General features: G+C 44.6%; 3 protein-coding genes and 1 pseudogene across 4 annotated transcripts; 1 reads left to right on the top strand and 3 right to left on the bottom strand.

Moving 5' to 3' along the window:
• Positions 1-29,659: 29,659 nt before the first annotated feature.
• LOC147617236 (enhancer of mRNA-decapping protein 4-like) lies at positions 29,660-77,493 on the bottom strand. Of its 2 annotated transcripts, none has more exons than XM_086776862.1 (14): positions 77,357-77,493; positions 56,867-56,903; positions 55,870-56,740; positions 55,555-55,604; positions 55,282-55,438; positions 54,691-54,912; positions 54,457-54,585; positions 52,513-54,345; positions 52,007-52,366; positions 51,621-51,740; positions 51,278-51,445; positions 50,996-51,136; positions 30,334-30,477; positions 29,660-30,178 (listed from the first exon to the last, which is right to left on the bottom strand). In XM_086776862.1, the coding sequence occupies exons 3-14, from the start codon at positions 56,701-56,703 to the stop codon at positions 29,870-29,872; spliced, it is 4,467 nt and encodes a 1,488-aa protein (XP_086632988.1). In that variant the 5' UTR covers positions 56,704-56,740; positions 56,867-56,903; positions 77,357-77,493; the 3' UTR covers positions 29,660-29,869. The 2 variants fall into 2 exon arrangements, with proteins under 2 accessions (XP_086632988.1, XP_086632989.1); XM_086776863.1 differs by having other exon boundaries at positions 76,742-77,378.
• Positions 77,494-127,131: 49,638 nt separating this feature from the next.
• LOC147617235 (cellulose synthase A catalytic subunit 7 [UDP-forming]-like) lies at positions 127,132-140,438 on the top strand. The gene is made up of 14 exons (XM_086776840.1): positions 127,132-127,504; positions 127,759-127,951; positions 128,353-128,564; positions 128,791-128,911; positions 129,030-129,237; positions 129,347-129,613; positions 129,701-130,046; positions 130,194-130,331; positions 130,405-130,530; positions 137,401-137,613; positions 137,981-138,257; positions 138,447-138,646; positions 138,744-139,094; positions 139,329-140,438. The coding sequence occupies exons 1-14, from the start codon at positions 127,427-127,429 to the stop codon at positions 139,908-139,910; spliced, it is 3,312 nt and encodes a 1,103-aa protein (XP_086632966.1). The 5' UTR covers positions 127,132-127,426; the 3' UTR covers positions 139,911-140,438.
• A 27,909-nt stretch (positions 140,439-168,347) lies between these two features.
• Positions 168,348-287,864, bottom strand: LOC147617233 (ubiquitin carboxyl-terminal hydrolase 9-like). The gene is made up of 14 exons (XM_086776860.1): positions 287,600-287,864; positions 249,829-250,161; positions 249,475-249,723; positions 249,057-249,195; positions 198,211-198,270; positions 197,865-197,960; positions 197,330-197,746; positions 197,025-197,165; positions 196,742-196,912; positions 196,210-196,467; positions 195,371-195,510; positions 194,630-195,247; positions 169,218-169,482; positions 168,348-169,056 (listed from the first exon to the last, which is right to left on the bottom strand). Exons 2-14 carry the CDS (start codon positions 249,969-249,971, stop codon positions 168,883-168,885), a joined length of 2,871 nt encoding a protein of 956 aa, XP_086632986.1. The 5' UTR covers positions 249,972-250,161; positions 287,600-287,864; the 3' UTR covers positions 168,348-168,882.
• On the bottom strand, positions 208,719-210,777 carry LOC147617234 (uncharacterized; annotated as a pseudogene).
• Positions 287,865-288,358: the final 494 nt, after the last annotated feature.

Raw genomic sequence — 288,358 nt, 5'->3', positions numbered from 1 at the left:
TAAACCTCGACTCCCAACTTTATAAAGGATCTAGCAGCTTGAAGCCTTTCATCTCACTATTAGCACAATGCAATAATTGATTGGTCTTATATTAACCATTGACTTGGTTATTGCAAATATGAGGTCACCGTTAGTAAGGGGGATATGTTAACCACTCCGTATGTTAACATAGTTTTGCTTGCGTAACCTAATGTAAGGCACTTTTTCATCTTACCTACACATTCGGATAATTATCTTTTTTAAGACCGGATTGGAACATATAAAGTGGTTGTGCTTAATGTCAAATAGGTAATGTCTGCGGGCTTTGTGTACATGTTGCGTAAGACTTAGTAATAGTGTGAAAACTAGTCAATTGTATATAAGTCATTTTTGACAATGTGCAATGAGCAATCATTTCCTTACAATAGTTTGCTAGTGAGTTCTCCTTCTTTCCTCTTTTTGCTTACTTGCATGCTATTGGATTCTTACATGCTTGATGGATGATTGTTTGAATAGGTGTTAGGTTTCTCTCTTCCATTAGTTTGATCTTTTCTTGCTTTTTGTGAGAGAGAACTATCGTGAAGGACCATCTCTTTTTACCTCCATCTAGGCATTGTGAGCTCTCCCTTCACCCCTTTGGCAACAAGGAGCATTCCAATATAACAATGGAGTTAGGATGTGACGGGTGAGCAAGGATGTGACAGATGAGCTAGTGCACCCACATTGGGGACTTGCATTTGCGGTTCGAAGGCTACACATGCTTCGACAAGGCTAAGGTAAGCTCTCTTGACTTGAACATATTTGGCACAACTGTAGGACTAGCCTAGGGCTTAGCTCCATTCCTCCATCCATACAGTTTTGGAGCCTTAGATGTGTCTGCTTATTGCTTTTGATTTTGTTTTAAAGTTTGTTTGTATTAGAAAATTCTTTTTTTATCTATTGGTAGAGCCCAATTACGAAATTGGGACCCAAGAGGCTAAGATTCCATTGCTTTGAGCCAAAGAATAGCTTTGCAATTGTGACTAGGAGTGGAATCCACTTTGGAAAACACGAGCGTTGAGCTCCATTGCAGAAAGAGCCAATAAAAAGTTTGAGAGTTCATAAGGAAGGTGCAGGCTAAACTAGAGAGTTAATCCTTGACCTCATCTACGTATCAATCATAGAACCAACGAGAGGACTTTAGTCCTTGACCGAAACCGTATTCATTCTTAAGAGGCCACAAAAAGAACAAGTTGTCAGAGTCTCTTCCTCTAGAACCAATCTAACCAGATTCTGCAAATTTGCTAGATGTAGTGGAGAAGGATTCAATGGGAGGTGAAAGTTAGCCTTCCATGGGTCATCATAGTCACCATAATATTTTCTCCGATATGATAGATGGTGACTTCATTTTGATCCCATTAGAGGGACCGCCTCCTGTGGAAGGAGATATCCCTTGCACATTAGCAGGTCTTAGTCCACCTTTGAGGAGCGAGTACAAGTCAAGTGAGCATAAATATCGCACGAGGGACATAGCAGGTCTCACAACCTCTTATCCTTGGAAGTCCGAGTTCTAATAAGTTCTCTTTTGAAGGAAATTCACAACTTTGGAGAGACTCATCTCATTGGATGAATGAGAATTTAAGAGCCCACACAATTGAACCTGAACTTGAAGAGGAGGATGAATGGTGGCACGACGAGCACTCTTATTCCATACCCAAGACAAATGGACATCCAAACGTTCCCATGAACAAGCTCGGACACTATTTCAAAAAGTAAACTTGAAAATAGGGAAGACTCATTCCATGGATTGAGGCTTTCTTGGCAATGTGACTTGGACCACTTCAGTCAATATTTACAAAGCATGTAGCACATAAGCTCATAACACGTCAATCGATATCTGTAGAGCTTGTAACAAGATGTTGGTTGGATGGTAAAGATGAGGACCAAGAATATGAGCCTCTCTCTGAGCTTGCCAACTTTGAGGACTGGATTCATGTTCTTGCAACCATGGATACTCTTCCACATAATCTTTAGGACAAGATTTACATGATTGGACAATGTCGAAATCACATCCCTATTCATGCTCAACGCATTTGAGATAGAACAAGTGGTGGAACTGGCTTTCCTTGAGTTAGAGTTTCCCAAAAAGACCATCTAGTTGCGTGGCCCTCCTTTGTTAACACCAATGCTAGCAATAATGTTTTGTCTTCGGAGACAAGGACCTTGTTTGGCCACACGCTCGGGGCGAATGATTCTCCGTTGTGTGGACAAAAACAGAGGCTGATGATGTGTACATACTGTGCAGAGTACTAAGAGTTTCAGGAAATATGTAATTAGTTTGGGTCGGCTTTGAGTTTTGGTTGAGATTAAATCTGCTGAGCAGGAGGAGTAACCATCAGGCCTTGCATCCTCATGATGTGGTGATCTCGTTGCTTTTGTTGACGAGCCCTCGGGTGTGTGTGTGTGTGTGTGTGTGTCAGTGCCTGCATGAGTGCTGACTGCTTGCATTTGGGCAAGCCTTTTGTAAATATGTAGTATGGATGGAGATGGCAGATGCGGGTGTTAATGGCATGTGGGCAAAGGATGAAAGGCATAAGTGGCATGGGGGTGTGGTTTAAGGGGCTGCACAGTGTGAACGGCCTTAGATAATAAAAAATTTAATATGAGAATAGAGGCTTCAAGTTTCTAAAAATTAAGGTGGCGGCCACCAACAGCATCTGGGCAGATTGCCCTCACCACGTGAGCAAAGGATGGAAGGGGACTACGTGGCCTCAAGAGGATGAGCTTGCTGTATGGGGGAGGAGGGAATCCAGGAGAAGAGCCGAAGGAGAGTCGCCAAGGAGGGGTGGAGGCAGGGGAACTGCAAACCAGGGAAGAAGAGAAGGGCGTCGACTGTAAAAATAGTGAAGGAAGAGAGCCAGGCGCGTCGACTGCAAAGGGAGAGAGAGAGCGTCAACTGCAACAAAAGTCGAAGAAGAGGAGAGTGGTGTCAACTGCAGCGAAGCCAAAAAGGTGGTGGCGTCCACTACAAAAAGAAGTAGAGGAAAAGAGGCTAGTGTCGACTGCAGCGAAGCCAAGAAAAATCCGTGGTGTCAACTGCAGAGAAGCAGAGAGTGGTGTGTTGTTGTATTTGCTGCCGCCGATTCTCTGAGGCTGGCGATGCTAGAAGGGAGTTTTTCATTGGGCTTGGCGCCTTTGGTAGCGAGGAGTTTTTAGGTCTCGCTTTGTTTGCTTTGTTGGCCGGCGCTGGTAGCATAGAGAGAGAGTGTATTGTGTCTAAAGCCAGAGTCTCTTGTGTTTGGTGCAGCTGGCAGTGTAGCATATGTTTGCTTTGTTGGGGTGCAGCTAGTAGTAGCTAGAGGGTGTGTTGCTATTGCTAGTTGTATTGCTACCGCTCGAGCCAGTGTGTGTTGCTGCCACTAGTGTGAAAGAGCCACACAGAGAGAGAGAGAAAGCAGAGACTTCCTTGTTGAATCTTGCTCCAGTCATCATAAGGGTGCACAACAAAGTCTACCTCCTCAATACGGCCGGCCTATGAACTTTTTTTGGTGCCTTCTGGCAGTGGTCACTGTTGATGGCAAGCGATGGTGATTTTGGTCTTCAATACAAAGATGTTAAAGCTGTGCATGGAGTCTCTAAGCTTGGGTTTTCTGGGAAATTTTATGTAAAGAGTCAAAGTTGGAACTGGGTTCTTGTATGTATACTTGTAACAGTTTTTGTCCTGAGAGTACAGTCTTATAAACCTGAAATAAGGCTTTGAGGGTAGCCCATCTTAGATATGTATCTTGTCCTGGAGCTTGGTCTGGACATCGAGGAACTGTACTTTGAAGATGCTTCTATGTTTGAGATTGTATACTCTGATAGTGATGCAGGGTACTGGTCAGTCATAGTTTATATAGATGAAGGGGAGTGGGCTGATTGTGAATGGGTGCTAGATGAAGATGGTTCTGAAGATGTAATGGATGTCCAACTTTTTAAAGATGAAGACTTATACTGAAATAAAGTTTTGTTCATGTTCTTGGGTCTGGTGTTCTGGGTGTGTTTGTATGAGTGTGTGGAAGTGTGACACTCTATAAAGGCATATACAGCTATACCGCTTCCGTGTCATCACTTTTTGGTGCCTCCACAGAGGAACAAATTTCCTTCGGTTTGTGAAAGAAGACAAGGGTGTGTGTGAAGAAGATTGGGGAGATGGCTCAAGATTTTCCAAAGTATTGGGGATTACCGCATGAAAGTGCAATCAGGTTCTTGGAGAAGATGGAGTTTACAGCTTTGATGAAAGACAAGGCAACCCCGGAGATCCTCTCTCAGATTTTGACTTATTGCTTTTACAGGGTGATGCAAAAGCATGGCTACAGATGTTTGTAACTACACACAGGAATGCTCATCAACAGGATCCTGAGTACCGTGTAGCTAGAGCTGCATTTTTGGCACAGTTTGCCCGTGTAAGAAGTCCAAATGATGTGTGGAAGGAGTTGTGTAAAATTCAGCAGAAGGATGGTCAGGATGTGGATCAGTATATCTGATAGAGTTTTGTAGACTGTGGAGTCTATGGTGTGAGGCTTTGATTCCTGAAGTATCCCTACAGATGATAAAGAGAGACCGGTTTGTGGCTGGTCTGGAGCCAACCCTCCATCTAAAGGTGGAGCTGAAGAATCTGGATAGCTTTGAGGAAGCTGTCAGAGTTGCTCGAGAGGAGTGGAAGGTGAAGCTTCTGAGGCAGATGGGAATACAGGAAGAGCCGAAGAAGTTTGTGAAGATGCCAGAGATTGAGAGTATGCATCCTGAAAGAGAAGCTGCTGTTGTTCCTGAACAAGAGGATACTTTGAAGAGAGACATTCATGATGCAGTGGAACTCATGAAGTCTCTAAGTTTGAATTTGATGGAAGAAGGTGGAAGGGGAAGAAGCCGAGGTGCTCCAAATAATAGAAGAGACATTATGCCAACAGGTGAAGGAAATATGGGAGGATCAGGGGAGGACGGGGCTATTATTTAAGCAATGTCCAATGCTGGAACTGCGGGGAGCGGGGACATATCAGCCCTCAATGTGATAAACCGCCCAGAGCAGGTGGTGGAATGTATCCCGTGATGCAAAGAACTAATGATAGATCAGGAGATCACAGTGTTGAGGTAAAATATCCAAATCAGCCCTCTACCAGTGGAGTTAAATGGGAAGATAAGGGAAAGGGACCGGCTCTTAGCTTGATAGGAGTGGAGACCATCCCAGAGATCATGCCCGTGGCCAAGAGGACAAGAAGTACAATGACGGAAGTTGAACCGTCTTCTAAGAAAGGAAAACATGTCCAATTTGACATAAGCCCTCAACTAGAGAAGAAGAAAAGGAAGCCAAGAAGACGCTATAAAACTTCAGATTTGCATATTGGTCAAGGTCAGGAGGAATATACCCTGATGGGAGATTTAAAGGGAAGGGCAGCTAATATAACTTTCGCCCAATTGCTTGGATTGTGTCCGAAGCTCAAGAGAGAATGGAAGAGGTTGGCAAATCCGAGGACAGCAAATGAGCAGGAGCCCACACAAGGTGAAATGGAGTTGATGTCTATGGAAGACCTTCCTGATACCTGTCCATCGGTTGATGCTTGGTGTGGAGGTGTGAGTGTTGGAGAGGCATATGTAGATGGCGGTGCATAAATCAGTGTAATGACTCAGTCCTGCATGGAGAGATTGGGGTTAAAGCTGAATGCTAGTTCAGATTTTAGACTCCGATTAGCAAATCATGCAAAAGTGAAGTGTCTGGGTATATGTACAGGAGTGCCAGTGACTGCTTTTGGTGTAATTTGCAACAGAAATTGCCATATTATGCCGGCTGGTTTGGGAGCTTATCCAATGATTTTAGGCAGGCCTTGGCTCTCATACAAGTGGGTGCCATCCAAAATTGGAGAAGGGGGACTATAACTGTACATAATAAGAGAGGAAGAGCCAGGAAGTTCAATATGAGTAACAAGTTGGAAATGAAGAGTGAGCCTGAAGAAACAAGTACTGATGAATATATAGATAGTGAAACTGAGGAAGAGAGTACTTCTGATGATGAGGGTCAGGTATCATTTTTAGTGAAAGAAAGAAGATGAGCATGTAATGCAAGCTAAAGAGATGTTAAAGGAGGAAGAAGAGAGTAGACTTGAAGATATGGACAATCTGATGCAGCCTCCATCACCCAGTGCAGAGAAAGAGAAGCTGTTATACAGGGTATGCTGAATCCCAGATTACAGCCAGTGGAAAAAGAGGAGTATATGAAGGTAATACATAAATTTCCAGATTTGTTCATTACCTCATATGAAGAGATCCGAGGATTCAAATGTGAACCAATGCCTATAGTATTGAAAGAGGGTATTGAAAGAGGGTGTGAAGCCAGTGTTTCAGAAGCTAAGAAGAATAAATAAAGAGCTATTGCCTGTGTTGAGGGAAGAGTTGAGTAAGTTATTAAAGGCAGGATTAATTTATCCAGTAGATCACTCAGATTGGGCAAATCCAATGGTTATTACTCCAAAGCATACAGGTGGGTGGAGAGTCTGTATTGATTACAAGCCTCTAAATGCTGCAACAAGAAGCAATCACTACCCTCTGCCATTCATTGATGATATATACGACAGGGTGGCTGGATACGAGAGGTATAGTGTATGTGATGGCTTCTCTGGATACTTTCAGATCTCAATTGCTGAGAAGGACCAGGCTAAAACCACTATCATTACACCGTGGGGTTGCTTTTGTTATCGAGTAGTACCATTTGGTTTGCAAAATGCACCCTCATGGTATCAGAAGAATACTGATAGAGTACTTGAACCTCTTACAGATGATTTTATGAGAGCTTTTTTGGATGATATATGTGTATATAGTTCTCAAAAGGAGCATGGTAATAAATTGGAGCAAGTATTTTTTAAAATGGATGATGCAGGTGGACAGCTGAATCCTAAAAAGTGCCATTTAGGATGTTCAAAAGTGAAGCTGTTGGGTCATATGATATCTCAAAATGGAATTGAACCTGATCCAGAGAAAATAAAAGCTCTTATTCTATTATCTGCACCATCAACATCCAGGCAGCAGACTTTTGTCCATAAGGTAAAATATATGGCAAGATTTATTCATTTATTGTCTCAATTGCTTTATCCTCTTCAACAGGCCATGAAGAAAGAACCATTGCAATGGAATGAAGAATGCGACGAAGTGTTTGAGAAAGTGAAGGAGGTATTGGGAGGTATTTCCAGTGTAAAAGCCCCAGATTTCTCTCAGGTCTTTTATGTGAATCCTTCTTTTGGTCCGGATGTGGTTGGAGCAATCTTAATGCAAAGAGGAGATGAGTCCAGATACATGAAACCTGTATATTATGCAAGTAGGGTGAAGACGGAGGCAGAAAGGAAATTTACAGAGGTTGAAGTGGTTTTGTCGAGTCTGGTGTATGCTTGCAGGAAGTTCAGGTCATATCTCCTGATGAGACCATTTGTGGTTCTGACGAACTATACTCTTCTCCCTCAGCTGGTGAATGGTACTTTGCTCTCAAAAGGTATGATGCGATGGTTAGTGGAACTTCAAGAATATGATTTCTCATTTTTGATTGAAGATACTTGCAAGGCAACTCTGGCAGATCTAACATATAAGGAAGGCCCAATCCTAGTGAAGGAAGTGGATTTAAAGATAGAAAAAGAGGAACAAATTATCATTCCCAGAGCTCATGTCTTATTCTTTGATGGTTCGTATAAGAGGAGTATATATCAGGCCACCGGGGGCTATATAATCCAGGATTCAGAAGGCGGGCTGATTCTAAAAGATGGGATACATTTGGAAGTTGAAAGTAATAATGAGGCTGAATACGCAGCATTGTTTCAGGGGCTGCAGGCTGCTCTAAAACAGAAAATTCAGAAACTAATTGTAAAAGGAGATTCTCTGTTAGTAGTAAAGCACGTCTTGGGTAGCTGGCGAGCAAAGAATCCGAGATTAAAAAGATGTCTAGCCGATGTTAGGAGGCTGCTACATCAATTTACAGCATGGAGTATTCAACATGTGCGGCAGGAGGACAATCATATTGCACATGAGTTAGCCCAGGAGGTAATTGATCAGGACCTAGTGATTGCAAAAATTGAAGAGCCATTACAGAGGGAGGGAATACCTGTCTAAGGTGGTGGATTACTTACTCTCAAGTCGCTTGCCTAAAGAGCTCAAAAAGGGGCAAAATTATCATTTTATCAGGAAGAGTAAACATTATGTCATGATTGGGGATGAATTGTACATGCAAGGAGCTGATCAGGTATTGAGAAGAATTCCCTGGAGGGAAGAAATATATCATATTCTATCTTCAAATCATGAGGGATCTTGTGGAGGTCATTATGCATTTAAGATCACCTTACAGAAGATATTATTGGAGGGTTATGTGTGGCCTTCCATCCAGAAGGATATTCAACACTGGTGCAGGTCTTGCCATGAGTGCCAGAGAATGGGGAAAAGAATCCTAAAAATGGAGCCGAGAAATATCATGCTGGAATATGACATTTTTGAGAGGTGGGGGTGGATGCAGTTGGACCACTTCCCAGGACGGCTAGAGGAAAGTGTTATATGCTTACTGCAGTGGATTACCTATCAAAATGGGCAGAAGTGAAGGCAGTGAAGAGGGTTGATAGTAAGGAAGTGGCTGATTTTGTGTATGAACATATATGCTGCAGATTTGGTATTCCTCTGGAGCTATTATCATATAACGGTCCTGAATTTCAAGGAGAGGTAGTTGACCGCTTATGCAGAAGACTAAACATCAACCACAAGTATACCACTCCTTAGATAACGGTCCTGAATTTCAAGGAGAGGTAGTTGACCGCTTATGCAGAAGACTAAACATCAACCCTCAATGCAATGGTTTGAATGAAAGATTCAATGGTGAGTTTAAGCTGATGATGACCAAGATGACAAAAAGCCATGTTAAAAATTGGGATGTAGAGATAAATCGTGTATTATGGGCATACAGAGTTGCAGTGAAATCTGGTACACAATTCTCACCCTTTCATTTAGTTTATGGAAAAGAAGCACTCATGCCTATTGATGTAGAAATTCCAATTTTGAAGTTTTTGGTTGAAAAAGGGCATGAACCTATTAATTGTTACAGAGAAAGATTGCTGGCCTTGCAAACAGTCCAAATAAATAGCGAGCTAGCTTTTGATCACTATGCTACTATGCAATTGAAAAGACAAGAGAAAGAGAATGAGGAGGTGAAGCATAAAGAAATCGAAGAAGGTGATCTGGTTCTCAGATATAATAGCAAGCTGGACAGTACATTTCATACTGCATTCCAGACAAAATGGGAAGGTCCATACAAAGTTGAGAAAAAGTTTGATAATGAAAGCTATCAGCTTACTGATTTAAATGGAAAGAAGCATAAAAGAAGAGTGAATGGTTTGCGATTAAAGAAATATTTTGCTCGGTTGATGTTAGCCTTGAAAGAAGAAGATCAGGAAGCTTGTGATGCATGTCAGGAGGTTGTGGAGGGTTGTGGAGAGTACAGAGGAAGATCTGAATATTACATCCCTGTTTGTACAGCTGCTGGACATGAATGTCTCAGCAGAAATAGGGGGTTGCTAAATATATGTGGACAAAAACAGAGGCTGATGATGTGTACATACTGTGCATAGTACTAAGAGTTTCAGGAAATATGTAATTAGTTTGGGTCAGCTTTGAGTTTTGGTTGAGATTAAATCTGCTGAGCAGGAGGAGTAGAGGCATAACCATCAGGTCTTGCATCCTCATGATGTAGTGATCTCGTTGCTTTTGTTGACGAGCCCTCGGGTGTGTGTGTGTGTGTGTGTGTCAGTGCCTGCATGAGTGCTGACCGTTTGCATTTGGGCAAGCCTTTTGTAAATATGTAGTATGGATGGAGATGGCGGATGCGGGTGTTAATGGCATGTGGGCAAAGGATGAAAGGCATAAGTGGCATAGGGGTGTGGTTTAAGGGGCTGCACAGTGTGAACGCGGCCTTAGATAATAAAAGATTTAATATGAGAATAGAGGCTTCAAGTTTCTAAAAATTAAGGTGGCGGCCACCAACAGCATCTGGGCAGATTGCCCTCACCACGTGAGCAAAAGATGGAAGGGGACTACATGGCCTCAAGAGGATGAGCTTGTTGTATGGGGGAGGAGGGAATCCAGGAGAAGAGCCGAAGGAGAGTCGCCAAGGAGGGGCGTCAACAGTGAGGAGGCGGGGGAACTGCAGAGAACCAGGGAAGAAGAGAAGGGCGTCGACTGTAAAAACAGTGAAGGAAGAGAGCAAGGTGTCGACTGCTGTAGAGGGAGAGAGAAGCGTCAACTGCAACAAAAGTCGAAGAAGAGGAGAGTGGTGTCGACTGTGTGAAGACAAAAAGGTGGTGGCGTCCACTGCAAAAAGAAGTAGAGGAAAAGAGTGGAGAGTGTATTGTGTCTGAAGCCATAGTCTCTTGTGTTTGGTGCAGCTAGCAGCGCAGCATATGTTTGCTTTGTTGGGGTGCAGCTAGTAGTAGCTAGAGGGCGTGTTGCTGTTGCTAGTTGTATTGCTACCGCTGGAGCCAGTGTGTATTGCTGCCACTAGTGTGAAAGAGCCACAGAGAGAGAGAGAGAGAGAAAGCAGAGACTTCCTTGTTGAATCTTGCTCCAGTCATAAGGGTGCACGACAAAGTCTACCTCTTCAATACGGCCGGCCTATGAACTTTTTTTGGTGCCTTCTGGTGGTGGTCATTATCTTCTCCAATGCAATCACTGTTAATGGCAAGCGATGGTGATTTTGGTCTTCAATCCAAAGATGTTGAAGCTGTGCATGGAGTCTCTAAGCTTGGGTTTTCTGGGAAGTTTTATGTAAAGATTCAAAGCTGGAACTGAGTTCTTGTATGTATACTTGTAACAGTTTTTGTCCTAAGAGTACAGTCTTATAAACTTGAAATAAGGCTTTGAGGGTAGCCCATCTCAGATATGTATCTTGTCCTGGAGCTTGGTCCGGACATCAAGGAACTGTACTTTGAAGATGCTTCTATGTTTGAGATTGTATACTCTGATAGTGATGCACGGTACTGGTCAGTCATAGTTTATATAGATGAAGGGGAGTGGGCTGATTGTGAATGGGTGCTAGATGAAGATGGTTCTGAAGATGTAATGGATGTCCAACTTTGTAAAGACGAAGACTTATACTGAAATAAAGTTTTGTTCATGTTCTTGGGTCTGGTGTTCTGGGTGTGTTTGTATGAGTGTGTGGAAGTGTGACACTCTATAAAGGCATATACAGCTATACCGCTTCCGTGTCATCACCGTCCTCGCCCGCTAAGTGCGTGTATGGTAAGCCTGAACCCTAAGCCCATGTTTACATATGTAACATAGTCCCCCTCGCTCAAGTGTATCATTACTACCTTCACCAAGAATGATAAAAAAAACACAAAAACATATTGAGAATTGTCAACAAAAAACATTTGAAAGCATGCATGTGCACCCATTTCACACACACGTGTACGCATATATATTCACACATTTGGAACCCTTGCACCTCCATGTACACCCACCCTGCACCATTTGCATACACATTCACTTGCATTCTTGCACGTGCATAAATCCATGCCGCTCATGCACCCACATTCACACCCACACGTGTACATTCACTTGCACTCAAGTGTATGCCCACATGCATGTGCACACCCACATAACCACGTGCACGTGCATCCACACTTATACATTCACGTGCACTATACCCCATGCACATTCATGTGCGTGCACATACTCTTACACGTTTGCATGACCTTTACCCTACTCAACGGACACATGCTCCCATTTACACTCTGCACATGCACATTCACTTGCACTGGCACACTTGCACTCAAGTGTATGCCCACATGCATGTGCACACCCACATAATCACGTGCACGTGCATCCACACTTATACATTCACGTGCACTATACCCCATGCACATTCATGTGCGTGCACATACTCTTACACGTTTGCATGACCTTTACCCTACTCAACGGACACATGCTCCCATTTACACTCTGCACATGCACATTCACTTGCACTGGCACACTTGCACCCTACACAGTCACATTTACATTTACACATTCACGTGCATACATTCACTCACATCTCCAAACACATGCACATGCACCCACACATGCACATTCACTTACACTCTCACGTGCACATATCCCAACACACTTGCATAATTACCCTACACGTGCATCCCACACACACTCACCTTTGCACGTGCACACACTTTTACTCACACGCACTCACCTCTACACTTGCACACACTCTTATCCACATGCACTCACCTCTGCATATGCGCACGTACTTACCCATCTACACTGCACATGCACGCGCATTTGCATGTAGCCATTCACACACAGGTGAACACATATTTTCAAGATACCCCTATTTCACACCTTGCATGTACATGTGCACTCCATTTGCATGCATATTGCACCATGCACACGTGCACACCCTTGTTCATTCTCAAAAAAATAAATTACACCCCTTCTTTTTGCTTTTCCAAAAATACAAATAAAGAAATAATATATGTATATATCTAATTTAAGAAAAAACAAGACCCCTAGTCTCTTCCTTTAAATTTTTTCTTCAAAAAGCCACTAGATTTTTGTTTTTATTTTATTTTTAATTGTGATATTTTTAAAAAACCAAGATAATTAATTGATTGATTGACTAATTAATTTACAAAAAAAGCACATGCTCCAAAAAAAAAGACACGTGCGCCCCCTTTTTTCTTGGGTACCTCCGGCCACGCACGGGACACCCCCCTCTCTGTTGTCGCTTGTGCTCAGCTCTGCCCCCCTTCGCTGCTATGCCTAGCTCTGAATTACTTGCCCATGTTGGCACCCCTACAAGCCATGGTCGCTAGCTGCGTGTGTGTCACAAGCCCAAAGGATTGGGAATCGGACATCTAGCCGCCGAGAAGTGGCCTTCCAACTAACCCATCTCAGACTCGATTCCATCGGCCCGTCGAGCGCGTCATCGCGCATTTACCTTACAGGGCACTTGCCTTCATGCTCGGCCCGGCTCCACATCCTAGTCTAGGGGCTTTCCATCCTGTGTGACAGTTCCATGTCCCGTCGGTCCGAGCAAGCTTTTTCATAATGTCCATAATAACATGATTTTAGATATTGTGGAAAACAAAAAATAATAAAACAACTTTTTCTTATTCATAATTCATTTTACAACAGAGAAACCCATAATTTTGGTCTCATTGTTGCAAGGCGCTTTCCAATTACGACTTTCCTCGACGTATTAATATTTTCAAGATCATCACTTGTTCTCACTTAATTCACAATCCAATTCTCATTCCTAAGATGCTGTAATTGGAGTTTCCTCCTCTCTTTTTTCTTGGGTTTCCATTATCCTTGGTCGAAGACCAGGGATTCAAACAACAATCCATCATATATATTTAGTCAAAAGATACTGGTCAACAAATGAATCTGTTACATGGTGTATGTATACAAAGTAGATACTAGATTCCGGGAAACTTTTAGAATGGACCTATCTTGTGAAAACTTCTTGGTTACGGGGTTTCTTCCTTTGTATTCCTTAAGCTTTACTTAATCCTGGATATATGCTTATCCTTGATCACGTGAAGAGAAGTGAAACCCTGAAAGTCAAGAGATTTGATTAACCACAACTCTTAATAATTAAGAAATCTAATTCTACACATAAGAACAATTGAATTTTCTTGGTTAATTTGTCCTAAAGGTTTAGCCTAGCCACCACGAGTTCCTAAGCTAACCTTTCTTCATCATTACATGTCAACCTAACCACCATGAATGCTGAATGCAACTTTGCTAGACTCATCTATTGATCCTTAAAGTTAGCTTTAGACTTCATTGACTACTGCATAATTTGAAATAGTTTATTCATTTCCTCCTAAGACATTTCCCTTTTCCCATAAGTCTAAACAATGTTTAACCGTAATGCAAGCTAGCTAACATGGTTTGACGATATTTAGCATAACCAAGTCCTTATCTAACATGGTTAGTAAGTCTTAATAGAACCCAATTCTTGAGTCTAAGTAATTAGCTAATCTAGTACAAATACATGCGTGATTAGCAATCTAGTACAAATACATGCGTGATTAGCAAAGCCATCATAAGCTAACTACTTCTAATGTGCTTAGTGAATACAAGTGTGATTCATATATTCGACATAAATGGCTGATGAATCCAACCATTTCCAATGCGATTAGTAGATTCAACATAAATTAACTTCTTCTCAACAAGTGACTAGTGAACAAGTGTACTTAAACTTAAGTGAGGGATTCTCTTGCTATTCAAGAGGATTAGTTAATCCCAAATATTCAACCATGCTTCAAGATTATGGTTAATAACTACCTAAGAGATTAGATAGATCAAAACACATTTGCAAAGATCGAAGTCTATGACTTAACGTGGTTAGATTCTATCCCTTAATCAACATTACAAAATAGGTTTGAAGAGTTTTAAGACTTAAAATTTTACTTCATTATCATTAACTAACATGATTAGAGAACATAAGACTTCAAGACTTAATCGATTAACATCACTCAACATTATTGGAAGGCTTCTTAATCTCTAGCCTATAAAAATGGTTAGAAGCTTCTTTAACTTGATTATTATTCCAAGACAACATGGGGAGATTTCAACATTCTAACCCCTACTTGGTTTTAGCATAAATAATAAGACTAGAGAAGCTTTATGTAACATGCGAAAGCTTGTTGGTTACTTCAATGGACAGAATTCATCAATCTTTCATGATGACGATAACACACAAGATAGCGAGAGATGTGGAGAGAGAGAGAGAGAGAGAGAGAGAGAGAGAGAGAGAGAGAGAGAGAGAGAGAGAGAGAGAGAGAGAGAGAGAGAGAGACAATATTGGGTCCCGAATACCCTCTGTAGGGCCCCCACCACCACGAATGGTTTATTGTCTTTATTAGAATGATGCAAATCTGTAAAATCTTCTGGTTCTTAACCGTTTACCTTTACTGTGGCTTTAGAGTTTCACTTGGCTGTCTTGGTCCTTGGAATTTTGCAACCCTTTGTGAATTTGTCAGATAACTCCAATGAAATGCAAGCCTATGCTTTTATAGTCACTTCTATGATGCTGGTCAATGGTTGCTAATTACCCGTCGACCTATTTATGGGCTCTCCATAACTTGACCATAAATAAATATTACCCGTCTTGCTTGCCTGAGCTTTTTGGTCAGGAGTAAGCTTGGGCACATTAGTCGAGTTCTAGGAGCCAGAGGCTCCCATGCTCTGTTCTAGGGAAGACCTCGTCTGCTTCTAGCCTTTTTCCCCCAAGGTGGGTGCCCTTGGGAGTGGAAGGCTAGGAATTCTCAAGCTTTCCTCCATTGTAGTAGTTCATCTCAGCACTCTGTGCAAGTGAGAGTGCATCTTCGAAGGTGCCTATCCAAAACATATGCATTTCCCACTGGATTTGCGTGTCAAGGCCATAGAGAAACTGCCCTTTCTTGTCCTTATCAGAAATGCCTAATATCAAACATAAGTTTGAAATTTTGTTTGGCAAATTGCAAGACTGGTTGCGCGTTTTGACATAGTCCCCTTGAACTCATCTTCGAGTCGCTCAGGGTAATGGGGTGGTAGAAGCTTTCACTTAAGATCTATTGCTTAAGATCTACACGAATTCGTCCCAGACATAAGCTACCATATTGAATCTAGTGTGGGCATGAGCCCAATGAGTCCACCATGGGATGGCCTTGCCCTCTAAATACCAACTAGCCAAGATTACTCTGTCAATATCATTTTTCTTAACTACAATAAAATAAACTTCAAATTGATGGAACTAGGAATGACGGGTCATGGGGTTGAGTTTACCATTATACTTATTGAAGTTCATCCTTGGAGGATGACTTGAGAAAGAAGCTGGTGTCACTCTTGCATCGAAAGCCACAAGAAAGAAGCTGGTGTCACTCTTGCATCCAACATTGTGTTGTTATGCTTGACTTGAGAAAGAAGCTCTGGTGTCACTCTTGCATCGAAAGCCACAAGAAATCTTTCGTGCTCCACCCATCGTCTGGTGTCTTCTTGTTTGGAAGCATGGGATGTTGCCACATGGTCTTCCATCAATAAAATCTCTAATACTCACATTTGTAACTCGAGTGTTGGTAGTAACTCTCCAAAAGGGTTATCCAAAAGAGAATATGCTATCGGGTTTTGGGAAAGAGAAGGAGAGAGAGGAGGAGATGGAGAAAAAGGGATTGGAGTACAGGTTCTATCTTCTAGGGCCAAGATCTGTGCCTTCCACTCTTCTAACTTGGTGTTCTAGTTGCAAGTGCTTACATCATCGTTTGGAACATCTTGTGCACACTCATGTCTGTCATCCTCAAAAGACTGTTCGATGCTTCTTGTTCTGAAGTTCTTTGTTCTCTATCTTCATTGAAGTTGGCCATAGTGGGGATATGCACTTCCTTTCCAAAACCATCCACTATGCATATGGAAGACTTTTCGGAGGCTATAAACCAGCTGTCCTTCAAGGGCTTAAACCATCCACTATGCGTTTGGGAGACTTTTCGGGAGGGGGGCTAAAAACCAACCTTCCTTCAAGGGATAAAGGAGTCAACGAAAGGGGGTGGTCCTCCGACATCTAAACTACATAACAGAAAAAAAAACTTTCTTTTTATCTATTTTTTTGGCTAGATACTTAAAGAAGGATCTAATACCAATGTAATGCTAAGCAAAGAAGATTAACCCAAATCCTATGTTTAGCAAACACACACAAGAGAAGGAGAGATACATGAATATGTACAATGATCTTGTTGATTCATAGCTTCTTGTTGCATACTAAAGATTCCTACAGTCCTCTACTTGAAAATGCACAAGAGAAGCTCTTGCTAATCCACCATTGTGTCCTATTGCCTTGGAGACTCTGACAAATGGATCCCCTTGATCTTTGAATGATGATTATAATGAACGCCTAATGATCCTATCTATAAGGAATTCATAATCAAGTCGGTTTTGCCAATCTTTTCCACAAAGCATTGTCTAAAAAGTCATGTTTTGTGTCCAAACTATGCCCAAAGGGTGTCCAAACCATTGCGTTATGTCTTGGGAACTTCCGCGAGCCTGTAGGGCTACAAAATTTGCTTTAAAAAATCTACCCATATATTTGCTAATGAGAATATACATGTCTATGAGCATTGGGATTGACAAATGCACATGACATCCCCTCTTGCTAAGCTTGGAGCACTAGGGTAATCCATACATCTTTACTCCGATTCCATTGCTATCCAATTGAAGACTCCACTAGGGTAATCCATACATCTTTACTCCGATTCCATTGCCATCCAATTGAAGACTCCACTTCATATCCACTGGCTTGATCCCCAAGCTCTTTGACTTGGTCTTGAAGTTCTCTGGCTTGGGGTCTCTGGGTCTTCTGAATCACATATAGTCGCCTCCTCCTCCTCACACAATTCAGATAGATTTTCTGGAAGCTCTTCTGAAACTATCGGGCTGACCTCATCCTCCTCCAAATATGATTTGGAGAGATCCACCTCCTTGGGAACTATCAATCTGACCTCATCCTCCTCCAAATAGGCTTTAGAAAGATCCACCTGCTCAATCTGTGGTTCTGGTACTGGTTTGGCTTCTAGGTCTATCTTTGGCTCTAGTTCTGGCTCCGGCTCTGGTTTTGGCACATGAATACACATCTTTCTGTGATCATGTCACCCGAGAACTCTTGTCTTAGGAGCTCTCTTTTCGTTGCCTCAACACTCTCGGTCAGTCTTGGCCTGCTTCACAACCCTAGGTGATTCCTCCTTTGCCTTCGTTGATGATGCTATAAATTGTGCCCATTAGGTAGCCCCTCTCATTTTCCATTCCATTGCTTCTCTTAGTGCTCCTTGTCATGGCAACCATGAGCGCTAAGGAGCTTGCATAATATTTACTTGACCTAGAGCTACCCATTCTAACTGAAGAGGAGGCCGCCTCCCTATCCCAGGAAGCATGCTTGGAGAGAGGGAGATTGTGTTCCCACATCCAAGATTTACAAAACCTTGGCAGTCGCATTGGCCATACTACTTGGGTAAGTAATGTGTAAGAGCCTTAGAGGATTATTTATTTCATGGTGTAAATTTTTATGATTGAAAAACTTGTTTTGTAGTTTTGCAATGTAAACCGAAGTGCATTCCGCCACATCATAGGTGGTAGAGCCCCTAATGACCCCGCAGTGCTGCAAAGAAGACCAAGCCTTAGCCTTGCGCTATGCTATAAAAAAATTGCACAACACCGGGAAGCTATGGTGCATAACATTGTCCAAGCACTGGAGTCCCCTGCTATTTCAAGCACAATTAAATCCAGTGTAGCTCTAAGCTTATCTATTTCCCTAGTTAGGATGTCATAGGGAGGAATTTTGATGGCAAATTTTGGCTTATAAAACTTCTACCCTCTATGTAATATGATACCAATAAATGATAATTTTGTTTTTTTCCATTTCTAGAGTCGTGTCATTTTGCCACAATTTTTGTTTTTAGTTTTTCCAACTGCCATTTAATGTCAAAATTGTGGATTATCAAGCGAGGGAGATTGTCAAGTATTGTAGAATTGAGTTTTTTCAACAAAAAAAAGTGCGGGCCTAAAGGGTGCAATAATGCCCTGTGTGAGGTGCTCGGACTTGGCATTTTCGCACCCTAGTGGCCCGTGCAAAACATCTCCTAAAATTAGGGTTTCTTGTAATGATGACGTATTTTTGAGCTTTATATAAGGAGATTTTCCTCTTTTGGCCATTTCATACATTCGAGGGCATACATCCTCTTTAAGCCTTTCATATATTCGAGGCCATGGTACGCACTAAGCAGACTGTGAAGAAACTCACAGAACAGGAGATAAGGAGGAGGGAAGTAGCAATGGATAGAAATGGTTACTTCAATGGACAGAATTAAGCAATCTTTCGTGATGAGACGAAGATAATGCACAAGATAGAGAGAGGAGAGAGAGAGTGAGTCAGACACAGTATTGGGTCCCAAATACCCTCTGTAGGGCCCCACCATGAACGGTGTATTTGCTTTATTAGAATGATACAAATCTGTAAAATCTTCTAGTTCTTGACCTTTCACCTTCACCTTAGCTTTAGAATTCCCCTTGGCTGTCCTGGCCCTTGGAATGTTGTAACCCTTTGTGAATTTATAATATAACTCTAATGAAATGCAAGCCAGTGCTTTTTGTAGTCACTTCTTGTTGGAATTAGGGTTGCAGGAAAGCACACAAAGCTTGGAGAAGAAGCAGCAAGAATGCATACAACACAAAGTGTATTAAATTGTGTCAATGTACAAAAGATAAGTTAGCCCTAGAAGGATGGGCGTATATACAAGCCGGGGGAAAAAACCTCCTAAAGAGGAAAAAAGTACCCCGACGGTCCTAAGTGTGTTCACACACATCACTGCCTATGTATATGGCAACAAATCCCCCCTGGGAGTGATGGTGTGAACGAGAGCTGGCACTCATGTATAGGGGAGTGCCATGCCCGAAGTAGATCAATCCACAAAGGAGAGCAAGCCCAAAGCTTTGCGGAAAGCTTCGAACTTCTCACGAGGAAGCGCCTTTGTGAAAAGATCGGCGAGGTTGTTCTGTGTTGGCACATAGGCCAAGCTGATCTCTCCTGCTGAGAGTCTCTCCCTGAAATAGTGATAATGCACCTCAATGTGCTTTGTGCGAGCATGAAAAACTGGGTTTCTCGCAACTGCCAATGCGTTTTGACTATCAGTGTAGATAGAGGTGGCAGACTCCTGTCCAACACCCAAATCAGCCATAAGCCGTCTGAGCCACACACACTCAACCGTAGCTGTGAAAGCTGCCCTGTACTCAGCTTCACAACTAGAAGTGGCCACAGTAGGTTGCTTCTTGCTCAACCAAGATATGCATGAGCTACCGAGCATGAAACAAAAACCACTTGTGGACACTCTTGTGTCATAGCAACCAGCCCAATCTGAGTCCGAAAAAGCATGTAAATCTGGCGGCAACGATCCCCCCTTGGGATAAAACAACCCAAGATGTATGGTGCCACTCAAGTAGCGAAAGATGCGTTTAACTGCCTTCCAATGCTGAGACCCTGGGCTATGCATAAACCTGCTCACCTGTGAGACTGCAAACTGAATATCCGGCCTTGTAATGCATACATAGATGAGGCAACCAACAGCTGTCTGATAGAGTGTGACATCAAAGTGATCTCCAGCATCACGAAGACTCAACTTCAAACTTGTCTCCATTGGAGTAGCAATAGGCTTGCAGTCTTCAAGGCCAAATCTCCGCAACAATGTTTCAATATACTTTGTCTGACACAAAGCAATACCTCCATCACACTGCTTAAATTGTATCCCCAAATAATGATGCAAATGCCCCAAATCTGACATCTCAAAAGAGGCATTCAAATCAGCCTTAAAATCAGCAATATGACTCTCATTTGATCCTGTAAGCAGCATGTCATCGACATAGAGAGCAATGATTAGATGTACATCATCCACACGTTTAACATACAAAGTACTTTCTGTTGGACTATTCTGAAAACCATGTGCAGTCAAATATGCATGTATCTTTGTGGCTGCATTTGACTCTTTCTTCTTTGCCTCTTTAGCCTTTAACTTAGGGCAATTCTTAATGACATGATCATTTGCCTTACAATAGTTGCACCTGGTCTTTTCTTGCCTTTATCAAGAGCCTTCTCAGACTTATTGTTGCTACCTGTGGAAGGAGAAGAAGTTGCAGACCTACTAATAGAAGAAGAAACAGTGGAAGGGGCTGCCTTACCACTTCTTCTCTGCTCCTCGGCAGCAATAAATACTTGATCAACTGCACGCTGCTTGGCCCTGTTTTGCCTGGACTGCGCTTCTTGCAAGAGCTTGTTGACTAAAGTATCATACTTGACAGCATCAGGTCTGTCCTCATTAAGAAGTCTCCACGTGGAAGCAAAAGTCTGATATGTCTCAGGTAAAGCATCAAGAACAGTCTGCACAAGAGAATGATCAGGAATAATCTCACCTGTAGAAATCAACTGTTCTTTGAGATCTTTAATCTCAGCAAGAAAAACATTCATGTCATCATCTTCCTGCATAATCTTCAATTCTAGCTCTTTACGCAGGTAAGTGATTTTTGCCTCGTTACGACCTGCATACAAACCAGCTAGAATATCCCAAGTCTGTTTTGCTGTTTTAGCTGAACGAATATGTGGGGTGATGTTACGTTTGACAGAAAGTGCAATCAAGGCATGAGCCTGCGCATCTTTACCATCCCAACGAGCTTGTTCAGTAGTGGGTAAAACAGCAGCAACAGTAGAGCTGCTAGAATCTGCAACATCCTCAACAGATCCTACATCCACAGAACCTGGACGTACATCCATACCCTGCACAATGTTTCACACTCCTTTTGCAACCAAAACATGCTGCATCGTGTATGTCCAAAGTGGGTAGTTGCTGTCTCCATCCAGTTTGTCTTCAGCAGACAACATTCAAAATACATCATTATTGTTATCAGCTATGGCCACTGACTGAAACTGATGCAAAAGCCACCTGTAATGAAGCAAAGACTGAACAGACAACAACTCGTGCTATGTAGCGCGGGCCACAATAGAATACGTATGCCTGTTTTGTAGAAAACTGCACTGTCGAAATTTCTGCAGAAAATGACGAAAACACCTGTGCAGAACTTGAAATGCAAAAACGGAGCCCGAAACGACCTCAGATGCGATTTCTGAGAACGCAAAGCCCTACGGGCATATTTGCAGAGTATAGGGACCTGGAAGCGCTCGTGAAAGCTCACCTCAATCGGAGCACGTAAGTCGGAGGGTACTGGCGGCGTAGCCCTGGGAGCCGATGCCTGCTCTGATACCAATTGTTGGAATTAGGGTTGCAGGAAAGCACACAAAGCTTGGAGAAGAAGCAACAAGAATGCACACAACACAAAGTGTATTAGATTGTGTCAATGTACAAAAGATAAGTTAGCCCTAGAAGGATGGGCGTATATATAAGCCGGGGAAAAAAACCTCCTAAAGAGGAAAAAAGTACCCCGACGGTCCTAAGTGTATTCACACACATCACTGCCTATGTATATGGCAACACTTCTATGTTGGTCAAAGGTTGCTAATTAGTAGTTGGCCTATTTATGGGCTCTCCACGACCTATAAATCTGCTTATAAATAGGTGTCTCTTACACACCATGTTTGCTGACACAAGATCTCGTTGCCTTGCACTGTTCTGGACACTTGTGCACAAGCTTTCCTTCCTGTCCAACATGCCTAGGTGCTAGCAGACAGGCTCGCCAAGGCGGCCTTGTGGGGGGCTGGCTGACTCGGCTCTCAGGCCTTCTAGGCCTTGCTGCTACCCATGCCCTTCAAGCCTAGCCGCATGTGACAGCATGCCCTAGCCAATGGTGGATATTGGGCTTGGCCATGGGCCTATTGGCCCCTTAGGGTGGCCTAAGTCCTATCCTGTCCCTTCGTCAAGGAGGATATACCAATCCCTTTCTGGGGTATCCCAAAGGGCTGCTGCCTTCTCCTACATGCAACTACATGATCTAAGACCCAGATACCTGGTATCTGGCTACAAGCTGAACACGACATCATTCCAGAGGGTGACCCATGTGAGAAAGAAGAGATGAGAGAAGAGACAATGTACTCAAGAACTCATCCATGAACCACTAGCCAACTTGATTAAAAATGAACTACAATGCCTCATATATATAGGCACAAAATGAACGGATCTCTAAAAAAGTTCCTCCACCCAAAAATGTGTAAATAGGAAAAAATAAAAATGAATGCTATAAATTCCAAAAATGCCTAGAGGCTAAAGAGTGTGCCACTAGCGTGACACCATCTGGAGATGACACCTATCCAACACCTCCTCTTCAGGTCCAGATGGGAGGACCAACGCCAACGCGCTGAAGAAGATAATCCAAGGTAGGTCAAGGAAGAGGCTTAGTAAACAAATCAACAACATTATCTTTGGTAGAACAATACTCAAGCTGAATGCGACCTTCAGAAATCCAATCAGGAACAAAATGAAAATGAACATCAATGTGTTTGGATCATCCTCGAATAACTGGATTTTTGGCTAAAGCAATAGGACTCTGTGAATCTGAGTAGATGAGTGTCGGAGTAGATGAACATCCAAGGTGATTCAGAATTTGCTGAAGCCAAAGTGCTTCAGAAGTGGCATTAAGATATGACTTGTACTCTGCTTCTGTCGATGAAGAAGAAGTAATTCGCTGCTTTTGACATTTCCAAGAAACAAGTCCTTTACCAAGCATAAAACAATAGCCTGACATGGAACGCCTAGTATCAATACACCTTGCCCAATCAGAATCTGAGTAACCAATAAGTGTATCTCCACCTGTATAAGAAATGCCATACTCAAGAGTTCCATGAAGATATCGAAGAACCCTCAAAGCTGCCCCTGCCAATGAGATCAACGAGGCTGTGACGAGAATTGGCTGAGAATACTCATAGCATAGGAGAGATCTGGCGGCCGAGTGTTAACCAAATAAAGTAGAGAATCAATAAGTTGGCGATACTCTATAGAATCAATCTCAGGGGAATCATCATCTTTGGATAATTTTGAATTAGGATCCATGGGACAAGTGAGTGATGCACAATCATGCATGCCATATTTCTCAAGCAACCTTAAAGTATACTTCTTTTAACAAAGAAAGATGCCAGAAGCAAATTGCCACACTTCTAAACCAAGAAAATAGTGGAGTAGTCCAAGATCATGATAAATGATGTTGTGAGTTGAGTTTGAACCCATTTGAGTAAGTCCAAATTAGAGCCAGTGAGTGTCAAATCATCCACATAAAGCACAAGAATGCATATATCATCATCCACAATAAGCACATAAAGATTAGGATCTGCAGGAGTCCTCTCAAAATGTAGAGAAAGGAGAAAACTGTTAATCTTTTGATACCAAGCTTGAGGAGCTTGCTTAAGACCATAAAGAGCTTTCTGTAATAAATACACATCATGTTCATGACCCTGTGCAATAAAACCTTCAGATTATGCCACATAAACTTTCTCCTCTAAATCTCCATTCAAGAAAGCAGATTTAACATCCATTTGATATATAGGCCAGGCATAGTGAGAAGCAAGAGCAAAAACAACATGAATAGTAGAATGTCTGGCAGTAGGAGCAAAAGTTTCATCAAAGTCTTCACCTTCTTTTTGAGCATAACCTTTAGCAACAAGTCGTGCCTTGTACTTATCAAGAGTACCATCAGAATGAAACTTGACTTTGAAAATCCACTTAACACCAATGACCTTTTTATGTGAAGGTCGTGGAACTAACTGCCATGTGTTATTAGATTCAATAGAAGAAATCTCTGCTTGCATTGCTTCACACCAATGTGGTAAGGAAAGAGCTTCCTTAACCGTTTCAGGCTCAAACACATCACCAATATGAGACATCAAGGTAATATTTACTGAAGGGCGTGTACGTAAGACACGTGCAGTAGATTGTTGAGCATCTGAAAGTGATATACCTGAATCCTGAAGTAGAGAGCGAACCCATTTTGGAGGACTAGAAGTCCGTGTAGAATCCAATGAAGCAGTAGGTGTCGCAATCGAAATGGATGAAGGGGATGAAGTAGGAAGAACTAATGGTGTAGATGAGGATGAGACTATAGGTAATGAGAGAGGCTCAAGCTCAAGAGATGGAAATGGATCTGAGAGAGATGTAGAAGGTGGTAACTCATCAAGACCAAAAACATGCTTATCAAAGATGGCATCACATGAAAGAACAATATCCTTCACACGAGAAGGATCCCAAAAACGGAACCCTTTGGAGCGAGAAGCATATCCTGTGAATATCATAGGTTTGGACTTAGCATCTAGAGTCCTCCTCTTAGAAGAAGGCACATGCACATGAGCAACACAACCAAAGACATGAAAATGAGAAACAGTAGGCTTGTGGCCTGTGAAAGCCTCCTCTGGAGTCATGCCATCCACTGCTTTCGTAAGAGAGCGATTGAGAAGATAAACTGAAGTAGTTATAGCCCCACCCCAAAAGGAGGAAGGTAGCGTCGCATGATGTAAGAGGGAGGAGCGGGCCATTTCCTTCACCGTTCTATTCTTTCTTTCAACCACACCATTTTGGTGAGGAGTGTAGGGTATGGTGGTTTGTCGTTGTATGCCTTTTAAAGCTAGAAAATCCTCAAATGCTGTAAACTCACCTCCATTGTCAGTCCTGAGAAAAGATACCTTTTGACTTGCTTGATTCTCCATTTGGGCAAGCCAAACCTTGAGATGAGAAAGAGCATCAGACTTCTTAGGTAAGAAATAAACCCATGATTTGCGAGAGAAGTCATCCACAAGAAGCATATAATACTTGGATCCACCAAGCGATTGTACTTCCATAGGTCTTGCAAGATCAGCATGAATAAGCTCAAGTATGCGTGTGGCCCTATGAGTAGCCTCCTCTGGAAAAGAAGCCCGATGTTGCTTGCCTTGAGCACAAGAAGAACAAATGTGATGGCGAGGTTTCTGAAGCTTTGGTAAACCTGTAACCATGTCATGTGAGACAAGATGTTGCAAAAGTAGCAAGAGGAACATGGCCAAAGCGAAAATGCCATAGATCACTATCTTCATTAGAAAAAGTGCTTTAGTAGAAGCAAATAATTGATGAAGATAAGACTCATGTGGTGGCAACTGTGCTGTAAACGAACTTATATGATAAAGCCCAACATTTTGATAACCATGTGCCACACAAGAAAGTGACTTATCTATCAATGATTTCAATCACTTCATCATCAAAGGAAACCCGAAGACCTTTAGAAGTAGCCTTAGAGATAGAAAATAAGTTGGCAAACATCTTAGGTACATGCAAAATATCATGTAAGATAGCATCTCCAAAAGAAACATCACCAATATCAATTACAGGGAGAGACGAAGCATCACCAATGTGTACTGATGAAGAGAGACTTATGGTTTTCCAATAAGGAAGAACTATTCGTCATGTGAGAGGTAGCACCACTGTCGGCAATTCACTCATCCGCAGTATGCGTATCAAGATCTTTGATTACCACAAGTGATGTGTCACATGAAGAAGTAGAAGACATAGCAACATATGCAACCTTGGCGTTACCGTCTTCCTTCTTGTCTTTGTCTTTGAAGATGTTGATGTAGAAGAACCCTTAGATTTGGATTCAAGTTCAGCTTTTACCTTCTTGGATGCTGCCTTCTTAGCAAAACAACGATCCTCCGTATGGCCACTACGACCACAGAAAGTGCACTCCTTGGAAGAATCCTTTGATTTGTCCTTGTCGCCTTTGGTTGAAGAATCTTTAGCATTAGAATTAGAGCCTTTGCGTTGATCATTCCCCTTGCCTTTGCCTTTGCCTTTGCCCTTGCCTTGGCTTACAAAAGCCGAGTCCTTTTTGTTTTGCTTGCGAGTAAGGCACTTATCATGAAGAAGACCCATAGTCTCTTCAAAGAAAGGAAAAGGAACTCGAAGAAAGATGTGATCTTTGAACGATTCAAAAGAAGAAGGCAATTTACCAAGTAGCTTGTGGACCGGATTGCTTACCAATGTACCAAACTCTTCAAGTTGCCGCTTGATTCGATTGAATTCTCTAAGCTTCTCCACTATGTTGTCGGATTTGGAGATAGAAAGCTTATCCAAATCTTCTTTCAACTTAGCCATCTTAACCGTTGAAAGTCTTCCATATTGCATTTGTATAGCGTGCCATAATTGTTGAGCCGTACTCCTTGTAGAAAGAAATTGAGACACAACCGATGTAGACATGCCATGCACAAGTAAAGCTTTGGCCCGTGCATCCATATAGGTTTGATATTGAGAAGGTACCATATGAAGAGAAGTGATTATAGACCACACCCCGGCGCTTTCCAAAAGAAGTTGCATAAACAAGGACCAAGTGTGGTAGTTGTTTGGGATAAGCTTTTGTGAATCGGAAAGACTTGGAAGGCTCAAAGATTGAGTGAATGGGTTAAAGGGCTCATATGATTGAGTGGGAAGAGGAGTAGTAGTGGAAGTAGTAGAAGGAGGAATCATAGTAGATGAAGTTGCCATAAAAGGCATAGATGATGTAGGGGGATATACCATAGAGGGCATAGAAGTATGTGGATAGAAAGGCATAAAGGACAAAGAAGAAAGAGAGAAAGGATCCGTAGAAGGTAATGGATATGACGGAAAAGAGAAAGTAGAAGCACCTATCGAAGAAGGAATTGCGCCAACTTCCGTTGTAGTAGTTGCCGGCCCAACCGTCATAGATGTAGGATCCATAGTATCTTCAAGTTTGCCTTTGTCTTTTGGAGTAGAAGACTTCCGAGATCCCATAGGGAGAGGACGGTGGGAAAACACAAGGGAAGAAGTGTCATACCTCCAAAAACACAACCAATAGATGGGCTATCCACCAAGGAAGTATCTCCAAAATATGCACAAAGACAGTGCGAAAACGCAGCCACAAAACGCAACCGATATATGAACCAATAGACTCCGTAGAAACCACCAAAAGAAGGCTGAGAATGTAGCCTTAGGTAGGAGGAGTATGGAGGAGTTGATTGTCCACAAAAACGCAAACACAAAGACAGTGCGAAAACGCAACCGATATATGAACCAATAGACTCCGTAGAAACCACCAAAAGAGGGCTGAGAATGTAGCCTTAGGTAGAAGGAGTATGGAGGAGTTGATTGTCCACAAAAACGCAAACACAAAGTGTGTAGCAAAGTGAAATTTTCAGCCAGTAAAAAGGTGTAGAAAAGAGGATGAATATGTACCTCAAAACACCATGAAGAGGGCTGAACTTAATGATGAAAACGCAGCCAAGAAATGGCTACAAATCTCTCCACAAGAAGCCTCCCAAAAAACGCTACCGCATGTAGAAAAAACTAGTTGACAATGTTTTCACCGCAAGTAGAGTTGTAGGACTCGGATTGAAGTGCTTTAAAAACACACTTGTAGAGGATGGTAAGGTGCTGGTTTGAAGCCCTTTGCATCATTAAATGAGTGCAAGGATGATGAGTAAGGGCTTTTGCAAAAAACGCAAGCAGAAATTTTGCATGCAAGCAGTTTGCGAAGAATAACTCAAAAACGGTGAAGAACTTTCGAAAACTTTTTTCTGCTAAGTTGTAGACCACGATGATTCCAGTAGGTCCCGCAAGCACAAGAATTTGCGAAAACTTTCTTCTGCTAAGTTGCAGACCACGATGATTCCAGTACGTCCCACAAGCACAATCCTCAAAAACGCATTCGTTTAGCATAAAATCAAAAAATGAAAAAACGTCATTGAAAGCGAAGTTGTTAAAGAGGACTAGAGGTAGAGAGAAAGAAGGATAAGGAGACTATGTGCGCCACCACCTTGCTCTGATACCATGTGAGAAAGAAGAGATGAGAGAAGAGACAATGCACTCAAGAACTCATCAATGAACCACTAGCCAACTTGATTAGAAATGAACTACAATGCCTCATATATATAGGCACAAGATGAACGGATCTCTAAAAAAGTTCCTCCACCCTTTCCTCCACCCACTACCCATTGCTAAGAAACAACCCAAATAATATCAAATTGCTGCCAAAATCCTCTGTGGCACTTGGCATAAGATCAAAAGACACATGCACTTGATGATTGAGGAGAAATAGGCATATGATATGGTATGCATGAATGAGAATACAATGATGCATCAAGGAGACACACTTCAATAAGGATCAGCCATATGCATTACTAAGTGCAACACAAGGCACACAACATCAACTCTTGAGAGACATGAACTATTGGAAGCACCAAATCTATAAATCCTGAAGTATAAAGTGGTTGCATGCATGCATCTCGTAAAATTCACCATCGTTTTCAGCTTCACCATACATTTTGCTTCAAAATGCAAAGAAACCCATGAAGAGACTTAGAAGACTGGAATTTGTACATACCAACTAACATGTACCCAACATGGCAAGTTTCAGGACGCGTTAGTATATTAGAGGCACCAATTAACCTTTCTTCAACTCCAATGTGAGCACTTGGCTTGCAAAGCTGGTGACAAATAAGCATGAGAAGATTAGGAGCATAGGCATGAATCTGTTCTTTTATGAAAAGGTCCAGCCTACAGCACATCACTCCATCTTTTCTTCCTCAAACTACCTTTTTCGTCCAAAAGTTGTAAACTAAACTGATGTAAAGATATCGCCGAGGCCTTGTGCGTTGAAGTACGGTAGATAGCTCCCTTCTATCAGAAAGAGGAAAACCTTTATAAAGAATATACAAAAATTGAAAAGGTCACCCTTAACAATAGAACTGCCAAACATAAAAATGTTATACTTGGTCAATATCGGAAGAGCTCGAATCTAGTTTTAAGCATCTTACCTTTGAAAATCCTTCTCTCTGTGCATTCAACCCACACCACAAAACTAATGACCATTGATGGACATCAGCCATCTCCAATAATCTGGGGTCTATAGGAATAAACTGCAGACACGTGTAAGTGACACATGCTTGGACCTTTAACACACATGTAATAGAAAATCTGCACAGCTGAAAATCCTCCCCATCCATCACCAATGGGCTGCACCCACTAGAATCATTATGTGAAGCCCCATTGGAAGTCCTGTTTTCATTGCAGACATCTATAAACACTCTGTTTCATGGTAACCATACCCTGCTTATCAAATCCTCTAAAGCAAGGTAGGAACATGACTCTTCACCCATTAACAAAACTAGAAGCAAGTTTCCAGAAACACTTTTGAGTTGTGTCCTGTACTATCCTTCACATTTCTGAGCAAATGGACAATTTAATTTCAAAAAGTAGGCATATACACACAAGATAAAATGCAAGCCTACACATGTTAATAGCCTAAGATCTTAGTCTATAGTGCTGCAATCCACTTTCTGTGGTGTTTTCATGTCACATCTGTACAGAAGCTTCGTATCTCCCGAGCATCTCATATGTTACACTGGCTGCAGGCAGGCACCCTTAGGGCCTCACTTGCACGAAGTCAACAGTGAGTTCACGACATGTATAACTAACCTTGTCATGGTTATTAGATCAGAATTCAAATTTGTAGCCAGCAGGGCATGAAGATTGGTGTAAAGCTTCTCCAGAAAATGCCGCATTACGTGTGGAGGGAGCCCAGGATCGTCAGGATTCAAAGCCAGAGCTGCATCCTTGATCCACATCAGTTTCTTACTAGTGTCATTACCAAGGTCACAGCCAAGCTGCTGCACTAAAGCCAACAGAACCCCTTGGCTTAAAGGAGGTGGTGTCATCGTGAGAAGTGTTGCTAGGTCTACCTGTTGTAACATTTTAACAGAAACATCAGAAAACAAATGCCTCACAACCATTCAAAAGAGAACAAGCAATGTTCGAAACATCATCAGAGTACCCTCAAAAAACAAACTCTAGCACAGAAAGAGAGACAAAAAGAGTCAAGGTTAAACGAACATACCTGATTGCACAACCAGGAGACAACTCCAACATCAGTCAGTGAGAGTGCCTTGTTGAAAGCCTCTTCCAACTTCCTCTCTGAGATCAACCTTGCTAATTCTTTAGTGGGATCCAAAGACTCCTCAACATGCTGTACAGTCATAGCCTAGCATACACGGCCAAATCAGGAGTCATTAAGAACCCAAGTGACATGAACACAGAAAGGTGAAGTTGAACACTAACTCTGTTCAGAAAACCTTTAATAAAGTCAACCATCTCCAATAAAATCAGATTGCAAGAGACCTTGTTCAGGAAGCTAACCAGGTAGAATGAAAGTATATGGCATTACTTTTAACGTGGTGTATTACAAAGTTGGCACTTTGAGCCTGGCAATTGCAGTTGCTGAGCCAGTGGATAAGGGAAATAGACCAGAGCAATTAGATGACAAATTCAGCTCACTTACAACCTTGGTATTGGGTAAAGATCACCAAATCACAAGAATTACTTTTGGGCCACATCTCGTTTGCGAATTGCAAAATGACAGCCTGACAGCCCCACCAACTCAAGAGTGCAAGACAAAGTCCTATGGGAATGGGCCCAATACAATGCAGGAATAATGCGGAAATATGCAGTAAATATAAGCCCAGTAAGGGGGGCTGTGGTGGAAGAAATTACAGCGGAAATCTAAAGACAAAACTTGCAGAAAAATGGCATATTAATTCTGGAAAAAAATAGATACAAAAACCTCTACAATTTTGTTGCAATCCTGTGCTCCAAGTCTGCTCTCCTTTCTCCACGTGCATGGGCTCTGAACCTTTCAGTCAGTGAGTATGTGGTGGGAAGAGGTGCCATTTTATAGGGCAGCAGGTGCAATTTCTTCTCCACCTCAGTAAGGAGGTTCCACTTTTTGTGGCGGGTTGACTGTTTCTCCCTCCAGGGGCCCCATGATCTTGGCTTTATTCTAGGCTGACCTTTTCTCCCTCCAGAAGCCCCAAAAATCCTGCTTATAGTCTAGAATGCACCTCACCGATACTTAGAAAAAGTACCACACCAATACCTTAAGCCTACTGTTGCATGTTCCCACTGTCCTGACTCCTCCCTCCATGGCTCACAAATGAGAGCTATCCATACAATGGATTCTAACACCCCCTCTTAGATCTTGGTTGTGAGCCAACCAACTCGCCTGAAGAGGTCTTCCAATTATCTTGAGGCAATACCTTTGTAAACATGTCAGCTATATTGTCCTCAACATGACAAGATTTCAAGAAGACTTCATCTGTGAGGGTCTTCTCTCTTGAACAAAATCATACCGAACCTCAATGTGCTACATCCAAGCATGGAAGGACAGGATTCTTGGCCATTGCCAAGCAACTTGTAACTGTCACACTATAGTAGAAGCCTCATTCAACATCACCAAGAAGTCTCCTAAGCCATATAGCCTCACAAGTCGCTGCCCTTTGCTCTGTTGCTTTTTGCTTGTCCAGGAGATGAGCCGCAAACCAAGTGTGAAGCATATCCTATGGTTGAACACATGGTGACTGGATCACCTGCCCAATTTGAATCAGTAAAGCTTTCAAGAAGGGCTCCTCTTCCATAGCTAATGCCATAAGCCTAATGTTGGCACACAGGTGTTAGGGTTAGAGTTTGGACAGCAATGGAAGCTCTCTCACACATGCACGCACACACAGAGGAAGCAAGCACGAGAGGGCAAGAATGGGAGAAGTACTTCCACGTATATTCACACAATAATGATAAGTTGTACAAGTGATAATAATAAACCTAGCTAGGTGTCCTTTCACACCGGATGTCCACGGGGAAAAACCCGTAGGACAAAAGTGCCCTTGGAGTTATGCATATTCTCACATGTAGCACTACATAAAAGCATATGCCTTCAAATCCCCCCCTCCCTCCCCCCCCAGTGGTAATGTAAATCTGTACAAGGTAGCAGATCACTCTTTGTAGTAGAGTAAGCCTAGAAAGCTTCAAACTTCTCGCCGGCAAGGCCTTAGAAAACAGATCTCCCCCCCAAAACCCCCCCTATAGTGGTAATGTGAACCTGTACAAGGTAGCAGATCTCTCTCTCTAAAAAAGTAAGCCTAAATCTTTGCAAAAAGCTTCAAACTTCTCTCGAGACAATGCTTTAGTAAATAGATCTCCAATATTGTTTTGTGTAGAGCAGTAGGTTAATATGATATCCCCTGCATGAAGCCTCTCCTTGACACAGTGATAACGAATCTCTACGTGCTTGGTATGTGCATGGAAAACTGGATTCTGTGCCACAGCTATAGCACTTTGGCTGTGTAACATGCCTCCAAGATTAAACCCTAATTCACAGGCCAAACAAGGTTAGCACAAACAATATACAACTGTAGGTGGCGTCTGCAACCACCCCCGAGCCAAAGGCTAAGGTTTCACTCCTACAGGCCAAGCCAGTTAGCCCGCGTCTCATACCACCAGAGCCTGTCCCAAGGGACCCTCGGCAAGCCACATGTGATCTGCCGCGTCCATGGCAAGAGTAAGCCTCTTGGTCCAGGTCCAGACCACATTGAATAATAATAACCCAAGACTCACAACCTTAGACACCCATCAAAGAGTGCTTTCCCTAATCCCACGGCTCCCATAACCCTGCTGGATTAGTCCCTAACCCCAAGGGTTAGGGTCAGGTACGTAACTTCTCTCAGAATATGCAGTGGAAATGATAACCAAACTTGGGTTGACAAGAGCAAGTAGAATTCAGAAAATAGACAGCACAAGAAACACAGAGAGATAGGTGTGTAAACTCTTCTCTATACACAAGATCCCGCAAATAACTGAATGAGGAAGTGGTGGGGGGCATGGGGCCTATTTATATGCCCCATGCAAGCAGTCGGCCTGCTCTAGAAGCTCTCCACGACTGCATAAGGCAATCGGCCAGGAGTTAAATGCCTCCATGATTGAATAAAGCAGTCGGCCAGCAGAGGAAACTCCACGACTGCTGTTTGGGCAGTTGGCCAGCCACACGACTGCTGAATGTGCAGTCGGCCAGCCACCAGAGACTTCTGCCAACATCTGGCATCCCTCCACACCACGGAAAAATGGGGAAAAATAGGGAAAAAATACGGGTAGTGAGGAAAAATGATAAAACACCTTATACAGGGCGGGCACACCCACAACAGAGGCCCTGGTGTATAAATATAGACAGGAGATGACTTCTAACACCCCTCTCAGCTCTTGGCTGTGAAATCAACCCAAGGGAGCTGGAGTGCCGCCTGAGCGTAGCCTGAGGTAGAGACTTCGTGAAGAGGTCCGCCGCATTGTCCTCCGTCGAACAATAAAGTAGCAAGACGTCACCAACCAAGATCTTCTCACGTACAAAGTGATACTGTATCTCTATGTGCTTGGTCCGGGCATGGAAGACCGGGTTCCGAGCAATAGCTATACAACTCTGGTTATTGCACTGGATGACTGTGGGCTCCTTCTGTGGAAACCCAATCTCGCCTAGTAGCCTCCGCAGCCACACAACCTCACAAGCAGCACCACAAGCAGCCCGGTACTCTGCCTCTGTCGAAGAAAGGGCAATAGTTCGCTGCCTCTTGCTGCTCCAAGAAACTACTCCTGAGCCGAGGGTAAAACTGTATCCTGAAGTAGATCTCCTCGTGTCTGGATCTCCTCCCCAATTTGAGTCACTCCAACCTTGGAGCCTGACTCCATCCCCTCCTGTGTAAAAGAGTCCTAGATCCTTCATACTCTGCAGATACCGCAAGATCCGCAATCCTGCGTCCCAACGAGACTTTAATGGTGTCTGCATAAAAGAGCTCAACAGCCCCACGGAGAAGCTCGAGTCCAATCTGGTGTTCAGCAACCAGATCAATGAACCAACCAACTTCCGGTACTGCGAGGCATCAACTGGCTCACAAGGATCAATAACGGTTAACTTTGTGTTCGGGTCCATCGGCGAAGTAATAGGCTTGCAGTTCTCCATCCCAAAGGCCTCAAGCAACTCATGAACATACCGCTGCTGAGAGACGAAAAAACCCCTCTGGGTCTGCCAGATCTCCAATCCCAAAAAGAAGTGGAGTAGGCCTAAGTCGGTCATCTCAAACTCTTTTGACAAGGCAGCCTTCGTCACTCTAATGTGCTCCACATGACCACCAGTGAGAATGAGATCATCCACATAAAGGATGATAAGCGTGACCATGCCGTGTTCCCGAAAGAGATTCAGGTTTGGATCTGCAACCGATCTCTGAAATCCAGTCCGAATAAAGAAGGAATCAATCTTCTGATTCCAAGCCCTGGGAGCTTGCTTAAGACCATACAAGGCCTTACGTAACCTGTAAACCATCCCTTCAAATCCTGGAACAATAAAGCCTGGAGGCTCCTCAACATATACGTCCTCCTGCAGGTCACCATTAAGAAACGCAGATTTTACATCCATTTGATACACGGGCCACCTCTGAGAAGAAGCAAGGGCAAGAACGGTCCGAATCGTGGACATCCGTGCTGTTGGTGCAAAGGTATCCTCGTAGTCGATGCCTGGCCGCTAAGCATAACCTTTAGCCACAAGTCTGGCTTTGTGTTTTTCCACCGACCCATCAGACGCATATTTGGTCTTAAAGACCCATTTGACACCAATGACTGACCGCTTCGACGGCCTCGGTACCAACTCCCAGGTGTTATTCGTCTCGATGGCAACAAGATCCACCTGCATGGCTTTCCTCCCAAGTATCCTGTGAAAGGGCTTCCTTTACGGAAGTGGGCTCTTTCTCCCGCATAATACGAGACATCAAAGCATAGTTCACCTGAAGAAGCTCTGCTGTATAGCTTTTATCTCGGCCTCTGTGTGATCGTCGAGGGCCGTCCTCTGTGGTCCACTCGGAGGGTAACTCCGTGACACCTGACTCCCGAAGGGTGTCTAACAACCACCTAGGTACTCGAACAGATTGTGGAGCCTCCTGTGGGGTCGCGGGGGCTCTACTCCAACTGCGGGCTCAACCTCCTGTAGTGACTGAGGTTGATCAACTGGAATGATGGTCTGGGAATCATCATCAGACTCCTCTGGATCTCCAAGAAGTGGCGGCTCCTCGACAGTGGATACTAGAACATGCTCGTCAAAGACCACATCCCGGCTGACAACAATCTCGTTCCTGTCTGGATCATACAATCTGTATCCCTTGGAAAGAGAATTATACCCCACAAATACAAGCTTGCGGGACTTGGAGTCAAGCTTCCCCCTCTGCTTCTTCGGAATATGTACATATGCGCCACTCCCAAAGACACGGAAGTGCGAGACATCAGGCTTCCTGCCAAAATATGCCTCAAATGGAGTCATATGGGGTACTGAAGTCGTCGGAGATCGGTTGAGGGTATGGACAGCCGTTGCCACAGCCTCTCCCCAAAGTGGACGAGGAAGATCACGATGCTCCAGCATGGTCCTCGCCATCTCCACCACCGTCCTGTTCTTGCGTTCGACAACTCCATTCTCCGAAGGCGATCCTGTATTGGCCAGTTCCCTTTTGATGCCATGATCTGCACAAAATCTCAGAAATACAGTCGAGGAGAATTCACCTCCTTTATCAGCCCTGAGAGTCTTGACATCCAGACTCTTTCTCCACCATCACGTGCCAATCCTTGAACCGAGCAAAAGCTTGGTCCTTCTGGGAAAGAAAGTAGACCCACGTGAATCTGGTACAATCATCAACAAGCAGTATAAAGTAGAGAGATCCTCCCAAAGATGGTGTCTGCTGAGGTCTACACAAGTCAGTGTGAATCAACTCCAATGGTTTCGAAGCCCGCCTGGAAGCCTGCTTCGGAAAGGATTCCCTGTGCTGCTTACCACGTATGCAAGAACTGCAGCGCCCTTGCCTACTACCAACATCTGGCAAGCCAACCACCATCTGGTCTCGGAAAGCTCGCCTCAATGCATCCACATTTAAGTGGCCAAAACGAAAGTGCCACAAATCTCCGACTTGAGAACCTGTCAACGAGGAGAGTGCAGAGAGCTTGTAGATACCATTCTCCACACCGCCTTCCCAAACAACCTGGCCAGTCTCACGGTCCCGTAGAGCAACTGAATGCTCCTCAAATTCCACCCGAAAGCCAGTCTTGCCTACTTCATGCACTGACAGAAGATGAAAACCCAGAGCAAGGACATAAAGAACATGGGAAGCATGCTTGCCCCCCTTGCCGTCGAGAATAATCTCCATCCGGTCCTCACTATGTATTGGAATAGTGGAGTTGTCGCCAATAAAGATGCGACCTGACTGCCGTTTCAGATCTAGAAAGAAGTCACGGGATGGAGTCATGTGCCTGGAAGCACCACTGTCAAGAATCCATTCCCGGGTATCCTTCGCGGTGAAGCCAACTGCCTCCTTGCTCGAAGATGATGAAGCATCGGAGTCCATTATCTCTAAGTGCACAAATGTCGGAGTCTTTGCAGCTGAGGCTGAGGAATCAGCACTCTTCCCTGTCCGCTTAGGGCACTTCCTCCAGTAGTGGCCTTTCTCGCCACAATCATTGCAGAAACCTTCGGCCTCCAGCTTCTCTCGTTCCGAGTCAGGCTTCTTCTCAGAAGACTTCTCTGGTGAAGCCTTCCCTTTGCCCTTGTTGTTATTCCGGCCTTTCGACCGTTGGCCAGTTAAGGCCTCCGAACCGCCACTGTGAGGAGGGTTCGTGAAACGTTCCTCCTGGTCCAAGACCCTTGGCACAAGCTTCTCCCAAGTAATGGTGCTGAGCCTGCCACTCGTAATCAACAAGGAATAGAAAGCAGAATACTGAGCAGGTAAGTGGGACAGCAAAGTGATGGCCACGTCTTCAGATGATATCTCTTTCCCAGCTTGTAGGACTTCCTACTGAAGGGCTTGCAGCTGTTAATGTGTTCCCGCATCGTCGAGGACTTTGCAGGGTTCATAACCTGCATCTGCACTTCCAAGGAGATCCGTTTCATGGGTGATACCCTATTACAAAGAGAAGCCAAGTGCTCCCATATGCCTCTCGCCAGCGTCATGTGCTTTACATGATTGATCACTTGTGGTGTGCAGTTGAGGAAAATAAATGACCGGACCCTGGCGTTGACACGATCCCACATGTGTGCCTGTGCCTCTCGGTCCTTCCTCATCAGTAACTCCCCTTCCTCTGCTTCCAGGCGTGGAACCCCGATGATGATGAAATCAGCAAGGTCATATGACTCCAGCACAGACTCCATCATGACCTTCGAGATGCCGTAATTGGACCCGTCCAACTGACGGTCCACTCGGAACGTGGGGAGAGTTGGAATCTTCACGTGCTTCTCAGCCATCTCTAGTAGATCTGCCATCACGGGGAGTAAACTGAAAGGGTGGGTGGGTGGGAAAAAAAACTCTCAAACCTGCAAGTGGCTGTCCAGCTCCTTAGCCCGCCTTTCTCTTGCACCTTCTCTTTCCAAACAGTCCAATACACTCCACCAATCAGCAACCTAACGATCCCCCTCTTGCTCAGAAAACTCCCAAGATCTATCACGAGCCTAGGGCTCTGATACCATGTCAGAATATGCAGCGGAAATAATAACCAAACTTGGGTTGACAAGAGCAAGTAGAATTCAGAAAATAGACAGCACAAGAAACACAGAGAGAGAGGTGTGTAAACTCTTCTCTATACACAAGATCCCGCAAATAACTGAATGAGAAAGTGGTGGGGGCATGGGGCCTATTTATATGCCCCATGCAAGCAGTCGGCCTGCTCTAGAAGCTCTCCACGACTGCATAAGGCAGTCGGCCAGCAGTTAAATGCCTCCACGACTGAATAAAGCAGTCGGCCAGCAGAGGAAACTCCACGACTTCTGATTGGGCAGTCGGCCAGCCACACGACTGCTGAATGTGCAGTCGGCCAGCCACCAAAGACTTCTGCCAACATCTGGCATCCCTCCACACCACGGAAAAATGGGGAAAAATAGGGAAAAAATACGGGGAGTGAGGAAAAATGATAAAACACCTTATACAGGGCGGGCACACCCACAACAGAGGCCCTGGTGTATAAATATAGACAGGAGATGACTTCTAACACATTCCTCCCCACTTAGGACATTTCCACTCTTGGAAATAAATGAAGAAGAATCTAGCTACCACAAACAATTGTCTCCAAAATCAAGTTTATACCTCTATTTAATCCACATAGCCACGCATAGAAGAACCAACTCGCTGCTCAACCAAAGAAGTTGTTCCTATTCCAACAGACTATTACAATGGAAACAAGACAAAACCAGAACCTATTCGATGTAATTTACTAAATTGACAAGAGACGCATAATGAGCCAGAGCGGCCGGCTCCTCTCTCAAATAATGTATATTGACCCTGGGAGAATCAAGTACATAGTGTCATGGGCATTTCTGACCAAATTTCCTACTCCTTCCCCTTGCTACTTGCTTCCATAATTAATCACTAAATCTTACAATTGCAATTATGGACCTGGCAATTCCTCGTACCTAGGGGATAACTTCCCAACCTTCCCCCTCATTTATAACATCTCAAAACCTTTAGGTACTCTCAAATACACCAGCATTCCTTCGGATAACTCATAACTCCATTTGGAAACACTACCTATCAGTATTAATGTAACTTGGTTGAACACAATGCTCATCAATACACTTAAATACACTAAGATTTTATGGACACTTGCTCAAATACAAGAAGTAAATTGCTGAATTGACAAGAGACACACAATGAGCTGGAACCGCCGACCCCTCCCTCAAATAAAGTATATTGATCTTGGGAGAATCAAGTACATAGTGTCATGGGCATTTCTGACCAGATTTCCATACCAATGCATATGAATACAGTATTGCAAACAAGTGGTTGTCGATGTAGACTTGCAATCCACACTACCCTCTCAAGTGCCCATGTTCCCTACCATCTACTCTCTATTGTTCCACCAACACATGGTAGCAACAATCTGCAAGAGAGCACGTAGGACAAGAGAACACTACACAGGGTATGTGATCTTGTAATCCGGTTCCTCCCTCTTACTACTTGCTCCCATATTTAAGCATAAAAGCTTACCAATAGCAAGTAGAGTCAATGACAGCGGAAGTCTTCGCGATGGAAGTCCTTGGAGTGTTGAGATTTACGATTTGTCGCATTTCTTCGCTCGCAACAAAAGTCTTCAAGAGGATGAAGGGAACCTTGGGAAAGCTTCCCCTATACACAGAGGCACAAGTCCCAACGGAAAGCCAAGTCCACAGTATCACATGAGTGGCATCAATCCCCATCATGTACAACTGCCATGGACACTAATCCAATGTACATACATGATGAGAAAGCACGGGTGGACCAATTGGGTGGCCAAATGGTGACATCCCCCTCCGGCTTCTAAACAATTGTCCGCAATTGAAAAGCATCCAAATATGTCTGAAGCACATGCGGGCAATCTCTGAAGAACTCTTCATCTACCCATTTAGCATCAATGGGAAGATATTCTTAAACTTCACAAGGTAACGCCTGACAACTTTGCCTGCAGCAAGCTTGCGTTTCTTGTGATACACAATTTGCTCTGGCTGCAAGATCTTCTCAAGCTCATCCACTTCTGGTGGATCCTCAATGACCGTTTCACTGGGCTCTGGCCCTACATACTTGCGAAGGAGCCTGACATGAAAAGCATTGTGTATGTGCCAATGACTAGGTAATGCCAATCTGAAAGCCACTTCATTGATCTTCTCAATCACTCGAAAAGGCCCATAGTACCTGGTTGCAAACTTAGGATATGCACCCTCTTGGCCAGGCCTCTTTGCAAGTCTTGCTTTCTTAAATTTCAACAATACCCAATCATTCTCTTTAACATCCAATTGCCTTCTATGTTTGTCGGTAGCCTTTTTATGCTTGTCTTGTGACCTTGCAATGGCTGTCCGCACCTAAGCAAAAGCAATATCCAAGTCTCTTACATACTCATCAACTGCAAATATCTTATCCTTTGTGCGAAGGATGGGTGGCAAAACCACCTTACCATAAACAATCTCAAACGGGAACCACCTTACCATAAACAATCTCAAACGGGGCCTTTCCCGTAGATGCATGCACCGTGTTGTTGTATGCAAATTCCACAAGCGGTAAGTACTTCTTCCAAGAAGACTTCTGGACCGCCACATAACATTTCAAGAGATCCAACACGTCTGAATTTGCAGCCTCTCTTTACCCATCCATTTGAGGGCGATAAGCTAATGAAAAGTCCAATTTGGTGCCCATATTATCAAATGAGGCCCGCCAAAAGAGACTTGTAGTCCTGGGATCTCTATCCCCTACAATGGACTTCGGCATTCCATGATGCTTGAACACTTGTGCAAGATATATTTAACCATATGCTTAGCTTTAATGGTCTTTTTGAACGACAAGAAGTGAGCTTGCTTGCTAAACCTATCCACAATTGTCCAAATTGCATTATTACCCTGTTAGGTCCGTGGCAAGTCCATAATGAAATCCATTGTAATACTTTTCCATGGCTGCATGGGAATAGGCAATGGCTGAAGCAAACTTGGTGCCTTTTGCCTGTCAAATTTCACCTTTTGACAGGTGATACATGCACGTACATGTGCCTCTATGTCCTTCCGCATACCTGGCCAAAAGAAATACCGCTCAATCATGTGCATAGTAGGCATTATGCCTCTATGACCAGCATATGAAGGAGCATGGCACTCATCCAAAACCTTTTGTCTCATGTCATACACCACACATAGACAATTATCTTTCATGAGATAACCCTCTTTGATCACATTTGAGGCTTATGCATGACCAGCCATCAAATCAGCCCAAATAGTGACAAAATCAACATTCGTATGATACAAATCACGCATGGCAGACAAGTACCCATGAGAGGCAACCGAGATAGCTGCTACATACGGCTTTCGTGACAATGCATCGACCACTACATTCTTCTTTCTTGGGGTGTGCAAGATCTGAAAATGAAACATAGAGAGGAAATTGGCCATCCTCATATGCTTCTCTGACAGTTTAGTTTGGGTAAGAAAATACCTCAAACTCTGGTGATCTGTCTTCACAGTGAAATCAACCCCAAGAAGGTAATGTTTTCATATAGTAAGTGCATGAATTACAGCCAAGCGCTCTTTCTCATAAATGCCAAGAGATAGCTCTGCATCATGCAATCTATGGCTCTCATAAGCCACGGCATGTCCCTCTTGCAGACAGCTCCTATGCAATTTCCAAATGCGGAGTTCTTCAAAAACAATGGCCAAATGAGCTCTATGCTCTTCTTCGGTCTTTGAGAAGACTAGGATGTCATCAAAGAAGACACCTGTAAATTTCATGTACCCACGGAATATGCGATCCATCATTCTAATGTAGCCGGGGCATTTGTAAGACCGAAAGGCATAACAAGATACTCATAAAGCCCAAATGCTGTCCTAAAAGCAGTTTTGTGTACATTCTCAGGCGCTACACGCACTTGATGATACCCACTCTTGAGATCAATTCGGCTAAAGCATGCCGATCCATCCAACTTGTCAAGGATGTCGTCTATGCGTGGAATCGGAAACCGATTCTTGATGGTAAGCTTATTCAAAGCTCTATAATCTCCACACATACGAAAGGATCCAGCCTTCTTTTGAACCAAGAGGATGGGTGAACAATATGGGGAAGAGCTTGGCTGAACCAAATTCTTCTCAAGAAGCTCATTCACCTGCTTCATAATCTCCTCTTTTTAGGATGCACTTACACGATAGGCTGGCCTATTAGGTGGTGAGCTACCCGGCACGAGATCAATGCGATGATCTTCCGATCGTACGGATGACAACTCATTTGGTAACTCATTAGCAAAACGGCTCTTGCAAAAATTTCAACCTATCATTACTAAGAGTGTTTACATGTACATTATTTTCCTCAATATGATCTCGTACAAAAATCAAGTAAGCAAAAACATTCTTTTTCATTACTTTCTTAATTTGTACATGAGATACAAGGGAAATGGTATCACCCTCTTCACCAGTATCAATTACATGCTCTCAGCCTTTATGCATGAAGGTGATCCTGTTGGTCTTGTAAGCCTTGCACGGATCAATACGTGTATGCCAAGGCTTTCCAAGTAATACATCACAGCCATTCAAAGGTGCCACAAGAAAATCCTCATGATCCACATAGCCTTGAATGTGTATGCGCAACTTGCCAAAAATAGGCATGACCTGCACTTCTCTACCAACAAAGGCAGCCCTTGCTTCGATTTGAGAACCCATGTCCTCCACTTCAATACCTAAAGCAGCTGCCATCTGTGTGGATATGAAATTCCCAAATGCACAATCATCAAACATGAACTAAGCGGGCTGATCCTTGAGCTGTCTCCAAGCTTTACATACAACCCTGTCTTTGCTATCATGTGAAGTGTTGCCCTGCACATCCGGAACCATATGCACATTAGGCTTTGATGCATTTGCATTATCACGCTTCTTCTTGTTTGGGCATGCCCTTACAATGTGCTCGGTGCTACCACAAGGAATGTATTTCCCCTTGCTCATATATTGCTTTTTTTGCTCCGGAGTGAGACCATAGTCTCTCAATTTGAAGGAGCGCTTCTTGGTAGTGTTATTTTCAACCTTTGGACCATTTTTATCTTGGTTTTGGTCCTTTTTAGGTGGCTGTGACATTATTTTACAGGTTTTGGACAGTCCTCTCTTTGCCTTGAAATGAGGGTTTAGCTTTATTGGATCGACTCAATTTGAGTTTCAATTGCTCAATGGCGGTGGCAGCTGCGATTAATTGGTGTAAGGTGTGACTAGGATACATTTGTAGTCCCGCTTTGTACACGGGTTGCAATCCCGATTGAAACCTTCTCTTTCTTTCCGCCTCGATGACATGCATAAATGGAGACACCTCCAAAAGTACTTTCCAAAACTTTTGTAAATACGCATTCACTGATTCTCCCTCATTTTGCTTCACCCAATCCCACTTCATTGTTATCTCATTCAATGCATTAGGAGATAAGAAATGAGCATAGAACCTCTCCTTGAACTCTTCCCATGATCTAACAGGATTTGGTGAGAGCTTCTCCGTGAGCCATCAATGGGCAGCAGTGCCTTTCATAAACATGCTTACATACCGGATCATGGATTTCTGAGTGAAATCCTCATCACTGAAAGCAATATCAAACTGGGCAATAAAAGCAAGTGCCTTTGATGCATTATATTCACATATTTATCTCCGGCTTTGAAGTCACGAGACTTTGATGCTTGTGCCTGCATCTCAACATGTTTTTTCCCATGTTCGTCCATTGGGACAGCCCCTGTGACTGGCATCGTTTTAGGACCAAAAGGTGAGCATAAGGCATAGATACATGTACCCTGTAAGCATGAGCCATGGCTGGCCCCTCAACATGCATTGATACATTTTCAGCCATAGCTTCTCCCTCACGAGTACACTCGAAAGCATGAGTGGCATGAGAGATATGCGGAATACCTACACCAGCAGAAAACTGCAGCCCATGTTGCATGTGTTGTGCATGCACATTTTCAGTCGGCAATGGCATTTGACATACATTTTGACCACTGCCATAAACATTGTATCCTTCACGGACTACATAAGGTATTCCTGCATGGCGTGAAGTCACTAATTGTTTCTCTCCCATAGCATGGAGATTCATCCTCTTAGACATAAGTTCTTGTTCGGGCACCTATGGGGATTCCAAGACATGTGGGATGGTTGCCTTTTCTACATAGGCATCCTCAGTACGAGCCAAGTATGCACGTGCTACATGTCTCGGTTGCATATGCAACTCTTGAGCAATCATTGCCATTGCATGATCCATATAAGATTCAGCTTTCTTGGCCTTCAAACGGTCATGTACCAATGGATCCTCGCGGCGGTAGAGATTCAAATACGAGTACGTTCAGCCCTCAAGACTATGGACTCTTCTTCCTGCATTTTCTCTTTGCACGGGACGGCTGTCCCACATATTCATGTTCCCTATTGTGCACCACATGAGTTTGCTCATCCTGTAAAGCATTGGAGGCATGCATTTCAGTGTCCCTGCCTCTTGTGTTAGCATCTCCAACATTCACTGTATGGTTGTTCATAATGTTCTAAGTGTAGAGATAGCTAGTGTTCACGGTGATCGTCTCTCACGATAGAAGTGAAAGAGAACCGTATGCTCTGATACCAATGTAACTTGGTTGAACACAATGCTAATCAATACACTTAAATACACTAAGATTTGATGGACACTTGCTCAAATACAAGAGGTAAATTGCTGAATTGACAAGAGACACACAATTGGTTGAACACAATGCTAATCAATACACTTAAATACACTAAGATTTGACGGACACTTGCTCGAATACAAGAAGTAAATTGCTGAATTGACAAAGAGACACACAATGAGCCCCTCCCTCAAATAAAGTATATTGATCTTGGGAGAATCAAGTACATAGTGTCATGGGCATTTCTGACCAGATTTCCATACCAATGCATATGAATACAGTATTACAAACAAGTGGTTGTCGATGTAGACTTGCAATCCACACTACCCTCTCAAGTGCCCATGTTCCCTACCATCTGCTCTCTATTGTTCCACCAACACATGGTAGCAACAATCTGCAAGAGAGCACGTAGGACAAGAGAACACTACACAGGGTATGTGATCTTCTAATCCGGTTCCTCCCTCCTGCTACTTGCTCCCATATTTAAGCATAAAAGCTTACCAATAGCAAGTAGAGTCGATGACAGCGGAAGTCTTCGCGATGGAAGTCCTTGGAGTGTTGCGATCTTTGATTTGTCGTATTTCTTCGCGACAAAAGTCTTCAAGAGGATCAAAGGAACCTTGGGAAAGCTTCCCCTATGGTTTAACTTGAGAAAGGAGGGTTGAAATTAGGGTTTTCAGCAAAAAGACAAAAAATTACAATAATAAAGAGAGCTGTTTTGCTGAATTTCAATCATTGGGAGTGTGTAGGAGAATGATTAGCATCCAGAAACACTCTTGGAAGCTTGAGAAACACCTTAGCAAGCTTGGATATGGAGTTGGGAAGGAGAAAGTGCAAAAAAATGCAACCCAACAGCCCTCGTGAAGGAGGCGTCTATCTCTAGAGAGAGGAGGAGGAGTGAGGTGGTGAGTTATCCAGTGTAGGTGGCAAGCAGGTGCTTTGTGGAGAAAGCTAGAGTGAACACATGGCTGGTTACAAAGGGAATAGGGTCTTGGCAGTGGACGTTGCGTTATGTCCACCTCGGGACATCAGTGTGTGTGAACACCGGTCTGGTCATAATTTATAAGTGAGTTTCGGTTGCCCAAAACTTTATGGAGTGTGTACACACTCACTTATAAATTAGTGCTAACTCCTAAGGCCAGGTTATGACCAATACTTGCCACATAACCATGTCAGCAGACAGTTTCACGCGCACGGTTTGCGGGCAGCCGTCCCCTCACCCAGAACTACACATTGGTCAAGTAAGCATGAAAACAGCATGCAATTTCAATTGCAAGCAAGCACATAAAGATGCTATGAAATGCAGCATTGGTATGGAGGACAATCCCCGTTCATGAGGCTATACCATATAGACGTGCTCCAGGAAAGTACACGAAGTACCATACCCAATGGAACACCAATCCACTAGGCATTTCCGGGCATGGACACAGAGGCACAAGTCCACAGTATCACATGAGTGGCATCAATCCCCAGCGTGTACAACTGCCATGGACACCGGTCCAATGTACATACATGATGAGAAAGCACGGGTGGATCAATTGGTGACAATTAACCTTACTCTATCCTAAGCAATCTTGATAGAATCCTATGCACTAACTAGTATCCCCTACATAACTGCTAAGGAATCTCTAGATGCACTAAACTAAATACCTTTAAGTTTCAAATTTACCGGAGATCCAAGTTGATATCCGTACATCATCATATAATGAACCTAGGCAAATCTGACCATAGGGATGTACTTCTCCCAATCAAATGGTCATCTCGAGATATATGCGCAAACATATCCTCCTAAACTTGGCTCCACCCTCTCCGTTTGCCCATCGGACTGAGGATGACAAGAGGAACTCAAACTCAGCATAGTCTCCAATTCCTAGAAACTAGCTTCCAAAAGTGTCCAGAAACTCGGAGTCCTCGTCACTCACTATGTCACAAGGTAGACCATACAATCTGAAAAGCTACCCAACACATTGCTGTGCCAATTCAGTTCTTCTCATGGCTGCCCTTTTGTTTGTAAAAATCTTGCCACCTTTGTCAACCTGTCTAACATCCTCCAAATAGCATCATGCCCTCTGCTGGTCCATGGTGATTGACAACAGTAAAGTTCATGGAAATGCTTTCTCATTTATTAACATGATATTGATGACATTCTACCACATAGTCATGGACTTTTGCCTAAGTAAAACGTTTGTTTTACCAATTCATAAGTCTATCGTATCCCCGGATGACCTGCAATAGGAGTGTCAACAGTCATCAAGAATTCCTCTCCTAATCTCAGTGGAATCTAGCACACAGACACGATCATCTTGGAACCATAACCTGTTCCAAATAAACTATCAAGTACCTATTATCCCTTGAGTCCCGGTCTAATGACAATGGAAATGCCTTCTCATTTATTAACATGACATTGATGACATTCTACCACATAGTCATGGACTTTTGCCTAAGTAAAACATTTGTTTTACCAATTCATAAGTCTATCATATCCCCAGATGACCTGCAATAGGAATGTCAACAATCATCAGGAATTCCCCTCCTAATCTCAGTGGAATCTAGCACACAGACACGATCATCTTGGAACCATAATCTGTTCCAACTAAAGTAGTGAGTACCTATTATCCCTTGAGTCCCGGTCTAATGACAATGGAGCTCCTTGCTTGGACCCGCTGCCAATACCGACTGGAATGCCTATCAGTCAGACATAGCCCTCTCAAGGAAATATACAAGTCAGCACAAATGTCATTGAAACTTGAAAGATTCACCACCCCAATCCTACTCATCTTAATTGCCTTGCCAATACTCTAAAAGTCCTATCGAAGTCCTCAAAGTCCCGCATAAACTTTGCCTATTGTTACTACCACCCCCTGACCTAGGTTAACTACACCCTCAGGAATAGGACATGCTCGGCTAGAAATATACACACACCGGCAAACTCTACATGCTGCAGATCTATAACATCCCTCCAGGATTCAACCTAATTCACAAGCCGAGCAAGGTTAGTACAAACAACACAGCAGGGCGCATGCAAGCTCACCACTGAACCGTAGGTCACATCCGCAACCACCCGGGCTAAGGTTCTGTTGGAAAGCCACAGCCAAACAGAGAGGGTTAGGGTTTCAGCTTACAGCCATACAGAGATGGAGATGGACACAGTTGTATTTTGGATCATATAGTGCTGAAAGCAAACTTATTCGGTGCTTATAAGAATGAGGGGATGTTACCATTTGGCCTTTTACCACCTCTGATCAATGTTTTGGGGGAAGCTTACACACAAGACGGAACCAAGGTGAGAACGGGGATTTTCTACGCACGAAGGGAGATGCTAAAGGATAAAATCATTTCTCTGAAGAAGGTGTCAGGTGTTTAAGCCGATATTTGAAGCCTGGGCACTTAGCAGGAGCTTTTATGGGCTTCGGTTATCAAAAAAAGGTTCATGGGCACCCTGCATGGACATATAGGCCAGCTTGTTGAGCCACAAGGACAGTAAAAGCTAGGTGCCCACTTTTGAGCAATATTTTTATAGCATGGACACTAAAAAAGGCCAACTTTTGTCATTTATAGAGTCTTTGGCTAAAGAAATCAAAAGCTTGGATATGTTTAGCAAGCAAAGCCACTTTTGGCAAAAAGAAAAAGCATAAGCCATATTTTAGAGCATGCCAACTCAGCTAAAAGGGGGTTGGGGCTTAATCGTTGAAAAGAGAGGAGGGAGCTGCTCTTTGGTTTGTACACGCACAGGAGACACAGGCCAACTACAGCAAGTTTTCTCTCTCTTCTCTCGCCTTTGAACAGGCCAACAGCAGTGCTCTTCTTTCCTTTTGCTGGCCCACAGCATTGCTGGTTTTTCTCTCTCGTGCTCTCAAAATTCCATGATGAGATATGCCATGGACATTATTGTACCACTTTGGTCTCATAGGCCCATTGGGTCTTTAGTAGACATTTAATATATCTTTCTTTCTTTCTTTCTTTCTCTCTGCTGGTCGGCATAAACTGGTCATACAGCAGCTGATTTATTTGCTCTTCCAGTGGGCTGTTCTCTCTTTGGTGGTCTGCACAAGCCAGCTACAAGTGAGCTGCTGCGGGGGCAGAGTTTGGGGTTGTTTATGGCTGTATTCAGGACATGTGGAACGACTATTTTCACGGAGCAGATCTGGCCTGACCAGATAGCAGAAGACTGGGCTTCTTTGGTTTTGTGAAGAGAGCTTGGACATAGTCTCATGTGAGCATTGTGGAATTAACAGAGAAGTTACCTACGGGGGCCAGTCGTTCCGGCTCAATGTGTTGTCCATACATTTAGTGGGTTTCTGCTGTTACACTCTGTGTGCACTTTAAGTGTTTCTCTAGCCTGGGTCTTTGCTTTCCCATGACAGCTTCAGTGACAGTCAGTATCCTTTGAATAGATCTAAGCAAGGAGAGCTTAGTATTCCTCACCAAGGTCTCAGAGAAGGGAAAACTCATGATGGGATTATCAGCATCAGCCTTATAGCCCACTTCCTCATAAGTGATAATAGCTTAGAAGTTAGAGCTAATGCTCAATCATATTTACTGAAAGTATTTAGCTTTGTTTTCACCACATTCGTTTAAAGTCTAGCATAACAACATAGCAATTCTTTAAAAGCTATGCAGGGTTGTACTTGTCCAAAGAACCATATTGCATATGATGCATATGGGGAAGATACATCATCAATAATCCTCAATTATAACAAACATCGTCCATAATCCTATTTCCCTAGATTGGGAGACAGAAGCCATAAAAGTGGATAAACCATTGGATTAAACCGTGTATACAAAGCTTTTAGCTATTTAGAAAACAATTCAAAGCAAACCAGACCATACTCTCTCCTTGCATTTGTGTATACAAGGGTTAGGCTACAGGAAACACTTATTTACCAGTGTTTACCCTTTATACTAATCTTAGCAGAATTGGAAATAAAATAAGCTAGATATACCTAGCTTTCTTCACATCACTTGCCCCAAAGTCTAAAGATGTTCTTCCGAATCTTGCTCTTATGGAGTCTTGAAAAATACTTTCAAAAGGTGTTGCATCGGGGTATGACCACCTGCAACATGATGCAACACTTCGTGTCCAGTCATCCAAAGACCTCAGAGAAAAGAGCCAATGACATGTCCTGGTGCATCCTGAATGTTGAAGTGGTGAGATAGCTTTCCTTATTATTTAGGTCGACGAAGAGTTAATAGGATTCCCAATCCATCCCTTGATCTTTCAAAGTAGAGGAATTTACCCTCCCTCATGTGGATCTTGCTGGTACATGGATAGGCAGGCCTTTTGTAGAGCACGCATGCCTATGTGCTGGGGTTTGAGAAAAGAGATAAAGAAGAGAGCAGCGGAATCAAACACGGGTCCTAAAGCTATTGTTCTGTATTATGTACAAGAAAGTGTTACGGGCCCACCTACATTGATTTTCATCTGCATCTCCTTCGCTCTCCCCGTCTTCGGTTCGGCCTCCTCTCTCCACCCTGGTTCCTCCTCCACCCTTTTCCTGTTCGCTCCTGCACAAGCTCTCCATGTGTCGGCTCCATCCCCCTCCTCCTGTGCGCCTTTTCACCCTCCTCCCTAGTCCCCCTCTGCCTTCCTTTTCGCTGCTGCCCCTGCCCCCCTTGGGCTTCACCTCTCCTCCACTTATGCACCCCATTTGAGCCCGCTGCTCCTTCAGTTTGCCATCGCCCCTACTTTTTCTTTCCGTGTGTGCTGCATGTCACCTCTCTACCACCTCCCTTTCCCCTGCTTTACAGAGCCGCCCCCCACCAACACAACCAACCCCCACCCCCCCACCCCCCCCCCCCCCCCCGCGGTGGCACCTTTCCCCCTTCTCCCCTCATGCATCACCCATCTCCCTTCGTGCAAGTGGTTTGATCCTGGGTTTTTCATCAGCAAGAGTAGGCACTTCTGGTCTTCACCCTCCAGGAAGACTCCATGGGAGCCGCTCCGTCGTCCTCGGCCGAGGCCGCTATCCCTTCCCTATTTTCAGAGGCGGACCTCCAGCTCTTAGCTTTGACAGTATCTCCCCTCGTGGCCTCTTCGTTCGTCTGCAAAATCATAGGGAGCCAACCTGCACACGGACAAATCCGGTATTTGCTCCAGGCAGCCCCCATCGACAAGCCTGGCAAAGTCACCGGTATCCATTTTCTTAGGCTTGGCTACTCTCCTGTGGAGTTTGATTCACCCGCAACGGCAGATCGTGTGATGCAACAGAGCCCTGTTGTAATTCGCAGCTCTCAGGCGTTCTTCGCAAGATGGCACTATGGTTTCGACCCTGCATCTGACCCCCAGGATCTATGGAGGATAGAAGATCATCATCATGATGCGCACTGGAGAGAGATGAGGCTTGAAGGAGAGAGGAGATGGAGCTCTGGAGTGATCGACAAGGATTAAAGAGAGGAAACGACTGTTTCATGTTACTATGAAATGACAACAAAAAATTTATAGGAAGAGAAGAAATTCAGTGGACTGAAGATGCTATGTTTCACATATACCTCCTCCTAACACATCAAAGCACTTGCAAACGAAAACATAATCTTTTCCAATTACCTTGTCAGGAAGGCTGCTATTGATTGTATATGCTCCACGAGATACTGCTGTACTTTCAACTAGAGCAAGAAGTCTCCTTTGCCCATCTGCCAATTCTCCTTTCAGTGATGCAGCAAGGGAAGTTGCTGAAGACACTGCCTCCTGCTCAGAGTGGATCATTGCAAAAACTCATACCACATTCAGATAACCATCATATAAAAATCAGAGAGTCAAGCGCATTAATTCAGCTGGGTAAAGAAATAGAAGAGCATCATAAACTCTTATCAAAGACTGGATTTATACCTGCAGGGTGGAAGCAAGGGAAACGTGAGAAGTAGCCAATTGTTGTGCATGGGCTTGGTGCTCAGATATGCCCTTCTGAAACGCGGCATCCACTTGCTTGAACATGGCTTGGCAAGCCCTCTCAAACGCAGGAATTACTGATCCCTCAAGACAAGCGTGCAGTCCTTCCTGCCATAATCAGAGTGAAGAGCAAACAATGAGACAGTTAGCCCTATCAGGAAACCCCTTCACATGCATTGGGTGCATACTATAAAAAACATGTTCAAAAATCATCTCAAAACCTGGACCACAACAAAAATATGCTATATTTGCTTCTCTAATGAGCTGTTTCATATGAGAGAACCTGTAATGCATGCTTGCCACTGTTTTGAAATTGTGCCTGCAATTGCCTTGACAGCGAGGCCTCAATTTTTGCACCAATAGATTTTTCAAGTTGGGCAACCCCTTTTTCGCTGATGCCTTTCTGTGGAACAGATTACATTTATTTAATTAACATTTGTATCCAAAGAAGGAAGGCACGTTAAATAGGTAGGTTTTGGGGTATGGAATCTTAAGACCCTCCAGGCCGGTTGTTTTTCTTTCTTTTTTTTGGGAAAAAAGGAGGGGGGGGGGGGGGGGGGGGTGTATATACATATGCCCTATTTGGCCAATATTACCAAAGGGAGAGGCTGACAATGCAGAGCTGGAAGACAATTTAAAAAAGGAGTGGCAATGTTAAAAAAAACAAACCTGGAAAGACTCATTCACGGCTGTAGAAATAGTTTTCTCGATGCTTGGTGTAACCAAATGCGCAACAGAGGGGCCTATAGAAGAGAATTCTTTCTTCAAAGCTCGTTCCACAGCAGCAGGCAGATCTTTGTTTAGAGAGTTTGAAAGGAATGAGCTCAGTTGTTGCATTCGCTCCCTTTCCAACTTCTCACACTTTGCATTTTCTTCCTGTAAGCGTGCCCACATTGCATCCATGTGAGCTTTGAGCACCTTTTCCATGCGCTGACCAAGAACAGCTTCCATTCGCTTCACTTCTTTGGCAACAGGGACAGATACAATCACTGCGATTTGCTTTTGGAATTCCCCCTGCATGGCTACAAGCTGCAATGTAGCAAAGACCCAAGCATCAGCTGCATCACTCATTAGTTGCATCCTTAAGGATGCATAGTTAGTTTGCAAAAACATGTAGAGTCTCAAATACCACCAATCTTGCAGCTCATCAATGTCAAGTTGTCATGAACACAGACCTGGTTTAAGGAGTCTTGCATCGCAGTAATCTGTGCAGCTAGCCCTGATGATGAGACACTAGTGCCATTGCTTGAATCCTGCTCAGAAGTACTCGGGATTGATGCCAAAACACTGGACATTGGTGCTGATGAAGACGGTGTCATGCCCACCAATACGTTGGTACCAGTTTTATTCTTATTTTTCTTTTTCCGAGCCTGTGAGACTCCAGAAAATGCTGGAGAGTCATCAACCTTGGCAGCAACTTCTTGGAGTTGCTCACAAGCTTCATCTCCTGGAGGCTTTAATGAAGATTCCTTTTCCTCTACAGCTTCATTATCATCCCCAAGATGAGTTCCTTCACTGATTGCCTTATCAAAACGTGCCTGTTCAACTACATCAACCTCTCTTACAGTATCCATGTGTGAGTATTCACATGCTGTATTAGTCTGATCCACCTTAGAATCTGAAATAAGACCACCACTCTTTGCCAAAACCACTTTATTTGGACCATTGTCATCCGTATGAGAGGTAGTGCTATTAGTCATTTCTTTGGTTTCAACCATCAAAGCTTCTGAATCCACTTTTGCCTTGTGATTCTCTGAGTTTGCATCTGGTTTGATTAACTCGTTTGATATACCACTGTCCTGAGATGAAGAAACTGTTGACCCTCCATCAACCTCCACTTTTGACTTTGCCACCATCGACATGAGTTGAGAAGGCGTTATGAGATGCACTGATGAACCTGTAGTACTTTGCAGCTCTGGGATAGCAGATGACTTCAGAGTATTAGACGTTAACTGCCACTCCCTGTTCTCATTCATCTTCATATTGTCATTGAAATGCTTCCTGGGAGATAAAGGAAAAGGGTCCCGAACTCCTTTACTCGGTGATGAGGGGATACCAGATCCAATTCTTCTCTCTCCAGACTGCTCATACGAGCAGAAGTACTCCATGTTCTCTCTAGGAGAGCATACAAGAGTAGTGGACCCATCTTCAATTGGACTTTTGGCCCTTCTGGACAAGGGGGAACCTCTTGGACTCGGTGCAGTTCCTCCCATCTGCGGAGTTGGGGCTAAGATATTAGAAATGTGGGGTACCAATTCTCTTGTGGGAAGCTCTTTCGTCTCTGGTTCTGAAGAAACAACAATTCTAGAATCAACCATAGAGGTTGACTCCATGCTAATTTGTGGTGACTGGCTTCCAGAGCCAGGAAAATTATCTGAGCTTCCAAACAAAGCAGTTTTACCAACTCCAAGGGGTTTGTTAGTTAATAATACACCAGATATAGGGCCAGGAGACTTGGCTCTTAATATAGAGCTCACTTCATATGCAGTGGTAGAAGCTTCAGTGGGTGCTTTACTGTTTGTGATTGACCCACTTGAAACCTGAGACCCATAGACCAAGTCTTTCTCTGTGGCCAACACGGAAGGTTCTCCTACAGGTGGAAGACACTGTGACAAATCAAGCGAATACTGCTGGATAGCCTGAGTCTGGACACAATACACTTGCAGGATCCCATCACCATCAAAAACATTCTCACTCGTTGCAGTAAAGCTCAAAATAGGCCATACTACTGAGAATTCTGCCAAATAGTTCAGACGAGTAGAAGAGGGATTTGAGCCAAAATCCACATGTACTACATAAAGAGCACCTCTTTTGGCATTTGCTAACAAGATCACAGATGCTCTGGGCACCACAAGGACTTGATTAAAAAATGCATCTTCAGGTCTCCCTCCAGTGGAGCTCTTCAATTCAAGCGTCTGCGTGCACTTCCACTTGACTGGCCCAGATTGAGGAAACCATCCCTCGCCAGCAGCTGGAACCCACAATTTGAGCTCTTGGTTCAATGGTCCCTGCCACAGATCCGGCAAAAGAATTGTTTTGAGTTCTCTGCTGCCCTTATAGACAGAATTTCATAGCTAACCAAGCTTTCATGGCAGCAAGCAAAAATAAAATAACAATACCGCCGAGAGGAGGACAATGTGATCAGAGCGATGAGGAGCTGAAAGGACTGCAACGGCACCAACTTGCTGTCCTTCATGGGGTGTAAGAATTGAAAGTGAAAGCATATTTTGATCTTTCCATATCCATATCTAAAAAAGTACAAGGCAATGGTCAGAGTAAGTACCATACAATTCAAAAAGAGAGGCCAAAGAAGGCGGGTCTGAAACTCTTGTAGCAACAAGGGAGTTACGTACCGTTCCATCTTTGGAAGCTGAAGCCAACATAGTCCATTGACTAGTGGAAAGATCTGTGACTTCCCCATCATGTCCAACTACACAACGCACACCCTCAATCGGGTTGTCCACAGGACAGAGAACTGGTTCTTCTGTAGTGAAGCCATTGGGAGCGGCAGTCTGCCTGACCTTTGACATGTCTATGGTGATGACATATTTGCCCATTCCAACAACCAGAACCTCCTACAAAACAAAGTGAAACATGTAGATAAAAAAGACATTATCATAAGGGGTATAGCCAAGCAACATATAAGCTGTATGACGGCAGCACTCCACAAACAACACAAGAAAACCGACAGAGGGGGCAAAGCATCTTGAGCACAATAGTACATTTGGAGATGATGTACCACAACTACACAAGCACCTGTGTGTGGCAAAGCCAGTAAAGCGCAGGGGAAGGGACTCGAACCCAATTTACTTCACTAGGAGCTTGAACCACTATGCCAGCACTCCACAGAAACACACAAAAAAACAGAGGGGGCAAAGCATCTTGAACACAATGGCACATTTGGAAGATGATGTAGCATCACAGGTACCCTTGAGGCAAAGCACCTGTGTGTGGCAAAGCCAGCAAACGCGAGGATGGACAGATTCCCAATTCCCAGTAAATTGCACCGCTAGCAAAATTTGATCTGTTATTTGCAACTTGTTATCTTCACCATGGCCTTCAACTATTCTCCGAACAAACACCCTTCCATCTGAGCTTGCACTATCAGGGCCAAAAAAGCAAGAAAAAGATTCAACAAAAAATTCAAAACCCTGTATAGATCTGAAAGAAAGCACAGTCGAAAGGGAGAGTGTAGAACCCATTTGTAAAATGCAAACCTTGCCAAAAGGTGCACATCCTCCGCAAAAAAGGCCATGTCGGTCACTCTCTACACACAGCACCACGTTGTTTTCAAAAGGTGTAAACACAACACTATGATTCAAAACCAAAAGTCAATATTCTAAAAAGTTTCTATGTCTTGATTATGCAACAATCCAACTCAAGCATGAATATGTGTCTTAACTAGATTAAGGAGAGTGTGTGTGTGTGTGTGTGTGTGTGTGTGTGTGTGAGAGAGAGAGAGAGAGAGACGGGAGAAGCCAAGAAAAGCATTCTAGCCAGTTTTGAGATTGAAAACCCGTAGATTTACACACCTCTGAGTGCCCTCGCAGAAGACTTCGTGAAGCTGTATTGATGTTCAAAATACGAATGTGTCGGTTGGGTCGCAGCCCATAGCATATGTAACTCCTATTTACAGCTATCTGCCTGCCAACAAGTAGTACAGGATCCGAAGCATACATTGTGATGGGCGAGACTTCTAATTGAGGCTGTGCCTCCCCTGGTAGCCGAACATCCACATCATACACGACATGCTCACCCTTCAGGTGCCTGCCTCTTGGTGGCTTATTGCTACTAGGCCTCCCAGAAGCAGAATTTGGAGCAAGGCTCACAGGAGGGGCTGAAGGTACAGCAGGAGCAACAGCTGTAGGAGGAAGCGACACTTCAGAGTTAGTGTTAGATGAGTTCACACCTGATGGGGGAAGCTCAAGGGATGTTGGAACAGCCAAGCCACCAGTAGAATGGTTGGTTAAGAGTGCCATCAAGCGTGCACTATCCAAAGAAGGGCTGGAAGGCCTTGACACACTTGTAAAATGGGGGGATGCAGAGAGGGATATGGACGGTGGTGGAGAAGGTGGAGGTTGAGGAAAGCCCTGAGTTTGATAGAGAGGAGGCCGTGCTGCTTGATCTTGAAGGTAAGGTGGATACTGCTGGTACATGGACCCCTGAGTTATATAAGGATATGAACCAGATAGAAGACTTGGGGAGGGACCGAACAAATTGGGCGGAGGAAAGTCATTGAGAGGAAAGTTATTGTTGAAAGGATGGCTTGAATTTGGATATGGGGCTGGTGGATTATATCCAGACTGTGGTGGATTCTTGAAAAGGTTATGGATGTCAAAATTTCCAGGAGGTCCTGCTGTACCCATGGGTGAGTATCCCTCTTGATTCCACACCGTCTTGCTCCTGCAAACACCACCAGACAAGCAAACATTAGCTAGTGCATCTCAAGTTCACATGCATATTACAGCAGAATCCTCCATCATGGCATATCTGAAACAGGATCCAAGGCAGTTGCAACTAGCCCCATACCTGGTGTAATCGTAGACCAAATCCCTGTAGCTCCAACCTGCAAAGTAAGGCTAGTATTAGCAAGGACAAATAAAGGCTTGTGCCCACGCCACAGTGGTTCACCGATCCCTGGACTAGGCATACTCTAGATGCTGGTGTCCCAGAGAATCCTTCCAATGCGATCCCACAAATGAATTAACCGTAAACAAGATTAAGAACACTATTGAATACACAGCACAGGCACTCGAACTGTAAATGAAATATCCCCACAACACACACCACTAGGGGGCGAAGATGTGGCGACCCCCCCCCCTCTCTCTCTCTCTCTCTCTCTCTCTCTCTCTCTCTCTTACGTTATATTACCAAAAGGAGTCTGTTCCAAATATAAGATCTCGGGTGCCCGAGATTCACCACCTGTCTGCACCTGACTAATCCAAGTACATGGAATGGCTACAATCAAACAATCAAGCCTCAAAGATTCCCAATCACCAAGCCTGTGTGTTGAGAATCTAAGGTGCTAGGGATAGGCTTGGTAGAGTGTTGCTCATAATGAGAGATTAGATTAGGGAGGCTCAAGATAATCCATGATTAAGAGATGTGGACACCAATGAGCACACACCCAAATGTATTGCAATATGGTTTCAACCATACAATGAGAGGCTTGTAAGATAGCCTCCAGCCAAGACTCTTTGACATGTCGCATCCTTATCCCTCTATAAGTTGCCGCCACCTTGGCCTGGGCAGACCTCCCATCACTGCCGGCCCACAAAAAATTGTGGATCAACCGCTGTACCTAACCAATGCAAGCTCAAGAGAAGGCCCAACAAGAAGTAATATACCAAATGGTGGCAAGAACGACCTGGTTCGCCACCACCACTAGGTAGGCTAAGGAAAGCCTCACAAAACTCCAGTACAAAAGCTACTTCTAAATGCTCAGCAGAATAGGGGCTAGCTGCTGCTCTAGGGAGATATCGATGCCCACCTAGCATCCAAGATAGCGAACTGGAGTGCCCCTCGTGGAAAGCCTCAACTTGACGCCAAATCAAGGCGGGTGGAGAGCCTACCCAAAAACCACACGACTTGTGCCTATTGATCTACGCTCCTGATGTGCAACAGAAGATCTCTATCGCCTCTATGAATCTCTAAAGATTCCCCACATCTCTAGATAAGTATGCTGTTGTGTCATCTACAAACTCTGAGTCCAGCAGGTCCTCTTGAGAACGGATGGGGACACACAATCCCTGGAGCCCAGTCTCCTGAGTTGAGAGAGAGAGAAACTGCTCATTGCCTCAACGACAAATAGAAAGAGGTATGGTGCCAGTGGGCAGCCCTGCCGGACCGAGCGAGAAAGGGAAAATATGTCACCTCTGGCTCCCTGAATGAGAACCTGACTAGTAAAGTCCTGAAACACCACAAATCCACTCCAGTGGCCTCTAGAAAGCCCCAATCAACTCTATCGCTCTCCAGAAAACCCCAAGGACTCAGGAGGGTGATGGGTCTCCACTCCCAAATCTCCAATCTGTCACCACCCTCCTTAGGAATCAAGTGGATCATGTTAGAAGTCATCTCCTGTCCAGTTTTATACACCAGGGCCTTTGTTGTGGGTGTGCCCGCCCTTATGAGGTGTTTTCCCATTTTTCCCCACTCTCCGCATTTTTCCCCTATTTTTTCCCATTTTTCTGAGGCTTGGGAGGGCTGCCAGGTGATGCCAGGAGCACCCTATTGCTGGCCGACTGGATTTACATCAGTCGTGGGCTTCAGGGCTGCTGGCCGACTGGATTTGATCAGTCGTGGGCACCTGTTTTGCTGGCCGACTGCATTTATGCAGTCGTGGGTCTTTTCATCAGTCGTGGGCATTCCTTCTGCTGGCCGACTGCCCTCTATGGGAGGTATATATAGGACCCCAGCCCCCATACCTCATTTGTATCATTCCTCGGGATCTTCTTGTGTATATAGAGCAGAGTTACACGCCTACATCTCTCTCTCTCTTGTGCTGTTTTTCTGCCTGCGTTTTTGCTCTTGTGTTCCCAGATTTGGTCATCATCTCCGCTGCATATTCTGACATGGTATCAGAGCCCTAGGCTCTAGATAGGTCTTGGGATTTGTGTGAGCAAGAGGGGGACTGTTTTGTGGCTGATTGGTGGACTGTTTTGGGCTGATCGGGAAGAGGAGAAGCAAGAGGAAGGCGGGCTGATTTGCTGGACAGCCACTTGCAGGTATCAGTTCTTCTTTGTTCCCACCCAGCCACCCTTTTCAGAGTACATCCCCGCTATGGCAGATCAGTTTGAGATGGCCGAGAGACATGTGAAGATCCCGACACTCCCCACGTTCCCGGTGGACCGTCAGTTGGACGGGAGCAACTACGGCATATGGAAGGTGATGATGGAATCCGTTTTGGAGTCTTACGACCTTGCCGATTTCGTCATTGTTGGTGTTCCACGACCGGAAGTAGAGGAAGGGGAGTTACCGTCAACCCGAAAGGACCGGGAGGCCCAGACACAGATGTGGGATCGCGTCAACGCCAGGGTCCGTTCGTTTATTTTCCTCAACTGCACACCGCAGGTAATCAATTATGTCAAGCATATGACGCTGGCCAGAGGTATATGGCAGCATTTGGCCTCACTTTACAACAGGGTATCGCCCATGAAGAGGATTTCCTTGGAAGTACAGATGCGGGTTATGAGCCCTGCAAAGTCGTCGACGATGCGGAAGCATATTAACAAGCTGCAGGCTCTTCAGCAGGAAGTTCTCCAGGCTGGGAAGGAGATATCGTCAGAGGACATGGCCATAACGTTGCTGTCACATTTGCCCTCTTCGTACTCAGCATTCTACTCGTCGTTGATTACCAGTGGTGGCAGGCTCAGCACCATCACATGGGAGGAGCTTGTGCCCATAGTCCTGGACCAGGAGGAACGATTCACGAACCCTCCTCAGGGTGGAGGTTCGGAGGCCTTTACTGGCCAACGGTCGAAAGGCCGTAACACGGGCAAGGAGAAGGCTTCGTTGGAGAAGTCTTCTGAGAAGATGTCCGTTAGTGACCGCGAGAAGCTGAAGGCAGAGAGGACCTGTAATGATTGTGGCGAGAAAGGCCACTACTGGAGGCAATGTCCCAAGCGGAAGACCGAGAAGGGTGAAGACTCCTCAGCAATCATGAAGACTCCGGCTTTTGTGCACCTGGAGGTGATGGACACCGATGCTTCATTTTCTTCAGGCAGGGAGGAGATTAGAGGACTCTCCGCAACGGATACTCGGGAGTGGATTCTCGATAGTGGTGCTTCCAGGCACATGACTCCTTCCCGTTCCGATTTACAGGATCTCTGCAGGCTTTCTGGTCATATTCTTACTGGGGATACGTCCACTATCCCAGTTCACAGTGAGGGCAGGATGGAGATAGTTCCCGATGGTGGCAGAGGGGGGAAGCATTCCTCCCAGGTGTTGTATGTTCCGGCACTTGGTTTTCATCTGTTGTCAGTGCATCAGGTTTGCAAGACTGGCGTACGGGTGGAGTTTGATGAGCATTTTGTTGCTCTCCGGGACAAAGCAACAGGCCAAGTGGTTTGGGAAGGTGGAGTGGAGAATGGAGTCTACAGGCTTTCAGCACTCTCTCTCCCAGGTCCTCAAGATTGTGATGAGTGGCAGTGTGGTAATAGCTACTCAGGTGTGGATACGCTGCAGGTGCGGGCTTTCCGGGACCAGATGGTGGATCGCTTGCCAGTAGATGGCAGCAGTTGGCAGGAACTTTCTAGTACTGAGGTTGGTAGTTCTTGTGTTCGTGAGTCAGAGGAAGCTGAACAGGTCACTTATGCTCTGATGTCTCGTCGTGTTCGGGACATAGAACTTCCAGTAGTTAAGGATGTTCTTTCCACGGGGACCTTTCGGAAAGCCAGGCAGGTGACAGGTGATTACTTGCAGAAGGAGGTGGTTTCTCCAGGCTTTGTGGTTCCGAATTCAGAGGGAGTGGTTGACAGGTTTCATCAGGTTTCCAGGACTTGTTTGTGCACCGTAACAGGTGTTGATCCTTGTGAGCAGTGTGATGTCTCTTTGACTCAGAAGCTGTATGGTTCATTGATCTGGTTGATGGACACCAGATTGGACGGGAGCTTCCTGATGAGGCGGTTGAGCTCATGGTTGCAGATGTCTCTTTGGGAGGCAGGATTGCGTTTCCTGTGGTTTCTGCGGCATGCGAAGGATCATGGACTCTTGTACACAGAAGGGGGATTGGAGTGACTCGGTTTGGGGAGGATCATGGACTCTTGGATGGAGTCCGACTCCACGGTTGGAGTGACTCGGTTTGGGGAGGAGATCCGGACACGAGGAGATCTACTTATGGCCCAGGAGCAGTTTTACGGAGCAGGAGGAGGTTACCTTGCAGGTTTGGGCTTCCACTGGAGGAACCCATGGTCATCCAGAGGCACTTTGTTCGTGAACAGATCGTTGCTGATGACATCTTGCTGGAGTTCTGTTCGACGGAGGACAGTACGGTGGACCTCTTCACGAAGTCGCTCTCAGGATTTGCTCAGGCGGCACCCCAGCTCCCTGTGGTTGGTTACACAGCCAGGAGCTGAGAGGGGGTGTTAGAAGTCATCTCCTGTCCAATTTTATACACCAGGGCCTTTGTTGTGGGTGTGCCCGCCCTTATGAGGTGTTTTCCCATTTTTCCCCACTCTCCGCATTTTTCCCCTATTTTTTCCCATTTTTCTGAGGCTTGGGAGGGCTGCCAGGTGATGCCAAGAGCACCCTATTGCTGGCCGACTGGATTTACATCAGTCGTGGGCTTCAAGGCTGCTGGCCGACTGGATTTGATCAGTCGTGGGCACCTGTTTTGCTGGCCGACTGCATTTATGGAGTCGTGGGTCTTTTCATCAGTCGAGGGCATTCCTTCTGCTGGCCGACTGCCCTCTATGGGAGGTATATATAGGACCCCAGCCCCCATACCTCATTTGTATCATTCCTCGGGATCTTCTTGTGTATATAGAGCAGAGTTACACGCCTGCATCTCTCTCTCTCTTGTGCTGTTTTTCTGCCTGCGTTTTTGCTCTTGTGTTCCCAGCTTTGGTCATCATCTCCGCTGCATATTCTAACAGATCAAACCCTCTAACAGCCTTTCTGGCATGGTGCCTGTGGTCATAATCTCATTGAAGGCTGCTTGAAGGCCGCCTTCCATGAGATCCCAGTGGCGAAGAAAAAAGAGGGCCCTTGCCACTCGTCTCAAAGGGAAACAACATCAGGAGGCCTTTCCAAAGAAAGCTACACGGCGAGCTAGAGTTGGTTCATGCAGATTTGTGCGGCCCAATGCGCACTCTGTCTCTTGGTTCAACCAATTATGTTTTTCTCTTGGTTGATGATTTTAGCCAGTATACCTGGGCCTATTTTCTCAAATCCAAAGATGAAACTTTCGACAGATTCCAAACATGGAGAACCTTGGTGGAGAAACAATCGGGACACTCTGTCTTGACATAACAAGCCAACAAAGGAGGCAAGTTTACTTCTCGCAAATTTAACTAGTATTGTGAGCGGGAGTTTGACAACACAAGTACTCCTTTAGAGAACGGCATGGTGGAGCGGAAGAACCGAACGGTGATTAGGATGGCTCGAACAATGTTGGAACAGCGGAGTCTTCCTCAAAAGCTTTGGGAGGAGGTAGTTGCTACCATTGTTTATATTCTCAATCGGTCCCCTACTACTGCTGTCCTAGGGCAGACCCCTTTCAAGCCTACCTTGGTAGAAAACCCACAGTTTCTCATTTTCAGGTTTTTGGGTTAGATGCATAATTGCATTTGTTCATGTACCTGATGGTGACAAGGGGAAGCTGGATGCTAAGTCCAAGCATCATATTTTGGTTGGTTACACCTCAGAATCCAAAGATTATCAACTCTACAATCCTGCAACCTCGAGGATCATCGTTAGCACAGATGTGGTTGATGAGGCTTCATCTTCCATTGTAGAGGGGGCTTCTTCATCTTCAAGGGCTGATTCGACTCAACTCTCCTTGGTTCCTCGCTGGATCCTCCTCTTTCTCTTCCTCAACTTGACCCGGCACATCCTTGAGCACCTCAGGCAGAGGGATCATCCGACATTAATCAGGAGGAAGAGATTTCCGTGGATGCTCCACAACAGGATACATCTTAGGAGCAAGGTTTGACTTCTAAGGGGAGGATCTCAGATTCCCAATTGGTTGTACCAGAGATTGCGGGACTCAAGGGTAACATGGTTGCCTTCACCTCCAGCAGGGGGTCCCCGTCAACGATCGGAGTGGTTGTGTACCACGACATCATCTTAGGAAAACCTGTGCGTCAATTATGCACTGATGTCACGTATCGAGGATAACTCGAAACCTACTCATATTGGGGAGGCACTTTCCAAACCAACTTGGAAGCAAGCCATGGAAGCGGAGCTTGACTCTATTGAGCGGAATCAAACTTGGGAGCTAGTTCCTAGACTGCAAAGCGGAAGGTGATTGGTATCAAATGGGTCTATATGACCAAGTACAAATCGGATGGGACTCTGGATAAGCACAAGGCCAAGCTTGTGGCCAAAGGCTATTCTCAGAAAGCTGGCGTGGATTTTGATGATACCTTTGCACCAATTGCTCCGATGGCGACCATACGGACTGTTCTTGCTCCTGCTGCACACTCTCATTGGCCCATCTTTCAAATGGATGTCAAGTCGGCATTCCCCAACGGGGAGCTAAAGAAGGAAGCTTATGTAGAACAACCCCCGGGAGTTCAGGTTCCAGGCTCCAAAGGTATGGTCTACAGGCTAAAAAAGGCCTTATATGGTTTGAAACAAGCCCCCGAGGCTTGGTATGAGAAGATTGATGCTTTCTTTCAACAGAAGGGTTTCAAGCAATTTGTGGCTTATCCAAATCTCTACATTTATCCCAGAGTTGTATACTCATATCATTCTCTATGTGCATGACTTAATCATAACAAGCAGCCATGCAACACACATTGCTCAGACAACGGTTGCCCTCAGTCAGGAATTTGAGATGACAGATCTTGGGTTGCTTCACTGCTTTCTTGGATTGGAGATTTTTCAGCACTCAGGTTACAGAGCTGCTAGAGGCTTTCAGGATAACAGATTGTAAACCCATCACTTCCCCCATGGATCCTCGCATCAAACTCTCCTCTTCTAGAACCGATCCCCTGGCGAGTAGGAAGAGCAGCGGAGCTTCACAGGTTCACGCGCAGCAGGAGTAGTCGGGCGTCGAGCGGGAGAAACAAGTTTCCGCCGTGCGTTGCCGACTCGATAGCACACTTAGTGCCCGTCATCAGCAAACCTGTTTTTTTTCCATCCGCTTATACTGCGGCTACACACGACACTGCTTAGGTGTCCTTTCTGGCTGCCATTGCCTGCAACAGTCACCTGTGTAAAGGCGCCTCTCTTGAGCCCCATGCACAGTAGCTCTTATGCTCACACCTTGGGCATCTATTGAGCAGTAGCCAGCTATATCTGATTCAGCAACAAACTCCTGGCACACCTGGTGGGACACGAACCCACAATCCCTTGAACTGTCATTCGCCTGTCATCCAATGCCCGACTACAAAGGTCTTCACGAACAGCAGCATCAGATTTCTGCAGAGCAGCACCTCATCAGAGCAAATTCGACGCCTCTCCTTTTCCTGCAATCAAAAATTACGAGGTATTTGCTTCAATTCTTTGGGAATTTCTTATCAATTCAATCAATTGAGCAGGTAGAGGTGCCGAATTGCTCAATTTTTGAGCAAAATTGGCAAAATTGGGTGACATCGGTCACAATCAGGATCAATTTGCAGGAAATTGGATGTCGAAATTTGGAGCTTTTGATGTAATTGTGCAATTAAGCATTCATACATGCTGTATGATGTGAGAAATCGCACATTCGGGCAAAATTGCAGCAAATTGCAGTGCAAATCAAGGGGCTTTTGTGCCGATTGGATTGATTTGCATGCAGGCAATCGCATTTGATGCTTTGGGCAATGTGTTGATGCCTTACAAGCACTCAATGTGCCTGTAAATCAAGGGGCTTTCATGTATTGGATGTATATGTGGCCAGGGGGAAGCATTTCGAAGACTCTGGATGCCTTCATGTGCGTTAATGTACCATGTATGATCAGAAATTGATCTTACATCAAGGGGCTTTTCAAGATTTTATGCTTGTTGAGCTTGGCAAAGCAGCAGGCAAGACTTTTATGGCTTGAATCTTCAGAAATCAGCTTGCAGTCAAGGGGCTTTTGCCCAATTTCTGTTCGGAACTGTTGTATGCAGTGTTCGGGACTGTAAAAGTCTAATTTTCACTCATTTGGACAGCCAAGAGAGCATTTATTGCTACTGCACCTGCTGGTACAGATTTGGTACAGCTTTGTACAAGTTTTGGCATGGCTGTACACTGATTTGAGTGAGGAAAAGGTTCAATTTCAGCTGCTGTACTTGTCGGTACAGGTTTGGTACATCATTGGTGAGCACTTGGTACTGTTGTACAGTACTTTGGAAGGGCAACAGAGCACATTTAAGGTGCTGTCCTAAATCTGCAGCAACCAGATTTTGGTAATTTTATCACATACAGTGGGAGAAAAGTTGCATTCTTGCTTCCGCAGTGGGAGATAAACTTTGGGAGAACAACTGTGAGCACTGTGTGTGCTTTTGGTGCAGTTTTTGCACATTTTGCAGGGAGTCAGGCATTGACAGGTTACATATTGCTATGGCAACCACAGGTGAGAGCTCTTCATTGCTTCACATCAAGAAGCTTGAAGGCTCACATAACTATGATATTTGGCAAACCCAGTGCTATAATGTGTTGCTCCAGAAGAAGCAGCACAAGCCTATCAAAGAAAGGGGTGTAATGCCCGCTTCTCTAGGCTTGTGTTTTCAAATGGCTCACAGCTTATGCTCCATGATGTCAGGCATGTGCCTGAGATCAAGAAGAATCTGCTTTCTACTGGACAGCTTGATGATGTTGATTATGTTACCACATTTGGTCGTGGAAAGTGGAAAATTAGTAAGGGCTCACTGGTTGTTGCCAGAGGCTCTAAGGTGGACACTCTTTATTTTATGCATGCAGGTGTTTGTCACCATGCTAATGTAAATGCAACCGAGCTGCCGGAAATCTCTATGTGGCATAGCCGGTTGGGACACATGAGTGTCAAAGGAATGGAGCAATTGTCTCGTTTGGGTTACTTGCCTTCTCTAAAGTTTTCAAGTTTTCAGTTTTGTGGGCATTGTATATATGGTAGGCAACTACAGTGCCCCCACAAGAAAGCTCTTGGACAGAAAGATGCTCAGTTAGAGCTTGTGCATACAGATGTATGTGAGATGCCTCAGCTTTCTTTGGGAGGGGCAAAATATTTTGTGTCTTTTATTGATGATGCCACACGTAAGGTGTGGGTTTATCCTCTTCGTTTGAAGAGTGATACATTCTCAGTGTTTCAGAAGTTTGTTGCTCTTGTTGAGAATCAAACTGGCAAAACACTGAAGGCTTTGCGTTCCGACAATGGTGGAGAGTACATGTCCAAACAGTTTCAGGACTTTTGTGATGCTAAAGGCATCAAGAGGGAGCTCTCTACTCCTTATGATCCTCCACAAAACGGGACAGCAGAGAGGATGAACAGGACCATTCAGGAGAAGGTCCGTTCTATGTTGTCACATGCTGCATTACCTCATGGTTTTTGGGCTGAAGCTGTTATGACAGCCGTTCACCTTATAAATAGGTCACCTAACACGAGGCTTGGTGGGAAAGTGCCAGAGGAAGTATGGACAGGGAAGCCTCCGTCATACAAGCACTTGAGAGTGTTTGGTTGCGTTGCGTACATGCACATACGCAGGGAAATGCGCACCAAACTTGATCCTAAGTCTCACAAATGCATATTCCTAGGATATGGTGACAGAGGTGAAATGGGGTATAGACTTTGGGATCCCATGAATAGAAAGATCATACGCAGCAATGATGTCATTTTTTATGAAGCATGCATGTATAAGGAGCCTGCAAGGCAACAGGAGCCTGGCAGAGTCATCTTTGATGATGATGGACATCATGGACAACAACAAAGGGTTGTAAATCAGCCATTACAGCAGGAAAACCAGCCCTTAAATGGTGCTGAAAATGGTCCAAATGGACAGCCAGAGATGGCAGAAGATATCCCTATGGATATACCACAGTTAGAGGATATACCGGGCATGATATTTCAGACTTATGGCATGGAACAGGAGCCACCAATGGGTGATATGCAGGCTGGACAGCAACCTGCAAATGATGGTCATTGGGTACGAAGGTCCACAAGACCCTCCAGAGCCCCTGACAGGTTTGTTCCAGGGGTTGACTACTTGATGCTTACTGACTGTGGGGAGCCCTCATGTTATAAAGAGGCTTTACAGAGGGCAGACAAAGCTCTATGGGAGCGTGCCATGAAGTCAGAGATGGATTCTCTGCATAAAAATGGAACTTGGAAGTTGGTGCATTTGCTTGCAGGCAAGAAGGTTTTGCCATGCAAGTGGGTATACAGGCTCAAAGTTGCACCAGATGCAAAGCCAAGATACAAAGCCAGGTTAGTGGCTAAGGGCTTCAAGCAGGAATATGGTGTGGACTTTGAGGAGATCTTCTCTCCAGTGGTCAAAATGACCACACTTAGAGCTGTGTTGGCTTTGGTTGCGCATGATGATCTGGACTTGATTCAGATGGATGTGAAGACTGCTTTTCTTCACGGTGATCTCCATGAGGAGATATATATGCAGCAGCCAAAGGGTTATGCAGTAAGTGGAAAAGAGAAGCTTGTATGCAAGCTGAAAAAGAGTCTTTATGGGCTCAAACAGGCACCAAGAGAATGGTATCATAAATTTGATACATTCATGAAATCACAGAAATTCAGGAGAAGTGACATAGATCACTGCTTGTACACCAAGAAAGCTTTGGATGGCAGTCTATTGATCCTCATCTTGTATGTTGATGATATGTTGATTGCCGGGAAATCTCGTAAAGAGATGGATGCCTTGAAGCAGAGGCTGCATCAAACCTTTGATATGAAGGATTTGGGTGATGCAAATCACATTTTGGGTATGCGGATACTTCGGGACAGAAATCAGCATGTGTTGTATTTGTCTCAGAAGGAATACATTGGCAAAGTCTTGCAGAGGTTCAATATGGACGGGGGGAAGAAGACTAGTACTCCTTTGCCTCCATATGTGAAACTCAGTGCTATGGACAGCCCACAGTCAGATAGAGACAGGGCTGATATGGCCAAGATTCCGTATGCTTCAGCTTGTGGCAGTCTCATGTATGCCATGGTTGCTACTAGGCCGGACATTGCATTTGCAGTGGGAGTGGTTTCTAGATACATGGCCAACCCTGGCAAGAAGCATTGGGAAGCAGTGAAAGGTGTCATGAGATACCTGAAGGGCACACAGGATATGTGCATTTGTTTTGGCAAACAGGATGCATTAGTGCATGGTTACACGGATTCGGATTATGCCGGTCATCCAGATAACCAGAAGTCTACTACCGGTTATGTATTTACATTCACAGGAGGTGCTGTGTCATGGATATCCAGGATGCAGAAGTGCACAGCCTTATCTACTACAGAGGCCGAGTATATTGCAGCCACAGAGGCTTGCAAGGAGGCATTATGGCTATCTCGGTTAGTGGTTGATTTGGGTTATACAGGGGATATTCCATTGTTGCATTGTGACAGTCAGAGTGCCATTCAGTTGGCAAAGAACCCTGTCTTTCATGCAAAGACGAAGCATGTGGATGTGAAGTATCACTTCATCAGAGAGGTGATAGAGAACAAGCAAATTCAGCTTGTTAAGATTCATACGGATGACAACCCAGCTGATCTGTTGACAAAGAGTTTGCCTCTGGAGCGGTTTGCTCATTGCAGACACTTGATGGGCATTGGATGAGGCCAGTTTCAGCCTTGATATGGCCTTGTATATTATCATGTACATGCTGATTTTTCTTTTCCTTCATTTAAGGGCACTTTGCCTTTAAGTGGGAGGTTGTTGGGGTAAAGGCATAATGCCCACCCTTAGAGTGTGTACAAGCCCATAAGTTATACTACATAGTACACTTAGTACTTTTAATGTACTAAGTGCACACTGTGTACTAGTGCAATATACATGTGTGATAGGGGAGTCACACACTCATATCATTATGAGTTGACTTATCCCCACAACTCTCTCTCTCTCTCCCTTGTTCTCTCTGTGTATGTCTCCCACATGAATTAACCTAACCCTAATTCCTGTTTCTCCCACACAACTGGTATCAGAGCTTAGTGATCCCTCCCTCTTCCCTCTTCTCGGCTTTTTCCCCTTTGCTGGGATCTCCCACGTGCATTCATTGCATTGGACTTTCCAACAGAGTTGTTTTTCCCGTTCATCTCTTCTTGAAGAAGAGCACCCTCAACATCTGCATATGACAGCATAGCATGCGAATTGCTAGTGGCTGTCCTGAATGTGGATGGCAGTCTATTGATCCTCATCTTGTATGTTGATTACATGTTGATCGCCGGGAAATCTCGTAAGGAGATGGATGCCTTGAAGCAGAGGCTGCATCAAACCTTTGATATGAAGGATTTGGGTGATGCAAATCACATTTTGGGTATGCGGATACTTCGGGACAGAAATCAGCATGTGCTGTATTTGTCTCAGAAGAAATACATTGGCAAAGTTTTGCACAGGTTCAATATGGACGGGGGGAAGAAGACTAGTACTCCTTTGCCTCCATATGTGAAACTCAGTGCTACGGACAGCCCACAGTAAGATAGTGGCAGGGCTGATATGGCCAAGATTCCGTATGCTTCAGCTTGTGGCAGTCTCATGTATGCCATGGTTGCTACTAGGCCGGACATTGCATTTGCAGTGGGAGTGGTTTCTAGATACATGGCCAACCCTGGCAAGAAGCATTGGGAAGCAGTGAAAGCTGTCATGAGATACCTGAAGGGCACACAGGATATGTGCATATGGTTTGGCAAACAGGATGCATTAGTGCATGGTTACACGGATTCGGATTATGCCGGTCATCCAGATAACCGGAAGTCTACTACCGGTTATGTGTTTACATTCACAGGAGGTGCTGTGTCATGGATATCCAGGATGCAGAAGTGCACAGCCTTATCTACTACAGAGGCCGAGTATATTGCAGCCACAGAGGCTTGCAAGGAGGCATTTGTCAGGAATCTGCCTGCGGAAGCGTTACACACACGCATACGTGGAGAGAGAGATGGAGCTGAATAAGCTTGACTTTATTAGCAATGAATAGGTTGAATTCACAATGGGTGGGCATGGGTATATATACCCTCACAAGTGAAATGGCCGACTCACTTAGTTACGACTCGTTTCCACATGAGATACTCACTTTAACACCCTCTCTGTAGCTCATAGTGGGCATAGATGAAGAAACCAAGTCGATGCAGATGCAACCATGGACACCTCAGTACCGGTCGGATACCGAATACACCTCGGAAAATGCACCAAACAACCTGTCTCCTCAAGAAAATGCCATCTTGAGCTTTAGCTGCCACATAGAATAATGAATTGCAGACAACTCCACATCCATGATCCCCCATTCGTTGAACTGAGAGCACATCACGTCCAAAAATCTCTGAATGCTTGAACTGTCACACACGACGCCCAAAATTCTGCTACACAATGAACAAGGAACTCATCCCATCCATAGTCTACTACCAATGAACTACGAACACATCACGTCCATAGATTTGTCAAGCTGTTCCATGCCAGATGCATGTGCCTTGAACTCCGACACACGGGTCCAAATCACCAAAACGGGAGCACAGACTGCCCCTCTCTACCACTCACATGCCTCTCTCTAGCTGAAGCACGTGGTAGCATCCATCCACCAAGCTAGAATGCTGGAGTATGTGCCAGTGAAGTCCTCGCCACACCGGCAGACGCCGTAGCATCCCTCTTAGAATCACTGTCACTGTCATCCTCGTCAGCTTTGCCTTTGCCTTTGTCATTTGTCGAGCCTTGAGCTTTAGCTTTGGATTTGCAATCCCGAGCCAAATGCCCTCGCTTTCCGCACTTATAACAACGGCTCCTAGACTTCTTATTGGATTCCGATGCAACATGTGCCGATTCTACATCCTTCTGAACTCGAATCTTGCCTTGGGAAATGAGCATTGCTTCCTCCTCAATGAGAAAAGAGCTGAGATCATCAAATTCCAGCTTTTCCTTCGTGACTTGTAAGCGTAATGCCCTCGAGACCATCTCGTACTCCTCAGGCAACTTCGTAAGAACCAAGGCAGCTAACTGGGTACTAGTTAATGCACTATTCATAGCCGATAACTGATCATGGATAACCTTTGCCTTCATTAGAAGTGACTGCATAGAGGTCCCGGTTTCAAACTTGATGGAAAACAACTGGCCGAGAAGGGTTACTGCTCGCATTGTTGAGTCTCGATCAAACATTCCTGCAAGCTTTGACCACATTTCCTTGGCAGTCTTTAAAGTCTAAATGGCAGGGGAAATTTCCTTGGTGAGAGATTCTACAATCGCCGACATCGCCTTCGCATTGTGAGCATCCCAATCCACAAGAGATTTGAGAAACTCCTCCTCCTGAAGACGTGTGAACCGATTGCTATCCCTTCGGGGACGTTCCTCCGAGCCATCAACAATGTCCCATAAGCCTTTTCTGCTAAACCATAGCCTCATGATCAAGTCCCAATGCGCATAATTGTCGCCATTCAGTTTGTCATCCTTGCTCGAACACGGGAGTCCCATCTCGAAAACTCCGTCCACCTCTTCTCAGTCGACCCGGTCTTCGATAACGCACGTCTCCTCCCTTCGCCTTCTCTTCTCCCAGCCCGCGGTTCTCTTGCGGCTGCACTCCTGCTGCACGAGCGGTGCCACTGGCCTCCTCTTGCTCTGCCGCCTGACGACGTTAGGGTGCCGGACGCGGGCGATGGCTTGAACTTCCGTCTCAAACTCCTTGAAGCGCTGGGCACCGCCTTTGTTGAGACTCCTGGAATTGGATCAATGCCCGTGGCCTTTGCCGTGCTTGGCCTGCTCTTCAAGGTGAGCGAGGTGTCGGCGCTCGTGCGGAAGGGCGATGAGGTAGGAGAAGACCCCGACGCCCAGCAGAACGTGGTGCAGGGGCTTGATGCTGCCCGTGTCAATCAACACCAGCCTTCGCCCAGCCGTCAAACGGCCACCGGCAGCCCACTGCCCAGCACTACCTTGTACACAATCCCCAAGCCGCCCTCTGCGCCTGAGCTCTTAAGCCACAGTTCTGCTGCTGCTCAACACGCAATGTGCTGTTGACACGTGCGCCACGTCACTGCACCAGCCTCACTTCCTGCGCCACCTCAGTCGCTGCAGTAGCCACCTTCTCCAACTCCTCCGTGTGCCCAAGAATCAACGAGCACTCAGCTCTGATACCATGTCAGGAATCTGCCTGCGGAAGCGTTACACACACGCATACGTGGAGAGAGAGAGATGGAGCCGAATAAGCTTGACTTTATTAGCAATGAATAGGTTGAATTTACAATGGGTGGGCATGGGTATATATACCCTCACAAGTGAAATGGCCGACTCACTTAGTTACGACTCGTTTCCACATGAGATACTCACTTTAACAGCATTATGGCTATCTCGGTTAGTGGTTGATTTGGGTTATACAGGGGATATTCCATTGTTGCATTGTGACAGTCAGAGTGCCATCCAGTTGGCAAAGAACCCTGTCTTTCATGCAAAGACGAAGCATGTGGATGTGAAGTATCACTTCATCAGAGAGGTGATAGAGAACAAGCAAATTCAGCTTGTTAAGATTCATACGGATGACAACCCGGCTGATCTGTTGACAAAGAGTTTGCCTCCGGAGCGGTTTGCTCATCGCAGACACTTGATGGACATTGGATGAGGCCAGTTTCAGCCTTGATATGTCCTTGTATATTATCATGTACATGCTGATTTTTTCTTTTCCTTCATTTAAGGGCACTTTGCCTTTAAGTGGGAGGTTGTTGGGGTAAAGGCATTATGCCCACCCTTATAGTGTGTACTAGCCCATAAGTTATAGTACATAGCACACTTAGTACTTTTAATGTACTAAGTGCACTATGTGTACTAGTGCAATATACATGTGTGATAGGGGAGTCACACACTCTATGATGAGTTGACTTATCCCCACAACTCTCTCTCTCTCTCTCCCTTGTTTCTCTGTGTATGTCTCCCACATGAAACCTAACCCTAATTAACTCTCCCATTCAAGTATTGCTTTACTCTTGGATCTAGAGCCATTTCCTGGACGAGTAAAAAGTACCCTACGGTGGCGCTTCCATTGACTAAGACGGAGTATCGAGCAACTTGTTCAGCTGCTTGTGAGGTGATTTGGTTGCAGCAGCTACTTGAGGAGATCAGTTTTTGACAGCAGCAACCTACCCTTATCTCATGCGAAAGCCAGAGTTGCTTGGCTATTGCTAAGAGTACGATATTTCATGCACGGACCAAGCATATAGAGATCCAATACCACTTTGTGCGGGAGCGGATCTTGGAGGGAGAAATTATCATTGAATATTGTCCTACCCAAGACAACGCTGTAGACTTATTCATCAAAGGATTATCTCAGTCAGCTATCGACGTTCATGGCAGCTCCTTGGGTCTTGGACCACCCCCAAGACCTCTTAGAGAAGGTGTTAGCATATATCATCTCCTTTTGGTAGCTTTTATGGTGTTTACGGGGGCCATTTATATGCTCGGGCATTCCCCATTTTTTCCATTATTTACCTCTATTTTATGGGCCTTTGATGTGGGTTGCCCACCATTTTATGGAGTTTTTCACCTATTTTCAAGTTGTGAGAGGGACTAGGCTGCAAATCGGCCAGCTCATATAGAAGTATATATATGTGTTGCCCTCTTCCTCACATTCCATCATTCCTTGATTATTCTTGATCATTGTTTCTTGATCACTTTAGTGAGCACCTTCAGCCCCCTGCCTACAGAGTCCACTCCTCGCCTATGGGCTGGTTGTATCCACTCTTTCTTAAAGATTACACATACCATCATAACAAATGAATCTGAACTTACGAATAATTTTAAAAGAAAGAAGAGAATCACCAAAAACAAACAAAATTTTTAAAAAAATAAATAAATAAGCTTAATAGAGACACCCAAGAAAAAAATAATGGTAATAATAACTTGCAAAAATAGACAAGTACATAACTAAATCACACACGCCCACATACACACAAACAAATTCTTTATTGAACCACAACAAAAGAATTTCTAACAAACAAGCTACATAAATTTTTAATAACTAATTAGCAAAAACAAACTTTAAATGACTAATTCACTAAAACAAAACAAGTAAAGATAAGAATACAGAAAGTATGAACTTTACCTCAAAGATTGTCCAATCATAAAGTATAAGATCATCAACTTCATCATGCATAGCATGGACTAGTGCTACGACATCCCTACTCACGTCATCAACGCGTGCATCAACGTTTTGTTGTTTTCTCTCATCTTTCTCTTGATGCTTCAGCGTTTTTGTCATTCATCTACATCTTTCCACTACCCTCTGACATTGTCCTCATGCAGTCAAAGTATATACAAAGACTACTTCCAAAGGTTTGGTCTTCAGAATTGTAAGCCTGTGTTTACACCAGTTGAGACAGGTGCAAGGCTTAGTACTCCGGATGTTGGAGAAAGAAAGAAAGTTATACTTACGTCTTACAAAAGGCCCGATGGGCCTAGGAGACAAAAGATGATTACAAGTATCCATGGAATATCATCGTCATGAAAAATGAAATAAAACTGAAACTAGAAACCTAGTAACTAAAGCTAAGTGCCAGGCAAATGCACAGAACAAACAAGGGAGCATGCTATAGAGCATACAAGAATGATCATAATGCACTCTGTCCCAAATCTATGGAGGGAAGGGATCCATGGAGGAGATCCATCATCGGGCAAAAGAGAGTGGCTCTGCAAGATCGGAAATAATGAAGAGAGGCTGAGAAGAAGAGGCTTCCATCATGCATAGGTGACATGTAAGGATCACATCGATCTGGGCCTGATGGATTGGTGCTGGTCCTGATCCCGGGGGCGAGGTCATCTCGCAACTCGGAGAACTGTGGCTTGCGGTTGAGTGACCCCTATGCTCCCAGATATTGTCCTAGTTTGATGAAGTGCTGGATCTACTAATGGAGTAGATACAACATACCAGGGCTCAAAGAAGTTGGTGATCATGAGCTAGGTTGAACTAGCTTGTGAGGTATGTGCTCTGAGGAGGCTCTCTCTGTGTCATCGTAGCTCCAGCAAGAACAAACCCAGGCATCTCTCGTCTAGATAATCCATGATATGGCTAATAGGACCGAACACGTCTCTTAAAAGACAATGGTACCCTCCTCTGATCTCATAGTAGACTGAACATCGGCATACCCTCCTCATCTCCACCTCTCTGGTGCATAATCTGCAAATCTTGTCCTCCTTGGGTATCCCCGCTTATCCCCGCTACTCTGACGGCTTTGATCTCTAGGGTATGGGATGAAACTCGCCGCTGGCCAATGGCAATCCTCATGACATGAGACATAAAGATATCCATGTAGCCTAGTCTCTACATGAACCTATCGTCAAAGAGCCTTTTGATCAGACATTATATCAACAGGTTGTTGATTGTTGTATTTATTTATGCAACACGAGGCAATACATTCAGTTTGGGATATCTCAGTTGAGCAAGTTAATGCATAGCCCAAGCTCTAGGCATTGGCAGCTTGTCAAGCAAGTTTTCCACTACCTATAGGGCACTCAGCACCTTGGATTGTTCTATCCCGGGGGGGATGATTCGTAGCCGTCGCATGCCTTTACAGATTTAAATTGGATTGGATGCTACAACACTAGGGTATCCACTAGTGGTTTTTGCTTCCGTCTTGGTAATTCATGTATATCATGGCTTAGTAAGAAGCAACCAACAATGGCCACCTTGAGCTGTGAAGCTAAGTACAGGGCAACTTTTCTAGCCACCACTAAATGTGTTTGGCTTAGATGCCTTATGGCTGATTTGGGTTGGGACAGTCGTCGTTCATTACCATTTTCACTGCCAGTCAAAGTGCATTGGCAATTGTGAGGAACCTAGTGTTTCATGCTCGCACTAAGCACATTGAGGTGCATTATCATTATGTCAGGGAAAGACTCTCTCCAAGGAGAGATCAACTTGGTCTATGTGCACTCTCATGGTCTAGAGGCCATTCGGCATTCTTTATGGGACTGTAGATATCCCAAGGTAGATTGTTTCTTTCTTACTTGGTGATTATCCCACTCCATTGATTTTATCACTTGGGAATGCAAATATGCCAAGGTAGATTGTTTCTTTCGTACTTGGTGATTATCGCTGGGAATCTGTTGCATGGCTAACTCAATCTGAACCATAAGTTTTTTATGAGAGCTCTAACTCTTCTCTCGCTGTTAGGATTCCTGTTCCTATTATTAAGTTTTGCCACATACATGCAGTTCTGCTCTCATTTATCAAGCCGTGTCATGTTCTTATAGGATACTCATTGGGAGACTATGACTATCATCCTAGCTTGGCACGTCTGGGGAGCCAGATGCAAAGAGACCATGCACAGAACCCATATCCTAACTCTTTTTGCATCTGGACTGATATTGTGCATACACTTATGGCCATTTGGTCAAGGATACAGGGCTCCTCCAGATCTGCGATTGCCAAGAGGAAGAGCTTCCACAGTGAATGGAAAGACTCACCACTCTTTTCTGAGTCTTCTTCATGCTTATCTCGGTGTTTTCAACCACCTATATGGTTTATTCATGCTATGCACAGAAAATTGATTCCTTAAACATAGAAGTCCCGGCCGGCTGGTCGTTGGACACAAAGTTGCATATCACTAAAGAAATACAACGCCTCTCGTTATTAAAAATTCTTGCAACACCGCACCTTAGCGCGCAACAACAACTTACGATGGTTTCAGACGGGGCGGTAGAAAAGGTCGCAACAACTGAGAGTGCACAAACTCTCTCACAGTTCACAAGCAGTGACAGTGACCTCAATAAGGTCTGATGCCCAAGTGGTTAGAGCTCTTGGAAGTTTGTGGTGGGTCCTGGAATCGAACCCCATGAACTGCAGCTGAATGTTGTCCTCTTGTGAGATGGCCTCTGCTCAGTGCACCCCTTGAAGCCAGAAGCTTTTTGTGAGTGCGGACATCAATAACACTGAACCCCTACCACGCATTGCGAACTCAGATTCAGACCTTTTCCCCCTCCCCCATCTGAACCGTGCCTTAATCCCACGTGCCAAGATATGGGGCACAAGACAAGCTATGGAACGCACGTGATAAAGCCACGGGGACAAGTAACAAATTATGGCCTAGGTCTATATTTTTCTACATCTTACACAACCCAATTGCATCCAATTATCAGAATACGATCGAGCTTACTCATGCTACAATTATCAGAATACTCATGCTACTAATTTAACCAATTACACCTCGGAATAGCTCACAAAAGGCAGCAATTAGTGTGCAAAAAGACGTCATTAGGCAGTAATTAGAATGAAAACAGATGCCGTCAGTGTACCTGAAGAGAGAAAACCAGAGTCGCCCTAAAACAAAGCAGAATTGGATTGAACTCCTTTATATACCTGATCTGCACACAAGGGAAAGTGAAATATGAAATGAGGAGGTTTTCACGATTTCACATTAAGCTCTCACCCTAATTTGGTGGATACAAAGTTAGGTGCTTTTCACACTCATGTGGATCTTTACACACGTCAACCGCACGTGCGATGTGTTTATAAAGAGGGCAACCACCCAACTTGATTTTTGCTGAGGGCTACTTTGCTAGATTTTTATTTAAACAAATATGCTTATAAATTTTATATTTTAGTGTAAATTTTGATGCTTAATTGAAAATTGTGCCAATAAACAACATTCTAAATAGGTAAAGACTTATTAGAAGATGGGCTGTAACGCCACCCTTAGGCTACGTTCATAAGGCATCCCTGCTTACAAGCTTTGGAGAACATCTAGATTAGTGGTAAAACATTGACGCATCTGGCCCCTTGTTTAGATACGTAGAAAGATATGTGACCAGTAGAAATAAAAAGATATGTGTAGTTAAACTAACCAATATCTTGTGTTTGTCAAGCTAGAAGAGGTGGGTCATGGGTTCAAAACCCTTCAATACAATTTTGATGTCAATTATAGTGGGATCTTCAATAGCCACCCGGTCTGACATGTGGACTTGGAGTTGCCCTTTATGAATAGGATCATGCCTTGCTGTCTCAACGAATTCACAAAGCAAGCCTTGTGACCGCATCCTTAAACAGCTTACACAAAAATCTTAAAATTACATGTGGGTGGGGATTTAGTCGGGACCCCTACAATCAAATGTGTAAATGCCCTTATAAATCTTGACCACGTTGTCATAAATAGATCTATTTGGAGCTTTTTCCAAATAAGAGAAGAGATTATCGATAAAAACATTGCATTATATAAACACCCCAAGTTTCATGTAAACGCCTTAAAGATCTAGACTATAATAATTTAAATTTGAGAGGTTTAAGGACTTGAACCCTCAATATATCATTTTAAATGAGCATGTAATATTATATATTAATGTTTTGCACACTCTTTTCACGTACATAAATGAGAATGTATTGTTACATATTATTGTAAATAAGGGTGTAATATTATATATTAATGTTTTGCACACTCTTTTCACATACGTAAATAAGCATGTATTATTACATAAATAAGTGTGTATTATTATTTATTAATGTTTGGTGCACTCTTTTCGTATACGTAATGATCAAAGAAATAAATTACCAAAATTGGAAAATTCAAAATAGTTTTCTAATCACCGTTCTTTGCTTTTTCTTCTTCTTTGGTATTTTTGCAAATTATGTAAGCCCTCCTAGAGCACTCAAAATAATAGTTACAAAATTTAGAAATCTTATAGAGAAATAAAATGGAAGATCTTGTAGACCTTGTTATCTACAAGCCTCTATTTTCACTCTCATTTTTTGAGTCTTAATTTGCCAATAATTAGAGCTCAATGTTGACAAGCTTGTAAACCTATTTGCACATGGCAATGAGAAGAAATGACCAAACCCTTTCAAAGGAAGTAGAGGAATTCAACAAGAGGCACAAGCAAATGCAAGATCAACTTAAGGAGGAAGGAGATAAGGTGCACATAATTTTATACAGACAAAGACAAACATCACGAGACGAGGAGATGCAAGATCAACTAAAGGAAGAAGGAGATTGGGTGCGCATGATTTTATGCACACAAGGACAAACATTTCAGTAAAGACAAAAGAAGAGAATACCCCTAGACAAGAAGGTATCAACTCCTAGAGATAAAACAAGGTGGATTTCTCTAAGTGTTATAGGTTGTCCATACATTATGGCCCGTTTCTACCCCTTCTATTGAAGTGGATCGAGCTCTCCTAATGACAAACATCCACCTAATCAGATTCAAATCCTACTCTAATGACAACACAATCAACATGACTAATCTAAGGTGGATGATACCTAAGTGAACTCATGATAATGAGTATGTATAATAGACTCAAGTACAATTAGGTTACAAGATAAAGACTTGTACTCATAAAGAGGCTTGAGATGTGTGTAAGTGATATGTTTCATTGCTTGAAATGGCCCCCTTTTATATGAGGAGGTACACCCTTGGCCTTGTACATTAATGTGGGATTAATCCCTTTGCCTCTTTGGGCTACTCAAGGTGGTTGAATATCGGCCCTCGGGTTTTTATAAGATATTTCCACCCCCCCTCATTTCTAACTTGGCTGGGTAAGAGGCTCTTTGGCTTGGTTACTCTCTAGCTCAGAGGTTACTTTTAGAGATGGTCGTGTTGATTTTCACTCCCCCAGGGTGCTACTTTGGCTACTCTCTAATGGTCAAGTGTTTTACATTTGCATATCAATTTGCCTACTCATTTGGTGGCCTTTACAACATATGATTTTGGTTGGGGTAGTGATTGATAGCTCCTACTTGATCTTCTTGCTCTTTGCCAATTATGCTTTTGCTTACATATGCTCGCATACTCATTTGATTGCGGCATTTTTACATGAGTTGTATGTTTCTTTTTCACATGCACATACATTAGCGTGCTCATTTGGCCGCTTTTATAATGGTTTTTACTCATACATTTTTGGACTAGTGCTCCTTCTTGGTCACAATATTTGGTAAGCCCTCCGATTAAGGACTTATGTGTCAGTGTGCACACTTTGGTGAAGATGTATTTGATGCAAGCATGCTATAAGTTTTACAATCTGAAGATTTTGACATATGTGATGATGCCCAAACTGCACATGTTGGTGACAAGACCCACGAAGATGGCATCTTTGAGCTCCACTCTTGTGTGTGAACCACCTCTTAAAGAGTTAGTATCAGGACAAGGGTAGGACTACAGGGAGTCGGGCGGTTCAGGGGCATGCAAACTAGTGTGCACAACCAAGGCTATAGTTAGCCGGCTAGGGTCCCTATATCCAACGGTCGGGTGGAGAGTTGCCCTATTCTCTTCTAGGAGTCCTCATGGGAGGTCTCATGGTGGCCTCTACATAAGCATAAAAGGACTAAAGCCTGTATAGCGACACGCTTCGTACTATTATAGGCAAATTCTAGAATTGGTAAGTAATCTTCCCAATTCGTTTACCGTTTATTCACATATGCCCTTAGCATATCCTCGAGTACGTGGTTGACCCTTTCTATCTGACCATCACTTTGAGCGTGATCAACAACAATGCTCATACTGAGCATGGTGTCCAACCTTTTGAACATTGCTCGCCCCAGAAGTGACTATTAAACTTATAATCTCTATCACTAACTATATTGGTTGGCACCCCATAGAGTCAATAGATATTCTCAATGAAAAGCCCAGCTAACTTTGGCGTTTTCACCATGGTTTTAGTTGGAATAAACCAAGACATCTTGGTCAACCTGTCCACTATAACCTAAATGGCATTATGGTCTCTGCTAGTTGTAGGTAGACCTGTCCACTATAACCCAAATGGCATCAGGGTGGCCTCTGCTAGTTGTAGGTAGACCTACAATAAAATCCATGAAGATGCTTTGCCAGTAACCATCAAGGATCTCTAAGGGTTATAACAGCCCGCCTATCTTAAGACACTCAGCCTTATTGACCTAGCATTTTTGACAATGCAAAACATATTCTTGGACGTCCCTACTATGAAGTCCAAGCCAATAGAATTGCTTTCTCACTAAGGCATAGGTCTTCCTAATTCCAGGATGACCTACACTTGGACTATCATGACACTCATAAAGTATTTGGCGCCTAGTGTCTTAGTTCGAGGGTACACATACTCTTCATTTATGTAACAAGCACCCATTATCGATGGAAGAATGCTTCCAATAATTAATCTCATCCCCTAGAAAGAGAAGAGCCGGGTGTGGAACTATCATCTGCACTCGCTACTATGGAGTGGGAACACCTTTGCATATAACTGATCATGTTCGCACTTACCTTTGAGTGAATCTAAAAAATCACTTTTCAACTCCATGAAACTCAACGAGTTGACTTGAGGCATGCGACTTAAGGAATCAGCCACAACATTGTATTGACCCTTGCGATACCTTAGTTGAAAGGCGAATTCTTGGAGGATTTCTGCCCACAGAGCTTTACAACCTTTCAAATCAGTTTGAGTTGTCAGCCATTTGATGCTCTCATGATCAAAGATAATCTCAAACTTAGCACCGTAGAGATAATGTCTCCACTTCCCTAGAGCATAAACTATGGCATAAAGCTCATACTCATACACAGAATAAGTCCGCTGAGCTCTGTCCAACTTCTTGCTCTCAAAAGCTACCGGTCTTCAACCACAAATGGTTAATTAGGATCTACTATTGCCAACATAGGTGCGGTAGCTATGGCAACCTTAAGACGATCGAAACTTTCTTGTCGGTCAATAGCCCAAACAAAGTTATGACCCTTAGATTTTGATTGGTCCATCATTGAACCCTTAGATTTTGATTGGTCCATCATTGAACCCACTAACTTAGCATAATCCCGGATGAATTTACGATATAACCATGCCAAGCCAAGGAATATTTTTTTTCCTCTAGAGTGGTTGGATGAGGCCACTTAAGGATTGCCTCTACTTGCGCAAGATCCATCTAAATTCCCTCTGCCGAGATTATGTGACCCAAATAATGGATCTCAGAGGCAAAGAACTCACACTTGATCTCTTTAACATAAAGTGCATTTTGCCTTAGCAAGTCAAACACTAATCGTAAGTGTTGCAAATGCTCTTCCTGAGTGCAACTAAAGATCAAAATATCACCAAGAAATACTACAATGAATCGACCAAGATACGAGTGTAAGACGCTATCCATAAGCGTCATAAACGTAGCTGGAGCATTAGTTAGACCAAATGGCATACTTTAAAACTCATAATGCCCAAATCTAGTACGAAGAGCTATCTTAGGCACATCCTCCATGCGGATGCAAACTTGATGATAACCCGATCTTAAGTCAATCTTACTAACGTATCGCACACCTTGTAGTTGATCAAAAAGCTCATCAACTTGCGGTAAAACGAATACTTATTCTTTATCATGATTTTATTCAAACCACGATAGTCCACACATAAACACATTTTCTTCTTCACCAATAAAATTGGTGATGCACATGGTGAATTGCTAGGCTTAATAAAGCCCCTCGTGAGAGGTAGTCAGCAAGCTGATGCTCTACCTCACTGGCTTCACTAGCGTTAAGCCTATATGGAGGCTTGTAGACTGGTTTAGCATCCTTGAGCACTTCAATGGCACTCTTTGGGCTAAAGCCTATATGGAGGCTTGCAGTCTGGTTTAGCATCCTTGAGCACTTCAATGGCACTCTTTGGACTACTCAAGGTGGTTGAATATCGGGTTTTTATAAGATATTTTCACCCCCCCTCATTTCTAACTTGGCTGGCTAAGAGGCTCTTTGGCTTGGTTACTCTCTAGCTCAGAGGTTACTTTTAGAGATGGTCATGTTGATTTTCACTCTCCCAGGGTGCTACTTTGGCTACTCTCTAATGGTCAAGTGTTTTACATTTGCATACCAATTCGCCTACTCATTTGGTGGCTTTTGCAACATATGATTTTGGTTGGGGTAGTGATTGATAGCTCCTACTTGATTGAGATCTTCTTGCTATTTGCCAATTATGCTTTACTTACATATGCTCGCATACTCATTTGATTGCGGCATTTTTCATGAGTTGTATGTTTCTTTTTCACATGCACATACGTTAGCGTGCTCATTTGGCCGCTTTTATAATGGTTTTTACTCATGCATTTTTGGACTAGTGCTCCTTCTTGGTCACAATATTTGGTAAGCCCTCCGATTAAGGACTTATGTGTTAGTGTGCACACTTTGATGAAGTGTATTTGATGCAAGCATGCTATAAGTTTTATAATATGAAGATTCTGACATATGTGATGATGCCCAAACTGCACATGTTGGTGACAAGACCCACGAAGATGGCATCTTTGAGCTCCACTCTTGCGTGTGAACCACCTCTTAAAGAGTTAGTATCAGGACAAGGGTAGGACTACAGGGAGTCGGGCGGTTCAGGGGCGTCCGAACTAGTGTGCACAACGAAGGCTATAGTTAGCCGACTAGGGTCCCTATTCTCTTCTAAGAGTCCTCATGGAGGTCTCATGGTGGCCTCTACATAAGCATAAAAGGACTAAAGCTTGTAGCGACACGCTTCGCACTATTATAGGCAAATTCTAGAATTGGTAAGTAATCTTTCCAATTCGTTTGCCGTTTATTCACATATGCCCTTAGCATATCCTCGAGTACTTGGTTGACCCTTTCTATCTGACCATCACTTTGAGGGTGGTAAGTAATCTTTCCAATTCGTTTGCCGTTTATTCACATATGCCCTTAGCATATCCTCGAGTACTTGGTTGACCCTTTCTATCTGACCATCACTTTGAGGGTGGTCAACAACAATGCTCATACTCAGCATGGTGTCCAACATTTTGAACACTGCTCGCCCTAGAAGTGACTATTAAACTTATGATCTCTATCACTAACTATATTGGTTGGCAGCCCTTATGGTCAATAGATATTCTCAATGAAAAGCCGAGCTAACTCTGGCGTTTTTACCATGGTTTTAGTCGGAATAAACCAAGACATCTTGGTCAACCTGTCCACTATAACCCAAATGGCATCATGGTGGCCTCTGGTAGTTGTAGGTAGACCTACAATAAAATCCATGAAGATGCTTTGCCAGTAACCATCAATGATCTCTAAGGGTTATAACAGACCGCCTATCTTAAGACACTCAGCCTTATTGACCTAGCATTTTTGACAATGCAAAACATATTCTTGGACGTCCCTACTATGAAGTCCAAGCCAATAGAATTGCTTTCTCACTAAGGCATAGGTCTTCCTAATTCCAGGATGACCTACACTTGGACTATCATGACACTCATAAAGTATTTGGCGCCTAGTGTCTTAGTTCGAGGGTACACATACTCTTCATTTATGTAACAAGCACCCATTATCGCGATGGAAGAATGCTTCCAATAATTAATCTCATCCCTAGAAAGAGAAGAGCCGGGTGTGGAACTATCATCTGCACTCGCTACTATGGAGTGGGAGGGATCCCTACGTGTAACAACTTTCCACACCTTTGCATATAACTGATCATGTTCGCACTTACCTTTGAGTGAATCTAAAAAATCACTTTTCAACTCCATGAAACTCAACGAGTTGACTTGAGGCATGCGACTTAAGGAATCAGCCACAACATTGTATTGACCCTTGGGATACCTTAGTTGAAAGGTGAATCCTTGGAGGATTTCTGCCCATAGAGCTTTACAACCTTTCAAATCAGTTTGAGTTGTCAGCCATTTGATGCTCTCATGATCAAAGATAATCTCAAACTTAGCACCGTAGAGATAATGTCTCCACTTCCATAGAGCATAAACTATGGCATAAAGCTCATACTCATACACATAATAAGTCCGCTGAGCTCTATCCAACTTCTTGCTCTCAAAAGCTACCGGTCTTCAACCACAAACGGCGGTTAATTAGGATCTACTTTCACCCCCCCTCATTTTCTAACTTGGTTGGGTAAGAGGCTCTTTGGCTGGGTAAGAGGCTCTTTGGCTTGGTTACTCTCTAGCTCAGAGGTTACTTTTAGAGATGGTCATGTTGATTTTCACTCCCCCAGGGTGCTACTTTCGCTACTCTCTAATGGTCAAGTGTTTTACATTTGCATACCAATTCGCCTACTCATTTGGTGGCTTTTGCAACATATGATTTTGGTTGGGGTAGTGATTGATAGCTCCTACTTGATTGAGATCTTCTTTCTCTTTGCCAATTATGCTTTGCTTACATATGCTCGCATACTCATTTGATTGCGGCATTTTTACATGAGTTGTATGTTTCTTTTTCACATGCACATACATTAGCGTGCTCATTTGGCCGCTTTTATAATGGTTTTTACTCATGCATTTTTGGACTAGTGCTCCTTCTTGGTCACAATATTTGGTAAGCCCTCCGATTAAGGACTTATGTGTTAGTGTGCACACTTTGATGAAGTGTATTTGATGCAAGCATGCTATAAGTTTTATAATATGAAGATTTTGACATATCTGATGATGCCCAAACTGCACATGTTGGTGACAAGACCCACAAAGATGGCATCTTTGAGCTCCACTCTTGCGTGTAAACACCCTCTTAAAGAGTTAGTATCAGGATAAGGGTAGGACTACAGGGAGTCGGGCGGTTCAGAGGCGTCCGAACTAGTGTGCACAACCAAGGCTATAGTTAGCCGGCTAGGGTCCCTATTCTCTTCTAAGAGTCCTCATGGATGTCTCATGGTGGCCTCTACATAAGCATAAAAGGACTAAAGCCTGTAGCGACATGCTTCGCACTATTATAGGCAAATTCTACAATTGGTAAGTAATCTTCCCAATTTGTTTGCCGTTTATTCACATATGCCCTTAGCATATCCTCGAGTACTTGGTTGACCCTTTCTATCTGACCATCACTTTGAGGGTGGTCAACAACAATGCTCATACTCAGCATGGTGTCCAACATTTTGAACACTGCTCGCCCTAGAAGTGACTATTAAACTTATGATCTCTATCACTAACTATATTGGTTGGCAGCCCTTATGGTCAATAGATATTCTCAATGAAAAGCCGAGCTAACTCTGGCGTTTTCACCATGGTTTTAGTCGGAATAAACCAAGACATCTTGGTCAACCTGTCCACTATAACCCAAATGGCATCATGGTGGCCTCTGGTAGTTGTAGGTAGACCTACAATAAAATCCATGAAGATGCTTTGCCACTTACCATCAAGGATCTCTAAGGGTTATAACAGTCCGCCTATCTTAAGACGCTCAGCCTTATTGACCTAGCATTTTTGACAATGCAAAACATATTCTTGGATGTCCCTACTATGAAGTCCAAGCCAATAGAATTGCTTTCTCACTAAGGCATAGGTTATAACAGCCCGCCTATCTTAAGACGCTCAGCCTTATTGACCTAGCATTTTTGACAATGCAAAACATATTCTTCGACGTCCCTACTATGAAGTCCAAGCCAATAGAATTGCTTTTTCACTAAGGCATAGGTCTTCCTAATTCCAGGATGACGTGCACTTAGACTATCATGACACTCATAAAGTATTTGGCGCCTAGTGTCTTAGTTTGAGGGTACACATACTCTTCATTTATGTAACAAGCACCCATTATCGATGGAAGAATGCTTCCAACAATTAATCTCATCCCTAGAAAGAGAAGAGCCGGGTGTGGAACTATCATCTGCACTCGCTACTATGGAGTGGGAGGGATCCCTACGTGTAACAACTTTCCACACCTTTGCATATAACTGATCATGTTCGCACTTACCTTTGAGTGAATCTAAAAAATCACTTTTCAACTCCATGAAACTCAACGAGTTGACTTGAGGCATGCAACTTAAGGAATCAGCCACAACATTGTATTGACCCTTGCGGTACCTTAGTTGAAAGACGAATTCTTGGAGGATTTTTGCCCACAGAGCTTTACAACCTTTCAAATCAGTTTGAGGTTTCAGCCATTTGATGCTCTCATGATCAAAGATAATCTCAAACTTAGCACCGTAGAGATAATGTCTCCACTTCCCTAGAGCATAAACTATGGCATAAAGCTCATACTCATACACAGAGTAAGTCCGCTGAGCTCTATCCAACTTCTTGCTCTCAAAAGCTACCGGTCTTCAACCACAAACAGTTAATTAGGATCTACTATTGCCAACATAGGTGCGGTAGCTATGGAAACCTTAAGACGATCGAAACTTTCTTGTCGGTCAATAGCCCAAACAAAGTTATGACCCTTAGATTTTAATTGGTCCATCATTGGAACCGCTAACTTAGCATAATCCCGGATGAATTTACGATATAACCATGCCAAGCCAAGGAATATTTTTTTTCCTCTAGAGTGGTTGGATGAGGCCACTTAAGGATTGCCTCTACTTGCGCAGGATCCATCTTAATGACACTCTTTGGGCTAAAGCCTATATGGAGGCTTGCAGTCTAGTGGTTTAGCATCCTTGAGCACTTCAATGGCACTCTTTGGGCTACTCAAGGTGGTTGAATATTGGGTGTTTATAAGATATTTTCACCCCCCCTCATTTCTAACTTGGCTGGGTAAGAGGCTCTTTGGCTGGGTAAGAGGCTCTTTGGCTTGGTTACTCTCTAACTCAGAGGTTACTTTTAGAGATGGTCATGTTGATTTTCACTCCCCCAGGGTGCTACTTTGGCTACTCTCTAATGGTCAAGTTTTTTACATTTGCATATCAATTCGCCTACTCATTTGGTGGCTTTTGCAACATATGATTTTGGTTGGGGTAGTGATTAATAGCTCCTACTTGATTGAGATTGTAAGGTCCCTCCCAAGCCATGTATGTATGTGTCTCTTTTAATATAGATTTCAATAAGAAAAGAGAGTGTAATTAGAAAGAGTGAGACAATAAGGCTAGAAACATTAGAAAAGTGTTAGAATAAAAATATTAGCTCCAAAAATCATAAAAGAAATAAGAACATAAGAATAGTTCTATTAAGAGATAAGTATTCCCAAAAATAGAATTTCGATTTTAGGTGATAAGAGGTCATATTTAGAGTACTTTTACACATTTAGACTCCATGCATACTAAAAATATGGAAAAACAACACGTTTCTAAAGATGGGACGTTTGTGGCTATATACAGACGTTTTTGCCTATTCTGCCTACGCTAGCTTGTAGACCAGATGTCTTCCCGTTCTTTTGACTGGTTATACAACTATATTCTGAGTTTTTATCAGAGAGTTATGGTCGAAACAGTTTGCTATTTCTGTCAGGGTCTCTACATAGAGAAAACTGTGAGAAGGCAGCAAGTAGCCTCAAGGTAATCCTAGAGTTTGAGATGCATATATCCCTTCATTCTTATCTAATATCTCAGAAAATAAGCTTAGATTTCTATGGTCTTTCGGAGGAAGAGACCGAAACTCCATAGCTTTTCTTTTAGAGAAAGAATACTATGCTGTAGACCTGTAGGAGAAGGCTATTTTGCCATAGATCTTAGAAAGAGAGAAGAATCACAGTATGAGTAAGAGGAGATAAAGCTTGGAGATTATTGGATGATTTCAATCAAAGGACAAGGTATTAGAAGACTCTATTCTCATATGTCAAGTTCTAAAGCTCTTGTTAACAAGCAAGGACAACGATAAACGACAAATTTCTATAAGGTATATACATATTTTGTTTTTCAATTATATATCATTCCTAAGGGTTGAGGTATGGCCCCGGCTTCTCTATTGATTGTTACAGTGATCTATCTGATTGATTTACCATTTAAAGTTTGTATTCTTTTAAACAACAACATATGCCTTAATAAAGAATGTCTTATCGCAATCTCAAGTTGAAATGCTAAAATCTGTGTGAGAAAAGGATTGTTTTCTTAAGAAAGTAACATGGATTGTAGTCCTATGGTTTAGTGAGTAAATGGATTGTTATCTTGGTTAAATTAAGGTACAGGTATAACTTCTCCCTGCCTTGACGCTGCCCCGTTCTTGTGCTTGTATAGCCGGACGGCGGAGACGTTAGTAAGGCCCGGAGTTGGCCCATGGTATCCCTCATACCATTGGGAGAATGAGGTTTGCCGATTGAGGCAAGTGATTGTGATGATGCTGCCTAGTTCTGAGGGCCCAGGCTAGTGCGGTGAATTAGCCCACACTAGTGCGCAGACATCCCTCTGAGGGGCGGGAGGATCAAGCGATGGAGCCTGAGAGGGCGACAGGCCAGCTTGAGTCCTCGCCAGTGGCCGACGATGAGGTGTATGGTCCCGTAGGGTTTTGCCCAGCATGTAGAGGCTGGAAGGCCGAATTCTAGATCATCGGCGATATAAAGGAAAAGAATAAGAGAGCCGGTTTGGCTTGTATGAAATTGATTCATGTTTAAACTTTGTTTTTATAAATCTTGTCTTTGGTAGGATTGTATTGTAGAAAAAGGCTGTTTTAACAAACCTTGTGAAAAGGGCCTTAATTAAGGAACATGTTTATTTATGTCAAACAGTGTGGTAGGATTAATTAGAAAACAAATTGACGCGTGAGTAGGGTGGAAAGTGGGAGGATGGAATGCCCCGACGGCACCATCCTACGGACGGGTGGACCCGATTAGTCGGGTAGCTTTCCAACAGATTAAGTGAAAGCCCTATGCTAGAAAAATAGGTTCTCGGGCAACTCTATTCTAGAAGACTAGGCCAGCGGCTGTGCCTTGCATGGATGAGGAAAAAAGCGTTGCCTCTAGAAATCAAGTCTTGTAGTTGTCCAATTTATGTGATCAATTACCCTATGGGTGATTTGATTTTAAAAGACCATGCTCCCCCTGCGGGATAGAACTAGGTCTTACCTATGAATCGTATCCTTGAATCTCTGTATGGTCAAGGTGTCGATGAGTAGGAAATTTTCTCTAAGATAAGACTTAGCGGACTATCTTAAGTGTTTCCCCTATTTGTGGAAGGGGGGAACCTTACAAGTGGTATCAGAGCGGATCTTAGTTCCTAGGATTTTTTTTCCAAAGGTTGACTATCAAGGGATTAAAACAAGTGATTGTTTATCATATGAGGACGAATCAATCATCTCTACTGGCCATAGAAGTGATTTGAATATCCTCACATGTTGAGACAATCATCCTATGAAATTGTGCTTGTATCTTGGGGGTGCACACGTAAGATATTTGTACAATAAATTTGAGAAATTAGATTGGGGAGAAAACCTTTTGTGAGGAAAAACATAGGGTGATCAAATTAAGAAACTAGTGAGAGACTGGAAGGATAGACCGAAACTTGTTTAGAGAAATTTTCAGGATATCTCATTAATTTGTATATTATAAATTATTAAGATTATAACTCCATTAAGATTTGAATAGTTGACATGTGAATGCCATCCATTGGATGCTTTACGCTAGGACGATCATCCAAGATCTAGAACCCATCTCAGACAAGTCTAACTTCGGATGTGTAATTCCCAGAGGATCATGCTCTTAGATGTGTTAATCCCAAGATACTAGATGTGTAATTTTCAGAAAACTAATCATCTTAGATGTGTCAATCATGATAATCTTTGGATGTATCAATCCCAAGGCACCAGATGTGTAATTCTCAAAAAAATGAAGATCTCAGATTTATTAATCCTGAATGCCTTCAAATGTGGCGCTATGATAAGTATTTGATAGTTTTGAACTTTTCATGGATACAATGAAAGAAGCAAGTTCACCCTTGCTCATCTAAAAATCGTAAGAAATGCCAAATTAGTTGGAAGCACTGTTGTCAATCTAACCACTGGAGCTAGAATCAGTTATGAGATACCATGAAAGTACACCTTCGTGAAAGGTTTTGTCCTCTAGGATTTTGAGAGGATAAAATGAATGAATTTTTGAAGAGCTAACCCAAGAAAGGAAGACCCTAAAAGAATACCACCAAACTTTTGTTAAACTTCTCCGATTTGCTCTAGAGATGGATGAGGTAACTCTTCTCCATCGATTCATTTGGAAGCTTAATCTATCTTTGAATAACCTCATCAAGAATGTGAAACCATCCTCTATTTCAGAAGCCATAATTATAGCCAGAGATTGTGATAAAGTTTTTATATAGAAAGTGTCGAGAAGGACATAAGTCCATGTTAATCAAGAAGAGGTCCCCTAATTCAAGAGGAATGTCAAGTCCACTCTTGGCTACAAGGAATCATGAGCTAGAGCAAAAATTAGGTCAAGAAATAGGGATAGCAGGGTTAAAGATAACCAAATTCAACAAGTATTTCTATGAGTAAATAGAAGAGGATTGGTGCAAGATTTATGTGAAGTAATGTGCATGATGAATAGAGGTATTCTACAAGATGATACTAAGATTATGGAATTGCTATCATAGGTTAGATTGCATAAAGGATTGATTCCCTTACGTTTTTCCATGACAATTTGTAAGTACCATATTACATGGGGAGTATGGAATAAGGAATTCGAAGGTTCATAGCATATGAGAGGTATATGGATGCATGAACTTAGGATAATAAGGCCAATTAACTTTAGAATAATAGACCTTTTATGGAGGCACAACAAAACGAGCCAGAAACGAAGGACTCTTTAAGAATAATGTTTAGATAAAAGAAGATTTTTACCTAGTGGGGACACCACTTTGAAAGAGACAAGAGGATTTACTTAGATACTACCCTAGCTCGCGAGATGAGGACATCTCGAATCTTTTAAGTGGGGGAGATTGTAAGGTCCCTCCCAAGCCATGTATGTATGTGTCTCTTTTAATATAGATTTCAATAAGAAAAGAGAGTGTAATTAGAAAGAGTGAGACAATAAGGCTAGAAACATTAGAAAAGTGTTAGAATAAAAATATTAGCTCCAAAAATCCTAAAAGAAATAAGAACATAAGAATAGTTCTATTAAGAGATAAGTATTCCCAAAAATAGAATTTCGATTTTAGGTGATAAGAGGTCATATTTAGAGTACTTTTACACATTTAGACTCCATGCATACTAAAAATGTGGAAAAACAACGCGTTTCTAAAGATGGGACGTTTGTGGCTATATACAGACGTTTTTGCCTATTCTGCCTACGCTAGCTTGTAGACCAGATGCCTTCCCGTTCTTTTGACTGGTTATACGACTATATTCTGAGTTTTTATCAGAGAGTTATGGTCGAAACAGTTTGCTATTTCTGTCAGGGTCTCTACATAGAGAAAACTGTGAGAAGGCAGCAAGTAGCCTCAAGGTAATCCTAGAGTTTGAGATGCATATATCCCTTCATTCTTATCTAATATCTCAGAAAATAAGCTTAGATTTCTATGGTCTTTCGGAGGAAGAGACCGAAACTCCATAGCTTTTCTTTTAGAGAAAGAATACTATGCTGTAGACCTGTAGGAGAAGGCTATTTTGCCATAGATCTTAGAAAGAGAGAAGAATCACAGTATGAGTAAGAGGAGATAAAGCTTGGAGATTATTGGATGATTTCAATCAAAGGACAAGGTATTAGAAGACTCTATTCTCATATGTCAAGTTCTAAAGCTCTTGTTAACAAGCAAGGACAACGATAAACGACAAATTTCTATAAGGTATATACATATTTTGTTTTTCAATTATATATCATTCCTAAGGGTTGAGGTATGGCCCCGGCTTCTCTATTGATTGTTACAGTGATCTATCTGATTGATTTACCATTTAAAGTTTGTATTCTTTTAAACAACAACATATGCCTTAATAAAGAATGTCTTATCGCAATCTCAAGTTGAAATGCTAAAATCTGTGTGAGAAAAGGATTGTTTTCTTAAGAAAGTAACATGGATTGTAGTCCTATGGTTTAGTGAGTAAATGGATTGTTATCTTGGTTAAATTAAGGTACAGGTATAACTTCTCCCTGCCTTGACGCTGCCCCGTTCTTGTGCTTGTATAGCCGGACGGCGGAGACGTTAGTAAGGCCTGGAGTTGGCCCATGGTATCCCTCATACCATTGGGAGAATGAGGTTTGCCGATTGAGGCAAGTGATTGTGATGATGCTGCCTAGTTCTGAGGGCCCAGGCTAGTGCGGTGAATTAGCCCACCCTAGTGCGCAGACATCTCTCTGAGGGGTGGGAGGATCGAGCGATGGAGCCTGAGAGGGCGACAGGCCGGCTTGAGTCCTCGCCAGCGGCCGACGATGAGGTGTATGATCCCGTAGGGTTTTGCCCAGCATGTAGAGGCTGGAAGGCCGAATTCTACATCATCGGCGATATAAAGGAAAAGAATAAGAGAGCCGGTTTGGCTTGTATGAAATTGATTCATGTTTAAACTTTGTTTTTATAAATCTTGTCTTTGGTAGGATTGTATTGTAGAAAAAGGTTGTTTTAACAAACCTTGTGAAAAGGGCCTTAATTAAGGAACATGTGTATTTATGTCAAACAGTGTGGTAGGATTAATTAGAAAACAAATTGACGCGTGAGTAGGGTGGAAAGTGGGAGGATGGAATGCCCCGACGGCACCATCCTACGAACGGGTGGACCCGATTAGTCGGGTAGCTTTCCAACAGATTAAGTGAAAGCCCTATGCTAGAAAAATAGGTTCTCGGGCAACTCTATTCTAGAAGACTAGGCCAGCGGCTGTGCCTTGCATGGATGAGGAAAAAGGCGTTGCCTCTAGAAATCAAGTCTTGTAGTTGCCCAATTTATGTGATCAATTACCCTATGGGTGATTTGATTTTAGAAGACCACGCTCCCCCTGTGGGATAGAACTAGGTCTTACCTATGAATCGTATCCTTGAATCTCTGTATGGTCAAGGTGTCGATGAGTAGGAAATTTTCTCTAAGATAAGACTTAGCGGACTATCTTAAGTGTTTCCCCTATTTGTGGAAGGGGAAAACCTTACAGAGATCTTCTTGCTCTTTGCCAATTATGCTTTGCTTACATATGCTCGCATACTCATTTGATTGCGGCATTTTTACATGAGTTATATGTTTCTTTTTCACATGCACCTACATTAGCGTGCTCATTTGGCCGCTTTTATTATGGTTTTTACTCAAGTGTTTTACATTTGCATATTAATTCGCCTACTCATTTGGTGGCTTTTGCAACATATGATTTTGGTTGGGGTAGTGATTGATAGCTCCTACTTGATTGAGATCTTTTTGCTCTTTGCTAATTATGCTTTGCTTACATATGCTCGCATACTCATTCGGCATTTTTACATGAGTTGTATGTTTCTTTTTCACATGCACATACATTAGCGTGCTCAATGGCCGCTTTTATAATGGTTTTTACTCATGCATTAGCGTGCTCATTTGGCCGCTTTTATAATGGTTTTTACTCATGCATTTTTGGACTAGTGCTCCTTCTTGGTCACAATATTTGGTAAGCCCTCCGATTAAGGACTTATGTGTTAGTGTGCACACTTTGATGAAGTGTATTTGATGCAAGCATGCTATAAGTTTTATAATATGAAGATTCTGACATATGTGATGATGCCCAAACTGCACATGTTGGTCACAAGACCCACGAAGATGGCATCTTTGAGCTCCACTCTTGCGTGTGAACCACCTCTTAAAGAGTTAGTATCAGGACAAGGGTAGGACTTCAGGGAGTCGGGCGGTTCAGGGGCGTCTGAACTAGTGTGCACAACCAAGGCTATAGTTAGCCGGCTAGGGTCCCTATTCTCTTCTAAGAGTCCTCATGGAGGTCTCATGGTGGCCTCTACATAGGCATAAAAGGACTAAAGCTTGTAGTGACACGCTTCGCGCTATTATAGGCAAATTCTAGAATTGGTAAGTAATCTTTCCAATTCGTTTGCCGTTTATTCACATATGCCCTTAGCATATCCTCGAGTACTTGGTTGACCCTTTCTATCTGACCATCACTTTGAGGGTGGTCAACAACAATGCTCATACTTAGCATGGTGTCCAACATTTTGAACACTGCTCGCCCTAGAAGTGACTATTAAACTTATGATCTCTATCACTAACTATATTGGTTGGCAGCCCTTAGAGTCAATAGATATTCTCAATGAAAAGCCGAGCTAACTCTGGCGTTTTCACCATGGTTTTAGTCGGAATAAACCAAGACATCTTGGTCAACCTGTCCACTATAACCCAAATGGCATCATGGTGGCCTCTGCTAGTTGTAGGTAGACCTACAATAAAATCCATGAAGATGCTTTGCCACTTACCATCAAGGATCTCTAAGGGTTATAACAGCCCGCCTATCTTAAGACGCTCAGCCTTATTGACATAGCATTTTTGACAATGCAAAACATATTCTTGGACGTCCCTATGAAGTCCAAGCCAATAGAATTGCTTTCTCACTAAGGCATATGTCTTCTTAATTCCAGGATGACCTACACTTGGACTATTATAACACTCATAAAGTATTTGGCACCTAGTGTCTTAGTTCGAGGGTACACATACTCTTCATTTATGTAACAAGCACCCATTATGGATGGAAAAATGCTTCCAACAATTAATCTCATCCCTAGAAAGAGAAGAGCCGGGTGTGGAACTATCATCTGCACTCACTACTGTGGAGTGGGAGGGATTCCTGCGTGTAACAACTTTCCACACCTTTGCATATAACTGATCATGTTTGCACTTACCTTTGAGTGAATCTAAAAAATCACTTTTCAACTCCATGAAACTCAACGAGTGACTTGAGGCATGCGACTTAAGGAATCAGCCACAACATTGTATTGACCCTTGCGATACCTTAGTTGAAAGGCGAATTCTTGGAGGATTTCTGCCCACAGAGCTTTACAACCTTTCAAATCAGTTTGAGTTGTCAGCCATTTGATGCTCTCGTGTGATCAAAGATAATCTCGAACTTAGCACCATAGAGATAATGTCTTCACTTCCCTAGAGCATAAACGATGGCATAAAGCTCATGCTCATACGCAGAATAAGTCCGCTGAGCTCTAATGAGGATCTACTATTGCCAACATAGGTGCGGTAGCTATGGCAACCTTAAACGATCGAAACTTTGTTGTCGGTCAATAGCCCAAACAAAGTTATGACCCTTAGATTTTAATTGGTCCATCATTGGAACCACTAACTTAGCATAATCCCAGATGAATTTACGATATAACCATGCCAACCCAAGGAATATTTGTAATTCCTCTAGAGTGGTTGGATGAGGCCACTTAAGGATTGCCTCTACTTTCGCAGGATCCATCTAAATTCCCTTTCCCGAGATTATGTGACCCAAATAATGGATCTCGAAGGCAAAGAACTCACACTTTATCTCTTTAACATAAAGTGCATTTTGCCTTAGAAAGTCAAACACTAATCGTAAGTGTTGCAAATGCTCTTCCTTGGTGCAACTAAAGATCAAAATATCACCAAGAAATACTACAACGAATCGACCAAGATACGAGCGTAAGACGCTATCCATAAGCATCATAAACATAGCTGGAGGATTAGTTAGACCAAATGGCATATTTGAAAACTCATAATGCCCAAATCTAGTACGAAGAGCTATCTTAGACACATCCTCCATGTGGATGCAAACTTGATGTGATAACCCGATCTTAAGTCAATCTTACTAACATATTGCACACCTTGCAGTTGATCAAAAAGCTCATCAACTTGCGGTACCGAATACTTATTCTTTATCATGATTTTATTCAAACCACAATAGTCCACACATAAAAACATTTTCTTCTTCACCAATAAAATTGGTGATGCACATGGTTAATAGGCTTAATGAAGCCCCTCGTGAGGTAGTCAGCAAGCTGATGTTCTACCTCACTGGCTTACTAGCACTAAGCCTATATGGAGGCTTGCAGACTGGTTTAGCATCCTTGAGTACTTCAATGGCATGCTGAACATCGCACTCAGGGGGGGTAAACCAAACGGCAAGTCGCTTGGAAACACATCATGAAATTTAAGCAAAAGACTTTGAAAAGAATTAGAAAGTTTTTGAGTGAGCTTAGGAAAACATTGAGTTTGTTCATTATTATGCATAGCACTAACATGTTGGTCACATATAACAGAATTAAGAGATTTAATACTCAAACTGGAATTAAAATCACCATCACTAGCATCATCACATGAGACAAAATTGAAGGAGACATGTAACACAAAAAGAGATTATCTATTTCATGAGCATGTACAAGGCAGTCCACTTCAGCAAAACAAATGAGTGGAGATGGGGCACGTCATGCTCACCTTGCAGACGAACTTGTTTACCATTGACCTCAAAATCAAAAGTATTATCCCACGAGAAAGAGATGGCCCTAAATGAAACAACCATTCATGACCTAAAATAACATCAGCTCTAATAATATCTATAACCTGAAAATCTAAGTACATTTCATGTCCCTGAATAGTGAGTGGTACTTGCTTAACCACCATGTCCCATACATGCTTATCATGCCCATCAGCAAGAGATACCATGTATTTATGATCACTAGGGCTTTGTGGTAATTTTAATTTTTTAACCAAGTGATAAGTCAGAAAGTTATGTGTAGTCCCATCGTCAATCATGACACGAACTGTTCATCCGTTGATGTGTCCATGCATCCAAACCAAATCATAAGGCCCGAAAGAGGGTACCCACATCGTAGAGGTTACCCACATCGTAGAGGTTACACAACACTCATGCATGGACACATCAACGGATGAAGAGTGTATCAGTAGTGTATACTTTAACTTCAAAGAGAAGCTTCAAGTGGCAAGACTTGCATCGTGTGCACCGCCTTACTACCACCCTTATTATCGACATCTTTGCCACGATTCTTTGGATAATTCTGTTTATCGTGATCAACCAGCCATGCAAATAAAACATATTTTTTCCTTTTTAGCTCACTCATAATCTTGAAGAGACAAGGGGCCCCTTGGCCCCTTAGCCTTCTTAATCGTTTCACTACCTTGTTTGACCCCCTTCCGTTTGTTCCCCTTAGAACTATGGAAGTCGGATGCTCCAACCTTGTTTGACCCCCTTCCGTTTGTTCCCCTTAGAACTATAAGTCGGATGCTCCAACCCAAGGTGTCTTGGCAATACATTTCTTCTCAATATTATCATCGAAGATTTGTGCACTTTTTATGGCCTCTTCTAAAGTTTTAGGGTATTGAGTTTTAACCTGTCTTATATTCATTATCTAGACCATGCAAAAAACCTATACTTTCTGAAAATCATCCAAACCCTCGAGCTTGAGAATTATCTCATGATACTTAGAAATATATTGGGTCAACCTAAGACCTTCCATCTTATAGTTGTCCCAAGCATTCCAATTGCAATCCCTCTCATTCTTAGGTAAGAATTCTTTCCGAAAAAGTGCCTCAAAAGCAGCCCATGTTGTAGGTCGATCACTCTCATCGAGACTCATCCACCACTTGTAGGCCTTGCCCTCAAGCATGAGACTTGCCTCGAGAGCTCGAATAGCATCAGGAGAATGCTTCAAAAGGTGCAAGTCCATCCATTTTTGTAACAAAGTGTTCACTGCTTTACTACGCTCCTTCTCTTCACCCCCACGAAACACAAGAGGCTTCATGCTCTTGAGCATAGCTGCCACTTCCTGATTCCTGGGTGTTTTGGTATCTTGAGTTGACCCCCTAGGAGTAGATGCTCGTGGAGTATCAACCAGGACACTTCAAAACCCTGAAATTGCCTACACATAACTTTCTGAATTATCACTTGGTTAAAAAACAAAGATTGACACAGAGCCCGGGTGATCATAAATACATGGTATCTCTTGCTAATAGGCATGATAAGCATGTATGAGACACAATGGTTAACCAACTACCACTCACTATTCAGGGACATGAAATGCACTTAGATTTTAAGGTTATACATATTACTAGAGCTGATGTTATGTTGGGTCGTGAATGGTTGTTTCATTTAGGACCATCTCTTTCTCATAGTTATTTAGATAATAGTTTTGATTTTGAGGTCAATGGTAAACAAGTTTGTTTGCAAGGTGAGCATGATGTGCCCCCATCTCCACTCATTTGTTCTACTGAAGTAGACCGCCTTTTACATGCTCATGAAATAGAAAATCTCTTTTTGTGTTACATGTATCCTTCAATTTTGTCTTATGATGATGTTAGTGGTGGTGATTTTAATTCCAGATTGAGTTTAAATCTCTCAATTCTGTCATATGTGAACAACATGTTAGTGCTATGCATAGTAATGAACAAACTCAAATTTTTCCTAAGCTCACTCAACAAGTTTATAATTCTTTACAAAGTCTTTTGCTTGAATTTCATGATGTGTTTCCAAGTTACTTGCCATCTGGTTTGCCCCTTGAGTGCAATGTTCAGCATGCCATTGAAGTGTTCAAGGATGCTAAACCAGTCTCTGCAAGTCTCCATATAGGCTTAGCGCTAGTGAAGCCAGTGAGGTAGAGCGTCAGCTTGCTGACTACCTCACGAGGGACTTCATTAGGCCTAGCAATTTGCCATGGGCATCACCAATTTTATTGGTAAAGAAAAAAGATGGGTGTATACGTTTATGCGTGGACTATCGTGGTTTGAATGAAATCATGAAGAATAAGTATCCGTTCTGCGAGTTGAGATTTTTGATCAACTGCAAGGTGAGTGATACTTTATCAAGATTGACTTAAGATCGGGTTATCATGAAGTTCACATTCGCATCATGGAGGATGTGCCTAAGACAGCTTTTTGTACTAGATTTGGGCATTATGAGTTTTTAGTTATGTTGTTTAGTCTAAGTAATGCTCCAGCTACATTTATGATACTTACGGATAGCATCTTACGCTCATATCTTGGTCAATTCGTTGTAGTATTTCTTGATGACATTTTGATCTTTAGTCGTACCGAGTAAAAGCATTTGCAACACTTATGATTAGTGTTTGACTTGCTAAGGCAAAATGCACTTTACGCTAAAGAGAGCAAGTGTGAGGTCTTTGCCTCAGAGATCCATTATTTGGGTCACATAATCTCAGCAATGGGAATTCAGATGGATCCTGCGAAAGTAGATGCAATCCTTAAGTGGCCTCATTCAATCAATCTAGAGGAATTGCAAATATTTATTGGGTTGGTAGGGTTCTATCATAAATTTACTCGTTCAAGGAGGAATACCGGTAGCTTTTGAGAGCAAGAAGTTGGATAGAGCTCAGCGGACTTATTCTGCGTATGAGCACGAGCTTTATGTCATCATTTATGCTCTAGGGAAGTGGAGACATTATCTCTACCGTGCTAAGTTTGAGATTGTCTTTGGTCATGAGAGCATTAAATGGTTGACAACTCAAATTGATTTGAAAGATTGTAAAGCTCGGTGGGAAGAAATCCTCCAAGAATTTTCCTTTCAACTAAGGTATCGCAAGGGTCAATACAATGTTGTGGCTGATGCCTTAAGTCGCCAACTCGTTGAGTTTCACGAAGTTAAAAAGTACATTTTTAGATTCACTCAAAGGCAAGTGCAAACATGATCAGTAATATGCAAAGGTGTGGAAAGTTGTTACACGTAGGGATCCCTCCCACTCCACAGTAGCGAGTGCAGATGATAGTTCCACACCCAGCTCTTCTCTTTCTAGGGACGAGCTCAATTGTTGGAAGCATTTTTCCATCGATAATGGGTCCTTGTTACATAAAGGAAGAGTATGTGTACCCTCAGACTCAAACACTGGGTGCTAAATACTTTATGAGTGTCATGATAGTCCAAGTGCAGGTCATCCTGGAATTAGCAAGACCTATGCCTTAGTGAGAGGGCAATTCTATTGGCCTGGACTTCATAGGTATTATGGGCTACCACACCTCCAAGAGGGAACTCAATGCATTCACCTAAAGGATGAGTAATAGATCACAACTATCGTAGGGCACTTACCAATGCTTCAAACTTGAGTCCCTTAAGGCCTCCAAGCTCACTTGTTGAGCTCCAAACCTCCAAGCTCCACCTCCATGCTGTCACCATAGAGTCGTTCGCACCATTACATAAGGCAATCACTCTTTCTCACTCTCCCACACAAGCAGCATCATACAAGCATAGAAGAGGAACAATGCTAGAATGCTCTCTCTCTCAATCTCTCTCAAGACACAAGGAAGAGCTCTCTATAGCACAAAGGGGATTGTGTCTTTTCATTATGAGAAAATGCCTTATATACATTTGGCCCTTATTCATGCTTAGGCACCCAAAACTTACTTAACTAAGCCTTCGGTGGTGGCCAATATTTCATAATGTACAACTTTTATAGTGCCGTTTCATGACACTTATTAATGTCCTCAATTGGAGGATCATGGTTATTAATCCAAAATGGGATTAACATCCCCCCCTTCCTAATGTAGGTTCTGTCCTCCGCATAACCTGTTACACCGAGGTCTAAAGACTGGGTCACCAAACTCATGTCGGTAGAAATTTCTTCATGACTAGAGCTTTATGAGTGTGTGTCTGAACGCTGGGAGCGCCAAAATCATGTGTCCACCATGTCTTCGAACGTTACATGCATGTAGCTTAGAAGACATCTTAGATAGTGGCAGTAGAGCATCATGCCCCTATCGAATGGCCCTTGATTCATGTCGAACTTCAATTGTTTAGCTTCATAGCCATCATAGGACTCCTTTGGTTGATCAATTAGCACCACCAACAATTTTAAAAATCTGATGCTTGCCACAATTGCTGGGTTCGGAATTCTTCACAATGCTTATATCCATGTAAGCATTTGCTTTCTTTGCTCGCGTATGTCTGCAAATGTCATTGGTATGAAGATTGGAAAGTTATAGTAAACATGGGAGTCGTGCCTTTTGGCTTTTCTTGAAACTCCAGGGGTGTCCATCTTCTCTTAACTAGCATGTATAATGGGTCCACCCGCTGTGTTGGTGGCGCGCACATATCAACCTAGCTGTACTCTAGAATTGTCAAGTACTCCTTCCGCCAGTCTGGTGCTGTATTCGAAAATCTTTCAATTTAGGTTGCACCCTCATCGGTGACAATGGTAGCATAGCTGCCTCTTGTGTATACAGGGTGTGCCTTCCTCCACCTGCAGAAGCAGTAGTTGATCATGAAGGTGACGATCCTTATTTCCAGTAGGTTAGCTAACTGGGGGTTTGCCAACTTTGTGTGCTTTGCCACATTTGCCCATAACGTACCCTCTCCAGCCAAAGCAATTAATTCTTGTAAATCAGGGTGTGGAGCTCGTAGAGGGTATGACACATTGTGCTGTTTTGTTGGTGTGATCTCGAAGTAGGCTTTTGGCATGATCCATCGAGTTGGCTCGAATGGAATGATCTGCATAAGGTACTTGAACATCAATTTTGTCTTTAAAAGAGGGTTGCTAGTGCGAATGAAATCCTCGTACTTTGCCAACTGACAAAGATTCTAAAATGGTGTTGTCAGTGAAGGCTTCAATATTATCTTGTGGAATAGGATAGCATACCTCTTGAGGGTGTTGTGGAGATGGGTGAGGTGCTAGTATCTCCTCGGGGGCGAGAGGGTTAGTGGGAAAATATATTTGTTGAGGAATGAAGGTTGAGAAAATGCAGCCAGCTTAAGATGTGTTAATAGGTGGCGTATTAGGATAGGGGTTAAGTAGCTTACTCTAGCGACATTAGAATAGACACGGTAAGTTGACATTGAAGATGAGGAAGAGGATTCTTCTTGACCCTGACCTGCGTTAGGGGGTGGGTGGCTAGGCTTGTGAGACTTTATAAATTCTTGTAAGTCTGGGATCTCTTCGGGATTGATAGTGGGACACTAAATAGTGGGTAGCATCAAAATTGTATTGTACATTTGTTAACATAGCTTCTAAGTGCTTGTAGATATTAGAGTATAGCTTTAGAATGCCAAAAGGATGATATAAAGTAAACTCACATAAGTTTAGATGTTGGTGAGTATTATATACTTTGAGCCACCCATGACTTATAATCCACTAGTAAGTATGTGCTACCACCCAATGACTTATAATCCACTAGTAACTATGTGCTACCACCTTGTAGTTGGCTGGTGTCTCGGGAATGTCATCTGGGATAAACAGGTCTAATTTTTCGACACTATTGTCCATAATTTCAAAATTTTGGAGGATGTAACACCAACTAAAAAAGGTTTAACACTATAGGTAGTAAAGGGTAAAAGAAGATGTCTTGTGGATTAGTTAATACTATGTCTCCTTGTAAAATTCCCATTATTATTGTAGGGTGAGCATCTCTTTCAATATTTTGTTGGTTAGTTCACCTGGTCTCCTATGTCTTCAGATAGATTTATATCATACTGAAGTAAAGAGAGGGTGTGGATAAAAGTAAAGTGAGAGTTTGAGGAGGGGCACAAGAAGTTACTGGCAACAACTGACCCAACTCTGATTGCATTACATTTGCCCAAAAATAATATGGCATATTCTTTTTAGACATCAAGGCACATGCCACTTCTACAATGTGCCTATTTTTCCTTTCTGCAACACTATTCTATCGTGGAGTGTACCTACATGTAAAGTGTCTTGATTCCTTGCTTTTTTAAGAAATAAACTGAACTCATTAGAAAAATACTCTCCTCCACCATCTGATCTTAGGAATTTGATCTACATAACTTTTTCCTTCTTGACCAAGGCTTTAAATCTCTGAAAGTGAGAAAACACCTCACTTTTTTCCTTTATAAAATAAACCCACACTTTTATCATGTTATTATCAACAATGAATATAACATAATACCTATAAACTTGCATTTTTACAGTCTTGGTCGGTCCCCATACATCCGAGTGTATAACATCAAATGTCCTTACACTAACATGCTTTTTATGTGGGAAAGCATGTTTGGCCTGCTTAGCAAGCTGGCATGTTTCATATACTTTATGCTGCATAGAATCAACCTAAAACTTTGGCAAAGTTGCAATAATATTTTGGGCATGTGTATTCACATGACCAATGCACTTGTTCCATATGTCAATATTTGCAATAAAACATGCTCCATATGTGCTTGTGCCATATGTCAATATTTGCAATAAAACATGCTCCATATGTGCTTGTGCCATATGTTAATATTTGCAATAAAACATGTTCAATACACAAACATGGTTACCTTTACCTTAGGCATATTCATATCCAAAGTAAACATCCTACCATATCTGCTACCCTTTGCAACTAAGCGATATTGACTTTTGAATTCTTCCATAAAACATCCTTGAGGATCAAGCCTAACTTGTAGACCTTGATCAACCATCTCTCCAATACAACTGATATAGTACCTTTTTGGATCTTTCATGCCATGCTTTATATGCCTAAACTTATTGCTGAGGGGTTGAATTTTTTTTTACAATCTCTGGCTCCTCTTCATCACACTCCCAATATCCTTTTTCCATAAGAAAATTGGTCATCATGATCTTCTATGCCTAGAAGTTATTCTTGTCTAGCTTCTCACTCATAATCTGTGGATAGACTATGAGCAGGACATCTTTATTCGTAGAAACTTCCCAAACAGTGCTTGTAAAAAAACATTTTACACTTGCAGAGAGCTAATTTATAACCTTCAACAAACAGGAATGTAAACTGATTATAATGCCACTATATATGAACAAGTCACATACACACATGTGCCAACACATGCAATACTTAGATTCTTTGCATAAACTATCTTGTAACCAAATTTGTGTTGCAACTTTGCACCAAACCGAAAATTGGGCATACACAGTAAAAATCAACACTTCATAGAGTGCCATGTAGAAAACTTGCAAAGCCAAAAACGGGGCCCAAAATGTGCCCAAACCGCTTTCTTGGTTGCCTTATTCTTGTCTCTTGCTTGCCTCCTTAGCTCTCACACAAATTGGAGCTCTAATACCATAAAGAGAATGTGGGAAAGAGGGAGAGCTTGAGTTTCTTGCAAGCAAACACACACACACAAGCGAGAGTTAGACATAAGAGAGAGATGGATGGATTTTTTTTCTATATTCTTCTCTTCTTTACAAGCATAAACTAAAGAGATAAGAGTACATACTATAAGGGAAAGTACTCTCCTACTATAACATATAATGGTCCATCCATAGCGTGAACTCAATTATATGAGCTGGCACTATAACTATGCCATAACTCTAGTTATCTAAATTGGCCCTTCACATAGCCTATTACCCACTAGGGTAATAGGCTATTACCCACTAGGGTAAACATATCAACCATGATCTCGCCAACCATGCTAGTGGCATAAGTATAGAAGCTATCACCCAGGCACGTAATCAATGTCCACCAGTACTATTTGAGCTCAATATCCTAACATAGAAGCATTATCATTCGAGCCAACATACTAGAAAACAATGGGTTCCAATGAACCTCGTGAAGAAACATGGGTATTTTAAAGGGAACAAATAGATGTGGATACCCAAGGGGAGAATGAGGAGATCCATAACTTAGATTTAGAACAACTTGCATCATTGGACAATCGAAATGGGAAATGGAACCACAAAAAGGAAGCCATGGCTAAGGCCACTCTGATAGCACATAAATACTACAAAGGAGACACACAAAAGCCAAAGGTTGTGAAGCTCAAATGGCTCACATTATGTATTATGCCTCTTGATTTCTTGCCTGAAGTGCATGAGAGTATGGAGTGAGAGGGGGAGAGAGTGAATCGTCTCATGTTGCAAAGCACAGTTGTGAGTGACATGTCATTAGAGTAAGCGGAGAAGAGGAGCGACAAAACAAAAGTTATGCTGTGAAGCTTGGCTTAACACGGATAACAAGAAACAAGTTCCCAATGATGGGGGAGAGAGTGAATCATCTCGCGTTGTGAAGCACTATGGTGAGTGACATGTCATTAGAGCAAGCGGAGGAGAGGAGCAACAAAACAAAAGTTGTGCTTTGGAGCTTGGCTTGACATGGATAACAAGCAACAAGCTCCCAATGATAGCTGTAATCTTATCTGAGCCTAGTTGTACAAAATTGCATTATTGTTGAGACTTATAAAGTAATTATCCGTTTGCTAATACCGTGCTTGAGGATGTTATGATGAAGACTTATTGTTGAGCTTGACTTGGAAGAGTTAATATACTTCCTTGGAGTGGAAATTGTCAAAGGTGAGAAAGAATATGTGCTTTTGAAAAGAAAATATACCTTGGACATGTTGGAATAATATGGTTTGATAAATTAAAAAACTTATAGCCATACCTTTGGAGGTGAATGTTAAGCTTGAAGCAGACAAAGGATCAATATTTGAAGATGAGACCATGTATAAACAACTTGTGGGGAAAGTAATTTATCTCACAATTACAAAGGCCAGATATTGCTCATGCAATTGGAGTGGCAAGTTAGTTTATGCAAAGTACATGAAAGCCTCACATGGATGCAATGAGAATAATTTTGAGATACATCAAAGGCATGGTGAATCATGGACTTCATTATTGGTGTGAAGCTGAGTTTTAACCTCATACATATTGTAATACAAACTGGGAAGGTGATCCATCAAGGAGAAGCATCACATTCATATGTTGATCAATTAGGAATGGCTATGTTTCGTGGACATCAAAGAAACAACCCACAGTAGCCTTAAGAACTACATAAGCATAGTATAAGAAGCACAAGTAGCATCATGTGAAGTTGAATGGATGTAATAATTATTTGCAAATTTGGAAATAAGCTTGAAAGAGCCAATGCCTATATACAATGATAACATAGTTCCATTCAATTGGCTAAGAATCCTATGTTTCATGCTTTCATGGAACACATTGAGGTACATTATCACTTTGTGAGAGAAAGAACTCTACTTGAGGACAAGTGGATCTAAGGTTTTTGAAGACTAAAGATCATATTACATATATTTTCACCATAGCATGGTAAGAGAGAAGTTTAAAAAGTTTCAAAGACTATTAGGAGTTGAAGACATAAACTTGATCTTGAGGGGGAGTGCTGAGGTATACAACCTCAAGTTGTGGATGTGTAGAGGATGCGAGCATGAATCCAACACATCGAGAAAGAAGATAAAACGGGTGCCTATAACAAAAGATATGGAGTTTTTTGTGTTATGTATAAAGACACACTCTTAGAAGATATTTTTAGTATACGTTTATTAGGAAAATAAAAGCAAAAGCAATAGATACTTTTTGGAGTTATATATAAGGGCATTGAGTCTCAATTTAAGTGGAGATTTGAGCTTCATTGTGTTTAACATAGTCAACCATGCTTATAAGGATTGTCCCAACAAAGTGACAATCGCTCCCAAACGCATTTGTTACCACTTTAATGAGACTTAACTTGTTGAGTATGTAAGGAGAGCATTTGAGTCTCAATTTAAGTGGAGATTTGAGCTTCATTGTGTTTAACATAGTCAACCATGCTTATAAGGATTGTCCCAACAAAGTGACAATCGCTCCCAGACGCATTTGTTACCACTTTAATGAGCCTTAACTTGTTGAGTATGTAAGGAGGACTCATTCATATAGCCCCCATTAATAATAAGGCTCCAAGCCAAGATGAGGGCAACAATCAAGGGAACATCCTTCTTGTCCTTAGAAGTCAGAGTTTCAATGAGTTCTCTTTTCCAAGGAAATTCCAAACTTTGGAGAGACTTAACCAACTAGATGAATGGAAACTTAAGAGCCTACACACCTAAACCACTCGAGTGTTGGGTTTGACCAGCCCGCCGGTGTGATAGCTTTGCTAGAGACATGTAATTTTTCAAGATTGATTTTTGATATTATTGGATAGAATGGGACTTCAACGACTCATCATCTATGAGGAATATGGGTTTTTTTGTTAATTCCTTATTCGAGGTGGAGGTTAATGGAAAATGTTCTTCTTTGATCACATCACTCAATAAAATGGGATCCTCACTATTAGCAATTTTATATGCTATAACTATAGCATTATATGGTAGTGATGTGTGTGAACACACTTAGGACCACAAGGGCATTTTTTCCCTCACTAGGAGGTTTTTTCCCATGTGCATATATACCCCCTCTTATCTACTCATTTTGGGGTGTGTACTTATCTTTTGTATCTGGCATACATTGTTCATTCTATTCTAGTGAGTTTGTGTACTCTCAAGCTTCTCTATCTTGTGTGTGTGCATTGTTGAAACCCTAACCCTAAAACCAACAATTGGTATCAGAGCTAGCTTCCTTGACACTTGATCTAGTAGTCCGCCTCCCTCCTTATGACCCTATTTTTTTGTCTCCTATTGAGATACCCTCTTAAGAGAAGAAGGTGTATACTGTAGTGTATTGTATACAATGTATACAGAATTTTCAGCGTATGCGGCGTGTTTCGGGTGCATTTTGGTGGGCACCGCAAGGTTTCTACAGACGTTTTGGAGAGGCATCATTTTAGATTGGTTCTACTCCATTTTGGGTATTTGGACTGTGTAGCAGTAAAGATTTGGTGTCAATAGCATCTAAAGTGTCTTCAACAACATCGACTATCATACTTTTGCCAGTAACACTCTATTCTCTACTCTGTGTTATTTTTCATACGCAACAAAAATTCCCGCTCTTATAGCATATGTTGGTTGCCTAAAAAGTGATTTATAAGGGCACCTCTATAGAGTAGATGGTCACTAAAAATATCAGTTATATATATATATATATATATATATATATATATATATATGGATATATATGGATTTAATATAAAACATGAGAAAGATTCTCTAAGAAGTGAAGAAAAGGAGAGAGGAATGGGAGAAGGGGCTTGAAAGGTTTGGAGAGTAGATCAAACAAAATGACATATATGAACCAAAAAATATTAATATCGATTATTTCAACCACGATAGAGGGAAAGACCATTCATGATTATCTAATACATCTGCCATGTCAGAGCTTAGGTACCTTCATTTTTAGTAAACATTTACACATCATGGCTCCCCATGGGTTTTCATTGGACCCAACATATGAGATTGCTTGTTGTTGTTGATCCAGCTGATTTCCCCTTTTGACGACCTACACAAGCAAGACCCTTCTCCATCCTACACACTACTCAAGAACTCTCATAACATGCTCTCAACTTGCTTTCTCTCACCCTGCAAGCCTTCGCCTCCCTCTTTGCATTTGGATTTTTTATAGCACATCAATTATTGATCTTCCCTCGTAAAACTTGTAAGTGAACCCTTGAATCTTTTGCCCATTCCCTTGCAGATCCCATGGCTAGCCTTGATGAACCAAAATAATCACCCTCTCAAAATGTTCAGAATTTATACATAGCTAGGGTACCAGGTAGCAAAATATATGCTTAGGGCGTAGCCCCTTACCATGAAACCTACAACTTACTCCCTCACAACCTAAGAAAATAGCCCATCCTCAAAGGATCTATGATGCACAAAAAATGTTATCGTCATCACCATCCTCACTCTCACTCCCTTCTTCCATGATTGATAGATAAGAAAGCACCAAAAGAGACAAGAGAGAGAGTTGTGCCAAAACCAAGAGAGAGAATGAATCGGAGAAAAGGGTAGAAAAAGGAAGAAGGAGGTTGCAACTCCCCCAACCACCCAAATCACATAACTCCTCAAGTCTTCTTTTTATTTTTATTTTTTAAACTTTATCATTACATGGTTTTTGAAACCTTAGGAACAATGTTGCCATATATATATATATAGGCAGTGATGTGTGTGAACACACTTAGGACCACCGGCACTTTTTCCCTCTTTAGGAGGTTTTTTCCCCCGGCTTGTATATACGCCCATCCTTCTAGGGCTAACTTATCTTTTGTACATTGACACAATCTAATACATTGTGTGTTGTGTGCATTCTTGCTTCTTCTTCTCCAAGCTTTGTGTGCTTTCTTGCAACCCTAATTCCAACAATTAGTATCAGAGCAGGCATCGGCTCCCAGGGCTACGCCGTCAGTACCCTCCGACTCACGTTCTCCGATTGAGGTGAGCTTTCACGAGCGCTTCCAGGTCCTTATACTCTTCATACTTGCCCGTAGGACTCTGCGTTCTTTGAAATCGCATCTGAGGTCGTTTCGGGCTTCGTTTTTTGCATTTCAAGTTCTGCACAGGTGTTTTCGTCATTTTCTGCAAAAATTTCGACAGTGCAGTTTTCTGCAAAACAGGCATACGTACTCTATTGTGGACCGTGCTACATAGCACGAGTTGTTTTTTGTTCAGTCTTTGCTTCATTACAGGTAGCTTTTGCATCAGTTTTAGTTAGTGGCCATGGCTGATAACAACAATGATGTATTTCGCATTTTATCTGCTGATGACAAATTGGATGGAGACAGCAACTATCCACTTTGGGCATACATGATGCAGCATGTTTTGGTTGCAAAAGGAGTGTGGAACATTGTGTAGGGTATGGATGTACGTCCAGGTTCTGTGGATGTAGGATCTGTTTTGAGGATGTTGCAGGTTCTAGCAGCTCTACTGTTGCTGCTGTTTTACCCACTGCTGAACAAGCTCGTTTGGGATGGTAAAGATGCGCAGGCTCATGCCTTGATTGCACTTTCTGTCAAACGTAACATCACCCCACATATTCGTTCAGCTAAAACAGCAAAACAGGCTTGGGATATTCTAGCTGGTTTTGTATGCAGGTCGTAATAAATAACGAGGCAAAAATCGCTTACCTGCGTAAAGAGCTAGAATTGAAGATTATGCAAGAAGATGATGACATGAATGTTTTTCTTGTTGAGATTAAAGATCTCAAAGAATAATTGATTTCTGCAGGTGAGATTATTCCTGATCATTCTCTTGTGCAGACTGTTCTTGATGCTTTACCTGAGACATATCAGACTTTTGCTTCCACGTGGAGACTTCTTAATGAGGACAGACCTGATGCTGTCAAGTATGATACTTTAGTCAACAAGCTCTTGCAAGAAGCACAGTCCAGGCAAAACAGGGCCAGGCAGCGTGCAGTTGATCAAGCATTTATTGCTGCCCAGCAGCAGAGAAGAAGTGGTAAGGTAGCCCCTTCCACTGTTTCTTCTCCTATTAGTAGGTCTGCAACTTCTTCTCCTTCCACAGGTAGCAACAATAAGTCTGAGAAGGCTCTTGATAAAGGCAAGAAAAAGACCAGGTGCAACTATTGTAAGGCAAATGATCATGTCATTAAGAATTGCCCTAAGCTAAAGACTAAAGAGGCAAAGAAGAAAGAGTCAAATGCAGCCACAATAGCGGATACTTCTATAAATGCAAATTCTGTAAATGTTGTGCAGGATATAGAATGGGCGTTTAGCGTGTATTATCAGTATGACCCATCTGTACATGATTCATGTTTGGCAGTTTCTGTTCTCTAATGTATGGTATTTTGACAGTGGTGCTACAAAGCACATTACCTCGCATCGTGATATGTTCACTTGTCTTGAGGCTGTCTCTAATGGGAATACTGTCACATGTGCCAATAATGCTTCTTACCCAGTGAAGGGCGTTGGTAAAATTATGCATACTGCTGTAAATGGCAGCGCTTTCACACTTTTAGATGCTTTGTATGTGCCAGGGATAAAGAAGAATCTATTGTCTGTCTCTGCGCTTGCTAAACTTGGGTTTGTAGTCAAATTTGTGGATGACAGATGTACTGTTCATGATTTGACTTCTGGTGATACGATTATTGCATCTGGCACCTTGTTTCGTGGGCTGTATAGGCTCAATTCTTATGACAAGTGTGTGGAAGATTCAGCAAATGCAGTTTCTGATGAAAAGGCAGTTTTAGATGCAAAACTATGGCATGCTCGTTTTGGTCATCTAAACTTTGCTAGTTTGCTGCGTTTGCAGAAATTTGATATGGTTGCTTCATTGTCCCCTCTTGAGGCACCATTGAAACATGTTTGTGAAGGCTGTATTTTGGGCAAAATGCAGCGTTCTGCGTTTCCAAAGAATGGTTCTGTGCGGGCCACTCGCAAATTGCAACTTGTACATAGTGATGTATGTGGGCCTATGCAAACTCCGTCATTTGGTAAACACTTGTACTTCGTGACTTTCATTGATAATTACTCAAGGCATGTATGGGTATATCCACTGAAGGCAAAGTCCGAAGTGTTTTTGTGCTTCAAACAATTTTTTCTTATGGTTGAAAATGTATCCAATTGTACTGTGGGTACCCTTCGTTCTGATCGAGGGAGGGAGTACATGTCTAAAGAGTTTGATGCATTTCTGGCTAGTCGTGGGATAAAACACCAATGTACAGTGTCGTATACCCCTCAGCAAAATGGTGTTGCTGAGAGGAAAAACATGTCACTTATGGAGATGGCACGATGTATGGTCAAGAGCCAAGCTTTGCCACATGCGTTTTGGCTTGAGGCTGTCATGTGTACTGCATATGTACTCAACAGGTGTCCCACTAAGGCCTTGCAGTCTATTACTCCATACAAAGCTTGGCATGGCAGGAAGCCTTCTATTGGTCACTTACGTGTCTTTGGTTGCTTGGCCTATGCTTTAGTGCCTATGCAACAACGCAGAAAATTGGATGATAAGGCTGTCAAATACAATTTTGTTGGTTACAGTGCTGAGAGCAAAGGTTACAGATTGTATTATCCGCAGTCAAAGCGTATCTTGATTAGTCGAGATGTTGTTTTTGTGGAAGATGCTGTGCAGCCTTTGTTATCATATACCAAAGAGACAGGTGTGAGCTCACGGGATGTATTTGATACATTGTTGTCTCTGTTTATAGGTGGGAATTCAAATGTAAGTCCTAATGAGGCAAATATTCAGCCTATGCAGATTTCAAACGATATCATAGATCAGCCTATTTCTGATGCAGATTTATAGGATGTAATTTCTGAGGATAGGGCTGAAAATGAGCAAGCGAGAGGTATGCCTAAATGGCTGGTGCAAACCTTGCGTGATAGTAAAATTGATGCACCTATATCTAGTCGTACTCGTTCAGGTTTTCAGCATACCTCTTATGCATCAGATTGTTATGCTTTGGCTGTGTCTAGTATGTGTGAAGAGGAAGAACCTCTTTCATTTGATGAGGCACAAAAATCAAAAAATTGGTTGGCTGCAATGCAAAGTGAATATGATGCTATAATCAAGAATGGTACATGGTCTTTGTGTGATTTTCCTATTGGTAAAAAGGCCATTGGATGTAAGTGGGTTTTTAAGTTGAAACGAAAGCCAAATGGCAGTGTTGATCGCTATAAGGCTAGACTTGTTGCAAAGGGTTATGCTCAAGAAAAGGGCATTGATTTTGATGAGACCTTTGCTCCTACTTGTCGTATGACTACCATTCGTATCATTTGTACATTGGCAGCTCATAATGGTTGGAATGTACATCAATTGGACATAAAGACTGCGTTCTTGAATGGAGATTTGCATGAGGAGGTGTATGTATCGCAGCCTCGTGGTTTTGTTCAAAGAGGGCAGGAAAACAAAGTGTGCAGGTTGAAAAAGGCTTTATATGGTTTAAAGCAAGCTCCACGAGCTTGGTATGAAAAGATACATGCATATTTGACTGCACATGGTTTTCAGAATAGTCCAACAGAAAGCACTTTATATGTTAAATGTGTGGATGATGTACATCTAATCATTGCTCTCTATGTCGATGACATGCTGCTCACAGGACCAAATGAAAGATTTTAAGGCTGATTTGAATGCCTCTTTTGAGATGTCAGATTTGGGGCATTTGCATCATTATTTGGGGATACAATTTAAGCAGTGTGATGGAGGTATTGCTTTGTGTTAGACAAAGTATCTTAAGACATTGTTGTGGAGATTTGGCCTTGAAGACTACAAGCCTATTGCTACTCCAATGGAGACAGGTTTGAAGTTGAGTCTTCATGATGCTGGAGATCACTTAAATGCCACACTCTATCAGACAGCTGTTGGTTGCCTCATTTATGTATGCATTACGAGGCCGGACATTCAGTTTGCAGTCTCACAGGTGAGCAGGTTTATGCATAGCCCAGGGTCTCAGCATTGGAAGGCAGTTAAACGCATCTTTCGCTACTTGAGTGGCACCATACATCTTGGGTTGTTTTATCCCAAGGGGGGATCGTTGCCGCCAGATTTACATGCTTTTTCGAACTCAGATTGGGCTGGTTGCTATGACACAAGAGTGTCCACAAGTGGTTTTTGTTCTCGGTAGCTCATGCATATCTTAGTTGAGCAAGAAGCAACCTACTGTGGCCACTTCTAGTTGTGAAGCTGAGTACAGGGCAGCTTTCACAGCTACAGTTGAGTGTGTGTGGCTCAGACGGCTTATGGGGCTGACTTGGGTGTTGGACAGGAGTCTGCCACCTCTATCTTCACTAACAGTCAGAGCGCATTGGTAGTTGCGAGAAACCTAGTTTTTCATACTCGCACAAAGCACATTGAGGTGCATTATCACTCTGTCAGGGAGAGACTCTCAGCAGGAGAGATCAGCTTGGCCTATGTGCCAACACAGGACAACCTCGTCGATCTTTTCACAAAGGCGCTTCCTCGTGAGAAGTTCGAAGCTTTCCGCAAAGCTTTGGGCTTGCTTCCCTTTGTGGACTGATCTACTTCGGGCATGGCACTCCACTATACATGAGTGCCAGCTCTCGTTCACACCATCACTCCCAGGGGGGATTTGTTGCCATATATATATATATATATAGGCAGTGATGTGTGTGAACACACTTAGGACCACCGGGGCACTTTTTCCCTCTTTAGGAGGTTTTTTCCCCCGGCTTGTATATACGCCCATCCTTCTAGGGCTAACTTATCTTTTGTACATTGACACAATCTAATACATTGTATGTTGTGTGCATTCTTGCTTCTTCTTCTCCAAGCTTTGTGTGCTTTCCTGCAACCCTAATTCTAACAAACAAGAGGTTCACTCATTAAAATGAAAATAAGATTCCTCATCCTTTCAAAAAAATGACACACACACTCACACATGTGTTGCACATGGCTTTATAAGTGCTAACCCGCTATTAATGCCATGCCAATTTATAATGGTTACTCAAAGAATTACAATGTCTATAACCAAAAGGCATAAATGCCATAACTTAATCATTAGAAATTTGAATTGCCAATGTTGAACCACTGCTAAATTTACAATGGTTCCTTAAGGCTTTACAAAGTGTAGACCCACTATTAATGCCATGCCAATTTACAATGGTTCCTCAAAATATTACTATGTTTATAACCAAGAGACATAAATGCCATAACTTTATCATCATTAGAAATTTGAATTGCCAATGTTGAACCACTACTAAATTTACAAAATGCAAATCCGCTATTAATGCTCATGCCAATCTACAATGGTTCCTCAAAATATTACAATGATTATAACCAAGAGGCGTAAATGCCATAACTTAATAATTAGAAATTTGAATTGCCAATGTTGGACCACTACTAAAAGGCCAAATTGGTACCACATTTAGGGGTCATGACAATAGAAATTGTAAATGATGAAAGGGATTATAAAGTGGTTTAGCACCATATTTCTCCTGCATGCCTACATCCCTTTCCATATTGTAAATAATGAAAGGGATTATAAAGTGGTTTAGCACCATATTTTTGCTTGGATAGTTAGCATACATACCTTACCATCTTAGAAGATTATTCTTGTAACTTCTCAATGGATCAATGCCCTTGTTCTAGATTGTGACTTCAATGCCCACAATAGCCCGAAAATCTTAACTTCCTTGAGAATTTGAACCCTTGTTGAAGTAACCATTGAGTATAAAGATTACCATAGTGAAATACTAGTTTTTCTAGGGTTGAACAAAGGCTTTGCAAAATGTCTCCAAAATAGGACCAAGTAGTCCAAATAAGCTATTTATTATAGTTGGGATGATTAAGGTTACTGTCAATTGCAAGATGTTATAGGATATTATCTATACAAGACTAAGGACCCTAATCCCTCAAGGTTGAACATTAAGCCAAACTGGACCAAGGATCATCTCTATACTAGACTAAGGAATCTCTAATTCCCCAAGCTTGAACATCAAGCCAAAGGCTTTATAAAATGTCTCCAAAATAGGACCCAGTAGTCCAAATAAGCTATTTATCATCGTTGGAACTGCAAGATGTTGGAGGATCATATTTATGTTGGACTAAGGAATCTCTAATCCCCCAAGGTTGCCAAGATTGCACTAAGTTTACAAAAGCCACCCTAGATGATCCCTTGTTATTGTTGGAATTAGGGTTAGTGTTTCAACAATGCACACACACAATATACAGAAGCTTGAGAGCACACAAACTCACTAGAATAGAATGAACAAATGTGTGCCAGATACAAAAGATAAGTGCACACCCCAAAATGAGTAAATAAGAGGGTGTATATACGCACGGGGGAAAAAACCTCCTAGTGAGGAAAAAAATGCGCCAGTGTTCCGAAGTGTGTTCACACACATCACTACCATATAATGCTACAAATCCCCCCTAGAGTGATGATGTGAACATGTACAAGGTATGGCCGATCAATCTTGAAAAGGCAGTAAGCCCAAAGCTTTACGAAAAGCTTCAAACTTTTCACGAGGAAGAGCCTTCATGAATAAATTTGCCATGTTGTCATGTGTAGACACATAGATCAAGCTGATCTTTGCTATAGAGAGTCTTTCCCTTACATAGTGGTAATGCACCTCAATTGCTAATGTGCTCTGGCTGTCAGTGAAAATGGTAGTGCTAGACAACTGTCCAACACCCAAATCAGCCCCATAAGACGTCTGAGCCACACACACTCAACTATAGCTGTAAAATCTGCCTTGTACTCAGCTTCATAGTTGGAAGTGGCCATTGTAGGCTACTTCTTGCTGAGCCATGATATACATGAATCACCAAGGCAAAAGCAAAACCCACTAGTGGACACTCATGTGTCATAACATCCAGCCCAATCTGAATCACTAAAAGCATGCAGTTGTTGTGACTCACCCCCCTTTGGATAAAACAATCCAAAATACTGAGTGCCCTGCAAATAGGTATGAACCCGCTTGACAGCTTACCAATGCTTCGTACTTGGGGCTATGCATAAATCTACTCAACTATGAGACTGCATACCGTATATCTGGCCTCGTGTTGCATACATAAAGAAGGGATCCAACAGCCTGCTGATACAAACTAGCATCAAAAGAGTCTCCTACATCTTGAAGACTAAGTCGAGTACCTGTCTCCATAGGTGTAGCCACAGGTTTACAGTATTTAAGATTAAACATCTTCAATAGCTTCTGTATATATTTAGACTGCAGCATAACAATGCCATCATTACACTGCATAAACTGAATCCCCAAATAATAATGCAACGGTCCCAAATCTAACATCTCAAACGATGACTGTAAATTAGCCTTAAAGGCTGAAATCTGATCTATATTGGGTCTCGTGAGCAACATGTCATCAATGTATAGAACGATGACCAAAAATGTGTCCTTAGTCCTCTTCACATAGAGGGTACTCTCTGTTGGTCTGTTGCAAAAATCATTTGCAACCAAGTATGCATGAATCTTCTCATACCATGCTCTAGGAGCTTGCTTAAGGCCATAAAAAGCCTTTTTCAACCTGTATACTTTAGACTCTTCCCCTTTCACATCAAAACCAAGAGACTGCGATACATACACCTCCTCATGTAAATCACCATTCAAGAATGTAGTCTTAATGTCCAACTAATATACATTCCACCCATGATGTGTTGCCAAAGCAATGAGACACCTAATGGTAGTCATACGAGATGTGGGTGCAACGGTCTCTTCATAATCAATGTCCTTTTGCTGGGCATTTGCAGGTGATTCAGTCAGTTGGCAACCATCCAAGATTGCAATGTGTTGAAAGATTTTACATTTGGTAGAAAGTCATGGCTCGTAGTAGTGGTGATGTATTCAACATGTTGTCTGCTGAGGACAAACTTGATGGGACTAACTACCCATTGTGGTCCTATATGATGAGGCATGTACTGGTTGCTAAAGGCCTTTGGAATGTGGTTAGTGGTAGTGAAACTCATCTTGTTTCACAACTACCAGTGTAACCAGGTGCTACAGGAAGTAGAATTTGATACAGATGTGGCTCCTCCACATGCACCACCAGTACCTTCCACTGCTGCTCAAATGAGTTGGGATGGAAGAGATGCACATGCACATGCATTGCTTGCACTTTCTTTGAAGCGAGGCATTATTCCTTATATTTGGTCATGTAAGACTTCAAAACATGCATGGGATGCACTTGCTGCATTATACCAGGTGCGTAATGAAGCACGTGTTACATATCTACGCAAACAGTTGGAGTCTGAGCACATGAATGAGGAGGACTCAATAGATAGCTTCTTGACCAAGATCAAAGATTTTAAGGAGCAGCTTGCTAGTGTAGATGAGATATATCTTGATAGTACATTGGTGCCCACTACCGGATTCTTATCAAAGTTTTGCCTCTACCCTTAGACTCATGTGATGAAGGGAAATCCAAATGCCCTTACATTTGATAAGCTGGTTTCAGTACTCTTGCAAGAAGAGCAGTCTAGGCAAAACAGATCTAATATGTGATGAAGGGAAATCCAAATGCCCTTACATTTGATAAGCTGGTTTCAGTACTCTTGCAAGAAGAGCAGTCTAGGCAAAACAGATCTAATATGCGAGTTGGTGACCAAGCTTTTGTTGCCAATCAGAAAGGCAAAGTTAAAGCTTCTTCTCGCATGGTGGCTATAAGCCAAAATCAAAATCCTCAGGTAAGGATGCAGAGAAAGAAGGTGATAAGCCTAAAAAGAAGAAGTGTCACTAATTGCAGGAAACTAGGGCGGCACTACATACATGAGTGCAAGAAAAGGCTAGAGAAGGAGAAAAAGAAAGAATCGGGCATGGCGAGTGCAGAGAAGAAGGAATCTGCAAGTTTTGCTCAAGATGATTGGGCATGGACTCTACATTGCAATTATGACCCTTCTGTTCATGATGTATGCATGTTAATGGTGAAATCGGATGCTTAGTACTTTGATAGCACATTACTTCACAAAAAGGTTTGTTCTCATCTCTGAAATCTGTCCCAAGTGCAGGAACCGTCACATGTGCAAATGGTTCCTCATATCCTGTCAAAGGAGTTGGTAAAGTTGTGTGCTCACTGCTACAAATGGGGACGCATTTACTCTTTCAAAAGTTTTATATGTGCCAAGTATTAAGAAGAACTTGCTGTCAGTTTCAGCCTTAGCCTTGTCAGGCTTGACGGTGAAATTTGTGGGATGATAGATGTACAGTTCAGGATAGAAATGATGGTTACTCTATCATTTCCTCAGGTACCTTGTTTCATGGCCTATATAAGATGCATGTATTTAAGAAGTTGCAGCATGATGCTTGCTCAGTCTCTATGACTAGTGCTATGAGTGATATAGAATTATGGCATGCACGATTTGGCCATCTGAATTATGGCAGTTTGCTACACCTTTAAAGGCATGATATGGTGTCTGAGTTGCCAACTCTTGAGACCCTTACTACTAGACATGTATGTGAGGGGTGTATTCTTGGTAAAATGCATCAGGCATCATTTCCAAAGGATGGATCTGTGAGAGCTCTTAAGAAATTATAGCTTATACATAGTGATGTATGTGGTCCTATGAGGACACCATCTATTGGGGGATATCTCTACTTCGTCACTTTTATTGATGATTACTCTAGATATAGCTAGGTGTATCCATTAAAGTAGAAGTCAAAGGTTTTTATATGCTTTAAGCACTTCATATCCATGGATAAAAATGCATGTAAATGTAAAGTTGGCACCTTCGTTTAGATCGAGGGGGGGAGTATATGCTAAAATTCAGCCTTTGCAGGTGCAAAATCAGGCTTTTGATGAGGCAATTATTGAGGATGTAGTGGATGAGGAGAGAGCAGCCACAGAAGAATCTAGGCGTATGCCAAAATGTCTTGTGTAGACATTGAGGGATAGCAAGTTGGCAGCTCCTTTACCTAACAGAACTCGTGTAGGTTCTCATCATGTAGATTATTCTCATGTGGATCATGTTCTCATTTCTACTTTATATAATGAGGAGGAACCTGTTCCCTTTGAGGAAGCACAGGATGATGATCATTGGATGCATGCTATGCAAGATGAGTATAACTCTATACTCAAGAATGACACCTGGTATTTGACAGATCTACCTCATGGGAAGAAGGCCATTGGTACTAAGTGGGTTTACAAGTTAAAACGCAAAGAAGATGGTAGCATTGATTGTTACAAGGTCTTAAGGACATTTTAAAATAGGTTACAACCAAATTTTAAAATAGGTTACAACCAAATTTTCTAAAATTTTCCTTTAAGAATGTTGGTCATAATAAGAAGGCATATAGTTGGCTAAACTATTAATCGTGATCTTCATGGGATTGAGAACCATTGTCTAAGCTTGAGGTAGACTTAAGGAATTATGTGACCTAATAACTTGGACTTTCTCTAATAATGACTTATGACTTTGTTCATGTACACACTCAAGTTAGCATGTAGGCAAACCCTCTTAAAGTTTATTATGGATATGGATGAAAATTTATCCATAAATATTGACCTTCATAGCTCTCACCATCATCACACAAGAAAGAGAGTGTAAATATTCATAAAAGTATTTTATGGATTTAAGTTCCTTAAGAGTTAAGTGGAGTAGTTAGTGAGGAACACAGTCTAGTGCGCTTATATGAAACAAATTGAGGTCAAGAAAGCTATGGCTTAAGCATTTTTATCCATAGAAACCCTTTTGACAAGGGATAATCTAGTAACGGATTAAATAATTTTGACTTATTGAGAAAACTTCAAGGTGAGACCTTTATTTGGGATATTCATCTAATGTGTTTGTCATCATTGGCTAACTAAAGAATTGATCAAGGTAAAAGGGTTGCAAAAAGTGATGCCTAAGTCATTGTGGAAAGTGGATTAGTGATGATTAATTTATGAACACAATTGCCACATTCATTGGATTGACACTCGTTTAGTCTAAATAATGTTTATTCTCATAAGGAAAATTTGAGTACTTGGGTACCACAACAAGATTAGAAACAATGATGGTATCATGAGATTTCACATGAGGAATTGATTTGGGAAATGACACCTATCCCATTGAAGTTTACTTGTGTGATAACAAATGTGGGGCATTGCGTGTGGTTAGAACCACAATGTTTTAGGATAAAGAGTCACTTGATGGTTCCACCCACTATGTTCATTGTCATATGTGAATATTGGACTTAGATGCCAATGATTTCTATAAAGTATTACTTTAGTTACTCACTTGAGAACTAACTAGAAAATGGAAGATCCAAAGTGGTTAGAATTCGGAAAATGGACATGGTTGAAAACACAAATAAGATTCAAAGTCCAGATGGAAGAAAATTACGTTATGAGGGAATACAAACTCTAACTTCATTGGGAGATTTTAAAGATCTAGTTAATAAGTCAAGGGTTTCCACATAGAGGCTTGGAAATTGCTTGGTTTTTTCCTTAGATATTAAACCTAAGGTTTTGTTACTATAAGCTATCAAATAACTTGAGGGCTTGTTTGATTTGTGGAGGAATCAACTAACATGTGGGCCCATTCAAGTTTACTTGTGATAACAAATGTGGGGCATTGCGTGTGGTTAGAACCACAATGTTTTAGGATAAAGAGTCACTTGATGGTTCCACCCACTATGTTCATTGTCATATGTGAGTATTGGACCTGGATGCCAATGATTTCTATAAAGTATTACTTTAGTTACTCACTTGAGAACTAACTAGAAAATGGAAGATCTCAAGTGGTTAGAATTGTGAAAATGGACATGGTTGAAAACGCAAATAAGATTCAAAGTCCACATGGAAGACAATTACCTTGTGAGGGAATAAAAACTCTAACTTCATTGGGAGATTTTAAAGGTCTGGTTAATAAGTCAAGGGTTTCCACATAGAGGCTTGGAAATTGCTTGGTTTTTTCTTTAGATATTAAACCTAAGATTTTGTTAGTAAGTAAATGATTACTATAAGCTATCAAATAACTTGAGGGCTTGTTTGATTTGTGGAGCAATCAAATAACTTGAGGGCTTGTATGATTTGTGGAGGAATTAAATGACTTGAGGACTTGCATGATTAGTGGAGGAATCAAATGACTTAAGGACTTGCATGATTAGTGGAGGAATTAACACTACTTGAACAAAAGAGTTGTTTGCTAATCATCAAAATTATTTGACTTTATAATGTGTGTGGATTTATTGGACTAATCAATGCAAAGGGTGGGTATAAGGGTAATGTTGGTTATGGGCATGTTAACTAACAAACATTATTTAAATGGTAATACTTCCTTGAGTAAAGATAATACCTATCTTTGTAGTATGAGTTTTGCACCAACTTAAAGTATCGAATTAAAGAGTGTGGATCTTAGATAATTTATGAATAATCGGAGGGGTTAATCTGTTAGCTTTATCCCAATAAAGGTGAAATAAGGAGGGAAGCATGATGCATTACTATAATGGAGTATGTCTAATACTCTATAGGTCATGGCAGTGTAACAAGGGTTAGCTTCTAGATATTGAGAGAGTTACTTAACAATTCATAAAGATATATTTATTAGATCATGGTGTTTATATAGGAGGTGTTAGCTTCTAGCTATTGAGAGAGTTACTTAACAATTCATAAAGATATATTTATTAGATCATGGTGTTTATATAAGAGGCCTGGGTGTACAATGTTAGTGTGTACACATATTAGTGTATAAGAGACTGTGGCATACACATATTAGTCTACCTATAGAAGTGACTAGTGTAGGGACATTTTAGTCTACCTATATAAGAGACTGGGGTATGCACATTTTAGTCTACCTATAGAAGTGACTAGTGTAGGGACATTTTAGTCTACCTATATAAGAGACTGGGGTATGCACATTTTAGTCTGTTGAATTAATCTTTTTGTAAGGCTCAATCTAGACTAGCCCATTGATAACCTAACTTTAATAATCTTTTTGTAAGGCTCAATCTAGACTAGCCCATTGATAACATAACTTTGTAGGTTAATATTGTGCCCATGTAGATTTTAGCATGTTGAATTAACCTTTTTGTAAGGCTCAATCTAGACTAGTCCAGGGACAATCTAGACTAGTCCATGGCCAACCTAACTTCGTAGGTTAATACTATGCCTAGTATGGGATGCATGCATTGGTGGTCTAAATACAAGGTAGTCTAAGGATCAAGCTACCTTGTACTTTAGAGCATCACTCATCTAATACTCTGATGCTTGGGGGGGCGGCCCAAAGTGGTATATCTATGGTTCAACCAATGTGGATTTCCCTGTGTGTAATTAAGTGTTTGTATACATGTATTTGATGCTGTAGATGCAAAGAATGGTTAGGCAAAGATTTAATACCACTAATACTCCAAGTTTACCAAGTTGTGATTTCTATATGCACGCCAAACTTGTTTTGAAGCCTTAAGAGTCATAATGGTTTTTGATAAATGAAATTTATTTTAAAACCATTCTAACAAGTTTTCCTTATGGTGCTAAACATTGAGGGTTTTGTTAAAGATAGGATGCATGCAAGCATTTCCTAAATTAACTTGACCTACAGATAACATTTTGGACACACCACTGTTTCTACCACATTCAAGATATTCTTAATTTATCCACAATGTTTGCAAGTTGGTGAAGATTTAAAATTTACATGAAAGAATGAATTTTGTCTTAATTAACAAAATGATAATTCAAATAATCTATATGTTTGTTCTAATGATTGCATATGAGTGAAGATTTAAAATTTACATGAAAGAATGACTTTTATGTCTTGATTAGCAAATTAATAATTCAAATGATCCAAATGTTTGCTACAGCAAATCATATGATATACACACTATCATCAAGGAGAACACTAGGTTGAGGATCTAAATGTTTATCTTTTGAGATAAAAATTTAAAGTATTTTGTTAGAATCAAACAAGATCATTTTAAATATATTTCAAATCCACTTGTTTGTTAAAACAACTCATATGATATACACACTATCATTAAGGAGAACACTAGCTGAAGATTTAAACGCTTATCATTTGAGATAAATTTTTAAAGTATATTGTTAGAATCAAGCATGATCATTATAAAATATATTTCTAATACACAAAAACATCAATTTTATTTGGTTCATTTGTAAGAGGGAGTGTTCAAACGTCTTTCATGACTTTAGAAGTAATTTTGACTCTCACCACTCATAGCTATTTTAAAATCTAATTTAAGTTGCAAGGATGGAAGGCCTTTAAATAACTTTATTAATATTTATTTAGTGGATAGATTTCATTGAACACAAATTATTACAAAAAGGCCAAGCAGTATATTGCAAAGAGTTTAATAAATCTAAAAATTAAACAAATTATTATAAATTTTACGTGAAATATGATATGCATTTTGTTTTCAAAATACAAGAAATAAAAGCTTGAAAGATAAAAAAATGTCCCACTCTCTCTCATTACAAAGGTTAATGATTGTTGCGGTATTTTCACTTAAAGTCAAAACACAACATAGAATGCAAAAAAACAAATGAAAATTATTATCCATTGCATATCTAAGTTTATATACACCATGGCTTTCCTTTAAGACTACGAGGAGATACAAAATTTCAATATGTTATTGCTACTATTTATTTCTAATGCCCTTTCTATATATAAAGAGGTACATCAATTTTGTGAGATGTTTGAGATATTCTAGTATATCAATAAGCCTTGTTATTAACCTTAGTAAATATAAATTAAAATTGAATAACGGAAACTTTTTTGTATATGTAACTCTATGCATAATTTCTAAATTTTTTAAATTACCATAGCTCTAATAAACAAAGTTTATAACTTGCAAGAGAATAATCTTGTTTTTTTTTTTGGCAAATTATTGATTCTTATTTAAGAAATCAATCACCTTATCATGAATGCTTTACATAAAAAATGCAATAAAAGAAAAGCAGTATATTGCAAAATGCATGTACTTGGGTGCTCATGATTTCTAAGCAAATTTCCTCATTGGAAAAGTGTTATATATTTGGTGCAAAAAACCTAGCATTCTCAACATTGAAAGTACACCCAAATAACAAAGAACTAAGACCTAATCATGCTCCAATCTTGAAATAATGAATTTACAAAATGCTCATGATCATGAGGTGGCATCTACATAGTTGCTTGAGATTGAAGTTAGATGATAGAATTTTCTTCATGATTTATAACACCAGGAAGTATGAGTTAATGGGCTGAAAACTTAAATAAAGCATGTGCCTTCAATGATTTTTGGAATGGACTTTATGAAAGTAAAACTAAGGATATGATGAGGTCTTCACCTTAGGTGGTACAATGTCTTCCAAAGATCAAAGCTAAGACACAAATTAAATAAGACAATTCTAATTTCTAATAGGTGGAAGGGGGGCAATTTAGAGGACCAACGCATTGGTTTAAGGCATGTTCCTAACCGACTCACCATTCAACATGTTGGAGAAAATAATTTTTGTTGGACCTTGACAACTATCAAACATTAGCAATAATGTCCTCTTGAAAGTAATGTTCTCTTGTGGAGAGAGAGAGAGAGAGAGAGAGAGAGAGAGAGAGAGAGAGAGAGAGAGAGAGAGAGAGAGAGAGAGAGAGAGAGAGAGAGAGAGAGAGAGAGAGAGATGGTTGGGTTGGTGTAAAAACACTTAGGTGTTACAAATGGTAGTGGCGTGAGCATGGAGAGTGCATGCATATCAAGACATGGTAAACTACCTCTTTCAAGCTCCAACAACATCTATCAGTTGTTAATTGCCACAAGACATTGGTGAGTGCAAGAATTCATGTTCTTTGATAGAGTGATGTTGATGATGGAATTCAATGATACGCACTCGCCTCATATCAGTCATAAGCTATTTTCGATAAAAAGTGGAAAGTATGGACAACGGAGATCTTGTCGTGGTCGTAGTCAATTGTGTAAGCCACTCTTAGATAGGATTCCCATGGCTGAGTTGATTATAATGAGTTGTGAAACCCTTTTTAACCTACTAAAGATCTTGTCGTGGTCGTAGTCAATTGTGTAAGCCACTCTTAGATAGGATTCCCATGGCTGAGTTGATTATAATGAGTTGTGAAACCCTTTTTAACCTACTAAAGATTCTTTCCTATTTCATGAAAACCCCAAGTGTGCATAGGTGACCTAGTGCATAGTTATCTTATAGTTATGTGACTAAGTTGATTGAGCATGCGTGAAGGCTCTATTAAGAGCATATGTAGTTGACAAAGGTTAAACTATAGGTGGCGTAGAACTTGAAATTTAGGTTGTGTTCACAACATTTTAGATGGACACATTAATGACTGAGTTGGCAATGGTCTATTAAGCTCGAGGTCTAGAGGTTTCACAACATTCACAGGACAACTGACAAGATGCATCACCCACATTATGGAAGAAAATCGAAAAATATTGTCTTGGTCTTTATACGTTGGACACAAGGTTACCTTTTCAAGGGCACCTTGTCTTTCAAATTTGACAAGGGGTGAAAGTTGCAAGTTTTATGTAATCTTTGACGGCGAGAAAATATTTTTGCAAGTTTTCAATGGCTGTAGTGTCCAGAGATGGCAATGGTAGTTGTAAAAAATCAAGCCTAGCCTAGTTATAAAAGAGGAGAAAGAGTAACAACTTGTGGGTATGTGAACGTGTGTCCACCATTTAAATAGGTGGGCTAACTTCATTTTAGTGCTTTTTATGTTGAGAAATATTTGTGAAGGGGGTGAGTGTGGCTAGTGAGACGAGTGGCGAGCCTTATGTCTACCTGCCAAATAGGTGCCGGGTTCGGGTGAACCCGGCGTTACTTCAAATTTAAATATGAATACTCTTAATTGACACAACTTACTCCCTCTTCACGTGGCCAAACGAGAGGGAGATGGGGCCAGGGAGAGGATGATTTTTGGAATTTTGAAATTTTGAAATGAGGTATAATTTTTCAAGCTAGGGAGAAAGGATGATTTTTGGGTTTTTCAAATTTGAAATGAGGTATAATTTTTCAAGCTTGGGTTCACGCTTGGCCTCGTGGGCGTAGAATTGAAATGTGAACACAATTATCAATATATATATATATATATTATATACATAAATATATATTCGGGGGAGGTTCTAACGTCCCTAAGCGCATGAAGCGCCGTTAAGTACGGAGGTAAATTTTGATGCGCCCAGTCTCGTCTGACGTGTACATGGGGAATCATGAGTCTGACGTGTACATACATGATGACGTGGACCAGGTTTTTAGAATTTCAAAAAAAGTGCGCGCCAGCCTGGAACCCCTCACAAAGCCATAAAGGTACAGGAATGCGTGCCACGTGGACTTAGTGCTTGACAGCGACAGCCACAACCCGAAAGATCGCCATCGGTCAGAACGACACGTGTCCAAAACTGCAGAAACGGAAGTTAACAAAACTGTACGGGTGCGTGCCACGTGGAGTTTGGGCTCGACAGCGACTTGCAAAGGGCTGGCGTGGCAGGAAGGAAAAAGCAAAAAAAAAAAAAAGCGAATAAAAGTCTGGGTGAAAAGCAAAAGACTGTGATGATGGTGCTGTGGTAAAAGTGCAGCAATTAATTAAAATGAAAAAGTGTGATTTGGTGAGGTGGTGGATTAGTGGCAGGATTAGCGGCGTTTAAGGCAAACCCGGCTCTTGTGTCGGAGCATTGTGCGGCCCTTTTTTTCGAAATTCCCAAAAAAAATCATTTTATTATCTGCAGTTAGCTCTCTGGTTCTGTGCAAGTTTTTCACAGTGCTGCTCACTGCTAATACACATACTAAATGCTAAGCCTAGGCACTAATCTAGCCACTAATCTACCACCTTACTGAGGCGCATTGTCTTTAAGAAGCTCACACGCTGCTGGAAGCTTTCTGAGAGGAGAGAAAAATAAATAAATAAAATCCCACATGCACACTGGCAGTGCTAGAAAAGCTTTGTAGGACAAGCTCTCAAACAAGCGCGATGGAGGCTGATGCTGGCCTTGTTGCTGGTTCGCACAGTAGAGACGAGCTAGTGGTCGTACACACGAACAATACAGAGGTATGAAATATTTTAATCCAGTAAATTTTTTTTTGCTACATGAATTTCCATGCTCGAGTTGCTTCACAATGCATAATTTCTTCTAAATATTTGCATCTAGTTCACAAATGCAAATGACTGCACTGGCAAGCGCGCCGCGCGCGTGTGAGTGTGGTTTTTTGCATATTCTTGCTATTGACATGTGCACATGACTTTGTTTTTTTTTGGGTTCATACTTCTGATCAATTTTTGTACATTTTGCCATGTTTTTGCAGAGGCCCTTGATGCAATGTGGCAGCCACATGTGCCAAATTTGCGGTGATGATGTCGGGATGAGCTCTGATGGAGACCTCTTTGTGGCTTGCAAGGAGTGTAGCTTCCCAGTGTGCAGACCTTGCTATGACTATGAGAGAAAAGAAGGCAACCATGCTTGCCCCCGATGCAAGACTAGATACCAACACCCCAAAGGTGAATGGCGCTCAAATCTGCATATAATCTTAACATTAACTTTGTCTATTTGAGGTTAATCACTGCCCTTTGCTGTGTAAATCAAGCTTAATTATGGCCTTTGATGAGGAAATCAAGCTTGATTATATGCCCCTTGATTTTATGACTAAATCATGTTTCCTTGGTGCCCACTAATAAGGCAGATTAAGCTTCATTATTGCCCCTTGATAAGGCAGCTTAAGCTTCAGTAGTGCCTTTTGATGAGAGCAAATTAAGCTTTTCTTATGCTCCTCGATGAGTATGTCAAGCTAGATTAATTACTACCCCTTGATTATCAGCTTAATTCTGTTTATATTGCTTGATGCGTACATCAAGCTTTTACTACTACCTCTAATTGAGTGTTGGTTTGGTTTGATCCACAGGGAGTCCCTGTGTTGCAGGTGATGAGGAAGAAGACAATGGAGACAACATTGACAAAGAACTCAGTGCAGTTCTTGACAATGGTGACAAGCAACGTATTGCAGAAGCCATGCTACAGGGCCACTTGAGCTTCGGGCGAGGCAAAGATAGTGAACCCTTTGCTAGCATACAAGCACAATACCCGACACTCATCACCACCCATGAGGAACAACAGGTTGAATACAAATAAGCCATGTTTTCCCATCATAGTAAATCAAGTTTCCATCACAATATGCTACCTGTATGCTTCTTGCATCATTGTATACATCCCGTTTGCTTTTTTCCATCACAGTATGCTACCTGAATGCTTCTTGCATCATTGTATACATCCAGTTTGCTTTCTTTGATAATAGCATGCCACCCTAGGTGCTCTTAACTGTTCGTATATGTCTGTGTATCAGGTCTCCAGTGGGTCATCTCCCATTGCTCCTGTGCATCATGCTCTTTTTGTCCCTCCCCTTATTGGAAGAAGAGGAAGAAGAATTCATCCCTTTCCCTTCAACTCGGAACCTAGCACACCAGGTTTTCGCTCTCATCCATAAAGTCATCTGATTGCACCAGTGCAAAAACATGCTACCAAAACTGTACATAATGTAGTATGCACTGCATTCTTTCTGATGTTGCATGTTGCTGCATCCAGGACATTCATCTAGGAGCACAGAGCATAGTGGAGACCTTTCTTCTTTTGGATATGGCAGCGTGGCTTGGAAAGAGCGTGTCCGTGGCTGGAAGATCAAGCAGCAAAGGTCACAGATGATGACGACTCAGGATGCAGGCCAATACAGAGGTGGCTGCCGAAAAGATGGCTGCGTGGAAGATGACGGTTTTGATACTCAAGAGTCACCAATGTAAAGCCACACATCCTACTAAAAAAACCCTTATGCTGCGGCACTACCCATCTTGTGGTTGTTACACAAAATAGCAAGTAACTCTTTTATGTCATACTTGATGATTCAGGGATGATCAAGCAAGACAGCCCTTGTCTAGAAAGGTTAACATTGGCTCCAGCAAGATAAATCCATACAGGATGATAATCATCATGCGGCTGGTGGTGATCGGGTTCTTTTTCCGCTACCGCATACTTAACCCTGTACAGAATGCATACGGCTTATGGCTCACATCCATCCTGTGCGAGATATGGTTTGCCCTCTCATGGATACTTGACCAGTTCCCCAAATGGTTCCCCATCAGCAGGGAGACTTACTTGGACAGGCTGTCACTCAGGTGATTGATTGATCTATGTTGTTTGAAGTATGTCATGGTGCATTCAAGGTGTGCTTGTCAACCTTATACTCTTATATTCTTTTGAAGGTATGAGAGAGAAGGAGAATCTTCTCAACTAGCATGTGTGGACATCTTTGTTAGCACAGTTGACCCCATGAAGGAACCCCCTCTTGTCACAGCAAACACGATATTATCCATCTTGGCAGTCGACTATCCGGTAGACAAGTTTTCCTGCTACGTTTCTGATGATGGTGCAGCAATGCTGACTTTTGAGGCGCTCTCGGAGACCTCGGAGTTTGCTAGGAAGTGGGTCCCTTTCTGTAAGAAATTCAACATTGAGCCGAGAGCTCCAGAGGTGTACTTCTCTCAAAAGATTGACTATCTGAAGGACAAAGTGCAGCCATCCTTTGTGAAGGAAAGGCGGGCAATGAAGGTATGCATGGTGATTGGGCTATCGCGCAATCAGGCGGCTGCGTGTGTGTTGTGTATACAACTTCAATCATGCAAGTTGAGCCTTTTGGACCTCTGAATGCACATGTATGTGATGATTCTATGTTTTCTGGCATTGATGCTTGGCCAGAGAGAATATGAAGAGTTCAAGGTGCGGGTAAATGCATTGGTTGCCAAAGCGCAAAAGGTGCCGGAGGAAGGCTGGACAATGCAAGACGGCACACCATGGCCAGGCAACAATACTAGAGATCATCCTGGAATGATTCAGGCAAATACAGAGCTTTACCACACACAGTTTTAAGGGTTTGATGATAATGAGCATGTTGAGGAATGATGTGCAGGTGTTCTTGGGGCATAGTGGAGGCCATGATGTAGAAGGCAATGAGCTTCCTAGGCTGGTGTATGTATCGCGTGAAAAGAGGCCTGGATTTCAACACCACAAGAAGGCGGGCGCCATGAATGCTCTGGTAAAATCTCCTTGACACATTCTCTAAAAAGTTGCACCCATTCTGATGCATTTGGCAGTCCACTGCTTACAGTCTCGATGAAGAGAAGTGGACTCAAGGGGTCCTATTCGTAGGTTGATTGGCCAATCGGTCAGCTTTAGGCCCCAGGACCGGCTTCCATTCACACAGCTTGGGTTGGTCCATCTGCCTGGTTGTGTACTGCCTTGCCATACGAGGTCAGGGATTATCATGCTCCTTTTCATTAACGAATTGAGCAAGTTTGTAGATGATTTGGCCCAAGCATTTCTTTGACTCAGTGTGCATGGTGCCTACTCTGGTGACCCAAGCAAGCAAAAGAAGAATCAGAAAGTCAAGGAAAGCTTAAAAGGGAGAGTAGCCAAGGGTGCAGGGATGGTCGTTTCTCCACCTCTCAAGGAAGAAGTTCAAGCCAAGATGTTGTTCAAGCATTGCTGTAGTCTCGAGATGAGGATCATAATGGTAAGGACTGTGCTTAGAATCCAAGAAGCAGTTCAAGAAGGGCAAGGGTAGCATTACCACCACTGGCACCATGTCAACACCTTTCTTGAAGACATCGATTCAGCTGATGTTGTGTGTTCCATAGTGGTTGAGTACTTTAGGTATGGTGCAGTATGGTACGTGCACGGTACGAGTACGTAAAGTACTTTAAGTACGTTCACGTTTTTTACTATGTATGTATGTATGTATTTATGTATATAAAATAAGAAATATCTAGCATCCATACAAAAATAGCATGAAAGACAATGGTAATACTGAAATGAAAACTAATCTATTAACTACTGAGCAATGACAACGGAATAAAATAATTAAAAAACGGGCCAAATAAGTGTTGTACATTGAACCTCATATTTGGTACGAAGACCTTATCCGAACGAGGCACGGTACGTATGGAGTGGTACGGAAAGTACTGAAGGTACTCATCAGATCCAACAAAATTGAAGGCCATTTGGCTTTGCCCATTTTGCCTCCCCTCCCTCTAGTTTCCTCCATTCGGCCCATCCTGTGAGAAGTGCAGCCCCTTCCATCCTTTGATAGGCCGCCAAAGTGTCCCTCTCTTTCCAGCTCTTTCTACCCACCACCTCACTCCTGAGCAGCATGTTTCAACAGTCTCTGCTTTCCTTAAAAAGAAAAGAAAAAGAAAGAGAATTCTATCAAGTAATATAAAATCATACAAAGGGAGATCTAAAAGCCCGTAGGAGTAAGGGAGAAGCCATGGTTCCACTATCTCATAAATTTGATGTGTTTTGTTTGCGCAGCTCTAGAAGATCCCTATGTGTCACCAACGGGCATGTGGTTATACATAATTGAACACTTAAATCACAAAGTTACCATCCTTTGATCATTGCCATGTCCTACATGCACAACCACACATCTTGTCAAAAGTACATGGCAATTGATTATACAATTTGGAAATATTGAAAAGAAATGACATAGCACTAGGGACCAGGCGATAGGTTGGTCCCCCCCCCCCCCCCCTTTTATGGATTTGTATTGCCTTGAGGGAGCAAGAGTTTCACAAGTACATGAAACAGGTGGCTTGGCCCAGCCATACACCACCGTCTCTTCCAAAATAACTATGCATGAAAACAATTCATAAATGCTTTACTTGCCCACAAGCTAGCAATATGGTGCCCGACACCCCTTTCTAAGATTGCCCAGCAATCCCGAAGAGAATGGAAGCCCAGCTTTCTGCAAATGTAGCTTAGCTTCAATAAGATCAACCACCTAGTGGTTGAAAAATCAGCCTTAGGAAAGCGCCCAGCACTTCCCAAGGGTTCTCCCGCATAGAAGTTGCAGCAACCGGAAGCAAAATGATTCTTCCACAGCTTCAATCTTTGGGAAAAGTCTTCTTCTTTTGTAAGCTTGAATGGAGAACTTCTATTCTGAAAATCAGAATTCAGGCAGCTTCTTAGTGTTTTTGGAGAGAGAAAACACTAGAATATGGCCGGGAAAATTCTCTGCAATAGGTGCATTGGGTAGAGAAATGCACAAAGTCCAATTAGTGTGCTGAATTGGGGTTGGAGATTAGTATTTATAGAGCTAAAATCAGCCTACAAGGAGGTGCCTAGAAGAAGATAAAGGGTGGGGAGTGTTGCTCATGAAAAATTGTGGTAGAGAGTGATTTGTGCATGACTTTTGGATCAACAAGAGTGACTACAAGGAAAAGAGCAACTCGAGTAGATAAAAGTTGTGGAGAGGCTTACTTTGCATACTTTTCTTTTGAGTTAACTAACTTCCTTTGGAGAAAAGTGAGCTTGCATGATTTACTTTTGAGAAAAGTGAGCTTGCATGCCATATTTTAAGGTGTATGAAAGGATAAAGCATTGCATGTAGCCACAAAAGCTTGTATGTCGCATGCATGGGGGTTTTTGGCTTTGCATGTCGCGTTTCTAGCCATGCATGTTGCATGCATGGAGGTTTCTAACTATGCATGTCGCATGTAGGGGGGTTTTTGGCCATGCGTGTTGCATGCATGGGGGTTTCTCATCATGGAGAAGAAGATCACCAACTATAAATAACTGAACTGCCATGCATGCATACATGGAGATAGAAAACTTGCATAAGAGTGGGCTGCATTAAAATATTAATTATTCCTGTACAAATCCATCATTGTAAGTTAACTGAAGACATTATGCAGCATACCACTAGCCCATGGGTGCAATCCCGGCGTCCCTAAATCCATGAGCTTCTCATGCAATGAAATATAGGTATTATCCAAGCAAACAAAAACAGTAGACAAATAAAATAAGCCATGCACACAAATGTATGCATCTAAATACATATTTTGGAAGAAACCCCATCTATTTACATGTACTTGAATTTTACAAAGGCTATGGCATTTGGCTCTCCAAGATTCATCAAATGTCCATAGCATTATGTATTGCATTTGGTTCTCCAAGATCCATCAAATGCCTAACATGCTTCTTTGTAGCCAAGATCTCGTAGATACAGCTAGCATACAAATACATGGGAAACTTAACCATAAACATAACATGGCTACATATAGTGTCAACACCCATATCCATGGATAATAGAGAATTAAGAATATGAATCCCTAGAAATTAAGGAGTAGTTACAAGATGTATGGTTGTGCATGTGGAACATGGAAGTGATCAAAGGATGGTAACTTTATGATTTAAGTGTTAAATTATGTATAACTATGCGTCCCTTGGTGACACTATATATGGGCCTAGGTGGGAAAAAAAAGAAAAAGAGTATGAACGATGTCACTCCATATACTGGAGATACATTGGGAGGTGGCCGTGGGCTGGTCTGCAATCCTGTAAACCAAAGTGATGACCTCCAGCTCCTCTGAGCTTCAGTTACTTCATTGGAAGTCAGCACCCTGGTTTGCAGGATTGCATGCAGCAGACCAGCCCACGGCCCCACCTCCAAGATCACCTGCAAGCTGCTTTTCTCAGCGAGCAGGGACCCAACACTGACACTTGAATTCAGGTTACATCTAGGTCGAGTTCGACTCCGAGGCTTGGCGACCAGCGTCTTCTAGAGAAGGCCCCATCGTATTACACAGCGCTACAACATACTTTGCTTGATGGAATCACGGTTTCTCACACGAGACAGACCCCAATTCTTTAGAGTCGGATTCTTGGTTGCAATTTGCTTTCTTGGTTTGCTCAAGGAATACCATGAGCTTCAGCCTTCAATTGGATATCAACCATCACCCAGGGTAGGTATCGGGGCATCCATTCTAGCACGACTCTCTTTCTGAGGTTGATCATCCCTACCCTTGAGCACCTTCTGCATCAAAAAATATGCCTTTGATAAGAAGATGTCGTCATGGGATGATCCAAACTAAGCTGTTACATACACGCTCATTGGTGTTTGGCCACTTACCTTGGATTATTCTTGCATCATTGCTGTCAACTCCTTTGTCGCATTTTCCATTGCACCTTGAGCATTGTCATCCTTCCATTGGACTTGCTTCCTGTGTCCATGCTCATTGGCTATGCCATTACCATGGTATATCATACACCAAACATAATCACCTTCAAATTGCAGCTTAGGAGTTTGGTCACTTATTTTTCACCCTCTGGTCTAGAAAAAAAACTTTAGGGGGAGTTCACTGCAGCTGGCTGCTCTGCGATAACGGTGGAGGGGATGGAAAAAGTCTGGCTGAGGACCAAATAAGTCCATTGATCCCCCCCGCCCCCGCCCCCGCCCACTCCCCCCCCCCCCTCCCCACACGCTCCCCCCAATCACCAAAGAAGGGACCTGGACTTCAGGGGCGTAAGAATGCTGCATGTGGCTGCTGCATCCGATCCAAGTTGTCTCAGACATTCCGATCGCCTACAAAGGGCGTGCATGATGTCCTCCTGTATGGAGCGATAAGACAAACATATGCCAATGGCAGCCGATTACATTGCGTGGGATTGCTTACAAAATCTTGGCAAAAGTAGTTAGTATAAGTTTGCAGCTTGACACTCATACTGGGTTTCTACAAAGGAGGAGCATTTTTGACAATATATTCTCCTTTTGGAAAGCAATGGGATGGGCCAAAGCGAGCAACCAGCCCTTAGCCATTCTATTGCATGACTTACGATTGAGTTGATTGGGTTTTTTTTGGAAGGAACCCTTAAGATGCATGGGGTTCTCTCAAGATTGGATCAGAGGTGTGTCATGCTTGTATAGTGATGCTCGTAGCTGTTACTGGCATGTGGTGACAGAGGAGAGAGCTTCCAGATCTCCCGATCTATTCATCAGGGATGCCCCTTGGCCGCCTTGCTATATCTCATTGTGGCTGCGGCTATGAGTGTATATCTTTGATCCTTTGCCGGGCTATTTGGCTAGAGTCTACCCTTATGTAGAGAGGAGAAACTTTTAGATTCTAAGCTTGCACATCAGACTGCTATGTATTTCGAGGCCTCCCACATTTGCCTTTGTTCTTTTCGGATTGCCTTGAAGGATTTTTGTTTAGCCGCCAGAGCTCTTATCAACTGGCACAAATTTGTTGGTTTTTGGGTGAGAGTCAATTAGGGTGCAAACTTGGATTGAGAGAGGCAGCACTGTGAGACACTGCAAGATAATTGGGATGTCAGTAGTTTGCACTAGTTCTCACGAGCATAAGGAAAAAGCTACTTCATTGGAGCTCTAGGAAACTAGACTAGCCTCTAGAGCCTTTGTGATTGACGAAGCATAGCTTGTCTCGGCATGGTATATCTTCTCCTATTGGTGATTAACGAAGCATAGCTTGTCTTAGCATGGTATATCTTCTCCTAGTGGTGCTTCTCATGAGGATGCATTGGTGAGCTCTACGTAGACTGGCCCGCAACTGTCTTGGGCCGGGTTTGGATAGCATAGAAGACATTCGAGCCAAAGTTGCAAACTATCATTTGTCCCAAGCAAGAAGGCGGGCTGATTCCTGAATATTATAGATCCGGATATCCGGTGGAGAGCCTTGCTTTGCAGGCTAGTGGTCAGAGGCTTTCTTCTAGGCACTGAGCCATGTAAGAATTTCTCTCTCTCAGCTTTGGCACTCTTATAAGCGGAGCCAGATATCTCATTTTTTTTTGGTTATTGCTACACGGCCTTCCCTTATCCCATTCCTTTCTGTCAAGATCTTGCAATCGCCATCCCTTGAACCTATAGATTGCTCAACAATTCCTTGGATGTCTGACCAAGCAAGAGAGTAGTGGACGAATCAGGTTGCTTAGGTGGCCCCCTCGCCCTTCCCTCTCTCTTGTTTTCACTAGGTGATCATGGCAACAAAGCCTCCCACCACCTTCTCCTCCCTTGTGAACAAGAGAGGAGCTACACCAACAGAGCATAATCAGGAGGAGTAATCTCTGCAAAAGTTAAAATGGCAGTTGGTCCGCAGTCCACGGGGACGAGTCGGTGGCCTAGTAGGCAAGGCCGGCTCAGCTCCTGCATGAGCGGACCCACTGTTCTCCTCCAAGCCCCGAGCTCATAGCATTACCCTCATTTTGGTGGTGGTTTCAGATTCAGATGATAAGGTTGGTCCATATAGATTGGATGGATTCATCACGAGGGGTTTTTGAGGTCATCAATGCATCACCGAGCCCATCAAATCTGCCGTACAGGTAGGCTGTTGTCAGTTAATCAACTCCCATTGAGGATTAGGGGTCATGGTCAGCAACTGTCATGTGCATCTGTTAATCCCATGCTCATGGAATGATTATCCTTGCTAGCAAGTATATGGGCAGATTTGGACTTGATTTTGAGGCCCTACTAGCACCTAGAAGTGCCAGGAACATGCGCCCATGGATGAGAAACCTTTCGGTCACAATTTGGAGGCCAAATATGACTTTTTGGACGTTATTATGTAGGTCAGATCTGCAGGGAGATCACCTTCTGATGACATTTTGTATTTCAGAGAACATTCATCATACTTTCTCTGTACATAATATATACAGTAGGGTTTAGGTCTACTTCTCTTCTCCCTCTCGTAACTCTTGCACGCAGCACTAGTGTACCACAGTTGGCTTCCATGCTGCCAGACATCTTGACTCCTCTTCAGGCTTTTAACTAGAGATAAAATGTTTGGAATTTCATCTTACTTTCTTGGTATAGATTTGTAGAACTCTTATGATCCATTCCTTAGTTATAAAGTCCATTTTTGTTCGCGACAGATTTGGTAGAAAACATTCCAAGTTTGGAAGATGGTAGGCTTGTTCTCTTGGTTCCATGGAGTTCCTGACATGGCAGTAGTATGGTTGTGGAGGATTTTTTCAGACTTAGGTAGCCTACCTATAGAGTTGTTTTCTGTGCTTGATAACTATTCTTGTAGATAAACTTCTGATGCATTGATGCTCCAAAGTTTTTTATTGTAGTTGAACTTCTAATGCATTGATACGCCACAACCACCTGATGCAGGTTCGTGTCTCTGCTGTCCTTACCAATGCCCCTTACTTCCTTAACCTAGACTGTGACCATTACATCAACAATAGTAAAGCTTTGCGTGAAGCCATGTGTTTCATGATGGATCCTACAATTGGCAAGAAGGTGTGCTATGTTCAGTTCCCACAACGGTTTGATGGGATCGATCCTAATGATCGTTATGCCAACCACAACACGGTCTTCTTTGATGTAAGTGTACTATCCTCATCTTCCTCTTCATTTGCACTTTGTTTTCTCTTCATCATGATCATAGAAATAGTGTTGTAAATGGTGTGGTGAATTCATCATGGTACAAATGTATGTATGGATGGATGCGTGCATGCATGTATGTATGTATGTATGTGCTCCTATGGGCAAAAATGAAAATGCATAGGTCTATGGCATAGCGATCATTTTTATTGTGAGGTCTTATCTCCTCGTGTGCTCTCATCCAAGTACCTGGATTCTTGCTTTGATGTCTCAGTCAGAATTAATCCCAGATAAGACAAGGCCAAAATTGCTGTGTGATGTGTTAGTATTCAGCTGCCTTTGATCTCAGTTTGTTTACATTTTGCAGATCAACATGAAAGGCTTGGATGGAATCCAGGGTCCTGTATATGTGGGTACTGGGTGCTGCTTTAGGAGGCAAGCCTTGTATGGATATGAAGCACCCTCCAAACTGAAAAAGCAGAGGATGGCTTGTGATTGCTGCCCAACTGTATTCTGTGGTCCTAGAAACAAAGAGACCAAGGTTAAAAGAGGAAAGAAGGCAAAGAAACAGCTCCCTGCCAGATTCAGAAAGGATCCGACTGCGCCCGCGCTCAATCTGGAGGACATAGAAGAGGGGATAGAAGGTGGGCTACTAGATTCATTTCAAGCTTCTATGTGATGTGTTGTATTCGTTGTCGGGGTGACCTTCTATGTGACATGCTGTACATGTTATCGGGGTCCCTAGATGCATTTCATAATTTCTGTAAATGTTGTGGGTGTGTGGAGCTTGTAGAGTACAATGTGCACACATTCTGACCACTTCATTGGTGTAGGGTTTGATGATGATAGGTCCCTGCTCATGTGCCAGAAGAATTTTGAGAATCGATTTGGGCAGTCTTCTGTGTTTGTTGCCTCTACACTGCTGGAAGAGGGTGGAGTTCCACAGTCAGTGGCTGGTCCGGCAGCGCTCTTGAAGGAAGCCATACATGTCATCAGTTGTGGATACGAGGACAAAACAGACTGGGGAAAGGAGGTACCATCACTTCTTTATGACTCTTGTAAAAAACAAAGAAGCCTTGGGTACACGATCGGCCTCGAATTTGATGTTTATGGGCTGTGGATGGTTGCAGATAGGATGGATATATGGATCTGTTACAGAAGACATTCTCACTGGGTTTAAGATGCACGGTAGGGGATGGAGATCCATTTACTGCATGCCCCATCCGCCAGCATTCAAGGGGTCTGCACCCATCAATTTATCAGACCGATTGAATCAGGTGCTTCGGTGGGCTTTAGGTTCTGTGGAGATCTTCTTCAGCCGGCATTGCCCGCTATGGTATGGCTATGGCGGCCGTCTGAAGTGGCTGGAGAGGTTCGCGTATGTGAACACCATCGTATACCCTTTCACTTCAATACCTCTCCTCACATACTGCACTCTTCCTGCTGTGTGCCTCCTCACAGGAAAGTTCATGATACCAACCGTAAGTTCTTGAAAGTTTTAAACTCCTCTTCCTTGGGTTGTGTACAGAACTGTTCCCGCCCATGGGGCAGGTCGGGAGTTGAAAACAGGTTATCCTGAACCGACAGCCAGGATGGGCCTGTTGGCGGGCGTGGACAGTTCTGTACCAGCCTTTGATTATACATGAGTTCAATCCTCCTACTCTTGTTGTATATACAGGAGGTGCTTGACAAAGCCCTATTTTTGCTTGTTCCAGATCAGCAACTTTGCTAGCCTCTGGTTCATCTCACTTTTCCTCTCGATTTTCACAACGGGAATCCTCGAAATGAGGTGGAGCGGAGTCGGGATAGACGAGTGGTGGAGAAATGAGCAGTTTTGGGTCATTGGTGGTGTTTCAGCCCACCTTTTTGCTGTGTTCCAAGGCCTTCTCAAGGTCCTAGCTGGCATAGACACCAATTTCACAGTCACAGCCAAGGCGTCCGATGACACCGCGTTTGGGGATCTCTACACCTTCAAGTGGTCAGCATTGCTCATCCCACCCACAACCCTCTTGATAATCAACCTCGTTGGAGTTGTTGCAGGCATTTCTGATGCAATCTCTAATGGCTTTCAGTCTTGGGGTCCCCTTTTTGGGAAGCTTTTCTTTGCCTTTTGGGTCATAGTGCATCTGTACCCTTTCCTCAAAGGGTTACTGGGCAGGCAAAACAGGACTCCAACTATAGTCATTGTCTGGTCGGTGCTCTTAGCTTCTATTTTCTCTCTTCTGTGGGTAAGAATAAATCCTTTTCTGATAAGGGTGAAGGGTCCAGATCTAGCAAAGTGTGGCATCAACTGCTAAGAACATTTCTATAGAAGCTGGTTTTTGGCATGTGGTCTTGGTACATGTGTCACCAGATTAGTGGTGTCCAGCTAAGCATTGGAGTTTTTCGAGTGAGTATCCGTGTCACAATCGTATTGGTTGGTACACTTGCGTTGATGGATACACTTATCACAATCATATTGGTAGATCGAGCAAAGCTTTGTAGCAAGTACAGGTGTCGCAATCATATTGATGGTGTCCAGTGGGTTCTTTCTAGGTGGGTACACGTTGCAAAATTATATTTGTGGGTGTGAAGCTTTGCAGCGAGTACACGTGCCGCAATCATATTGATGGTGTCCAGCTGAGCAGTGGAATTTTTTCTAGGTGGGTACATGTTGCAAAATCATATTTGTGAGTACACTTGTCACAAACACATTGTTGTGTACATATAATCGGATTGGTGGTCCAGCTAAGCATGGAAGTTTTCCCAGGTCGTTACACGTGTAGATCAGCCTTGGGAGTGGGTAAACGTGTCAAAATCAGAATGGTGGCACCTTTTTTTGGTAGTCTTTCATTTTGGCTCTTTGCAATCACCATCTTGGTAGCCTTGTTTAATTTTTCACCTAAAAGAATTTTGTACAGTAGGAAACTAACTGATTTTGGTGAATTTAATCATAATGTATATGAACAAACCCCTTTAAAAAAGAGCATTAGTATGTTGTCAAGGACTGTCTATATTGGAGTCAAGACATGGGATTTCACCTCTTTGAGATGCCTTGCATTCAAGGCAAGGTCATCAAGTTTTGTAATCTTCATCTATTGACCTAGTGATAGGTTATGCTTCTGTCAAGTATAGAAACTGTGCAAAGTGCAAAGTTAAGGGGAGGGGGCTGGGCTTGTAGTGCCAAGTGATGATATCGTCTGCTCAGGTGAGGAAGGAACCCAGGCTCCATAGAAGGCTGCTTAGTGCTTTGCATGCTCTTCAATCGTCAGAGCAGGCGTTCCAAACGACCCCTGAGAGTGTGGCTGAGATGCATCCAAATAAAGCAAACAGTCCCTGCTAGTGCAGTGGAAAATCCTTCCACGGGTCCCCCCTAGGCTAGAGGCCGTGGACAATGAATTTGTGTAGAAGGGCTCTGCACTGGATGATGGATTACAGGGTTGATGATGCCTTGCTCTACGTCACTTTGGCATGAGTTGTGCGGCTGCCGCCTCTTGTCCACAAGTTCCAGATAAGTCATTGGACCTGGTTGATGTATAGCCTAGAGAAAGCGCGACAAGAGGTGATGTACCACATGGTGGCTGGAAGCACTTAGTTGGCCACCACTGCTTGCTCGGGGCTGTTAGCACATTCATCCCCAGATTCTGCTCTTTTATGGTGCCCATTTGGTCCCTTTTGCATGGCCCTTGCTTGTGGGCTGGCCACCCCTTATTTACTATTTTTCTGGGATTTTTCCCAGCCTTTTGGCATTTACCAGTCGGCCATGTCCATTAGCTCCAGTCAGCCTGTTTATAAGCTCCAGTCGGCCAGCATTCCCTTACTATAAAGAGAGGGTGCTGGCCTCTCTTCTCTCATTCAGTCTTGTACATATTTTGCTCCCTCACTTATGGGACTATCTGTGTCTCTTGCTTGGGACTGTTTTGCTTCAGTATATTCAGCGTAGTTCTCTCTCTCTCTCTCTCTCTCTCTCTCTCTCTCTCTCTCTCTGTTCAGCACATTCTAGTGCCACTCTGCTTGCGCTCTGTGTACTCTTTCATGGTATCATCGCTCCCGGTTTAGCAACCTCTTTGCTGCCCCCATATTCAGCCCTGTTTTCAGCACCTTCTCCTCTGCGTTTTTCTCCCAGATCCACAGCCCTTGCTGCTGCGTTTTCTGGACAGCAACTTCTGGTCTTTTCCCCTCTGGTTTTGGCTTCTCTATCAGCAGCCATCTGGCGTTTACTGATTAGCGTTTTTAGGCTTCCTCGGCTCCTCATCTTCGGATTCTCGGAGTTTGTTCAGCATCTAGTGTTGAGAGGGGGTGTTAGCACATTCATCCCCAGATTCTGCTCTTTTATGGTCCCCATTTGGTCCCTTTTGCATGGCCCTTGCTTGTGGGCTGGCCACCCCTTTTTTACTATTTTTCTGGGATTTTTCCTAGCCTTTCTGGCATTTACCAGTCGGCCATGTCCATTAGCTCCAGTCGGCCTGTTTATTAGCTCTAGTCGGCCAGCATTCCCTTACTATAAATAGTGGGTGTTGGCCTCTCTTTTCTCATTCAGTCTTGTACATATTTTGCTCCCTCACTTATGAGACTATCTGTGTCTCTTGCTTGGGATTGTTTTGCTTCAGTGTATTCAGCATAGTTCTCTCCATCTCTCTCTCTCTCATAGTACTTTTTCATTTTGTTGGGATGACAGAGGATACCCCATACAGGTACTCCGATTTGTCTCATAGGCCGAGTTCGGTCTTTTGGAAGACGTTAATAAAATCTTTCTTTCTTTCTTTCTTTCTTTCTCTCTCGCACTCTCTGTTCAGCACATTCTAGTGCCACTGCTTCCGCTCTGTGCACTCTTTCAGGGGCTGCCTTGGGGGATCCACAAGAAAGCCTCCATTGGTCGCCAAGTTGGGGAGGGAAAGGGGCCAACCCAAAATCCACATGACTTGTGCCAACAATGAGAACTTGGCTGTAGGCTGAGGAGTAGACCCCCGCACCCACGAAGCAAAGAAGTCCATCTAGATCATGGTGCCCTCAAGGAAGGCCCAGTCGACGTGGTCATGGGTCTTTTGAAGTCTAGCAGATAAACTACTAGGTTCTGCATGCGGATCTGGGTTATTGTCACCTCCCAACAGATGGAGATGTTGTCTAGGGTGCTGGTCTCCTGACGGAATCGTCTGGGTACCATAAATTAGGTAGAGGAGGAAGGACTTTAGATGGCTTTGGTGACGGTTTTGCAACTGGTGCCAAGAAGGGTGATGGGACACCAATGCCTAATCTCCAGGCAATTGCCTTATCCTTCAGGATCAGGTGTATGAGGCCTTCAACAAGGTGCTCAGGTAGAATGCCCGTAGACAAAGGTTGCTTGGATGCCGGCATCGATGAGGTCCCAATGTCACTAAAAGGGGAAATCAGCAAGCCATCCTCTCTTCGCAGAATCAGGTGTTGGTGCAAAAGGCTTGAGGTGGTAGCACGGTCTTAGGGTGGGAGAGCACCATATGGAAGGACTTGACCTTCACCATCAGGGGCTAGGACACCTAGCGCCTCTCACAGGATGAGTAGGCCAACGGCTGGGTTGTTCTGTTGGCATCATTCTAGTAGGGAGTCCTAGGCTTTGTCGGGGCGTAGACACTTGGGGAATCAGTTTTTCATGGAAATAGAAATCATCCCTCCCTTCTTCCCAACAAGGGGGTCCATAGCTGAGACTGTCTGCAAAAATTCCCACAACGGCTTGCGGTGAGATGATACTTCTGTAGAAAGAGAATGTCGATGTAGCCGAGCTAGTTGGAGCTCTTTCCGCACTATCATCTTGTGGTTGAGTTTACAAGTGTTTTCCAAGTTGCAGCATTCCACGAGATGATCCTTATGGCTAAGTTAAGATGTGCGCCTTGCTCGAATTTTCTTCCACATGGGGGACTTTCGCCATGGGTTTTGATGGATGATATTCGTTGGCGTGAGAGTGGAGGCGCTCCAAATGGAAGCAGATGTGTCGGGACAAGTAAATTCGTCGGACGTCTGCCCTGCCCTGCTCTTAGAATATTTCGGAGGTTATTTGGAGGGCCTTTTAGAAGAGAGAAAATAGAAGTAGCACTGAGCAAGTGGGTAACTTAATGTTGAAAAATAGTTATATTCAAATAAAAAAATTTAAAAACTATCAAAAAACTATCGTATTCATCTAAAAAGTAATTCTTTTGGAGAACGTGACTAAAAATAGCAATAAACATGCTTTTTCATCTAAAAAGTAGCACTTTCTTGGAGAATGTGACTGACAATAGTAATAAAAAGACTTGACCAAGTACGAAGCATATATTTTCTTTTGACGCAAGAGAGGGAGAACTTTGAATGTTCTCTTCATTCCTCGATTTTCTTTTTCTTATCTTGTTTTTCTCATCGTCGTGTGTTATTCTTCTCTTTTTGTTCTTTTTTTTCCAAAAATAGCTACAACACACCAATGCTCTAAAAAAGTTGTTTCTCAACACACCAATACATTAGATAGCCATTTTGAGCTATAAAAGAGAGAGCCAAAACAATCAAGCCAAAATTATCTGGCAATCAACTATGTGATTACATCAAATAGTCATTTAAATCTATACAAGGGAGAGAAAGAAAAATCAAAGCACTAATATGTGCCAAATGATTATGATAGCCATTTGGAGCCATACAAGGAGATCAAGGAGAATCAAAGCACCAATGTGCTTGAAATGGCCATGATAGCCATTTGGAGCCATACAAGGGAGAGTAAGGAGAATCAAAGTACCAATGCGCTTGAAATGGTTATGATAGCCATTTGGAGCGATATAAGGGAGAGATAGGAGAATGAAAACACATATGCGCGCTAAATGGTTATGATGTTAAAATGTAATGGTGGGGGCAAAATGTAATGGGGGAAAAACTTCCCGGGAGGTCATCCATCCGAGTACTGTCACCAAACGTGATTACAAGGTTCCACAAATTGATTTAGCCATCTAAACCCTAGAATCTTAAAGTGTTAAAGGCCTCCAGTCTATCTAATTTGAGGTAATCTTATAAGTAGGCACCCCTTTTCAACATCCCCTCTTGGTGCCAACTTGTTCACTTAAGAAAAATGTTAAAATTTACTAATTTTAGTTATAAATACTGACAAATGGGTTCGTTCACAAAATTGGTTTGAGCTATAAAAGAGAGTAAAAACAATCAAGCCAAAATTATGTTGGGCACGTCTTTCAAAAATTGATTCGTTGGTCACGTCTTTCGAGACCGTACACGTGTGGTGATATGCCAATCGTACGGTTGAGGTTTAACGTTCAGTTGAAAATAGAAACTACTATTTTTTTTTCAAATCTAGTTTCTAGTGTTAGTGGAGAGAGAGAGAGAGAGAGAGAGAGAGAGAGAACTTCAGTCTGTGTGTATCTCTCTCTCTCTCTCTCTCTCTCTCTCACACACACACACACACACACACACACACACACATGCACTATCTCACAGATACATATATGCACATATATACAAGGCAAGACTTAGATGGCCATTTGGCGCGATAAGGAGGTTATGTAGAATTTGTGATCTTCTATGCGTGCCAAAATGCTCTACACACACTCTCCCTCTCTCTCTCTCTCTCACACACACACACACACACACACATACACATACACATACCCACACACACATACCCACACATAAAACCTTTTACAGTATATAAAAATGTGTGTTTTTGTGTTTATGTGAAAGAGTGCCATTTGGAGTGCATAAAGTAAATCTAAAGCAACTCATGCATCCCTATGGAGCGCATAAAGTATTCTTCTCTATCCCCTTCACCATTTTAGCACACACATGGTTATCTTTCACACACACACACACACACACACTTACATCACTATAAGTTGGTATGTGTGTGTGTATGTGTGTATAAGATAGTCATTTGGAGCTATAAGATAGTCATTTGGAGATATGAGAATATTCTAAAGCAACTCTATAGGAGCATACAAAGCAATGGTTCATAGCCATTTAGTGCGCATATTACGTTCCAACATTGTTAAGGTCTAAATATCGTGCCAAACGGTACTAGAATTCAAAGTGTGTGTACATGCACACACACAAACATATACATATACATAGATACATACACACACACACACACACACACACACACACACACACACACATGTGTGTGTGTGTGTGTGTGTGTGTGTGTGTGTGTGTGGGTGGGTGTATGTGTAAAAGATAGCCATTCGAAGCTATAAGAATATTCTAAAGTAACTCATGCACCCCTATGTGCACCAAATGGCTATCAAGAGAAAAGTGTTTTATTTGTAACATTTACTTCCTTTTTACTCTTCCCTTACATTCCAAAACTTAAGTTTTGAAAGTGATTTATTTCATTCAAAGTTCACATTTGTTTGGATGCATGCATTTATACATGTGTGTGTGTGTGTGTGTGTGTTGAAATGGAAAAAGATATATGAAACTTGGGCTACCCTACGACTCTTGGCCCAGCTGGGATTTGAACACTAGACCCCTAGCTTAAGGAGCTCATGACCTATCCATGTGCATGTGAGGGATTTATTGATGCATCTGGTGGCCATGTTTATTATATTTCTTAACTTGGTCCCATTCCCTCAGCTGGAGTTTACTAAGTGTGCCCGAGTTCAATGCTGCCAATATCAAATATCTGCGTTCTTCTAGTGGTGTGTTTGTGTTCCGTGCCGTCAATTCCACATCTCTCACATCATAAATGCAATGTGGGATATAGACATGAGGTATAGGGACTTTATGACAAGCTTCCAAATGTTCTTAAATGAAAGAATAGAACTTTTACATCTTGAAATTTAATTTTTATTTATTTTATATACATTTTTTAGAGAGAAATTAGAAATTCGTGAATTTCTTACAAGGCCCTACAAATGACCTCCAAAATGCCCACTAGCATGTCTTGCCTATCACATAGGTAGCCATCCACATAACTCTTGAAGTTAGAAACCCGTGTAAGAAGAAATGGTACTGGTGAGGATGATGTAGATTTTTTGAATGTATCCAACAGATGTGGGAAAGTGAATGTTTGGCCCACTCATAATCTATTAGAGAACTTGCTAAATGTTGCATCGATATCCTCATGTGTGTGTCCTACCATCAAGAAGCCCAATTTAATAGTCTTGAAAACACCCCTTGCTACAAGCAGAGAAAGGTATGTAAATAAGTATCTGTTCTTGTTCTCCGATGATGCACATTTATTTGACTGGAGTAGAAAGTTCTTTGGTAACTTACGGAATGGGGGGTAAACAATATCATTTCTAGCTGAGGTGGGGTTTTCATGTGCATGTGATGGCATGGGATTCCTGCATGTGCTTATAGCCTCCATGGTCAATGCTGGGCCACCATTTGAGGACTCTAGATCCGCAGTTATGATATTGGCAGCATCTATAATTCTATTGAGAATGTAAGCTCATCGAGATCTGGTGGATGTTGGTAGTGTGTGGACACACCAGTCTAGCAATGTGTGTGGAGACAATAATGGCCGCGTCCAACTGGCCAAGTGTGTGGACATTAGACTTAGGTTATTCCATTGTGAACTTATAACTAGGAAAAAGTAATGTGTTTTGTGGTGTGCAATGAAGGAAAGCTATGGAGCTTCTCTATCATGTATGTGTTGATGGTTTGAGATAATCAGAGAGCTAGTTAGGATTTGCCTCTCTACCTTGGTGTCTATCTTCTCTCTTTTCATGGTATAAGAGCCTGGTGCTCTCTATTAGGGTTTTGTGAGCGAGTGAAGAAGAGGGAAAAGAAGATGTGAAGAAAGCCATTGAAGCTGTGGGAGAGAAGTGAAGATGTGGAGCACACATCGACATCAAATTTGAGAGCTTGGCCTACCGGGTACGAAGATCTAGCCTCCCTTTGCGGATTGCAGGTTTTTTTCAGTGAGATTGAAGCCAAGAAGTGGCTGTCCCAAGAAAAGGAAAAATCTATTTTTTGAAGCTCTCCATTAAAGTTAGATGCAAGCATATACACATGTTTGGCATTTTGGTCATATGTACTTGATGTACGAGCATTGGGAGTCAGCCCGACGACAAGCAAATGCTTGATTTGGCATGCATTAAACACTCGGAAGAAATTTTTTTTAAGAATTTGCAGGCTTGTGAAAGGCGGTTTTGAATGACAAAGAATGCCAGATTGGTGGCCATTGAAGCATGGAATGGTCAATATGTATGATGTATTTGAGCCCTAGAAATCTTGGCAAGGCATTCGAGACCCTAGGAGCTGCTGTCCAACATCAAAAAGAGTGCAAAAAAGCTAGCGTCATTTCTTCTACAGGTTGTTGTTGGGAGGAGCTGAAAGTATCTCATTTGTAACCATTGGTGGCTCAAACACCTTAGAAAATGGTCCGAGAGTAATTGTATGATGTTTATTGAAGACCCCAAGCCCTCATTTGGGTGTAATGAAGAAAAATGAGCTGATTAATGCATGATTAAAAAACTTGTTAATTGTGATTAGTGAACAGAGCTTTACTAAATTACTAATTACTCTCTCCTCACTCAACATTTGGCTAATTTCTTGCATACAGAGTTAGAGGACATTGATACAAAGCTAATGAATGCTTGGGTCTTGAATTTGGATCACATTTGAAGCGGTTAGAGTAGAATTAGTGATTGTTAATCATTGTTTACAGGTTTACACCAAAATAGAGAGCAGTTTTTTGAAAGTATTTGGTATGTAATGAGCTTGGATGATGTCCATATGCAATATGGAGCATGTATGGATATAATTGTATATGGTTTACACTTGGTTTGATCATTTCTCAATGATTTAAAGAATTTGAAGGCTCGGCAAAGCTTGTCATAATAGGACATAGTGGTCTGTTCATATATAATCAAGCTCAAATGCTACTTGGGTGAACTTCTATGCAAAGTATGAGTTCATTGGAGTGTTTCGAAAAGTGGAGGACTCTTTTGGATGTGTTCCTCAGATTTTCTGAGCGGTGTAAAGTTAGATTAGAATAAACAAATGTGTTCTAGATACAAAAGATAAGTACACACCCCTAAATGAGTAGATAAGAGGGCGTACATACATAGGGAGAAAAAAACCTCCTAGTGAGGAAAAAAGTGCCTCGGCGGTTCTAAGTGTGTTCACACACATCACTACCATATAATGTTACAAATCTTCCCTGGAGAGAGTGGTGATGTGAACATGTACAAGGTATGGCCGATCAATCCTAAAAAGGCAGTAATCCCAAAGCTTTACGAAAAGCTTTGAACTTTTCACGAGGAAGAGTCCGTGAATAAATCTGCCATGTTGTCATGTGTAGGCACATAGACCAAGCCAATTTCTGTTTGCAGAGAGTCTTTCCCTGACATAGTGGTAATGCACCTTATGTACTTAGTGCGAGCATGAAACACTGGGTTCCTTGCAAACTGCTAGTGCTCTCTAGATGATGTCAGTGAAATTATAGTGCTAGACAACTGTCCAACACCCAAATTAGCCATAAAACGTATGAGCCACACACACTCAATTGTAGCTTCACAGAGCTGGAAGTGGCCACTCTGCAGGTTGCTTCTTGGTGAGCATGATATACATGAATCACTAAGGCGAAAGAAAAACCCACTCTAGTACACTCGTGTGTCATAACATCTAGTTCATTCTGGAATCACTAAAAGCATGTAGCTGTGACTCACCCCCCTTTGGATAAAATAATCCAAAATACTGAGTGTCCTGTAAATAGCGAAAAACTCGCTTAACAGCCTGCCAATGCTTCGTATCTGGGCTATGCATGAATCTGCTCAACTGTGAGACTGCATACTGTATATCTGGCCTCATGTTGCACACATAAAGAAGGGATCCAATAGCCCACTAATACAAACTAGCATCAAAAGAGTCTCCTGCATCTTGAAGACTAAGTCGAGTACCTGTCTCCATAGGTGTAGCCATAGGTTTACAGTCTTCAAGATTAAACCTCTTCAATAGCTTATGTATATATTTAGATTGCAGCATAACAATGCCATCATTGCACTGTATAAACTGAATTCCCAAATAGTAATGCAAGGGTCCCAAATATGACGTCTCAAACGATGACTGCAAATCAGTCTTAAAGACTGAAATCTGATCTATATCGGGTCCTGTGTGAGCAGCATATCATCAACGTATAGAACGATGACCGAAAATGTATCCTTACTCTTGTTCACATAGAGGGTACTCTCTGTTGGACTGTTGCAAAAATCATTTGTAACCAAGTATGCACGAATCTTCTCATACTGCGCTCTAGGAGCCTGCTTAAGGCCATAAAAAGCCTTTTTCAACCTGCATACTTTAGGCTCTTCTCTTTTCACAAAACCAGGAGGCTGCGATACATACACCTTCTTCTCATGTAAATCACCATTCAAGAATGCGGTCTTAATGTCCAACTGATGTACATTTCACCCATGATGTGCTACGAAAGCAATGAGACACCTAATGGTAATCATACGAGATGTGGGTACAAAGGTCTCATCATAATCAATGCCCTTTTGCTGGGTATATCCCTTTGCAATAAGTCTGGCCTTGTAGCGATCAATGCTACCATGTGCTTTGCGTTTTAACTTGTAAACCCACTTAGTACAAATGGCCTTCTTGCCATGAGGTAGATTTGTCAAATACTAGGTGTCATTCTTGAGTATAGAGTTATACTCATCCTGCATAGCATGCATCCAATGAACACCATCTTGTGCTTCCTCTCAAAGGAAACATGTTCCTTCTTATTACATAAAGTAGAAATGAGAATATGATCCACATGAGAATAATCTGCATGATGAGAACTTGCACGAGTTTTGCTAGGTAAAGGAGCTGCCAACTTGCTATCCCTCAATGTCTGCACAAGCCATTTTGGCATACGCCTAGATTCTTCTATGGCTGCTCTCTTCTCATCCACTACATTCTCAATAATTGCCTCATCAAAAGACTGATTTGTAGGTTAATTTTGCACTTGCAAAAATCTGAATTTTAGCACTTGGTTGAGTATTCAATTGCTCTACATATGGCTGTCCTCCATTAAAGAAAGGTAGAAGCGAATCAAACATGTCTTGTGAGCATAGATTCTGTTGTTTTTTACATGAAAGCATGGGCTGAACTGAGTTTTCAAGAAAAACATCTCTACTTACCAAAATACGCTTTGAGGCCGGATGGTAGAGTCTATATCCCTTGCTTTCTGAACTGTATCCCACAAATATGCATTAACTTTCTTATCATCAAGCTTACTGCATTGTTGCTCAGGCACAAGAGCATAAGCAAGACAACCAAAAACATGCAAATTAGCCACAAAAGGCTTCTTGCCATGCCAAGCTTCATAAGGGGTTTTAGACTGCAAGGTCTTGGTAGGGTATTTGTTCAACACATAGTTTGCCCATATAGTTACCTCTAGCCAAAAACCATGAGGTAAATCTTGGGCTTTCACCATACATCGTGCCATCTCCATGAGAGACTTGTTTTTTCTCTCAGCCACACCATTTTGCTGAGGTGTGTATGGCATTGTACATTGATGTCTTATCCCTTTTTTAGCCATATATATATGAAATTCCTTGGATATATACTCTTCCTCTTGATCTGAATGAAGGGTGCCACCTTTACATTCACATGCATTTTCAGCTATGGATACAAAGTGCCTAAAGCACATAAAAAGCTTTGACTTCTACTTTAATGGATACACCCAACTATATCTGGAGGAGTAATCATCAATAAAAGTAACGAAGTAGAGATATTTCCCAATAGATGAAATTCCTTGGATATATGTATGAAATTCCTTGGATATATACTCTTCCTCTTGATCTGAATGAAGGGTGCCAACTTTACATTCACATGCATTTTCAGCTATGGATACAAAGTGCCTAAAGCACATAAAAAGCTTTGACTTCTACTTTAATGGATACACCCAGCTATATCTGGAGGAGTAATCATCAATAAAAGTAACGAAGTAGAGATATTTCCCAATAGATGGTGTCCTCATAGGACCACATACATAAATATGTATAAGCTGTAATTTCTTAACAGCTTTCATAGATCCATTCTTTGGAAATGATGCCCGATGTATTTTACCAAGAATACACCCCTCACATACATGTCTAGCAGGGGTCTAAAGAGTTGGCAACTTAGATACCATATCATGCCTTTGAAGGCGTAACAAACTACCATAATTCAGATGGTCAAATCGTGCATGCCATAATTCTGCAGCATCACTCATAGCACGAGTTATAGAGAAGACTGAGTAAGCATCATGCTGCAACTTCTCAAATACATCCATGTTGTATAGACCATAAAACAAGGTGCCTGAGGCAATGATAGAATAGTTATCATTTCTATCTTGAACTGTATATCTGTTATCCACAAATTTCACCATTAAGCCTGACAAGGCTAAGGCTTAAAAACATGTGACAGTTCTTGCACTTGGGATAGATTCTAGAGATAAGATTTTTTTTTCTGTTTTTGTTTTTTTGTGAAGTAATGTGCTACTAGCACCACTGTCAAAGTACCAAGCATCCGATTCTATCGTCATCACTGACATGCATACATCATGAAGAGAAGGGTCATAGCTACAATGTACAGTTTATGCCCAATCATCTCTTGAGCAAAACTTGTAGATTCCTACTTCTCTGTACTTGGTGTAGATGTATCATGCCCGATTCTTTTTTTTTCTCCTTCTTTAGCTTTTTCTTGTACTCATTTATGTAGTGCCTTGGTTTCTTGCAATAGTGACACTTGCTCTTCTTTTTAGGCTTATCACCTTCTTTCTTTGCATCCTTACCCAAGGATTCTGATTTTGGCTTATAGCCACAATGTGAAGAAGCTTTACCTTTGCCTTTCTGATCGGCAACAAAAGCTTGTTGGTTACCAACTCACATAACAGATCTGTTTTGCCTAGACTGCTCTTCTTGCAAGAGTAATGAAATCAGCTCGTCAAATGTAAGGGAATTTGGATTTCCCTTCATCATGAGTCTAAGAGTAGAGATAAAACTCTGATAAGAATTCGACAATGCATTGAGAATTGTGGACACCAACGTACTATCAGGATATATCTCATCCACACTAGCGAGCTGCTCCTTAAAATCTTTAATCTTAGTCAAGAATCTGTCCATTGAGTCTCCCTCATTCATGTGCTCAGACTCCAACCATTTGCACAGATATGCAACATGTGCTTCATTGCGCACCTGGTATAATGCAACAAGTGCATCCCATGCCTATTTTGAAGCCTTACATGATCAAATATGAGGAATAAGGCTTCGCTTCACAGAAAGTGTAAGCAATGCATGTGCCTGTGCATCCCTTCCATCCCATCTCGTTTGAGCACAGCAATGGGAGGTACTGGTGGTGCATGTAGAGGAGCCATATCTGTATCAGATTCTACTTCAGATGTATCTGCAACACTTTGTTGCACTGGTAGTTGTGAAACAAGACGAGTTTCACTACCATTGACCACATTCCAAAGGCCTTTAGCAACCAATACATGCCTCATCATATAGGACCACAATGGGTAGTTAGTCCTATCAAGTTTGTCTTTAGAGCAGACATGTTGAATACATCACTACTGCTAGCCATGACTGTCTGCTAAATGCAAAATGTTAAAATCTTTCAACACACTACAAGTACTCAGTATTCACTGAATGCAACCCCGGATGGCTGCCACAACTGACTGAATCACCTGCAAAGTGTATGAAAAATAACACAGATTAGAAATAGAGTGTTACTGTGGCAAAAGTATGATGGTCGATGTTGTTGAAGACACTATAGATTCTGCTGCACACCAAATCTTTGCCGTTGCATAGCCCAAACACCCAAAATCGAGGAGAATCAATCGAAAATGATGCCTCTCTAGAACATTTGTAGAAACCTTGCGGTGCCCGAAATTCGCCCGAGACGCGCTCGAATCGCACTGTAGACCCCGAAAATTTCGTATACTTTGTATACAACACACTACAATATATACCTTCTTCTCCTAAGAGGGTATCTCAATCGGAGACAGAAAAACAAGGTCGTGATGAGGAGGGAGGCAGACTACTAAATCAAGTGTCAAGGAAGCTAGCTCTGATACCAATTGTTGGAATTAGGGTTAGGTTTGCAACAATGCACACACACAAGATAGGGAAGCTTGAGATCACACAGACTCACTAGATTAGAATAAAAAAATGTGTGCGAGATACAAAAGATAAGTACACATCCCAAAATGAGTAAATAAGAGGGTGTACATATGCCTAAGGGAAAAGACCTCCTAGTGATGGAAAAAGTGCTCCGACGGTCCTAAGTGTGTTCACACACATCACTACCATATAATGCTACATGTTTGCCATGAAGCATATGATGGGTACTATGATATCTCGCAAAGAGAGTGATGCCACATAGTATATGGATTCAGGTGCATCAAACCACATGACATGTCATGGTGGAGAGTGGTTTGATAACATGATGCCAACACAGAATCAGGGTTATGTCGCCTACACAGGTGATGATACTTAGCATCCTATTACACATGTTGGTATTGTGCTATTGAGGATGCATGATGACAGGGTGAAAACTATGTCTGAGGTGTTGTATGTGCCATCTATTACAAAAAGTTTGGCATCAATTGGACAAATGGTTGAACAAGGATTGTAAGTGAGATTTAATGAACATGGTTGTTTTGTAGAGGACTTTAAGTATGGTTGCAAATTGATTGTTAAAGGTCAAAAAAAGGAAGATTGTTCAAGCTAGATGTAAGCATTCTAGAATTGAAGTCAGCCATGTTTTCTCATAGTCATGGGATAGTGTCGGACATTGATATTTGGCACAAGAGGATTGGTCATGTAAACATTCAAAATCTGAAATCTATGCAAACAAAAGACATTGTTGGGGATAGATTCAAATATGATGGGAGCACACATGTTTGTGATGCATGTCAATTTGGGAAACAAGCAAGTTTGCCATTTCCTAGGGATAGTCAAATGAGTAGAAGACCACTTAAGGTGATCATGTAAGTCCATGATCAGGAAGGTTGAGACATGGTAGTGTGAGCACAAGTGGAAGTGTTGTTGACAGAGGCAAAAAGAAGGTTGAAGTAATTGGCATAACAGGTTATGAGTCATCCTACGGACGGGTGGACCCGATTAGTTGGGTAGCTTTCCAACAGATTAAGTGAAAGTCCTACGCGAGATAAAGAGGTTCTCGGGCAACTATTTTCTAGAAGACTAGGCCAGCGGGGCTGTGCCTTGCATGGATGAGAAAAAAAGCGTTGTCTCTAGGAAATCAAAAGAACTTGGCATCCCAGCCTTACATCCCAGCCTTACGTACTCCAGGAGTAAGGCAAAATAGATATGTTTCTCCACATGCTAGAGCACAGGGTATACAAAGTGATCCATAGGTTTTGAGAAGGTCACAAAGGATTAGGTATTCAGTGGAGAGATTGACATATGATGGGTATGCAATGCATTATGCATACATGACATCAATGATAAAGCATGTGGAACCATCATGTTTTGGAGAAGCTATTAGAAAGCATGTATGGGAGAAAGCAATGGACGAAGAAATGGATGCCTTGGTAAATGATACATGGGACTTGGTTGCATTACTAGGTAGAAAGAATGTCATTGGTTGCAAATAGGTGTATAAAGTGAACTGTAAGTCGGATGGATCAACAATTGAAAGGCACAAAGTAAGGTTGGTCATCGCAAAGGGATATGCACACACACATGGTTTGGATTATGATGAAACATTTAGCCCCGTGGGACTAAGATGGGAACATTGAGATACGTGATTACATTGGCTACATAAACGGTTAGTAAATGCATGAAATGGATGTAAAGAATGCATTTCTAAATGGTGAATTACAAGAAGAAGTGTTCATGGAGCAGCTAGAAGGCTATGTGCATCCCAAATATCCTACATATGTATGTAAGTTGAAGAAGGCCTTGTATGGATTGAAGCAAGCACCATATGCTTGGATAGACAAGATAAGCAGGTATCTCATTAGCATTAGCTTTCATGTGGGAACATCAAATTCATCACTATATGCAAAGAAGACAACCCATGGTATTGTGGTGATTGTTACCTATGTAGATGACTTGATTGTGACAGGTGATTCAAGCAAGGATATTGTTGATGTGAAAGCTTCATTATGTGGTGAATTTGACATGAAAGACTTGGGAGAATTGAGATATTTTCTTGGCATTGAAGTGGTGAAAACAAAGAAAAGCATTTGGTTGGTTCAAAGGCAGTATGCATTGAAGTGGTGAAAACAAAGAAAGTTGGTTCAAAGGCAGTATGCATTGAATATGCTAGCAAAGTATGTCATGATAGGTTGTAAGCCAATGAGCAACCATTGGAGAAAAATGTGAAGCTAAGGGTTGATTGTAGTGAATAGATTGAGGATGTAACAATGTATAGAAAGATGGTTGGTAGTTTGATATACATGACTATCATTAGACTGGATTTTTGCTATGCGGTTGGGCTTGTGAGTTAGTTTATGCAAAGCCCAAGGAAATTTGGATGCAGTGAGAATAATCTTGAGATAGATAAAGCTGACCCACATTCATTATTTGTGCTTCTTTCTCTCTTGTAATTTTTCTCGCAGTTATGATCGGCACGTTGCTTCTTGCTCTCGTAAAGTCAATTTTGTTTCTTGCTTCTCGCTCTCCCAGTGAATTTTGCGGTATGTTTTCAAAGATTTTCGCGTTTCAATTTGGTGGAAATTATATAATTCTTTTATAAATATTCCATTGAAGATTTTTGCATTTAGATTTTTAAGAAATTAATTTATTTCTTACAAATATTTCATCAAATCACTACAACGCGAAGAGGGATCTCGGTGTGAGAACTGTTGTAGGTTCGAACTCTCTCACGCATATCACGTTATAGTGATTTGTCCTACTGTCGGCCCTTTTTTTGCTTTTTCAAAGATTTCTGCGTTTAGATTTGTAAGAAACTGATTTCTTACAAATATTTCATCAAATCACTACGACGCGAAGAGGGATCTCGGTGAGAACTCTCCCACCCATATCACGTTATAGTGATTTGTCCTATTGTCATTCTTGTAGTGATTTTGCTTACCACCATCATTTCCTTTGAAATATTGCATCAAATCACTATAACGTGAAGAGAGGCCTCGGTGGGAATTCTCCCACACATATCGCGTTGTAGTGATTTGGCACATTTTTCTTTGCATTTTCATTTTCTCACTAATATTTCATCAAATCACTACAACACGATTAGAGATCTCGATGAGAATTCTCCCACCCTTATCGCGTTATACAGATCTTGCCTAATCCTTTATTATCTTACACAGAACTTTCGTCATCGTTGTGACATATTTCCTGGCTTGTAGATGGTTCCTTTCGGGATTGAGGTCAAGTCTGATGATGCTGGCATTCAAACCCTAGATGAAAATTTGTTCGACTTCCTTTATAAAGTTCGACAACATCATCGCCATCCTGAAATCTCACACGTGTTTAATTTCAATTTTTCCATCAAAGACATGATTGTTTCTGCACGTTCTTCGTATCTTGAGGAGAAAGAGCAACAATTTCAGCGGATCACTTCAAATGGTACAGTCACGTTTAACGACGTTCAATACATGCACCGGAATGATATTGAGACTTCAACAACCCTAAGACAAAAGTTAAACAGGGATGTTTTAAAGGTGCCAGATGATAAGAAGAAGACACACAGTAAGTGCCCCATTCACAATCGCAAGTGTCGTTTGTCGGTCACCTACCACTATGGATTTATCTGCTACTTGCATGTGCTGCTTGAGGATGAAAAAGTTACAAATGAAGAAATTGAGGAGAAGGCAGAGGAACCTCCAAGAGCAGAAGATGAAGTTCAAGAGATTGCGGAGGAGATAAACTTGGCTATGCAAAGAGGGACTTAAGTGAGCAGTTGGATATTGACGCGCTCAGAAGAGAAGACACCTTAGTGGTTGTAGGTGACAAGCAGCCCTCTATGATAGAGGAAGCAGGGGACATTCCAACCCCACTCCTCCCCACATTTCCTATTGTGACAATGAATATTTGTTAACTACAGATATTCAAGCTGTGTTTGACATAAGGGAAGACTACTGTCTAGCCATCATTGCACAGAATCTTGAGGAAGATGAAGATTTTGTCGATCCAGATTTGGATAAATATCTCTTATTGGATTCAAATGTCAAGGAAAGCAAGTTCCATTCTGCTGCCAACACATTATCTATGATGTACAAGGATGCAATTTGCTCTATGAAGCCAACCTTCCCATTGAAGAGGAATTTTGGGCTATTCAGATGGGAAGGGAAGGGGCATCCTCATCAGCGATCTAGGACACCAACTGATATATGGATAGATGATTTACTTGTTAATGAACGAAAATCAGAAGGTTTGTTTACTTGTTAATGAATTTTTATCATGCTGAGTAGCTTATTCTATTTGTTGTGTTGACTCATCGACAACATTGTTTTGCAGCTGGTTGTGTTTGAGGATGAGTTTCTCGGGCGCGGAGCAGGCAAACGTGTGGGAGGACTCGAATGGACTCAACATTGGGAGAGTACATAAACCGATTAAATTTTTCACAATTTATTATATTCCACAAAAAATTCTCGCAAGACAATGCAAAATTTCCTTTATTTGTAATCAAGGCATTATCCAGATACCTTGGGGCAAAGTCATGTTTTTGGAGAAGCAGACAAAGTCATGCTTTTGGAGAAGCAGTTAATGTAGCGAATCTTTGGGCAGGGCCCTGGAGTCTATGTACTAAGGGGTATATTACTTAGCCTATACTGCTTATGGATTGGCATGTGGGGTTAAGGATCGCAATATGCTAAGTGATTATGGCAAAAGGGAGCTTCTCAGATTCACAAAACTGAGGGTTCCTCCAGTTTTACAGTTATAGGATGTTATAGAGCCATCTTCAAAAAATTCAAGGCTTCATGCATCGGAGGGTGTTAGTGATTAGGTTAAGGAGTAGTAGTATATTCCTATCTCTTGTAATAATATTCTCTCTCATGTAATGTCATGACACTTTTGGATAGGATCATTTCTTAATTTGAAATGTTAATCATGGATCTATGGGCATCCAAATCTTTCCATTTCTTTGTTTTGTGCCTCGCCATTTTGCATGCTTAATACTGGCATTAGATCTCCTCCATATATCTTGTTTTCTTTCTTTATTTACAAGTTTCACTGCTTGATTAATTTCGAATGCTTTGAACTGCTACTTCTTTTTGGCTTTGTGTAGTACAAGCTTCCTATATGGCCACTGATGTAATTCCTCTAAATTGTTAGCTTTTTTTGCTCCTCCACCATGTCTTGTATGATTGAAATACCCGAAGCGTGCTTGATAATGTGTTTTCTCCATTCCTTGGGTTGACCATATTGATGAACTATCATACTTCTTTGCAAACCAAGGGGTATGATTTTATATAATATGCTACAAAGAGAATAAAAGAATACATTGATTAGTATATTTTTTAATATATAGTTCAATGCATAATCAATCTAATACCATATAGTGGGTGATCTGTTGATCCATCCATGCATCAATCATTGATCTCTTGAACTCATCTAGCACTGTTTGAAATATCTCATGGTCCTTCTTCGTCCACACTTCCTTATCACAAAACTTAAACATAGTGTCTAGAGATTTCCACACCTTGGCTTTCCGTGTTCTTGCTTGACCATTGTCTGCATGGTCTACTACTACATTGTGAATGCACTTCCATCTGTTGTATTTTACGATTTGGACTAATCGTCTTCTTCTACGACCTTCTGATGTTGGTTCAAATAGAAACCTTCTTGCTTTAACACCCCCAATTGAAGGTATCTTAGGTACATTCTTCCCATCCTTAGACCTTTTTTCATCTTGTTCAATTTTTGCATGTCCACCATGCAAACCAATGTCTGATAGAACTTTCTCTAGTGCTTTGATGGATGTTACCCTTTGTTGTATTGGGTTGTAGAGTCCATGCAAAACATATGTATAAAAACAAGAGTTTTTTAATGATTCTTTAAAGAGCATGCATTGTACAAATGTTGACAATGGAATATTGAGAATTGGCTTGAAGTTTGGGTCTTTCAAGTGCCTATCTGGTGCCTTCTTCCAATACCTCGCACTGCACATGCAATATAAGCAGGGACTTTTTGAATTGGCACCCTTTGACACATTGTGCATACATTTCAGAGTTTTAAGATCACCCGCCATATTCCACTCCACTTATATTGTCTCATGCCTTCCACATCCAAGATTTTGCCATTTCTCTGCTCGTTGATGATCTCGGGTATCGATGTCTTATGAAAGGCCCAATGTAGAACATCAAAATTCTCTTATTCTACCTGCAATACATAAGAAACATAGGAACCATCATTTTTTTAAATATATAATTCTTTTTTCACAAACATATCTGAGTCTAATAAATTTTACCTCAAAGGATCCCAAAGACAATATATTGTTTTCAGATTGAACACTAAACCATCTAAGATCATCTTTTAGAATAGATGTATCAAGTGCCCTATTCATCAATATCTTCTTTGAGATAACATGATGCCTCCCCCCCCAACTGGATACCCAAAAAAATAATGTAGAAGACCCATGTTGGAAACATCAAATGCATTCTTTAGGTTAGCTATGAAAGCTACAATGTGCCTCTCGTTAGGGCCTGTCACACGAGCAAATCATCCACATAAAGGTTCAGGATAAGGAGATGATCCCCTTGTTTGTAGCTATAAAGAGTTCTCTCAGTGGGGCTATTTTAACATAGGCAAGAGAGCAAGTATGCATGTATCTTCTGATACCAAGCCAAGAAGAATGGATGGCTATAGCCAACAGGAAAGCATAGGTTGAGATGCAGATTCATCAAAAATGACATCTCTAGATACAATTAGCTTCAACTGGATGGAACAATTAGCTTCAACTGGATGGAACATATAGTTGATATCCTTTGCTCTCACTGCTATACCCCACAAAGATATATTTCAAAGCCTTTGCTTTAAGCTTATGTTTGTGATGTGTTGGTACATGCACATAAGACAGACAACCAAAAATGTGCATATGAGTAATGACTGGAAATCTGCCATTCCAAGCTTCATAAGCCGTCATAGATTTCAAGGCCTTAATCAGACAACGGTTCAATACATAATTAGCACACATGACTGCTTCAAGCCAAAATCGAGAAGACAGATCTTTACTTTTGAGCATACATCTGGCCATTTCCATGAGTGTCCGGCATTCAGCCATACCATTCTGCTATGGTTTATAAGGCATGAGAAATGCCACAGGACAACATAAAAGCAGTAAACTCATTTGACAAATATTACCCCCTCGATCGGTACACAAACTCATTTGACAAATATTACCCCCTCGATCGGTACACAATGTCATTAGCGTATGGTTGCAAGTGTTCTTAGAAAGAGGAAGAAACAGAAAACTAAAAATACATCTGACTTGACCTTCAGACCATACACCTAGCAAAAGCGTGTGTAGTCATCGATGAAAGTCATGAAGTACATATGTCCACCGAAAGAAGGAGCCCACATACGACCACAGAGATCACTGTGCACAAGCTGTGGGCAAGTAGCACACACAATGCCGTCTTTTGGAAAGGACTAACGATGCATCTTTCCCAGTATACATCCCTTCAAACATTCTTGTGGAGAAGCTGCATATGCGGTAGCTCATGAACCTATGCATAGCTTGGTTCTTGTAACCACACAGAAGAGATGGAAAATTCAAGTACCAAACCAAGCATGCCAAAGCTCACTGTCATGCTCGATATGTAGCATGGAAACAATCAAAGCATCTGCATGAGGATCAAGACTCCTGTCATACATGTCAAGCCTGTACATGCCATTGCGCAATGTACCATATAAGAAAAGCACATCAGAATCAGTTCTATTGTGAATGGAACAACAATGATGAGAAAACTGGATCTTTAAGCTAGCTTTGGCAAGTGCTGAGATAGAAATGAGGTTCTTACAGATTTCAAGTACATACAAGGTGTCAGCAAGAGTATAAGTACTCCCAGAACATGAAGTCAATTCCACATTGCCAATGCCTTTGATGGCATATGATGTATTATTAGCATGCAAAACTATTCTACCTAACGGAGCATCTCTCAAGGTGATAAATAGCTTCTTGCATGAAGTAATGTGCTTAGTGGCACTGGAATCAAAGTACCAGTCTCAGCATCCGACAAGGACAAAAAAGAGGCAGCCAGATCAGTGCATATTACTGTCAGCACATATCCATCATGTGTAAACTTTTCTCCCTCTGCATTGTCACTTGTAGTGGCAACAAGTCCTTGTTGCTTCTTCTTCTTCTCACTCTCTTCCGCTTCCGGTAGTCCTCTAGAACATGATAGGTTTCTGATAGTAATTGCATCTCTTCTTTTTCTCAGTTGGCTCTTCTTTGGCTTAGGGGTATTTGACTAGGATTGTGCTTTTCCCATGGCTTAGCACAAGATGGAGCCCTAGATTTACCTTTGTCATAATGGGAGGCACTAACGGCCTGATTAAAAGCAAGCATATGGTTCCTATTGAAACGAGACTACTCTTCCTATAAGAGGAGGGCAACCAACTTATCAAAAGTATAAAAATCTATATTCCTCTTTATCAAGAGGCAGAGTGTGGTAGTAAATCCTAGATATGATTCAGACAAGCCATTAAGAATAGTAGAGACAAGGGAACTGCCCGGAATAACCTCATCAATATTGATCAGTTATCCTTGACACAGGTTAGAAATGCATCCATAGATTCACCCTTTGTTAGATGCTCCAAGTCAAGCTTTTTTTGGAGATAGGCAACTCGGGCTTCATTGCACATCTAATATAGAGAGGCAAGGACATCCCATGCACTCTTAGTGGATGTACGTGAACGGATGTGAGGAATAACTTGCCGTTTGTTTTTAGGATAGAGCAATAAGTGCATGTGCTTCTGTATCTTTGGCATCCCATATGAGTTGTTTTATCAAAGCTAACAGAAGCAGAAGTCCAATGTCAAAAGAAAGCTGAATGACTGAACAACGGCAGCAAGAGTAGAACTAGCTAAAAAACTCTGATGTAAGCTAAGTGAAGAGCTAGTGCAGGGGTGAGCCTTGAAAATACGGCAATATTAACAAAAAAGATGCCAATGTACAAAAGAATTCAAAAAACCCTAGATATGAGAACTGAGTGAGAGCACAAACACGATGAATAGTGGCGCAAATTAGATACACCAAAAAATACAAAAAAAGAGAGGATAAAAACCCACCTATTAAAGCTCACATCGCACATCTTACTACGTCTCGGTTACAACTCACACCATGAATTTTTTACACATGAATGTGGACTCACTCCCTTACCCAAGTGGTGTTTTGACATAGTTTTTCAAAATTTTCAAGGTTTCTCGGACTTATATGGGATGTTTTAAGCTCCCTAACCCCCCCTAAGTATGGGTGATTATGCAAGCTGTGTATTTGTTGTAAATGCTCTATGCTACCAATTTCAATAATGCATGAACCAAATCAAAGGAAAAGAGAATAACCATAGCCTAATTCAATTAATTAGGATTGAAAGTTTAAGTTTTTGAAAGCATTTAGGAGTGATAATCAGTCCTAATCACACTACCCAAGCCACTTCTTGGCTTAATGCAATTAAAATATAAGCATTTTGGGCTCAAATCTAATGCAAATCACCAATGAAAGTAGGGTTCCCCTTCCAATCTTTTGCAACAAGAATGTCTCAAAACAAAACTAAAACATCCAAATCTCCAAAGACAAATGATGTCTTTTGAAGTGTGACCTCCTAGTCAACACCAGGCAATATTGGGTAAACCCAATAGCCATAAATGGATGGGAATCGAAGCTAAACCCTAGGATTTTTCCAATCGGTGGCACTTTACTGTAGAGCCCAAATGCAACTTCCCTTGTGGGTGTGCTAGCCAGTTGTTCACATCCTCTTCTTATTATCACACTGAGGAGACTCCATGGCTTTGGGGGTGAAGGTAGAGCTCTCTTCTTGCTTAGATGAGGCAAGAAGAGAACATCCTTTGTGTTTATCCTCTCTCACAATCAGTGGTGGGTAGAAAAACGGCTCATGAGAGGGAGAAACCTACAGTCAATCCTATTTATGGAAGCAACCATTAGGCTATACAAGAATCCAACAAACTACAAGAAGAAAAAAAGTGAGTAGAGAAGAGGGAAAGCTGAGAAGTATTCTATTCCAAGGAAATGAATGTGTCTTGCTTAGTATCAATATATACAAATGGCTAGTGTTCACACTTGGCTAGATGAAACATAAAAAAGGTCAAGGGAAACTATTTCTAGCCTTAAGTAAGTATATATATGAAGTTAGTGACTTCCTTATTTGGCATTAAGCTCAAGGTAAGGCTGCTTAATAAATTCCAACACCATCCTTACAAAGAAAATAGGCTTTCGTTAATTGTGGGTAATATGGCAAATCTTCATGTGGTAGGACGGGCGGGCAAAACCATGTTAACCACCAACAGAGTGTTTAACACCTACCCTACCTTTACATGCACTATAACAGGATTAACCCCACGATGGTAAACAAAGCTCAGACACTATAACTAGTGTGAACAACCAAATAGGCTACTAGAAGTTCCTTTTCCTCCACTTAATTCACCACCACAGCCTCCATCACACTGAGAGATGATGTAGAACCAAATCCACCTTATGTAGAGAAACCCCAAGAGTATGTACCATAATATTATTGGGACCACCCCAACCCAAGGATACCACTTCAACATCACATAGATATGCAACTACACTGCTATCATTGTTAAGGACCCATAGAATAGCAAAGTGTCCAATCAAGAATGTTTTTGATAGCACAAGCAGCATTCCAATAGCCTTGACTTATTATAAATGTGATGTGGAGGAACACTCGTACAAGGATTGTTTGATGTGAGTCCCCATAGTGAGCTTTAAACTTGGACACAAGCATCAATATTCTTAGTGTATAAAAAAGAAAGATGAATGTAATACTCTTGCTTGCAAAACCACCACTTCTACCACTCCTTTAGAGAAGAACCCACTGTTGGAATAGGCTAAGCAAACAACCATAAATGCCAAGCCAGTTACAACACCAAAAGCAGCTCCACTTAAAGCTTTAGAAGAAGTGGGAGGATATCCTAATCCTAAGCCAGAGATGAGCAGATTGGAGGAAGCTACCAACTTGGTACAAAAGTGCCAAGAAACATTTGAGGCAAAGGTCAAGGCTAGCAAGGGCACACAAATAATACATCTAAACATTATACAACCTTTGGATATTCTAAGCTAGTTTATAACTTCCAAAAGAGCAATCAAAAGGAGATACTAAACCTAATTTGCTATCAAGATGACATACGGTACAATTACCATGCCAATGGGAATTCTTTGTCACAATCAAGATTCTCACATATTGCCATACCTATGTTGTGATTATTAACTTCCTAAAGCAACTTGATTCTTATGATGATGTTCTAGGTCTACCCTTTATAAGGGTATCTAAACTTGTTCATGATTAGTCTTCCAACCATGTTTAAGAAAGAATTAAAGGTCCATCTCTGTATCATTACTTTAGTCCATTACTAAATTGTCTATAGAGATTATTGTTAAGCATTGTGGAAAAGGGGACACTTAATCGATGATTAGAAAATAAAGTAGATTAGGCAACCCATGTTTCTTGATGTTACATAAGTCTCTGAAGTTGATGAGAGTTTTGTAACCCTAAACCTAACTTGTGAGACCAAATTCGGGATACATAGTAAATATGCCATCAAAATGTTTGCAAAATCAAAAGATTGTAACCTTTGGAGATAAGTTTTCTATGACATGAAAAAAACAACACTTACCTAAACCAATATAAGTACGATCATATGAGATTAGGTAAGATCTCTACGAAATCATCACAAGATTTACAAAATAAAAATAGAATCATTACAGTTGGGAAAACATTTGTATTGAGTTCAAACAAAAAAGCATTATTGTGTGCTTTTTCTAATTTCAAAGAATAATCTTGAGCAACTAATTTCCATTTTTAATAGTCTTGAGCAACTAACTAAGCACACTATTGTGTGCTTTTTTTTTAATTTTAAAAAATAGTCTTGAGCACCTAATTACTATTATTTAAACGCTTGTAATTCCTTTATACTCAACCTACGTTTCACTACTTTTGATAAGACCTACCCATGGCAAGCTAAAAAGGCATTAAAACCTTGATTTGTTATTGGCAAGCTAAAACACATGATGAGAGATTGAGCAAGTATTTGCTAGTCTTTCTATCAAACATGAAATGGAGAGGTAAGGACTATGGATCCACCCTTAAGTTTGTGATTTCTTTCGTGTGTAATAGTTACATGGTAAGAACCTAAGGTGGCAATTTTGGACCACCTAAGGCTATATGGGACTCCATACCAAAGCTAGAGGTTGTAAGGTCTAGGAATTTACCTCCAATTTGGAGTATTAAAATTTTGTGGTGAGAGCATAGTTTCTTGTTGTCCAGTTCAGAGTTCAAAGGTCACATGTAACATTTTAAAAGTGAAGATGAGTTGAGTGGATGGGGATTTCAAAACATGGAAAATTTTGACATCAAGATGTCATACCTATATTGTACCTCTCTTTGATGTGAGAAGAATTGAGTGTATATTGCCAGTTTTTGTTCTCTTGATTTCATTTACTGTTCTATCTAATCTTCGATGGATATTCTTGTGCATTTTGATCCATCCCAAATTTTAAACTTAATCCAACGTCATGAATAAAAGGACAATTTGATCACATTGACATCATTGGGTAAAAGAAGTGAGTGAGCTCCTTCATGGCATCATCTCTCTAACACACTGGTGTTCATTGGGGCTTCTAGTTCAAGTATGGTGAACAAGAGTGCTAGAACAAGGACCTCTTGACCACTAGTTCCAAAAGAACCTCATCAGAAAATGGAATAACCTCTACAACATTAAAATTAGGAATGTCTACATATCTAATATAGATAGAAGAAGTAGACGATGAAGTGGGAAGGAGGCCATCTTTCAGTAGTCACAAGGGAACTGATCCTTGCCATCTATGCCACTAAAAAATAGGGTAGGGAACACTGACCTGCAATTGGGACAACCATACTATGTCTTTATGTCAATGATGTGGCTCTCCTAATTCATTCCTTGGAGATAATAGCTTGGTGGATGTGAAGACATACAAAGTATAGTCCATAAAGGAGAGCAATATACTTTTTTTTACAATTCCTAGCTTTTGCTGCTATATCAACAAGCACTTCTCAAACATCCTTTAGTGGTGTGTTGATACCCATGTATTGCCTTTATTCAATAAAGCCTCATCATCAAGAAGCACATGGAAAGGGCATCCACAAAACATTAGGAGTGTCCTTTCATGTACCAATTTATACAAACAAATACTTGCATAATTGGATCTCATACACCATATACAACCTCTAAAAATGGCCTCTCTCTCTCTCTCTCTCTCTCTCTCTCTCTCTCTCTCTCATAGTTTTCTTTCAGTTTTCCATGGCTTGATAGATCCGTGGTACCACTACATCACTTTTGGTCTTGTACACCATTGGGGTCTTTTGTATATGTTAATATTACTCTCTCTTCCTCCCACCGCCCCCCCCCCCCCTCCCCCCCCAAGTATCATGAGAGGAGCAATCATTGAAGATTTTTGCAAGTCCAAACCAAAACAAGCACAAAAACCACACCCAAATGACTGCCTTTTATGCCAGGCATAGTAGATCTACTAGTTGATTAGTAGGATGTTTTCTTTTTCTAGACCACATATTTAGCTCAAGACCGACATGACCTTCACTATATGTTAATACGATTCTCTCTCTCTCTCTCTCTACGGAGATATGCAGTACTAATGTAACCAAAGTTGCCCACTCTCTCCTACACTCTTTGGTCTATCATTGATGAGATATAGCCCTTTGTGGACAACTTTGGAGGCAGAGGCTCATCGCTTACACATCGTGGTGCCCATATTGCTCTATGCAGATAACCAAGAGTTAACAGAGACACATGGATGCATTGGAGAGATTTACGAAGGAGAGATATCTTATCATCAGCATAGGCAAAACCAAAGTCATGGCCTTTAACAGTGTATAATGTTGCATCATGGCTATCCTTCTTGTGCAAGGTGGAGATTGTCAAGAGGTATGTAAACCTTGAAAATACCTTAACAGGTCCTCACTTCTTTAACATTGGCAAGACCAAAGTCATGGTCTTTAACACAACATATAATGTTGCATCATGGCTATCCTCCTTGTGCAAGGTGGAGAGTGTCAAGAGGTATGTAAACCTTGAAAATACCTTTCTGGGTCCTCACTTTAGCATGACCATGGCCGCCATGGTCGACTAGCCAGAGGCCACTCCTCCCTAGCCCATCTATTTCCAGGCCTGGAGCCTCACACCAAGTGTTGGCTTTTTGACACTTTGGTGCGCCCAACAATCATGTATGGTGCAACTTTTTGGGGACCAAGGCTAGGGGAGGCTATTTGGAAGAGCATAGAAAGGCTAAGGGTTAATAGGATGTCAACGGATAATCAGAAGAAAGATGTTAGTGCCACAAAAGGTTATGCTAACAGAGTTCAAGGTGACCCCACTCGGTATAGAAGCCCTCTTTCAAACCATCACCTACATCCAACATGTAAGTAAGATGTGGGTGTCACATGCGTTGTGACCCCACTTGCCATAGAAGCCCTCTTTCAGACCATGATCTACATCCAGCATGCAAGTAAGATGTCAATGCAACATAAGGTTGTATTAACACAATTCAAGGTGATCCCACTCGCCCTACAAGCCCTCTTTCAAACAATCACCTACATCCAGCATGTATACACTCTCACCAACACTTCAAGGATAACATGACAACAAAGCTCAGAAAGCCAACCTGAATAAATACAGTATATCAGATGCCTTTGTTGTAAAAATACAGGCTCTCTTCTGTAATGCATGGCAAAGCATCTCGGCCAAAAAATAGCAGACTGATTTTTTTTTTTTGTTTCAGAGACCAATAAAAATTGTCGTCTGAGAAACAACTCTACTAAGCCCACAGCAGGGTAATCCTAATTATTGTCATCAGCTATGACAATGAGGATGGTCACCTTGGGACTTCTTGACCAGCCCAAACTGAGTAAAACATTAGGGACATTCAGTGCTTGTAATCTGTGGCCACAGATGAGCTAAGGAAAGGAAGGGGAGCAAATTGAGGCAGGGCAAAGATCTGAGGGGACCAAATTTATGTCTCATGGTTCCCCTAGCTAGTATCTTTGTGGAGCCATCACAGCCTCCGAGTAGATCAGTAACATACAACTGAAATCACGTAGTACGTTAAGGTCACCGCAGTGCCGCACCACAAGTGTTGAAATGCTGCACATTTGCCGATGAGAGAAGGCACGTGTCTGGCTTGGCATCACTTTGTGGCTCCATCATGACTAGGCAAACCATTGCTCAAAGGACCATTGCCCTTTTGTCTCCTGACCCTTCGATAAAACAAGACATAAGCTGCGGCAGTCTTGATCTCATTCTCTCCCACAGTCGAGACGTGACTATCATCGAAGTTGTACCACCGATTGTCATCCAGCAGCTGCACCACAACAACAAACTCATGAATCGCATCTCACCCTTTTAAATTTCTCATCAGCATGCAGAGAAGCAGAAGATTAACAGCATTCATTAGCACCATACACCAGTTGCAATAATTTCATGCACAGCACACAGACTTGCAATGCAGGGCATCAAAAGTACCTTGACATAGGCAGTATAATGACCTCCACCCATGCTTCCATAGTGGTTACTTATAGCATAAAGCTCATAGAGGGCACCATCCTTCCGAGGGATGTACTTGGTCAAGTCCAGATCATAAATGGGAAAATCCACAAACATCTCAAGCTTGTTCTTTAGGTACCTGCTGTAAGAGAATCTTTTCAAGTGTACGACAAGGATGTCTGGAAGTCTCCATAGATCCAGCTTCTTACTTGCCTGCCGATGCTCCTTGCAACGGGGGCAATACCTGCAGTCAATCATTTAAATTATTGTTCTTACATGATAAAAGAAAAAGCTCTTGTTAGCACGCCATTTCCCAAGTGGCCATCAACCCATGCTGCCTTTCTTTAAAAAAAAAAGGCATGTGGATTTAAACCCCCACAGCTCTCTCTCTCTCTCTCTCTCTCGCGCGCGCGCTCTGTGCGCTCTCATGGCATGAGCCTCTGCCCTGCCTTCTCTCGCACACCACACACTGGTGCCCTGCCACCGCCGCCACCTGTCCTGGCCACGCCCTGTTCTGCCCTTCTCGCACCCGCGCAATGTGCGCAGTTCTCTCCACCTCCCTGCGCCCTGTTCTGCCCTTCTCCCGTGCACTACACGCACCCACCTGGTCGCATTATCCCACCCACCCTTGCTCAGGCCCCCAAGGCACCATTATAATGTTCTCTCTCTCTCTCTCTCTCTTGCTTGAAGAGATCCCAGGAATGGGAGGCCCTGCACTCGGAACTGAATGCAATCATTGACGGGATGGAGAAACACATGCTCGCAAGCTTGGAGAAGCCAGGTGAGCACCCCCTAGGCGAATGGGCAAAAAACGGGCTGAAAGTTATCAGGGACGTCCTGATATGCCAGGAAGATACACAAGATAGGGAAATTAAAGAGCTCAAGGAAGCCCGTGCGACCGAAGTGGATTAGTGGAAAGCACAAGTTGAAGACCTCAAGGAGGAGCTACATGTATGCAACGCACAGATGAAAGGAGGAGGGGAAATTAATCCCTCCCTTGCCTCAAAGGTTGAAAGCCTAAAAAACATATTGCAAGAAGGTTTAGTGGCCACAAAGAAGGAGATGGAGAAAGCGTGCGTCGCAGGTGGTTATGCAAGAAGTAGAGAGAGAATAGACACAAGTGGTGAGAAAACACCCCACACCCACCTCCATCATACATGATACGTTGAAAGAGGAGAAGAGGAGGAAGGTCCGCGCTCTTCATGTGAGGGTGACAGGACTAAAGGAGGGGGGAATCTTACAGAAAGAATGGATAGAAGTGGTGAGAAAACACCCCACATCCACCTCCATCATACATGATATGTTGGAAGAGGAGAAGAGGAGGAAGGTTTGCGCTCTTCATGTGAGGGTGAGAGGACTAGAGGAGGGGGAATCCCCCAAGGTTGACGCTCTAGCCCTATGCAAGAAACTCAAAGTGGAAGGGACCTATGTGGACGCATGGCGTGTGGGACAAGACACCTCACGAGAGCGCCCCTCATCTTGAAATTCTCAGACCTTGCTAGCCGAGAGGCCTTCATGGACACACGGACAGCTCTTCGAGGGGAGAAGATATACCTAGGGGATGATCTTACCCAAACCCAAGTAAAGCACAGACGAGCGAACATGCCCAAGATGCACAAGACCCGCAAGGCGGGGAAGTGGGTTGTATAGAGGGATGGGCGAGTCATCGTCACATAGCAGCGTCCCAAATAGGGACGCGGGGCCTGTGGGACCATACACCTGGAGCTGGCAGTTTGGAACTGCAATGGGACACTATGGTTGGACATTGGGGGACTTAGGAAAGTTTTTACGGAGAGGGACATTATCTTCTTCATAGAGACCCACTAGAGCCCAGATAGAGGGCTACCACGCATTTCAGGCTATGAGTGGGAATCCACATACCGAGAGGAGACACGCACGTGTGGTGGGGTACGCGGGTCTGGCGAAGGGCGGTACTATTCAGGACACATCTACAGCCCATGATCACCATAGTCCGCACGGACACAGAGGCACACTTTATGTGGGTGAGGTTACTGGTCACATTGGAGACATGTATACACATTGCTGTATGTTACTTCCCACCTAGGAAGTCCTCATATATGCTATTCTAGAGGAGGGAGAGCAGTTTTATCCCTTCCATGCAAACATCATTGAGTTCTCACGCTTGGGCGATGTTCTCCTTTTAGGGGACTTCAACCCAGGACTCAAAGCGAGCAGGCATCTGTATAGGACCAAGAGGAGCTGACCATGCAAGAGATAGACTCAGAGGAGATTGGCATTGAGTGGGCATCACATGACAGAGGGGACGTTACAGCATCAAGGAGAGAGTTCCTCATGCTGGGGACCACACATGGCTTAGCCATCTTAAATCGGATGTCCTGTGGGCCTTCTTCCGGAGCTCTCACATACTTCCCACATGGCACACGCTCGTGTACAATGGATTACCTGATGGGATCTAGTAAGTCAAGTCCCCATCATGGTGGAAGTGAATCTAGGTGTAGTGGGAGATGGGCGGTGGTGGTGGTGAGGATGGTCGAGAAAAGCTGAGGTTGAAGGGGAGAGAGGCATTGGGACACTTGGACAGAAAACGGGAAGTAGCCGAGGTTCGAGGGAGAGAATCGGTGTGGTTGGATGTGTGGAAGCAGTGCGTCTACTCCATGTCCATGAGAAAAAGCAAAGAGAAAAGCGTGTAGCCTTTTTAGTGCTTTTTGAGTTGTATGTAGATGGATTTCTGTTCAGTACCCTAGAGCCTATGGCTACTAATCGCCATGTTTAAACATGCTAGGCCTATGGTGTGCATAGACTTTTGGCTTATTTGAAGTTCTGCAGCAGACTCTATAGGTTGCCAAAAAGGGGAGAAACGATGAATTAAAGAGATCGTCACAGTCGTGGATGGAGACATTGCAGGAGGGGATTGTTTGGACTCTATGCAGGCTGTATCCTACCTTGTGTATGCTCTTGCTCCCTACCTTTCATGGTCACCATGAAACTCGTTTCGATGGCTTTGAAACTTGTTTCACGTTTTAGTGTTGAAACGTTTCATGTGCACATTGAAACCATATCATTTCACGTGGGAAAAAAGGTTGTGATTTTGTGCACTTTTTAGCTTTTATAATTCTCTCTTTCCTTCTTTCATCCTATTTGTTCTTTTCTCTTCTCTTTTGTATGTCTTCTTTGTTTACGATGATAAATATGCTAATATCATCTTATAACTGTTGGCCAGCACCTTCACATTTTATGTGTATGATCGTTTCGGTCCAACGTTTCATTGTCCACCTACCTTGTGTTGAAACATTTTGTTCCAAAATAAATCGTTTCAGCATCGTTTCATTTCGATGGTGAAACGTTTCGCTGTGACCTTGCTACCTTTATCCAAACTTTTTTGAAGGCTGTTAGGATTTTCAGCAGGGAGGAGGAGGAGATAGTTGTGTGGTAGAAGCAAGGGGCATAGTATAAGTTAGTAAAACTTGCACTCTGTTCAAAACTGTGAAGAACCGGATACGGGTGAAAAGGCTTACCCGTGAGCTGGGCTGCAGGGCTGAGTTGGCCGCCCAATGCTGCCCAGGTCTGTAACACGCAAGGGGCACTAGTAGAAGTCATCGACCTGTGTCTAGTAGCAGCCGTTGAAGTACCCATCAATGTGTCCGATTGTGGGTGCTCTTCGATAGTAAGCTTAAAGTGGCAAGCTTACGTGTGCCTATTAATTAGCCATATGAAGCTTTTAAACCTGGTCGCCTAATCTTTCTCAATTGGACGCTTCATGTGAGTTGCTTTTTATCACAATACATGCTTCTTTTGACGTCTAGAAAGGTGGTGGCACTCATATTTAAGTCCTTTATCCACCTCATAATAAAAGAACTTGCTTTTGTTCGCATGGCTGAAGTTGGCATGTTAAAGGTTGACTGGGGCACTTTTTCTGGACGCCTTTAGGTGTGCTGCCTGCAAGAGAGTTATATATATATATACCTTAGATAAATCCAGGAACATGCCCAAATTCACCTTATAAGAGAGTTACCCTTTTATAAAGTCGATTTTGGGTACTTTGAGTACCTTATTGTCAAAAAAACCCTTATTTATGAAATAAATTCATGAGATCCTTTTTTTTAATTGCCAAAATATGATGAACTCCAAGTTTATTTTACATTTTATTGTGAAATTTTATATGCACTTTACCTTTTTTCATGGATGATCATATTTTAATCTATGTATTAGTTACATCTCTCAACCTTCACCCTAAAGAGTTGATGCAAGAGTATTTGCAACCTCTTAAAGGGGGTGGAGAGTTGATGTTGCCTATCCACATTGTGATCCTTGCAGCTTGGATAGCCAACTAATTGGACGGTAAGACTAAGGATAGTGGACGGCTTAGGTATCCAATCCAGTAGATGTTGTCTATCCACATTGTGACCTTTGCAGCCTGGGTAGCCGACTGGTTGGAGGCTTAAGCCCAGAAGACTCAAGATAGCGGACGGCTTAGGTATCCAACCCAATGTGGAGTTGGTTACTGGAGCTGAGGTTGTGAGATATTGACAGTTTACCCGATAGCTAGATGATAGTTGGGATGGGAAACTGAGATGTTCGATCCGATGGTATTTCTCATTGTCATGGCCCTGTGAAAATGGAGCAGGACAAGTGTGGGCATGGTGGTTGCAGGGTCAGAATATTCTATGATTCACATGGGGGGGGTGCCCGGACAGTGTTTAAGATGTGTGGACATCCCTAGGTGTGAAGGGGGGAACTAAAAACATTAAGTTTTAATGTTTATTGGAGTTTGCCCCTAGGCCTTAGTGGCCCTAGTAACTTATTAAGTTGGGGCCCTAGGGATTAAATTGGGAAGGGGTTTTCTCTCTCTTCCCTCTCTCTCTTCCCTTTTTGGGGAATCGTGTAGCAAAAGGAGAGGCTCCCTTCATGCGCTTGTGTACAATCGTGGGAAAGCTCAAGAGGAGGAGAAGGCGGCTGTTTTGCTGCAGATTGCTGCTGTTTTTCTGAAGGAACCAGCCGTACAGCACTGTACAGCCAGTACTGGACTCTCTCTCTCTCTCTCTCTTTCTCCTCTGTTGCTGGCAGCGCACAGAGCAGCTGCTGGTGGCTGCGCAGAAGCCCTATACAGGCTGGACAGTCAGTTTTCCAGCCCATACCTTACTGTACGACTGCCGTACAGTGTACGGGCAGTCAGATACAGCTCATACAGGTGCAGGCGGCGCTTTACTGGGTGCTGGACAGACCTGTGCAGGCTGATTCAGGCAGGTACAGAAGTGGACAGCAGGCTGTTTATGCAAGTACAACGCCTGGCACGTATCCCGAGGCGGTACAGACGGGTACTGTGCTGATTTTCAGATCTGTACTTTACAAGGACAGCATAGGAGTGGGCATCAGGAGGAAGATACAGGCAAGTGCAAGCACACGTGTGAAGCAGGATTGTGGTTCAAGTGCCTGCAGGCACAGATTGGTGCTGTTGCTTCCTCCAGAGTTGTTTCACGAGCTGAACTTGGTAAGCCTTGACTCTGTTCATCTATCTCTCTTTCTATTGCTTGATGTCTGCTACAGGTATGTGTTATCTGGCTCCTTGTGAGAGGAGGAGTATGGCAGATTGACAAGGGATTAAGACAGGGATTGAACAGCATATGTGTGTTTGAGCTGAGAAGATGTATCAAGCTCTTGAGTTATGCCAGATGTATGCCCATGGCTGGCCTGCTTTGTGAACTTGGCTGATCAGAGGGAGGCACAGTGTGTTGTTTGAGGACACAGATCTGTGTGCATAGATCCTCTGTGCTGAGAAGGATTTGTGGGCAGTCAGATTGGACTTACAGGTGTAAACTCTTGGCTGGTTTTTGTGTTGTACTCAGCCATACATATTATTTTAATGGAATAAAGAAATACCGCAAGGGGCGCCAAGCTTTGGGGCCAACAGGTGTCGTTGTGTTTTCAGATTTGGGCACTCTAGCTCCAATCTGTGTTTTGTTTATCATCTAGACTACAAGTGGACGGGTGTTAGCTTTTACCGCACTCTGGTTTTCTATCAGAGGCCGGTTTCAAGGTTCCGTTGCCGGGACCAATCATCAACTTTCTGAAGGGGGTGAGCTCGTGGTTGTTTTGGAGAAAGCCATCGCTGAAAATTCAGCAACCATGTCTGATACAGAGGAAGAGTACTTCTATCAAGAAGAAGAAGAGCAAGAGTCTTCTCCTGAAAGAGATGTATCTGAGGATATTTTTGCAGGAGAACAGGCTGCAGATGTTGAGCCTTATGAGGATGTAACACAGCCAGAAGATGTGCATGGTAAAGAGGATGATGATGCTCGGTTCAAAGATCGCTTGGCTAGTGTTATGGATACTTTTATGCAGCTCACACAGAGTGAGAGATTTGCTGAATTTTTGAGATCTCGCTCAGAGCCCCGCACAGAGCCCCAGAAAAAGAAGGAGGAGGTTCGTTCAAAGAATCTTTCTCAGGGTCATAGTGGTACCACTCCACAGGATCCATCTCCTGCACAGTTTCCGAACATGCAGCATGCTTTTGGTTCTAACCCACAGAGTTCCTTCTATGGACAGCCACCTATTCCTCAGCAGAACATGCATCCAGGGTACTTTGGTGGTGGCTCAGTGTTTCAATCCATGACTGGGGGTTATCCTCAGGGAGGCATGGGTATGTATGGGCCTTTTGGAGCCAATTTTCAGCCTGGCATGCAAGGGAATATGTATGGTGGTATGCAGTCCGGTATGCAAGGAAATGTGTTTGGAAGCATGCAACCTAGGATGCAAGGCAATATGTTTGGTGGCATGCAGCCAGGTATGCAGCATGGAATGTTTGGAAACATGGCTGGGATGTATGGTATGCCTGGTGTTGGAATGGGAAATGTTGACCCAATGATGGGTATGAATGTTGGGGGCAACAATCTCACGAAACCACTTCCATATGATAATCTAACGCCTATGGGAAAGGTGAAGGATTACAAGGAAGGGGGAGCTGCAGTAAAGTTTGACACTTTCAGTGGGGCCAAGGATAAACTTAAAGCACTTACCTTTTTACAGCAGTTTGATGCTGCTTTTTCTGGTGGGAATTACACAGAGTCCTCGAAGGTGAGGAAAGCTGCCACTTTTCTCAAGGGCAATGCTTTGCAGTGGTGGTCTACTCTTCTTTTGCAGGGCATAGCACCCACCACATGGGTCCAATTCAAACAGGTTTTCTCTTCCGTATGGCTCACATCTACATTTGAGGTGGATGTTATGACAGCATGGCACAAGCTGGATGCTTCAAAGTGTGATAGTTTGGAGGATTATAACAAGAAGTTTTGGGAAGCTCTACTCCCAGTGACTTCTTATCGTGCCGTGCCATTATCTGAGCAGGTAGAGAAGTATTGTTGTGGGCTGCCCAAGGAGGTACGAGATTATTGTATAAAGACAAGAGTAACGAACATGTCACAGATGATTGAGAATGCTATGACAGCTAATGCGTTACTCACAGGTGGTTCATCTGGGTTTAAAGGCAGTAAGAAGTTGGGCAAGAAAGCTGAAAAATTTGGGCATGCTTCTCGTGATGCTAAGGGGTCTTCAGAGACAAAGTATAAGAAGTTGCCAATGCCCAAAAGGACTTCTGAGGAAAGACAGGCTTTGAGAGATGCTCAAAAGTGTTTTTACTGTACTGAAGAGGGGCATATGTCATTCAATTGTCCCAAGAGAACGTCCAAGAAGGACCCTGACAATAAAGGAGAGCCCAAGCCAAAGAAACAAAAGCCTTCTGCAGGCTTAGTTCCTGATCTTGTGGGTGAGCAGCTAAGTGGTGAAGCTACAGAGTTGTGCAGGGCATGGGGCAAAGTGAGAGATCAGAATGCTTTGATCTTCTTTGACACAGGTGCTAGAGCCAACTTCATTTCACCAGATTTGGCTGGCCGATTGGGGATTCGCGCAGAGGAGATGGGGCCGTTACATGAGGCAAATATGGCTTGTCCAGGGTATGCAGAACCCGTTACTCCTATCATTGGGAAGCTTCGGCTTCATTTGCAGGGTTATGTGGATAGCGAGGAGTTCTTCATCATGCCTTTGGATGGCTGTGATGTTTTGTTGGGGATGCCATGGTGCCACAGGGTACATGCGGTGGTGGATACTTACAATAGGAAAATTACTCTGACTCATAGAGGAAAAGAGCATGTTTTGGATGTAAAACTCAAAGGGGAATCTGTTCCTATTGTATCCGCTTCGGCGATTTCATCAGTAATGAAAAAGTATCTTTCCGCGTACTTGATTTATGTAAAGGATGCACAAGATGATGAGTCTAAGTCTAATTTGTCAATGTTAGATAAGGACAGGGCTGATTTCTTAAGTGGGTTTCAAGACTGTTTTTCCGAGTCATTGCCAGGAGAATTACCTCCTGAGAGGCCAGAAGATCATGCCATAGATCTGATTCCTGGTAGTACTCCACCGAATAGACCGCCGTATCGTGTTAGTGCAGCCCAACAGGAAGAGATTATGAGTCAGGTGCAGGAGCTATTGAATAAGGGGTTGATTCAGCCTAGCTCATCACCCTTTTGCTCACCTGTGCTCTTAGTGCAGAAGAAGGATGGTTCTTGGCGCATGTGTATTGATTACAGGGCGCTGAATAAGAATACCATCAAGAATCGATTCCCCATACCGAGGATCGATGACATCTTGGACCGCTTACAGGGCTCCACAGTTTTTAGTCGTATTGACTTGAAAAGCGGGTATCATCAGATACGCATTAGACCCGAGGATGTGCATAAGACAGCATTCCGAACCACATTTGGGTTGTATGAGTTCTTGGTTATGCCCTTTGGTTTGACAAATGCGCCTGCCACATTTAACAGAATGATGGACAGGATTTTCAGGCCTCATAGAGAGTTTGTGGGCACATTCTTTGATGATATGATTGTGCATTCACAAAATGAGGAAGAGCATAGAAGGCATTTGGCCATTGTGTTTGCAGAACTCAGAAACCATAGATTGGTGGTTAATGGCAAGAAGAGTGAGTTTTTCTTGCAGGAGATACATTTCTTGGGGCATATTGTGTCTGGTCATGGAGTCCGTATGGATCCAGCAAAGGTGGAAGCAATACTTAATTGGCCAGCTTTGAGGACCGTGCATGATGTACGCAGCTTTCTAGGATTGTGTTCCTATTATAGGCGTTACATACGGCACTTTGCTGAAATTGCTTCACCTCTTCATGCTTTGACGAAGAAAGCAACTCCGTTTAGATGGGCTGATCGGGAAATTACAGCATTCAAAAAGCTCAAAGAAAAGCTTACTTCGGACCCAGTATTGGTGTTACCGGACCTCCGAAAGGCTTTTGTTGTCCAGTGTGATGCATGTGGAAGTAGCATTGGTGCAGTTCTCATGCAAGAGGGACATGTGATAGCCTATGAGAGCAGAGTTTTGCAAGATGCCGAGAAGCATTTGCAGGTGTATGAGAAAGAGCTGTTGGCTGTAATTCACGCTCTTTCTACATGGAAACACTACTTGCTTGGGGCTGATTTTACTGTACAGACAGATCATCAGACCTTGCGTTATTTCCTCACGCAGACTAAGCTTTCAGAGAAGCATATGCGTTGGGCAAACTTTTTGTCAATGTTTCACTTCCAGATTGTGCATGTGGAAGGCAAAAAGAATGTAGTGGCAGATGCTTTGTCACGCAAGCCACAGGTTTCTGCTGTTTCACTTGCTTATCATCATGAGCTTGATGAAATGAAAGAGCAGTATGCCCATGATGAGGATTTTGAAAGGTTGTATGATCAGATGTCTGAGGGTCAGCGGCATGAGCATTACACTCTCAGAGATGGGTTTTTATTGATGCATGGCAGACTGTGTGTTACCAGGCCATTGCGACTCAAGGTTATGATTGAAAGTCATGCTCCACCGTATGCAGGTCATAGAGGTATTGACGCAACGGTCAAAGCAGTGGAGACTTTCTTTTATTGGCCAACCTTGAGAAGAGATGTTGATGCCTTTGTGAGGCAATGCATCGTATGTCAGAAGGTAAAGTTTGACCGTCAGAAGACACCAGGGTTATTACAGCCTTTACCTATTCCGGATAGACCTTGGGAGAGCATTGCCATGGATTTTGTATTTGATCTTCCACGGACACAAACGGGAAATGATGGCATCTGGACTATCATATGCAGGTTCAGTAAGCAGGCACATTTCATTCCCGTGCGGAAGACAATTAAAGTGGATCATATGGTGAAGTTGTTCATGGCGAACATCTTCAAATATCATGGCTTGCCTACGTCTATCATTAGTGACCGTGATCCACGGATGACGAGTTTGTTTTGGAGAGGGTTGTTTGACAACATGGGTACAACTCTCAAGTTTTCATCGTCATTTCATCCACAGACAGATGGTCAGTCAGAAGAGGCTAACTCTACAGTGTTGGATCTTCTCAAGTGTTATGTATCAGAGCACAAGCAACAATGGGAAAAGTATCTTCCTCTAGTGGAGTTTGCATATAACAACACTGTACATAGCTCGACAGGCAAGGCGCCTTTTGAGATTGTAGAAGGAGGGAAGAAGGTACCACCCATTTTGCATACAAAGGATAAGATCTTTGAGGCTGATCAGTATGTGGAGAGCTTGGATGAAGCTTATCGGAGAGTTAAGTTGGCCCTCCAGAAAACTCAGCAGAAGCAAAAGAAAGCCGCAGACCGTCACAGACGTGATTTACAGTTTGCATTGGGTGATTGGGTTCTTTTGCGCTTTGAAAAGGCTAGACTCAAGAAGATGAAGGGTAAAGAGCGCTTATTCCCTAAGTTGAGCATGCGATATTATGGGCCTTTTCAGGTTTTGGAAAAGATTGGTGAGGTAACCTATCGTTTGAAGTTACCAGATCACTGGAGGATTCACAATGCTTTTCACGTGAGTCTTCTTAGACCTTTCCGTGGGGATGTGCCTGAGGATGTATCAGATGAGGCTCAGCCGGAAGTTGAGGAACTTGATGAGGTTCTGATTCCAGAGCAAATACTGGCACATAAAGAAAGGAAGGTACGAGGTAAAGTTTCCCGTCGCTATCTTGTGAAGTTTAAGAACTATTCACCGATGGATGCCAAGTGGATGGAGGAAGGTGACTTAACAGATTCACCTCAGGTTTTGCAGCTTTATCTCGATGCCTTTGAGTTAGAGCCGACTCTTATTGTGGCTCATTCAGGTTCAGCAGAGCATGGGTCTGGAGCATTACCTGATGCTCAAGAGGGGGGTAGCACCTCCACTCCCTTGATACAGACAGGCTCAGATGACATCTAGAGGTCGCTTGGTGCAGATTTTATCTCATCCGAAGGTACTGAGGCTGACAGTACATCTGTTTATGGGACTTCTATGATATATGTGTACTAGTCACATGGAGATTTTTGTGGATATGTATGGTTCACAGTGGTATACAACTTGGACTATTACTATGCCATTGGTTTGCAGTGAATGTTGATACATGTGTATGGCTCAGAGAGATTGGGACGCTGATCTTGCCATATTGTATATTTCACTTTGGATATTTTGATGCATCACCAGAATGCAATCGAGGACGCTTGCCATCTTTCAAGAGGGGGGTATGTCATGGCCCTGTGAAAATGGAGCAGGACAAGTGTGGGCATGGTGGTTGCAGGGTCAGAATATTCTATGATTCACATGGGGGGGTGCCCGGACAGTGTTTAAGATGTGTGGACATCCCTAGGTGTGAAGGGGGGAACTAAAAACATTAAGTTTTAATGTTTATTGGAGTTTGCCCCTAGGCCTTAGTGGCCCTAGTAACTTATTAAGTTGGGGCCCTAGGGATTAAATTGGGAAGGGGTTTTCTCTCTCTTCCCTCTCTCTCTTCCCTTTTTGGGGAATCGTGTAGCAAAAGGAGAGGCTCCCTTCATGCGCTTGTGTACAATCGTGGGAAAGCTCAAGAGGAGGAGAAGGCGGCTGTTTTGCTGCAGATTGCTGCTGTTTTTCTGAAGGAACCAGCCGTACAGCACTGTACGGCCAGTACTGGACTCTCTCTCTCTCTCTCTCTCTCTTTCTCCTCTGTTGCTGGCGGCGCACAGAGCAGCTGCTGGTGGCTGCGCAGAAGCCCTATACAGGCTGGACAGTTACTGTACGACTGCCGTACAGTGTACGGGCAGTCAGATACAGCTCATACAGGTGCAGGCGGCGCTTTACTGGGTGCTGGACAGACCTGTGCAGGCTGATTCAGGCAGGTACAGAAGTGGACAGCAGGCTGTTTATGCAAGTACAACGCCTGGCACGTATCCCGAGGCGATACAGACGGGTACTGTGCTGATTTTCAGATCTGTACTTTACAAGGACAGCATAGGAGTGGGCATCAGGAGGAAGATACAGGCAAGTGCAAGCACACGTGTGAAGCAGGATTGTGGGTTCAAGTGCCTGCAGGCACAGATTGGTGCTGTTGCTTCCTCCAGAGTTGTTTCACGAGCTGAACTTGGTAAGCCTTGACTCTGTTCATCTATCTCTCTTTCTATTGCTTGATGTCTGCTACAGGTATGTGTTATCTGGCTCCTTGTGAGAGGAGGAGTATGGCAGATTGACAAGGGATTAAGACAGGGATTGAACAGCATATGTGTGTTTGAGCTGAGAAGATGTATCAAGCTCTTGAGTTATGCCAGATGTATGCCCATGGCTGGCCTGCTTTGTGAACTTGGCTGATCAGAGGGAGGCACAGTGTGTTGTTTGAGGACACAGATCTGTGTGCATAGATCCTCTGTGCTGAGAAGGATTTGTGGGCAGTCAGATTGGACTTACAGGTGTAAACTCTTGGCTGGTTTTTGTGTTGTACTCAGCCATACATATTATTTTAATGGAATAAAGAAATACCGCAAGGGGCGCCAAGCTTTGGGGCCAACAGGTGTCGTTGTGTTTTCAGATTTGGGCACTCTAGCTCCAATCTGTGTTTTGTTTATCATCTAGACTACAAGTGGACGGGTGTTAGCTTTTACCGCACTCTGGTTTTCTATCAGAGGCCGGTTTCACTCATCCTTGTTTTGGCACAGGTTGGACTAGCATGACGCTAAGGCGACGCGAAATTTGCTTGAGGAGGTTTGGGTCTCATAGTAGCAATAGAACATGAACGGGAACGGGAACGGGAACGAAACGAAAGCCCCATCGGGAGAACGGGAACGGGCCACAGGGGGAACGGGAACGAGGGGGAATGAGAGAGAAAGAGAGAGGGGGAAGTGAGTCACCTTGCCACCTTGCCTTGGAAAGTAGGAGTTTGAAGTCTGAAGAAACTCGAGAGAAGAGCTTGCTCGTGACTCAGAGCTGTCAAGCACGCACACCGCACGGGCCTAGGAAGTACGCGAGGCAACACTAGGGTACGCCTTTCAAGGATATCCGCAAGCAACTCGCGACAGCAAATACACTTTTTTCTCTTTTTTTTTTCTTGGCCAAACATAAAAAACGTTCCCCAAAGGGGGAACGGCAGCCAAACATTCCATGTAACTGTTCCCCCACGTTCCCCGCCGTTCCCATGCCAAATCGTTCCCCCATGCACGTTCCACCCGGTTTAGGCATCTCAGCCTTGGGGGAACACGTTCCACCGTTCCCAAGGGGTGGAAACGACGTTCCCCTGCTACTATGTTGGGTCTGCCCAGAGCAGAGGGTGCTAAAGTGATAAGAGGGTCTTGTAGGAGGTTGGTGCCCTAGGACCTCCAAAGCTTTGCTCAACAATTCTCTACTGTGTTTGATGGTGAAGACCTGCAGAGTGTAGTTGCGGTGTTCAATGATACTGGTTCTTGTAGAATTGAAGAAAAGACTTGAAGAGCTTTGCTGGGATCATCTTGTGGTGGATCCCTTTGTTTCCTTTGTGCTTCCTCTTTACTGTGTGAACCCCATGTCTCAAGGTTGTTGAGACAGGCCCTTTTATCATCTATATGCAGAAAGTTTCCGATGGCTTTGATTGATGAGTTGTTTATGCTCTAGTTTATGTTGTGCTATTCGAGATTGCTAAGAGAACTCATGTGTGAGTAAAGATCTGAGGATTGCTAAGTCAGTTCTGTGTCAAAAAGCTTTAATTTGGAGTCAGCAGGGTCTGCCAAGAGTCGGCTGGAGTCAGTACTGTGTTTGGGTTAGTCAGCTAATGCTATTGAAAGGTGAATCTTGACTTGTTTGAAGCCTGTGGAGTCTGGTCTAACAATCTGAGTATAGTCGGACGTCGGTCTGATAGATTATGGACTGGATTGTAGTCTAGGTGTCAGCTGAGGGCTGTCTCAGGTCAGGAAGGTGTCAGCCTTAAATCTGTGGAGTTGAGTCTTGGTTATTATTGAGTACATCTTTTCCAGAACTCTCACGTTTACTCTGTGCTTGAGTTTGTGTGTGTGTGTGCATCCTAGCTTCCCTCCTACCCAACATTGGTATCAGAGCTTGGCTAGGGTTATCCCAATGTGGCGTACATAAAGTGTACTCTTAGCTGAACTATTCTGAAACCCTTTGGCAGTCAAGTATGTATGAATTTTGTGGTACCAAGCAAGAGGGGCCTGTTTAAGATCATACAGTGCTTTATGTAAACGACATACTTTATTTTCTGCACCTTTTTGAACAAAGCCAGGAGGCTGAGACACACAAACTTCCTCCTGCAAATCGCCATTCAAAAAAGCAGTATTAACATCCAACTGATGTACATGCCACTGCTTGTGGGCAGCCAATGCAATAACAGTACGTATGGTAGTCATACGTGAAGTGGGAGCAAAGGTCTCCTCATAGTCAATGCCCTCACGTTGGGCATACCCTTTGGCGACCAACCACCAGTGTTCCCAGACATGGTGGTCACAAGTGTGTTCAAACAAGTAGTAATGCTGCAATAATGCTGTAACTCCCAAAAAAAAATTTGGGAGAAATGCTCCAATGCCAACCAAATGTGCCTGCAATACCCAAAATTTCTTGCAAATATTGCCAATTTCTGCAAAATCGAGTCAATTTCTGCAAAATCCCCAAATTTCTAGTGCAATTATGCACCAAATCTGTTGAAATCAATGCCAATGTGTGCCAATGTTGCAATTGCAGGCTCAATTGAAAAGAGCTCCAAATTTGAACAGGCAATGTGTGCAATTTCAGGTCAAACCTTGCAGATCTGGAATTTGAAGACGCTTTGGGCAATGCAGAGCAGGCACATTTGCAGGTGCAGTCGTCCGGTACAGGCGCATGTACGGTCATACGGCGGCTCAGTACGATTGTACGACGGTGGGTGACAACACAGGCGGCGGCACGCGGTGATGGCGTCGAGGCAGGTACGGGCACAGCGGGTATTGTCACAGCTGGCGTAGGGCGCCTAGATTTGTGGCGCAGAGGACGGGTGGCGCCAGATCTGGAGCGGTGCAGGCGGCGCGCAGCAGATCTGGGACGTCGGCGCACAAGGGCGGCGGACAGAGGCGACAGCGATGGCGGTACAGTCGACGGCGTCGTGCAGCTAAGGGCGGCTCTTCCAGTACGGTGTACGGACAGAGTACGGTGGCGTGCAGAGGTGGCTGAGGGCGGCAATAGGGTGGCTGAAGGCAAAACCCTAACCCTAACCCTAATGCAGCAAAACCCTAATTCCAGATGTGGGCAATAGGCTCAAGCTCTGACGGGCAGCAGGGGGCAAACCCTAATGCATGCATTGGCAAGCGTGTAAGCATGTCTTTCGCTATCTCAAAGGCACTGCAAACTTTGCCTTGTTTTATGGCAGTTCTTCTACACTATGCTTGCTTGCATTTACAGACAGTGATTGAGCAGGTTGCTATGACACGCGAGTGTCAACCAGTGGTAACTGTTTTCTTCTTGGTGACTCATGCATCTCATGGCTCAGTAAGAAGCAGCCTACAGTGGCCACTTCTAGTTGTGAAGCTGAATACACGGCAGCCTTTACAGCTACTATGGAATGTGTTTGGCTACGACACCTTCTAGCCGATCTTGGTGTTGGACAGCAATCCCCTACCACCATTTACACTGACAGTCAGAGTGCTTTGGCAGTTGCACAAAACCCAGTATTTCATGCCCGCACAAAGCATATTGAGGTTCACTATCACTATGTCAGGGAAAGGCTCCATGCAGGAGAGATTGACTTGGCTTATGTGTCTACACATGCCAATATAGCAGATGGGTTTACAAAACCTCTTTCGAGGAAAAAGTTTGAAGCTTTCCGCGAAGCTTTAAGCTTACAGCCTCTTCCAGGGTAGTCTACTACACCCTGTCCCCGTTCACACCATTCACTTGAGGGGGGTTTGTTGGTCATGACCACTCCCGGCTAGTTCAAGTGTGAACACAGCTTACTCACGGGCACTTTTGACCTGTGACTTGACAGGTTTTTTCCCCGTGTGAACACACTTATGTGTGTTGGGCACCTTGCCCTAGGCTACTTTATTTACTCACATTGTACTTTCATATTATTATTGAGTACATCTTTTCCAGAACTCTCACGTTTACTCTGTGCTTGAGTTTGTGTGTGTGTGTGTGTGTGTGTGTGTGTGTAGGCTAGCTTCCCTCCTACCCAACATGTTGTCCCCATGCCTGCTATCCCTTACCCTTAATAAAGCGGTGGGTGACTTGCCAAAACTGATCATGTTTGTTGCTAGGCCATTGGAACTGATCTGGGAGCTTAATGTACTAATTCTGAGTACCTAATCTCTGGGAATGCTTTCCTCTAGCTTTGCTTGTTGGAGACCACTCCATCTGCTACCCTACTGCATTCTTCTGATTGATCTATGCTTAGTGGCTGAGCCTGAATGCTCTCATACGAAAGTTACATGTGCGGAAGCCTTGCTGTACTGATCCACATCCCTACGCCTAATTAAGAACAAGATGTTGATTTAAACATGATTAAGATAGGGGAGACAGAAGAAGAGAGAGATAGTTAGTGTCAGGATTTTCTGTATTTAATATGGTTGGTTGAATGCTTGTACATAACTTGGGCCCTTGGGGTGAGCCCCATAGGGGTGAACCTCTGGCCCTACATGACTTCTACTGACTTAGGAGAATGATAAAATGATGGATGAACTTGATCCAATGACTAAATTATGACTGAATTCTTATATATGATGTTGAGGTACAAGTCGGCCAGTACTAGCAGCTATTGGCCAGGTCTTGGACAAGTTATTGACATTAAATGCCATTAATGATGCGCTTTACTTCTTCTGCTGCCCCACTGTTACGACCCTGTGTTTTTCTCTGGCCACCAACAAGCAAGTGGGCACGGGCACGAGATGGACAATGTGAACGGCATCAGTTTGGATATGAAAAGGAAACCCATATGTGGCCAGCCCAAGTTTGAAAGGGGACAAAAGGGATTTTGAGTTTATAAGGTTTTATGACCTTTGATGATTAAAAATATTATTATATTTGAAGGCATGCGTTTTTGCTATTGCTTTTCATTTTTGGAGAAAAATCAGGTGGAGGCGCCTCTTTATTAAGGGAAGGGTGGCGGATTCCGAAGAGGGACTCGTCGTGTGGTAGCATGTGATATATGCGGGCACATCTCCTTGGAGCAGGCCACGTGTGGGCGCTAGGCGGCTGCGCGTATGGAAACAGCCAGGCGGGCTGCGTATGTGGAAGCAATCAGGCGGGCGACCTTCGGCAGAGTGGAGCAGTCCACATGCACGTGGCGGCTACCTGTGTAAAAGTAGCCAGGCAAAGCGATGGTCTGTGGTGGTGGTGGTGCAGGCAAAGCAACGGTATCAGGTGGTGGCAGAGGCGGGGCGCAGGTGGACAAGGATGGCATGGCCTATGAGACAAGTCCGGGCGTGAAGATGTATAGAAGCTCCGACGCGATGGGTGTCCGGGATGAGCTCCTGCAGGGCATCTACGCCTATGGCTTTGAGAGGCCCTCGGCCATTCCGTAGCGCACTAACTGTCCCATCATCTAGAACCATGACGTTATTGTCCAGGCCCAGTTCGGCACCAACAAGACCTTCATGATCACTCTCGCCGTCTACCAGATCATCGACACCTCCGTCACAGAGTTCTTTATTCGTGGATTGCAGGCCTTGTTTACCAGATTGGGATACAGAGAGGATCAAGCTAAGATGCACATGATGATGTTCTTGGAAGAGATGTGTTGTTACTCTTCGTCTTGGACTTATGTGTACTCAGGGATTGCTTGACACGTCCTCTATCTTTCTCTCTCTAGGTTTTGGCAACCGTGCTTGGTTGGTATATCTGTCATGGAAACAGGACATTGGTTTTCAAGAGGAAACAGGACTTTGGTAAAGAGGAAACAGGCCTATGGTTTATGGGATACAGGTCTTTGGTTTCATGTGGAAAGCATGTCTTTGGATTCATGTGAACAGGTTGTAGTTTTCTCGAGGTTACATGCAAGCTGTGACTATAGGGGAGGACATATGGTTTGGTATAGCCCTATTGCTGTTTGGGAAAGGGTTTGAGGGATCCATGGTAGCGATGGAGAAAACCTTTTCAAGCAGGGAGATGTTGTACAGTGTGCCTTCTCTATGGAATGCTTTGCTGTGATAACGAGAGTTCTCTTTTGGAAGTCCTGGGTGAACCTATAAGGGATCCTATTGGTGGAGGATTCGACAAGTTGTACTTCGTACTCAAATTTTGATCAAGTAAGAAATAACGCAAGGGGCACCACTGCGTTTTGGGGCCAATCAGTGTCCTTGTACTATTTGCAGGAGCACTCTAGCTCCCCCTGTTTGTTTCCTTTTCCAGGTCCCCATGGGTGATGAAGTGTTTTGTGTGCGAGTGTTTGTTTCACCGCCCATCACATTTGTAAAGGCCGGTTTCATGGTTCCATTGCTAGGATATCGTTGACTTTCTCAAGGAGGCGAGCCCGTGGTTGTCACATCAAAAGCTTCAACATGTGGAAAGTGAAAAGGAAGTGCAGGAGACAGTGCAGGATTGTGTGTCTTTGCCAATATGAGGTGAAGAGCAAAAGCTGAAGATGAAGCTCAAGAGAAAAGACACCAAGGACAGGAAATAGTGGCCAAGAACAGAAGGCAGTTGAAGTGTTATGGTGCAAAAGATGGGTTGAAGGTTATGGCTTTCGACAGTTTGTCACCAGTGGTATCTTCACGGAGGCTTCATGGGTTCGGAAGGCAGCTTCTTTCTATGTTTAGCAATGGTGATCTAGTATACTTCATTGCGACTTGTGCTTACCACTTGGATGGAGTGCAAGCAAGTTTTGGGTGCCTGTGGATGTATCAGATGAGGCTCAGTCGGAAGCGAAGGAACTTGATGAGGTTCTTATTCCCGAGCAGATACTGGCACACAAGGAAAGAAAGGTACAAGGTAAAGTTTCCCGTCGCTATCTTGTGAAGTTTAAAGAACTATTCACCGATGGATGCGAAGTGGATGGAGTAGGGTGACTTAGCAGATTCACCTCAGGTATTGCAGCTTTATCTTGATGCCTTTGAGTTGGAGCCGACTCTTGTGACGGCTCATTCAGGTTCAGCAGAGCATGGGTCTGGAGCATTGCCTGATGCTCAAGAGGGGGGTAGCACCTCCACTCCCTTGTTACAGACAGGCTCAGTTGTCATCTAGGAGTCGCTTGGTGACATCTTTGTATTCACCCGAAGGTACTGAGGCTGACAGTACATCTGCTTATGGGACTTCTATGATATTGTGTACTAGTCACATGAGATGATGCTATTTCTGGAGTTGGTCTCCTTTGGAATGCCATGGTTTGGTTTAGTTCAAAGTCTGCAGCAACCTGAGCTAACACTTCGAGACTCTATGAAGGGCATAAGTCTTGCGAGCAGTCCTAGAGTTGATTTGATTCATAAATATATGGATCGAACTCTATTTGTGCATGTATTTATACACTTTTTGAGGTAATTATTGTATTCTAGTGCCATTGGATCCTGATACCCTAGAGAATACATGGGTAATACTCTGGATTGTGTGGTGTGATGCATGTATGTTGGTATGATACATCAAGTACTTTATGTTCATGGATGCATCACTGAGTGTGGCTCCTACGGGATGGCCATGTGCAGAGTGGGTAAAGCATCAAGAGGGACATGTGGGAAGTACTTAGTGGATGTACTATTTGGATGCATTGAGTGCTTTCATATGCTCATGTTGTACCTCCAGTCGTGGATGCCCATGGGTGTAAGGCTTGCGAGCAACCCTGAGTGTAACTTGGTTGAACACAATGCTAATCAATACACTTAAATACACTAAGATTTGATGGACACTTGCTCAAATACAAGAAGTAAATTGCTGAATTGACAAGAGACACACAATGAGCCGGAACGGCCGATCCCTCCCTCAAATAAAGTATATTGATCTTGAGAGAATCAAGTACATAGTGTCATGGGCATTTTTGACCAGATTTCCATACCAATGCATACCAATACAATATTGCAAACAAGTGGTTGTTGATGTAGACTTACAACCCACACTACCCTCTCAAGTGCCCATGTTCCCTACCATCTGCTCTCTATTGTTTCACCAACACATGGTAGCAACAATCTGCAAGAGAGCACGTAGGACAAGAGAACACTACGCAGGGTATGTGATCTTGTAATCCGGTTCCTTTCTCCTGCTACTTGCTTCCATATTTAAGCATTAAAGCTTACCAATTGCAAGTAAAGTCAATGACAGCGAAAGTCTTCGCGATGGAAGTCCTTGGAGTGAAGAGATCTTCGATTTGTCGCAATTCTTCGCAACAAAAGTCTTCCAGAGGATGAAGGGAACCTTGGGAAAGCTTCCCCTATGGTTCAACTTGAGAAAGGAGGGCTGAAATTAGGGTTTTCAGCAAGAAGACCAGAAATTACAGCAATAAAGAGAGCTGTTTTGCTGAATTTCAATCATTGGAAGTGTGTAGGAGAGTGATTAGCATCTGGAATCACTCTTGGAAGCTTGAAAATCACCTTAGCAAGCTTGGAAATAGAGTTGGGAAGGAGAATGTGCAGAAAATGCAGCCCAACAGCCCTCCTGAAGGAGGCGCCAATCTCTAGAGAGAGGAGGAGGAGAGAGGTGGTGAGTTGTCCAGTGTAGGTGGCCGGCAGGTGCTTTGTGGAGCAGGCTAGAGTGGACACATGGCTGGTTACTCCCTTTGTACAAAGGAGATAAGGTCTGGGCGGTGGACATTGGGTTATGTTCGCCTCGGGACATTAGTGCTATCTCCTAGGTTTATGACCTATACTTACCACCTGTCACATGCCACAAAACCATGTCAGCAGATAGTTTCACACGCACGGTTCGCGGCGGGCGGGCGTCCCCTTACCCGGAACTACACATTGGTCAAGCAAGCATGAAAACAGCATGCAATTTCAATTGCAAGCAAGCACATAAAGATGCTATGCAATGCAACATTGGTATGGACAATCCTTGTTCATGAGACTATACCAAAATAGACGTGCTCCAGGCAAGTACATGAGGTACCAGACCCAATGGAACACCAATCCACCAAGCATTTCCGGGCATGTACACGGAGGCAAAAGTCCCAACGGAAAGCCAAGTCCACAGTATCACATGCGTGGCATCAATCTTGCTATGAGGACACGGAGAGAGCCTCCTCAAAGCATAGACCTCAAGAGCTAGTTCAGCCCAGCTCAAGATCACCAGCTTCTTCCAGCCCTAGCATGTTGCACCTACTCCCCTAGCAGATCCAGCACTTCTTCAGACCATGGCAGTATCCAGGAGTATAGGAGTCACTCTACCGCAAGCCACAATGCTCTGAGCTGCGAGACGACCTCGGCCCCCTAGACCACGACCACCACCAGTCTATCAGGCCCAGATCAATGTGATCCTTACACATCACTGATGCACGATGGAGGCCTCTTCTTCTCAGCCTCTCTTCACTATTTCAGATCTTGCCGCCATCCTCTTCTTCTCAGCCTCTCTTCACTATTTCAGATCTTGCAGCCATCCTCTGCTACCCAATGATGGATCTCCTCCATGGACCCCTCCCCTCCATAGATTTGGGATAGAGTGCATTATGACCATTCTTGTATACTTTATAGCATGCATCTCCATTTGTTATGTGCATCTACCTAGGAATCAGCTTCAGTTGCTATGAAAGAATGGGTACTATGTTGTGATACCCACAAAGAAATGCTGCAAGAATTGTACAACACTGTGTATGGACAGCAAGCATAAAGGAGAAAAGAAGATCACTGCTGAATATCACCAGAAAAGGTAGTACATCACGTGGAGCAGCATGAGGGAGGTCCCATAGATGTTGCCTATCACTGCAGAAGCTGAAAAGATGGATGAAAATGAGTCTAAGCCTAGCCACCTTTATATAGGTGGGAGAGGAGCTGGTCAGCCAATAGCAAATCAGAGGACTGGCCGACAATGCATAAAAAATCTGAAATGATGCCTAAAAATAGGCAAAAAAAATATGTAGTGCCTAGATGCATATGCAAGGCTTCAAATGGAGCCAAATACAAGCATGAATGTGCATGGGAAAGTCCATCTAGGGATGAAATAATTTCCAACACCTCTTCAGCGCTAGTTGGGTGGACCAACTCCGGCACGCTGCAAAAAATCCTCCATAGAGTCTGAAGGAACAACCTCCTCATAAAAGGCACAAAGCTCGCGAAGATATGGTACATCTACATACCGAGAAGGTCTCCGGAAGAAGCCACGAGAAGATTGAGAAGATATCGAGGATGAAACACCAGGATCAATCTGGAGAGAGAAGCCCTTAGGAGATGGAACCATAGATGGCTTCGAAAAATGTGGTACCTCCTCTGCATCTACAACAAGTATCGGGACCGAAGTAGAATCCTCCTCTGAACAAGAAGGAAATGAAACAACCACTGGAACAAATGGATCATCACTGATAGCTGAATTTGCCAAGTTCGAAGTACGAACAAGCTCCAAGTTAGTGGAAGATGCCTCCTCTAAAACATAAGAGGGAGAAGCAACTGCCAGGAGAGAAGCCGCCAAAGTAGGAAGCTCCAGAATATGTGAGGATATCTCAACAAAATCATCCATCTACTCTGTAGAAGAACCACTATCCTCCTCTGAAAGAGAAGAGAGAAAATCTGCAATAATAGCATCCGCATGGAATAGCACAAGAGAAGGAAGATACTCATTCAAAGGGATGAGAGAAACTGAAGTCTCTTGTGTGACCACCAAAATGGACTCGTCCTACCTTTGTGAAGATGAAAGAATAGGGAGATCGTAGACAGCAAGAGAAGTCATCTTAGCATGAGACTTCGTACTCTCCTCTGTCGCTGGTGAAGTATCTGAACCATCTGTCGTGGGTGAAGTATCTGAGCCATCGGAGGAGGATTCCTGCTTTGCTTTAGCTTTGCGGGAAGCAGCCTATCGGGCAAAACATTTGGCCTCTGAATGACCAAGTCGGCCACAAAACTCACAAGAATCCTTCATCCTGGAACCCTTGACGCTGTTAGAATTGTTAGAATCGTTGTCATCAGAAGATGACTTTGTGGTGACTTTCTGCTTGTTGTTGTTGTTGCCACCACGTCCACCTCTGGTCTTGTCCTTGTCCTGGATAACAAATGCAAATTCCGGCTTCCCTTTGCCTCTCATCAAGCACTTATCATGTAAGTAGCTCAAGACCTCCTCAAAAGAGGGGAGAGGTTCACGAAAATATATGGTATCCTTGAAAGCACCAAAGGAAGAAAGAAGTTTACCTAGTAACTTGTGGACAGGGTTATTGATAGCACTCCCAAATTCTTCAAGTCGTCGTTTAAGCCAAGAGAACTCCCCAATCTTCTCAGTGACATTGTCAGAATCACTGATCGTCAGCTTCTCAAGGTCTGCTTCCAACTTGGCAATCTTTACGGAGGAAACACGCCCATACCTCCTCTAAATCTCAAGCCATATCTGTTGTGTATTATTCCCAGAAGAGATGAACTAAGCATTAATGTTGGGAGTCATGCAACGTGTGATGATAAAGCGAGCACGAGCATCCAACTGTCCTCGGAACGCTGGATCCACGAAACGGAGTTATTGATAGCACTCCCAAATTCTTCAAGTTGTCATTTAAGCCGAGAGAACTCACCTATCTTCTCAGTGACATTGTCAAAATCACTGATCGTCAGCTTCTCAAGGTCTCCTTCCAACTTGGCAATCTTTACAGAGGAAACATGACCATACCTCCTCTGAATCTCAAGCCATATCTATTGTGCATTATTCCCTAGAAGAGATGAACTAAGCATTAATGTTGGGAGTCATGCAACGTGTGATAACGAAGCGAGCACGAGCATCCAACTGTCCTCGGAACGCTGGATCCACGAAAGAAGGTGTAGAGATAGAAGTCCATACACCAGCACTGTCCAAAAGAAGTTTGGTATAATAGGACCAGGTATGATAATTGGTGGATGTCAACTTCATAGAATCACTGACTTGGGAAGGAGCATAGGATGGTATAGAAGAAGGTAGATACATTGGAAGAGGAGAACCAAGGGAAGTGGTGGGGTGGGTAAATGGCAGTGGATACAAGAGAGAAGAAGTAGTAGTGGGTAAGGGCGCAGGAATTTGGGTAGAGGGAATAGGTATCTGTGTAGAGGACACATGTGAACTGTGAGTAGGGGAAGAGAAGAGAATCCCCGAGAGGGGAGAATGGTGATCTCCAGAAGCCATCACCTCCAAGAGAAAAAAACGCAGCTCTGTAGAAAGAAAAACGTAGCACTTGAGGGCAATCCTGCAGCTCCACAGTAAAACACAGGTTACTGATGAAGAAACGCAGCAGTAAACAGCTCCTATATGCTGTAAACAGTCAACAGCAGCATGGGAAAAGAAACCAAAGTCCCTGTAGATGTTTCCCACTCTGATACCATGAAAGAATGGGTACTATGCTGTGAAACCCACAAAGAAATGCTGCAAGAACTGTACAACACTGTGTATGGACAGCAAGCATAAAGGAGAAAAGAAGATCACTGATGAATATCACCAAAAAAGGTAGTACATCATGTAGAGCAGCAGGAGGGAGGTCCCGTAGATGCTGCCTATCACAGCAGAAGCTGAAAAGATGGATGAAAATGAGGCTAACCCTAGCCACCTTTATATCGGTGGGAGAGGAGCTGTACAAAGGTGGGAGAGGAGCTGGTTGGCCAGTAGCAAATCAAAATCAGAGGACTGGCTGACAATGCATAAAAAATCTGAAATGATGCCTAAAAATAGGCAAAAAATAGCAAAAAATATGTAGTGCCTAGATGCATATGCAGGACTTCAAATGGAGCTAGATACAAGCATGAATGTGCATGGGAAAGTCCATCTAGGGATGAAATAATTTCCAACAGCTAGGTTTCCAGTTTCAGTTTCAGTTTTCCGTGACGATGATATTCCATGGATGCGTGTAATCATCTTTTGTCTCATAGGCCCGTCAGGTCTTTTGTAAGACGTACATATAACTTTCTTTCTTTCTTCCTTTCTCTCTCTATATATTTATATTTATTTATTTATATTTTATACTATATTTATATATTTTTGAATATATATACCTCACTCAAAGAGAAAAAAGAGGAAGTTCTAGAAAGCAAAAAGTCCATCTCTTTGAAAAAATAGCTCACCACATATCTTCTGGCCCCAAAGGTTCTTCTTTTAAAAAGGCCTCTAAACAGTTGTAGAGGGATACAGCCTCTTGCTGTGGTTTTTTCACTGAGAAACCTGCCCTTAACACCTCAGATACAACCTCTAATTGCTTTGCATCGTACTGCTCCAGTGCTTTCTCTGACCAGTCCACAGCAATCTGGATTCGTGTGTTTATCCGGGCAGAGCTAAAAACAGCAGGAAGAGGCTTATCCCATTCTATGAGCACATCTTTTCCCATAAACCTCTCTTCTGCAAACCAGAACTGAAACAGCTGGTGGGGATCTTGTTTCAACCCATTGCATAAACCAGGAGTCCTGTCAAGCAGATCGTTATCCATGGAGGCCCCCATATTGGCAGCAGACAGGTCATTCTCAAACATTTCCCTATCTTCATCTGAGTGGTTGCCAGTGCCATTTGCCTGCTGCCTTCCAGTCTCTACTTGCTCAAGTGAATATAAAGGTGGAGCCTTAATTACTGGGCGTAAGAGGTTTTCAAATATACACAGCAAGTCTGCTCCTGTGCGAAAGCCCTCATCGGGAATGCATGCAATCAAAGGCGATCCAAAATTCTTGGCCTGCTTTTTAAGGATGGCATCTCTGCATACAAAGGAAAAAGTTATGTCGGCAAGATGAACAACTTCATGCAAAGTACTTGAATCCTGAAAAATATGCAAAGAGGACAACCTTTTGACAAAAAGATTAAAAAACAAGGGTACTTACTCTTCCAAACGCCGGTTTATAAAGACCAACAGCAGTGCCTTCTCTGATGTCTTAGGAAGCCTGTGCGCTGTTATGTGGTCATCATCACGGACAGGACTCAGGTGATGTTCCAGTATCGGAAACTGACGAAAATTGTATGGCTGCAAAAAACCATCAGTCCGGCTTAGGAATACAGCAATTAACTAAAAAGAGGAAGCTTTAAAGACTTCACAACAGCAAGTAAGGAGGGTTCTCAATAGGCCTGCCTTAGATTCATAAAGATGTAAATATGATTTTATGAAATTAAATAATTATTATTGGCTATTTTAGATCAACAACAATGGGGCTGCTTTCCATTTTGAAAGATGTAAATACTAAGGAAAACTCTAGTATTAGATATTTAGTTAATAATGATTATATTAAATTTTATATGATTAAAATTAAAGTCCGTATCAACTTTAAAAAATTGCAAGAAAGAGACTTCTATTAAGCATGAATGAAACAATACAAAATCATGCATATCAATAAAATTTTGTATATAACTTGGGAAAAATAAATATGTACTATTAATTTAATTCTTAGCTGGCATGGACTTTTATTAAATAACTATCTAAATTTTCATTATGTAGAATTTTGGGTTAATAGTTATTAAAGTAACCAATTATTTACATTAATATGTGGATCAATCAATAAAGTATATAATCTTCAAATTATTTTATAATAGAACACATCAATGAAAAGTTTGATTTAATGTCTTTCTTTTGAGAGCAGTCTCCAAGAAAAAAAAAATCTATCACTAAGATACAAAAGCAGGCCAACCAAAAGCATGCAGTAAGTGCTGCCCAAACACTGGCACATACCTCAGTTAACAGAAGCCTCTCATCACCTCGCAAATTGCAAGCCTTGCTGAGAGCTAGAATCAGATCTTTGCATCTGCCTTGCTTTGGAACCGTAACTGTATAAGGTGTGGGAGCTGCACTTCCATCAGTGCTGAACACCTTCACAGTCAATGTCCGAGTTGTGGTTGAGGGCAGTGGCAAAGAAAGATACATAAATGGGTCAAACGTTACCGACACCTTACGACACGCTGGGCATACAAGGGTAGATTTATACTGCCCCTGTTGAAGGAAATCAAAAAGATGCCATTAGCTTGCTTCACTTCTGAACTTGATGAAAACCTAGGCCAGGCATGAGATCATCTAATTATGAGAAGGTACTTCACACATACATACATACATACATTACATAAAGTGCATGCAAAAATGCATATATATAAATGTGTACACACACACACACACACACACACACACACACACATATAAATGCATACATAAAGTGCATGCTTAAACGCATATATATATTATGCACACACACATAAATATGAAGACTGACCTGGCAAATATCCACAATTATGGAGTCATTACGGGCTTTGTGATTCTCCCAATTCTCATGTGCCACCTCCTCATCAGGATGTCCGTCTATGTCTTTTGATTCGATGTAGGGCTTTAACTTTACCCGATTCAAATCCTCGTGTAAACCATCTAGGAGGAAGGCGAGAAGCTCCTGAAACATCGGGGCAAGGGGAACCACAGGCTCACCAAAAAGTCCCATTTGACACCACCCAAAGTAATATAGAACCCGATTTCTCTCTTGATTTTTGCAAATAAGAGCGAACCTGCGAATCATGTTGATTGTAGCCGCTAAATTGAGGTGCAAAACGAGCCAACTTGGCCTTAAAAGCCCTTGGTGCAACTGGTTGTCTCCCAGGCACCCATAACTTTCGCAATAGTTCACCAAATGTAATGGCTAGCTCCCCCTGCGTTGAAAAACACACTGTAAATCACAGACAATACTGCAATCCAGTGCTTGTCATAGGCATCATTCTCAGCTTGTAGTATTCTAGAAGTCGTGTGAAATCTATAAGAGCTGCTGTTCCCGGTGCATCTCAACATACTCAGAGAAAACACCATTGAGCCATACCTCCATTCCCAGTGGATTCTGGTGGTTTAGTTCCTGGCTGTAGTCTTGCAGAAAAAAGTCTACCAACTGTGGTGTATGTACTAAGCATTGCAGGGCACTATTCATGAAGCAAGTATTTCCAAGGTTTTGCAGGCCAGTTAATCCTCCTGGCCCTGATCTTGTCCCACCGCCACTAGACAACACGAACCCTCCCTCCATATCCTCATATGGGCTGCTCATTGAATGCGAAAAGAATTGGTCCGGACTTGAACTTCTTGTGATGTTTCTGCTTCCAGTAGGCCCACCTGCTATAGAGAAACTTGACCTGGATGGTTCCACTGCCACAAGAGCTAGCTCTTTCTCCGTGGAGCCATTCTCAGAGGAATTCTTCTGGCTGTCATCTGGCCAACTGTCATCCACCTGGACTTCCAAGAGAACCTGTAGCAAAAAAAGCAATGACCATTAATCCAAAAGTTTACAAAAAGAACCAGTAGCTGATCGTATTGCAGTGAGCACATAAAAACATTACAACGCAAAAGCAGAATCTTAATCCCACCTCATGATCCATCTGGATATTTGTATCTTCAAGAATTTGCTTAGGATCATTCATCAGGCCATGCTTTATCTTTTCAAAATAATCCCATATGCGTATCTGCCATGGATAATTTCTGCATAAATTGTTTGTTCCTCCAGGTACGTACTTACCACAGCTGAAACCCACCTTGTAAAACTTGAACTCAACAAACTGACTCATGGAGTCTGATGCTCTACAAACTACTACCCATTATTTTGTGATTAGTCCATTAATGAGAAATTTAAAATAAGTAGACCATCAGACTCCGAACAGAACATGACCTAATTGTATATAAAGCCATCAAAATCCAAGAAGTGGCTGAACTTGCCTGTTCAGATCCCAGTTTCAGGAGTTCACCAACTCTTTGATACAGTCCTTCCACAGTGTCCTGCAATGTTGCAATTAAAGCTGTAAAAAGCATAACCCACTTCAACAAACCAGCATGTCTTCTGTTGTATATATGTCATAGATGTGTCCATTCAAGGAGTAGACTCACCACTCTCTTTATGCTTCAAAAATACACACAATCTAGAAACAAGTAACAGTAAGGTTGATGAAAATGCATTATCTGAGGCCCTTTACATGGCAGCATGTGAAATCCGAACAGCCAGGCTTTGAATGGGGGGCTTGAGTACCCGTCCACAAGTTACCAACACCTGCCTGATGCCAGATCCTCTGACAGCAGGCTGCAGGAATATTAGACACGCTAATGTCACATGTATCCATCCTGAGACGCATGTGTCTATTAGAATTTATGCATCTCATTGTTTTGGGGTTGTACCATTTATTTGGCATTTTATGCATTTTCTCCTATTTCTTTGTCTTGTGAGTAGTCGGCCAGCTCACTCATGCACTATATAAGGAGTTCCCCCATTATTCACTATTTCATCCAATCCCTTGCACAAATTCAACATTCTCTTGCTGGCCAATTGCCATTGTAAAGCTTCAAGCTAGTATAAAAGGTGATCTTGTCCACAAGCTCTCTCTACTCTCTCTCATCTTGTTTATGCCTCCGCCTGTGCATTCTCCAACATGGTATCACTCGCTTAGGTTCAGGCCGCTCCATCTACTGCAAATCTGCCCGCCATCTCTTCTGTGCCTTGCATTTTCTCCCATAGCTCCTACAGGCTGCATTTTGCACTTCAGAGGCAAGTTGTGGAGTTCTTGGCTGCGTTTTCTGTTTTCAGCATCAGTTGAGGTGAGCTTCTTGCATGTGGAGTTGCCAGACAAGTGGCTGTACGTCTCCTTCTTCCTCCACGAGCCCCTGCCCTTCCAGTTTCCAGTAGGAGGTTCCCGGTGGTTTCTTGGACTGTTTTGCTGCTGCCCAGCCTCCTCCTCTCTCAGGTTTGAGAGGGTGAAACCGGCCTCTGGTAGAAACCAAAGTCGGTAGACTAGCAGTCACCCAATCCAATTGTAGTCCAGCCAATAAAACAAATAAATAGGAGCTGGAGTGCTCCAACACATGAAAGAGAACGACACATGTTGGCCGCAAAGCTTGGCGCCCCTTTCGGTATTTCTTTATTCAATTTCAATGGAAAAGTTTAAATGATTACAACATGGCCATTCATGGCTCGTATGTCTACAAGTCCAATCTACCAATCCTCTGGACCTCTTAGCATAGAGGTTACACACAGCTTTGTGTCCCAAGAACACCACACTGTTATCTCCTCTAATCTGCTAAGTCAGTGCATCCATGAGGCCTTGAAGATGCATCTGACTGAACCATGCACATAGCCACAAACTCAGCCATGAAAACAGTCCACAAACTCTTCCAAATCAGTCCACAATCTTGCCCTGTTTCTCTGAACTGCCAAACCCTTCCTCTCACAAAAGGGCCAGAGAAACGACTCCAGAACAGTCACAAGCCAGTGAAAAGAGAGACTCAATATGACACCTCCTGCAGTCCCACCTGCTCACAGAGAGAGAGAGAAACTTACAGTCCTTGTGTCGCTTTTCACAAGAGAGAAAAGACACAAGAAAAAGCCCCGTTCAGTCCTGCCCTCTTGTCTTGCAGTCGGGAGAGAGAACACCTGTGGATGATGTCAAATCCCCACGGATCCCCTCGTGATCAATCTTGGTTCGAAACTCGAATCCTGCAAACAAACAAACAACAAACAAGCAAGGGGGTGCAGGCCTAACTCACCTCCCAACCATGACAGCCGTGGGCAAGCCCACAGTCTTGGCTGTCCCCACCGAGCCACGAGCTGAGCTAACTAGGATGACGTACCGACCAATCTCCTCCTCACGACGTCCCATACCGCCGCGAAGCTGCCCTCGCGGGCCTCGAGATTGCTGCCGGCCTTAGCTGCATAAAGCAGGTGCACGTCTGCACTAGATCCCGGCTCCAAGACCATAGAGCTCTCACAAACTCGCGAGACTCTCTATAATACAATAACTAACCTTGGCCACCCTTTTATAGGCTCTTGGCCGGTCATCGGGCGTCCACACTTGGCCGCCCGTCCGTCCAAACTTGGGTGCCCGCCCGTTAGTATTTCCCTAACTCAGCTCGTCAATCAGCCTGCCTAGTTCCAAGCTTCCCCAAGCCTCGAAACTAGTCTTGCATGCGTATAGCACACGGTAGATACCCACTGTGCACATGACATACTCCCCTTCCTCTAAGAGCTCACTCCTGAGCACTAAAAAGCCAGGGTAATCTCTCTGAAGAGAAGTCAGTGTCTCCCATGTAGCGTCCTCCTCAACACGATCCTTCCACTTGATCTTATATTCCGTGATAAGCGTATGACGCAATCTTCGCTCACGAAATCCAAGAATCTTTTCAGGTTCGTGCGGAACAAACGTCATGTCTTGGACATCTATAATTTCTTGAGGAGTAACTAACTGATCTGCTCCACCCAGTACTTCCTTAAGTCTACTGACATGAAATACAGGATGAACTTTCACATGAGAAGGCAAATCCAATTCATATGCAACTGAACCAATCCGTCGTGTAACACGAAATGGTCCACAGTATCTAGGGGATAATTTCGGAGATCTACCTGTCCGTAAAGTCTCGGAATCTTTCGGAACTCGCAAATACACCATCGTTCCTTCAGAGAACTCTCTAGGTGAACGATGTCTATTAGAATAAAACCTGTCTCGGTCTTGAGCACTTCTAATAGATTCCTTCGCAACTTGTAACATTTCCTGCATATCTTGCAAAAAATTACGTGCTGCGTCATGCTGAAGTCCTGAGAATCCTACTGTAACAGGTGATCTTGGTTGAAAACCGTACATAAGCATGAAAGGACTAAACCCTGTACTCGTATGCTTAGTACTGTTGTATGCAAATTCTAACATAGGAAGATAATCCTCCCATGAACTTTGTCTTTTGGATACATATGCTCGAAGCATATCCTCCAAAATCTGATTCACTCTTTCAATCTGGCTATCAGATTGAGGATGATCTGAGGAACTCAAATTCAAAGTTGTTTCCAACTTCTCAAAAACAAGCTTCCCAAAGTCACGAAACTATAGTATCACTGACTATGTCCTGCGGTAACCCGTACAGTCTAAACAATTGCTCGATAAACTGCCGAGCTAATTGCGTAGCTGTAATAGTCTTCCGGGTCGGTAAAAATCTAGCCATCTTTGTCAAGCGATCTACCACAACCCAAATAGAATCGTGGCCTTGATGTGTTCTTGGCAATCCGGTAATAAAATCCATGGAAATACTTTCCCATTTATTACCTGGGATTTGCAAAGGATGCAACAACCCAGCCTGTCTAAAGCGTCCAGCTTTATTTGCCTGACAAATCTGACACTTGAGAACATAATCTTCTACATACCCTTTCATCTTCGGCCAATAAAAAGTGTGTTTCACTAATGATAGCGTCCTATGTACCCCAGGGTGTCCAGGAGAAGGGGTGTCGTGACACTCCCTCAGAATCTTGGACCTAATGTCCGGGATCTGTGGTACACAAATTTTGTCATTACGGAATAGCAAACCATTCCGAATCATCCACTGACCTCCTGCAGCCTGAATAGTAGACTGCGCAGTCACCGAGTCTTGGTCAATCAATGAGCTCCCGTCCTGGATCTTCTGCCAAAATGGACCAAAATAACTATCAGTCCTGCAAAGCCCTCTCAATGACTGAAATAAGTCAATAGAAATCTCGGTGAACGACAAAGTATTCACCTCTCTAATCCGACTAAGCGCATCTGCAATATTATTCATGGACCCTTTCCGATAACGGATCTCAAAATCAAAATCTTGCATTAACTCTGCCCAACGAGCTTTCCTGCCTCTCAAATCATCCGCATCACACACATACTTGATTGACTGATGATCAGTCAATACCACAAACTTGGAGCCATATAAATAATGTCTCCAAACCTTGAGAGCATGAATCACAGCATAAAGCTCCTTCTCAAGGGTTGGCCAACGAGATTGAGTGTCGTCTAGCTTTTTACTTTCAAAAGCAACCGGTCTACCATCTTGAAATAAAGCAGCCCCGATAGCATAGTCACTGGCATCAGTTTCAAGAACATAAGGCCGACTAGGATCGGGTAATGCTAAGATAGGTGCTTCCTTGACTTTATCTTTCAAAAGTCTGAAGGCCATATCCAAATCGTTATTCCAAGTGATAGGCTGATTGGACTTACGTCCACGACCTTTCAATAAGTCGGTCATCGGTAGTGTGAGCTGAGAGTACTCCCGTACAGATTTCCTAAGAAAAACAACAAAACCGAGAAAAGAACGAAGTTGTTTCACTGTTCGCGGTATAGGCCAGTCCAAAACCTTCTGAACTCGGTCATAGTCAATGCTCAATCCATCTCTAGTGATCTTGTGTCCCAAGTAAATGATGTCGGTCATAAAAAACTCACATTTACTGAATTTAGCATATAGTCGATTCTGTCTTAAAATAGCTAAGACAATCGTGAGGTGTCTAACATGATCCTCAAGAGTACGGCTATATATCAAAATATCATCCAGGAACACCACCACAAATTTCCCCAAATGTTCACGAAAAAGATCGTTCATCATTTGCTGGAAAGTGGCTGGAGCATTGGTTAACCCAAAAGGTAATACGAGAAACTCGTAATGGCCATACCTAGTCCGAAAGGCGGTTCTTTCGACATGCCTTTCATGAATACGTATCTGGTGGTAGCCAGTACGCAAATCTATCTTCGTGAAATATTTCGCTCCTGCTAACCGGTCAATTAGGTCATCTGATCTAGGGAGAGGATAACGGTTCTTAATTGTCAGCTTGTTCAATCTTTTGTAATCTATACACATTCTCCAAGTATTGTCCTTCTTTCTCCTAAGCAACACAGGTGCACCCCAAGGTGATTTACTTGGACGGATCTGGCCCATCCTCAAATAATCTTCGAGTTGTTTAGCCAACTCATCTTCCTCAACTTGACTCATCCTATAAGGTGGAATACTCCCAGGATGAGCACCAGGGATCAAGTCAATACGATGATCTACTGCCCGTTCAGGTGGTAAACCCGATGGCAGTTCCTTAGGAAATACATCTTGAAAGGAATCAAGTATCTTCTGTAATTCTTTGCTTTCAAACACACTTAATTCATTCACATCCATGGAAGGGATGAGAAAAGAAGAAAGTGGAATCAAGACACAATGGAAAGCGGTGTACAAAGAAGAATTCATTATATTTCCAAAATCAATTGTATTTACAAGAGGTCCCTGAGAGGGATGAATACAATCACCTAAAATACTATACTTGGTGTCCCTATGCTGAAAAGAAAAAATATGACTAGACCAATCTATCTGGACGTCAAGAGTCTTAAACCACTCAATCCCTAATAACAAGTCTACATTTTCCAGATGCATAACATAGCATTCCAGAGTATCTTTGTAGTCCTGAATCTGGATTGGAAGCATCTCCACTTTGCGATCCCAAACTTGTCTGCCCGCAGGTAGACGTACCTCATAGGTATGGTCGCTGAGTGTCGTATCAAGACTCAATTTCTGCACAAGTTTGTAGTTAACAAAGTTATGCGAACTGCCAGGGTCTAAAAGAATGTGAATTTTATGGCCATTCACGTCTTTATAAACTCGGAGAAGATCATGCATGCCAAATACTTTAGAATTGAACAGACAATCAGAACAAGTACTAGGGCGAGAAAGTACAGTAATTGACGTACCTGTCAAAGACAACTGGTTAGTTGCCTTTGGCTTGGGTCCTGCGTTTGACTTGGTACCCTTTTGCTTCGGGCACTCATTACGCATGTGTCCTTTTCCTTCGCAGATAAAACAACGTCCTTCCTTCTTGAGCTTCAAAGCCCTAAGGAGTCGTTTCTTCTTCGCTGGTGTCGAACTTGTATTCTTCGAAGGTTGGTCCGAAGACTTGCCTTCATTCGTGTTAGCCATAGGTGCGGAGAACTTTCTTTTATGCTTGTTCCCCTGCTCGGTAACGGGTTTCGACTTGGAAGAGACCATCGTATCATCATAGATACGAGCTGAATGAATGGCCTCGTCCAAAGTTTTACATTTGTTATTTTTAACCTGTAATCGGTACAAGTCGGGTAAACCAGCTACGAAAAACCCCAACAGAGTAGTGGGATCCATCTTTGTAGCTTTCATCTGCAAGTCACGAAACGTCTGGAGGTAGACCTCATAAGTGAGGTGCTGCGAGGTCATGGTCAAAGCTGAAAACCGGGCAACAACATCATAATCATCCTCTTTCTTGAGGAATTCTTTCTTGAAAATGTCTTCGAATTGTGCCCAAGTCGTTGGCTTAGGGTTTAGTTCCTTCCACCAAAGCAAAGCTTTGCTGGACAGGAAACCTGCTGCTAACTGTATCTTCTTTCCATCATCATACGGATGAAACTGAAAGTGAACTTGCCACTTATGTAGCCAAGTGTCCACGATCTCCTTGGTTCTCTGCTTTTGCTCGCCCCCGAACGGTTCCGGAGTAATATTGGGGCCTAAAGCAGAAGCCAAGGTATCCATTCCCGAAAAAGTAGAGGGTAGTGGTCAATAGAGCGATGGAGTTCTGCAAAGCCTGCATCTGGGCTGCGATTTGTGCCTGACGTTCCCTTGAAGAAGCTTCGAGAGCTACTTTGAACTCTTGGAAATCTGATTTTGACACAAACTCGTCAAAAAGATCGGCATCAGTGCCTTCCGTAGCCGGCAAGCCTTCGCGTTCCACGAGGGGCTCCAACTCTGATTCTTGGGTCGACATCTTGAAGAGGGTACGTGGAGAGAAAAATTCGATCTTTGCACAATGAAAGTGCGAGCGAACTCGAGAGCTTGAGAGCTTGAAAACTTGAGAACTTGAGAACTCGAGAACTTGAGAGATGTGTGGCAAGAAGCCCACTTGAGGGGGTTAATAAAGGTTTCCCAAAAGCCAAAAAAAATCTCGAAAAGCTAGACTTAGCTTTTGCTTTAGCTTTTGTGTTTTTTTTCTTTTTTTTTTCTTGAATAAATATATATATATATATATTTTTTAATATATATATATATGGATATATATATTCTCTAGTCTTAAAAAAATTAAAACCTTGGAAACCTTAAAGAGGGGAGGACCTTTAAACCCTTTTAAAAAAAAAATTTAAACTCCCCTAAAAAAAAAACAAAAACGAAAGCAATAATAAAAAAATGCTTTCCTTGCGTTGTTTTTTTTTTCGCTTCCCTCCTAATCTGCTGGCGTCACCCCGTCAGCCATCTCACATGGCGGCTGCTGGTGTCATCTACTGTCTTGCGCCATCCTGCGCCTGCCGTCAGCTTACTGCCGCCGTCGTCGCCTGCGGGTGCATGTGTGCCAGGCGTTACATACACTGGGCCGCCTACATGGCGTGGCCTAGGCGCTGGCCTGCCTGGCGTGAGCGCTGGCCGGCCTGGCTTGGGCCGCCTGCGCTAGGCTGCGTAGGCCTGGCTGAGGCGCCTGCGTAGGCCTGGCTGGCTGCGCTAGCCTGGCCGCCTGGCTTGGCAGGCCTCGCCACGCAAGTCTAGGCGCCTGCCAGCCTACGGGTTCTGGCCGCCCATACCATTACGCCCACTATAGCCTGCAGCATCAAACAAGACCCGGCCAACGCACGTAACCAGCAGGACAGCATACGATTCGCACGCTCTCTCTCTCTCACACTCTCTCTCGTTCGTTCAACGAAAACAAACGAAAAGCATCATGCTTTTTTTTTTCTTTTTTCTGTTTTCTCTCCCTGCAAGTTATGCGACTGCACACAAGGCCTCTTCTTTGCAAAAGCAATCAACCCTATTAAAACTACCATCTCCCATCATCAACATGGGTTTCTTTGATGAAGAAAAACACATACCAAACTGAAAACTGCAGTATGCACAGAAAAAACAGCAAGCTTTTTTAACACATACCGTTCTTCGACCTCTTCTTCTCTACCTACCGACTTGCCCGTTCACGAGGTATGCTCTGATACCACTGTCAAATCCCCACGGATCCCCTCGTGATCAATCTTGGTTCGAAACTCGAATCCTGCAAACAAACAAACAACAAACAAGCAAGGGGGTGCAGGCCTAACTCACCTCCCAACCATGACAGCCGTGGGCAAGCCCACAGTCTTGGCTGTCCCCACCGAGCCACGAGCTGAGCTAACTAGGATGACGTACCGACCAATCTCCTCCTCACGACGTCCCATACCGCCGCGAAGCTGTCCTCGCGGGCCTCGAGATTGCTGCCGGCCTTAGCTGCATAAAGCAGGTGCACGTCTGCACTAGATCCAGGCTCCAAGACCATAGAGCTCTCACAAACTCGCGAGACTCTCTATAATACAATAACTAACCTTGGCCACCTTTTTATAGGCTCTTGGCCGGTCATCGGGCGTCCACACTTGGCCGCCCGTCCGTCCAAACTTGGGTGCCCGCCCGTTAGTATTTCCCTAACTCAGCTCGTCAATCAGCCTGCCTAGTTCCAAGCTTCCCCAAGCCTCGAAACTAGTCTTGCATGCGTATAGCACACGGTAGATACCCACTGTGCACATGACATATTTTAATCAGCCTGCCTAGTTCCAAGCTTCCCCAAGCCTCGAAACTAGTCTTGCATGCGTATAGCACACGGTAGATACCCACTGTGCGTATAGATACCCACTGTGCACATGACATATTTTAATCAGCCTGCCTAGTTCCAAGCTTCCCCAAGCCTCGAAACTAGTCTTGCATGCGTATAGCAGTGGGTATCTACCGTGTGCTATACGCATGCAAGACTAGTTTCGAGGCTTGGGGAAGCTTGGAACTAGGCAGGCTGATTGACGAGCTGAGTTAGGGAAATACTAACGGGCGGGCACCCAAGTTTGGACGGACGGGCGGCCAAGTGTGGATGCCCGATGACCGGCCAAGAGCCTATAAAAGGGTGGCCAAGGTTAGTTATTGTATTATAGAGAGTCTCGCGAGTTCTGTCAAATCCCCACGGATCCCCTCGTGATCAATCTTGGTTCGAAACTCGAATCCTGCAAACAAACGAACAACAAACAAGCAAGGGGGTGCAGGCCTAACTCACCTCCCAACCATGACAGCCGTGGGCAAGCCCACAGTCTTGGCTGTCCCCACCGAGCCACGAGCTGAGCTAACTAGGATGACGTACCGACCAATCTCCTCCTCACGACGTCCCATACCGCCGCGAAGCTGCCCTCGCAGGCCTCGAGATTGCTGCCGGCCTTAGCTGCATAAAGCAGGTGCACGTCTGCACTAGATCCAGGCTCCAAGACCATAGAGCTCTCACAAACTCGCGAGACTCTCTATAATACAATAACTAACCTTGGCCACCCTTTTATAGGCTCTTGGCCGGTCATCGGGCGTCCACACTTGGCCGCCCGTCCGTCCAAACTTGGGTGCCCGCCCGTTAGTATTTCCCTAACTCAGCTCGTCAATCAGCCTGCCTAGTTCCAAGCTTCCCCAAGCCTCAAAACTAGTCTTGCATGCGTATAGCACACGGTAGATACCCACTGTGCACATGACAGATGAACCTGATGTCCAGCCTTGTACTACCTCCTACAGTCCACGCTTCTATGTCCAGCACTGTTTATATGAGTAACAGTTCAACTGATAGTCAGCTTCTTGCTAAAAGCAAAGGAGAGAGAAGAAGCTTCTGTAGGCGCCTGTTTTCTCTGCAACACAGCAACCAGTTCTGTCCTCCAAAAGCCAAAGAAAGAGAGAGAAAAGATGGCCTGTGTCTCTACCTTGTAGCGCAGCACAACAACCAGCTTCAGTCTCCTAAAAGCCTGCAGTCCTTCCAAAAAGCCACCTATAACCAGCAGCACAAACCCCTTGTAACTGTTTTCCCAGGCCAGAATTCAGCGCTGCCCACCAGCCCCTTTTCCCAAAAAGCATGAGATAGAAAGAGAGAGACATAGTTTTTCCATACGGCAAACGCATACGGGTATGGAAGTATGGAAAAGGTACAGTTCACACCCCCAAGAAATTCCATATGTTGGATACCATACGCCACCCTAAATTTAAGGAAAAACATGCTACATATTACACAAAAAACCAAAGAAACTTGAAATTGCAAAGATTTTGGGATTAGAAAAAACATAAATGATGTAGAGCCAAAATCCAAACTCTGGAGTCCGGACTTTATACTACTGTAACTTGTTTACATCATACATGTATGATCAATGATGTATCATGTAACATGTTACATAAGTAGGGACTAGGGAGTGTGGAGTGGGAAAATGCCAAAACCTGTCACATGTAGGACATGTAGGCCGTGCCATGTGGACAAACATGAGAAGGTCCAAGCCTCAAGAAACTAAATAAAACATGAGTGGAAGCGAGCAAAAAGATGGATGATGGAGTGCTCACTGCACAGCAGACAAGCTGCAAAACCTGTAGACTGACTCCTAAGCAGTGAGAAAAAACAAAACATAAGTAGAGAGTGGAAGAATACTAAGTAACCCTAAGGCTTAAGCCTCATCAAAGCTCCCCTCATCCTTAGCATGATCAATGGGCTCCTCATCGTCATCTGCAAACTCCTCCTCCTCCTTCTCCTCATCATCATCATCATCATCATCATCATCAAACTCATAAGCCTCGGTAGCAACTGAGCATGATGTCCCAACATGGCTAGAGGATGGCTGGCCATCTATAGAGGGTAGAGCAATCGAAAGAGGCTCCAAAGCCTCATCGTCCTCTGCAATAGCCTCTTGCAAATCTTGCAAGGCAATCAAGCGCTCCTCATCTTTTTCTTTGTTAAGCATATCCAATGTGATATCCATTCTCATAGCCTCTTTTCTTTCATCTTGGAGATGAGCCTCAAGTTTGTGTGTATGAAAACAAGCTTCTCCGTATGAGAAGGAAGAAGCCTGTTTCTTCTCTTAGTATGAATGAGAGAAAATGTGCTCCAATTTCTTTCACATGGGGAGGCACATGTGCCTTGAGAAAGCACCCTACGTGCAAGAGCTTGTAATTTGGGTGTACAAGCCCCAAATGTCTCCCACCATTTCACACCCTCTTGCATTCTTTTCTCATCTTTTGCAATGGGACGAGCAAATGTGCCGCTTTCTCGCTTATACTTGTCCAGCTCATCAATGAGATCTCCTTGCAAGGCCAAATCACCCTTAGTGTATTTTTCCAACAAGGTCATCCATCCATCATGCACCTCTGAGTCACTATCTTGCTCTTTTCGTTTCCATACAGGGTGCAAGATATAGCCCACAGCATGCAATGGTGTGTGCATCATTCCCCATCTACCAATACATAGATCTTTGATCTCTTTTATCTTATTGGCCTCAATGCCTTGCATGTTTTGCACTTGCTCTACCATACGATCTATAAGCTCATACATGAGGCCCATGGTGGCTCCTTCCCTGTCAACCAAGCGAAGAATCTTCAAAATGGGAGCACATATCTTGACAATGGTTCTTGCCTCTTGCCAAAAAGATGCAGAGAACACAATGTCTGACACCTCAATTGCCTGAGGGGTCTTTGATGCCTTCATTTTTACAAATTTATCATCAATCATCAGCTTGCGCACACCCTGCATACATTTCTCATCCAAGAGAGTAACCAGCATAATAAAAAAGTAGGCAAACCGAGTTGTAGAAGGCTTCACCAAGTCCTTCTTGCTGAGTTTTCTAAACAACGCCAACACTGTGGACTTCCTTGTGACAAATGTGATAACTTGAGTTGCTTGGTTTAGCACTTTTGCAACCCAAGAAATTTTGCCAATGTCCTCAAACAAGAGGTCCAAGCAATGGCATGCACATCTAGTGTAGAAAATGGTCGGCCACTCCTGCTCAACCAATTCCCCAGCCCGAACGCAATTCGATACATTATCCATGCATACCTGCACAACATTTGCTCGGCCAACCTCAATGATAATCTGCTTTAAATGCTGAAAAATAAACTCCCCAGATGTGTCGATAGATTTCAAAAATACAGTGCCATGAATGGAGCATGCAAGAAAATTTATGATAGGCCTGCGCCTAGTGTCTAACCATCCATCAGAAACAATGGTGCATCCATATTTTGTCCATTTCTCGCGCACACCCATGATCTCATGAACAATGCATTTGACCTCATCCACTAACTCAGTGGTGCGCAAGCAATGGTAAGATGGAGGCACATAAGAAGGACCAGCATGTCCAATTGCCTTCACCATCTCCAAAAAGTAAGAACTCCTCACTTTCCAATGGGGAATGTCCTCTGCATAAAAGAATCGGCACACTGCAATGGTTGCTTGCTTTTGTGCTTGTACATTCCATGCATTTGCCAACTCCCCCTTCCCTTTAGACATCTTTCTCTTCTTACATGACCCAACATTTGCACTACCGCTAACTTGTGCACTTCCCTCTGTGCCCATTGATGCGGACCCTGCACCCTGAGATACATCTCCACCCATATCATCCACCAAAGCATCCACAAAAGCCTCTCTGCCATGAACACCGCTACGACTGTCTCCATGCAACCTCCTGCAAACATCTTTAACCTCTTCTGATACATTTGCGCAAGGCCCCACACCATGGCCAACCAAGCCCAAAATGTGTGCCCGAATGCGTAGCGGGCCTCCATCCCATTGATGAGGGCAATAATGTAGGATATGGTTGTTAGGGTTAGGGTTTTGGAAGGCACATCAACAGGAGGCGTGAGAGAGAGAGAGAGAGGAACACCTTTGCTCATGTATTGATAATGATAAAAAGGAGTACAATAGCCACATATAAAAGATGTGACCTAAAGTGTGTTCACATGGTCCGGCCATAAACTGTGCCAGGTGGACCAAACCACTTATAAACCACTATAAGTGAAACTAAGCTAAACTAGGGGAAAAAACCTCCACTAACTGAAGTAAAAAGTGCCCCAGTAACCTACTGATGATCACTAGCACTCCCCTGGGTGCATACACAGCATAAAAACCCAACAAACCCCCCCTGGAGTGATATGTGATTACTGTACATCATCCACCAAAAGGAAACAAATTCAAAGCAGTGCGGAATGCTTCGAATTTCGGACGTGGTAGTGCCTTGGTGAAGATGTCTGCCACATTCTGATCTGTAGGGCAGTAAATCAGACTGATATCACCTGCCTGGAGTCTCTCCTGAACAAAGTGATAGTGAATCTCAATGTGTTTCGTGCGAGCATGAAACACAGGATTCCTGGCCACGGCAATGGCACTCTGACTATCAGTATAGATAGGTGTAGGCTCCTCCACTGAAATATCCATATCAGTCATAAGACGACGCAGCCATACACACTCAACGGTAGTAGTGTAGGTTGCTCTGTACTCTGCCTCACAAGACGAAGTGGCCACTGTGGTCTATTTCTTGCTTAGCCAAGAAATACATGAAGAGCCAAGAAAGAAACAATTTCCACTAGTGGAATGTCTGGTATCAAAATCACCAGCCCAATCTGAATCGCTGTAAGCATATAGCTGCATGTCACCCCCCTCAGGATAAAGCAATCCAAGAGACAAGGTACCCTGCAAATACCGAAATACACGCTTCACAGCTTACCAATGTGACAATCGCGGGCTGTGCATGAATCTGCTCAACTGAGATACGGCATACTGAATATCTGGCCGTGTAGTACACAAGTAAATAAGGCACCCAACAGCCTGATCATATATAGTGGCATCAAATAAAATACTGTCATCTTGTAGTGACAGTTTCATCCCAGGCTCCATAGGAGTCCTGATAGGTTTGCAATCCTGAAATTTGAACTTCTCCAAAAGTTTAGCAACATACCGAGATTGCAACAACCCAATGCCTCTGTTATCCTGCACAAACTGTATGCCCAAATAGTAGTGTACAAGCCCCAAATCAGACATGGCAAATGTCTGTTGCAGTCTCTCTTTAAAAGCTACAATTTTGTCATCATTTGATCCCATCTACATAAAGACTGATGACCAGCAGATCTTTCTCTTCTTTCTTTACATACAAAGTGGCTTCTGATGGACTGTTCACAAAGCCTTGAGTGAGCAGGAAAGCATCTATCTTTGCATACCAAGCTCGTGGAGCTTGTTTCAAACCATACAAGGCCTTTTTCAGCCTGCATACTTTCCCTTCATGACCATGTTCTGCAAAACCTATGGGCTGATGTACATAAACTTCCTCCTCGAGGTCCCCATGTAGGAAAGCAGTCTTGATGTCCAACTGATAAACAACCCAACCACGATGTGCAGCCAATGCAATGACACTCCTAAGTGTCGACATACGAGATGTAGGAGCAAATGTCTCCTCATAATCAATGCCCTTCTTCTGTGCATAGCCCTTTGCAACTAGACGGGCTTTGTACCTGTCAATGGATCCATCTGCATGTCTTTTCAACTTATAGACCCACTTAGTACCAATGGCTTTCTTGCCTTTGGGCAGATCAACCAAATCCCATGTTTGATTCTTTTTAATAGAATCAAGTTCATCCTGCATGGCTTTGTTCCAATGCACATTGTCTCGTGCATCCACAAATGAATCAGGCTCATCATCATCCTGTAAACTAGCTGCCATAACCATATTTAAATCCATGATGTGTGCATGCTCATTGGTCCGTGTCTCCCTACGAGTACAGCAAGAGGAGCATCTAGATGGCTGTCCTGTAACGTCCTCAAATACCATCTAGGTATATGTCTGACCTATGGAGCCTGTTGCCCCATATTTGGCTCAGCTTCTGGCTCAATCTCCTGCTGAATTTCTGCACCACCTTCATGATTAGCTGGCTGCCCTACACCCTCATGGGTTGGATCACCAACTGTGGAATGAAACTCCATAGGTAGTAGACCTTCAAACACATCATTTTCTGTCTGATTTGTGGCTGTACCCAACAAAAATACACTTTGTGGCTTTATCATCCAACTTCCTCCTCAACTCTTTGTGAATGTGTGCATATGCAAGACACACAAAAGTACGAAAATGTGATACCGAAGGCTTGCGGCCATGCCAAGCCTCAAAAGGAGTAATGGAAACCAATGCCTTTGTGGGACATCGATTCAAAATATGACAAGCACACATAACAGCGTCCACCCAAAAGACATGTGGTAGCTTCTTTGCCTTTAACATACATCTAGCCATCTCCATGAGTGACCGATTCTTCCTTTCTGCAACCCCATTTTGCTGTGGAGTATAAGGAGTAGTATACTGATGCTTGATACCTCTACTCTCAAGAAAGAAATTCAACATGTGTGACACATATTCCCCCCCTCGGTCAGAACGGAGGGTCTTAACCTTGCATCCTGACTCTGTTTCAGCAAGTGCTACAAAGGCCAAAAATGCATCATATACCTGTGATTTCCGTGTCAACGGATAGACCCACCATATACGAGAGAAGTCATCAATAAATGTAGCAAAATAGAAGCAACCTCCTAATGACTTCGTCTGCATGGGACCACAAAGATCACTATGTATAAGCTGCAACTTTGCAGTTGCTCGTAGAGCCTGATCACGTGGAAAGGAAAACCGATGCATTTTTCCCAAAATACATCCTTCACATATGTGATCTGGAGGCTTCTCCATAAGAGGTAGGTCTGTCAACATGTTATGTCGCTGCATAAGCATAAGACTAACCAAATTTACATGCCCCATGCGAGCATGCCATAACTCCGCATCAACCATAGCTCGAGTAAGAGTGAATGCATGATAAGCAGACTAATCCACTGGCTGAAATGCATCCAACTGATAGAGTCCATGACATAATGTACCAGTAAGCATCAAGGTCAAGGCATTAGCTTTGTCTCTGACCATGCATTTGTCATCATCAAAGTTGACTTGCATACCACACTATGCTAAAGAAGAAATGGACAACATATTCTTCTTTATCCCTGGTACATATAAGGCATCTGTAAGGCGAAGAATAGAGCCATCAATGGCTGTGAGCTGAATCTCCCCAATGCCACGAACTGGATATGAAGCATTATTGGCACACTGAACGGTCTTGCCAACAGGGGCAGGGCATACATTACAAAACAAATCCCTGCGAGATGTAATATGCTTTGAAGCACCGCTATCAAAATACCAAGTACATGCATGCTCAGTCACACTGAGTGCCTGTGAAGACCAAGAGGCATCATAACTGCATGTGTAGAAACAGTAATCCCTGTCTTCAACAAAGGAAGCAGTCTCCGGAGGAGTTTTAGAGGTATCTTTTATAGACAACCCAGACTCCTTCTCCTTCTCTTTGGCAATCCTCTTCCTACACTCTGTGATGTAGTGACCTGGCGGCTTACAGTAATGGCATTTGCCTTTCTTCTTGGACTGTCCATCACCTTTCTTGGTATCCTGAGATGAACCACCATCACCTGAATTCTGATTTGAACTCTTTGGCTGAAACTTGCCTTTCCCTTTTTGACCTGTCACAAATGCTTGTTCAGCACTTGTGTTCATGTTCATGTTCTTCCTGATTTGCTCTTCCTGTAACAAGAGAGCAACAAGTTCCTGATACTTTAGGAGCTCAACAGCATTCCTCATGCTAAGGTTCAAAGAGGTATGAAAAGCCAAGTATGATCTTGGCAAAGAGTTTAAGATGGTGGATACAAGCTGTGTCTCAGGAATAATCTCATCCACATTGATGAGTTGCTCTCTCAAATCCTGCAGCTTGTTCAAATGGCTAGACATATCATCTCCTTCATGCATCTTCTGGTTTTCCAACTCTCTTTTCAAAAATGAGATCCGTGCCTCATTACGAGCAGCATACATCTGCTCCAAAGTCACCCATGCATTCCGTGAGGAGCCAGCTGAACGAATATGAGGTATAATAGACCTCTGTACTGACAATGCAATAAGTGATAAGGCTTGTGCATCTTTGGCATCTGAGCATTTGTTCTTTGAACAGGCTAGGCTGTGGCTGAACCAGTGCCTGTGCCTGTTGTCCTCTTCCACAAGCACCCCCTTGAGGAGGAGTCTCTGGAGCCAATGGACCTGGACGTGGTTCATCACCACTAACAAAATCCCAAAGACCTTTTGCCACAAGCACATTTCTCAGCATGAAACTTCACAAGGAGTAATTCATGCCATCCAGTGTCACGTGCACACCATTCAGGTGTATAGTGACATGGCATTGTTTTATGGCATGGCATCATCAGGCATTTAATCAGCATATTTATTCAGGCATATATGGGGGTGTTTTATCACCAACATCAGCACCTTAGTCATCATGAGCATTGTAAGGCATTTACCTATATCAGGTCAGCCGTGTTGGCCTCAGCCGACAGCACCTCAGCACCAGGCGACATCGTTTATGACCAGCCGACATCATTTATGACCAGCCGACTGGCATTTATGGCATTTATGGCCAGTCGTGGACATTCAGGTACTGGCCGACTGCAGTAAGGCTGGCCGACCTGCTTCAGTACCTGCCTATATAAAGCAATGCATCATTTCAGTTCATATATCTGGATCTCTTCAGCGTTTTCCTTCCTAGGAGCAAAGGGAGATACAGTTCAGCATCCAACAGTGTGTTCCTTCAGCGTTTCTACACCAAGAGGGCTGGGAACAGCAGCGCATCCACGCATCATAGCATTCCAGCATTCAGGCCCACGCATCAGCATATTCAGCCATCTTCCCAACTCCTACATAGAGGGATACCAGCATATAAGTGGTGGAACTCAGCATTGGAGTCGGGACAGCCATCCTTCATCATTATTCAGCATGTTTCCCTCTCTTCCAGGGGTAGACATCATCTAGGACAGCATAGATCCATTTGGATCTCATTGTAACCACATTCGTCATCTAATATAGCTGCATTGCATTGCATTGCATTGACACATATTTGTCTATCTCTTAAACATCATTAAGTGCAGTTCAGTTAGACTAAGGTTGTGTTTACTACGGTCGAAGCCTCTACATGTCACATTGGTATCAGAGCATTACAGGGTAACCAGCCTTAGATCATTTTCATTCCCGTAGTCATTCAGTCAGACATCATGTTAATCGCTTCCGCACAGTTAAACCCAGTTCTCAAAATCTTGCAGGCCACCCTTAGGGATTTTCCCTTAGGTATGCATTAGTAACCCATCCATCTGCATTCTTGCACAGCATATAGGGTTGCACATGGCTTGCATAGTAGTCATCTTAGCAGTCAGTCTTGCATCTGCAAGGCATACATGTTTGCCCATGAACTCTCTGGGAAGAATGACATCCATCATCAAAGGAGGACATAAGTTTTGGGCTTCAACTGGCAGCAGCAGGGGGTTTCTCTTCCACAGAAGACGGAAGTTAGCTCCAACATCACCTCAGGAGGTTCAGAGCTTCAGGAACGACGGAGATGGTAGGTGAAAGGTTTCCACAGGCAGGTCAAGGGTGACTCAGGTATTTCCAAGCAGTTTTAGCAGCATTTGCCGTTCAGTTCCCGCAGTACATAGAGTCTTGGCTCAAAGGATTTCACTCCTGCAGACGACCTCAGTCCCGGCAGCAGAAGACAGAAGGGGGCATTGGTTCGGAGGAGAAGGATCACAGAGGAGTCGAAGGTTGCCAGGTATACCACCCAGCAACAGTTTAGCAGCGGGGAATGTCACGTGCACACCATTCAGGTGTACAGTGACATGGCATTGTTTTATGGCATGGCATCATCAGGCAGTTAATCAGCATATTTATTCAGGCATATATGGGGGTGTTTTATCACCAACATCAGCACCTTAGTCATCATGAGCATTGTAAGGCATTTACCTATATCAGGTCAGCCGTGTTGGCCTCAGCCGACAGCACCTCAGCACCAGGCGACATCGTTTATGACCAGCCGACATCATTTATGACCAGCCGACTGGCATTTATGGCATTTATGGCCAGTCGTGGACATTCAGGTACTGGCCGACTGCAGTAAGGCTGGCCGACCTGCTTCAGTACCTGCCTATATAAAGCAATGCATCATTTCAGTTCATATATCTGGATCTCTTCAGCGTTTTCCTTCCTAGGAGCAAAGGGAGATACAGTTCAGCATCCAACAGTGTGTTCCTTCAGCGTTTCTACACCAAGAGGGCTGGGAACAGCAGCGCATCCACGCATCATAGCATTCCAGCATTCAGGCCCACGCATCAGCATATTCAGCCATCTTCCCAACTCCTACATAGAGGGATACCAGCATATAAGTGGTGGAACTCAGCATTGGAGTCGGGACAGCCATCCTTCATCATTATTCAGCATGTTTCCCTCTCTTCCAGGGGTAGACATCATCTAGGACAGCATAGATCCATTTGGATCTCATTGTAACCACATTCGTCATCTAATATAGCTGCATTGCATTGCATTGCATTGACACATATTTGTCTATCTCTTAAACATCATTAAGTGCAGTTCAGTTAGACTAAGGTTGTGTTTACTACGGTCGAAGCCTCTACATGTCACATTGGTATCAGAGCATTACAGGGTAACCAGCCTTAGATCATTTTCATTCCCGTAGTCATTCAGTCAGACATCATGTTAATCGCTTCCGCACAGTTAAACCCAGTTCTCAAAATCTTGCAGGCCACCCTTAGGGATTTTCCCTTAGGTATGCATTAGTAACCCATCCATCTGCATTCTTGCACAGCATATAGGGTTGCACATGGCTTGCATAGTAGTCATCTTAGCAGTCAGTCTTGCATCTGCAAGGCATACATGTTTGCCCATGAACTCTCTGGGAAGAATGACATCCATCATCAAAGGAGGACATAAGTTTTGGGCTTCAACTGGCAGCAGCAGGGGGTTTCTCTTCCACAGAAGACGGAAGTTAGCTCCAACATCACCTCAGGAGGTTCAGAGCTTCAGGAACGACGGAGATGGTAGGTGAAAGGTTTCCACAGGCAGGTCAAGGGTGACTCAGGTATTTCCAAGCAGTTTTAGCAGCATTTGCCGTTCAGTTCCCGCAGTACATAGAGTCTTGGCTCAAAGGATTTCACTCCTGCAGACGACCTCAGTCCCGGCAGCAGAAGACAGAAGGGGGCATTGGTTCGGAGGAGAAGGATCACAGAGGAGTCGAAGGTTGCCAGGTATACCACCCAGCAACAGTTTAGCAGCGGGGAATGTCACGTGCACACCATTCAGGTGTACAGTGACATGGCATTGTTTTATGGCATGGCATCATCAGGCAGTTAATCAGCATATTTATTCAGGCATATATGGGGGTGTTTTATCACCAACATCAGCACCTTAGTCATCATGAGCATTGTAAGGCATTTACCTATATCAGGTCAGCCGTGTTGGCCTCAGCCGACAGCACCTCAGCACCAGGCGACATCGTTTATGACCAGCCGACATCATTTATGACCAGCCGACTGGCATTTATGGCATTTATGGCCAGTCGTGGACATTCAGGTACTGGCCGACTGCAGTAAGGCTGGCCGACCTGCTTCAGTACCTGCCTATATAAAGCAATGCATCATTTCAGTTCATATATCTGGATCTCTTCAGCGTTTTCCTTCCTAGGAGCAAAGGGAGATACAGTTCAGCATCCAACAGTGTGTTCCTTCAGCGTTTCTACACCAAGAGGGCTGGGAACAGCAGCGCATCCACGCATCATAGCATTCCAGCATTCAGGCCCACGCATCAGCATATTCAGCCATCTTCCCAACTCCTACATAGAGGGATACCAGCATATAAGTGGTGGAACTCAGCATTGGAGTCGGGACAGCCATCCTTCATCATTATTCAGCATGTTTCCCTCTCTTCCAGGGGTAGACATCATCTAGGACAGCATAGATCCATTTGGATCTCATTGTAACCACATTCGTCATCTAATATAGCTGCATTGCATTGCATTGCATTGACACATATTTGTCTATCTCTTAAACATCATTAAGTGCAGTTCAGTTAGACTAAGGTTGTGTTTACTACGGTCGAAGCCTCTACATGTCACATTGGTATCAGAGCATTACAGGGTAACCAGCCTTAGATCATTTTCATTCCCGTAGTCATTCAGTCAGACATCATGTTAATCGCTTCCGCACAGTTAAACCCAGTTCTCAAAATCTTGCAGGCCACCCTTAGGGATTTTCCCTTAGGTATGCATTAGTAACCCATCCATCTGCATTCTTGCACAGCATATAGGGTTGCACATGGCTTGCATAGTAGTCATCTTAGCAGTCAGTCTTGCATCTGCAAGGCATACATGTTTGCCCATGAACTCTCTGGGAAGAATGACATCCATCATCAAAGGAGGACATAAGTTTTGGGCTTCAACTGGCAGCAGCAGGGGGTTTCTCTTCCACAGAAGACGGAAGTTAGCTCCAACATCACCTCAGGAGGTTCAGAGCTTCAGGAACGACGGAGATGGTAGGTGAAAGGTTTCCACAGGCAGGTCAAGGGTGACTCAGGTATTTCCAAGCAGTTTTAGCAGCATTTGCCGTTCAGTTCCCGCAGTACATAGAGTCTTGGCTCAAAGGATTTCACTCCTGCAGACGACCTCAGTCCCGGCAGCAGAAGACAGAAGGGGGCATTGGTTCGGAGGAGAAGGATCACAGAGGAGTCGAAGGTTGCCAGGTATACCACCCAGCAACAGTTTAGCAGCGGGGAATGTCACGTGCACACCATTCAGGTGTACAGTGACATGGCATTGTTTTATGGCATGGCATCATCAGGCAGTTAATCAGCATATTTATTCAGGCATATATGGGGGTGTTTTATCACCAACATCAGCACCTTAGTCATCATGAGCATTGTAAGGCATTTACCTATATCAGGTCAGCCGTGTTGGCCTCAGCCGACAGCACCTCAGCACCAGGCGACATCGTTTATGACCAGCCGACATCATTTATGACCAGCCGACTGGCATTTATGGCATTTATGGCCAGTCGTGGACATTCAGGTACTGGCCGACTGCAGTAAGGCTGGCCGACCTGCTTCAGTACCTGCCTATATAAAGCAATGCATCATTTCAGTTCATATATCTGGATCTCTTCAGCGTTTTCCTTCCTAGGAGCAAAGGGAGATACAGTTCAGCATCCAACAGTGTGTTCCTTCAGCGTTTCTACACCAAGAGGGCTGGGAACAGCAGCGCATCCACGCATCATAGCATTCCAGCATTCAGGCCCACGCATCAGCATATTCAGCCATCTTCCCAACTCCTACATAGAGGGATACCAGCATATAAGTGGTGGAACTCAGCATTGGAGTCGGGACAGCCATCCTTCATCATTATTCAGCATGTTTCCCTCTCTTCCAGGGGTAGACATCATCTAGGACAGCATAGATCCATTTGGATCTCATTGTAACCACATTCGTCATCTAATATAGCTGCATTGCATTGCATTGCATTGACACATATTTGTCTATCTCTTAAACATCATTAAGTGCAGTTCAGTTAGACTAAGGTTGTGTTTACTACGGTCGAAGCCTCTACATGTCACATTGGTATCAGAGCATTACAGGGTAACCAGCCTTAGATCATTTTCATTCCCGTAGTCATTCAGTCAGACATCATGTTAATCGCTTCCGCACAGTTAAACCCAGTTCTCAAAATCTTGCAGGCCACCCTTAGGGATTTTCCCTTAGGTATGCATTAGTAACCCATCCATCTGCATTCTTGCACAGCATATAGGGTTGCACATGGCTTGCATAGTAGTCATCTTAGCAGTCAGTCTTGCATCTGCAAGGCATACATGTTTGCCCATGAACTCTCTGGGAAGAATGACATCCATCATCAAAGGAGGACATAAGTTTTGGGCTTCAACTGGCAGCAGCAGGGGGTTTCTCTTCCACAGAAGACGGAAGTTAGCTCCAACATCACCTCAGGAGGTTCAGAGCTTCAGGAACGACGGAGATGGTAGGTGAAAGGTTTCCACAGGCAGGTCAAGGGTGACTCAGGTATTTCCAAGCAGTTTTAGCAGCATTTGCCGTTCAGTTCCCGCAGTACATAGAGTCTTGGCTCAAAGGATTTCACTCCTGCAGACGACCTCAGTCCCGGCAGCAGAAGACAGAAGGGGGCATTGGTTCGGAGGAGAAGGATCACAGAGGAGTCGAAGGTTGCCAGGTATACCACCCAGCAACAGTTTAGCAGCGGGGAATGTCACGTGCACACCATTCAGGTGTACAGTGACATGGCATTGTTTTATGGCATGGCATCATCAGGCAGTTAATCAGCATATTTATTCAGGCATATATGGGGGTGTTTTATCACCAACATCAGCACCTTAGTCATCATGAGCATTGTAAGGCATTTACCTATATCAGGTCAGCCGTGTTGGCCTCAGCCGACAGCACCTCAGCACCAGGCGACATCGTTTATGACCAGCCGACATCATTTATGACCAGCCGACTGGCATTTATGGCATTTATGGCCAGTCGTGGACATTCAGGTACTGGCCGACTGCAGTAAGGCTGGCCGACCTGCTTCAGTACCTGCCTATATAAAGCAATGCATCATTTCAGTTCATATATCTGGATCTCTTCAGCGTTTTCCTTCCTAGGAGCAAAGGGAGATACAGTTCAGCATCCAACAGTGTGTTCCTTCAGCGTTTCTACACCAAGAGGGCTGGGAACAGCAGCGCATCCACGCATCATAGCATTCCAGCATTCAGGCCCACGCATCAGCATATTCAGCCATCTTCCCAACTCCTACATAGAGGGATACCAGCATATAAGTGGTGGAACTCAGCATTGGAGTCGGGACAGCCATCCTTCATCATTATTCAGCATGTTTCCCTCTCTTCCAGGGGTAGACATCATCTAGGACAGCATAGATCCATTTGGATCTCATTGTAACCACATTCGTCATCTAATATAGCTGCATTGCATTGCATTGCATTGACACATATTTGTCTATCTCTTAAACATCATTAAGTGCAGTTCAGTTAGACTAAGGTTGTGTTTACTACGGTCGAAGCCTCTACATGTCACATTGGTATCAGAGCATTACAGGGTAACCAGCCTTAGATCATTTTCATTCCCGTAGTCATTCAGTCAGACATCATGTTAATCGCTTCCGCACAGTTAAACCCAGTTCTCAAAATCTTGCAGGCCACCCTTAGGGATTTTCCCTTAGGTATGCATTAGTAACCCATCCATCTGCATTCTTGCACAGCATATAGGGTTGCACATGGCTTGCATAGTAGTCATCTTAGCAGTCAGTCTTGCATCTGCAAGGCATACATGTTTGCCCATGAACTCTCTGGGAAGAATGACATCCATCATCAAAGGAGGACATAAGTTTTGGGCTTCAACTGGCAGCAGCAGGGGGTTTCTCTTCCACAGAAGACGGAAGTTAGCTCCAACATCACCTCAGGAGGTTCAGAGCTTCAGGAACGACGGAGATGGTAGGTGAAAGGTTTCCACAGGCAGGTCAAGGGTGACTCAGGTATTTCCAAGCAGTTTTAGCAGCATTTGCCGTTCAGTTCCCGCAGTACATAGAGTCTTGGCTCAAAGGATTTCACTCCTGCAGACGACCTCAGTCCCGGCAGCAGAAGACAGAAGGGGGCATTGGTTCGGAGGAGAAGGATCACAGAGGAGTCGAAGGTTGCCAGGTATACCACCCAGCAACAGTTTAGCAGCGGGGAATGTCACGTGCACACCATTCAGGTGTACAGTGACATGGCATTGTTTTATGGCATGGCATCATCAGGCAGTTAATCAGCATATTTATTCAGGCATATATGGGGGTGTTTTATCACCAACATCAGCACCTTAGTCATCATGAGCATTGTAAGGCATTTACCTATATCAGGTCAGCCGTGTTGGCCTCAGCCGACAGCACCTCAGCACCAGGCGACATCGTTTATGACCAGCCGACATCATTTATGACCAGCCGACTGGCATTTATGGCATTTATGGCCAGTCGTGGACATTCAGGTACTGGCCGACTGCAGTAAGGCTGGCCGACCTGCTTCAGTACCTGCCTATATAAAGCAATGCATCATTTCAGTTCATATATCTGGATCTCTTCAGCGTTTTCCTTCCTAGGAGCAAAGGGAGATACAGTTCAGCATCCAACAGTGTGTTCCTTCAGCGTTTCTACACCAAGAGGGCTGGGAACAGCAGCGCATCCACGCATCATAGCATTCCAGCATTCAGGCCCACGCATCAGCATATTCAGCCATCTTCCCAACTCCTACATAGAGGGATACCAGCATATAAGTGGTGGAACTCAGCATTGGAGTCGGGACAGCCATCCTTCATCATTATTCAGCATGTTTCCCTCTCTTCCAGGGGTAGACATCATCTAGGACAGCATAGATCCATTTGGATCTCATTGTAACCACATTCGTCATCTAATATAGCTGCATTGCATTGCATTGCATTGACACATATTTGTCTATCTCTTAAACATCATTAAGTGCAGTTCAGTTAGACTAAGGTTGTGTTTACTACGGTCGAAGCCTCTACATGTCACATTGGTATCAGAGCATTACAGGGTAACCAGCCTTAGATCATTTTCATTCCCGTAGTCATTCAGTCAGACATCATGTTAATCGCTTCCGCACAGTTAAACCCAGTTCTCAAAATCTTGCAGGCCACCCTTAGGGATTTTCCCTTAGGTATGCATTAGTAACCCATCCATCTGCATTCTTGCACAGCATATAGGGTTGCACATGGCTTGCATAGTAGTCATCTTAGCAGTCAGTCTTGCATCTGCAAGGCATACATGTTTGCCCATGAACTCTCTGGGAAGAATGACATCCATCATCAAAGGAGGACATAAGTTTTGGGCTTCAACTGGCAGCAGCAGGGGGTTTCTCTTCCACAGAAGACGGAAGTTAGCTCCAACATCACCTCAGGAGGTTCAGAGCTTCAGGAACGACGGAGATGGTAGGTGAAAGGTTTCCACAGGCAGGTCAAGGGTGACTCAGGTATTTCCAAGCAGTTTTAGCAGCATTTGCCGTTCAGTTCCCGCAGTACATAGAGTCTTGGCTCAAAGGATTTCACTCCTGCAGACGACCTCAGTCCCGGCAGCAGAAGACAGAAGGGGGCATTGGTTCGGAGGAGAAGGATCACAGAGGAGTCGAAGGTTGCCAGGTATACCACCCAGCAACAGTTTAGCAGCGGGGAATGTCACGTGCACACCATTCAGGTGTACAGTGACATGGCATTGTTTTATGGCATGGCATCATCAGGCAGTTAATCAGCATATTTATTCAGGCATATATGGGGGTGTTTTATCACCAACATCAGCACCTTAGTCATCATGAGCATTGTAAGGCATTTACCTATATCAGGTCAGCCGTGTTGGCCTCAGCCGACAGCACCTCAGCACCAGGCGACATCGTTTATGACCAGCCGACATCATTTATGACCAGCCGACTGGCATTTATGGCATTTATGGCCAGTCGTGGACATTCAGGTACTGGCCGACTGCAGTAAGGCTGGCCGACCTGCTTCAGTACCTGCCTATATAAAGCAATGCATCATTTCAGTTCATATATCTGGATCTCTTCAGCGTTTTCCTTCCTAGGAGCAAAGGGAGATACAGTTCAGCATCCAACAGTGTGTTCCTTCAGCGTTTCTACACCAAGAGGGCTGGGAACAGCAGCGCATCCACGCATCATAGCATTCCAGCATTCAGGCCCACGCATCAGCATATTCAGCCATCTTCCCAACTCCTACATAGAGGGATACCAGCATATAAGTGGTGGAACTCAGCATTGGAGTCGGGACAGCCATCCTTCATCATTATTCAGCATGTTTCCCTCTCTTCCAGGGGTAGACATCATCTAGGACAGCATAGATCCATTTGGATCTCATTGTAACCACATTCGTCATCTAATATAGCTGCATTGCATTGCATTGCATTGACACATATTTGTCTATCTCTTAAACATCATTAAGTGCAGTTCAGTTAGACTAAGGTTGTGTTTACTACGGTCGAAGCCTCTACATGTCACATTGGTATCAGAGCATTACAGGGTAACCAGCCTTAGATCATTTTCATTCCCGTAGTCATTCAGTCAGACATCATGTTAATCGCTTCCGCACAGTTAAACCCAGTTCTCAAAATCTTGCAGGCCACCCTTAGGGATTTTCCCTTAGGTATGCATTAGTAACCCATCCATCTGCATTCTTGCACAGCATATAGGGTTGCACATGGCTTGCATAGAAGTCATCTTAGCAGTCAGTCTTGCATCTGCAAGGCATACATGTTTGCCCATGAACTCTCTGGGAAGAATGACATCCATCATCAAAGGAGGACATAAGTTTTGGGCTTCAACTGGCAGCAGCAGGGGGTTTCTCTTCCACAGAAGACGGAAGTTAGCTCCAACATCACCTCAGGAGGTTCAGAGCTTCAGGAACGACGGAGATGGTAGGTGAAAGGTTTCCACAGGCAGGTCAAGGGTGACTCAGGTATTTCCAAGCAGTTTTAGCAGCATTTGCCGTTCAGTTCCCGCAGTACATAGAGTCTTGGCTCAAAGGATTTCACTCCTGCAGACGACCTCAGTCCCGGCAGCAGAAGACAGAAGGGGGCATTGGTTCGGAGGAGAAGGATCACAGAGGAGTCGAAGGTTGCCAGGTATACCACCCAGCAACAGTTTAGCAGCGGGGAATGTCACGTGCACACCATTCAGGTGTACAGTGACATGGCATTGTTTTATGGCATGGCATCATCAGGCAGTTAATCAGCATATTTATTCAGGCATATATGGGGGTGTTTTATCACCAACATCAGCACCTTAGTCATCATGAGCATTGTAAGGCATTTACCTATATCAGGTCAGCCGTGTTGGCCTCAGCCGACAGCACCTCAGCACCAGGCGACATCGTTTATGACCAGCCGACATCATTTATGACCAGCCGACTGGCATTTATGGCATTTATGGCCAGTCGTGGACATTCAGGTACTGGCCGACTGCAGTAAGGCTGGCCGACCTGCTTCAGTACCTGCCTATATAAAGCAATGCATCATTTCAGTTCATATATCTGGATCTCTTCAGCGTTTTCCTTCCTAGGAGCAAAGGGAGATACAGTTCAGCATCCAACAGTGTGTTCCTTCAGCGTTTCTACACCAAGAGGGCTGGGAACAGCAGCGCATCCACGCATCATAGCATTCCAGCATTCAGGCCCACGCATCAGCATATTCAGCCATCTTCCCAACTCCTACATAGAGGGATACCAGCATATAAGTGGTGGAACTCAGCATTGGAGTCGGGACAGCCATCCTTCATCATTATTCAGCATGTTTCCCTCTCTTCCAGGGGTGGACATCATCTAGGACAGCATAGATCCATTTGGATCTCATTGTAACCACATTCGTCATCTAATATAGCTGCATTGCATTGCATTGCATTGACACATATTTGTCTATCTCTTAAACATCATTAAGTGCAGTTCAATTAGACTAAGGTTGTGTTTACTACGGTCGAAGCCTCTACATGTCACATTGGTATCAGAGCATTACAGGGTAACCAGCCTTAGATCATTTTCATTCCCGTAGTCATTCAGTCAGACATCATGTTAATCGCTTCCGCACAGTTAAACCCAGTTCTCAAAATCTTGCAGGCCACCCTTAGGGATTTTCCCTTAGGTATGCATTAGTAACCCATCCATCTGCATTCTTGCACAGCATATAGGGTTGCACATGGCTTGCATAGTAGTCATCTTAGCAGTCAGTCTTGCATCTGCAAGGCATACATGTTTGCCCATGAACTCTCTGGGAAGAATGACATCCATCATCAAAGGAGGACATAAGTTTTGGGCTTCAACTGGCAGCAGCAGGGGGTTTCTCTTCCACAGAAGACGGAAGTTAGCTCCAACATCACCTCAGGAGGTTCAGAGCTTCAGGAACGACGGAGATGGTAGGTGAAAGGTTTCCACAGGCAGGTCAAGGGTGACTCAGGTATTTCCAAGCAGTTTTAGCAGCATTTGCCGTTCAGTTCCCGCAGTACATAGAGTCTTGGCTCAAAGGATTTCACTCCTGCAGACGACCTCAGTCCCGGCAGCAGAAGACAGAAGGGGGCATTGGTTCGGAGGAGAAGGATCACAGAGGAGTCGAAGGTTGCCAGGTATACCACCCAGCAACAGTTTAGCAGCGGGGAATGTCACGTGCACACCATTCAGGTGTACAGTGACATGGCATTGTTTTATGGCATGGCATCATCAGGCAGTTAATCAGCATATTTATTCAGGCATATATGGGGGTGTTTTATCACCAACATCAGCACCTTAGTCATCATGAGCATTGTAAGGCATTTACCTATATCAGGTCAGCCGTGTTGGCCTCAGCCGACAGCACCTCAGCACCAGGCGACATCGTTTATGACCAGCCGACATCATTTATGACCAGCCGACTGGCATTTATGGCATTTATGGCCAGTCGTGGACATTCAGGTACTGGCCGACTGCAGTAAGGCTGGCCGACCTGCTTCAGTACCTGCCTATATAAAGCAATGCATCATTTCAGTTCATATATCTGGATCTCTTCAGCGTTTTCCTTCCTAGGAGCAAAGGGAGATACAGTTCAGCATCCAACAGTGTGTTCCTTCAGCGTTTCTACACCAAGAGGGCTGGGAACAGCAGCGCATCCACGCATCATAGCATTCCAGCATTCAGGCCCACGCATCAGCATATTCAGCCATCTTCCCAACTCCTACATAGAGGGATACCAGCATATAAGTGGTGGAACTCAGCATTGGAGTCGGGACAGCCATCCTTCATCATTATTCAGCATGTTTCCCTCTCTTCCAGGGGTGGACATCATCTAGGACAGCATAGATCCATTTGGATCTCATTGTAACCACATTCGTCATCTAATATAGCTGCATTGCATTGCATTGCATTGACACATATTTGTCTATCTCTTAAACATCATTAAGTGCAGTTCAATTAGACTAAGGTTGTGTTTACTACGGTCGAAGCCTCTACATGTCACATTGGTATCAGAGCATTACAGGGTAACCAGCCTTAGATCATTTTCATTCCCGTAGTCATTCAGTCAGACATCATGTTAATCGCTTCCGCACAGTTAAACCCAGTTCTCAAAATCTTGCAGGCCACCCTTAGGGATTTTCCCTTAGGTATGCATTAGTAACACATCCATCTGCATTCTTGCACAGCATATAGGGTTGCACATGGCTTGCATAGTAGTCATCTTAGCAGTCAGTCTTGCATCTGCAAGGCATACATGTTTGCCCATGAACTCTCTGGGAAGAATGACATCCATCATCAAAGGAGGACATAAGTTTTGGGCTTCAACTGGCAGCAGCAGGGGGTTTCTCTTCCACAGAAGACGGAAGTTAGCTCCAACATCGCCTCAGGAGGTTCAGAGCTTCAGGAACGACGGAGATGGTAGGTGAAAGGTTTCCACAGGCAGGTCAAGGGTGACTCAGGTATTTCCAAGCAGTTTTAGCAGCATTTGCCGTTCAGTTCCCGCAGTACATAGAGTCTTGGCTCAAAGGATTTCACTCCTGCAGACGACCTCAGTCCCGGCAGAGCAGAAGACAGAAGGGGGCAGTGGTTCGGAGGAGAAGGATCACAGAGGAGTCGAAGGTTGCCAGGTATACCACCCAGCAACAGTTTAGCAGCGGGGAATGTCACGTGCACACCATTCAGGTGTACAGTGACATGGCATTGTTTTATGGCATGGCATCATCAGGCAGTTAATCAGCATATTTATTCAGGCATATATGGGGGTGTTTTATCACCAACATCAGCACCTTATTCATCATGAGCATTGTAAGGCATTTACCTATATCAGGTCAGCCGTGTTAGCCTCAGCCGACAGCACCTCAGCACCAGGCGACATCGTTTATGACCAGCCGACATCATTTATGACCAGCCGACTGGCATTTATGGCATTTATGGCCAGTCGTGGACATTCAGGTACTGGCCGACTGCAGTAAGGCTGGCCGACCTGCTTCAGTACCTGCCTATATAAAGCAATGCATCATTTCAGTTCATATATCTGGATCTCTTCAGCGTTTTCCTTCCTAGGAGCAAAGGGAGATACAGTTCAGCATCCAACAGTGTGTTCCTTCAGCGTTTCTACACCAAGAGGGCTGGGAACAGCAGCGCATCCACGCATCATAGCATTCCAGCATTCAGGCCCACGCATCAGCATATTCAGCCATCTTCCCAACTCCTACATAGAGGGATACCAGCATATAAGTGGTGGAACTCAGCATTGGAGTCGGGACAGCCATCCTTCATCATTATTCAGCATGTTTCCCTCTCTTCCAGGGGTAGACATCATCTAGGACAGCATAGATCCATTTGGATCTCATTGTAACCGCATTCGTCATCTAATATAGCTGCATTGCATTGCATTGACACATATTTGTCTATCTCTTAAACATCATTAAGTGCAGTTCAGTTAGACTAAGGTTGTGTTTACTACGGTCGAAGCCTCTACATGTCACATCCAACTTGTCTTCCTTAGACAAGTACGTGAACACATCACTCTGCTGTTGATTTGCCATTATGCCAGTGCACAATGTTGTACCTGTGTATCAAAAAACCCAAAAAACAACAATCCTGAAAGCAACTGTACTCCACTGAGTACAACTGACCCAAATATGCTTGCACTCTCAATCCTCTGAATGTGCAAAACAATGCACCACTGACTGAGTAGAGCAACAAAAGTGGCTCACACAGTGCCAAAATGCCCAAAAATGCCCAAAATTTTTGCACCCAAAGCCTTGCAAAAGCCTGTAGAGGTTTCTTTGCAAGAAAACCTCCCTGTATTTGCCAGAAAAACTTTCACAGAGAAAACGCCCAAATTTCAAAACATGTAAAGCTTTAAATTTTACCCATGTGATTTTGCAGGTACTGGTCGGCTGTAGGCTGTACGGAACAACTGTCCGGAGCAATGTACGGAGGTACTCGTCTGCTGTTTGCTGTACGGAACAGACTAGTCGGAGTAGCTGTACGGAACAGCTTGCAGGTACTCGTCTGCTGTCGGAGTAGCTGTACGGAACAGCGTGCAGGTACTCGTTTGCTGTCTGCTGTACGGAACACTGGTCGGAGTAGCTATACGGAATAGCTTGCAGGTACTCGTCTGTTGTACGGAGCAGTGTACGGAACAGCCGGCGCCTGTGTGGACAGACAGCAGGCCTGTACAGACTGTCTGTGGATTGGACAGATGATGGCGAGCTGTACGAGCAGCTGATGGCGAGGGACTGTACGGGCAGCTGATAGCGAGGGCCTGTACGGGCAAGGCAGGCGAAGCTGCTCTGATACCAAAATGTAGGATATGGTTGTTAGGGTTAGGGTTTTGGAAGGCACATCAACAGGAGGCGTGAGAGAGAGAGAGAGGAACACGTTTGCTCATGTATTGATAATGATAAAAAGGAGTACAATTATCAATAGCCACATATAAAAGATGTGACCTAAAGTGTGTTCACATGGTCCGGCCATAAACTGTGCCAGGTGGACCAAACCACTTATAAACCACTATAAGTGAAACTAAGCTAAACTGGGGGAAAAAACCTCCACTAACTGAAGTAAAAAGTGCCCCAGTAACCTACTGATGATCACTAGCACTCCCCTAGGTGCATACACAGCATAAAACCCAACAAATAATTGCATTTACAGGTGAATTGCCCTTTCCCAAGGGCCTTTACTTGGATCACATATTGCCACTTCCAGACACTTGGATCGACCCATATGTAAAAAGGGTGATTTAGACAAAACTTCGTTAGAGGTTGAAGAGGCTGACATTGGGCACAAAATTCACGTTTGAACAAACTTGACTCTTGAACTTTGAAGTATGAACTTTGAAGAGGGCTCAGAGCCTCAAAGGGAAGGCACATAGTGCACAGTGCACACTTGTAAGTTGTAACTTTGTAAGTGTGCACATCCCAATGGCCCAGCAACACTGCTCGCAGAGTCGCTGCTCGTAGCTCAAGTCTCACGAGAGGGGGAAGGGGAGCGAAGGACCAAGGTAGAAAAAAGGCGTAGGTTGCCAAGCTGTAGTATGTACTATGTACTATGTAGTATATTGTACATACTTGATACTACAGTGTATCAGTATGTACTGTGTAGTGTGTACATAGTACAATGTACTACATAGTGATAGAACTTAGAAGGTTCAAGCCTCAAGGGAGCACAGGCGGCAGTCTGCAGATACTGTCATACTAGAAGGGGCGCAGATAGAAGGCAAAAAATGCATAAACTTGAGAGTTGAGTCTCATATAGCCTTACAGGTAAGTTACTAAGTTGTAACAGTGCCCACTGCCAGGTGTACCTCGAGGCTAGGTGACGGGTCCTGACTCCTGAAGTTGAGTCGTGACTCGTGAGTCGTGTCTTGAGACTTGGACGTTGGCCCTTGGGTACAGGCGACAGCAACCGGGTATAGGCTTGAGGCGACAGGTCCCAATTGTCCACGTCGGGTACACGTAACAACAGCCGCGCAGGGGAAGTGTCAAATCGTTGTCAGCGTCGGGCGGACCAAAAACTCAAAAAGGCCCAACATTTAGGGCACCGTACGGTATATCCAAACGTATGTGTACCAACGCGGACGTGGGCAGGAGTATGGAATGTGAAACGGACGCGTTGGAAAAAAACTATGGAGAGAGGCGTGGTAGCCCCCAATCTCCAAAAGTAGTGTAGGGCTCCAAAATTAGCCTAGGGACCACCATCCTTTAAAAAAGAGTTTTACAAAGGTTATAAACCTTTAAACTTTAATTCTTGGCCACCAAAGGTTATAAAACCTTTTAAATTTTAATTCCTTTGTCCCCTTCACACTTGCGGTTGTTGAAACCGACCCTTAGAAATCTGACGGGCGGTGAATCAAACACTTGCACACAAAACACTTCATCACCCATGGGAACCTGGAAAAGGAAAACAAATAGGGGGGAGATAGAGTGCTCCTGCAAATAGTACAAGGACACCGATTGGCCCCAAAATACAGTGGCGCCCCTTGCGGTATTTCTTTACTTGATCAAATATGAGTACAAAGTACAACTTGTCGAATCGTCTACCAATAGGATCCCTTATAGCTTTCACCCAAGACTTCCAAATAAAAACTCTCGTTATTACAGCAAAGCATTCCATAGAGAAGGCACACCTGTACGCCACCTCCCTGCTTGAAAAGGTCTTCTCCATCTTTATCATGGATCCCACAACCCTTTCCCAAAGGGCAGTAGGACTGTACCAAACCTCATGTCCTTCTTATAGTCACAGCTTGCATGTAACCTCAAGAAAACTAGAACATGTTCACATGAATCCAAAGACATGCTTTCCACATGAAACCAAAGACCTGTATCTAATAAACCATAGACCTGTATCCATAAACCGTAGGCCTGTTTCCTCGACACCAAAGTCATGTTTCTTCTCGAAAGACCAATGTCCTGTTTAAACCATCCAAACACGGTTGCCAAAACCTAGAGAGAGAAAGATAGAGGACGTGTCAAGCAATCCCTGAATACACATAAGTCCTAGACGAAGAGCAACAACACATCTCTTCCAAGAACATCATCCTGTGCATCTTAGCTTGAACCTCTGTATCCAAGGCCTGCAATCCACGATGAGAGAGAGAAAGAAAAAGATCTCTCGGCCGGTGCAGGTGCCTTCAGTGAAGGTGTAGTGTCCTCAGAAGCGGTCTGCTGCCCTGTAACAAATAGGTGCTGTATGCAAGGGGGCGCAAGGTATCCAGTGAGCTTACCCCATAGACCCGCTTCCATCATGCTGGTCTAAGCCTGTCCAGTCCAGCTACGGAGATGCCTCAACGATGCGGTCTGCTCCATGCTGCAGAAAACCGCCCGCCTGGCTGTCACATGCAAGTGACCTGCTCCACGACCGCCGACACCTGGCCAGATTCGCTATTGCGTGCCCATCCTCTGCACCGCCTTCCCACATCTGGCGTCCACCTGGCTGCCCAATTGGTTGTCCGCCTAACTGACGCCTACCTGGCTGCCCACTTGTCTGGTTGCTGGCAGCCCGTGCACATAGCACGTTTGGTGTCCTTTCGCTGGCAACAACCCGCCTGGCGCCAAGAGCTGTTCACAGCCCGCCTGGCTGTAGCCATGCGCACAGCCCACCTAGCTGTAGCCATGCGCACAGCCCGCAATCTTGTACCACATGACAACCACACGTCAACTCCACGCGGCGACCTGCCCTCTTCAGCTCCGCCACCCTTCGATTTATAAGGAGGCGATGCGCTTTCTCAAAAACGCCAAAAGCAGATGGCAAAAACGCATGCCTCAAAATAATAATAATAATAATAAGCCTCAAAGGTTATTAAACCTTATAAACAATAAAATTCCCTTTTGTCCCCTTTCACGCTTGGGCTGGCCACCATCTATGAGTTTCCTTTTCATATCCAACTAAGGCCTGTTCACACTGTCCGTACCCGTGCCCGTGCTTGTGCCCGTGCCCACCTGCTTGTTGTCCAGAGGGAAAAACACAGGGTTGTAACAGTTGTCCACACATGTTTCCTTTTTGTCCGGCCACCCAAGTATGAACCTTAAAATATATAACTTGCTCACCGACCACCATGCTCACACTTATGCTGCACCAATTTCACAGCGTCATGGCATACCCCCCTCTTGAAAAATAGCAAGCGTCCTCGATTGCATTCTGGTGATACAGCAAGACATCCAAAGCGGAACCACACTGATAACGAAGGCTGCCCAATACAGTAAGATATCAGCCATGTGATCCAACTAAAAGTGGAATGTAGAATATGGCAAGATCAGCGTCCCAATCTCTCTAAGCCATACATATGTAACAACATTCACTGCAAACCAATGGTGTAGTAATAGTCCAAGTTGTATACCACTGTGAACCATACACAACCACAACATCCAATGTGACTAGTACACATATATCATAGAAGTCCCATAAGCAGATGTACTCTCAGTTGTCAGTACCTTCGGGTGAGACAAAAGCTGCACCAAGCGACCTCTAGATGACATCTGAGCCAGTCTGTATCAAGGGAGCGGAGGTGCTACCCCCCTCTTGAGCATCAGGCAATGCTCTAGACCTATTGCTCTGTTGAATGTGAATGAGCCGTAGCAAGAGTTGACTCCAACTCAAAGGCATCGAGATAAAGCTGCAATACCTGAGGTGAATCTGCCAAGTCACCCATGCTCCCAAACGAACAGACGCTCGCTGAACCTTCCGCTCCCCCCCCCTGCTCGCGCTGCTGCCTGCACGCCCTCCCCCCTTCTCGCGTTTGTTCCCCCCCCCCCGCCTGCCTTGTGTTTCTGCCGCCCTCGCGTATGCCCCCCCCCCCCCCCCCCCGCGCCTGGTTTCCTTGCGCCCCCTGCTCCTCTCCTTCACGCCCCCCTTCCTTCTTCAGCGCCCCGCCCCCCTCCGCCAACCTCTGCCCTCTCTTCCCCCCACCCCCCTTTCGCGTTGCTTCCCCCCCCCCCCCCCCCCTTCGGGTTTTTTCTTCGCCGCCGCCTTACCCCCCCCTCCCCTTCTTTCTGCTTTTTCCCCGTCCCCTGGGGTTTTTTGCCTTCCCCCTCCGCCCCTTTGTGTGCAGTTCGGTTCTTGCAAGACTCCCCGCATTCGCTCCGACTTCGACATAGCTTCAGACTCTGATGGAGGCTCCTCCCGCCCCACCTTAGAGGGACTCTTCCGCAGCCCCCTCGCCCGCCCCTGAGGATACCCCCATCAGGCTTTCTCTTTCGCCAGAAGAGGAAGCGAGCCTCGCCGCAGAGGTGGAACGCCTCCACGCACATTCCACCATCTGCCGTATAGTCGGCACTCGCCCCAGCAGAGGGGAGATCCGGGATCTTCTCTAGGCCCGCTTTCTTGCAGATGTGGGCAAGATCCTGGACGTTCAGTTACTGGGCCGTGGGCACTACCAGATTGAGTTCGAGACAACCCAGAGCGTGGCCCAGGTCCTAGCCATGAGTCCCCTTGACATCAGGGGTGCTCGGGCATTCTTCAGACCTTGGCAGCATGGCTTTGACCCAGCAGCGGCCGAGCAGGGAGAGCGCCTATTCCATGTTACAGTTTGCTTCCCTGGACTCCGCCGTGAGTACCTTCCGCTCCTTTCTAGGCTAGGAGCATTGGTGGGCTCGGTGCTTGAGACTGGCCCCACAGCAGCTTCAGTGATGGCTAGAGCAGCTGGGCTACCTTCGGTCAGAGTTTTGGTTCCTGACATCTCCTCCCTTCCGAAGGTCATTCAGCTACCTAGGATAGGGGGGGGGGATGGATTGATCAGAGTGTGGAGTTTTCGGGGCCCCCGAGCCAGTGTTTTATCTGCAGGCAGGTCGGCCACATGGCCAAGGCCTGCCCTCGCAGGAGACCCCGACCTTCACCGCAGCAGCAGGCCCCCGATGGCCCGCCCACAGATGCGGCTCGGTAGGCAGCCTCCGCGACACCTGCTCAACCCACAGAGACCTCGGAGTGGCAGCCTGGACAAGGGCGCCGTCGAGGGAGACAGCCACAACAGCACGCCCAGAGACCGATGCAGCAGCAACCACCACAGTCTCAGCATCACTGGGTTCCCGTGAGGAACAGCTTTGCTCCCCTCCAGGAGGAGACCACAGCGCCGACTGAGGACCAGGAGATGCCAGCACCCCCTCCTTCGCCCCCACCCCCCCTCCCCCGTCCCCCCCTCCCGCCTCGCTTCCACCTTCGCCTCCTCCCGTTCCCGCCCCGGTTTTGGTAGCGGCTCCTTCTCCACCCTCTTCTCCCCCCCTCCCCCCCCCCCCCCCCCCCCTCGTCTCAGCTCCCCGGGAGGCCCTAGCAGTTCCCTGGCGCTCACCTGCAGTCCGGTGGACACTGAGCACCGACCTTGCTCGAGCACCGCAGAGGACACTTACCATGCCGATTCGGGCTTCACGGATATCCTCTATCCGCAGTCGGCTAAGTCGTCTCGACACTAGACAGCGCTCGGAGGCTTTTGATTACTCCTTCACACGGCTTTTTGGAGCGGAGGGCCCCCATGAGCCAGCACCCATCAAAGTTCATGTAGTGATACCTCCGGCCCGAGGGGAGGAGGCACTTGATTCAACGGTGGCCTTCTCATTCCCTCTCTGTGGCCCTAGCGACCGGGAGTGGACTCTGGATCTCGCTCTTGGCATTTTGAAGACTCAGGCAGTTGAGTTTTCTCACCATGTGAGCGATCTAGAGGTGACAAACGTGATAGGCCGACTATGGGAGTTGGCTCATTTTTTCTTTGATACCGGGAGTGTGGATGCCTCCGGGATTCGACATTTGGTGGTTCGCATAGTGGTAGACTTAGCGCGCGACCCTGGATATGTATGCATACACGAGGTTGCTCTGTCTGAGCGGGAGGCAGTCGCCATGGGAGACAGCCACTGGCGCTTGATCCGAGATTCTTGCAACACACCGGGTGGGCAAATTCGTAGCCGCTCGGATGGGGACTATTCTCCATCCAAGCCGCTTGCGAAGGCCCGCCGTACGGCTGAGACAGCCTCCACCTCAGCAGGTCATCCATGAGGATCATCTCATGGAATGTACAAGGCCTTGGCGGCGCACACTATATACGTTATCGTGGTTGCTTGAGGCAGGAGCTTCAGAGATGCCTGGTTGGGGATAGTATCGATATTCTGATGATGCAGGAGCACCATTTGGGTGAGAGCAGGATCCGGAGATACGGTTCGGTGATGCCTGGTAGATGGGACACATTTTGGTCTGCAGGGTTTGGCCCCTTGGGTGGGCAGGGAGGAGTATGTATGGTCATTGCGGATGTATGGCGGCAGGCCATTGTGGATCGCGGGATCATTGTGCCTGGTAGAGCACAGTATGTCATTCTGAGGATGCATGATGAGCTCTTTGGCGTGCTCAATGTCTATGCGCCCAACCATGCTAGTGCCAGAGCAGAGTTCTGGACCCAGGTTACGGATGCATTGCTTGTGGCCGCACATTGGTATGTCGGGGGAGACTTCAACATGCTTGAGGACCCGGCCGATAGGATGGGAGGCAGTCATGTTACAGTGCACGGCACGGAGCTTGCAGCTTGGGAGCGATTTTGCATGACACTGAGGATCACAAAGAGAATGGCAGCATGAGGCTTTCTCCCGCTCTCAGGACAGTCTTAGTTTCTCTCGATCGGATCGCCGGCAGGGAGGGACTAATCTATCACGGATTGATCGCTTCTATGTGGGCGACACGTTAGGGGAGCATGGGGGCTCCGTTGGCATTCTCGCTGGCACCTCTTTTTCAGACCATGCGCCAGTTATTTTGACACTTGAGGAGAGGACACGAGAGACCAGCTTGCAGTTGAGGATCCCAGAGAGGGTACTTACAGATCCTAGTCTCGGTGAATAGTTCTTAAACTTCACAAGATAGCGACGGGAAACTTTACCTCGTACCTTTCTTTCCTTATGTACCAGTATCTGCTCGAGAATAAGAACCTCATCAAGTTCCTCCACTTCCGGCCAAGCCTCATCTGATACATCCTCAGGCACATCTCCTCGGAAAGATCTAAGTAGACTCACATGAAATGCATTGTGAATCCTCCAGTGATCTAGTAGCTTCAAACGATAGGCCACCTCACCAATCTTTTCCAATACCTGAAAAGGTCCATAATAGCGCATGCTCAACTTAGGGAATAAGCGCTCTTTACCCTTCATCTTTCTGAGCCTAGCTTTCTCAAATCGCAAAAGAACCCAATCACCCAATGCAAACTCTAATGCACATCTGTGTGACAGTCTGTTGTCTTCTTTTGCTTTTGCTGAGTTTTTTGGTGTGCCAACTTAACTCTCCTATAAGATTCATCCATGTTCTTCACATACTGGTCAGCCTCAAAGATCTTATCCTTTGTGTGCAAAATGGGTGGTACCTTCTTCCCTCCTTTCACAATCTCAAAAGGCGCCTTGCCCGTCGAGGTATGGATGGTGTTGTTATAAGCGAACTCCACCAAAGGAAGATACTTTTTCCATTGTTGCTTGTGCTCTGACACATAACACTTGAGAAGATCCAACACTGTGGAATTAGCCTCTTTCGACTGCCCATCTGTCTGTGGATGAAATGATGATGAAAACTTGAGAGTTGTACCCATGTTGTCAAACAACCCTCTCCAAAATAAACTCGTCATCCGTGGATCACGGTCACTAATGATAGACGAAGGCATGCCATGATACTTGAAGATGTTGACCATGAACAGCTTCACCATGTGATCAACTTTGATCTTCTTACGCACGAGAATGAAATGAGCCTCCTTACTGAATCTGCACATGATAGTCCAAATGCCATCATTCCCCGTTTGTGTCCTCGGAAGATCAAATATAAAATCCATGGCAATGCTCTCCCATGGTCTATCTGGAATAGGTAAAGGCTGAAGTAACCCTAGTGACACAAAGTTAACCGTTACTGATCCTTGTGAGCCAGTTGATGCCTCGCAGTACCGGAAGTTTATTGGTTCATTGATCTAGTTGCTGAACACCATATTGGACTTGAGCTTCTCCGTGGGGCTATTGAGCTCTTTTATGCAGACGCCATTGAAGACTCATTGGGACGCAGGATTGCGAATCTTGCAGTATCTGCAGAGTACGAAGGATCTAGGACTCTTTTACACAGGAGGGAATGGAGTCAGGCCCCAAGGTTGGAGTGACTCAGATTGGGGAGGAGATCCGGACACGAGGAGATCTACTTCAGGATACAGTTTTACCCTCGGCTCAGGAGCAGTTTCTTGGAGCAGCAAGAGGCAGCCAACTATTGCCCTTTCTTCGACAGCCGGGCTGCTTGTGCTGCTGCTTGTGAGGTTGTGTGGCTGCGGAGGCTGCTAGGCGAGATTGGGTTTCCACAGAAGGAGCCCACAGTCATCCAGTGTGATAACCAGAGTTGTATAGCTATTGCTCGGAACCCGGTCTTCCATGCCCAGACCAAGCATATAGAGATACTGTATCACTTTGTACGTGAGAAGATCTTGGCTGGTGACATCTTGCTACTTTATTGTTCGACGGAGGACAATGCGGCGGACCTCTTCACGAAGTCTCTACCTCAAGCTACGCTCAGGCGGCACTCCAGCTCCCTTGGGTTGGTTTCACAGCCACGAGCTGAATGGGGGTGTTAGAAGTCATCTCCTGTCTATATTTATACACCAGGGCCTCTGTTGTGGGTGTGCCCTCCCTGTATAAGGTGTTTTATCATTTTTCCTCACTCCCCGTATTTTTCCCTATTTTTTTCCATTTTTTCCAGTGGTGGGGAGGGATGCTAGAGGTTGGCAGGAGCACTTCAGGGCTGGCCGACTATCCCATCTGCAGTCCTGTGGCTGGCCGACTGCCCACACATCATTCGTGGGCTTCTGGACTGCTGGCCGACTGGATGTATGCAGTCGTGGACCTTTTCTTTACTAGCCGACTGCTCATGCAGTCATGGAGGCCGTTCAGTGCTGGCCGACTGCTCTCATAGGGGCATATAAATAGGCCCCATGCCCCCACCACTTCCTCATTCAGTTTTCTGCGGGATCTTGTGTATAGAGAAGAGTTTACACACCTATCTCTCTGTGTTTCTTGTGCTGTCTATTTTCTGCAGTGTACTTGCTCTTGTCTACCCAAGTTTGGTTATCATTTCCGCTGCATATTCTGACACATCAAGGAGGTCCACGACCTGTGCAGAGCAGTCGGCCACCTCCAGTGTCTCCACAGATGCAGTCGGCCAAGTTCAAGGTCCTCCTGCCACTACAAGACTGCCTCCCATGCCACAGAAAAATAGAGAAAAATGGGGGAAAATACAGGGAGTGAGGAAAAATGATAAGACACCTACAAAGGGCGGGCACACCCACAACAGAGGCCCTGGTGTATATATATAGACTTCTAACACCCCCTCTCAGCTCCTGGGCTGTGAAACCAACCACAGGGAGCTGGGGTGACGCCTGAGCAAATCCTAAGATAGCGACTTCGTGAAAAGGTCCACGGTACTATCCTCCGTCGAACAGAACTCTAGCAAGATGTCATCAGCAACGATCTGTTCACGAACAAAGTGCCTCTGGATGACCATGGGTTCCTCTAGTGGAAGCCCAATCCTGCAATGCAACCTCTGCAACCTCACCACCTCACAAGCAACATCACAAGCAGCCCGGTACTCTGTCTCTGTCGTCGACAAGGCAAAAGATGACTCTCTTACTGCTCCATAAAACTGCTCCTGGGCTTGAAGTAGATCTCCTCGTGTCCGGATCTCCTCCCCAAATTGAGTCACTCCAACCGTGGAGTCGGACTCCATCAATCAATCCCCCTCCTGTGTACAAAAGTCCATCATCCTTTGCATGCCGCAGAATCCACAGGAAACACAATCCTGCCTCCCAAAGAGTCATCTGCAACCATGAGCTCAATTGCCTCATCAGGAAGCTCCCGTCCAATCTGGTGTCCATCAACCAGATCAATGAACCATTCTACTTCTGAGTCAAAGAGCCATCAGACTGCTCACAAGGATCAACACCTGTTACGGTGCAAAACCAAGTCTTGGAAACCTGCTGAAGACCATGCAAGGCCTTCTGAAACCTGTCAACCACCCCCTCTGAATCCGGAACCACAAAGCCTGGAGAAACCACCTCCTTCTGCAAGTAATCAACTGCCACCTGCCTGGCTTTCCGAAAGGCCCCCGTAGAAAGAACATCCTCATCTACAGGAGTTTCTTTGTCCCGAATACTACGAGACATCAGAGCATAAGTTACCTGTTCAGTTTCCTCTGACTAACGAACACAAGAACCACCAACATCAGTACTGGAAAGTTCTTGCCAAAGCTTGCCATCAACTGGCAAGCTATCCACCATCTGGTCCCGGAAAGCCTGCATCTGCAGCGTATCCACACTTAAGTGGCCATTACCAGACTGCCACTCATCACAAACCTGAGGACCTGGGAGAGAGAGTGTTGAAAGCTTGTAAACTCCATCCACTCCGCCTTCCCAAACTACCTCACCTATTGCTTTGTCCCGGAGAGCAACAAAATGCTCATCAAACTCCACCCGTACGCTAGTCTTGCAAACCTGATGCACTGACAACAGATGAAAACCAAGTGACAGAACATACAACACCTGGGAGGAATGCTTCCCCCCTCTGCCCCATCAGGAACTATCTCCATCCTGCCCTCACTATGAACTGGGATAGTGGATGTATCCCCAATAAGAATGTGACCAGAATACTTGCAGAGATCCTGTAAATCTGAACGGGAAGGAGTCATGTGCCTGGAAGCACCACTATCTAGAATCCACTCCCGAGGATCCATTGCGGAGAATCCTCCAACCTCATCCCTGCCTGAAGAAAATGAAACATCGGTGTCCATCACCTCCAGGTGCACAAAAGCCGGAGTCTTCATGATTGCTCCTGAGGAATCTTCATTCTTCTCGGTCTTCCGCTTGGGACACTACCTCCAATAGTGGCCTTTCTCGTCACAATCATTACAGGTCCTCTCTGCCTTTAGTTTCTCGCGGTCAGTAACGGACTTCTTCTCAGAAGACTTCTCCGATGAAGCCTTCCCTTTGCCCGTGTTACGGCCTTACGACCGTTGGCCAGTTAAGGCCTCCGAACCTCCACCCTGAGGAGGGTTCGTGAATCGTTCCTCCTGGTCCAAGACCATGGGCACAAGCTTCTCCCACGTGATGGTGCTGAGCCTGCCACTAGTAATCAAAGACGAGTAAAATGCTGAGTACTGAGAGGGCAAGTGTGACAACAACGTTATGTCCATGTCCTCTGACGATATCTCCTTCCCAACCTGAAGAACTTCCTGCTGAAGAGCCTGCAGCTTGTTAATATGCTCCCGCATCGTCGACGACTTTGCAGGGCTCATAACCCACATCTGTACTTCCAAGGAAATCCTCTTCATGGGCGATACCCTGTCGTAAAGAGAGGCCAAAAGCTGCCATATACCTCTGGCCAGCGTCATATGCTGTACATGATTGATTACCTGCGGTGTGCAGTTGAGAAAGATAAATGAACGGACCCTGGCGTTGACACGATCCCACATCTGTGCCTGTGCCTCCCGGTCCCTTCGGATCGACGGTAACTCCCCTTCCTCTACCTCCGGCCGTGGAACCCCAACAACGACGAAATCAGCAAGGTCATAAGACTCCAGCACAGATTCCATCATAACCTTCCACATGACATAGTTGTTCCCGTCCAACTGACGGTCCACCGGGAACGTGGGGAGTGTCGGGATCTTCACATGCGTCTCGGCCATCTCTAACAGATCTGCCATTGCGGGGATGTACTTTGAAAAAGGGTGGGTGGGTGGAAACAAAGAAGAACTAACACTTGCAAGTGGCTGTCCAGCAAATCAGCCCGCCGTCCTCTTGCTTCTCCTCTTCCCGAACAGTCCTGAACAGTCCACCAATCAACAACACAACACTCCCCCTCTTGCTCACACAAATCCCAAGAACTATCTAGAGCCTAGGCTCTGATACCATGTCAGAATACGTAGCGGAGATGATGACCAGATCTGGGAACACGAGCAAAACGCAATGCAGAAAAATAACAACACAAGAGAGAGAGTGGTAGAGGCGTGTAACTCTGCTCTATATACACAAGAAGATCCCGGGAATGATACCATACTGACAAGGGGGCTGGGGGCCATTTTATATGGCCCCCAACAGCAGTCGGCCTGCTGTAGGGCAGCCGACAAGACCACAAAACCCCAAGATTGCTGAAATGCACAGTCGGCCAGGTCCACGACCTGTGCAGAGCAGTCAGCCACCTCCAGTGTCTCCACAGATGCAGTCGGCCAAGTTCAAGGTCCTCCTGCCACTACAAGACTGCCTCCCATGCCACAGAAAAATAGGGAAAAATGGGGGAAAATACGGGGAGTGAGGAAAAATGATACAACACCTACAAAGGGCGGGCACACCCACAACAGAGGCCCTGGTGTATATATATACTATATAGACACGAGATGACTTCTAACAGAAGGAACACCCATGTTGCAAGACACCTTAATGATGTGACAAATCTTGAGAGATTGAGAGAGAGTTGAGTGAGAGTGTTTGACGGTTTTTTGTAATCATCTTACGATCATGGAATGGAAGAGCAAGCGAAATTTCAGGGAAAAGGGGGGGAGGGCTCAATGGGTATTTGGGACCCAAAACTATGTCATCTACTTCATTTCTATTCTCTTCTCTCTCTACTCTGTGAATTGGATGCTAAAGATCTCACCACATAAAGGTATAAAGAAGGCCCTGTTGTGTGTTACCACGATCAACCTCTGCATGTAACAAAAATGGTGTCCTAAGTGTACTAGCTAAGTAGAATGGCCATGCGGCAACCAAGTCCAACAAGGCACATGAAAGGAGGTTTCATTGCCTCTTCAGAGATGGATTTGGCCCTCTTGCTTGAGCAATGCACTACAGTGATCAGAGATGCTTGGCAATTGGGCATGTACTTGCCAGAGATGTGTCACTTGGCGCATCCATGCACACAGAGGAGAGGACAGTAGGACCCAACCCACGCCTTTATCACAGATTTCTTTAGCCCCCCACTGACAAAGCCACCAATACCCACCTTGGCTCCAACAAGGCACAAGGAGGAGATGGATTCACACAGACCAGTCTCCCCATGATCAATCTCAAGAGATTCTGGATACTCGCACACATCAAGTTATCAAAGATTGAGCTACCTGTCAGAATATGCAGCGGAAATGATAACCAAACTTGGGTAGACAAGAGCAAGTAGACTGCAGAAAATAAACAGCACAAGAAACACAGAGAGATAGGTGTGTAAACTCTTCTCTATACACAAGATCCCGGAAAAACTGAATGAGAAAGTGGTGGGGGCTGAGGGGCTATATATACATCCCATAGCGGGTAGTCGGCCAGCAGAAAGAGTGCCCACGACTGAAGAAAAAATCCCACGACTGCATAAATGCAGTCAGCCAGCATACAGATGCCCACGACTGATGAAAACCAGTCGGCCAGCAGCCCTGTAGCCCACAACTGATGAACATCCAGTCAGCCAGCACTGGGGTGCTCCTGGCATCATCTGGCAGCCCTCCCACCACTAGGAAAAATGGGAAAAAATAGGGAAAAAATACGGGGAGTGTGGAAAAATGATAAAACACCTCATAAGGGCGGGCACACCCACAACAAAGGCCCTGGTGTATACAAATAGACAGGAGATGACTTCTAACACCCCCTCTCAGCTCCTGGCTGTGAAACCAACCCAAGCGAGCTGGAGTGCCGCCTGAGCGTAGCTTGAGGTAGTGACTTCGTGAAGAGGTCCGCCGCATTGTCCTCCGTCGAACAATAAAGTAGCAAGATGTCACCCGCCAAGATCTTCTCACGTACAAAGTGATACTGTATCTCTATATGCTTGGTCCGGGCATGGAAGACCGGGTTCCGAGCAATAGCTATACAACTCTGGTTATCGCACTCGATGACTATGGGCTCCTTCTGTGGAAACCCAATCTCGCCTAGCAGCCTCCGCAGCCATACAACCTCACAAGCAGCACCACAAGCAGCCCGATACTCTGCCTCTGTCGAAGAAAGGGCAATAGTAGGCTGCCTCTTGCTGCTCCAAGAAACTGCTCCTGAGCCGAGGGTAAAACTGTATCCTGAAGTAGATCTCCTCGTGTCTAGATCTCCTCCCCAATCTGAGTCACTCCAACCTTGGAGCTTGACTCCATTCCCTCCTGTGTAAAAGAGTCCCAGATCCTTCGTACTCTGTAAATACCGCAAGATCCGCAATCCTGCGTCCCAATGAGACTTCAATGGCGTCTGCATAAAAGAGCTCAACAGCCCCACGGAGAAGCTCAAGTCCAATCTGGTGTTCAGCAACCAGATCAATGAACCAACCAACTTCCGGTACTGCGAGGCATCAACTGGCTCACAAGGATCTGTAACGGTTAACTTTGTGTTCAGGTCCATCGGCGAAGTAATAGGCTTGCAATTCTCCATCCCAAAGGCCTCAAGCAACTCATGAACATACCGCTGGTGAGAGACGAAAAACCCCCTCTGGGTCTGCCAGATCTCCAATCCCAAGAAGAAGTGGAGTAAGCCTAAGTCGGTCATCTCAAACTCCTTTGACAAGGCAGCCTTCGTCACTCCAATGTGCTCCACATGACCGCCGGTGAGAATGAGATCATCCACATAAAGGATGATAAGTGTGACCATGCCGCGTTCCCGAAAGAGATACAGGTTCGGATCTGCAACCGATCTCTGAAATCCAGTCCGAATAAAGAGGGAATCAATCTTCTGATTCCAAGCCCTGGGAGCCTGCTTAAGACCATACAAGGCCTTACGTAACCTGTAAACCATCCCTTCCGATCCTGGAACAATAAAGCCTGGAGGCTGCTCAACATACACCTCCTCCTGCAGGTCACCATTAAGGAACGCAGATTTTACATCCATCTCGTACACGGGCCACCTCTGAGAAGAAGCAACGGCTAGAACGGTCCGAATCGTGGACATCCGCGCTATCGGTGCAAAGGTATCCTCGTAGTCGATGCCTGGCCGCTGAGCATAACCTTTAGCCACAAGCCTGGCTTTGTGTTTGTCCACCGACCCATCAGACGCGTATTTGGTCTTAAAGACCCATTTGACACCAATGACTGACTGCTTCAACGGCCTCGGTACCAACTCCCAAGTGTTGTTCTTCTCTATGGCATCAAGTTGAACCTGCATGGCTTTCCTCCAAGTATCCTCTGAAAGGGCTTCCTTTACGGAAGTAGGCTCTTTGTCCCGCATGATATGAGACATCAAAGCATAGTTCACTTGAAGAAGCTCCGCCGTGTTGCTTTATCTCGGACTCGATGTGATCTTCGAGGGCCGTCCTCTGTGGTCCACTCGGAGGGTAGCTCCGTGACACCTGACTCCCGAAGGGTGTCTAACAACCACCTAGGTACTCGAACAGATCGTGGAGCCTCCTGTGGTCGCGGGGGCTCAACTCCAGCTGCGGGCTCAACCTCCTGTGATGACTGAGGTGGATCAACTGGAGTAGTAGACTGGGAATCATCATCAGACTCCTCTGGATCTCCAAGAAGTGGCGGCTCCTCGACAGTGGATGCTGGAACATGCTCGTCAAAGACCACATCCCGGCTGACAACAATCTCATTCCTCTCTGGATCATACAACCTGTATCCCTTGGAAAGAGAGTTATACCCCACAAATACCAGCTTGCGGGACTTGGAGTCAAGCTTCCCCCTCTGCTTCTTCGGAATATGTACATACGCGTCACTCCCAAAGACACGGAAGTGCGAGACATCGGGTTTCCTGCCAAAATATGCCTCAAATGGAGTCATATGGGGTACAGAAGTCGTCGAAGAGCGGTTAATGGTATGGACAGCCGTTGCCATAGCCTCACCCCAAAGTGGACAAGAAAGATCACGATGCTCCAGCATGGTCCTCGCCATCTCCACCACAGTCCTGTTCTTACGTTCAACAACTCCATTCTCCGAAGGCGATCCGGTATTGGCCAATTCCCTCTTGATGCCATGATCTGCACAAAACCGGAAAAATACAGTCGAGGAGAATTCACCTCCTTTGTCAGCCCTGAGAGTCTTAACCTGAAATCCAAACTCTTTCTCCACCATCACGTGCCAATCCTTGAACCGAGCAAAAGCCTGGTCCTTCTGGGAAAGAAAGTAGACCCACGTGAATCTGGTACAATCATCAACAAGCAGCATGAAGTAGAGATATCCTCCCAAGGATGGTATCTGCTGTGGTCCACACAAGTCAATGTGAATCAACTCCAATGGTTTCGAAGCCCGCCTGGAAGCCTGCTTCGGAAAGGATTCCCTGTGCTGCTTACCACGTATGCAAGAACTGCAGCGTCCTTGCCTATTACCAACATCTGGCAAGCCAACCACCATCTGGTCCCGGAAGGCGCGCCGCAAAGCATCCACATTTAAGTGGCCAAAACGAAAGTGCCACAAGTCTCCGACCTGAGAGCCTGTCAATGAGGAGAGTGCAGAGAGCTTGTAGATGCCATTCTCCACACCGCCTTCCCAAACAACTTTGCCTGTCTCACGGTCCCTTAGAGCAACTGAATGCTTCTCAAATTCCACCCGAAAGCCAGTCTTGCATACCTCATGCACTGACAGAAGATGAAAACCCAGAGCAGGGACATAAAGAACACGGGAAGCATGCTTGCCCCCCTTGCCGTCGGGAATAATCTCCATCCGGCCCTCACTATGTATCGGAATAGTGGAGTTATCGCCAATAAAGATACGACCTGACTGCCGTTTAAGGTCCAGAAAGAAGTCATGGGATGGAGTCATGTGCCTGGAAGCACCACTGTCGAGAATCCATTCCCGGGTATCCTTTGCGGTGAAGCCAATTGCCTCCTCGCTCGAAGATGATGAAGCATCGGAGTCCACCATCTCTAAGTGCACAAATGCCGGAGTCTTCGCTGCTGAGGCTGAGGAATCAGCACTCTTCCCTGTCCGCTTAGGGCACTTCCTCCAGTAGTGGCCTTTCTCGACACAATCATTACAAGATCTTTCGGCCTTCAGCTTCTCTCGTTCTGGATCTGGCTTCTTCTCAGAAGACTTCTCTGGTGAAGCCTTCCCTTTGCCCTTGTTGGTACTACGGCCTTTCGACCGTTGGCCAGTTAAGGCCTCCGAACCTCCGCCGTGAGGAGGGTTCGTGAAACGTTCCTCCTGGTCCAAGACCATTGGCACAAGCTCCTCCCAAGTAATGGTGCTGAGCCTGCCACTCGTGATCAACGAGGAATAGAAAGCAGAATACTGACCAGGCAAGTGGGAAAGTAAAGTGATGGCCATATCTTCGGATGATATCTCTTTCCCAGCTTGAAGGACTTCCTGCTGAAGGGCCTGCAGCTTGTTGATGTGTTCCCGCATTGTCGAAGACTTTGCAGGGTTCATAACCCGCATCTGCACTTCCAAGGATATCCGTTTCATGGGTGACACCTTGTTATACAAAGAAGCCAAGTGCTCCCATATGCCTCTCGCCAGCGTCATGTGCTTCACATGGTTGATCACTTGTGGTGTGCAATTGAGGAAAATGAACGACCGGACCCTGGCGTTGACACGATCCCACATGTGTGCCTGTGCCTCTCGGTCCTTCCTCGTCGATAATAACTCCCCTTCCTCAGCTTCCGGCCGTGGCACCCCTATGATAATAAAATCAGCAAGGTCATATGACTCCAGAACCGACTCCATCATGACCTTCCAGATGCCGTAATTGGACCCGTCCAACTGACAATCCACTCGGAACGTGGGGAGAGTCGGAATCTTCACATGCTTCTCAGCCATCTCTAATAAATCTGCCATCGCGGAGAGTAACCTGAAAGGTTGGGTGGGTGGGAAAAAAAAAATCTGAAAATCTGCAAGTGGCTGTCCAGCACCTTTGCCCGCCTTCCTCTTGCACCTTCTCTTCCCGTTCAGCCCGAAACAGTCCACCAACCAGCAACCTGTTGCTCCCCCTCTTGCTCAGAAAAACACCCAAGATCTCCTAGAGCCTAGGGCTCTGATACCATGTCAGAATATGCAGCGGAAATGATAACCAAACTTGGGTAGACAAGAGCAAGTAGACTGCAGAAAATAAACAGCAGAAGAAACACAGAGAGATAGGTGTGTAAACTCTTCTCTATACACAAGATCCCGGAAAAACTGAATGAGAAAGTGGTGGGGGCTGAGGGGCTATATATCCCAAATGCCCTCGGCCTCAAAAAATCCAAGCCCTCCACCTGTCAGTTTCAGATACGAGATATACTCCGACGCCATAGGAGGTGGATATCACAGCCCTATACTCAATCCATGACACGAGATTTTGTATACACAAAGTAGTACGTAGGCCTTGCTTTTTTCCCTTCTCATGTTGTCTTGACATGCAGTTTACACATGGATTACATGTAACGTGTTTTTCGTCTCGTAGACCCTTTGGGTCTCTATTAGACCATAGACATAATCTTTCTTTCTCTCTTTTGAATCCAAAGATGCATCTTGTGTTTTCATCCTGCCCATGCATTACATTATCTAGACATTCCAACAATAAAATCCTTGGTGTATATTCACATATCCAATTAATTTGAATGCTCCCAATTGAAATCATCATTCAGATGTATACTCAATGTCATCGAGCCAAATCAAACATTGCAAGGCATTTCAAAGGGCTCGTGGCACCTGTTTGCAAACCCTCGCTGTTAATTGGCTTCCATTTGGTGTAATCGTGAGCCGAATACGAAGGGATTGAACTTCTACTGCTAAATGGTGATCCTGCACTGAGCCAATGTTTTTAACTTTCCTTGCCACACCACCATACCTAACAAAAGCCATGAATGATAGCGACATTGTCAATAACTCAAAGCGACTGATGATTCACAACAATCAAATTCTTTGATACAGCTCACCCTCAATAGACGAAGTTACATACATCAGACACATATACATGACTGTGTATATACATGTAATATACATGAGCATGCACAAAAGCACACATGCACACACACAAATTCACGTCTCTAAACTCCGTAATCTTCACTTGCTGCAACTAAGGAAACTTTTTGCAAAAGAAACGGCCATGTTCAAGTTTGAAGTTCACCATTTCTGAAAGGCTTTCCAGACTTGCTCTGGCAAAAGTACATAGTCATGATTTTCAAGTAGTGGTTCCTGCAGCTCAATGTCATTTTCTCGCTTTAATTCTATGACTAAGTCAGTGTTGTCTATACTAGATGGTTGCTGTAGGGGTGTCAAGGCTTCTTCCGAGGCATTGGAGCGGTAAATTGGTCCTGGTTCAGACCCATTATTATTCGGTCCTTCTCCTACATGATCTGACCATTGTTTCCACCACCTGCAAAAAACAAGGACTGTCCTAATATGAAATAATGTCACTACCCAGACTGCCACCGTATCAGCAGACGATGTTGCTAACCAAAACCACAGGCAAAAATGGTACCTGAACGTGACCAGATAGAACTTGTCACCTTCCCTTACTTGCGCTGCAGACTCTTCAAGAATAGTGACCTTCTCTTCAGCTGGTGTAGCCGGTTGCTTAACATCCCCAGTTGCAACAGATAAATCCCCTGCTGGAACAGTCATTTTCTAACCGCAACGCAATAAATCCCTGTCAAAACCACCTCACTGTGCCTCTCTTTTGCTTCTTTGTACCAGGAAATCCTCCTCTTCTCTTGCAGGTGATTGTTGATAACTGTACAACTCAAAGATATCCCTGCAGTTCTCATGGCCTTCAGAGGATGACAATGCATTGATCATAGCACAGCATCATAATCTGCACATTATATACAATAAAAAGGCAACTTAATGAAATGGTGTCGGCAGTAGACTGTACCCTAGTAGGCAGCTGTCAAAATACGCAGCAGAGATGATAACCAAATCTGAGACTACAAGAGCAAGTAGAGTGCAGAAAATAGACAGCACAAGATAAGGAGAGAGATATGCGTGTAACTCTGCTCTATATACACAAGATCCCGAAGTGATACAAGATGATATGACAAGGGGCTGTGGGGGTCCATTATATATGGACCCCAGGCAGCAGTCGGCCTGCTCCAGAGGCAGCCAACAGGTACAATATCTCCACGACCTCCCACATAGAACGTAGGCCAACAAACATGAGTCGGCCAGCTCTGGACTGCGGTCGAGTACAGTCGGCCAGAAGATGTGTGTGCCTGCCAGCTCAGGACTGCCCCCCCAAGCCACAGAAAAATGGGAAAAATGGGGGAAAATATGGGGAGTGAGGAAAAATGAGAAAACACCTACAAAGGGCGGGCACACCCACAACAGAGGCCCTGGTGTCTAGTAAAGACAAGAGATGACTTCTAACACCCCCTCTCACCTCCTGGCTGTGAAACCAACTCTAGGGAGCTGGAGTGCCGCCTGAGCATAGCCTGAGGTAGAGGCTTCGTGAAGAGGTCTGCCGCATTGTCCTCCATCGAACAATAAAGTAGCAAGATGTCACCAACTTAGATCTTCTCACGTACAAAGTGATACTGTATCTCTATGTGCTTGGTCCGGGCATGGAAGACCGGGTTCCGAGCAATAGCTATACAACTCTGGTTATCACATTGGATGACTGTGGGCTCCTTCTGTGGAAACCCAATGTAACATGCCGAAGCTTCGGAGAAGATCGGTAACTTCAATGCTCAGAAATCAGCACTCTTTTCACAACGAAATTAATGCACAAACTGAACGAAGATGTGCAGAAAATAGAGAAAGAAAGAAAGAAAGAAAGAAAGAAAGATATATTAACGTCCTGTCGAGGCCAAAGCTGACCTATAGGACAGATCAGAATACATCTTTGGTTACAATCCACTTCGGGGTATCGGTTAAAGAAAAGTGCATGTGGGATCAAAAAGAAACTAACTTCAAAGCTCTCATGACTCATGAGAGTTACATGTTACAATGGTAAAATCACCATGTGCTTAATGTGATTAGATATGTATAAGTATCAAGTTCATGTCCTTCAAAAGGAGGGTAGAGCTTTAAAATCTTTGATGATAGCTTTTCCTCCTCTATAGACCGCCCACTTCCCTTGTTTCCTTGCTTCTCTGACTTTGGCCAGTTCCCCCGCTCTATTCTTTAGTTGTAGTGGGGTCAACTCATCAGAAATCCACACCGAGGTACCTTGCAATGATTTAGTCTGCTTCATTACCTTGATCTTATCAATCATATCATAGTATCGAACCCTAGCCTGTTTCCCTTTAATTTGAATGTCAGTTGGGTCACCAAGGTCTATAAAAGGTACCACTTTAGTGAGTCGTTCCTTTATGATATCTACATCCAAGATGTATCCCTCTAGCTGTTCATCTGTGTTGGTACCTACTGACCAATCTTCTGGCAAGCCCCCAATTCGAACAAAAGTTTCCAGGCTTTTGACCCTTTCATTTTCTTTCAGGACTGACAGTACTTCACTGACAAAGTTCTCTGATTTTACCTGAGGTTTTGTGCTTTCTTGTTGTGTTTCCTGTATTTTTTGGGTTGCTTCTTGGGCTGCTTCCTGAATCTCCTGCTTGTTCTTGATGTCCTGCAATTGAGCTTCAAGGCCAGCAATCCTTGTTTCTTGACTGGCAATCTTTGTTTCCTTGTGTGTCAGCTCAGTTTTGAGGGTGGAGACCTCCTGCTGCAATTTCTTCAGTTCTCCCATGATGAAGATCTCCCATGGGGATTGAGGTTTGATAAGGGGTGGAAGGGGGGGTGGGTTCGAGGCCATGGTTGCAAATGACTTCAGTTTAGGGGCCATGTTGTATCACGGGGGTGCTGAAAATAGCCCACAGGGAGCCCCCCCCCTCCCCCTCAGGGGGGTACTGAATTTAAACCCTACTCAAGAGAGGGTAAGGGCGAGCAGAGGAGCAGAGGAGGGGGCTGCTACTACAGCGGCGACGGGAGGGGCAGGCCCTGCTGCAGCGGCGACGGGAGAGAGAGAGAGAGAGAGGAAGTGACGGGGAGAGAGAGAGAGAGAGAGAGAGAGAGCGGAGAGGGGGGGGGCTGGGTCTGTGGCGGGAAGAGAGAGAGAGGAAGTGACGGGGAGAGAGAGAGGGAGAGAGAGAGCGGGGGGGGGGGGGGCAGGAGGGCAGGGGCAGCAGCAGGTGACGGGGGGGGCAGCAGGTGCAGGTGACGGGGAGAGAGAGAGAGAGAGAGAGAGAGAGAGAGAGAGAGAGAGGACACAGTATTGGGTCCCAAATACCCTCTGTAGGGCCCCCACCACAGATGGTGTATCTGCTTTATTAGAATGATGTGAATCTGAAAAGAAAATACAGAAATCCTTGACCTTTCTTGGCTAAGCAAATCCCAGCCCTTGACCTGCAGTCCTTCACCCCTTTGCTTAGCACCTTCTTGGCTTGTCTAGCCCTTTTATGCTTGAGCTCTTGGTAAGAAATGAGATAAAACAATGGGATTGTGGGCTCACTATTTATACTACTCTATCAACAACAGTCGGCCAGCAATAAATGTCCCACGATTGAGTATTTCAGCATTTAATGCTGAAAAAAATCACATAAATTCCAGCGCTTCTTTCCCTTGTTGGCTGGGCATCATGCACATGCTTCTACATGGGCTGGACACTGATTTGCAAACAATCTGAGGGCTGGGCAGCCTGTATGGGCTGCCCCATACCTGCCCTACAGCCATACAAAGGCTGCATCTCCTGAATGTTTGCCCTTAGCCTGCCCCTACGGCTGTCCTACAGCCCCTCCATGGCTGGTGGGTTCAGCCAGGGCCTTCCTGGCCCTCATGGGGGTGGTTTCACACTATCCCCATGCCCACACAAAGACCCAGGGTAGCCCTATGGGCTGGCCCCTTGTTCTAAAAGCAAACCCTAGCTAACTACTCAGTGATCTGGCATCCGGTACCATACCAGATACACAGAATCACTCACATCATTCCAGAGGGAGACTTACAACGTAGACTGGCACTGTTTCATGTGCAGGACAGTGCACACTTGACCTTGGACTCATGTGCAGGACAATGCACACTTGACCTCGGATGACTAAGATGGATCCCTGGCTGACTCGTCCCGGACTAGCCTCACATGGGACCAGTTCACAATCCCAGGTCCTGCACCTTCTGTACAGATATGTCTACGTGGCATCCAAGTGCGGGATGCACGTGACATCCCCTTCTGCTTAACTTGATGGAAGCTGCATAGCCTCCAAATAATCCGTCAATAACGACAGATAGTCTTCAAAAAACACTTTGTCAAGCCATACCGCTTCATGGGTCCCTCGATCCTGAAACTTCGTGAGGAACTGTCTTTGTCTTCGGCCTGAGCCATGCCTGAAACGGTACAAAAGGATCTATTCTGGAACCATAACTTCTACTTCATCAACAATATCTGGTTCCGCTTCGTCTTTAACCTCTGAAGGGATTGGACCTGCATATGACTTTAACCAACTGACGTGAAACACATCGTGCATAGTCCAGCTCGGAGGTAGCTTTAATTGCATAGACACCTCATTAATCTTTTTCCTGATGGGAAAAGGTCCGAAGCTCCTGAAAGACAACTTTGGGCATCGCTTGCCCACCTGTTTCAACCTTTGCTTCATAATCTGAAGATAAACCCAATCCCCTTCCGAAAACTCATATCCCTTCGGTCTTTATTGGCCTGTCGAGTGTAAGCCTCTTACGCTTTAGCCAACCTGTCTTTAACTGACTCTAAAATCTCTTGGTAAGACTCTGTCACTCTGTTCGCTTCATGTACCGAAGACGAGGTCCTGGTCAACAATGACTGGAAAGGTCTTCCAAATGCTGCCTCATATGGAGTCCTGCCAATAGCTGAAGAAAAAGAATCATTCAAAACAGCTTGAACTAAAGGCAAATAAGATTCCCACTTACCTTGCTAATCGTGGACATAACACTTCAGCACAACTGGTTTCATATCTTTGTCTGGCCGTCCGCCTGTGGGTGGAATGCACTGGAAAAATTCAACTAAGTACCAAAGTTATCAAACAATGCCCTCCAAAAATGACTGGTAAACTTGGCATCTCGGTCTGACACTATGGTCCTAGGAATCCCGCCAATCGGGTACCAATGCCGAATGAGCAACTGGGCAACATCCTCGGCGGTCACATTGGCCTTGCAAGGAATAAGCATAACAAATTTGCTAAATCTATCAACAATAGTTAAGCACTGCATATTACGCTTACTCGGACTGGGAGGCAGATTCGTGACAAAGTCCATCGAAACATCTTGGAAAGGACCCTCAGGAATTGGCAAGGGCTGTAACAACCCTATCTTCTTTCCACGAGGAGCTTTCACCTTTTGACAAATATCACAACGTTGTACATATGTAAACACATCTCGCCTCATCTTTGGCCAATAATATTGAAGTTCCAATTTCTCCAAAGTCGAGTTCATGCCCCTATGACCACCTGTAATGGCGTCATGGGCATCATGCAGAAGCGCTGCCCTGAACGACTTCATGACACACAGTCGGCCTTTGTAGAAAAGCCAACCATCGCGTATCAGAAAGTGGCATAGTCCTGTGGCATCCAATGCCTGTTCCCACTGTGTACCGAATTCCTCGGAATCCGCATACATGTGCCTCATGTCATCTAGTCCAACAAGATCGAGTCTAGTGGTTTAAATATCAGTCACTTGTCCCTTCCTGCTCAGAGCATCGGCCACTAGATTGACCTTTCCTGGAAGGTACTCAATCATACCACCGAATTGCTGGAATATCTGACTCCAGTGGTGTTGTCGATCACTCCATTGTGCACTTGGCATTGTCTGAATCCAGCGTAATGCCTGATGGTCAGTGAGAACCTCAAAGTCACGGCCATACAAAAAATGTTTCCAATGTTTCAAGGCCTGTATAACTACTAGGAGTTCACGATCATAGACTGAGTAGTTTTTCTCTGCGGGCAATAACTTACGAGACATGTAAGCTACTCGATGACCATTCTGTTGCAATACACCTCCAATTGCGATGTTACTCGCATCGGTGATTACCTAAAATGGTTCGTCCCACGAGGCAAGTGCTAAACAAGGCGCTTCTGATAAAGCCACCTTGAGGTTCTTGAATGCCTCCAACGCTCGTGGAGTCATTCGAATCTTTTGCCTTCTTGTCTTCACTCCCTTTAGTAGATCCGTGAGATCTGCCGAGAGGTCAGAAAACTTGTCGATGTAGGTGGAGTATGCCTAGCATATACCCACAAATGATCTGATGTCATAGGCTGTCTGAGGTACTTCCCAATTGACAATCTCGACCACTTTAGCCGGATCCAGTCGAATGCCTTCTGCACTAATTATGTATCCCAAGTAATGCACCTGGAAAAAATAAAATTCCGACTTCTTTTCATTGACGTAGAGCTCGTTGCTTTCCAGCAACTTAAGGACTTTCTCCACATCAATGTCATGTGGCTCAACCGTAGCTGAAAATACCAGTATGTCATCCAGAAATATGAACACACACTTTCCAATCAAATCCCGGAAAACACGCATCATCATGCGGTTAAATGTAATTGGGGCGTTCGTCAAGCCAAATGGCATGACGAAAACACGCATCATCGTGCGGTTAAATGTAGCTGGGGAGTTCGCCAAATGGCATGACCACAAATTCATAGTGGGCCCTTTCCATACGGAAGGCTGTCTTGGGGATGTCCCCCTCCACAATCCGCACCTGGTGGTACCCACTCTTTGTAGCCAAAGGACTTGAGCAATTCGTTGTGCTCATACTCCTGGTCATGGGCGCCCTTCTGCTTATCTTCGAGCTCCCGGCTAATAATTACTCCAACTGAAGCACTGGGGTTTGAAGAACTAGGGGTCGCCGCTGGGGTCTGTGTGGGAGCTGAGCTCACCACGGAAGCTATGGAGGCAGCGGCGGCAGGTTTTGGAGGCTTCTTAGGACAATCCCGAGAAGTATGTTCTTTTGTATGACAAAAGAAACATCTACCCTCCTCCTTGTACTAAGAAAGCTCCTCAGCACTCAACTTGCCACCTGTCTTGCCTACCTCCGCTTTCTGGTCTGGAGTAAGCTTAGATGCATTGTTCGAGTTCTTGGAGCCGGGCTCTGTCCTGGGGAAGACCCCGTCTGGTTCTGGCCTTTGCCCCCCGAGGCGGTAGCCCTGGGAGAAGCCGGCTGGGAAGTCTTGGGCTTGCCACCATTATGTTTCATTTCTGCACTCTGCGCAAGCAAGAGTGCGTCTTCAAAGGTGGCTGGCCTAAACATACGCACCTCCCATTGGATTTGCGTGTCAAGGCCATACAAAAACTGTCCTTTGTTGTCCGAATCAGATAAGCCTAATTGCAAACATAAGGTCGAAATTCTATTGGCAAACTGAAGGACTAGTTGCGCGTTCTAATGCGCTCCCCTGAACTCGTCTTCGAGTCGCTCAAGGTAGTGGGACAGTAGAAACCGCTGCTTAAGGTCGCGGACAAACTCGTCCCACACATAAGCTGCCATACCTGATCTGGTGTGGGCATGAGCCCACTGAGTCCACCAAGGAATGGCTTCACCTTCCAAGTACCAACTGGCTAAGATCACTCTGTCAGTATCTGTTTTTCTAACTGCGGCAAAGTAAGCTTCAAACTAATGTAACCATGAATAGAGAGTTGTGGGATCGAGTTTACCATTATACTTACTAAAGTTTATTTTCTCGAGAAAATGATTCGAGGGCGCCGCCGATGTCAATCTGGCGTCCAAAGCTGCTAGGTAACGCTCGTGCTCCACGCGTCGCATGGCTTCGTCTTCACGTTGTCGGATCTCCAATGCACGCATCTGCAACTCGAGCAAAGAGCTCGGTTGCGGGTGTGACCCCGCGAAAGGGTCCCTGTGTCGAGGATCTGGAATCTGGGATACGGAAGGAGAGGGAGGAGGAGATGGAAAACGTGACGCTGGAGAACGGGTACGCTCTTCCAGAGCCAAGATCTGCACCTTCTGCTCGTCCAACTTGGTTGTCTGGTCTGCGATTGCTCGCATCATCTGCTCGAACATATCTGTAACACTCAAGCCTAGTGCCCTAGCTGGGCTGCCTGGTGCACTCTGGTCCCATGGTTCTTGGTCTCTCTCGTCGTCAAAGCTCGCCATAGCAAAAAAATGCACTTCCTTTCCAGAACGCAATCTGACCATCCACTATCTGTGGGGGGGAGATGTCTGGAGGCTTCCAGAGGCTGAAAACCAACTGTCCTTCGAAGGATAGGAGTCACTCCGAAAAGGGTAGTCCACTGGCGTCTGAAAACCAACCACACGAGCCAGAAAAAATTCTGGTTTCTTTGCTGAATCTTTGCACTTGAAGTAGGCTCTGATACCACTATAACATGCGAAAGCTTCGGAGAAGATCGGTAACTTCAATGCTCAGAAACCAACACTCTTTTCGCGACGGAATCAACGCACAAACTGAATGAAGATGTGCAAAAAATAGAGAGAGAGAGAGAGAGAGAGAGAGAGAGAGGACACAGTATTGGTCCCAAATACCCTTTGTAGGGCCCCCACCACGGATGGTGTATTTGCTTTATTAGAATGATGTGAATCTGAAAGCACCTGCTTGGCTTGTCTAGCCCTTTTATGCTTGAGCTCTTGGTGAGAAATGAGATAAAACAACGGGATTGTGGGCACACTATTTATACTACTCTATCAACAGCAGTCGGCCAGCATTAATTCAAGCGGCCAGCAATAAATGTCCCACGACTGAGTATTTCAGCATTTAATGCTGAAAAAAATCACATAAATTCCAGCGCTTCTTTCCCTTGTTGGCTGGGCATCATGCGCATGCTTCTACATGGGCTGGACACTGATTTGCAAACAATCTGAGGGCTGGGCTGCCCCATACCTGCCCTACAGCCATACAAAGGCTGCATCTCCTGAATGTTTGCCCTTAGCCTGCCCCTACGGCTGTCCTACAGCCCCTCCATGGCTGGTGGGTTCAGCTAGGGCCTTCCTGGCCCTCATGGGGGTGGTTTCACACTATCCCCATGCCCACACAAAGACCCAGGGTAGCCCTATGGGCTGGCCCCTTGTTCTGAAAGCAAACCCTAGCTAACTACTCAATGATCTGGCATCCGGTACCATACCAAATACACAGAATCACTGACATCATTCCAGAGGGAGACTTACAGCGCGGACTGGCACTGTTTCATGTGCAGGACAGTGCACACCTGACCTTGGACGACTGAGATGGATCCCTGGCTAACTTGTCCCGAACTGGGCTCACATGGGACCAGTTCACCATCCCAGGTCCTGCACCTTCTGTACAGATATGTCTACGTGGCATATCCAAGTGCGGGATGCACGTGACACCCAATCTCGCCTAGCAACCTCCGCAGCCACACAACCTCGCAAGCAGCACCACAAGCAGCCTAGTACTCTGCCTCTGTCGAAGATAGGGCAATAGTTGGCTGCCTCTTACTGCTCCAAGAAAGAAACTGCTCCTAAGCCGAGGGTAAAACTGTAACCTGAAGTAGATCTCCTCGTGTCTCGATCTCCTCCCCAATCTAAGTCACTCCAACCTTGGAGTCTGACTCCATCCCCTCCTGTGTAGAAGAGTCCTAGATCCTTCGTACTCTGCAGATACCGCAAGATCCGCAATCCTACGTCCCAATGAGACTTCTGTTAGACGTCATCTCTTGTCTTTATCAGACACTAGGGCCTCTCTTGTGGGTGTGCCCACCCTGTATAGGTGTTTTATCATTTTTCCTCACTCCCTGTATTTTTTCCCCATTTTTTCCATGGTGTGGGTGGCTGCCACAGGCTGGCAGGAGCTTCTGATGTTGGCCGACTGCACTCTTGTTCACCTGGAGCTAGCCGACTTGATCAAAAGAAGTCGTGGGTTTTTTCTCTGCTAGTCGCCAGTCGTGAGGGCTGGTGGGGCATGATGCGCTGGTGGACTGCACTCATGGGGCCATATAAATAGGCCCCATAGCCCCCACATTGTATTCATTCAGTTTTTCCTCGGGATCTTGTGTATAGAGAAGAGTTATACGCCTATCTCTCTCCTTCTCTTGTGCTGTCTATTTTCTGCACCCTACTTGCTCTTGTGGTCTCAGATTTGGTTATCATTTCCGCTGCATATTTTGACATGGTATTAGAGCCCTAGGCTCTTGAAAGATCTTGGGAGTTTTCTGAGCAAGAGGGGGATAGTTACGTTGCTGATTGGTGGACTATTTGGACTGTTCGGGAAGAAAAATTGCAAGAGGAAGGCGGGCTAAGGTGCTAGATAGCCACTTGCAGGTTTAAAGTTTTTTTTCCCACCCACCCACCCTTTTCAGTTACATCCCCGCGATGGCAGATTTGTTAGAGATGGCTGAGAAGCATGTGAAGATCCCGACTCTCCCCACGTTCCCAGTGGACCGTCAGTTGGACGGGAACAATTACGGCATCTGGAAGGTTATGATGGAGTCTGTGCTGGAGTCATATGACCTTGCTGATTTCATCGTTTTCGGGGTTCCAAGGCCGGAAGCAGAGGAAGGGGAGTTATTGTCAATGAAGAAGGACCGCGAGGCACACGCACAGATGTGCGATCGTGTCAACGCCACGGTCCGGTCATTTATTTTCCTCAACTGCACACCGCAAGTAATCAATCACGTAAAGCACATGACGCTAGCCAAAGGCATATGGCAACACTTGGCTCTCTTTATAACACGATATCACTCATGAAGAGGATCTCCTTGGAAGTGCAGATGCGGGTTATGAACCCTGCAAAGTCATCGACAATGCGGGAGCACATTAACAAGCTGCATGCCCTTCAACAGGAAGTCCTCCAAGCTGGGAAGGAGATATCATCTGAAGACATGGCCATTACTTTGCTGTCCCACTTGCCTGCTCAGTATTCCGCTTTCTACTCTTTGATTACGAGTGGCAGGCTCAGCACCATTACCTGGGAGGAGCTTGTGCCCATGGTCTTGGACCAGGAGGAACGTTTCACGAACCCCCCTCACAACGGAGGTTCGGAGGCCTTACCTGGCCAACGGTCGAAAGGCCGGAATAACAAGGGCAAAGGGAAGGCTTCACTGGAGAAGTCTTCTGAGAAGAAGCCCGACACAGAACGAGAGAAGCTGAAGGCCGAACGATCCTGCAATGATTGTGGCGAGAAAGGCCATTGTTGGAGGAAGTGTCCTAAGCGGACTGGGAAGAGTGCTGATTCTTCAACCTCAGCTGCAAAGGCTCCTGCATTTGTGCACTTAGAGATGATGGACTCCGATGCTTTATCGTCTTTGAGCGAGGCGGCAATTGGCTTCACCGCAAAGGATACCCGGGAATGGATTCTTGACAGTGGTGCTTCCAGGCACATGACTCCGTCCCGTGACTTCTTTTTGGATCTGAAACGGCAGTCCGGTCGCATCTTTATTGGCGACAACTCCACTATTCCGATACACAGTGAGGGCCGGATGGAGATTATTCCTGACGGCAAGGGGGGCAAGCATGCTTCTCGTGTTCTTTATGTCCCTACTCTGGGTTTTCATCTTCTGCCAGTGCATAAAGTATGCAAGACTGGCTTTCGGGTGGAATTTGAGGAGCATTCAGTTGCTCTATGGGACCGTGAGACTGGCCAGGTTGTTTGGGAAGGCGGTGTGGAGAATGGTTATCTACAAGCTCTCTGCACTCTCCTCGTTGACAAGTTCTCAGGTCAGAGATCTGTGGCACTTTCGTTTTGGCCACTTAAATGTGGATGCACTGCGGCGAGCTTTCCGAGACCAGATGGTGGTTGGCTTGCCAGATGTTGGCAGTAGGCAAGGACGTTGCAGTTCTTGCATACATGGTAAGCAGCACAGGGAATCCTTTCCGAAGCAGGCTACTAGGCGGGCTTCGAAACCGTTGGAGTTGATTCACCACTGACTTGTGTGGACCTTAGCAAACACCATCATTGGGAGGATCTCTCTATTTTATGCTGCATGTTGATGACTGTACCAGATTCACGTGGGTCTACTTTCCTTCACAGAAGGACCAAGCTTTTGCACGGTTCAAAGATTGGCACGTGCTGGTGGAGGAGGAGTCTGGATTGCAAGTAAAGACTCTCAAGGCCGACAAAGGGGGTGAATTCTCCTCGACTGTATTTCTCAGATTTTGTGCAGATCATGGCATCAAGAGGAAGCTGGCCAATACAGGATCGCCTTCAGAGAATGGAGTTGTAGAACACAAAAACAGGACTGTGGTGGAGATGGCGAGGACCATGCTGGAGCATCGTGATCTTTCTTGTCCACTTTGGGGAGAGGCTATGGCAATGGTTGTCCATACCCTGAACCGATCTCCGATGACTTCAGTACCTAACATGACTCCGTTTGAGGCATATTTTGGCAGGAAACCTGATGTCTCGCACTTCCGTGTTTTTGGGAGTGATGCGTATGTACATATTCCGAAGAAGTAGAGAGGGAAGCTTGACTCCAAATCCCGCAAGCTTATATTTGTGGGGTATAATTCTCTTTCCAAGGGATATAGATTATATGATCCAGAGAAACGAGATTGTTGTCAGCCGAGATGTGGGCTTTGATGAGCATGTTCCAGTATCCACTGTCGAGGAGCCGCCACTTCTGGAGATCCAGAAGAGTCTTGATGATTCCCAGACCATTGCTCCAGTTGATCAACCTCAATCAGCACAGGAGGTTGAGCCCGCAGCTGGAGTAGAGCCCCTGCAAAAGCAGGAGGCTCCACGATCTGTTCGAGTACCTAGGTGGTTGTTGGACACCCTTCGGGAGTCAGGTATCACGGAGTTACCCTCCGAGTGGACCACAGAGGACTGTTGGGGTAAAGGCACTATGCCCACCCTTATAGTGTGTACAAGCCCATAAGTTATAGTACATAGTACACTTAGTACTCTTAATGTACTAAGTGCACTATGTGTACTAGTGCAATATACATGTGTGATAGGGGAGTCACACACTCATGCCTCATGAGTTGACTTATCCCCACAACTCTCTCTCTCTCTCTCTCTCTCCCCCGCTGGTTCGCCTGTTCTTTCTCTCTCTTCGCTGGTTCGCCTACGTTCTTTCTCTCTCCCGCTTCACTCTGTTCCGCATCCCTCCCGCTGCCCGCCTGTTCTCTCTCTCTCTCTCTCTCTCTCTCTCTCTCTCTCTCTCTCTCTCTCTCTCTCTTCGCTGGTTCGCCTGTTCTTTCTCTCTCTTCGCTCGTTTGCCTACGTTCTTTCTCTCTCCCGCTTCACTCTGTTCCGCATCCCTCCCGCTGCCCGCCTGTTCTCTCTCTCTCTGCCCAGTTCGCATTGTGGCCGCCAGTTCATTCCGCCTCTCTCTCTCTGCCCGCCAGTCCATTTCGCCTCTGCCCGCCAGTTCATTCCGCCTCTCTGCCCATTTCGCCTCTCTCTCTCTGCCCGCCAGTCCATTTCACCTCTCTCTCTCTGCCAGCCAGTCCATTTCGCCCCTGCCCGCCAGTTCATTCCGCCTCTCTGCCCATTTCGCCTCTCTCTCTCTGCCCGCCAGTTCATTCCGCCTCTCTGCCCGCCAGTCCATTTCGCCTCTGCCCGACAGTTCATTCCGCCTCTCTGCCCAGTTCATTTCGCCTCTGCCCGCCAGTCCCTTTCGCCACCCACCCCTGCTCAGGCCCCCAAGGCAGCAACATAACTCTCTCTCTCTCTCTCTCTCCTCCCTGCCTGTGGGAAGGACTGCAGAGTGATTTGGAGGAATGGCCCCAAGTCTCCAAGAGAAACTCGAGGCCCTCGAGATGGCAATGAAGGCACTAATCAAGGAGAACAAGAAGACATCCGATTCCAACCTCAATGAGGTGGAAAACAAACTACACAGGCACATCATAGCTCTCGAAGCACGGGTCACGAACCTCGAACAAGAGAACACGGCACTCAAGGAGGAGGTGAGTGCATTGAAAGTGGAAATGGTAGCCATCAAGAATGCTGAGAAGGAAGAAGGGGAGATCAATGACAACACTCTCACGGCCATCAAAGAAGAGATCTCCAAGGAGATCACAAAGGACATGGAAGGAAAGCTCGAAGCCAAGCAGTCAGGATGGGTCGAGATGGTGAAAAAGAACATCCGTAAAGAAGTGAGGGAGGAGACTCAAAGGGAAGAAAACCAAATCATTCACACCACCATTGAGGAGGAGAAGATGAGGCATGCTCGCCGCCTCAACATTCGGGTCACAGGTATAGCCGAGACACCTGACTCCACTCCCGAGAAAGATGGACAGCTTCTATGCATGAAGCTCGGCTACAAGGAAGAGCACCCTCTCCCCTTCACCAAAGCATGGAGAGCCGGGAAAGACTCAACACGCAAGCGAGCCCTCATCCTACAGTTTGCAGGAGAGACGGAGAGGGTCACCTTCATGAGGAAGAGGGTAATACTACGGGGTTTAGAGGGAGCTCCCATTTTCTTGGATGATGATCTCACGAGGATGCAGCTTGAGCATAGGAGAACTTGCATGCCACGAGTCTTACACGCGAGGAGAGAAGGCAAGAAGGCCTTCTATCGAGATGGTCGGGTCATCATTGATGGCCGGCCCATGGATTAGCGGTTTGGGGCCTATGGGACACAGACCAGGCCACTGACAGAGATACACATAGCAGTATGGAACTGTAATGGTTCACTATGGGTGCAGCCTGGACGACTGGAGCATGTTATGGTGGGGAGAGACATCATACTTCTGACAGAGACACATCAGAGCCCAGAGAGAGGGCTACCTCGAGTAGAGGGATTCCAGTGGGAGTCAGCATACAGGAGGACCACACGCCAGGGTACCTCGAGAGGGTCGGGGGGGAGTAGCAGTCCTATTCAGACGGGAGCTACAGGGGAGACTGAGAGTGGTAGCACAGGATCCAGAGGCCAGATACATGTGGATCAGCTTACAGCTCTCACAGGACAGGGTTATATACATAGCTCTATGTTACTTTTCTCCATCAGGATCCTCCTATGTCATTACAGAGGATATGCCACAGGAGGAGGAGACAGGAGCCTCGCCATACACTTGTCTGTCAGAGGAGATTATGCATTATTCTACACTAGGGGAAGTATTTCTTACGGGCGACTTCAATGCCCACACACAGAGCAGACAGTGTGAGGTGTATGACTATGATGACATGGAGATCCTCCACCCTGTGGATCCAGAGGAGATAGGGGCTAGTCGGGCATCAGAGGACACTGGACCAGACAGAGGACATTATGGGGACCACTTACTAGAGTTGGGAGCCAGGCATCGTCTCGTTATTTATAATGGGATGCTACAGTGGCCGGGATCAGGAGGGCTGACATGCTTCCCACATGGGGGTCATACACGGACCGGAGGCACGGTGGTAGACTACATTATGGGGTCTTTGGAGGCATCACAGCTTGTCACCTCATTCTCCATTCCACCTCGTCCTATTGGGGCAGATCATACATACTTGGCATTTTCACTAGCCGGATCACCAGTATCACCAGCTCCCCACATACCGACGCCACACACTACCATCTACTTCACACATGACATGGCAGACATATACACTGGCAGAGTAGAGGATGGGCTCCTACTCATGGATCCCCTGGCATCTATGGATACCATTACAGCCCAGCTCGCATCACTCCTACACACGGCTGCATTACAGAGCTTTCCACATCGTGTACACTCAGGAGAGCCTGCGAGACCTGGGACTATGCCCCAGAACAGATGGTATGATGACGAGTGCATAACCCTATACTCACGGCTCCGCATACAGAGAGCCTTGGGAGCCATCACAGAGCAGGAGTCGAGGAGAGAGATGAGGAGACTTACTCGCCGCAAAAGGCGGGCCTTCGCAGAGACACAGGAGCTAGAGATCTTTCATTTCTTCATGAGTAGAGATAGCCCTGTCTCATGGCGGCACTTCAGAGAGCCCCGGACCCCGACACCTATTGCAGACCCACAGACATGGCACACATATGCAGAGGGTCTATACCATGCCCCACAGCAGCCACCTATACCTCAGCCACAGGAGCCTCGACCTACCACAGCTAGCTTCTTTACCCACTCGATGGTACAGGAAGCTATCCGCCGCCTACAGCATGGACGGGCCGCTGACCATATGGGCCTGCAGGGTGAGCATCTCATATATGCAGTAGATTCTTTAGCTCCTTTTCTTGCACACCTGTTTAATAGGGCACTAGCAGAGGGTTTGCCTGCGGAGTGGACGATGCACACCATTGTGCCGATTCACAAAACAGGGGATATGCTCGATCCGAGCAACTACAGGACGGTTATGGTTGGCCACGTGCTGGCCAAACTCTATGGTGCAGTGCTGGAGCAAGAGCTTAGCTTATATGCTGAGCGAGCAGGTTTACGCTCATCAGGGCAGGCAGGCTTCAGGAGAGCTTTCTCTATCACTGACCATGTATTCACTTTGAGATGTATGATTGATCAGGCCAAAGTGAGGAAGAGAAAGCTCTATTGCTGCTTTGTGGATTTCCGCAAGGCATTTGACACAGTACCACGAGAGAGGCTCTTTCAGCGCCTGCAGTCTCTTGGCATACCAGCAGATATGACATGGGGCATCTATGCATTATATGAGCAGGTTTTTGGGCGAGTCAGATGTCCAGGAGGTATGTCCGAGACTATTGCTAGCACCATTGGTGTGAAGCAAGGATGCCCACTTTCCCCCATGCTATTTGGGTTATACATTGATGAGGTGGCTGACTTCATTACACGGGGAGGCGGAGATGGAGTTGATTTAGCAGGTACCTCAGTACATATTATGCTGATATTGTATTAGTGTCTGAGTCCCCAGGTGGTCTACAGCAGCATCTACATGCACTCGATGATTTCTGCACACAGAGGGGTCTTACTGTGAACCTTGGGAAAACCAAGGTTATGGTCTTTCATACATCGAGACAGGGCAGGAGTTAGCTGACATTCACTCTCGCAGGATGCCAGGTGGAGGTGGTGACATCATACGTGTACCTAGGGGTTACCTTCTCTGCAGCAGCCACACGCTTTACCATGGGTTCAGCAACCAGAGCTAGATTGACACGGGGATATGCAGCATTGGCTATGCTAGAGAGACAGTGCCACCAGGCGCATTTTCAGGAGCCCCGGACGAAGGGGTGGCTATTTGACACATTAGTCACACCGGCATTGATGTATGGAGCAGCAGTATGGGCGCCAGGCCTTGCTACCCATTGGTGGACACAGATAGAGAGACCACAGGCCCTCATGATGGCACGCATGATACGCAGCAAACCGTCAGTACCTCATGACATTATCCGAGCAGAGTTTGCTGCGCCTCCTATGATGGTAGAGGCCATATTTCAGACTATATGCCTGCTAGACAGATTCAGAGAGATGCCACAGGACAGATTATCATACAGAGCTTTTCAGGCATCTAGACAGTTGGCTGAGGCAGGAGACAGAGGATCATGGTATGCACAGGTCACACATTGGTTCTCACAGCATGGCCTAGACATGGATCATCTACCACCGTTCCAGTATGACAGGGATGCACCACATATCCGTCTCTCTCATAGTGAGAGGAACAGAGTATTGAGACAGGATCTATGGCAGCTCTATACACGAGAGACATGGATATCGCCTACACAGCCTCTTCCACCGAAGATGCTATACTACAGAGATCACTTCATGAGTATCACTGATGATGGATTTATAGAGAGGCCTAGATACATGGAGGGCTTTTTACCACACGGCTCCCGAGTGGCTATTGGTCAGCTCAGAGTTTCATCACACCGATTGGAGATTGAGACTGGCAGAGCAGCACGGATCCCTCGAGAGGAGAGGGTATGCAGATTGTGCAGAGAGGAGGTGGAGAGTGAGGAGCATTATGTATGCAGATGCAGAGCATATACAGCCATCAGAGAGAGATATCCCATTTTATTCAGAGAGCCACATTCCCTACGCCAGATCTTTGAGGCAGCAGACCAGCGCATACTAGGGAGATACATTCTAGACATACAGCGCCACAGAGAGACATTATTACAGGCTCAGACAGCTCCAGAGGGGGGGCGACAGACACAGATTACTACATTTTTTCAGAGATCCATACCCCTCCCAGCCCCTACACGGCAGGGAATTACTCTCCAGAGAGCAGAGACACTTAGAGCCCGCAGGAGACAGAGGACACCTGGCTTTCGGACACCACGCCTATACCAGAGAGAGATGACAGAGATCAAAGCTCAGTTTCACAGAGAGGGTGCGGAGCGACTGGCTCGCTTCAGAGCACACCCAGGCATGTTCTTCAGGGAGCTGTGGACACCCCCTTCACTGATGTATATCATTTTATACCCCCAGTATGGTACAGGATGGAGCTAGCTCGGTTGCATATCATGATTGTATACTCCATGCATATAGCTTTGCATTCTTCTAGTAGTAGAGCTCCATCCCCTGCACACCCAGATTCAGCTTTTTTATTCAGTACTTTTTCATTTTGTTGGGATGACGGAGGATACCCCATACAGGTACTCCGATTTGTCTCATAGGCCGAGTTCGGTCTTTTGGAAGACGTTAATAAAATCTTCCTTTCTTTCTTTCTTTCTTTCTCTCTCTCTCCCTTGCTTCTCTGTGTATGTCTCCCACATGAATCTCTAACCCTAATTCTTCTTCTCTCCCATTCAACTGGTATCAGAGCCAATCTGCAGCTCTCTGCATGTGCAGTATACTTCCAACATGATGGTGGAGCTAGGCGCCTACAGCTGTCTGTGTTGAACGTAGGAAAGCGTAGCTCTCTCTCTCTCCAACTTACGCAGGCTGCAGCTGAATCGTGCGACTAATTGTTGACATGGTAGAGCTACGTGTAGCATTAGCCACAAGGCAGCAGTCGCGAGAGGTGGCAGCTCGGGCACGTAAAAGGGCAGGCGCAGGTGGAGAAGAAGGCGAAGTGGCGACGTGTAGCGCTGGCTACCGGTCGGAGGCGGCGTCAACAAAACACCCGTAGCGCGAAGGCGAAGGTGGTGGGCGTTGAATCATTCGCCTTACAGGACCTGACCGCCAACGCCGCCCGCCCGAATCCCCAAGGTGCCTTCCACTACCGCATGATCACTGTGTCTGAAACCGTCGTGGTGCAGGGCGCATCAGCTGCTATTAACGGCAAGCAGCGTTACGCGGCCAACAGCGTGTCATACGTGAACCCGGATACGCCCCTGAAGCTAGCGGGCTATTTCAATCTGGGTGGGCAGCAACAGAATCAGCATCAACATCAGAGCTACGCAGCCCAGCCCGTACAGTACCTGCAGGTGATCTAAATCTGCAGCGCAGCCAACTCCATCAACACAAGCAGCATCAGACGTGCCCCCCCTTTCTCCTGCAACAACTGAAATTCAGCCTGCAGATCAGAGAAATTCAAAAAAATTAAGAGGTATTTGCCGTCAATTTTGGGAATTTCTTATCAATTCAATCAATTGAGCAGGTACAGGTGCCGAATTGCTCAATTTTTGAGCGAAATTGGCAAAATTGGGTGACATTGGTCACAATCAGGATCAATTTGCAGGAAATTGGATGTCGAAATTTGGGGCTTTTGATGTATTTGTGCAATTAAACATTCATACATGCTGTATGATGTGAGAAATCGCACATTCGGGCAAAATTGCAGCAAATTGCAGTGCAAATCAAGGGGCTTTTATGCCGATTGGATTGATTCGCATGCAGGCAATCGCTTTTGATGCTGTGGATAATGTGTTGATGCCTTACAAGCACTCAATGTGCCTGTAAATCAAGGGGCTTTCATGTATTGGATGTATATGTGGCCAGGGGAAGCACTGTGAACACTCTGGATGCCTTCATGTGCATCAATGTACCATGTATGATCAACAATTGATCTTAAATCAAGGGGCTTTTCAAGATTTTATGCTTGTTGAGCTTGGCAAAGCAGCAGGCAAGACATTTATGCCTTGAATCCTCAAAAATCAGCTTGCAGTCAAGGGGCTTTTGCCCAATTTCTGTTCGGGACTGTTGTATGCAGTGTACGGGACTGTAAAAGTCTGATTTTCACTCATTTGGACAGCCAGGAGAGCATTTATTGCTACTGTACCTGCTGGTACAAATTTGGCACAGCTTTGTGCAAGTTTTGGCATGGCTGTACACTGATTTGAGTGAGGAAAAGGTTCAATTTCAGCTGCTGTACTTGCCAGTACAGGTTTGGTACATCACAGGTGAGCACTTGGTACTGTTGTACAGTACTTTGGAAGGGCAACAGAGCACATTTAAGGTGCTGTCCTAAATCTGCAGCAACCAGATTTTGGTGATTTCATCACATAAAGTGGGAGAAAAGTTGCATTCTTGCTTCCGCAGTGGGAGATAAAGCTTGGGAGAATAACTGTGAGCACTTTGTGTGCTTTTGGTGCAGTGTTTGCACATTTTGCATGGAGTCAGGCATTGACAGGTTGCATATTGCTATGGCAACCACAGGTGAGAGCTCTTCATTGCTTCACATCAAGAAGCTTCAAGGCTCACATAACTATGATATTTGGCAAACCCAGTGCTATAATGTGTTGCTCCAGAAGAAGCAGCACAAGCCTATCAAAGAAAGGGATGTAATGCCCGCTTCTCTTACTGCTGAAGAGTGGGAAGATATGGATGAGCTGGCAAGATCTACTATCATGTTGTCTGTGTCAGACTCTTTACTTTTCAGCGTTCGTGAAGAGAAGACAGCTTGGGGAATGTGGCAGAGATTGCAGGACTTGTATGCCCAGCAAAGTGTCTCAAGCAAAGTGTATTGGTTGAAGAAACTCATAGGTCTTCAGATGAAGGAAGGGGTGTCTATGACAGCCCATTTAAATGAGTTTAATGGTATTGTCAGCCAAGTTATAAATCAAAAGTTGGCAATGGACGATGAGTTCAAAGCCACCTTTCTCTTATGCACTTTGCCAGAGAGTTGGGACACATTCAGGACAGCCACTAGCAATTCGAATGCTATGCTGTTATATGCAGATGTTGAGGGTGCTCTTCTTCAAGAAGAGATGAACAGGAAAAACAACTCTGTTGGAAAGTCCAATGCAATGAATGCACGTGGGAGATCCCAGCAAAGGGGTAAAAGCCAAGAACGGGGAAGCAGCAAGTCTCGCTCCAAAAAAGACTTGGAATGCCATTATTGTGGCAAGAAGGGACACATCAAAAAGCAATGCTACAAATGGAAAAATGATCAAAAGGAAAAGGGAAAAGGCAAAGACAAAGACAAGGATGAAGCCAAAGATGTAAAGCCAAAGGGAAAAAGTGGAGTCAAGATTGAAGAAATCAATGTGTCACATGCAGGTGACAGTGAGGATGAGGTCCTATTTACGTCTTCACTTGATGCCCATTCACTTCTTACAGGTGGTCATGGTATGCACTAATGGATCATTGATTCAGGTGCCTCCTTTCATGTCACAGGTTGCAGAGACTTGTTTGTCAGGTATACTGCTGGCAATGAAGGAGTGGTTTATTTGGGTGATAACCATGCATGCAAGATTCTTGGCAGAGGTGATGTGAGGCTTGTGTTTTCAGATGGCTCACAGCTTATGCTCCATGATGTCAGACATGTGCCTGAGATCAAGAAGAACCTGCTTTCTACTGGACAGCTTGATGATGCTGATTATGTTACCACATTTGGTCGTGGAAAGTGGAAGATTTGTAAGGGCTCACTGGTTGTTGCCAGAGGCTCTAAGGTGGACACTCTTTATTTCATGCATGCAGGTGTTTGTCACCATGCTAATGTAAATGCAACCGAGCTGCCGGAAATCTCTATGTGGCATAGCCGGTTGGGACACATGAGTGTCAAGGGAATGGAGCAATTGTCTCGTTTGGGTTACTTGCCTTCTCTAAAGTTTTCAAGTTTTCAGTTTTGTGAGCATTGTATATATGGCAGGCAATTGCAGTGCCCCCACAAGAAAGCTCTTGGACAGAAAGATGCTCAGTTAGAGCTTGTGCATACAGATGTATGTGAGATGCCTCAGCTTTCTTTGGGAGGGGCAAAATACTTTGTGTCTTTTATTGATGATGCCACACGCAAGGTGTGGGTTTATCCTCTTCGTTTGAAGAGTGATACATTCTCAGTGTTTGAGAAGTTTGTTGCTCTTGTTGAGAATCAAACTGGCAAAACACTGAAGGCTTTGCGTTCCGACAATGGTGGAGAGTATATGTCCAAACAGTTTCAGGACTTTTGTGATGCTAAAGGCATCAAGAGGGAGCTCTCTACTCCTTATGATCCTCCACAAAACGGGACAGCAGAGAGGATGAACAGGACCATTCAGGAGAAGGTCCGTTCTATGTTGTCACATGCTGCATTGCCTCATGGTTTTTGGGCTGAAGCTGTTATGACAGCGGTTCACCTTATAAACAGGTCACCTAACACGAGGCTTGGTGGGAAAGTGCCAGAGGAAGTATGGACAGGGAAACCTCCGTCATACAAGCACTTGAGAGTGTTTAGTTGCGTTGCGTACGTGCACATACGCAGGGAAATGCGCACCAAACTTGATCCTAAGTCTCACAAATGCATATTCCTAGGATATGGTGACAGAGGTGAAATGGGGTATAGACTTTGGGATCCCGTGAATAGAAAGATTATACGCAGCAATGATGTCATTTTTGATGAAACATGCATGTATAAGGAGCCTGCAAGGCAACAGGAGCCTGGCAGAGTCATCTTTGATGATGATGGACATCATGGACAACAACCAAGGGCTGTAAATCAGCCATTACAGCAGCAAAACCAGCCCTTAAATGGTGCTGAAAATGGTCCAAATGGACAGCCAGAGATGGCAGAAGATATCCCTATGGATATCCCACAGTTAGAGGAGATACCGGGCATGATATTTCAGCCTTATGGCATGGAACAAGAGCCACCAATAGGTGATATGCAGGCTGGACAGCAACCTGCAAATGATGGTCATTGGGTACGGAGGTCCACTAGACCCTCCAGAGCCCCTGACAGGTTTGTTCCAGGGGTTGACTACTTGATGCTCACTGACTGTGGGGAGCCCTCATGTTATAAAGAGGCTTTACAGAGGGCAGACAAGGCTCTTTGGGAGCATGCCATGAAGTCAGAGATGGATTCTCTGCACAAAAATGGAACATGGAAGTTGGTGCATTTGCCTGCAGGCAAGAAGGTTTTGCCATGCAAGTGGGTTTACAGGCTCAAAGTTGCACCAGATGCAAAGCCAAGATACAAAGCCAGGTTAGTGGCTAAGGGCTTCAAGCAGGAATATGGTGTGGACTTTGATGAGATCTTCTCTCCAGTGGTCAAAATGACCACACTTAGATCTGTGTTAGCCTTGGTTGCGCATGATGATCTGGACTTGATTCAGATGGATGTGAAGACTGCTTTTCTTCACGGTGATCTCCATGAGGAGATATATATGCAACAGCCAGAGGGTTATGCAGTGAGTGGAAAGGAGAAGCTTGTATGCAAGCTGAAAAAGAGTCTTTATGGGCTCAAACAGGCACCAAGGGAATGGTATCACAAATTTGATACATTCATGAAATCACAGAAATTCAGGAGAAGTGACATAGATCACTGTTTGTACACCAAGAAAGCTTTGGATGGCAGTCTATTGATCCTCATCTTGTATGTTGATGATATGTTGATTGCCGGGAAATCTCGTAAAGAGATGGATGCCTTGAAGAAGAGGCTGCATGAAACCTTTGATATGAAGGATTTGGGTGATGCAAATCACATTTTGGGTATGCGGATACTTCGGGACAGAAATCAGCATGTGTTGTATTTGTCTCAGAAGGAATACATTGGCAAAGTCTTGCAGAGGTTCAATATGGACGGGGGGAAGAAAGCTAGTACTCCTTTGCCTCCATATGTGAAACTCAGTGCTATGGACAGCCCACAATCAGATAGTGGCAGGGCTGATATGGCCAAGATTCCGTATGCTTCAGCTTGTGGCAGTCTCATGTATGCCATGGTTGCTACTAGGCCGGACATTGCATTTGCAGTGGGAGTGGTTTCTAGATACATGGCCAACCCTGGCAAGAAGCATTGGGAAGCAGTGAAAGGTGTCATGAGATACCTGAAGGGCACACAGGATATGTGCATTTGTTTTGGCAAACAGGATGCATTAGTGCATGGTTACACAGATTCGGATTATGCCGGTCATCCAGATAACCGGAAGTCTACTACCGGTTATGTGTTTACATTCACAGGAGGTGCTGTGTCATGGATATCCAGGATGCAGAAGTGCACAGCCTTATCTACTACAGAGGCCGAATATATTGCAGCCACAGAGGCTTGCAAGGAGGCATTATGGCTATCTCGGTTAGTGGTTGATTTGGGTTATACAGGGGATATTCCATTGTTGCATTGTGACAGTCAGAGTGCCATCCAGTTGGCAAAGAACCCTGTCTTTCATGCAAAGACGAAGCATGTGGATGTGAAGTATCACTTCATCAGAGAGGTGATAGAGAACAAGCAAATTCAGCTTGTTAAGATTCATACGGATGACAACCCGGCTGATCTGTTGACAAAGAGTTTGCCTCCGGAGCGGTTTGCTCATTGCAGACACTTGATGGGCATTGGATGAGGCCAGTTTCAACCTTGATATGGCCTTGTATATTATCATGTACATGCTGATTTTTTCTTTTCCTTTACTTAAGGGCACTTTGCCTTTAAGTGGGAGGTTGTTGGGGTAAAGGCACTATGCCCACCCTTATAGTGTGTACAAGCCCATAAGTTATAGTACATAGTACACTTAGTACTTTTAATGTACTAAGTGCACTATGTGTACTAGTGCAATATACATGTGTGATAGGGGAGTCACACACTCATGCCTCATGAGTTGACTTATCCCCACAACTCTCTCTCTCTCTCTCTCTCTCTCTCTCTCTCTCTCTCTTGCTTCTCTGTGTATGTCGCCCTCGAAGATCACACAGAGTCTGAGACAAAAGCAATACAGCGGAGCTTCTTCAGGTAAACTATGCTCTGATGTCTCGTATTATGCGGGACAAGGAGCCCACTTCCGTCAAGAAAGCCCTCTCACAAGATACTTGGAGGAAAGCCATGCAGGTGGAACTTGATGCCATCGAGAAGAAGAACACATGGGAGTTGGTACCGAGGCCGTCGAAACGGTCAGTCATTGGTGTCAAATGGGTCTTTAAGACCAAATATGCGTCAGATGGGTCGGTGGACAAACACAAAACCAGACTTGTGGCTAAAGGTTATGCTCAGTGGCCAGGCATCGACTACGAGGATACCTTCGCACCGACAGCACGGATGTCCACGATTCAGACCGTTCTTGCCCTTGCTTCTTCTCAGAGGTGGCCCGTGTATCAAATGGATGTAAAATCTGCATTCCTTAATGGTGACCTGCATGAGGAAGTGTATGTTGAGCAGCCTCCAGGCTTTGTTGTTCCAGGATCAGAAGGGATGGTTTACAGGTTACGTAAGGCCTTGTATGGTCTTAAGCAGGCTCCCAGGACTTGGAATCAGAAGATTGATTCCTTCTTTGTTCGGACTGGATTTCAGAGATCGGTTGCACATCCTAACCTGTATCTCTTTCGGGAATGCGGCATGGTTACGATTATCATCCTTTATGTGGATGATCTCATTCTCACATGCGGTCATGTGGAGCACATTGGCGTGACGAAGGCTGCCTTGTCAAAGGAGTTTGAGATGACCGACTTAGGCTTACTCCACTTCTTCTTGGGATTGGAGATCTGGCAGACCCAGAGGGGGTTTTTTCTCTCTCAGCAGCGGTATGTTCATTACTTGCTTGAGGCCTTTGGGATGGAGAACTGCAAGCCTATCACTTCGCTGATGGACCCAAACACAAAGTTAACCGTTAATGATCCTTGTGAGCCAGTTAATGCCTCGCAGTATCGGAAGTTGGTAGGTTCATTGATCTGGTTGCTGAACACTAGATTGGACTTGAGCTTCTCTGTGGGGCTGTTGAGCTCTTTTATGCAGCCGCCATTGAAGTCTCATTGGGACGCAAGATTGCATATCTTGCGATATCTGCAGAGTACGAAGGATCTAGATCTACTTCAGGTTACAGTTTTACCCTCGGCTAAGGAGCAGTTTCTTGGAGCAGTAAGAGGCAGCCAACTATTGCCCTATCTTCGACAGAGGTAGAGTATTGGGCTGCTTGTGGTGCTGCTTGCGAGGTTGTGTGGTTGCGGAGGCTGCTAGGCGAGATTGGGTTTCCACAGAAGGAGCCCACAGTCATCCAGTGCGATAACCAGAGTTGTATAGCTATTGCTCGGAACCCGGTCTTCCATGCCCGGACCAAGCACATAGAGATACAGTATCACTTTGTACGTGAGAAGATCTTGGCTGGTGACATCTTGCTACTTTATTGTTCGACGGAGAACAATGCGGCGGACCTCTTCACGAAGTCTGTACCTCAGGCTATGCTCAGGCGGCACTCCAGCTCCCTTGGGTTGATTTCACAGCCAGGAGCTGAGAGGGAGTGTTAGAAGTCATCTCCTGTCTTTATCAGACACCAGGGCCTCTCTTGTGGGTGTACCCGCCCTGTATAGGTGTTTTATCATTTTTCCTCACTCCCGTATTTTTTTCCCATTTTTTCCATGGTGTGGATGGCTGCCATAGGCTGGCAGGACCTTCTGATGCTGGCCGACTGCACTCTTGTTCACCTGGAGCTGGCCGACTTGATCAGAAGGAGTCGTGGATTTTTTCTCTGCTGGCCGACTCGCTGTGCCCAGTCGTGAGGGTTGGTGGGGCATGATGCGCTGGCCGACTGCACTCATGGGGCCATATAAATAGGCCCCATAGCCCCCACATTGTATTCATTCAATTTTTCCTCGGGATCTTGTGTATAGAGAAGAGTTTTACGCCTCTCTCTCTCCTTCTCTTGTGCTGTCTATTTTCTGCACCCTACTTGCTCTTCTGCTCTCAGATTTGGTTATCATTTCTGCTGCATATTTTGACAATTTCAATAGCATCTACATAAAAGAGCTCCACAGCCGGTAAAAGCTAGTACGCTTGCTCGCTGAAGCTCCCGCCCCCATCCCTGCTCGCGATACCTGCACACCTGCGCCCCCCGCCTTCCTGCCTGCTCTTTCCTCGCGCCCCCCCCCCTCATTCCTCGCGCCCCCCCCCTTGTCCCCCCCGCCTGCCTTCGCTACTGCGCCCCCCTCCCTCGCTGCACTGCCCGCCGCCCCTCCTATTGCCCCCCCCCCCCCCCCCCCCCCGCCTGCCTTCCCTACTGCGCCCCCCTCCCTCGCTGCACTACCCGCCGCCCCTCCTCGCTGTCGCGCCCCCCCCCCCCCTTCTTTCGCGCCCACCTCCACTCTGCAGCGCCCCGTCCCCCCCCCCCCCCCCTCCGCCAGCTCTTTCTCCACCCCTCCCCTCTTGCGCGCAGCTCCCGCCCCCCCCCCCCCCCCCCCCCCCCGGGCTTCTCCTTCGCCGCTTCACCCCCCCTCCTTTTTCTTGCTGACTTCTGCCCCCAAGGGTGTTTTTTCCTTTTTCTCCGGCCTTCGTCTTCCGCCTCTCTGTGTGCAGCTCGGTTCTTGCAGGATCTCTGCTTTCGCCTCGCCTTCGCCATAGCTTTAGACTCTGATGGAGGCTCCTCCCGCCCCGCCTCAGAGGGACTCATCCGCAACCCCCTCGCCCGCCCCTGAGGACACCCCCATCAGGCTTTCTCTTTCGCCAGAAGAGGAAGCGAGCCTCACCGCAGAGGTGGAACGCCTCCAGGCTCATTCCACCATCTGCCATATAGTCGGCACTCGCCCCAGCAAAAGGGAGATCCGGGATCTTCTCCAGGCCCGCCTTCTTGCAGATGTGGACAAGATCCTGGACGTACAGCTACTGGGCCGTGGACATTACCAGATCGAGTTCGAGACCGCCCAGAGCGTGGCCAAGGTCCTTGCCATGAGTCCCCTTGACATCAGGGGTGCTCGAGCTTTCTTCAGACCTTGGCAGCATGGCTTTGACCCAGCAGCGGCCGAGCAGGGAGAGCGCCTTTTCCATGTAATAGTTTGCTTCCCTGGACTCCGCCGAGAGTATCTTCCGCTCCTCTCTAGGCTAGCATTGGTGGGCTCGGTACTAGAGACTGGCCCCACAGCAGCTTCAGTGGTGGCCAGAGCAGCTGGGCTACCTTCGGTCAGAGTTTTGGTGTCTGACATCTCCTCCCTTCCTAAGGTCATTCAGCTACCTAGGATAGGGGGGGATGGATTGATCAGAGAGTGGAGTTCTCGGGGCTCCCGAACCAGTGCTTCATTTGCAGGCAGGTCGGTCATCTGGCCAAGGCCTGCCCTCGCAGGAGACCCCGACCCTCACCACAGCAGCAGGCCCCTGATGGCCCGCCCACAGATGCGGCTCGGCAGGCTGCCTCCGGGACACCTGCTCAGGCCACAGAGACCTCGGAGTGGCAGCCTGGACAGGGGCGCCGCCGAGGGAGACAGCCGCAGCAGCACGCTCAGAGACCGCTGCAGCAGCAGCAGCCACAGTCTCAGCCTCACTGGGTTCCCGTGAGGAACAGCTTTGCTCCCCTCCAAGAGGAGACCTCTGCGGCGACGAGACTGAGGACCAGGAGATGCCAGCACCCCCTCCTTCACCCCCCCCACCCCCGTCCCCTCCCACCGCCTCGCTTCCACCTTCGCCTCCTCCCGTCCCCGCTCCGGTTTCGGCAGCGGCTCCCTCTCCACCCCCCTCGCCCCCCCCCCTCCTCCCCCCCCCGCCCGCCTCACCATCCCGGGAGGCCCTGGCAGTCCCCTGGCGTTCACCTGCAGTCCGTAGGGCGCTGAGCACCGACCTCGCTCGAGCACCACAGAGGAGACCTACCATGCCGATTTGGGCTTCACGGATATCATCTATCCGCAGTCGGCTGAGTCGCCTCGGCATTAGACAGCGCTCGGAGGCTTTTGATTACGCCTTCACACGGCTTTTTGGAGCAGAGGGCCCCCATGAGCCAGCACCCATCCGAGTTCATGTAGTGATACCTTCGGCCCGCGGGGAGGAGGCACTTGATTCAGCGGTGGCCTTCTCGTTCCCTCTATGTGGCCCTTGCGACCGAGAGTGGACTCTAGAGCTCGCTCTTAGCACTTTGAAGACTCGGGCAGTTGAGTTTTCTCATCATGTGAGCGATCTGGAGGTGACAGATGTGATAGGCCGACTATGGGAGTTGGCTCATTTTTTCTTGGATCCCGGGAGTGTGGATGCCTCAGGGATTCGTCATTTGGTCGTTCGCACTTAGCACGCGACCCTAGATATGTATGTATACACGAGGTTGCTCTGTCAGAGCGGGAGGCAGTCGCCATGGGCCACAGCCCACTGGCGCCTGATCCGTGATTCTTGCAGTACACCGGGTGGGCAGATTCGCAGCCGCTCGGATGGGGACTACTCTCCATCCAAGCCGCTTGCGAAGGCCCGCCGTACGGCTGAGACAGCATCCACCTCAGCAAGTCATCCATGAGGATCATCTCATGGAATGTACAGGGCCTTGGCGGAGCACATTTTATACGCTATCGTGGTTGCTTGAGGCAGGAGCTTCAGAGATGCCTGGTTGGTGGCAGCATTGATATTTTGATGATGCAGGAGCACCACTTAGGTGAGAGCAGGATCCGGAGATATGGTTCGGTGATGCCTAGTAGATGGGACACCTTTTGGTCTGCAGGGTTTGGTCCTTTGGGTGGACAGGGAGGAGTATGCATGGTCATTGCAGATGTATGGCGGCAAGCCATTGTGGATCGAGGGATCATTGTGCCTGGTAGAGCACAGTATGTCATTCTGAGGATGCATGATGAGCTATTGGGCGTGCTCAACGTCTATGCGCCCAATCATGCTAGTGCCAGAGCAGAGTTCTGGACCCAGGTTACGGATGCATTGCCAGAGGCCGCACATTGGTGTGTCGGGGGAGACTTCAACATGCTTGAGGACCCGGCCGATAGGGTGGGAGGCACTCATGTTACAGTGCACGGCACGGAGCTTGCAGCTTGGGACCGGTTTTGCATGTCACTGAGGATCACTGATGCATGGCAGCATGGGGCCTTCTCCCGCTCTCAGGACAGTCTTAGTTTCTCTCGATCGGATCGCCAGCAGGGAGGGACTAATCTATCACGGATTGATCGCTTTTATGTGGGCGACTCGTTAGGGGAGCGAGGGGGCTCCATCGGCATTCTCACTGGCACCTCATTTTCAGATCATTCGCCAGTTATCTTGACATTGGAGGAGAGGGCACGGGAGCCCAGCTTGCAGTTGAGGATCCCAGAGAGGGTACTTACACATCCCAGTCTCGCTGAGGACATTGAGAGAATCTGGCATGATGGTCAGTGCTCTGACCAGGATGCAGCAGGCCAGTGTGCCCAGGGACTCATCGAGCTTAGCTCTTTTTTGCACGCTGCAGCTTTGACACGGCTGGGAGAGATTCGCGAGCGGGAGCATCGGCTAAGACGCAGCCTTGCTTCGCTACAGCGCCTTCAGGAGCAGCAGCCTGCATGTGAGTGGGTGGCGTCACAGCTGAGCCAGGCACACCAGGAGGTTAGAGAGGCAGAGGAGCAGAGACATGAGTTTTACTATCGTCGTCAGGCCTCTCAGTGGACGCAGCTTGGTGATAGAGTGACTGGGGAGTTTTTTGAGATCACTGGACCCCGCCATGCTCGAGCAGGAGTCCGTCAGCTTGGTAGACCGGATGGATCGGTAGCTACTGAGCCCGGGGAGATCAGAGCCATTGCCACTGCATTCTATAGAGACCTGCTTTCAGCGGAGCCAGCCACTGAGGATCAAGATGCTTGCAGACAGACTGTGTGGGCCCATGTGCAGAGGAGGGTCACAAATCGTATGCGTACAGTTCTTGGTGCGCCTCTTTCAGAGATTGAGCTTGCCGAGGCCTTGAGGGTCCTGCCGCGACATAGTTGCCCAGGGGAGGACGGACTGACGCCGGCCTTTTTTATGCGCTATTGGGACCTTTTGGGGCCAGGCCTCCGCAGGGGCTTTCAGTATGTTTTGGACACTAGGGTGATGCCATAGAGCTTTTCAGAGGGCTTGATCTTTCTTATCCACAAGGGGGAGGGAGTATCAAATGATATTCGGCATTGGAGGCCTATTACGATCCTCAATACTGTCTACAAGGTCTTAGCAAAGGCCTTGAGTTTGAGGATCCCGCCCTTCCTGGGGGAGTTGATTCATGCTACCCAGACAGAATTCGTCACAGAGCGCAGTATCCTTGACAACATCTTTACTTTCTCGGAGGCGACAGCCCGAGCGAGATTTCTTGGCGAGGACTTGGTCGTGATGCTTCTCGATTTTGAGAAGGCATACGATAGAGTTGATTGGGGTTTCTTAGAGGGCACTATGCTTCGCCTGGGCTTTGAGCCAGGATGGATCAGAGGGGTGGCGGCTTTGTATTCCACAGCTCGTAGCCAGGTGTTGATTGCAGGAGGACGGGGGCCGAGTTTTGAGCTGACCAGACCAGTCCGTCAAGGGTGTCCCCTCGCCCCTTTTCTTTTTCTCTTCTTTGCGGAGGCTATGAGCATGTATTTGACGGCAGAGGAGGTTGGTTTGAGAGGACTCCAGCTCCCAGTCCGGGGGGAGGACGTGCTCGATGCTGAGTTTGCAGACGACACGGGCTTATTTTTGCATGGCCAAGAGGCCAATCTTCTTCGAGCAGAGCAGTCGCTCCAGGTTTTTAGTGCAGCTTCGGGAGCATTGATCAATTGGCGCAAGACAGTGGCCTTTTGGATCAGTAGTGCTCCCACTCCGGCATGGAGCCCGGACCCCGGTTTTAGATGGATTCCTCCTAGCACAGCAGTGCGGTATTTGGGATGCCAGATTGGACTAGATTTGTCACCTAAGCAGCAGATTGCCCCGCTTCTTCTGAGCATTCGGAAGAAGCTTTTGTATTGGAGTACAGCTCGACTATCCTTGGCTGGGAGGGTGGTGGTGGCAAATCAGGTGCTGTTAGCGACCATGTGGTACATTACGTCTTGCTGGATCTTCTCGAGCTCTTGCATCAGCCAGGTACAAAGGCTGATCAAGAACTTTCTTTGGTCTGGGCGGGACGGTCAGCCAGCCCGGGCAAAGGTTGCATGGACAGTTATTACACTTCCGCTGGCTCAGGGAGGCTTGGGCATTATAGATCCAGTCGATCAGAGTAGAGCCTTATTGGGGAAGCTTATTGTTCGGGGGCTGCTTCCAGGCGCTGAGCCTTGGAAAGAGCTGCTCTTGCAGCGGCTGCAGGTTTGGGCTCCCCCAGCAGGGGGCACTTGGGCACCAGAGATTCGCTGGATCTTCATAGAGATGAGGAGGACAGGCCTCAGTAGAGGATGGGAGGACAGATTTGCTTTGAGCATCCTGAGAGCTTGGGAGCTGCTGAGACCGGGGCTCTCTCAGCGACCTCCTTCTTGTGTTGAGGAGCGGGCTAGACAGCCGCTCATCTGGAGCCCAGCGGTTCGCACAGAGCAGGGTCATATGCTGGGTTCTCGGCCTCGTCTAGCCTGGGGACCTTTAGCGGCAGGCCCAGCACGTAGTTTTGGAGACTGGCAGGCCTTCTGCAGTCTCCCAGAGGAGATCCAGGTGGAGAGGCTGAGTCACTTCAGAGGGGGGTTGATTATGAGGGATGATATTCAGGAGGCACTCACAGAGGAGTGGTTCACGCCTTTCGAGCTAGTGGCCCCACGGTGGATGGGAGCCTTTACACAGTTGGAGATCCTGATTGCTGTCAGAGCTTGCACTGAGGATGGCAGATGCCTCTACTATGAGATTCAGGATGAGGGCAGACTTCAGAGAGTGGAGGTGGAGTCGCCTTTGGTTGCAGAGTGCACCTTTCAGAGGATACGAGTAGTGGCCGCCGCTTCTCGGAAGTGGCATATTGACCCCGACCCTGCAGATGTGCTCCCGGATTGGCGCATATGGGCATATGCAACGCGCCCCTTGGCCCGGCTACAGTGGGACCCTGGGGAGTACGAGTGGCATGATCCTTATGCATCCCTTGAGGCCACAGAGATCACCTTTTTCCAGTATACAGTTCGGCTGGGGCGACATATTTTGACGGCGAGGAGGATGGTCTCTCCAGCTGCAGCGGGGCATTGGCGGCTACAAGGACTCTCACAGGAGTTCCTGGAGGATTTTTGGGCTCGGCTCTGGGCTAGTCGACAAGCCCGCAGGATCTCGACTTTCCAGTGGCTGGTCGCCCACAGGGGCTCAGCAGTTGGCACCTGGCTTGTTTACAGCGGTCTTCCAGCGGCCTGCGTCCGATGCGGCCACCCTATGGAGACACAGAGACATTGCCTTTGGGATTGCCCTCAGGCGCAACAGATTTGGCTGCGGATGCTGCGTATTCTGGCCCCCCTCTCTCCAGAGGGTATGTTTACGTGGGGTGCCGCTGCTTGGTCGACTTCGTCAGGGCCTGCTATGGGCTATGAGATGGAGCAGGACAGTCAGGCCATCAGATTCATTAGGGGCCAGCCTCGCCTAGTTCCAGCACCGGATTTCTCGTCCGCCAGCTGGACACACGAGAGGGATTTACGATGGGAGCTCCTCAGCAGCCTCACCATCTGGTTCACCTGGAGGGCCCAGTGTTTCACGGCCTTTGAGGGGAGACTGGAGCCACCAGCAGAGACTGTACGGGGGATTTGGCAGAAGTTGATCCACACCCTGCGAGGACAGTATGACCGCATCCGGGGCGACTCGGATGAGGCGATCTTGCGGCGCCAGGCCTTTCACACCACCTTGCGCAGCGGCCCCTTCTACACCTTACACACGGGATCCCCCCGTTGGCATTACAGGCCACCTGTTTGGCTTTTCCCCCCCCCCCCTATTGTATGATTTAGCCCCTCAGTCCTTTGTACTGATGCTTGTATTTTGCAGCACCTAGGGAGAGTCTCCCGGGCTGCCTTGCTGTATTCCCTGCTCTGTTTCTCTTATGAGCAGGAGAGATCTTTTGTAGCCCTACGGGCGTTTTTATATAACTAATGAAAGGATCTTTTCTCGGAAAAAAAAAAAAAGAGCTCAACAACCCCACGGAGAAGCTCAAGTCCAATCTGGTGTTTAGCAACCAGATCAATGAACCAACCAACTTCCGATACTGCCACGCATCAACTGGCTCACAAGGATCATTAACAGTTAACTTTGTATTTGGGTCCATCGCCGAAGTAATAGGCTTGCAGTTCTCCATCCCGAAGGCCTCAAGCAACTCATGAACATGTTACATACCGCTGCCGAGAGACAAAAAACCCCCTCTGGGTCTACCAGATCTCCAATCCCAGTAAGCCTAGGTCGGTCATCTCAAACTCCTTTGACAAGGCAGCCTTCGTCACGCCAATGTGCTCCACATGACCGCCGGTGAGAATGAGATCATCCACATAAAGGATGATAATCGTAACCATGCCGCGTTCCCGAAAGAGATATAGGTTGGGATCTGCAACCGATCTCTAAAATCCAGTCCGAACAAAGAAGGAATCAATCTTCTGATTCCAAGTCCTGGGAACCTGTTTAAGACCATACAAGGCCTTACGTAACCTATAAACCATCCCTTCTGATCCTGGAACAACAAAGCCTGGAGGCTACTCAACATACACCTCCTCCTGCAGATCACCATTAAGGAACGCAGATTTTACATCCATTTGATATACAGGCCACCTCAGAGAAGAAGCAAGGGCAAGAACGGTCCGAATCTGATCATCCTTGCTGTCGGTGCAAAGGTATCCTCGTAGTCGATGCCTGGCCGCTGAGCATAACTTTTAGCCCCACAAGTCTGGCTTTGTGTTTGTCCACCGACCCATCTGACGCATATTTGGTCTTAAAGACCCATTTGACACCAATGACTGACCGTTTCGACGGCCTCGGTACCAACTCCCATGTGTTGTTCTTCTCAATGGCATCAAGTTCCACCTGCATGGCTTTCCTCCAAGTATCCTGTGAAAGGGCTTCCTTAACGGAAGTGGGCTCCTTGTCCCGCATGATACGAGACATCAAAGCATACTTTACCAGAAAAAGCTCCGCTGTATTGCTTTTGTCGCGGACTCTGTGCGATCTTCGAGAGCCGTCCTCTGTGGTCCACTCGGAGGGTAGCTCCATGACACCCGACTCCCGAAGGGTGTCCATCAACCACCTGGATACTTGAACAGATCATGGAACCTCCTATTGCTGCGGGGGCTCTACTCTAGCTGCGGGCTCGACCTCCTGTACTGACTGTGGTTGACCAACTGGAACAATGGTCTGGGAATCATCATCAGACCCCTCTAGATCTCCAAGAAGTGGCGGCTCCTCGATAGTGGATACTGGAACATGCTCATTAAAGACCACATCCTGGCTGACAACAATCTCATTCCTCTCTGGATCCCCTCTCTGGATCATATAATCTGTATCCCTTGGAAAGAGAATTATACCCCACAAATGTAAGCTTACGGGATTTGGAGTCAAGCTTCCCCCTCTACTTCTTCGGAATATGTACATACGCATCGCTCCCAAAAACACGGAAGTGCAAGACATCAGGTTTCCTGCCAAAGTATGCCTCAAACGGAGTCATATTAGATACTGAAGTCGTTGGAGACCAGTTGAGGGTATGGACAGCCGTTGCCACAGCCTCTCCCCAAAGTGGACGAGGAAGATCACGATGCTCCAGCATGGTCCTCGCCATCTCCACCACAGTCCTGTTTTTGCGTTCTACAACTCCATTCTCTGAAGGCGATCCTGTATAGGCCAGTTCCCTCTTGATGCCTTGATCAGCACAAAATCTGACGAAAGCATTCGAAGAGAATTCACCCCCTTTGTCAGCCCTGAGAGTCTTTAGCTGCAATCCAGACTCTTTTTCCACCATCACGTGCCAATCCTTGAACCGTGCAAAAGCTTGGTCCTTCTGTGAAAGAAAGTAGACCCACGTGAATCTGGTACAATCATCAACAAGCAGCATGAAATAGAGAGATCCTCCCAATGATGGTGTCTGCTGAGGTCCACACAAGTCAGTGTAAATCAACTCCAAAGGTTTTGAAACCCGCCTGGAAGCCTGCTTCGGAAAGGATTCCCTGTGCTACTTACCACGTATCCAAGAACTGCAACGTCCTTGCCTGTTGCCAACATCTGGCATGCCAACCACCATCTAGTCCCGGAAAGCTCGCCACAGTGCATCCACATTTAAGTGGCCAAAACGAAAGTGCCACAGATCTCCGAATCTCCGACCTGAGAACCTGTCAATGCGGAGAGTGCAGAGAACTTGTAGATACCATTCTCCACACCGCCTTCCCAAACAACCTAGCCAGTCTCACGGTCCCGTAGAGCAACTGAATGCTCCTCAAATTCCACCCGAAAGCCAGTCTTGCATACTTCATGCACTAACAGAAGATGAAAACCAAGAGCAGGGACGTAAAGAACACGGGAGGAATGCTTAACCCCCTTGCCGTTGGCAATAATCTCCATCCGGCCCTCACTGTGTATCGAAATGGTGGAGTTGTCGCCAATGAAGATGCGACCTGGCTGCCGTTTCAAATCCAAAAAGAAGTCTCGAGAAGCAGTCATGTGCCTGGAAGCACCACTGTCAAGAATCCACTCCCGGGTATCCTTTGCGGTAAGGCCAACTGCCTCCTGGCTCGAAGACGATGAAGCATCTGAGTCCATCATCTCTAAGTGCACAAATGCTGGAGTCTTTGCAGCTGAGGCTAAAGAATAAGCACTCTTTCCAGTCCGCTTAGGACACTTCCGCCAATAGTGGCCTTTCTCACCACAATCATTGCAAGACCTCTCGGCCTTCAGTTTCTCTCAAGTTGTGTCAGGCTTCTTCTCAAAAGACTTCTCCGATGAAGCCTTCCCTTTGCCCTTGTTGTTATTCCGGCCTTTCGGCCGTTGGCCAGTTAAGACCTCCGAACCTCCGCTGTGAGGAGGGTTCGTGAATCGTTCCTCCTGGTCCAAGACCATGGACACAAGCTCCTCCCAGGTAATGGTGCTGAGCCTACCACTAGTAATCAAAGAGGAGTAGAAAGCGAGAAGGCAAGTGGGACAGCAAAGTAATGGCCATATCTTCTGATGATATCTCCTTCCCAGCCTGGAGAACTTCCTGCTGAAGGGCCTGCAGCTTGTTAATATGCTCCCGCATCGTCAACGACTTTGCAGGGTTCATAACCCGCATCTTTACTTCCAAGGAAATCCTCTTCATGGGCGATACCGTGTTGTAAAGAGAAGCCAAGTGCTGCCATATGCCTCTGGCCAACGTCATATGCTTTACATGATTGATTATTTGCGGTGTGCAGTTGAGGAAGATAAAGGAACAGACCCTGGCGTTGACACGATCCCACATCTATGCCTGTGCCTCACGATCCTTTCTGGTTGATTGTAACTCCCCTTCCTCTGCTTCCAGCCGTGGAGCCCCCACAACGATGAAATCAGCAAGGTCATATGACTCTAGCACAGACTCCATCATAACCTTCAATATGCCGTAATTGTTCCCGTCCAACTGACGGTCCACTGGGAACGTGGGGAGTGTTGGGATCTTCACATGCTTCTCAGCCATCTCTAACAAATCTGCCATCACGGGGATGTAACTGGAAAGGGTGGGTGGGTGGGAAAAAAAACTTACACCTCCAAGTGGCTGTCCAGCAACTCAGCCCGCCGTCCTCTTGCTTCTTCTCTTCCTGAACAGTCCCGAACAATCCACCAATCACCAACGCAACAGTCCCCCTCTTGCTTAGAAAACTCCCAAGATCTATCAAGAGCCTAGGGCTCTGATACCATGTCAAAATACGCAGCGGAGATGATAACCAAATCTGAGACCACAAGAGCAAGTAGAGTGCAGAAAATAGATAGCACAAGAGAAGGAGAGAGATATGCGTGTAACTAAGCAACAATCTAGTTCCTCATATTCTTGCCAGATTATCAGCATAGGAGGCAGCCAGGTGATATGTCTGAAGCCAGCTAAACCAGGGGTGTCCTGAAGATGATCCAGCACTAGTTAGCATCAATAGAGCCATCTCATCTCATGAAAAACCAATCCATCTGATTAACTTGCTGGTCAAATTCATGCTAGGCTCACTTCCCCTCCGACCTAAGCATAAGTTTCATCATGGCAACTTCCTGTGGCTATGTTTCCTGTTTGTCAGGCCCCCAATTGCAAGTGTGTCCTACAAGCTTCCCCGGGCTGTGTACTAAGGTTTGCTCTAAAGATCTTACCTGCATGCCTCGGGCATGAAGTGGAGAGATACACCTTGAATGTTTTGCTGCAAGTGCATTCTCCCAATGCCTTAAACAAAGTCCTAAAGACCTTCTAATCGACCAACCATCAAGAGGAAAGGTTTTTAGGGGTCATAGGATGCAAACACATGCTTTTGAAGGAAGATGGAGTCTGCAAAATTGACCTTAGGCTCATGAATCACATCAAAAGATCAGATGCCCCAGACCAAGCCTAATATATATGACGGCTGACTTTGAGGATTTTTGATAGCCTTCTTAGATCTGTAGACTCGTAGAACACAAGCAATAAAAAAGCCGAGACAAAAACAATACCTGGAAATAACGACGGCTATGGAGATAGAATTTCCGCTGTAGAGCTCCCGCAATTGATGGGAATCGCAAAGCGCTTCAAACCGCTTCTGAAAACCAACCGAAAGCGCGAACTGAGCTTCGCAGAACTGAAACGATGGCGCGCTAGGGTTTCTGCACGAGTTTCGCAGCGATGGCGTTTCCGCAGCACTCCGGCATATAAATTGGTCACGAGAGAGAAATAAGCTTCCAATCAAAAATAAGCCCCTTTAAGAAAATATCACTCGGTATGTTGAAATGATGCTTCATTAATTAAATAGTGTTGCGTAAGTCACAACTAAAGGTGAATTTGGTTTTTCACTATTTCCACAACTAAGGGTTGTTTTAGAAAATGCAACCTACAATGCTTGCATTTCATTTCATTCAATTAAGGACTAGCTTAGCAATTGTGAATAAGAGTGGAATCCATTTCAAAAATATAAGCACTGGGTTCCGTTAAGTGTGGATTAGAGTGGGAAAGTTTATCTTCGTTCATGTTTTTCATGCGTTGATGGAATTGTAGCTTAGACACATGTGAAATCAACCAAAAACAATTTAAAAAACACATAATTACTTGCACAAAAACCTTAAACTATGGTTAAAACCTTAATCATTCCCATCAAGTCCAAAAAATCTCATAAAACTTCAAAAACTAGGTCAAACCATCTCCCAAGTTGGAAGGCATGAGCCCACAGTCCCATGGGAAAAAAAAGACATAAGTCTAGCCAAATGTGAGCATGGAGA

This window comes from Cibotium barometz, chromosome 37 (genome assembly GCF_041138505.1).
Source record: "Cibotium barometz isolate CiBa-2024 chromosome 37, ASM4113850v1, whole genome shotgun sequence".
Taxonomy (NCBI): domain Eukaryota; kingdom Viridiplantae; phylum Streptophyta; class Polypodiopsida; order Cyatheales; family Cibotiaceae; genus Cibotium; species Cibotium barometz.
Note: the sequence above shows the minus strand (reverse complement) of the source record. Positions and strands in the feature narration are given on the sequence as shown.

Coding starts and splice junctions, on each gene's coding strand:
- LOC147617236 (XM_086776862.1), bottom strand. CDS start 56,703: ATGGGTACAGCAGGACCTCCTGGAAATTTTGACATCCATAACCTTTTC. Junction 55,439..55,554: donor GATGTGCACCTTTTGGCAAG/GTTTGCATTTTA, acceptor TGGCCCTGATAG/TGCAAGCTCAGATGGAAGGG. Junction 30,478..50,995: donor ATAGCAGCCTTCCTGACAAG/GTAATTGGAAAA, acceptor CGTGTATGCTAG/GCTATGACTGTACAGCATGT.
- LOC147617235 (XM_086776840.1), top strand. CDS start 127,427: ATGGAGGCTGATGCTGGCCTTGTTGCTGGTTCGCACAGTAGAGACGAG. Junction 128,565..128,790: donor CCACCCATGAGGAACAACAG/GTTGAATACAAA, acceptor TCTGTGTATCAG/GTCTCCAGTGGGTCATCTCC. Junction 129,614..129,700: donor TTGGACAGGCTGTCACTCAG/GTGATTGATTGA, acceptor ATTCTTTTGAAG/GTATGAGAGAGAAGGAGAAT.
- LOC147617233 (XM_086776860.1), bottom strand. CDS start 249,971: ATGACTGTTCCAGCAGGGGATTTATCTGTTGCAACTGGGGATGTTAAG. Junction 198,271..249,056: donor CAGCGAGGGTTTGCAAACAG/GTGCCACGAGCC, acceptor GCAACATTGCAG/GACACTGTGGAAGGACTGTA. Junction 195,248..195,370: donor ATAAACCGGCGTTTGGAAGA/GTAAGTACCCTT, acceptor CTTTGTATGCAG/AGATGCCATCCTTAAAAAGC.